This window comes from Amphiprion ocellaris, chromosome 13, assembly GCF_022539595.1.
Source record: "Amphiprion ocellaris isolate individual 3 ecotype Okinawa chromosome 13, ASM2253959v1, whole genome shotgun sequence".
In the NCBI taxonomy this organism is placed as follows: Eukaryota; Metazoa; Chordata; class Actinopteri; family Pomacentridae; genus Amphiprion; species Amphiprion ocellaris.
In genome coordinates this window covers 14671779-14882071 of record NC_072778.1, presented here as the reverse complement: position 1 = coordinate 14882071, position 210293 = coordinate 14671779, and the positions used below count along the sequence as shown (strand labels likewise).

General features: G+C 40.1%; 1 protein-coding gene and 2 long non-coding RNA genes across 7 annotated transcripts; 2 read left to right on the top strand and 1 right to left on the bottom strand.

Annotated features, from left to right (window-relative positions):
* Positions 1–1508: 1508 nt before the first annotated feature.
* On the top strand, positions 1509–8559 carry LOC129350305 (uncharacterized). Its single transcript, XR_008603662.1, has 3 exons — positions 1509–1912; positions 4643–4791; positions 8065–8559. It is a non-coding gene; the product is annotated as an uncharacterized LOC129350305 (long non-coding RNA).
* A 20154-nt stretch (positions 8560–28713) lies between these two features.
* Positions 28714–130584, top strand: fgf13a (fibroblast growth factor 13a). 5 transcript variants are annotated; one of them, XM_035946653.2, is made up of 7 exons: positions 28714–28978; positions 30872–31034; positions 76805–76972; positions 102055–102165; positions 107266–107369; positions 122438–122636; positions 128579–130584. In XM_035946653.2, exons 2-7 carry the CDS (start codon positions 30986–30988, stop codon positions 128713–128715), a joined length of 768 nt encoding a protein of 255 aa, XP_035802546.1. In that variant the 5' UTR covers positions 28714–28978; positions 30872–30985; the 3' UTR covers positions 128716–130584. The 5 variants fall into 5 exon arrangements, with proteins under 5 accessions (XP_035802546.1, XP_035802547.1, XP_023122644.1 ...); XM_023266876.3 differs by lacking the exon at positions 28714–28978 and adding an exon at positions 30032–30584; XM_035946654.2 differs by lacking the exons at positions 28714–28978; positions 76805–76972 and adding an exon at positions 30030–30584.
* LOC111566330 (uncharacterized) lies at positions 116875–156028 on the bottom strand. The gene is made up of 3 exons (XR_002745987.3): positions 155651–156028; positions 119325–119408; positions 116875–117010 (listed from the first exon to the last, which is right to left on the bottom strand). It is a non-coding gene; the product is annotated as an uncharacterized LOC111566330 (long non-coding RNA).
* Between the last annotated feature and the right edge of the window lie 54265 nt (positions 156029–210293).

The following is a 210293-nucleotide window of genomic DNA, read 5'->3' as shown; positions in this document are numbered from 1 at the left end:
TGCTATACAATGACGTTTTTTGGTCGACATGCTATACTATGACGTTTTTAGAGCGACATGCTATACTATGGCGTTTTTAGAGCGACATGCTATACTATTACGTTTTTTGAGCGACATGCTTTTTTTTTTTTAAACTTCCATTTTCCTTCTTGTACTTCTGATACTAGAACTAAACGTATCTTCAACACGGATCATCTGCTTTATTGAATAAGCAGCAACATCACAACACAAATGAGACAATTTTCAACAAATTAATGAAACTGATGTCATTTAAAACTATCAGAGTCTGTTTTAGTGTCAAATTAAAGCTGATTACTGACAACTACAACATTAACGTTACTGATTTTATGACATTTAAGTTTTCTGAACATTATATTAATGTCAACCAGCCACAGTTTTATGAACTTAATGAACCACATTACAGGAACACAACACACTTCAGCTGTTTACATGCAACTCAACACAAACATCGTTAGCTTAATGCTACGTTAGCTTTAATCAGGCGACGACTGAGCAGCTAGCTCGGTTAGCATCGCTAACATTAAAGCTAATATTTACTATGCTAACTTTCTTCTATGGTCAACACACACTGAAACAAACTCCACCAACATCTGGAGTGCATGGCACATATTATATCTGACACTAAAGCTGCATATAAAGTGCATTAAAAGCGGCACCGATACGAAAATAAACATTTACTTACCGAACTATCAGAGTCCTTTCAGTGTCTGCTGGTAGAATCAGCCGAAGGCAGAAAACTGGTTAAAACAAGCCAACGGGCAGGAAAACTGTCTGTGGAAAATGTTCTGCTGCTGCACCGATAAATAAACCAACAGTTATTATATCAGAATTAATCCAAACTACGAGAGCAGAGTCTCTGCTGCTTCCTCCATAGGACCTGTCAATCATTCCAGACCAGACTGTCAATCAAGTAGTCCCGCCCCCTCGCTTCGCAAAACTTTAACGCTCTATATAAAAATCAATATTGATTTATTTTAAGATCGGCCACCTGATCTCTCATTTTGACCATGAAAACTAACAAAAAAAATGTATGTACAGTCTATGCACCGTTCTCCGTTTGGCTCCACACTTTCTGATGACCACTTCCGGTCTCAGAAAATGAAAAAACGGACCTTTTTTCGTTTCTGTCTCTTACTGATTTTACTTTCTTGTTATTCTAAATATAAAACGAAAATCAAAGTGTAACCCAACTGAAAATTTCTTTCTTGAAATTTTTAAAAATAGTTCATATGTTTTGCACATGTTTAAGAGTTCATTTTTATAAATTAGTATGGCTTTGTTAAGTATTCAATATGTGGGACATTCCATGTGGATAGAATAATATTTAGTAAATAATCCAGATGGTATGAGTTTCCTATTGCACTGTTTCAGACATAAAATTCCTGGTAAAGTCATTTATTTCTTTTCATTATGAGCTGTTGTTATTTTCGACAGTTTTGCAGCAGTGATGAACGGTTGGTGGTAAATTCCTCTAGGTGGCAGCGGGACTGCGCTGTACACGTTCTTTTCCATGCTGGCTGTAGAGGCAGATAGATGTAATGGTAGTTCTCTGTGAAGCAAGGAAAACAGGATCCAAACCGGGGACTTTCCAGCGTATTGTCTGAAATGTGTATTTTGTGTAATAGCGGACCGGACTGTGTGAGGTGAATCAGCTTTGAAGGGAAAGCTGTGTCTGCAGCTCAGCGCTGAAGTCTGCCGCCAGGAGTGACCGTGGCCGCCAACTGTCGTCGTGGATTCGTTGTTCTGGTGCAGGAGTTGGATCGCCGACCTCCTTTGTGGTGCAGGAGCTGGATCGCCGACCTTCTTTCTGGTGAAGGAACTGGATCGCTGACCTTCGACAATAGTGGATTTTTTATTTTTTTGGTCGAGACAGGGAGTACAGCTTCTACAGGTGACATGGGAATGACCAAACGTTGTGCACAACGGGAGTAAAGGACTAAGAAAAAAAGAGGGCAGCAAAAATCTGTTAATTTTGGCCAAATAATTTGTTATTGAAACAAAATTTTGGATGTGTCTTGGAGATAATTAAATAATAATATTGATATCTCAGAAAAATAAGTGATTTGAATCAGTGTGTCAATTCTCTGCATGAAATCATTCCTGTCCTACTGCCTAAGACTCAGAAATTCTTGTAGGGAAATATATTGGTCTTTAAACCTCGAACCAGGACATCACTGATGAATTCTGGTGATCCCACACCGTGAGATTTATTTCTGCAGGTTTGTTTGGACTTCGTTACAAAAGCATTTAAAAGAAAAAATCGTATATCCCTTTTTGATCATGAAAAGGGAAAACGCCTTATATTTAAATTAAAATTTTTCTATTTAAAACGAAAATCAAATAACCACTCATTTTTTGTTTTTCAATACCTGTTTCAGAACGGAAAATCCAATTACCAGATCCATACACGGACCGTGCATAGACTGTATATAATTTTTCCCCGTTAGTTTTCATGGTCAAAATGAGAGATCAGGTGGCCGATCTTAAAATAAATCAATATTGAATTTTATATAGAGCGTTAAAGTTTTGCGAAGCCAGGGGGCGGGGTTACTTGATTGACAGTCCGGTCTGGAATGATTGACAGGTCCTATGGAGGAGGCAGCAGAGACTCTGCTCTCCTCATTTGGATTAATTCTGATATAATAACTGTTGGTTTATTTATCGGTGGAGCAGCAGAACATTTTCCACAGACAGTTTTCCTGCCCGTTGGCTTGTTTTAACCAGTTTTCTGCCTTCAGCTGATTCTACCAGCAGACACTGAAAGGACTGATAGTTCCGTAAGTTAATGTTTATTTTCATATCGGTGCCGCTTTTAATGCACTTTATATGCAGCTTTAGTGTCAGATGTAATGTGTGCCATGCACTCCAGATGTTGGTGGAGTTTGTTTCAGTATGTGTTGACCAGAGAAGAAAGTTAGCATCCGGTAAATATTAGTTTTAATGTTAGCGATGCTAACCGAGCTAGCTGCTCAGTTGTAGCCTGATTAAAGCTAACGTAGCATTAAGCTAACGATGTTTGTGTTGTGTGTCATGTAAACAGCTGAAGTGTGTTGTGTTACTGCAATGTAGTGCATATAGTTAATAAAACTGTTCATGGAGGCACTGGTTCACATTAATGTAACGTTTAGAAAACCTAAATGATATTAAAACTGTAAGATTAAGGTTCTGTGTTGTCAGTAGTCCTGAATATCTGCTGAGCAATTAAATGTTCATCAGTGATTAATCTTTAGTGTGAAACTTTTACTTTGCACCTATATATATATTTTTTTAAATGTAGGTAATTTTAAGGTAAGACATTAAAGGATGGTTTTCTTAGGTAAATGAATTTAAGGTTTAATTGACTGAAATCTTTCAATGTTGTGTTTCTTTCAATTTGAAATATCTCGATTTAATTAGTACAGCTCAGTTACATTTTATATTATTAAGAATTCTTATTCAGTTTAACACTAGATGATGTATCAGTTCATTGAGTTAATGTAACGTTCAGGAAACTTAAATGTGATGAAAACAGTAACGTTAATGTTCTAGTTGTCAGTGATCAGCTTTAATTTGACACTAAAACAGACTCTGATAGTTTTAAATGACATCAGTTTCATTAATTTGTTGAAAATTGTCTCATTTGTTGTTGTGATGTTGCTGCTGATTCATTAAAAGCAGATGATCCGTGTTGAAGATACGTTTAGTTCTAGTATCAGAAGTGCAAGAAGGAAAATGGAAGTTCAGTTCTGCTACATCAAAGATTTAAGGATTAAAATAACTAAATGAGTCTTTATACCTCAAACTTTATTTTTACAATCAAGAAATAATGAAATAATCAAAGATAATAAAAATATAAATAGCAGAGGAAATCTGAGAGAATAATTTCCTGACAAGTCTGTGAAGGAAAAGCAGCTTTTTATCCTGAAAGATCAGAATCAGCTCCAACATCTGCATCTGACAGCATCAAGTCAACCAGAAAGAAAAGAAAAAGGAAAATGACTTCTTTCTGATCACATCTGTTCCGCTGCGTCAGGAAACAAAACAGAGTTCGGTAAAGTCGGAAAGATATTCACAAATTCGGACTTCCGGCATCAATAACTCATTAAATATACATTGTCTAAACATAACAGATGCTCTTTTCCATCGTTGTAAGGTAGACAATGTGCTACAAGCCCAGTTTAATCAAAAGTATGTCTTTCAAGCTGCAGAAATAACATTGGTGTCTATGAGCAGCCGGCTGTGCGACAAGTGAACAGGGACAGTCTGCAAAATGCAAAACCGCTGCAAACAGCGAAGAGACACAAATATTCAACAAATTTACTGCAGCCAGCAACTGACTCCTGCTGGTCATACCACAACTCTTGGTTTGATACTAATTTTTTTTTTTTTTTTTTTTAAATTAAGGATTTTTTTTGTAAAATAAAAAAAAATAACTCTCATGCACTGTAGTGTCACCAAATTTACTGCAGCCATAAACTCTCTCCTCCTCGTCATAGTACAACTCTTAGTTTGATATGAAAATATTGAGAATATTATTTTTTAAATAATTTTTAGGGAATTTTCTATTTGTAATACAATTCAAAAACTTCCCTCTTATGTTTTGTATGTCTGGGTCTTTAAAATAACCGCCGTCTCGTTACAGAGTGAAAGTAGCAGTTCCTCCTTAAGGTCAGAGATTGCAGCATCTGAGGGCCTCTTCAAAAGAAGACGTAGTTGATGAAGGCGTTCTGGAGCAGGACCAGAAAGACCACGACCAAGCAGCCTTGAGATCTTAGGCAGCATCTCCCTCAGGTGGGTGTCAACGGTGTTCACAGTCACGTCTGTGGTAATCCTGTCAAAAACAAAACAGAAAAAAAATCTAGATTATAAATAAACATGTAGCCAAAGCACTGCGTATAATGCCATAGTATAGGATGTAGTTCAGAAAATGTCAAAGTATAGTATACTTTTCAAGAATAACATAGTATGGCCTGTAGTTCATAGTATAGCATGTCGGCAAAAAAAACCCAACAGATTATTATGTGGTTCAAAAAGCGCAAAATGATAGGATGTTTCCTAAAATTGTCATGTATGATATGTGGTTCAAAAAATGTCATAGTGCAGTATATTGTCAAAATAGTTATTCGAGAAAACATCAGAGTATAATATGTCATCTAAAAAATGCCATAGAATAATGTTTCATTGCACAAGTAAAAGTATAGTAATTTTTAGAACTGTTCAAATTCTTATAATATGTTGCTAAAAAAACAACAAAAAAAACTAAAACAAAAAAAATCATAGTAATATGTCAATTAAAAAAGCCTATAGTATAGCATGTCGCTCTAAAAACGTCATAGTATAGCATGTCGCTCTAAAAACCTCATAGTATAGCATGTCGCTCTAAAAACATCATAGTATAGCATGTCGCTCTTAAAAACGTCATAGTATAGCATGTCGTTCAAAGAACATCATCGTATAGCATGTCGCTCTAAAAACGTCATAATATAGCATGTGGCTCAAAAAACATCATAGTCTAGCATGTCACCCTAAAAACATCATAGTATAGCCTTTGGTCCAAAAAACATCATAGTATAGCATGTCACTCTAAAAACTTCATAGTGTAGCATGTCGCTCTGAAAACGTCATAGTATAGCAATTTGAAATATCTCGATTTAATTAGTACAGCTCAGTTACATTTTATATTATTAAGAATTCTTATTCAGTTTAACACTAGATGATGTATCAGTTCATTGAGTTAATGTAACGTTCAGGAAACTTAAATGTGATGAAAACAGTAACGTTAATGTTCTAGTTGTCAGTGATCAGCTTTAATTTGACACTTAAAACAGACTCTGATAGTTTTTAAATGACATCAGTTTCATTAATTTGTTGAAAATTGTCTCATTTGTTGTTGTGATGTTGCTGCTGATTCATTAAAAGCAGATGATCCGTGTTGAAGATACGTTTAGTTCTAGTATCAGAAGTGCAAGAAGGAAAATGGAAGTTCAGTTCTGCTACATCAAAGATTTAAGGATTAAAATAACTAAATGAGTCTTTATACCTCAAACTTTATTTTTACAATCAAGAAATAATGAAATAATCACAGATAATAAAAATATAAATAGCAGAGGAAATCTGAGAGAATAATTTCCTGACAAGTCTGTGAAGGAAAAGCAGCTTTTTATCCTGAAAGATCAGAATCAGCTCCAACATCTGCATCTGACAGCATCAAGTCAACCAGAAAGAAAAGAAAAAGGAAAATGACTTCTTTCTGATCACATCTGTTCCGCTGCGTCAGGAAACAAAACAGAGTTCGGTAAAGTCGGAAAGATATTCACAAATTCGGACTTCCGGCATCAATAACTCATTAAATATACATTGTCTAAACATAACAGATGCTCTTTTCCATCGTTGTAAGGTAGACAATGTGCTACAAGCCCAGTTTAATCAAAAGTATCTGTCTTTCAAGCTGCAGAAATAACATTGGTGTCTATGAGCAGCCGGCTGTGCGACAAGTGAACAGGGACAGTCTGCAAAATGCAAAACCGCTGCAAACAGCGAAGAGACACAAATATTCAACAAATTTACTGCAGCCAGCAACTGACTCCTGCTGGTCATACCACAACTCTTGGTTTGATACTAATTTTTTTTTTTTTTTAATTAAGGATTTTTTTTGTAAAATAAAAAAAAAATAACTCTCATGCACTGTAGTGTCACCAAATTTACTGCAGCCATAAACTCTCTCCTCCTCGTCATAGTACAACTCTTGGTTTGATATGAAAATATTGAGAATATTATTTTTTAAATAATTTTTAGGGAATTTTCTATTTGTAATACAATTCAAAAACTTCCCTCTTATGTTTTGTATGTCTGGGTCTTTAAAATAACCGCCGTCTCGTTACAGAGTGAAAGTAGCAGTTCCTCCTTAAGGTCAGAGATTGCAGCATCTGAGGGCCTCTTCAAAAGAAGACGTAGTTGATGAAGGCGTTCTGGAGCAGGACCAGAAAGACCACGACCAAGCAGCCTTGAGATCTTAGGCAGCGTCTTCCTCAGGTGGGTGTCAACGGTGTTCACAGTCACGTCTGTGGTAATCCTGTCAAAAACAAAACAGAAAAAAAATCTAGATTATAAATAAACATGTAGCCAAAGCACTGCGTATAATGCCATAGTATAGGATGTAGTTCAGAAAATGTCAAAGTATAGTATACTTTTCAAGAATAACATAGTATGGCCTGTAGTTCATAGTATAGCATGTCGGCAAAAAAAACCCAACAGATTATTATGTGGTTCAAAAAGCGCAAAATGATAGGATGTTTCCTAAAATTGTCATGTATGATATGTGGTTCAAAAAATGTCATAGTGCAGTATATTGTCAAAATAGTTATTCGAGAAAACATCAGAGTATAATATGTCATCTAAAAAATGCCATAGAATAATGTTTCATTGCACAAGTAAAAGTATAGTAATTTTTAGAACTGTTCAAATTCTTATAATATGTTGCTAAAAAAACAACAAAAAAAACTAAAACAAAAAAAATCATAGTAATATGTCAATTAAAAAAGCCTATAGTATAGCATGTCGCTCTAAAAACCTCATAGTCTAGCATGTCACCCTAAAAACATCATAGTATAGCCTTTGGTCCAAAAAACATCATAGTATAGCATGTCACTCTAAAAACTTCATAGTGTAGCATGTCGCTCTGAAAACGTCATAGTATAGCCTTTGGTCCACAAAACGTTGTTTTGTTCCGGCTGTCTGAAGTAGGTGAGGAGCAACATCAAAACAGGCCAAACACTGGTTTCCAGAGGGTTAGACGAGTATTTATTTGAAAGAGGAAGTTTACAACAACACAACATGTGAGGGGGTTAAAAGCAAATGGGTGTTAGTAAAATAAAAATAAACAGAACTAAAAGTGAACTTCATGTTGACATTGATGCTCATTCCAACCAGGAACAAAGTAAAAGATAATCAATACGAAAAAAAACTCTTCCTGTTCACCTCTTCAAGCCCAAAAACACATTGCAGTAGCACCCTAATCTAAAACTACCAATGGGTTCTCTGTTTCCCTTTCTGAACAATTCAAAGGTCCCTCTCTATCTCCCCACACATCCACCAAGCACTGGAACACATCTCCAAAGTTCTGCCGGGCCAGCTCAGCTTCCCCTCAGAAGAAGTTCCACCAGATGAAGGAGCCTTTTTAGAGGCAGCTGGCATCGTGATTGGACTGTACTTTGGTCTGTTCCAATCCAGCTTCAGCTCCAGAGACGGCAGGCGGGACGAGTCAACGGAGGCCGAGTGGACGAAGGCATGCAGCTGAGTACAATCCAGAAAACAACAGAGGAGGAGTGCAGCGGCCAGAACACACAGAGTAGTATCCTATCCTATGTCTCTTAGAAAACATCATAGTATAGCCTTTGCTATGAAAAAACACCATCATATACATCGTATAGTGTACAAATTACAAGTCAAAGGAAAGAGACATACATTGTAGAATTGTAGTAATTGTGGGCTGACTGATTTACTGATTATCAGTATTTTATTTTTTACTGGTTTACGGCAATAAATACATTTAAAAATGGCGCTACTTTGGCTCTGAACCTTTATCTACCTGTGGTCGCTCTGTCTTCTGGAGTGATTTGATTGGTTATACGTCACGAATAAAACTCCTTTAACTTAACATCTGTAAACAAAACAAAAACGTATCAACAAAGTTTTCTGTTAAAGTTTGTGTTCTTGTAAGTTTAACTCCAAGATTTTAAATACTTTCATTTACTGCAAATGGATATCCAAATGAATATAGACTCCAAATGTCTCACTGATAATCATTATCAACCTTAAAAACCCACAAAACACCCCTTTATACTCGACCACACTTAGGACAGTCCGGTTCCCCCTTCTATAAATCTGCTTGGAATCGTCCACTTCCTGTTTGTCAAAGTGGCCTTCTACCTGGACAGGTTTTGTTGGAGCTCATGCAACAAACATTTTGGGTAACTGCACTTTAATATGGATGGATGACACTGAATTAGAGTCTGTTTTAATGAAACTGAGTTAAGATGTGTTGCTCTGTCATTAAATAGGAAATTATTTCTCAGAATTCACAGAGAAAAGTCTGAAATGTTTGCTAGGTTAGCGTCCCACATGTTCTTTGGCTCAGCTAAAGCTAACTCTCTCCAACTTCTGGATCTCTTGAGTTGCTTGTTGTTAAAATATCTTGCTAGAGGTGCTGAAGCTCAGAAAGTCTGAGATGTAAGACAATATCTCCTGTTTTCACCTTTAATGAGATGCAAGTCTTATCTGAACCGTCCTCTTTTGTTTGAACTTTCCCTAAACTTGGGAATTAATGACAGAGCAGCACATCCAGACTGAGTCTCATTTATGTAGAGATTAAACTTCAGTGTCATTCATTGATGTTAAAGTGCAGTTTTTCAAATGTTTGTTGCACATGCTCCCGACCAAACCAGTCCAGGTGGAAGACGATGTGAAGAGAAAGCTCCAGAGGATGAATATCACACATTTACGTTGGAAATAAATGTCCTTTAACTTGGCATTGTCATGCAAATGATGTTCAAATCTTTGAGTACTTTGCTGATGTTTGTTTCTAAATGTTTTCTGACACTCGGCCCCAAAGATTAAAACCTTCTACGGCTCACAAGCTGCAACAATTCACACATTATCAACTATCTTTCTGACTAAACTAAGATAAAAAGTGAAAAACTGCTTGATTCCTGCATCATGAATGTAAATCTTTTTGGTTTTTATGACAGTAAACTGAATATATTTGGGTTTGACATTTTATAAACCAGAACAAGAAATGAATTACTGGAGAAAACAATCAGCAGATTAATGGACAAAGAAAATGTGTTTTCCAACATATATGGCTGAATTACTCCAACATTACAAGATACATACAATTTTAATTCAATTTTATTCATATAACGCCAAATACAGGTCAAATTGTCTCAAGACACTTTATTTTTATATTTTTTGTCATATTTAAAATATGACAAAGTAAGAAATTTTAACCTCTTGACTAATCCAATTTATTATTTGGTTTTTAAGAGACTAATCGACAACTAAAATAACTTTCTCCACTAAAACTAATAAACATGAGGTCAAATAGAAGGAACAGTTTTAAATACTGCAGTCCCACGATGAGAAGAATAAAGTTTGTCAACAAAAACTAAATCTGCTGGTAGATTCCATTAAAGTCCTAATAAATGATGATAAAGTGTGATACTAAAGGTTTGTGGTGCTAAAAAGGTCCAAGTAAAGATATCAAGTTGAACATCTGGATGGAAGTTGATAAAAGTTGACCTCCCTTCATTTCTCTGGAGCGACTCCATGGATTTTATGGATGGTGGTTAAAGACCTGCTCTTCTAGTGGTCTTCCTTCTTGTCGCTGTAAAAATTCAGTCCATCCTGGCCGACTTCAACACCTCTTCATGACAGCTTGTTCTGCCTCCGACCTGGTGGAAACTCCAGAAACTCGGGAAAACCTGTGGAGACTCGAAGAACTCGTGGAGACTCGAAGAACTCGTCGGGCGGGGGAAGGTGTGGTGGGCAGTGGGGGGAGGTGGGGGAGTAGAGGGGGGAGGCCGCCACCCACCTCCCCGCCTACTCTCCGCCCTGACTCCACCCAGACTCCGCCCTGGGTCTGCCCATGTGGTCACTTCAGGAACTACGATGTCAAAGGGACGACGAATTTATTTCTTTGTATCTGATCTGTAGCTCAGTGAGTTAAGGATTTGCCTATGGAGCTGCAGGTCGCTGGTTCAAGACCAGACACTTCTTAAATTTTCTCAAAATTCTGACAAAGACAAAGAAAGAAAATGCCGGTGGTGGGTCTTGAACCTGCGACCCTCCGCTTGGTAGTCCTCTTCTTATCCTCCTGAGCTACTCGCTCAGATACTAATTCTTCTTTTTTTTGCGCATTTATCATCTATTTTTTGTCGTTTTCGAGTTTTTTTTTAACTCGAGTCTCGACTCGACCGTTTTTCTCAGGAGGTTGGACTTCAGCCTTTGTGCTGGAGGGTTGAACCCTCAGTTCCAAGACTTTCCAAAGCCTCCACACCTCCCGAGTCCTCAGGACCTGAGCTTTCACACAGTCTGAGGGCTGAAATTTTCTAAGACCCACAGTAGTTCTCTGTTGGATTGAACTTTCACACAGTCCAAGGACTGATATCTTCGAAGTTCCTCAGTAGTTCTCTGTTAGTTTGAACCTTCAGACAGTCTGAGGACTGAAATCCGAAAAGTTCTTGAGTAGTTCTCTGTTAGTTTGAACCTTCAGACAGTCTGAGGACTGAAATCTTAAAAGTTTCTCAGTACTTGTCTGTTAGTTTGAACCTTTCCACAGTCTGAGGACTGAAAACCTAAAGGTTCTTGAGTACTTCTCTGTTAGTTTGAACCTTTCCACAGTCTGAGGACTGAAAACCTAAAGGTTCTTGAGTACTTCTCTGTTAGTTTGAACCTTTAGACTGTCTGAGGACTGAAATCTTAAAAGTTTCTCAGTACTTCTCTGTTAGTTTGAACTTTATGGTTAACAGAAGCCTTAAAACTTGTGACCATGAGTCTTGATTTCACATTTAGACCATCCATCTGAGTTCTTCTCAGACCTTCACCTGTGGATTTTTTAGAAATCCTCAACAAACTTTGATTCTCTTCACTTAACAGTAAAGTTTGTGGAGATCAGAAGGTAACATTAGTTTGATCCATGCCTTCAACTACTCGTAGACTTTATCTGGAAAGCAGTTTTCTGAGCTTTCTGAGTTCTTAGTAAATCTGTCCACAATCAAACCAAGAACATAGAAAGAGGAAATGTTTGAAGAAACAACTTGATGTTTTCATTTCAGACTAGAAAACACTTTAAAACCTTTATCTGTTTTTGCTCTTTTTGATCATTTTATTGTCTCTTCTGTTTAATTTGATCTTCTAAAGTCTAACTGGTGTCTTTTCAAATGTTGTGTCTGTAGTTTGATTCTTCTTAAATGTTTAGCTTTGCTCTTTTCTCACCTTTTATTCTTTTCTAATGTCTGATTTGATTTCCAGATGTTTTGTCTTTTTAATGTTTAATTGTTTTTTCAAATGTTTTATCGGCTTGTTTGAAAATTTTCCTTTTCTTTCCCAATGTTTAATTTTTCCATTAAATCTTTAAGGTTTTTCATTTTAAATGTTTTACCACCTTTTAATGTTTAATTTTCTTTTTAAATGCTTCATTGTATTTTCTGTTTAATTCCTATTTAAAGTTTTATTGTCTTTAAGATTTAATTTTCTTTTAATTAAATGTTTTGTCTTTTCAAAAGTTTAATAATCTAATTAAATGTTTAGTATTTTTTAAATGTTTAATGTTCTTGTTTAATTGTATTTTTTAAATGTTTAATTATCTAAAATATTTCATCTTTAATGTTTAATATTTTTGTTCAAAAAATTTTGTTTATTTTCATAATTACATATTTTGTAGCTTCTGTTTAATAAGCTAATGCAATATTTTGCCAGTTTAAAATCATTTAATTGTATTTAATGTTTAATTTTCTTTTTAAAAGTTTTATTGCATTAAATGTTTTTTCCTTTGATTTCATTGCGTTTTGTTAATGTAGCTTATTTCTTTAATCTTTTTTCTGTCAAGATTTTAACCCCAACCTTAAAAATGAAACAAACCCTTAAATCACAATGAAAATACTTTTGTTGTCACAATCATGAGTTAGTCAATTATTCAGTTTATCAATTCAACTTTATTTGTTTAGCACCTTTCTCACACATGACAAAACTAAACAAGCAAACAAACAAAAAACTATGCTAAAACTATGATTAAAACTCAAACATATATTTAAAAAAAAAAAAAAAAAAAAATTTAGCATGGTAATCAAATATGTTGTGTCCAGGGGATGGAGGGAGTTTATTGACGTCTTCTTGGGCTCACATGGGAAATCATTTAAAATATAAACTTGATATTCAGTTTAAGGAAACTGGAAACTGCAGAGCGACAGAAGAAGCAACAATATCTCCTGTTTTCACCTTTAATGAGTCGACTCTTCTTGTGCTTTCAGACCAAAGAACTACAGACTCTTCACAACCTGCTCAAACTCTTGGTACAGGACCTCACCACACGGGTCAAGAAGGTTTCCGTCTCATTTCTACTCTGAAGCTCACCTTCTCCTGCTCAAACTGCTGATAAATGTTTCTGCTGCTCTAAAGTCTGGTCTCCAGAACTTCCTAAAAACTCTCAAAGTCTCTTCTGCTGCAGGTTGCTTTGTAGAACTGTTCCAGAAAACCTCACTAAACCACATGGAGGGGCCTCAAGATAGTCGTCCAAATGAAACCATACAAAAACCAAACTAGCACAACCCAAACGCTAAAGTCTCCTGCAGCCTACCAGAGAACTTCTTTAAACAGAGAATCAGGACAGGAACTCTTACCTTCTGGACCACCAAAGTTGGTTCTCAAACAAGAATACAGAATGTGTCTGACCAAAAACCTCTAGAGACTCACTACAGCCAAGATAAAGACACAACTCAGCTGTACCAAATCCACTAATCACTGCACACATTAGCACCATGTGCTAACTGTGGCTAAAGAACCACATTCACCAAGACAACTATCCAGTACAAAGCCCTAAAACACACCAAGAAACACATTAAAGTCTATTTTACTGCTGGAAGCTGCAAGCCAACGCCTAAAGAACAAACTGAAGCAACGGAGCCAAACCCGGTTCAGTGGTGAAGGGAAGCAGAGGAAATGTTTGCAGCCAAATAAAACAGGAAGACAGTGAGCTGCTCAGGTGTTCCTGATAACACCAATCAGCCACCTGGACAGCCAATAGGAACACAGCTTACTGGAAGTCCAGAGGGCTGGGTTAGTGAAGGAAATTTAGTTTAAAGTTGAGGCAGAAAGTTAACAAAGAAAGTTAAAAACCACCTTCTGATACCTGAAATCTCTGAGTTTTCACACAAAGAACACCTGAACATGTCAAACTGGCTCCATAGTAGAACCATCATTGTAAAAACGTCATAGTATGGTGTGTTGCTTCAAAAACATTAGGACCCGGCTGTCTAGGGTCGCCGAGGAGCAACACAAAAACAGGACAAACGTTGGTTTCCAGGGGGTTAGGAGGATATTTATTTGAAAGAATACGTTTACAACACAACATGTGAGCAGAAAAATCACAAAGTCTGTCTTTAGTTCAGCTGAAAATATTAGTTTTTGTCTTTTTTATTGACCAAACTTTTCAGGAAGTAGATGAAGAATAATTAAAGCTCTCATGTAGAAGTCCAACTTATTTTGGATCCTTGTGGAGAGTTTATTCTTAGTTTGTAAAGCTGTTGAGTTTTTTAGAGTCACATGGATTGTTTTGACATTTAATAACCGAGTCCTGAAATAAATTTACAGTTGTGGATTTCTGTCATTTAGTCTGGACTAAACAACTAACAGCAGCATAAATCTCAAACGTCATTATGAGGAGTCTGGATTGAGGTTTCTCACTTGAAAATGATCGAAACATGAAATTTAGGTTGGTGTAAAGGAATATTCCACCTTAAAGCTTTGAATGTTGACCTAAAAGGTTGGTTTCAGGAAGTGTTCCACCTACAAGGTCCTCACACATCCACCTTAAAGCAAAATTCCACCAAAAATCCTTGGACATGCACCTAAAATGTTGGTTTAACCGAGTATTCCATCCAAAATCCTCAGAGACCTGAGGGGCTGGTTAAAAAAAAAAAAATTGTCACCCCAGGGGCCCAGTTGGGGTAGATCCAAGCGGTGGCATCTTCTTCATAACATATTGAGATGTCTGTCACAATGCAGATCAGGGTGTGACTCAGACAGATGTGGAACCATTTGGATTAATATTAGAAATAAAAACATTGCTAAGGTTTCACTAAATGTCACTGTGGATTCAGCAGAAACATCAAAACACCTTCAGAGGTCCTGTTTGCTGCCCACAGCTGCTGTGTGCCACATTGGTTTCTCTGATTTTAATAAAAACCTGCAGCATCACAGCAGCAGAAACCATCAGTGCGTCTTTACGCGCATTTACGCACGTGGCGCAGCAGCGGTCACTTGACTGAGATCAGACGATAAATAACATTCTGTGGACTTGCACACACCATGTCAGCTGTTATGCACAGATTGAAGGTTTATAGGGTGGAATTGTTTGTATTAAAGCTTCACTGGATGAATCCTGAGCTCCATCAGAGTGTCAGGACAATTTTATGAAGACAAATCGTCCTTACGCACAAACTGTGATTAGACTGTTTTAGATGTGTGATTGGAGGTGAACTTTGGGTAAACTCCTGCGTATACATGGAGAAAGTCAAGTTTAGAAACAAATAAGTTGACATAATAGAACAATTATTGAACTTCATATTAAAGCTGTATTTTGTATTTTGGGTTTAAAAAGCTAGAGCAAAAAACCAACGCTGTGGTTTTTTTCATTAGTTAAATAACACATTTCTACATTTAGGTTTTAAAAACGGAAAAACAAAAAAACATTGTGGTTTATTGTTTTTTTTAGATTTTATTTTGAAACGGAAAAACGAATGAGCGAACCATACACGGATTGGACCGAACATCAACACAGTGAGCTAATTGGATACTACGGAAAAAAAATTCATTATTGTCCCATTAAGTCCATTTTATTATTTTTGGAATAAGTCTCTCCTGGACTGTGAAGGCCAAAGAAATGAGTTGGCAAAATGTACCTTGAACTTTCAACCACAAGATGGCGTCCATACACCTCAGTAAATGCAGTGATGGTCTGGTAATGGGATCATGCATCCATCACGTTTCAGTGCAGCAGAGCCTTGAAGCCAGAGACACAAAACAAACACCAACTGTGCTGAGAAAAGCTGCCAGTCAAAGCAAACAAATTATTGAAGGTGTGAGTATAGTAAACATTACAGTATATAGGAATATTTGACTATAAATTTCCTATTTATTATTGAATCAGCCCAGCAAACAATTGCAAATATGTGACTGACGGGGAAAAATAATATAAAAGATAAAAAAAAAATCTGTGCATCTGTCAAAAAACATTTAAAATCCAACTTTGGCTGTATTCAAGTAAGCAGGTTTAGTGAAAATTCTGTGATTCTATGGACAATTGCCAATTTTATTCATTTTACTATACCACAACAATTTAAATACAGCAACACAACAACACAGACTGTGTTAAGCTTTGAAGCTACATTAGCATTACTCTATAATTAATAATTTGTCATTATCATATTTCTTATGATTTCATCAGTATATGTCTGAGTGCAGATGAAAAGAGCTTTTGAATACAGGCTGCAAATAGGCTTAGCTTGTTTTAGCAATTTCACTTGTTGTATTTACTGTATGTTGAAATATAGGATGCTTTTTTTTTTAAATAATCAAAATGTTGTCAGACTATCAGGTTATAATCACAGGTGAATAAAAAAAATGTAATATGAGCTGCAAGTTACAGCTGAATGCATTTAAATATTAAATGTTTAACCTGCAGTCAGATTTCAGTAGTTTTGGAAAGTCCTGAATGAGGAATGAGTGTAAAATGTTAAACCCAGTGTGTGGTGTTAACTCACTGACTCTGGTTCTTTCACTGCTGCTTTTGCTATGTTAATGTCCACCATTGTTACACATTCATATTTCAGCTCCACTGGATTAAAACGGAGGCTCTGCTCTCTATTTACCTGTTGCCATGGTGAACTGTAGTATTGGATCTTGAAGTAATGATGGCTTTTTGATTCACCAAGTACGTGCTCAACTCACAGAGGACACACTCAGAGATTATTGAAAGAACTCTGACCAGCTGCTACTGAATCGAAAACTGTGAGTTTCTTCCCTCAGGATTCGTCATTTCACAGTTAAGTTTAGAGTTTGTATTTTTGGCTACACAGCTGAGATAAGAACAAAAACAATCCAGTTTTTCTGAACCAAGTTTGGACACCTAGTTCATTGTATAACAACCTGCTATTAAACATTATGGCTTATGTTTATAATGTCTACATGTTTACATTGGAATAATAACTATGTACAGAGACATTTCCAGAAGATCACCTGCATTGGTACAACTTTTGAAGACCTTTTCTTTTTACCTATAGTCCTCAGACCCTTTCCTAATAATTCAATATGGTCAATAAATCCTCAAGAAGATGATGCAATCAGTGATGAAGGGCGCTGATTCAGTGTGCCAGCTGAAGATTTAACTCTGGTGTCATTTTGTGGTCTGGCATATAAGATGCAGCCCATCACTGGCTCTGGAATCCCCCCAGAGGGAGTCCAAAGTCTTCTCAAGTGTTGGCAACTATTGACCGGAGGCATTTATATTTCACTGAATCGTTTAGAGGCTGAATAATTCATACTTGCGTAATTAACACTGTCTGCTCAGTATGAGAACTTCTCCATCTTTTCCAGCCAGGATGGATATCAGAGTAAAGTAGCTACAATGTTCTCACTCACAATGTTATTCCTGACTTTCACTGCCATGAATAACAGGCTTTCAGCACAGCTTTCTGGGGTGATTTTTCTCACAGATATTCCCACTTTAGTGCAAAACATTAGTGCATGTGCTCCCTGCACTGCCCTCGTTGAGTCATACTTCTAAATGTGAGTCTATCTGTTGCTGAGTCTTGTGGAGAATCTGTGGGCTTGGTAGCACCAGTGGTATACTTTCCACATATAGTCTCTTGGCCTAGTTTAAAAGCAGGGTGGATGCAGACCATTGAACAGTCTGACTATAGCATGTGCAGGAGAAAATAGAAACAATGGTTTCAGCTGTTAGAAATGACGTGATGACTTGTGAGAGGAGCAGGCTAAGTACACTGTTTTAGACAGACGCTGTGGATGCATGAATGGATAGAAGGAAGTAAAATTGTCTGTGACTGACTATTGATTTATGAAGATCTCCCTGACATCTCTGTCTTCTCTCTTTCCTTGGCAGCACAGCACAGCTGGGGAGTCTGCGTCGGCTCCAATTAGATTAGTCACTACAGTGGTGGATGGAGTCAGGGCCTTGTAGATAATAAAAACTCTGATGCTTGCTCAGTGCTATTGATTGCTACTGTACAGTATCTGATGTGATAGTGAGGCAGAGGAGGCAGCCCAGACCTCAGCCTTTCACTGGGGGACACGTTGTCATTTACACAGAGCTTATGTTTTGCTGTGGTAAAACCTTCAGTGTTTGTGGAGCCCAAACAAAATCAGAATGATTTGGAAGAATCAGTGCAATGGCAAATATGCAGTAATAAGTGAACCATGTGATGTTTGAAGGGACAATCAGTTATTTGAATATAAAAAATCTCCAAATTTATGAACATACACCGATTAGGCATAACGTCATGACCACCTGCCTAATACTGTGTTGGACCCCTTCATGATGCTAAAACTCCTCTGACCCAGTGGGTCATGGATACAGGACCTCTGGGGATGTCCTATAGCACCCGGATGGTGTCAGTGAATTCTGTGGGTCCTATGGGTTGCAGGGTGGGACCTACCTAGATTAGGCTTATCCTGGTACATCCCACAGATGCTCAATAAGATTTGGATCTGGGGAATGTGGAACCCGAGTGAACATTTTAGCTCTGTCGTGTTCACTAGTCCACTCCTGAGCAGTTTTTGTAGTGTGTTGGGATACATTGTCCTGCATCAAGGACTGCTGTTGTCATGGGGGTTGGGGGGTTGCTTGACCTGCAAGCTAAAAGGTGGGTGCTACATGTCAAACATCCATATGAATGTCAGGACTCAAGGTTTCCCAGCAGAACATTGCACTATAACAAGATGATCAATGTTTTTCACTTCACCTGTCAGTAGTCATAATGTTGTGGCTGATCGGTCTAACTTTTTTATTACTTACTTTTTAAGCATGAAAAAACAGAAAACGAACAATCAATGTTGGGTTAGTTAGGCAATATTTTTTGATTATGATTAGATCAAAAAACAATCCACAAAATCATCATTCGGCTCTGTTAATCAGCACCCACAATATCTGTGCTGTCTAACCTTTGCAGAAACTCCATCACTCTCCAGGATTGACCCCATCAACTTATTAGTCTCTGTGTTTTCTCCTGTTTACCATTTAAGAAACATCATATGTACAAAATTAAAGTGTTGGTAAGCTTGTACAGGGTGACATTTCAAGGACTCAGAGCTAATAACAAGAGAATATCTTGGGGCAACAAAGACTTGATGATGATTAATTAGATCAGCTATTCCTTCCAGGTGTTATGGTCAAATGACATGAGTGCAGGATTTCTTCAGGGTACAACATGTAAATGTTAATAATCTAACATATTGCATGTACTTACTTACATAAAAATGCCAGCAAAGAAAAGGAGGTTGTGCCCTCTATAAGCTAAACACGATTGGTGACATGCCGTCTATCTAGGTTGGTTTATGACCACCCTTTCCCCTCTGAGCCACTTTTAATAATTAATTAGTCCACTGCCAGTGTGAGCAAAATGAGCTGCTGTTAAAGGGGGAATATTAGGGAAAAAAACTTACTTTCTAGTGCTTATGTATGTGCACTCGGGTCTCTGATGTACCTATCAACAGATAAACTAAATAAGACAACTCAGTTTTTTGGGTTTTTTGGGGGCTGTGGAGGTCAGAAAACATGCGATTCAACAAGTTTTTCAGATTTGACCTCCTGTCCTACATCAAGTGAGGGCTCATTAGAAATATACTACCCCCACCATCATTGATTGAGAACTGCCTTTGCGAAGATGTGGCAGTTTTTTCTTGCAAGTGTAGAACCTCTTTAGCATTACGCTGAAGCTGAGAGCTGAGCGTGAGAGCTGCTCTGTTGTTGACTGCACAGACCAGCATAAACTGCTAGAAGGGCCCCTGGGCTTAGTGGACAGATGAGCTGAGTGGATAAAGTTCACTTTTGATGCCAACGTCCCAATTAGAACTGGCAATAACCTGGATGGTGCTGTTTACCACTTTGTGTCTGTCTGCTTTACTTTCCCGGGTCAGTATGCAGGACTGGCAATGAAACTGTTCTTAAGAGAGAAATCAACTGTATGTGGTAAAACTGCACATACAGAAACTGTAAGCATTCAAAGCAAAATTATACAATGTATTTCTTCGGTTGTTTACACTAGTTAACTTTACCGGCTGAGGGAATATAGTGGATGTAATTTTCTAGAAAGTTCTTGGCTTTGTTTACTGCAGGATCCATTGCAGGAACTGAAGCCTGAGGAAGTGCTAGGTACTTGATTCACTACAGACTGTTGCTCTCTGGTGATCTCAGCATATCAGGTAGAAGCAAAAGGCTATTTTAGTCCAGGAGACTGTCGTGTTACTTTAGTTTGGCATCCAGATTCGAAACAAGGGAAAACAGCTTGCCCATTTTGTCCACAATGTCAGGTATAGTTTTGCTTAAATTTATTTATTTTTTGGCTTTATTGATAGGTACAGTTGGAGAGGCAGATAGGAAAGTAGAGGGAAGAGTGGGGGGAAGACATGCAGCAAAGGGCCACAAGCAGGAATCAAAGCCGGGCTGCTGCGTCGGGGACCAGCCCCTGTACATGGTTTGCCTGCTTAACCCGTTGAGCTATACGTGTGCCAACCGCTTAAGATTTTAAAGGTAGCGAAAATGATTAATCTGTTGGATAAACAGTGCAGGTTTCAGTCATTCTTGGAGGGAAGATAAACTTTCTTCTAGGCAATTCACATCTCTGAAAGTATGACTGATGTTATCATTGTAATGGATTATGGTAGCTATTTTTGTCATATTGAATCCTGGGGCAGGGAGCTATATTGTGCTGGTAAATAAAGAATAATGTTACATCTCTCTGAAACTCCATGCCTGACAGCAGAATTGTGTTAGTGGGTGTTTCTCACAACATTCCAGCCTTGTAAGCTTGTACAGTAATATCCACAGGGAGCTGTACAAAGAAGCCCTCAAAGCACTTGCCCACCACCCCACCCCCTTCACCCCCTACCCAGAATAAAGTCATTGACATTAATGTGATATTTGAGAGCGACTCACTCCGTTAATTAGCACAGTCATTTCTGTACTTTGAAAGCTGGACATTTCAAACCCATACCCCGATTTGCTCACATGGCAAATGCTCTGACATTTTACCAATTGTCTTTTTTATTTCTCTGATGAAGGAGAGGTTGTGTTTAGATTTACAGCCTTACAACACCAGACACAGGGCAATAGTCTTGAAGAGATTGTTGGAGGCCTCTCAGATGGAATTATATAACTGTACTCTGCTATAAAGAGAAATAATTTAAGTAAACAAATGGCAGTGAAATGCTCCACCAGCGTATTTCAGTTTTGATATAAACTTATTAAAGCAGCAAAAGCTTAGATGGACAGTGACCCAGTAATGCTTGGTCTACCGAGTTCATAGGTTTAGCTAAATTTGCAAATGCATCATTTAAAGATAGTCTTATGATACATGCAAAACTGTTTTAAAGTAACTACATGTGTAAGTGGGGCAGATGAATAACAATAAGCTACAGTAAAGGTTGAAAGAGTCTATGTACTTAGTCAAGCTTTCTCTTGCCAATAGTGACCCAGAAAGACAGTATTTGTGAGTTCCTAAGAAATGAGAGCTCAAATCCACTTCTGGGTCTGTGAGCCGTGATGCAGCCGAGCTGACAGATGCTGCCGGCTCAGGGATGCTCATTCACCGTTAATGAAAAGTGGAGCTCCCATCCCTCCTGGTCAGAAAATGCCTGTGAAGCCCACTGTTTTCTGGATGAATGTCAGAAATTAATTTGCAAAAAGCTGCATGGACACAGCCAATGACGTAGAAATTAGTCAAATGTTTTTTTCATAATATCAGCTCCATCTTTGTACTGTTTAAGTAGCAAAACATGCCAAGGCACTAATTACTCACCTGCAAGCGCAGCGATACAGACTTCATGTGCGTCATCTGCACCGAATCCATGTAGATCATCTGTCCAGCAGCTGAAATAAACCCTGACTTTGCGACATGAGAGATATAAAAATGCAATCTGGGGAACGGCCAAGTCAATTATGTGGCATGTTATAGGAAGACGTGACAGAAATACGACTTCATAACTCACCTTTTGACCCTGACCTCTTTAGTTTTGAAATAACTTGCTGACCCCATCCTGACCTCTGAAACCGAGGTCAGTGTGCAATGAGGTCTTTGAGTCTTCAAGATAAATGAGCAGGCGCAGCAGTCCTTTAAAAGTGTTTGATGAAATCCATCACTTTTATGTGCGAACCTATGGACACATACACACAAATGCACAAACACTTGTATGGCCTTTATTCTCATTTTCAGTCCTTGACTTTTATTATCCCACCTCTGGTCCTTGTCTACATTATTATTCATTATATTCATTTATGATCAACATGTGAATATTGCACATGTGACACTGACCTCTGCTACATTAAACTGTACTAATCTACAGTAATAACTTCCCAAGAGGGATCGTTTGTGATGACTCCCATTTATGTGACACAGCAGACAAATTCTCCAAACACACCTTGACCTCCTTTATACAAGCTTGCATCCGCTGCCATCAGCACCTCTGTAACAGAACCGGCCTGATTACCTTATCAGCCACTCTCAGAGCTCCAATCAGGCTAACACCTACAATCAGGTTCAGATGACTAACCCAGCAGCACAATATTGGAGCATTAATCACCCTCCAACACGCCACTGCCTGTCCCAGAGAATGATCTTTGGGACTGAGCCCTACATCCAAGCTGGCTCCTCCACAACATAACCTTGGATGATTTTTAGTCGAGCCAAACTGCAAATCAAGCAGCTCCTTCTCTGCTGCTCCAGTGTGGCTCTATCATTGCATGCTACTGATTTAAAAGTTGGCACAGAGCGCCAAGTGGAGCGTGTGGCTGCTCCATGCGATTGGAAATTGATTTTGAACTGCCATGATAAATACACACTTTCAGCAAAAGAATTGGGCTGTAGCTCCCAAAAGCTTATGGAACGTAGAATATGATGCGCTTGGGGCGATAATTTCCTTTAAAAGAAAACATCTAATCACCACCAATCACTAAAATGTATGAAGATTAAAAGTTGACAAAGTACATAGTGAGGCCAATGTATTACTGTGTGCTATATAGGCCTCATTTATAGTATTGCACAAATTAACCTCGGCCATTGAAATAGTAGAATCATGCTGTTGCATACACTGGGCAGCCACAACATTAAAATCTCCTGCCTGATATTGTGTTGGTCCCTCTTTTGCAGCCAAAACATCTCTGAACCGTTGGGACATGAACCTCAGGTGGTGTCTGGCACTGGGACGTTAGCAGAGGATCACTTGGGTTCTGTGGGTTGCATTGTGAGGCGTTAATGGATTAAGCCTGTTATGTTCTCAGTTGGACTGAAATGGAAAATAGTCTGGTTCTGTCCCCACATCCATCAGGCATCATAACACCTCAGTCAAGGGCAGTGGCTCATGAACTAAACTGATGGCTTAACTCAACTTAACTGTGCAATAAAACCAACAATCCTTATCAATAAGGTTACTATTAACTCTATTTTCACATTGTGTCTTTTTGTACTTTTATAATGTTCTACTAAATACCAACAGTTTTATCATCTTTTTTTTTATACCACTATTTCTGGCACCTAATTCCTTCAACCAGCAAGATTTGCACTTTAATTGAACATTCTTTCATTCATACATTGTTTCCTTAACTATCTTGGATATAACATATGTGGACTACTGGATACCTTGAATTTGCCCAAGGGGATGAATGAAGTATCTATCTATCTATCTGTCTATCTGTCTATCTATCTATCTATCTATCTATCTATCTATCTATCTATCTATCTATCTATCTATCTATCTATCTATCTATCTATCTATCTATCTATCTATCTATCTATCTATCTATCTATCTATCTATCTATCTATCTATCTATCATCCATGCATCCATGCATCATGCACTTTACATTGTTCTCCATTTACACACCAATAGTGGAAGGGCTGCCATAGAAGGTGTACGCCTCAAGACCAAGTTCTGGTTCACTGTCGTGCCCAAAGACACTTTGGCATGCAGAGGAGGCGAGGATCGACCAACCAGCTGTACCACCTTATGTGCAGCAGCTGAGTCAAGTGAGTTTGGAAACTGGATTAATACCTTAAGCTCTTTGTCATGTTCCTTGAGCGCTCCTAAGCAGCTTTTGCAGGGTGGTACGGCATATCACCTAACTAGGGGAAGCTGCTGTGGTTTGGGGAGTCACATTGCCGTGGGGGAGGTATGTTTGGTCTGGAACAATGTTTTAATGGGTAGTATGTGTCAAAGCAATGCCCACATGAAGGACAGGATCCAAGGTTTCTCAGCAGAACATTGCGCTATAACAAGATGATCAATGTTACACACTTCAGTGGTTTTATTGTTGTGTCTGATCGGTGTTAACAAGTTTTATAACTGAAGCATACGTTGTGATTGCATTACCATATTACAGAATACGAACAGTATATAACCTCACTATTTTGTCCTTTTTAATTTATTAATTACTTTAAAATAAGTCATTCTTGGTCTTCAATTTGCAACTTCAAACCTACTAAAACTGCATGATTTCAAAATGTCGGAGTAATCCACAGCACCCAGAGGAAACCCACGCAGATGAAGACAAAAAATGCAATCTCTTCACTAAATGCCATTGTGCTGCCTTGAGTGGTTTGTTGTTTCCTGGAATATCTAGTCTCCATCATCTTATTAGCTTACATAACACTCATGGAAATAACAATTAACCCACTTAATAGCACAAAAGTAACTACAATCCTCCCACATTATGAACGTCCTCAATCAAACGGTCTACCCTGGCAATCTGCAATGTAATCCTGTAGGAAAAGATGAAAAAAATCTGTTTGCAGTTGTCTTGTGGTCGGCTTTATGATTGCTGGGATCATAGTAGTTTTGTTTCTAGTTGGTAAAAAAAATCCACCTCACACAAATTTCCAATCACTGGTCCAAAACAGTGATTTTCCAATTTTCAGGTATGCGGTTGCTCATGCATGCTACAAGAATAACTAGGGATGCAGGAAATTGGGTTTTTACTGATATACCAATGTTTTCGGACTCATTTTAGCTGACTTTAAATACCAATATTTACATCTTTTTTCTCATCCAAATGCAGAGAACATTAAGTCACTCCTGTAGTAGAATTACCACGCAATATAGTGTAATTATACCTACTTTAATTGGGATACAATTTTAAAATACAGGCTTTTCAAAAAGGTGCATCTTTTAGGATACTTTCCATGTTAGCCAGCACAAATCTTAATGTTAAAAATGATTTCTGCAGTGGAAAGACCGGAATAAATGTTCCATAAACATTAAATATTAATTAACCACTTGGCTACCTATTGTAGCAGTAAACAGGCAATATGATAAGCACCTCTTGATAAGATGTGATTATTGGTTCATGGTTCAATATCTTGGAGCTACGGGATTTATGCATTTGTCTTGTTAATAAAAAAATAAATAGCACCAGATGTAGAAAGTAACAAACGTTTAGTACTGAGTGCATGTAAGAGGTGGTAATAGACTTTTAGATTGTTTGTATGGTATGATACTTTACACTTTTACTTCAGGAGCTTATCCCAGCTGACTTAGGGTGAAGACGGGACACACTGGACAGCTCGCCAGTCTATCACTATATACAGAGACAAACAAGCACACTCACATTCACACCTACAGATAATTCAGAAACACCAATTAACCTTCAGCATGTTTTTGGACTGTGGGAGGAAGCCTGAGAACCTGGTGAAAACCCCATGCAAACTCCATGCAGAAAGATCCAAGACCCAGGCGGGAACGTGAACTGGGGACCTTCTAGCTGCAAGACGACAGTGCTAATTACTGAGCCCAAAGCAATGCTCTGCAAAATATTTAGGCTGAGTTTTGAGAATGTCTTATGTTTTCAGAAGACATCTTATCTGAGATGTATATATATATATATATATATATATATATATATATATATATATATATATATATATATATATATATATATATATATATATATATATATATATATATATATATATATATATATATATATATATATATATATATATATATATATATATATATATATATATATATGTATATATGAAGCCCAGCTCTATGGAGTGTACAGGTTATTGTGGTCCTGTGGACAGATACTCCAGCCTCTGCTGTGGAACACTGCAGCTCCTCCAGGGTTACCTTTGGTGTTTGTGCTGCCTCTCTGGTTAATGCTCTCCTCGCTCGGGCCGTGAGTTTTGGTGGGCGGCCCTCTCTTGGCAGGTTTGTTGTGATGCCATGTTCTTTCCATTTGATTATAATGGATTTGATGGTGCTCCTGGGGATCATCAAAGATTTGGATTTTTTTTAATAACCCAACCCTGACTTGTACTTCTCTACAACTTTGTCCCTGACTTGTTTGGAGAGTTCATTGGTCTTTGTTTAGTGGTGCCTCTTACTTTGGTGTTGCAGCCTCTGGGGTCTTTCAGAAAAGGTGTGTATATACTGACAGATCATAAGACACACAGGTGGACTTCATTTCACTAATTAAGTGACTTCTGAAGGTAATTGGTTGCACCAGAGCTTTTTAGGGACTTCATAACAAAGGGAGTGAATACATATGCACATGCCAATTTTCAGTTTTTTATTTTTAAAAATAATTTTTTTATATATACATTTCTCATTTCACTTCAAAACCGACTATTTTGTGCAGATTCATCAAATAAAACTCAGATTTGTAAAAAATTATTTAATTTAGAGGTTGTAATTTGACAAAATAGGTAAAAAGCCAACGGGGGGTGAATACGTTTGCAAGGCACTGTACATATATGTAAGTGTGCATGCATTAGTGTGCAAAGCAGCATGAGCGCAGGACGATCGCACACTCTCTAGCAGAAATATTGCAATCAGCAGACTAAAAGAAGTGATTCAGGGTTATTCTGTGGACACAGCCTGTGATCTGACATCAGAGGTGACAGAGTGTGAGTCAGGAGTATGTTTGCGCCCCACCAACCGGCCTCCAGGGCTTTGCTCTAAACAGGCTGCTGATGAACGTAGGACTGTAGCGTGATGCTCTGCTGGAAAGGTCAAAGGGGGCCACAGGCCATGGACACAGTGGGAACACAACCCACTGACATTTACACTCTTGCTATCCCTCACTCTTTATAACTCATTCTCAACATACATGCTCATGTCTACTTGGTGTAAATGAATATTTTTATTAGCCTACAATTAGTCTCTCAAAGACACTTAGAATACCATGTAAAACATTTAGTTACACTTTAAGGCTCGCATGTTGAAATAAATAAAACATATCCGACCACACCACACAACCACATCGGCCATTTCTGCTCAGTTGCTGCATGATGCTTTTCAAGTTTAACTACTCACCACTGACGGACTTGTGCTACATATTTTTATTCAGTATTAAATATTGTTGTATCATGCACATGATCCCAGTTTTGCAGTGTGACACATAAAAAATTATGCGCCTGTGTTTTGTAAAAATATCACCAACTTTTATCTATGACAGAGCACCATGTTACTGTATTTGGCCACTACAACAATTTAAAAATTCTCAAAATATAAAGATGAAGGTAGTTATTTTAAAATAAATTCTAACAGATTTTCAGTGAGATTAAGCTTGCAGCTCATTCAATGCTTGTAATGTGTTTATGTATATGCGATATTATGAGTTTTTGCAGGCAGGCTGGGGGGGTGATTGCATCGTCAGTGAAGACATCCAGCCAGCGACCCCCGCCTTCTTCCCCCAGTGTAACATCTGTGACCCTTCAGCTACTGAGTGGTCAGCTTCTATTGATTCAGTCTTCTTCACTTTGATATGCTGCTAAGACAGCTGTCATCAGAAATAATAACATTCTCACTATCAGCGAATGCCAGTCAGCTCTACACTTCATACATTTTTTTAAAACAAAAAATAAGCCAAACATTGATCAGATTGTGCTATGGCAGTGAATGAGATTTCTCATTAGCCTTTAATTGTGATTGAATTACAATAACAAGCATACTGACAGAGAATCAGTGGTATCTATCAATGAATTACACAATTAACCACTGGCACAAATAAGAAACACAGAAAAGGTCTGTACAGTTCATAAGCACACAATGTAAAATACCATATACAGTCCAATCAGGTTCAGAAATGAGTTTTATTGCCAACTAGATTTTCACATAGGAGGAATTTGATGAGGTGATTTGGTGCATTACAATGCTGAAGTAAAGAAGATTTTTTTTAAAAGAAAGCAAGTGTTACAGATCAAATAACCAGCAAGCATAGTAAATCTGGGGAGTTTTAAGTGTTAAAAAGTAAAAGGAATATTTATGCAGTTCATAAATAAGCAGGAAATTACGCAAATTATGGTTTCTAAGCCAGTCATGTGCTTAATGATAAAACAATCAGCTCAACAGTAGTTTGGAGCATGAGAGAAACAGTTACATTGCAACAGTATGAAAATATATTACATTTATATTCCTTTTCAGTCTAAAACTTTGGATACTGGTCGAAGAAACGTGTTTTTATCATTTCAGTTTAGTTTGCTTAATGCCTGTAGAGAAGGAAATAATATAACTGAACACACCATAAAAACTCTTTTGAAACTGCAATAATTTGACCATTTGAGGCCAAATCACTTGTCCAAATAGGCCCCAGTGTGCCTTAAACGTCTCACGAAGGTTTGAGCATGTGAAGAAAGTTGGAAGGGGGTCCAGTTTCTTCTAAAAATAGTAACCATATAGATCTTGTAACACTCAACCCGCAGGTCTTTTTCCTCTGTTGCCACAGAGTGCTGCAGACCTGCAGGGCCAAGAGATGTGACATAAAACCTGTAAAAATCGGACTGCGACTTCTGAATATAGGCTGCTGGAAATAACACTTACAGCTATAATTTTTAAAGTGTCCTTAAAACTGGATTACAAGACCAGAAAACAATTCTTGCACTGTGAGCGCGGCTCAATCCCTATTCGGAGTTTAATGCGAGAACAAATGAAGGATGAGGTGTAGCTTTTAGGCTTCATCACCACAGGTTTTGAAGGTAAGGACCCTTCACACTGACATTACCTACATGATTACCACATTTCTGAACACTAACATACTGTCAAGAATGGCAATAATCTTCCTGCAACGGACTTGTCAATGTCAGCTGCAACACTAAAAAACTAACTGTTATATGGACAACATTCTTTCACAGTGATGACTTCTGTATGGTTGCTTTAAAAGGCATTTCTTCTATAATCTGCAGAAGGTTTGCAAAAGAAAACATGATTTTCAGTGAGAACTTCACAGTGAGCTGTCAACCAGAGTCACCAGCAGATTAGTTAAGGAAAAAAAACAATGTTTCTTGCTGAATTGTTCTTTTCCAAAATGTGTTTCACCTTCATCCTTTTGGTGGGCTGATGGCATTAATATTGTGGATAGACACTGCAACATCAGTGCAAATAAGACCAGTTTTTTTGCACGGCTACAATCCGCAAATGTCTCCTCTGTTGCCTCATTGCTTTTATTAAACTTATCCTAAATGTGTTTTTGAAACAGGCATAAATAGCCTCCTGTGCTACAGCATCAGTTACATCAGTGCTGTATTTTTGTTCTTTTTATGGCTATATATATATATTTCTTTTGGAGACAAAGGCTCAGTATTACAAGATGAGCAGACTTTTAAGGTGGATATTTCTGTCTAAAACCTGCTGTTTGAGAAACTTTGCAGCACCTTCAAAGTGTCCCCAAAACTCAAAGATGAGAGACTTTTTGGAAGTGATTTTTCAGCAACCAAAACTGAGCAGAAGTTGAATTTGAACCAACCTAATCTTGCTTTACATAACACTACAGTGGTCTCCTTCCACGTCACATGCAACAACTACCTGAACACACTATGCAAACTGAATGATGTACAACATTACTCTCATCAGCCTGCGGTTTTCATGTTTCATGCTTCAAACAAAGTCCAAGCAAACACCTGAGACCTCATGTGCAGAAAATTGCGCAGGCTGGATGTGAATGGTGGTGGTGGTGGTGGTGGTGGTGGTGGTGGTGGTGGTGGTGGTGGTGGTGGGGGGGGGGGGACGCATGCAGCTCTGCAAAGGCGACTGAATGAGAGCAACAGCAAGATGGTGTGCGACATGCAGCACCAGCTCCTGCTTTAATTCTGCACCGCATCGACACACACTGCTCTCCACTGACTGCATCCATGGACGGAGCGGCTCGTTGTCATCGCAGCACTGATTCCGGGGTCAATAAACAAACGTCCACTGTGTGAATCGGCGCTGTAGCGGGTGGAGCGCTCTCACGTTGTGTATCCTGTTGATTCTGCCTGCTCAGAAGCTCCAGCAAAGGACAGAGAGACAGGGAAAAGGGGAGCCTCAGACAAGAGAAGCTGGTCGCAGAAGCAGCAACTGGATGGCATTTCTCCCGGGGTTTGTTAGATAGGACGCTGTGATTTGTCTTCACTGAGGAGCTCTTGGGGGGGAAAGAAACTGCGCTCCATTTCGCAGCTTTTTTTTTTTTCTTTTTCTTGCTCCTCTCCTTTGTCACAGTAGAGTAGGTCGTGTTTTTTTTTTGTATGCAACAGAACAGTATCCATGGTGGGAGCGATTCCGTTCATCAATGTGCATTGATGTAGCAGAAAACGTGGAGGAGATAAGGTAGGTTAGAGGTCGCTTTTATACACCACTGTGCGCACATAGACGTGCTCCAGAGGCTGGTTTCTTGGTGTTTGGTCCAACTGTATGAGGCTCTTTATCCTGTTGCGTTGAGAGTGTGTTTGGAGAGCATCAGTAGTTGGATGCTTTCATTGATATCTTATTGATAAACACCTTCTTGCAGCCCCGTGGAGCTCTCACGGTCCATTGTCTCGCTCTGTGGCCCGACGCTGCTGTTGTGTTCTGGGGGGGGGAAATGCAATGTTGATGAATATTTCTCTTCCTCACAGAGCCCTTATCTCAGCACCTGGAACATCTGCTAAGGATTTCATTGAGGACAGTCGGCAATTAAGGGGATTTCGATTCTTATCTAAATCGGGAATTACACATCCAAACTGGGATCTATGAGCGGAAAAGTGGCGAAGCCTAAAGAAGACAAGGATGCTTCCAAGGGTAAGAGGCGAGCCTTGCCTTGCTCAGACTGCTTTCACCCCCCCAAAAATCACAGGGCTTTTTTTTTCTCCATAGCGCGACCATCCATCCCCCTGCATGGTGCTGAGGTTAGACTGAAAACAATAGAAGTCACTGGATGCTGAAGCATTCCCAGCTCAGTGCATGTGGATTCTGCTGTTTGAGATGTGAAGCATTTTACTGCTGTAGGCCTATATGCTGCACGATGTGTTTGGTTGGAGATCACATGCTTTACTTGCATTGATTTGCCAAAAAAAAAAAACAACAACAACCAAACAAACAAACAATAATCTGGCAAACCGAAAAGTAATTTCGTTGCAGACCTGTAGGCTACAGTGTCACAGCATGTGTCGATTCTTTAAAGTGAACCATTATAGCGCTGAAATCACGACGTTGAGATCTGATTGTGTCACTGGCATCCTGTTGAAAGGTCCCTTTGTGTTTCTCGCTCGCACCGTATCCGCAGACTGAGCCGCGCGTCCTCGTCGCATCTGTACAACCCAGAAGCGCGGATTCCAGTCGGTGTCGTAGCTTATGACCTATGGCGTAAAAAAACAAGCAAACAAAACCAAACCCAAAACCTCAGAGAAATAGGAAGTAAACTGCCTATGCATTGCCATGGAGACAGAGCTGGAGACAGGGTTGCCAGAGAAACCTGGCGGGACAAATCATCGTAACCATCCACACTGGGGATGTGCACGACACTTTACGCACCGGCACACACATTACTGCACCTTTGTCTCCGTGTGCTCGGCTTTCCTGTGAAAGAACTGGAAGAAAAGAACACGGAAATAAATAATTAATAATGTGGCGGTTGACAGGAAACCAATTTCATTGCGTCAGTAAATTTATTTCTAGAAGAATATAGGTGATGATTTTCTCTCTCAAAAAAATGCCTGATTATGTTCTGTTGTCTTCGTGTGCTTTATTGGTAACGGGATTAACGACTCTATCCTAAAGATAGCTTCGTGTAAATTAATAAACACGTGTTTTTTTCTGGGTGTAATAAAATAAGAACCAGCATTTACACCGTGGCAGCGTGCCCACTGCAGCCACCCTGTTTATGTTTACTGTACAGCAGGTACAATTGGATCTCCCCTGCTGTCTGTGTTCAAGGTGCCCACAACAAATCAGAAAGGCTAATTGGCTTATGTTGGCAGCAGAGTTACAAGTCTGTTGATACTGTTACTGATACATACTGTAGAGATGATATATACTAAACGTATCCTTAAAGTTTTCTCTCGTTTTTTCCCCCCTTAACATTCAATTCTCAGTGGATTATGAACAATTAAAATACTAACTCATCATAGGATGCTGTGCTTTGAATCACCCTCAGTGGGGGCACATATTATCAAAAAATGATCCCAGCCTTGATAGAGAAGACCTAAAAAGTAAATCTTATTTGGGCCACAAAAATTGAGGTGAAGATGTTTATGCAGCTATATTCACTGTTCAGTAATCTTGCATGCTCCTCTCCATCAAACTTTTTCAATTTGATCATTTTGTGATCAGAAAATACTGATCAGAAGTGTAGTTCTAGTGGTTAAATCTGGTAGAGAGCATCTCTTTGTATGCGCTTAATGTTTTTTGTGTATGGTGCCTGACAACTAACTTATAAAACTGAAATAATACAGCAATTTCAGGATAGAGGTACCAGCCTGCTATGTTTTGCTGACAGTACAGAGAGTACAATATGCTCAAAAGAACCGATATAAAGATTAACCTCCAGCTCAACTTTCCCTCTCGTCTCCCTCTGGAAGTCATCAACACGTGCAAACAGCTGATTCTTTTAAGCTCTGCAGCATCTCCAAAAACCCTTGGAAGAAATAAAAACATCTTTGCCTCAACCAAGAACACTCAACAAAGCCTGCTCTAGTTTTATAGATGCACATTCAAAAGCCAAAAACTGCCGTGGCTCTGCTGCCTTCCAATTTTAGGAAAAGAAAAAAACAGTTTGCTCTCTGCATCACTGAGAGGGTCACTTGGTGCCAGCTGCTCTCTATCAGACACTTAAATGGCACGAGAGCATGGGGATTGCATTGGGAAAATCACTACTGACCTTGCCAATGTTGGCAACCACCTGTCCCACAAATTATTTCAGGGAAACAGTCCATTAAAACCGGAACCACCTGCCTCCGCAGATTTTTTTCCAGCAAGCTGTCGGCCTGCAGAAGCTTGTATCTGCCCTGCTTTTTGAGAATCAAAGTGATACCTTCATTTCTTCTCATCTGGAAAACATTTCTTATAACTGCACTCCCCTGCTGCTAAAATTACACACAAGTGTATGTGATAATTGTGATTGTAGTGCTGTGTCAACTTTTTCAATTATCCCGGTTTTCAGAACACGTAACTGAAGCAGATTCACTGTAATCCACATTTATGGTACATCTCAGTAGAATTGGGAAAAGAACTGAACTAAAGGTTCAGAAACACCCAAAATAAATTGTCCCTTTGTTAGGAAAAGTTATTAAAGTACCGATGAGGCATCATTTTGTCTGCTGGGACAGATTCCAGTCCTGAAAAGGATTAACAGAGAAGAAACCAGATGGAAGAAAACTCTCCCAGATGTCATTTCCCTCAAACAAAGATTATATCAAAGTAATGTATTTTCTCTGTGGTGGTCCTAATAGTAATGATATCAAAAAAGCCGTCCTTTAAAACCTTGCAGCCTTCTGACAAATTCACTGTTTGTCACATGATGTTTTTGTGGGTTTAGTCTCAGGTGGGCCAGTAGTGTATTCTGTAGAAGTCCATGTGAAAATGGGAAGCATGCACAGACAGACAGACAGACAGGTTGAAGGTAGAAGGATGTGGTGTGCATCAGAGCTCCAGTATCAACACCAGTGAATCATGTTGTGTTAGTTTTCCCCTGTCCTTGTGAAGCTAACTCGGGCAGACAAAGTGATGTGTCAAAGCATGACGTACTCTCTCTCAGCTTTATAAGCTCCTGAGGCCTGAAACCTCCGTGAGATAACGCTTGTGTATATGCATTTATCAGGACTGCATCAGTTATGCAGACACTTGCACTACAACAATTTTGCATCACGGCTGTATTACAATCCAATCCAATAGCGTCCATCCTGTTTCACATTTTCACTTAGGAACATGTGTAGTTTTATGATCACATTTTATTGTAATTTTTCTGATTTCTTGCCGGTGATTCATGAATACCACATTTATGTGAGTAAAGAACTTTGACTGCACTTGTGTCACCCTCCTCACACTTCATCTGGGTGCTGTGCTTTGATAGACTCCTCTCTTGGGCTGCAAGTGTCAGCCAGTGGATTCATGTCTGCCTCAAATTGCAGGTCCGAGCGCAGCAGAAGGCATAAGTCTTGCATATTTGCTGGCAGATTAATTCAGTGCAAGGCCCGCCATAGCACTGAATCAATAGATACCCAGAGAGAGTTGGAATCTGCTTCATTAATCACAATGCAGGCAGCTCTGTCCTCCACAACACTGACACCTGCTTTAATCTCATCAGCAAAACCGCATACTGTCTACAGTGTCATTAAGATCTTTCAATCTAACAGCCAGCTCTTTGGGAAGCTCTCTTAAATTGCTTGTGGTCAAGGAAGGAGTAGTTTAAGTGTAATCATTCAGACACAATAAGTGCACCATCAGGCTTATTGAAACTCTCAGGTGACGTTGCAGTGACACACATTGACAGGTTAGGTATATGTGAGCTCAGCTGGTAAATGCAAGAGCTTTTCATGTTTGGGTCAACAAATTCTAATCCCAGGGTTTGGAAAATGACTCCAAATAAATCTTGAATGCAGTAAGCTCACAGGATTTTCTGGTATTTCACAGGGCCAGCTTAAAATAATTTTTCTCTTAAAGATACTAATACAATTTCAGCTCGCGCTAAATGGTGAACTTTTTGAACTACCACTTGCTACAGCTGTTTAGTAACTTGTACCATTATGCTACAGTGTGTCAGCGTTTACTTTTCGGAATCGCAGGGCATTTTAAAACAGGATATAATGTCTGTCTCTTTAAGTTAGTAGCTTCCTTCGAGAAGTTCAAGTAAACAAAAAAAATCTGCAGTCACTCAACAAGCCAACGCTTTTCCCTTCCCCTTCAGTATAGTTTGCCACATGTAAACATCGGAGATAGCGAAGACATGTTCTGGTGGAAAATGCTTGCGGTGTCAGGATGGAGGAGTTGTTCCCTGTCAGATGCTTTCCTGGTACTGACGCAGATCCGGCTACACTGCCAGGAGGAAACAGGCTCACCTCCTGAGCAGAGGCTAATGCCACTCAGATCTGTGAGTGGCATCAGTGATCTGCCACTCTCCATTGCTGACTTGTGTGCTGATTGCTGTTTGAGAATGTTGAGAGGCCGTCTCTTCAATTCCTCTGTCAGCGTGGTTTTCTGAGTGACCCTGAGTGCCCTGTGATTGGTGCCTTGGCCTCTGGGTCCTGACCTGCTGTGTTTTCTTGGTTTGTTTTTTGTCTTTGACAAGAATGCTGCCTTCCTTTAAGAATACCAACCACATTGTTGAAGTTGAAATGTTAAAGTGGTTACTTATTGATTAATTAGGGGGGGAAATATTCAGATAGTTGACTTATTAAAGGAAAGTCTCAAACGCTTCAGCCCTACATTGAGGGGATCTGGTGGCTCTCTTGCGCTGTTGAGGACATTTTCCCGGCACAGTTTGGGCCCACTTGTCCCTTTAGATGGAAAGGGTCACTACAGATCAATACAAAGATGTTCTGAGTGATCACATTTATCCTGTTATGGAACATTTCTGATAGAAGTGGTCTCTTCCAGGATGACAAAGCCTCCATCAATAGGGCACGAGGGGTCAGTGAATGAATTGATGATGGTGTGAATCATATGCTGTGGCCTTTGCAGTCGTCAGATCTCAACCCAATTAAGCAACTATAGAGGATTTTAGACTGAGGGGTATAGCAGAGTTCCAGAAACCTTTTAGAATGAATGCCAAGGCATATTGAAGCTGCTCTGGAATTATGTTGTAGCCCAACAATTTACTAAAACACTTTATGTTGGGGTTTCCTTTCATTTGTCACCCATTTGTGACTGCAGAATGCATTTCCATGCAAAACACGTTTTTTCATCTTATTAATTTCTCCACTTTGAAATGGACACACATGGTCTGTCTTACATCATCACTGCCAGAAGTGTTTTGCCTCTAAAATCTCTAAATACTCTAACTGTTGATGCATTAGTCAGCTTGCTGCTGGTAATCCACCACATTGCATGTCTTCTGAGGTGAGTGGATTGTGAGCTGTCTCTTCACTTCCTGTTGCAACATGCCTCTTCTGGTTGTTAATTTGCCGGCCCAGAGAACAAGTGAAAATATGTCACTGGTGTCCCTGCAAAGCTTTATTTTTTCAGTTCTTTCTGGTCTTATTTTCCTCTTTTTGTGTGATTCTCAGGCATCATTTTATCCTTGTCATTTGCTAATGTTGTAATACTCCTCTTAGTAGACGTTAAGTTCGTCGTGTCATTTGGCTGCCTCTCTAAACATTGTCACTCAGAGGGACTAAAGAGTTTTAATCCTCATTAATCAAAAGGCTGTGGATGTTAAAACATCTGACTCTGTGCTGAATACCACTGCTGTTTGACAAACACTGGAATTCTGAGACACAGTAGCAGATACAGTTATGTGTTACTGTAATCTCAAAAGCCAACATGTTTTTCTTATGCATTCGTGACACTGTAGCTGTGAGGACAAGCAAGAGTATTTGAGTTTGATACTCACATTTGGGCCCCAAAAAATACCAAAATATCTTTTTCTATTGACTTAGGTAGAGCCAGCTTAAAGTGGTGCTAATCACTGAACTGGATACCATTAGGGCCAAGCCCAGTGTGAGCACTCTGATCTAATGATTCCTCTCTATGGTCTGCTTCAGATTTGTCTGTTTTCCACTAATGTTTGAACATGGCTCATGATAATAATCTAATTTCAACACCTGAATTATTTCATCAAAATAATGGTGCGGATTAGAACTTGAAGAAATAGGTACGGGATTATCTGCTACCTGCAGATTGTTTTGGATTACTGCAATTTTACTTTCAGAAATGCACTCCCTGGTATAGTAGTTAATCCCATCTCAAGATAATCCCCCGTAATTGTGACTATGTGTGTCAAACTGGCCAGTAACAATCTATTATATCCCTTCGCAAGACCAGAGCAGTAAAATATTTCAGAATGGGGTGGCTGACTTTGCTGCATATTTAAACTATGTCAAACAAGGCTTTGCACTGACGTCAGCTATGCAGGACCTCCTGACTCTTTCCTATATCTGTTCACATCTGTAAGCCAAGTCGAGGTTAGCAGTCTTTATGTTGGCTCAGAGCTTTAATGGGAGAGGAGGTGGAGGACATGACAGTTTTTAACAATGGCCTTTTATCTGCTAAATCAGACAATGCTGACATCAGCTAAAAAAGATGGCCCGGTGTGTAGGATTTAGCGGCAACTAGTGGTGACATTGCAAAAGGCAACTACCTGGATATCCCTTGCCACTTCCCCTACCAAGCATGTAGGAGAACAAATTACTATATGTGAAGATAGAGGGACCCTCCACGGTGTGTAATTAGCAAAGAGGTGGCGTGGAGTTGAGGTGGGCTATACAAATGTATCTGAGCAATGGACTGTCCTCTATACTGGCACCCACCTGTCAATTAAAGTGGCCACTCCCTTAATTATCTATAACTTTAGGGCTTAATAAAATTTAAATGGATGAGCTCTATTTAATTTCATGACATGTACATTTGTCATAAACCAGGAAATTAACTACCAAGATCAAAACTGCTTCCTGTACCACGGAGTAAACATGTTTATATCTGCTGTAAACTCGGGCATTTTAACATGGGGGTCTATGGAGATTCATTCACTTTTGGAGCCAGCCTCAAGTGGCCATTCAGTAAACTGCAGATTTTGATACTTCTTCACTCAACCCTGTTGGCTGCTGCTTGACAAAAATCTATGGTGGATACTAAGTAACATGAAAAACCCTCTCTAGAGCCCCTGTTTGTTTTGTCTGTTGTAGATTAATGTAGAAACATGGTGGCAAAACATGGTGGACTCTGAAAGAAAAATTGCTCCCTTTGTAGGTATAAAGGACTTATTCTAAGGTAAAGAAAAACACAAAAGTCTTGTTTTCATGTAATTATAAACTAATGAAAACACATTTACGTATATTATATTCTATTTCTGCCATTACAACCTGAACCTGCCCCTTTAACTGTATCTTTATCTGGCTTCCTTTCTACTGCTTCTCAGAAGGGAGCAACCTTAAATGGCATTGTGTAGTTTCTTTTTTTATACTCATCACATGGAGATGACAAATGGCAAATAGAATCAATTCCTCCACACATAATACCTTTGCCAGGCGTGTGACAATCCAACTCTGAGTGTTAATGGACTCACCACAGATCAAATGCTGTTAGTCCATCTGAGGAAGGGAAGAGTTCATCTGTTCAACTGAGCATGTGGCAGCACTGACTCATTTGTCTGGAAGCCTTCACACCACCTTGAGCTCACTTTCAGGTTGTGTACATTATGTGCCACATGCAGTTCTGCGGGAGCTGAATTGCACAGATGTCTTATTCATTTAGCTTTCAAACATAAGGCACCACTGAAGGTATGAAAAACGTCAGGTGGATGTTTTTGTTAAGGCATGTAGAGGACGTAGCAAATACATCAAGTCATTTTCATCACGTTTGTTGCAGACATACAGAAAGTGAAACCTAGATTGTTTTTTTTTTAGTTTTTCCATGTGTAACTGTTTTAAATACCACTGCAGTCAGTCATGTATGACACTGTGGAGAGCAATCGGAGGTCGAGGGCAGAAAGAGGTCACAGGAGCAATCACAGTATCCCAAGGTTACAGTAGAAGCCGCAGCAGAACCTAGCAGGGCTGGAACTAGCACACATTAAATTACTGTAAGTTCAAGATTGAAGACAGGGGCATTTTCTGGTTAGTGCGACACCAGTGAAATGTTTCCGTCAAGGTCTTGAAACCATGTAGTGTTCAAAGGTTTCTATATATATATTCTATATTTTAAATCATGCTCAGGATTAATAGTTCCTCTGGACATGAACTAATTAAAGTTGGTGAAAATTATAAAGGGGATTAGGGCGAGGTAAGAAAGGGAGGAGATAAGACTGGACCAGTGGTAATAAACAGGATCTACAGGCTGGAACAGAGCGGGCCTGGGAGACGGCGTTTAACTGGCCAGCAGGGCTCCGTAGTGCTGGTGGTGAAGGCAAAATGATTGCCTGAGGTTTGAGCGGAATGCAGATTTGTGATTGGCAGTTTCTTAACTCTGGACAAGGTTGTACAATTTACCAGGAAGACACCAGAGCAGCAGACCACCATCTCCTCTGCAGACGTGCAGAGAATAGTTAACAGGATTACCCGCTTCTTGCTCTCCACCAATCCTGCTGCTGATTTCACAAGCAAGTTACAGGCAGGGCCACACTTCAAGATGCATCAGTGTTCCACCTCAGCAATGCTCAGCGCCTATGAGAAGAAACATCGGTGTGGAAAACAGCGGGGAAATCCTGACCTGACCTCATGGATGGGTAGATTGGGGATGATAAATTGATTTTTTATTTTTTTTTTGTAGAGGCTGGAAATGGCTTTATGAGGCCTGATCCACTCTTCATTGTGGCTGATAGTGCTCTGGGTGTGCTTACTGAGAAAAATGCCCAACTGTGCCTCTTCCTTTGCATTGTGTGCCAGTGAAGTGTGTGTCAGCATGAACGAAATAGCAGCCAGCAGTTTCTGTTAATGATATCCACACTGAGTGGAGAGTGAGCAGAGCAGGTTCAGGTTTAAAGATATAGTTGTTTTGCTTTTATTTTTAGTGTGCCATGTCTGCTATTGGCTGAAAACTGTACTTGAATTTTTGTATTTTTTGTACTGCAAAGACTGTTAAAGGAAAGACATCATTTTGATAAACCGGAATGGCTTATACTTATTATCAGAATTCTATTCGACAATTCTAGACACTTAATTTTTCATCGTAGGCCCACCTTTCAACTGCACTCAGTATTTTGCATTAGAAACCCAGTTCTGTAGGAATGCAAATGTCAGTCAGAAATGTGTGCATTGAACAAATTTTCTAATCAGTAATTTAGCGCAGTTGAATCCTTCAGTGCAAATTGTAATTTTGTAATAGTTTTTACTAGTTTAATCAAGACAATCATCCTTTTCTATTCCTTACCAAATGGTCTTGGTCTCGAAAGTTCAATATCTACCCATGTCTTAGCTGCAGCATCTGACTTTCACCAGACTATTTACCACCTTTTGTGAGTATTTGCTCTGTAACTGGCCGGTGAGTTACGTGGACACGAGTATGTAGCTGTTGTGTGAAACGTGAGGAAGAGTAAGCAATTTCAGTCGCTGCTCATTAATTAAGGTCTTGACTGACTCCTCTACCCTCACCAAGCTGCAATGCACTCTAGAGGGTAATACTATTGACTGCATTGATCTCTGGGTCACTCACTCAAAATAGCTGCTACAGTACAATGGTGATGTGGACGCATTCTCCCGAGAGAAGGCTGAGGATGCAGGAAATAATGTGTTTGCTTGAGCCTCCAGGTGTCTTGACTGACAGGGAAGAGGAGGTCAGAGTTCATACTGGTGTGGATTAGGTTTGTAATTAAGATGGATATCATCACTGGCTTCTTTAGAGACGGCTGAAAAACCTTTATGACTGCTGTAACTGCATGTCGTTTTAAATTAGAAATATTTGCACAGATTAACGTCTTTGTCCCACGTCTAATGTGAGGAATGACCAGAGCACTTAGTATTAGTTTCCCTCGAGCTGGAATATGAAAGATGATATATAGCAGAAAGCCATTAGTACCACTCCTCAGAGAAAGCTCATTCATTCAGCATTGATGAGGACAGAGGATTGAAGGGTAATACATCCAGAGCAAAAATATTGAACAGAGAGAGGAAGATAAAAGAATTTCTGATAAAATGGTGGACAGTTAAGATCACAGTGCACGAAACCTCGAAGTAGTAAAATGTCAAACTCACAACTGAAATATGGGAGTCTGGCTTTGTGTGCGCTTGTGTGTTAAGTGGAGTCATGTTTTAGTACTTGCTGTGTGAAAAAAAGATGAAGCAAGTGTTAAATGTGAGTGGGCCTTCTGTTTCAAGAATGTGAGAAAGATTGGAGAAGAAAGACATTGTTAAGATGACTGCTAAATATAGCAACAATCCTGCACTGGTCCCTGAAGCCAATTTTACACAGTCTGGAGCAGTGAGCATCACGGCTGCGCCTGCCTCCTTCTCATCAGGGAGACGTCATTTACATAATGAGACGCTGCCACGGCAACAAAGCCCCAATAAGCATGGGAGTCGTCAGTCATGGGTGGTAGATACCGAGGTACCTTCCTTACATGCACTCTTGGAAATGTCGTCACACATGCTCAAGCAAACGCATGCTGTAAGCCAGAGAGAATCCATACGAGAGACACAGTCGATTAGAAAATAAAAGGAGGGATTGTAACAGTAAATAAATGATCCTTTGTAATGATTTGTGTACTTTATTTGAGTACATCCAAGTTGGGCAACTTTTTACTTGTGCTTCCTGACAATTCAGAGTGAAGCTATAAACTTTTTTCTCCTTTACAGTCATTTTAATGCTTTATTTTTGGATCACATTGTTCAGCAGTGTATACCATAATTTAATCTAGCTCCACCAAGACAACTGCAGCAGTAAAATGCTGCCTCCACATTAATTCATCATCATCCAATAATCCAATAATTTGTTGCAGCCTTAACAGGGTAAATTTTGTGAATGTAGAGAATAATTTAGGCAACATGTTTGTTGCACAGTTTTTACTTTTATGCACCGATTTTACATTGCAGTGTTGCTATTTTCTGATTCAGAATGTAACTTCCATAACTCACCAAAGAAGAGTATCAAATCAACACTCAGAAACAGTGTCATGCAAGCTGATTGATTTTCACTGCACTGCAATATGCACAAACACAAAAACCACAGCAACGCCAAATGTCTACAAACAAACCAGCCTAGATACAAAGTCTTAGCAATAAACATCACAGTATTAGCACCAGAATAAGCATTTCCATACATCTCTGATATAAACAAACAAACAAAAACTATTAGCAGAGCAGGAACACATTTTTACAAGCTGTATTTTGAGTTAATACTTGATATTGAAGGAATGGTTGAAAGTAAAAACCCGATGCCGTAGTTCTACAGTCAGTACATTCAGCTGGACTGCAGTGTGATTCAGTTCCCTACCTGACAAATTTTTCTTTTTGTTTTGTCACATGTCATCAGAGATTCTCTGCAGTGAATGATCACATCATTTTCAATGTAATTAGAGGAGACAAGCGACTGCCTACACTGCAGTGCAGGGAGAGAAAGATAAAGAGATGGAGAGTTAGGCAGAGGGATAAAGAGAGGGAGTGTGAAAGCAGCTGAGAGAGAGATGGCAGCCAGTGATCTAACTGTAATCCATAACAGCAGAACTGGCTACCATAAAGAAGATGAACAGTGCTGTGGGCGAGATGAAAAGGTTACCCACAATAACGGCAAAATGTTTCAGCTTTGCTTAAAGGTTACGGTGGAAAATTAGGACAGACCCACGTTAAATAGCTTCACTTCCTTCACATATACTGTGGGTCCTTGAATTAGTATTTGTAACAGGATTTTTGATTCCACTTTGATTTTATTCCTCTGTTTAGACACAGATCTGCGTCCTTTCAGAAGAGCAGACGAGTACACCAGGTCTAAATTAAATACTGACACCTAATACTCAGTAGTTGTGTAGCCAGCCGTTGTGTTCCTGACCTTTATGCCGTGTGCCTGTGTTTGGTGTGCAGTGTGATCAAGTGGTCAGTTGTTCACATTCAGTTTTTCAGAGACCTTTGTATCACAGCAACATTTAGAACATATCTGACAGAGCAGGAAATATACTGAAACCTCCAAGTAGCAGTGGATTCAGGGATGGCTCTCGTTTTCTGTATATATACGAGTGTTTTCTCCAGACGTTGCAGGGTTTTTGTTGTTCAGTGATACTCGGGAGATCAGAATGGACAGCATCTGGTGTTTGTTTATAGCACAGTGTAATTTTTTTTTCCTGTTTGAAGTGGGCTGTCTCTCTATATATGTACATATATATATGATTAGTGTGTACAGTTATGGAAATAATTGTGTTTTTGACATATTTAGACAATGAGACATTTGATCCTATTTGACAAGAAGGGCTCACAGTGGTCTCAGGACCAGGGTCTCCTCTAAAGGTGACTGTGAGGTCCCACACAGATAAGGAGCCTTCAGACAAGATGCTCTTTCTGTGAAGACCAGTAAGATCTAGAAAAGGCTTCCACGTTACCGACTTTCAAATCTTACCTTAAACAGTGGCTGAAAGTGAACCAATCTTGTGACCACTGGCCTTTAACTTCTTTGTAATGTCCTTTTACTGTGACCTATTGTCCTTTTATTGCGACCTATCGTCCTATGTTTTATTGTATATTTCACTGTTATGTTTTCTTTGTGTACTTTTTGCAATGTGTTTTTATCGTGACTTATTGTCCTATGAATCACTGTTATGTCGTTTTTTTCTTTTTACCGAGGAACTGCAAATGTAAATCAGCATTGCTGCTATAATCCGGCATATTTACATCCATTGCTGTATAAATAGGCGCTCATTAATGTGCACTGCCCCTAAATAAATAAATAAACAGTGCGTCAGACAAATGGCACATAAAATTGACCTTTTGTAGTCATTTTCGTAATAAAACAACACCCGATCAGTCACATGGAACACACAGTCATCTGAATGACTGGACAGCTACAGTCTGTCTAAACCCAGACATTAAGAGTCTGCTGCTCTCTTTTCTATTTAAGTGTGTGATGAGTGTGTTGGTACACCAAGATCTACAGAGCTCTCTCAGGCCTTCAGAAAAGAAAGTTGTGCATGCCAACAAGTCTGGGAAGAGATTTAAAATAATTTGAAATGAGTCATTCCACTCTAAAGAAAATCATCTAGAAGTGGCGTACTTATCCATCTGCCAATTCGCCCAGGACCAGCCTGCAAATTTAGCACAAAAGCAGACCACTTGATGAAGAACACACCTCCAAGAACCTCAAAATTTAACTCCTGCAGCTGTTGGTATCAAAGTGCTTGTGTTTACAAAGAGAGTGACCTGCAGAGGAGATGTGCCAGAAAAAAAAAAATCAACTCTTGGCTCTGCAAAAACAACATGAGAGCAAAACCAGTTTTCCAATTAACCTTCTGAACCACAAAACCTACTGGTGGGTTAGAAAGGCATGTTGTCTTTCCAAAATCACCAAATGTTTTATCAGAGACAGGAACTGTGAAAACAGAAAGAATCCCCAGATTTTCATTTTTATTATGGTCCTTGAATGATTCATACTTGATGTGGCTTTCCATGAGGAGGCTTAATCTAATCTAAGCTTAACGTTGTGATATTTGAACAAAATCACTTTTCACTACATGTCTTGTTTAAAAATAAATTATTTATTCTAATTTGACACTCTTTAGCACAGCCAAAAGCTATGACCGACTCAGTTCTCATTAACAGTCATGTGACAAATATCGAGGGACTTTTTAACTGAACTGCGCTGATATGCAAGTTGCGTTTACACAGAGCAGATAGGAGAGAAGTATGGAAACTAATTAACATGTTAGTTGTGAAATATCTATGGTATGTAAAGTTATAATGTGTGTTGTTGGTAACACCTGTGTGCACTTGGTAAGATGTTGGACATGTTGATTCCATTTTTTCTCTCAAATTGTGTAAAATACATCAAAACATAGATAAATCGAAGAAATTCAACATTAGTTTTTTTTTCTTTTCTATAATTCATAGCATCATAACTATGTTGGGCGAACAGGCCTTTTGGATTAATGTGCTTTGGACGTCTGGAATGAACGATAGAGTTGTTTGGTCACAGTGACAATAGACATGTTTGGTGCAGACCAAAGACGGCTCTGCAGGAGAAGGACCTCAGATCAGCTATGAAGCATGGTGCTGCAAATGTCATGGTTTGAGTTGCTTCATCGCCTCGGGCACTGCAGGGCTCGCAGTCATTGGTTCAACTAAGAATTGTGCATCATATCAAAGAGTGCTGGAAGATGAAGTCGAACTGGAAGCCGACCTTTCAACAGGATAATGATGCTAAGCACACTAGCAAATCAACCAAAGAACAGATCACAAAGAAGAAATGGAGGGAATGGCCTGGAGTCAAATATTTGAATTCCACTCATACAATATGTTGTGGGGGGATTTGAAACAGGCAGTGCATCCAACATCTTGCAACTGAAAAAAAAAATTGCATGGAAGACTGGTGAAAAGTTTCAGCAAGCTGCCATCAGAGATTGGTGGACAACTAGCACAAAAAACATCTTGTGGGTGTTTTGCGTAAAAGGAGCAATTCTAGCTAACGAGGCCACGGGTTACTTACTTTTTCTACAGAAGAACATTACATTTTTTGTTTCTTTTGTTAAATTCGTGGTTCCTGTATATGTGTTTGGTACAAAGACAACAATTGGTCCCTTCATCAGTTGACCAAATCACAGAGAACTGATTAATTGCAGAAATAAGGCAATAAACCCAAGCTTTTGCTGGTTCCTACTTTGCAATAGTGACAATTTACTGCTTGTTTCAGGTTTCATACCATTGACCACTGGAAATCTGGCTGTGGCACTGTTAGTTGGACAAAATCAGGTACTTTAAGATGTCATCTTGAACAGAAAATAATGGCCAGATTAATCAATAATAAAATAATAAATTGCAGTCCTAGTGTTGGCAAAAGAAAGCGTCCTAGCAAGACATGCAGGTGTCCATATATGCCAGTATGGGCCAAAACCTCCTAAAACCTCTCTCCTGCTTCCTGTCTGAGTTACAGTAAACCTACACTGACCAGAGGCAGAGGGATGTCATACTCTATGGTTGCTGCAGGGTAGCATTTGTATGAAAATCTACAAAATAACATGGTGTAATCTCACCCACATCTGGTTTCATGCGCTTGAAATGTAACACATCCACACTGGGCCGTGAATAATTTAGGAAATGTGAACATCTGGCGACACTCACATGCACTCACATATTTCCACCCGATTATAGTAAGCCTTCACGCACATGTCACAGGTAAACACAAGCAGATCCTCGTAAAAAACTAAATGTTTGGTATTTCAGAAGGCTTCTTGATACCAGAGAGATGAATAGCCTTTCAAACAATACTAATCTGAATGTGTGAATGTACAAGTCCATGCAGCTGCCATGATTCTCTCTTCTATGAAATGATTTGCTGTACTGTGTATGTTGGTGTGTTTGTTTAGAAACCATATTTGGACCTCGTGGGCATTTTTGGTAGGATGAACAGAATGTGTTGTTAACACTGTGTGGAGGCAGTCCTCACACTTTCTCTAAAATCAGTCATCACTCCCATTAAAAAAAACGAAACAAAACACGTACATGGCTCCTTGGCTGTGAGACACAGAAAAACCAAAAAAAAATAAACAAAAAAAAATACTGTTTTGTCTGTCGGGTCAGGGAACTTTATTGTGCAATTCTTTAGTTTCTTATTTTGTCTTAAAAACAAGAAAGAACAAAAAATAGTCCCTGTCAGTTTGATATCTTTCCACTTCAGCAGTGCACAATTCCATCATCTGCCTGTTTCGTGCACATAAAAATAGCTCAAATGTATTAACAAATCAAATTCTTTAGTGGCAGAATACAAAAGCTTTTTGCCATTCACATAAAATGTAAAAGGAATTTTTCAATCCATCCATTCATTTTTTCTTTTTTTTTGTTCATTCATTGGTTCTGAGTTGTGCTCTTGCTCAGAGGAGGACTCGTTGCACGATGTGCAAAATGCGCTGCAAATAAAACAGTGTCTGTCAGTTTAATGTTGGGTGATTTTGTATAGTTGGTGTGTTTGAGAGTGTTTGTGTGGGTGGGTGGGTGGGTGCTCAGCGCTCCACGCTGCAAAGCTCGGAGGGACAGATGGCTGCTCAGTATCGCTGCGAGTTGCTCTACCGGTCACTTATCTTTGGCTCTGGGTCTCCATCCTGTCTTGGCAAGGGTGCCACATTAATACCCCCTTACCCATACAGTCCACATGCAAAAGAGCTCACATACACAAACATTTGGAAGTATCTGGGTTCCTTTTACCCTGTAGGCTAATCAAGCTGCCTGCTCCGACATTACCACAAACCCTGCTGCCGCAAGTGACCTGACCCACACGGAGTCCAAACCCACACACTAATCGCTGCGACAGCCTACTGGCTCAGCAGATTTTTTCATTAAACTTAATGCCACTGCATTACTTTAAAACCATCTGAAAGACTATGGAATGTTTTCACTGTATATTCATGGTGTGAATTGCAAATGTAGTAACCCTCAATTTTAAGGCGTGTGCAAACTCCCGTAACTGTATGTAAATAAAATCAACATTAATTGCATGTTAACAAGTTGCATTACATAATTGCAAAGTACAGTATTTGTATTTTATTTCTTTGCTCAGGTTGCATTCAGTTCACTATATTTATGGGCCAAAAATAAACTTACATTTGTTTCTCACATAAGACTGACTTGTGACCATCTTAACTTCGTCATACAACATAAAAAAAGTTGCATTTTTCTTCTGAGCCTTTTCCTTCTTATACAAATTCACCCCACTGAACTGCATGTTGTCAAGCAGTCCCAGTCCCTGATTGTGTAATTAGCCACTACCTTAATAATCAGGCACTAATTACCAGAGGATTGCGTGCCCAAATTGAATGAAAGAAGCAGTACAAATTTACCCTGTGTAAATCTGGCCCCAGTGATCTGCAGTCTACAGTGCAGAGACAGTGGAATGATGAGAAAAAGCTAATACATAATGGTGGATTAGATGATTGCTGCTCCAGTTCTGCTCATCCTGCTCTGAAAAAAAAAAAAGAAACAGAAAACCCTGGTGGTATATGTACATATTTGCATATGCGAGCAGGTGTGTAGGGGGTACAGAAGTTTTTTATTCAAACATCTCTCTGTTTTGTGTAAAGGAAGCACAGCACATTACTCTTATTGCTCCTTACAATCAGAACGTGAACACATAAAAACACACACTAAACTAACAAAACTCGGCAGACAACATGGAATGTCGGTCCATACATGTTCTAAGCCCTGCACATTCAAAAGGCAAAGTAAATCATTGAATGTGGAAATAGCTTATACAGTCTCTGTGCACATGCCCAGTAGAGATCAATGTCAAATTATTGAGAGCTCATAAACATGTTAATACAAACACTTGTTGACACCACACTCGGCAGACCACGAGCATTAGAGTGAAAGCAGCAACGTCATAATTGTCGCCTCCCCTTTAAATTTGGAATCAAAATCGAGTCCAGCCATAATTACAGTGCCGGTGATGTTATGTTCCTTGCTCGCTTTTTCAAACTATTTTGGGCTGAACTTATTAAAGCTGTGCCGCCAGTAATTAAGTTGTTTGTCTTTGCAAAGCGATCTCCGCCTGCCCACTGCTGCTTACTAATGAGTGGCTGTGTCACGGCACCCTGCCTGCTGATTGAAGGGGAGATGAAAGCAGAAAAATGGAAGAAAAATGACCCGACGGTGGCAGATTTTCTAAGAGGCACCGCTGAAGCTGCTGTACATGATGCTGAATCATGTCAGTTGGGGCTTGTTAACAGGCAGTCTCTGGGTCATCAGGGTCCTCTGATGGATCTTGTGGAGGTTACAGACATCCCAGGTTTCTTCCAATTGAAGAGCATTAAAGTTTAGGGAGAAACTGAGTCACGCTGTTGAACATTGGAGTCCAGAAGTATACAAATATGGAAAAGTACAAGTCCATCCATTGATCCATTATCTATAAACTGCTTAATCCTCATTAGGGTCGCGGGGGGGCTGGAGTCTATCCCTGCTGATTTAGGGCGAAAGCAGGGGACACCCAACTCCAATCATACTGCATGATCCCAGGCCCAGGCCAGGATATGAACCGGTGATCTTCTAGCTGCAAGGCGACAGTGCTAACCACTGAACCAATGTGCAGCCCAGAAAAGTACAAGTGAATATCCAAAATCTTATTTCTGACTTTCAAACTCTTGTGTCCCAGAACCTTAAAGCTACACAGTTTTCACTGTCGACAACTATCAAAACATCAGAAAATGTTCGTAAAACCTCTCACAACAATCCTGCAGCACAGTTCACTCCTGCAATGCTCAATATTGTGCAAAATTAGTGAGCCAGAGAAAGCCAGTATAGCAAAAGCAGCACATTTAATTATTGGACACATAGGATTTAGTGTAACATACTGAGCTGCAGATGGACAATGAAAAAATGTATTATGGTGCTGGATGTTTTTGTACTTTATTTCACCTTAACACTCCAGTGCCAACTGTGGAATCTACTAAACTGAAATCTCACCAGCCACAGTTGCAACTTTCATAAAGGAGGTGCTACATGCAGATACCTTTCAAGTCTGCTGCCAGTCTGCACAGATACTTATTCTGACACAGATAGAATTATGGCTTGAAGATGAGCCTCGTATCAAAATGTAGGTAAAAATGAGTCCTTTCATTTGCTATGACTTGTTTTGTCCAACCACCTATCCCACATGGTGATACGAACCTTAGACGTTTACCCTGAATGCACTTTTTCAATGTTTTCTCCTGTGAATTATCAGAAAACAGATAACACATCCAGGATACCAATGATTGTTTCTATTACTCTATGTCATAGTGCAGTTTTTCCATTAAATGCCCCATAATATTGATGTTCAAAGTTTGTTATAGAACAAAAATTCATTTGGTTGCATTTTTTAAAGAAAAAATGTGTTTTTCATTCTTGAACTTTTGTACTTTACTGTACTCATTAAGTTATGAGGGCTGAAAAAAGTTAAAATGTGAATTAAAAAGTGGAGAACTTTGAACTTTCCCTATGTACTTTAAGGGCCTGCCTGCAACTTGGAAAATATTTTTAGTCTGACAGTAACACTTTTTTCATGGTTTCATTAAACAAAGAAAGCCCTGTTCATTGTAAGGGGGTCGGTGGCAGCACTGACTGACTGATCATGGAATGACTCTAATAAATGGGGATGTTAAAACTAACAAGGAGTGGAAGGAAGGTTTAAGCTTGACGTTTTACCTCAGACTATGTAAAAACAAACCCTCAGAGGCAGGGGCTGTGGGAGCTAGTATAGACCTAATGGCTTTCCCATCTGCTGTGTGTGGGCAGTGTGGGGCTGCTGAGGGGCCCCCTGCTCCTGCATGTCATCTAATACATGCAGCAAGAGCAGTCAGGTAATTTTAGCTTATTCTGAAGACATTACAGGAAACAAGTGTGAGCGTGAGCTTGTCTGAGTTTGTAATCGTATGAGGAAAATCTGTGGGTGCCTGTATGCATACTGTGTGCATATGCTTGCGAGGATATAAATACATTTGCATGCAGCTGCAGGCATGTGTGGTAACATGAATATTCGAGCATGAATGAAGTCACTGTGTGCGGTAACATGCAGAATAATCTACACAAGGTCATTCTCATTCCCCTGTTATGGAAAACAGAGACGCTTCTCAGTTTTCTACAAATTAATTCAGTCGAACAAGGACAGCGGACTGTTGTGTTTGCATTCATTTTAAATAAACATGATTCAGTTATTTTGTCACTGCACACAAAATTCGATGAGTTAGAACCAAACCTGAGGCCCCTTATAAGAGAATACAGTATAACCAAAGGTATCTCAGGATGTGGCAGAAAGACAGAAAAATAAACACGTAGCATTTTCCCTACAAGGTAAAATGCAGCAATGTTCACATGTGAGTAGCATGCGCTCGTTACGTATGCAGCTTCATAATTACCATCCTGTGCAAAGTGTGTGACTGCTAATGTATGTATGCACAGGGTTTGCATGGCAGAGGCCTGTGCATGCAGTCTTGTAAGGTTACTTCATGTGACTCTTCTGGCTGGAGGGTTTCTCTCAGCCTCTCTTGCTTTCTCCTCTCACTTCTCTCTGTCTCTTCCTCTTTGAAGCGTGCTGTGCTCTAGGATGCTGTCTGAGCCAGCAGCAGTCTGAATGCTGATGAATGTCTGCACAGATAACCTGTGACTGATCTCACTGTCTATCTCCCCTCCAATTTAATCCTCGTGTAGCCAGGCAAGTTGAGGGTTACGCACATTCACATAGCACCAAAAGCAAGACTTGTTGTTGACAAATGAGTAGCTGGAGTTAGGAGTGAACACTTCATTTGAGTGTATTCCAGTGACACTCTACTGATTTATCATGCTGAGATAAAAAAAAAAAGAAAAACAGTCCAGTAACAATCTCACTTCTATAGCCCTCGAAAAACATCTCTCCAGACTTTTGGTCCTCACCTCTCCTCCCACCACTCGTTTCTTTGTCATCTCTCCCAACTACTTCTAGCAGCACATTAGTACTACCTTTTTAGAAAGGAAACCTTTCTGCCTGTCCACTTTCCCTCCCATCACTTCCATCCCAACTTTCTCTTTCAATATTGGATTCAGCGTAATGCACGCACTTAACTCCTCCTCTTCCTCTCTCAGCGACACTTTGATTTCATGTCGTCAAATTTTATGCCACTCTGCTGGCCAATGAGCTTGTAATATCCTGGGCCAGAAGTTTTACGGTGGCCTGTCTCTGCTGTTTGCATCAGAGCTGGTCGTATGGGTGCAGGGTGACCTGTAATAACTGTGGAGGACTGTGCCAGGCATGTGGGATGACGCCTGCTGTTAAAATATCAGCTCACATAAGGAAGCAGGACTGTGCTGACAGTTCACAGTCTGAACCCTGTTAACCCATTACCTTCACTCTGCATAGCACACCAGACACTGTAGGAACTATTGAAACAGATTTGTCGACAAGCAAGAGTAGAGCAGCTGTACAAAACAGGCATCGACTGAGTTTCCATACAGCTAAAATTGCAGCTTATAAATGCTAGTTTTTATTGCAAATTAATCAGTAAAACCCATGTTCTGATGATGTAACCCTTTGTATTCAGTACTAATGGTCAGGTAGACTTGATTCTGTTGTGTCAAAAAAATAGTTTTTACAAAATAAAGAAAAAAATCTCATAAAGCTATCTAAAAAAAAAGCAGCTGCTACAGGTTTCTTTGCTACAACTGAAGAAAGTTGCAACCAGTTTGGTCGAACAAGCAAATAAAATAGCACAACCGAATTTAAATTAAAATTAAAGTGCAGTTGAAGTTGAATGCATGCAAAATATTCCATAAGTTTGAACACAAAAATCTATGTGACTAGGTAGTTTTTCATTAATATATTCTGTTTTAACATTGGATATCTGCAGTTAAAGAAAAAAAAGCCTCTAGAACACAGATAAATTGGGCTCTCATTCATCAGACACCTGCATTTCTTACCTGTAAGCATCCTACGCACACAAACACACAAACACACACACACACACACACACATCCATCCTCCCACTTCTGCCACTTCATCTCTTAGATTATCTGATCTTCAAGTTCCACAATCTTGTCCTCATGTTTCGCACTCTGGCATCCCTCTATTTGACTGTAACCGTTAAATGTTTTTTTTTCTGTGTGTAACTGTGCAGATTTAAATGCTTTGTGCGTGGACGTGCAACACAATGACTGTTCACGTGCACTCAATGCATGTGGAGCAACAGTGACAGTAGCAACACCAGAGTGTAGATCCCAGGGTGCACTGGGAGTGCTTGAGGAAATGTAAGCAGCTTAAGCAGTCCATGATGTTGTCATCTCTTCTCAGCTGAGCTCCCAAAATAACAGGCCCTCTGGGTACAGACTGGCAGAGCTGAGCAGGGGACAGTCAACAGACAGACCCAGAACAACCCGGCCCAGATTAGACCAGATCCGACTAGCCCAGTCACTCTGTCCAGTTAAGCTCAAACTGACCATTTTAACCTTACAAAGAGAAAGTTCTTCCAAAGGACTATGCCTTTTACATGCTATGACAGTTCTCACCCTCTCTACCCAGAAATTTGCAGCGCTCAGCTCATTTCATGAAACGGCTGAAAGCAGCAGGCAATTTCTTACGAAGCCTTCGTCTTTTGCCAATTCGCTGGCTCACGTGTTGGGCAATTGACTGTAATGAGTACGCGTCTCGAATGAGCCTTGTGTGGCTGAGGAGGTGGTCGTGGTGGTGGCAGCGGAGGTAGGATTAACGTGCCTCGCTCTCACACGCATATATACACAAACACGTATCTACTAGGCCCCATTAAGTGGCTAAGTGTGTCGGAGAAGGAGGACTCTACGCTTCCACTGAGACAGCAGACAGAGAAAAGTGTTTAAGTCTCCTCGCTGCCCCCTTTTCCCCCATCTAGGTCAATATGTAGGCTATAGGCTAGTCTATGTATAAGTGCGGTAAAACACAGCATGCAAGTCTGTGAATGGCGCATCGGCATAGAGCAGCACAGTCTCTTTGTGTTGTCCACACATGTCCATTTGTTGTTGTGGACATTTATGATGCCATAGGAATATGTGGATTAGCTAATTAATGATCTCACCTGTGTGCTGAATTATTCATAAGTGAGAAATAACCATGACTGAGGTGGCAACAAACTATTCTCTGTACATTGCAAACAATAAAAACCCCTCTAGATTTGTGGCTTTTATTTCTTATTTGACCAATTTAAAACATGTATCATGCCAGCAAAATGACAGGAAATTCAAAAAAGCTATTTTTAAAAGTCAGTCCAGTCCTTGGTGTTTCAAACTTACATGTACATATCCCTTTCACATCAGCTGTAGAAAAATACATATGGAATTTGTGATTATAAATCACTTGATCACATCCATCCATGTTTGTATGTAGTAATATGTATGCTAAGGTTTTAGACACAAAAAGAAAGATGGCTGTACTTAGTGGCAGGAATATTTTTTTTTTGTTGTCAATTGGTTGCATACTCTGCAATGTAGTAAAAGCAAAGAAACTAAATCACATCAATATTTGGGGTGACCCTGCTTTGCCATTTAAATAGTACCAAGTCTACCAGGTAATTTGCCAAAATGAATTTGCTGTCATGCTGCAGAATAAATCTGGGACCATTGAATTCAGTTCAGTTTTAGTGATATAGCTGCAATTTACAACACAAGTCGTGAGTCATGTCAGGGCACTTCACTTTGTAAGGTCAAGACCATACAGTGTTATGGAGAAACAGCAGATAAGTTTGAGCACACCACACATCAGACACAACCTTGATGAGATGCTATGATAAATGCAAATCTAAACAGCAAGTGCACAATACTGTATATGTTGGAAAAGCATATAAACAAATAATAGTCTGCAACATGCTACAAACGCACACTTGTAAGCAGATATAATTTGAAGTGTTTAATCATGCATTTGTTAACTGTAATCCCTCCATATGAAGCAAATATAAATGTTGTATGAATAGTTAATTCATGCTTAATAACACTGTACAACATATTTGTAATCATATACAATTATTTATCATCAGCATGGCTAGATTGTAAGACAGCGGGCCTTTGGGAACAGACATAAATCTGCCTTACCCCCTAAAAGACCCACAGATTACCCACAGAGACATAAAATGCCTCGTTATGGTTGTTTTCTGCCTCTTTGTGCTCATTTGTGTGTCTTTGTAGCCATTTTGTGTCTTTCTGAAGACGTTTCTCTTTAATCATTTGATTGATTTTCCAACAAAAAGATCTTAAAAGCAATTTCAAACGCAGGCTCTAGACTGTACCTCCTGTGACCTTCTGGGCCCCTGAGTCTGTATCTGGTAGTTACAGCTGTTCACAAAGACGCTGATCCTCACTTGTAGCTGTGACCTTATCATTTTAAATCATTATTTAGACACGTTTTGTAAGCGCTAAATAGGGGGATTGAAAATAAAAAGTGTTAACCAAATATTTAATTTTAAAATAGTTTTCAGGAGCCAAAGCGGCTTAGCTGTGAAAACTCTCACCCTCTCTGGAAAAGGTTAAACACGCAGCAGTAGTAGTTGTAGCTTGGCCGGCGCCCTGTCATACAGTGTGCATTTGTCCGTGTTTGCAGATGGGAATGCATTTAGGGATCAAATGTGTGTCCATATGTGTCACAGGAGACACTTGGCAGCCTCCACCTCACCCTGCTGTAACAGTGGGAATTAATTGAAGGATTTATCCATTGCAAACTGGGACAAAAAGGGACTGCACTAGAAAATACACAATTAATCTTCTGATAAAAAATAGTTTTGACTGATTAAAACTGCAATTTTCATGTTTTGTTTTGACTTTAAACCTTTAACAGCGCATACAGTAGACTATATCTTTTCCTGTCTCCATACATTAGCACTTTCCCAAGGTGAGAAGCTTAATTGCAACAATCTCATCAGTCCACCATCCATTTTAGCTGTCAAACCCCAAGGTTGTGGCCAGTTGCTGCACTGCAGAACCAGATTTATTTAAGGCATTGATTGGTCGCTAAGCTGTCATCATGCTCTCATCCTTGGAGTGCCAGGTTCACAGTTTTGCTCCTACAGAGTGTCGGTACACCTGTTTATGGCACAGGTCAGGGGGCAGGGCGCCGAGTAAGCTGAAGGCATGTCAAGGATGAGGAGAATGATAATGGATGCAATGATGTGGTGCTGATTGCGCCTCAAGTATTTGTCTCATCATCTCGTTATGGTGCCTTTTTTTCACAGTGACCCCCGAGGTGCCGATGTGTGACAGCTGGTGGGATAAAGAAGTGGGTTCTACGACTTGGCAGAAAAGGAATTTGGTCTTTGGGGTCATGTAACCTGGTGTTATATTTAGTCATCTTTTTTGCCAAAGGTCATTTGTTTGTAAGAAACAGGAGATTTTGAAATCTTGTTGAATTGCAGGCTCTTAAAATCTGGATTTGATGTAGGTACATAGATGGAACAATGACACACTGGGTGAATATTGTACATAGTCAAAAGACAGTTTACCCCAAGAGAGAAATCGGTCTGTTTTCCTTTTTCCATCATTCTATGTCTTACTTCTTCCAGGTTGCCTTGTCTTTGTTTCTGTCTATACTCGTCTGTCTGTCTGCCTTCTCACTCTCTAGTTGGCACTGTCCTGAAAGACACCTCTCATCATCTCTTGCTGCTCTACCCACAATCCCCTGTGGATAGTGAAACTGCAGGCCAGCAGCAGGAAAGGTCACGGAAAACCATAGCTGCTCACTTTGTTGATTAGTATTCCTGATGTGTATTATTAAATCTGGTTGTAAAGCTTGTGCTGCGCTCTGGTACAAGTTACATCATTAAATTCCCTTTTTAACGTCCAGGTTTTTTCTCGTTATTTATCCAGACACAGTGACCGACGATGAAAACTACACAGGATGAGAAGGACACAAAAAGCTCACAGCATAGAATGGCTACTTGACCCTAATGGCTTTTTGACAGACCCCAGTAATCAGAGTTACATGGAAAAGTTCAGTTAAGGGAATCGCGCTTGAGCAAAGGTGCTTTATGTACTGAACTCAGGTCCCTATGGGTTTTATGGCCTCAAGCCATAATGGAGTGTTTGTGGTTGGGTCATATGAAGGACAGAGGCTAATCCAGTCTGCATTAGATTTAAACCCGATAGAGTACAAGGGAAAGCACCAGTTGTAAGTCTGTGAAAATGATGTGTACAGTTGTAAGCTCCTTCGTACCGTCGCCAGCAGTAGCATCTTCATGTTTGCTGGCTGAGGTCTACTGCCCTGACACTGATAAGGGCTGTGATGTAAAGTCTCCATGCAGGGAACAGCACAGTAACAACAACCTCTGCTCAGAACAACTTAATGGAGCCATTTACCACAGATTGCTGGCAGACGCCTGTTGTGTGAAAAAGGGCACCTGATCTTTTCTCGCTCTTTTAGAATTTCTATTATTTAGTTGTAGAATTCAAAAAAAAGAAGAGAAAAGCCATTTGGATACTATTCAGCTGTGACCACAACTTTGGCTGAAACACAATTATGATGTGATGATGAGGATTTACTTTCTGTGACAACCCTGAAAACCACAGTGGATAAATTAATTTCAACTTTGAGAAAACAAATGAGTCATCTTTTTGTAATTCATTAATTTAAGTACGTAAAGGCACTTGTTTGTTAAGAGGAATGTGACTCAGCTTAAGTACAATGTTGTATTGTTTCAGTTTCGCTTTAAAAGTAAAAAAACTAAACTATATATATATATATATATATATATATATATATATATATATATATATATACACATCACAAGATTGTTAGAAACTGGAGGCGTAATCTTTATAATGTCCTAAAGCACAAGATGATGCTATCAAATGTCTTGGTGTGTCTTAAGAACAATTCATAACCCAAAAATATTTAATTTACTAAAATGTAAGAACAAGAAAAGCAGCAATTTCTCACATTTGACAAACTTGTTTGACATACAACATTGTAGTAAAGTATTAAAATATCAGCAGATTAATTTTCTGTCAGTTTATTAACTAATTGATTAATCCACCATCTGCTACAGCTGTAACGGAAATGCAATATATCACTGGAGTGAACGTTTAAGAGTATTCCAAATAAAATAATTGCAACAGGCACTTTTTGTACTGTTAATAATAAAACGAAGACCATTACTTATCCATTAAATCAGAAACGTCAAATTGATTATTGGGTTTATTGCAGTTATACAGCATAAAATAAAGGAAATCTAAAATATTGAATTTCATAATATTTTATTCAACTGTGAAAGCTGATCTTGAAGCATTTACATAAAAGAGGGAGAGCCTGATAATGATGGACCTGGAGCTGGTAATGACTTCCACTGATCTGCATAATGTGTCATGGATGAGGTCAAATTCTGGCTGTGATTCAGAGCAAGAACTGTGGTTAATGATGATCACATGTGATATGAGCCATGCTGCATCATTTGAAATGCTGCGCTCCTGAAGTTTCTGCATGCTGTAATATTATGAAGCACTGAGGATATTGGGTTTATTCTTAGTATCTCTTCATCTCAGCTGAATAGGACATCTGGCCCTGTAGCAATACAACCATAATAACATGAGGAAATGGATGCTGTATCAAGAATCTCTCTCCCTCTGTGCCATTTGCATTGGTTTCCAGTGTGTTGATTGGTTTTGTGTAAAAACAAAAGGGCATTGCTGTTAGTGTAAACCGACCTATAAAACTATTGAGTAAGCTCTTTATCTCCACCAAATGGCTGACTAGATACATGATAGTATCATTTTATAGTGAAATGTGTTGCTTTTAGATTGCTCAATAATTCTTGGCGCATATTATAAAGTAAGGAAGTAATGGTTGGTCTGAGTAATCTTAAAATAATAATAAAACATCTGCTCTCATCTGTCATCACTCTAAAATGCAGCACAAACGCACTTTTGCAGCGACTGAATCAAATCCTGCCGCAAACAGCCCTTTGCTGTTCATATAAGGCCATCAAATATTAAACATACCATAGTGTGGTTGACAAGCATTTTTACTGCAGAGGAGCAGCAGACAAACTGTCCTTTACTTGTGGTGTTTGCTGACGTGATGTATGTGGTTTATTCTGCAGTGAAGACAAGAACATACACACCTTTCTATAGCCGACAGCGTATGAATCCCGTTATGGCAAGTGCACTAATTCCTCATGTTTTGAAGGATGTGTGGCAGCATTTTGAAAAGAATCAACTGTGACACTAATTAGCAGGTGAAGTCTGATCACAAACTACTCAACAACATATTCATAAGAACAGATGGTTATGATGTAGCAATTAATGCTTAATTGATACAATTGTTCCTCATTAAACAGGTATCGACCACACTAATAGGCCCTATCCCATGGGAAAAACTGCCTCACTGGATCGATTTATGTAACACTGCAAACATTGCGGTGTTTGTGTTCGAGCTATTCTATCTCATCTCCTCTTTCAAGCTGTGGACGTTGTCATGGCTGTGGATGTTGTCATGGCAATTATCTGCAACACTGTGAAGCAGTTTAGTGTTTTGTGGCCTTGCTGTCTGCTCATCAGTGTTGGCTGTTCAAATGCACACAAACGCCCAGGCTGCCGTGGGACCATTAATGAGGGAAGAGTGCAGTAATCTTCCTATGCAGGAGGACGGGGATGCGAGCAAGGAACTATATTTGATTCATTCCAGCTGTCCATTCATCCATCAGCAATCTATCAATGGGTGAATACATATATTAAATCAATGAAGTTGTATTAAAAAAAAGAGAGAAAGAAGCCAGAGCATTTCGGTCTGACACTCCAGCTGCTCCTGTAGCCCCGCAGTGTAGACTGTTCTGGAAAACGAGTAGCAGGGTAACAAGCGGTTTTCAGTTACAGAACCATTTTCACACGGGGATCATCAACAACTGGCGCTTTCCTTTGCCTCACTATGTCCCTCCCTGGAGCTGTCATTCAGTCTCAGCATGATCTTTGGCAGCTTTTGTGTAATGCTAAAAATAGTTGCTGAATAACCTGAAACCCCAATACTGCAGGTTTGCTTCATTATATCACTTATGTTTCTCCAGTGGTGGAAAAAATGTTCTCATCTTGTCACCGCATCTCATCTTCCTCATATGCTTGATTTATTGGATAGAAGTGGAGCTGTTGAAATTGATAGCTGCCAGATTTTACATACAGCAAATAAACAGTTCATTAGTTGTTAGGTTTAACTGGTAAGACAGTTTAGGTACCTAGACTTCAGTCAGTTACCAAACCAAAACCTAGCCGCACAATTTCTAGGTATCAAAGTGCATTGCCATTCTTTCATTAAAACATGTTTTTTTTTCATGGCTTATCGCCCACACAAGCAGGAAATACCGCAGAGTGATGAAATAAGGAGGATCCTATCATATGCATGCAGCTTAAATACCATGCATTTGCTGTGTGCAAATCCTCAGATATGTAACCGCACATTAGCAGATAATGTGACTCTACATAGAAACCATAAGACCTGTGATGAATCAGCTGCTTCTGTTTCCAGTGCCAGTAAATATTGTTGATAGCTAGAAAAGCATTAAGGAAATTCTCCTGCCTCTCGGTAACGCACATTTATCAAAACCGTTTCCACTGCAAACCATATGCTCACCTTGATCGACGCTCTCTGTCACAGTGAACGAAACAACATAAACACGGCAGATGTTGAACTATAAATCAAATACAATGATGTGAGTCCCCTAAACCCAGTATTCTGCTCTATATATATCTTATTGAAGGGCTTTGTCATACTTGAAGTGGAACAGCTAGAGGAAACTGCACTACAGCAATCTGACTTTTGATACTCCACTGAAAAATAATGCTATTTTCAGACACTATTTGACTTGCCGGTTGTCAGGAATCCCTGGAGAAATGTCATCAATAAACCTACCAGCACCCTGGATAGTCACCTGTTGCCTTTACAAATGCTCGCAAATACCAGAAAGGGTGTAGATTTCCATTTACCACTTGTTGTGTGTGTGTGTGTGTGTGTGTGTGTGTGTGTGTGTGTGTGTGTGTGTGTGTGTGTGTTGTTGGGTGTCAGCGCATGGTGAGTGTGGGTGGTTTGATAACGCTGAGTAAAGCAGCTGTCTTAAGCAGTTCCTGTGTAATTGTAATCCCTCTGATCAGGCCCTCTGTAAACACCAGATAGTAAACCTTGCCTGGAGCTTGACTCAGCGTCGGACACACACATGCGCACTCTCGTTCCTTCTCTTTTGCCTCTGTTTCACTTCGTCGATACAAAGACACCTGGAAGTGCAGATGCCTCAGCGCTCAGGAACGAACGCTCACACAGCAGCATCGTGGTCCTCCGTGGAGCTCACAACTCTTGATAAAACGAGTGACCACTTACAGCACTTATGTTTTTGATTGGCCACCGACTGCAGAACTTAACATGATGACCCCCCTCCATCCGTGCCACGGCTGCACAAACGGTGCCCTTTGGCCTATTTATGCTTATGACCAAGTACGACTCTTGTAAAACTCTCACTTGGGATCAAAGTGAGAGGGGAGGGAGAACTCTACTCCATGTATCATTTTTTAAATCCTTCAAGTGCAGTGCCCGCATAAGACGGATGGAATGAACTCTTTTTGCTGCATCGCTCTCGGACGTCAGTTTTTATCACGGGTTGTGCCAGAAGCTTCTGCTGAAACACCCTCCCTCCCTTCTCCTTCTCCCTCTCTCTCTCCCCCCTCTAGATGTGTGGCACTGAGTGGCTGAAGGAAATGCTATCTAAACTTGCTTTTCATCTGTAAGGCATTTCTAAAAGATACACAACTACATATCTGGATGGCCCGACTTCATAATTCATGTCTTGGTATGAAGCTAAATCCTACACTCCCCTCCTCGTTCCCTCTGCTGTGCTCCTCAACTGTGTAATGGGTTCCGTGTAGTTGTAAAATGCTGGTCCTGTAGCATCGACTAATGCCCGGCCGATCCCCGGCAAACACTCACAGAAACAGTCCCACAACCTGCTAGGGAGTCAGAACCAGAACTGCACTCAACTGCAGCTCTTTGTAGCCATACTTTATTTATCACACAGCTTTCATTCAGAACATTTGTTTGCTTTTAAGGTTTCACGTTAAACATTCTGCTTGTAACACACTGTATTTTGAAAGATTAGAGCGATATTCTCACACTTGGTTGGAAGGAGTTGGTGACCTTTTTCCTAAAAAATGGAATTTCTCTCCCCTCAAGAGGACTCGACTCTTGTTTTAAATACATTTTAGGTGGGCACATAATCAATTTACATCTACAGCTGTCAGCTGAAGTTCGAAGTACTTGAAGATGGGAAGTTTGTGCCCTGAAGTTGGTGGAAAATGTGCTTTCATTCACATGTGTTTGGACAGTGTTTGCTGGAGTGAATCAGTGTTAAGTCTGGGAGACTGCCACTTGAGATAAGACCTGTGCAGTGTACATGTCTCATGGGGGGCTCACTGGGACAAGCAGGTTAAACAAACACATATTGTCCAGGGAATATATACACACACACCATCAGCAGACAGACTTGAATGTACAAATGTGCACAAAAACTAAAAATATCCTACAGTTTGTCCTTTGATATCAAGTGCTTAATGTGGTCATAAAACATTAGTGCTTAGTTTTATTTTCTGTCCAAAACTGAACTAGCAACATGTCTGTATCATAGCACCTGTGTGATAGTTTTATAGAAATCAGGTTTTCATGCCATTAGACAACCTTGCTTGTAAGACAATGCTCACAAATGATTTCAAGCTACAGGTCATGGCATTGTAAAATCTGGATTATGGCTTTGTCAACACGTGCATTTACACATCCAGAGAAGCGCACACACACAGACACACTCATGTTTGTACTTTTATCTTTGACTCTCATCAGCATAATGCATTCCCTAGCCCTTAACCGTCATAGCTAAATGTCAAAGCTCAACCTTTACCCTAACCTGAACCTACACCTAATTCTAACCTGACCATTGCAACCAGGTCGGAACTCTCAAACAGTGCCATCCAAAATGTCCTCACTTCCAAAGAAAAGTCCTCACTCCTCAAGACAAAAACGCAAAACGGCCCTCACAAAAATAGACATACAAGTACATGCACACACATGCATAGTCTCCAGATGCCCTGAGGCCACTTTGGGCAGATGGACTCCCAAGACAAGGCCGCCTACACGAGTCTGTTCTGAGAAACATGAAAAGCAAGATGACCAGAGACTGTGACCTCACCATAAACAGCAGGGCAGATATTGGAGTCACTGCTGTCGTACTGTGACGTGGGTGTTACGTGCTGCAGCTCAAGTTTGACTGCTGCAAAGTGACAGAACTCACAGAACAGGTTGTTGTTTCCACTGTTCTGGCAGACCGTCGTCAGAGGTCGTGTAGCATTTCGGACAGGGTGACAAAGTGAGACAGTCAACTTTTCTGTGGATATCTTGTGTTGGACACTAAAAGATTCATGTATACAACAGCCATGAAAAACAGCAATGGGTAGAAAATGAATAAAACTTTTGGTTATAGACAAATTCAGACTGGTTCAGTATAGAAGTGTTAAAAAGAGGAACATTGTGGATCTGTATCTAACTTTAGATCCAATAAGAGTCGAAACAACACACAAAAACCATTGCAAGGCTTTAGTGGTGATCTTGCAAAAGTGTTTTGTTAGCACGTCAACAGCAAAGGGATATTTTTCTACATAGCTATATGGTGGCTGACATGTTTGTTCTCTCTGTCTCCTGATACGTTCCTATCTAGGGTGGCACTGAGCACCAAATCTCTCATTGGGTTGTACTGCACTGTATTGTATGAGGACAACTATTTTGGCCTTACTTTGAATAATGACTGCCAGCAGCGGTCACCCTTCACCGTCTGCATGAACTCACTTTCTTCTGGTTGACCATTTGAGTACGTGGGTTTGGGGAGTGTGTTGAGCACATGATGGGTTAAACAGCTGGGATGACTTGGCCGATGTGGTAGGGAATGTTCATGGAGGGTAACAGCTGCAAGTGAACAGGATCTGGCCATTGTCACATGACAAGACTTGCAAAATGTTTTTCAGTCCATATTCAAAATAGTGTTAAAGTGATGGATCCGTTGTACTTTGGTTTCTTCGACGAGATGAGGAGGAAATTCAGTGAGAGATTTAACATTTCCGCAGCCACTGCCAAGAGTCTGCAAAAACAAAAATTACTACATAATCTATCCTGTAGTTAATCCAAACTTTCCGATGTGCAGCATCAAGATGTATTTATATCTTCTGGATGTCATTCAGTCAGATTAACTAGTCGTCTTCGCTCAAAATAAGAAAATTTTCCATGTTACAGTAAATTACATTTCGAAAAATGCATGAAGGATTGGCATCTTTACTTATAAAAGAGTTTTTCAAAACACTGGATTGGGTTGTAAATTTTCAATGCAATGTGTGAAAATCATTCAATTTAAGTATAACTGCACATGCAAGGAGCAGAAGAGCAAGGGAATAAGTTGGATCGTTGAGGTCTCCTGTCACTGAAGTTAGACAATGACTACTGTTGTGGAATAACCTTATTTGTTCCAGTTCAGTTCGTCGGAGAGTTGAGATGGGAACAGAACATTGTCCCCTCCTGCTTCTCCTGTTTCTCTTTTTTCAAACAGTCTCCTGCTTTAGTCCCCTTCACAAAGCATAACAAATGCCTGGATTTTCTCCCAAATCAACACAAGCAAAACGACTAAGAGATTTTGTCCCTCTCAAAATGCATCATCAGGAAACTGACCCATCAAACACTAATCCCATATATTTGATGATTCAGATAGCGTTGGCGTTAGCTGTTCCTAAATCTCCTCTCTCTGAATGCCTGGATTTCAATCCTTTATGTAATCCTGCATCAAGGCCAAGCTAGTTGGGACTTGGGTCAATTGGAACTGACAGTGTGTTCATCACTTGCTAATATAGCAGGAGGGTTAACCATAATACCAATGGAATCTTTTTACTCTGGAAATTGTATTTTCACTTGTATTGTATAAAGCTATTGCTCAATCCTCTCAATTTTGTTCTTCTATGTTCTTATCTTCTTGTTAAAATAATACTTGATTTTTTTTTCTATACTGATACGCTGCACAGGCTGCATTTACTTGTATAGAGAAAGCTTTTAATATTATGAAGACATCATTAAAACATTTATAAAACATCATGTCAAACTCACATTTAAAAAATCATGGGCTAGAAACAACTTAAAAGCTCAGAGCTCTATTTGAATATTCAAATCAACACAAAATCAACAACACTGATGTTTTTAAAAGTATAAAAATATGTTAATTTAATCAAACCACTGACCAACAGGCTTCAGAATGTCAGGATGGGGAACCTGACATCTAGCACCATAATCATGGTGTCCCCACCCACTCCTCCAACACCCTGATAAAGTTTGCCGACGACACCACAGTGGTAGGCCTTATCAGGGACAACAACTAGACAAAGTTTCGTTGCAGAAATGCAATGACAATAAATATCCTTGAATCCTTAAATTCTTGAAAAGGGAGATTGTTGCTAAGTAATGCTACCCATATCTGATCGTTCTAATCACAATCAATAAAAAAAATGGTGCATCGTAATGCCATGTCAGCTTTAGTAAATCCAAAGAAGTAACCGGATCAGATCAGGCAGCAGCAGCAGAATGTGCGACAAAACAACACTGATATTTATCCCTTTCTACTTTAAAACTAACAATCTCTTTCTTCTCATTTCCTTCCTTGCTGCTGTTTTTCTGACAAACACTGATCTGCCATTAATGAAAGACTGTAAGACTCCGCCAGTGTTTGTGTTTGCTGCAAATATCCAGTAAATTCTCTGTAGTGCACGAGACTCACACTAATGGCATTTTAAGGTCAACCTCCTTTTCTCTGCTCCACCTCTTACTCCTGTTCTTTAAGACTGTCCATCACTCCTCCACCTTCTTTCTCCACCCCCTCTCCCTCTGCTGCCTCTCCGAGCCGAACAACAGGAAAGGCTGTAAATATGCATTAATAAACTGAAGCGCGAGAAGTTTCGATGCCCATCTGGGATCTGATCTGGTTGGCAGGGGGCAGAGGAAGAAGCTGCCCCGCATATCTGCTCTGCGAGAGACTACTGTGTTGTTGGATCAAGGACTTTTTTTTAGGGAGAAAAGTAATTAATTAAGAAGCTTGTCACAACCTGTGAAAGCTTAGTGGTGCTTAAGACTTCGCTCGGGATTTAAAAGTTTGCTGAATCTTCTGTGCCTGCATTGTTCTTTGCCTCAGTTTAATTCGACTCCATCAGTGCTTTGTGAAATCAGGCTGATATGTGGAAGAGGAGGATGTATAGAGAGAAGGATTGTGTTACATGTTCAGTGTCGGAGAGGACAGAGGTTACTAAGCAGCTCAAGCAGGACATGCTGACCCCACATTAACTCTCAGCAATGGATGGAAGTAAAATGGGCCTGTGCACTTAGTGAGCCATGCACTGAATAAGTGCACAGAGAGTTGAGTGGGGGACTGTTGCTGCTGTCCTGCTACATCAGAAAACAAGTATACTGTGTCCATTATGTGAACTAGGCTAGAGGAAAGCACACGTTAAGTGGGTTAAAATAATTCATTAAACAACATTTGATGTGAAACCCTGATTCCAGTCCACTGCTAATGGCCGGATTCTTACCAGATCGGATTGACTGGGTTCTACAGAGGGTTTATAGCACATCTGTTGCAGACAGTCATGCTGGGCTTCGTGATCCAGCATTGTGGACCCGCCGCCTCTCTGGCTCTGAGCTGCAGGTCTCGCACTAAGATTGCCTCCTGTTTTGCAACTCGCTAGACGACAGCGTTTTGTTGGCAGCGAACATTTTTTCTAAGGCCACTATTACCACTGGACCAATGGAGGACACATTTGTGACTTTTGCAAACTTTAAACTTCGGTTTACACACTACTGCAGTGCCGGCTGTTTTTCTCTCACCCAGTCCGCCTCTGTCGACTAAGGTCACATATTGTGAGCCTGTTTATTTGTGTGCTATGCGATCAACTGGGATTTTAGAAAAGCAGAGCCCAGCTCTCCATAATACCAGCAAAGCATCTTTCTGAATCTATTACTGAATCAACAATTTGCCATTGTGGTTCACTCTTTAAACCTTTGCTGAGAGTTTTATTAAAGCCTACACAGATGCACATATAGAACAATTTTTTCAGCATGAAGTAATAAATGTGCTGCTTCAACCCCAATATACAGTCAACCAGCTGTTGCAGATAATAAACCGAGCAATGTCTGGCTTCCTTTCTTGTTTCTTTAATGATAGTCTTTTTTTTTTTTTTTTGTTCAGTAGTTTTACGGATGTCATATTGAAGGGAAGCCATTATTTTTGATTCAGCGATTTCACATTCTGAATGGTAAACATAACTAACATGCTGGTTTTAAATATGAAACAATAAAAAGGTGGTAACACTATTAACAACCATTTTCATTCAATTAAAATCACTACAAGGCTCCATAGCCTACAATCACAAAATGTATGTTTTAACCTGAAAACAAGGTAAATATAATATTCATAGAAAACACTGCCAAGTGTTCAGAATTGACTATGATGATTTATGTAGATTTTTTTTATATCCACTGTAAGTGTGTCAGTCCTTAGGTAAATCTTTGCAAATCCAAGAGTGCTTCCAGCACATAGTTCACTAGTTCATAATAATTTTGTCGAGGAGGCAGTTGACACCACACGTGCTAATCGTCTTAAGCATAAAAGACGACAGATGTTTCCTATTAAAATCCCTGCGTGAAGATGAACTGAACATCATAAAATTTGTTCTCAAATGCCTTCAAACCATAGTGTGATGGACAAGGAATGCGTCATTCCATCCTTGTAACCTTATTGTATGACGTTCAGCAGCGAGCACAGAGTCGACACGAATAGAACACACGAATCATACGTGACTTTGAAGCGGATTTGATATACGATATATTATAAGCTACTTGGTGTCGCTCACTGCTCAGGCTTTGTTGATCCTATTACACTTGAACCTCCTCCCACAATGTTTCAGTCTTCTTAAACTCAAAGGCCTAATGATCACCAGGCACTAGTATATGCTTTACAATCCTATTTACTCTTGTCAGCTGTTAATTGCAGTGAAAGGGACCTTTAGCATTTATCTGCATTAACAGGAGCGTTTGACCCGTCTGTTGACACGATATCCACGACACGTATGAATTCATGAGAGGGATGGAGGTTGTGTGTGTGTGTGTGGGAATGTTTTATAGGCCAGTGTGTGCATTTTTATGTGTGTGTGGGCATGTTCATGTGCTCTTTTTCATGGGTTGTTGTCTTTTATCAGCGTTTAATTCTCCTGCAGTAGCCACGTACTGACAAATAAATAAATAAATAAAAAATAAAAGTGAGTTTTACCGTGGTAGGTCCCAGCAATTAAGTCTGACTCACTGCCATGAAAATCATTGTGCTTTTCATTGTTCTTATGCTAACAAGTTTCTTCACAAGTGTCTGCATGTTTTGTTGCATGTGTGGTAGATGTTGTCATTCCGCCAATAAAAAACCCACAACAGCATATTGACAAAAGAAGAGGTGAAAAAAAAGTGGCAGCATGTTGTGTGTGTGTGTGTGTGTGTGTGTGTGTGTGTGTGTGTGTGTGTTTCAGGAAACAGAGGGAGTGAGTGAGTTTAGACCCAGATAGTCTCTTCATATTGATTTTTCTCAACTTGGCATATTTTCAAAGCAGCTGATGAATTACAGGAATTTAAAACCCCATTACTAACCTGCTGCGTGCAACAAACAGTTTTCAGTGTGAAAAAGAGAAACAAGAGTAGTTTGTATTCATTTATATTTAGCATTCAGGCCTCTAAATGGAACTTCAGGTAAAAGGATGAGCAGTTTCCAATGCAGCTGCATCACGTCAGCAAAGCAAAGCGAACAACTGTGAAAAACATGAAAGCCAAGTATTCCGGTGGACATTAGATAATAATTTTACGTGAACAATTCTATTTGAGGCAATGGTGGCTTAATGCTTAAGTCTCTGGGCTACTGATCTGAAGGCTGAAGGCTCGAACCCCAGTGATGCTATTGCTGGGCCCTTAAGTGAGGCCCTGAACCCTGCACTCTGACCCTAACTAGGATATGTGAAAATTTTTCACAGTGCTGTAATGTATTTATGACAAATACACATTTGCATTTGGTGAGACAATTCTCAAGCCAAAAGTACAATTTCTTTTATTTGATTATAGATCACAAGAAGCATAGTTTTTTAAAAAAGGAAACTGATTGGTAAAAACATACAGTTTATCGCTATATTATCATTGGAATTTAATATGGAAAGTTATTTTCTGTGTCTGTTCTGAATGGACCCGCAGTTACTGGTCATGAAAGAGGAAAAGGTTTCATGACTGAATGATAGTGCTAAACCCCAGCAATCCCCAACCTCACTGGGGACACAACATAAATCTTAGGGGTTGTGCAATTATTGACAGTAAATGAGTTACAGTTTTTTTAATTAGATTTTCACAATTTTTTCCTTTTTTAATTTCTTACACCTCTGAACCCCAAAACCCAGCTGCGGAATTGATCCACCACAGAACGTGAACTGAGTGGTCACATTTTCAACTTTCCAACACGCCTTGAACTAATCATCTGTGACGTGGCGTTCAGTTGGAAAATTTAAAAGCTTAAAATTCTGACATTTCATCAAAATCAATTTATTCTAAATATCACATTTAAAAATTTTCCCAAAATAAAGTGTTAGCTCTAAGCAGATTCTGTAAAAAACAAAACAAAACATAAAATTCTGTGCTCGTCCACAGCACCAAGAACCGATTAGTGGCTCAGCTGACCAAAATGGTGACAAAAATTCAGAGTTTTCAAGTGAACTGGGCTGAACTGCAGGCTGTGTATACACAAAGCAGATGGGAGACAAGTATAGAAACAAATTTAAAACGTGAGCAGAAAAATATCTATAATATATAGAGCTCCCACTTTTTTTCCAGCATTGGTAACACCTGTGAGCGCTTGGAAATTATTACACGTCTATGTCGATTTCAAATTCTTATCAATTACTGAAAAGCAAAAACAAAAATAACTTTATGTATTTTGGCAGTATAACTTTGGTATACTGCACAGAAGATATGTTTGAGTTCTCTCTGCTTCTGGCCATAGTTGTCCTGTTTCCAGTGAGGCACGCAATTTTATATTGCAGTGAAAACTGAGCCTACAGTGACTGAAAATGTGACAGGAGAGGATCAAAACTTCAGATAGCTCTTCAGAGGCAACTTTAGAAGGTAAAACTCCTCTTTTTTTGGTCAAATTATGTGATCAGATGTCCAAATAGCTTTTGTAACATTTTGACAGGTGAGAATCATATCACTTTGTTCTGTCCTTGTACAGAGCAAAGGAACTTGTTTTAAGGTGGGATATAACACTATTTTGAATGCTTAACAGAGTATGTGTGACCGTGCAATGTTGTTTGCCACCTACTGACCATTTAACTACAGAGATAGTCTAACTTCCTGAACGCACACAATAAACTGAATTGCTCAGTTGTCCAAAACTTGGAAATTTTATGCAGAGATGTTCTCCAGTGCTGCTGAGTGACTTTTTTTCAGTGTGACATTGTACATATACAGTACGTCCCATCCCTGACCAGCCCACCACAAACATGCTCATAGACAGATGGTGTAGTACATACAGTATATCTCTGACTCATCAGGGGGACTCACATGAGTGTGAGCGTGGACTACTAATCCTGAAGCTCAGGATGCTGTCAGAATGAGGCGAAATGGGCTCTCTGCAAGGCCACTCTTTGATGCTGGATCAGTACTTTTTCATATGAGTGCTGTATGCATCTATCACTGAGCCGCCACCAGCGGTTTCATAACATTCATCTCTGCAGACATGCCATATTGGCAGGCAAAAGTATTACTCTTGCTCTCCCCCACCTGCTCATTCCCCGATTCTGCAAGCACACCATGCAGACACATGTAGGCACAAACACCAACCAAACCTCTAATGATGGGGCTTATACTGTAATGTATGGGACAATCTGTCAGAGTAGGAGTGATTCTATTCAGAAGAGCTCCATGTCCATATTTCCTCCCCCACCCCCCATTATATAATCTGAATGTGCCTCCAAGGTCAGCCTCATATGTTAGAGTATATCCCAGGTCCTGAAAGCACATAAAATCTGAGTAAAGGTTAGATTTAGTCATGGTGGAGCTGCATCAAATTCTGTTTTTCAGTCATAGTTCAGTGGACCCCCCCTTATCTGGGTGTCATGAGGTACTTTGGGTCTGAGATGAGATGAGGATGTTGCCACTCCATACAACTTAATTTCTAGATGTATAAATAAAATGAGATGGCCAACTGCCATCTGAGGCAGATTCATAGCTTCCTTACATACTGTGCATAGGCATAAATGAATTGCTTCAGCAGGGCTGGAGCTGCATTGTGTTGCATTTGAGTAATTGCCAACATTAGTGAAAATTGTTTTCCCCTGTGCTCTTTTATGGATCATACCTTCTTTATACTAATGAAATTATACTACCTATAAAGCACGCAAGCATTTATTTGAAAACATGCTTGCTGTTTTACATTTCTTTACACTTTAAAGGCATTAAGTTACACTGTGTCATACAGTTAAACAGCCATAATTAAATATAATAAATATAAGTACAAAATGAAACAATACTCAAAACCTGACTAAGTGATAAATATATTGCTACCAAAAATGAATGAAATGAAATTGTTTCGTATTTATTAAATTGTCTTTGCAGCAGTTGTCTAGCAATAAGTGTGTTGATTACAAAAGGATGTATCACTTGCTCAAACATATATCAGAACATAAAGTCTCCGGTTGAAACGTGAAAGAACATAGAATACGTAGGAGAAAGAAAAAAGAGAGATAGAGAGAGTGACAAACAATGAGCTCAGAAGGATGAAAGAGCATGAATAAAAATGCAAGCTCATTCTGCGTTTCAAAGAAAACCTCAAGTTCAACTCGACTTACTTCCTCTGCTGCCTGCAAGGTGACTTACAGCCAAAATAAAACTATTCTTTCTTGAGATGGAGCCACACTGAACCGAAGGCATCCCAGAAGACAATGTGCTAGATTCCACTCCTTGTAAAACCACATTGAGGCCAGGCTATTTCTGAAACACAAACCTCAGGCTACAGACCTGTTTCTGTGCTTAATTCTGATTCTAATTTCGTGAGTATGCTCTTCGTCAGGCCGTGATGAATGTGCTCTGCCTTCTTGATGTATATAAGCCATGACTTGAGTAAATTTGCCAAATTGCACCGCATATATAGGAGTGTGGTTCATTTTTCTGCACCTGACAGTGCTTCAGTTGATTAAACATGTCCTTGAACCCCATTTGAACATGAGGCAGGTGGTATTTGTGAGCCTGGGTGTCACTGATGATGCTTTGTCACATTAGGCCTCCTCCTGTCCCATAAAAACATCCACACTTGAACATAAGCACTGCATGGTCATTGCACTTCACTTGCTTTACGCTACATACAATAAACACTGCCCACACAGATAGCACATCTGCCATACTGTTGCCATAAACCCTAAACATGTCCTGTCATTCTCCTGACACTCCCCACCTCCCCCTTCTTTATTTGTACCCATTTCTCCTTAGTGTGAGATTTATTCCTGTCAGAGAGGCAAGGACATCTATTGCTGTCTGCTGAAGGTCCAGTGTGGTAGCACTAGTACCTATAGATCACCAACTATCATGAACCTGGGTGACACCTCACCCTGAGTGGCTGGTCTGATAGAGAAAGAGGTCCCAGGCCCTGCTGTATCATCCATCAGGCTTCCTTCAGCGCCAATATGTGCTCTTCATCAAGGCCGGGGCAAGGATGAAAGCCATAAAAGATGGTGCCCACCCCCCTCTCCAGTCATTGTCCTCATAGCTCCGCTGTCATTCATTGTTATTGAGCTCACAATTAGCTGGCTCATTAAAATTCCACCGGACGGAATTGGACATTTGTTGAAGTTTTTTTTCGAGAGTTTGTTCTTCCTGGATTTCACACACACTCCTATTTTCTACCTCAGCGGTGATGCTGGTTAGAAATACTTAAACAGGAGCAGACAGGGTCATGAGGATGACACCAAGAAAACAGCTGCACATGCCAGTAAGCTGTTTAAAGTTTGACTCTTTGCCAACAACCATGTTTCAATGTGCCTTATCGCCTGCAGTGATGAAACAAACTATTCAGTCTTCGTTTAGCTTGTTTGGAAAGAAACAAAAGAAATGGGAACAGGTTTACAGTTTTTTGTTGTTTTATGTGCAGTTTAAGAGGAGCGGAGTATCTTAGCTTGGCTGAATTTCACTAAATCAAATAGAGTAGCAGCACCTCTGTGCCTCAGGAGCAGAGAATGGGGTCATATTCCTGGAAGGAAACTTCCATCGTCTCTGTCATTCCCAAGCACCATTAAACTTTCAGTGCTGCTGTGGTTTCCTTGGCAAGGGATTGCGATGGATGTTATGTGCTGGGTTTTCAGGACCTTTTGTTGGTGTGGGGGGTGTTAATGTAGTAGGTTACAGTATCCAGGAGTCTGAAAGAGGCACAGAGATACTGATAAGTCCTATAGGAGAAAAGGCAGGTGGTGATTAATTGCACCGGGTGAGGGATAGTGTGTGTGTGTGTGCGTTTTATGGAGTAAACACAAGAAGGAGGAAGGGAGGATTGCATCAACCAAGCATAAAGGATAGTAAACTATTTCTGGTTGGTACAGCATTCAGGCTTCAGTTTGTCTTCAGGACCTATGGCCCAGTTTATTGGCCCTGCTAAAGCACTGCGGAGGTTACAGAGTGCAAAAAGTTCAGCATTTTTATCAGAAGAACATCATTTTCACCTGATCTGTCTCATCTGCAGTTCTCTATTGCAAGTTCGGGTATTTAAGATTCAGGTCTGGGTGCTACAGAGTCATAAAATACATGTTCACCTCCGGGCAAGCAAACTTCCGCGTTGAAAATTTCAAGTTTTACGGAGGATGTGGATTGTGTAGTAAGGAAGCTCTGTTTTTTCAGTGGAGTATCCATTTTATCGACAGTGCTCATCTCCCTGAATGCAAATGCTGCACCAAAACAATTCCACTCATTAGTATTTTGAGCAAACAGCGATGTCATGTCCTTTGTTTAACCCCAAGCACGATGACTATAATTGGTTTAAAAGAAATACAAAAAAAGGTCAAAGATTTTTTTCACCAATAACAAAATGATAGAGTGGTGCAGCCAGACCTTGATGTTTAAGAAACGGATAAAAATGTTGGTGGAATTTCGATAGCAATCATATTTTCCCCTTTTCATGTTTTCTCAACACAGCATTGAATAATGTTACATTAATAGTGAATGTGTTGGATTTTGTCAATAAAGAGCAGAAGTTTGCTGACATTTTCTGCCCACTCAAGTCGGATTGATATTCAATAGATCAGTGTAGTCAAACTATTCCAAGATTCATTCATAAAAAATACAGTGTACAGAAGTTACCAAAAGTAGAGTGAGGTTGGTTTTCTAAATAATTTGGAGGCAGGTTGTTCTTCAGCATCTTGGAAGCCAAAGGTCTTCAGTGTATTTATTCTGTCACAGCATCTTGTCTCATCATGTAATCCCAGCCTGACTCTACAGAGTTGCAGCCCTTTCTCACAAAAATCCCCTTCCTATACAACTAAACCTCGTTTTCATTTATGTTTTGAAAAAGATATATTTTGTCCTCCAAAAGTAGTAGTAAGTAAATACCAGTACAACACACTTCCACTTTGAAAATAGCCAGAAAGCCTTCATTACGGAGGTGGAGCCGTAAGTCTGTTTGCCTTAAAATGTAATTGAGGGTAATTGTATAGGAACATAGTTTTTATGACACAGGGATTACTGAGATCAGGGCTCTGTAGGGGGAAAATTACCTGTTGTAGGACCCAACGTTCTTCCCGTCATTAAAGTTCTTTGTGACTCTAACACTGTGTTTCGGGTTGTTGCTATGCTACAAAATAGATTTTAGACCTTTCAGCTGGGTGGTGTTGTCTGATAAGAATCTAAACACCTGAAGTCTGTAAAATGTTTGCACAATACGTTTACATATCGCACATCGAGGACCGAGGTCATGTTTAGCCGTCTAAACCCCATTTATTTGCTCTTCTCACAGTTGTACTCACTGTGGGCTCATTTTTAACTGGACTATAAAGTCCCACACCTCCCAGAGGACAGCATAACTGTCACTAGAAGTAGAGAGATCTCACAAATGTCTTCTGCAGTTTGACACAGTTACACATAAAGTACATTTTTTCATTATTTGCTGGATTAACTACAATCAGTATCTACAATTTTTTCAAAGTTCACAGAAGTGTTACCAATACTGGAGAAAAATAATCCACATACTACAGATTTTTTGCTGTGTGCATTTTTACTTTGTTTCTTTTTTGTCTCATCTTTGCTCTGTGTAAACCCAGTCAGTGTCTCTCAGTTGTTGTCATGTGGCTTCATGGTTCATGTAAAGTTCTTAGCTTTTTTTTTTCCTTAAACAAATCTAATTAAAACAGAGGCTTTATTTTAGTTGAATTCTTAAATGAGACACATAAAATAAAGTGAATTCAATGAAATATCATGATTTAAAGCTTTATTTGGCTATTTTTCCTGAACGTTGCATCACACACATCATGTTCACAGAACTTTAGTTGAAAATTTGACAATCCTTTCTGTTTTTTCGTATAAAACAGAGATAGAGGAGGTTTTGGGCTTCAGTGGTTAATAATTGCTTTAAGATGAGGGCATACCTTATTTCCAAACAGCATTTTTCACTGCCAAGCTTTTTCTATACATTTGTGTGTACACACAGTGTCCAGTAGCTCCTAAATCTACATGAAAAAGCAATATTAACTTGGATCCCTGTGATGCTTCTATGACTTGTTGGCAGTTTTTCTTTTGTTTAACTGTATTTTGTTTGTGTTTTAGTCACAAAGACAGAGCATGTGTGCTTCTTGATCTTTTTTTGTGAAGAAGACACTGTGCTCTCAGTGTAAAAATACAACAGCACTGAAGTCAGTGTGTGGTAGGTGTCTGTGTATGTAATGTTTTAGTTTATATTTAGTAGCTTAGTGTGATTTTCCAGGAGTAGAAACTAAGGCAGCACTGTGTTCCATTCATATTTCAGACCTCTGAATAGGGCTGGCCAAAGTTTACGTGCAGTACAAGTTTGTGATATTATCGGAGCATGAGAAGAGTTGATACCAGGTCATCATAAATAACTGTATGCATGGGGAAATGAGTTGTGTGTATGTTTTTAATATCATTCATGATGCCATATTCCTGGTGAGCTAAGTCGGACCGAAAATTGAAAATAATTATGTTGGTCACACATGTCATGAATGAAAGGGGGATTAAGCATTGTAGTGGTTTGGTAGAGGCCACTGATTACCAGTCTTCGCTATAGTCATTTTCATTAAGTCATAAATGTGTCAGAGAGAGGCATGGCACTCAAATCGGTGAGGAAAAGAAGATACAGTTTATTTGGGCTGATTCGCTTGTAGCTAATCCATCAACACAGAGAAAATAGGTCAATGATCGAAGCCAAGCAGGGACTGTGCCCAGAAGAGGGCAGATGCAAATAGGTCCAACACATACAGACAGAAAGAAACACAGGGATTTTCACAGGATCTCAGAATTCCAATAGACAAACGCAGAGTGATGTTATAGAAGCTAATGCCACTTACAGTAAGCATGATTTCATGAAAGCAAATCTTTCCTGCTCCAGTGTGACCTGGAGGCCTGTGCATGTGTTTGCATCTGCTTGCCTACTCATACAGTAAACTGGGTGGAGCCACAATCACCACCTGACCTGAGTTTCAGTGGCCTGGTATGTTCAGTAGAAGACTGCACGCCTGCCTTGCAATCCCACAACTTAATAATCCTCTACCAGCTATACTATCGCCTCATTGAAGCGCAGCATCTCCTGGTTTAGTGCCTGCTAAAAGCCTGCCATAACACTGACATTGAACAATTGTTCTTATTTCCCTTCATTTCTTTGTGTTATTTTAACACTTTTCCTTTTCAGCGATCAAGGATATTTTTAAAGAAGCCCCCACTGTTTATAATTTGGTTATCTTTAATTTGAGTTGTTTTTAGTGTTCTTGATCTGAGCCTGTCTATTTATTTCTTATTCTCTGTGGTCCTCCTCTAGTCTCTCTCTCTTCCTGCTCTCTCTGTCAGTATGTGCTATAGCACTGTTATTTAAAGCTGTTGCTGTTGCTAATGTTTGATGTGTTTTGATTTGCCTGTGTTTCTGCCTTGTGATTTTTTTTCACTGTTGTTGTTTTTCTTTCGGTTTCTGTGTGGTGAGCTTTCTAACCCCAGTTCATTCTGTTATGGCACCACCGCAGTCCAGGATGACGCTGCCCCAGGTACCCAGGAGTACATTATGTTACGGCAGGACTCCATCCACTCTGCGGATATAAGGAGTAAAGGGTCCCCCTTTCGTGCTAAGTGTCACGAAATCTTCTGCTGCCCGCTGAAGCAAGCTGTCCACAAAGAGAGCGCAGAGCCCGAAGGTTTGTTCGCACCCCCTCCTTGTTTTGATTTGCTGATGCTCCTCATCCCTCCCTGCCCACCCTCGTCTTGTTTTCCCCCCTCTCTCATATTCTGTGTGAACTGATAGTCCTCCGCCCCTCCGAACTAAGTTCTCTTTCATTCCTGTCCCATTTTTAGAGAGCATCTGGTATGCTTCTGCCCCTTTCCAGCATGTGTGTGTCCGTGCATGAATGCAAGTGAGCGCTTGTGTGTGTGTGTGTGTGTGTGAGCATGGTATACGACTGGGGAATGCTTGGCTGCAGAGAACCTGTAGGACGGCATCTCTCCCTGGGCTTAGTCCAGAGCAGTGTGTCTGTGTGACTGTGTGTGTGTGTGTGTGTGTGTGTCTGCCTGCATATCCCTCATGTTGAACTGAGGAGCATAGCATCTGTAGCTCCTGCCCACCCCTCCCTACCCCGAACCATTAACTCGGTCATTGCCACCCTGAGGCGCATGCACAGACCAAAACAAAGCGCAAAAAGAAAAGGGGTTATAGATGGCGGCAGCTGCTGCCCTAATGAGTTCAATGACTAGGCAATTTCAGTATGTGCTTTCACCTTAACTGGCCTCATTGAACAAAAAAAAAGACAAAACTCTTTTATCTTCCTGTCCAGAAGATTATGTAATATATTCATGACTACAGAGTGATCTACTCAGCTCCAGACTGCAAGTCAGCAAACCCCGTCCTGTTCCCTTTGCTTCCTCTGCTTCTGCCTGTGGCTCTCTGGTCTTGGTGGCTGCAGCCTGCCCACTGCTTAATTCCTTCCTTATCTCCTTCCTTCTCTCCCTACCTAATATTAGTTTCCCTCCTTCACCTTTTCCCCCACCTATGTTTCCTTCTCCCACTTTAGTGCTTGCAGCAGCATGAAAATATAACTGCATACCGTTTATGCTGCTGGCCTTTGTGCAGTTTAAGACATGTAGTAAAATGAATAAATAGAAAACCTTTGTACTCCAAGCATGCTCCCATACCCTGCTCTGTCTGGCACTCAGGCTCTTTGACAACCTCATTTATCATCTGTCCCTCAATAGAGTGCTAAGATTGTAGATATTGCTTTCCTTTTCAGACTTCCTGATAGGTAAGAGATAAACTCTCTCACTACCGATATGTTTTCTGCAATGTGTTGGTCTGTCTTCTGCTGTATCTGAAAGTTTTCCTGCCCTTAGATGTGAGTTAACCTGTTGATAGTTTTCTTTTCACCCGCTGAAGAAGTCGAGCACATACACTTACCCTTGTGAGGAAAGAGAGGGAGGGAAAGCGAGATAAAGAAGTGGTATACTAGCAGAGGTCTGGCTAGAGAAGTACAGATGTATTATTCAGTTTGTCTGCAGCTCCAGTTGGACGTGACTGAATTTACAAAGGAAGGAGGGGAGACTACAGCTGTTACGTAAGCGCTTCATGAACACGTCATTAATGCTGATGCAAATGGAAACTGTTAGAGCCTTTGTGCAGCAGGAAACACAGGCACACAGTGTAGAATGGTTTGTCAATGTAGTTGCCAGAAGGAGTAACTAACACATTAAAAAACTAACACACTTGCTGAGATGGTGATATATTTGCGTTTACCTCAGAAAAGTTCGAAAAAGTCGTGTCTTTGTTGATGTAAGTTTGCATGCCTTGAGAGATTTAGGCAGGAACGTCGGCTTTGTCACTCTGTTACCATGACAACAACATTCCAACTGCTTTGTGTTGCACCTATTAATGATTTCCACTGATTCTAGAATAGTTTGCTATAAAAATAGTTCAATGGAGTTTGGAAGTTAGAAATGGGTTGGTTGTCTCTTTTCCCCATATGGTGAGATTACAGCAGTGACACATTAATGGCGGCTGTTACACTAAGTAGTGAAAACAAAAGTGCCACTGAGAAGCTGGAGTGGATGTGCAGTTGGTGGATTGTTGACACCTGTTCTGAAAGGTATGAACACTGAGATCCATTAAGCGGCTTTGAAAGAGACAGCAGCCTCCTAACTCTAATTCTTCTGATCCCAGTGCTGCGCTGAAGGGGCCGACACAGAGAGCTAGATATTGGTTTCACATGTCCAGAGATATGCTTGACAGAGTAACACGTCGGCAGCACGTGGATTTAGACTGTAGCGCCTCAGAGGATGAGTTCAAATCATACCAGTTCATCTCTGCTGAGCTGCAGGGAGCATAAAGACACATGTTCACCTCAGGCTGAGAGCTTCGGACGTTTCCTCCATCCTCAGGCCTGTGTCTACCTGCTGTCAATCAGACAGTTTGCTTTCTGGCTCAGTCTGTCTCACTACTTCCTGATTCATTTTTCTCTTCATTCTCAAATCCTCCTCTCAGTTCCCTCTGTTTATGTTTCTGTCTTTGGCTCTGTTCTGTTTCTCCATAGCAGAAACAAAAGGCAGTGCCTGGGGGGCAGATCTGTGTAAATATCCATCTATAATTCACACGGCTGCAAGACTTTGTGTTTATAGTTTCAGGCTATACAGACAGACAACTATTCTTATGGAGATGTAAACACAGAAACATAAGGCTTAAGCAGTATGTCTGATATTTAGGGGAGATATACTCAACAAGGAATGGGAGTATTTCCACTTGAATTAGGCTGTACTGTGCACTTGTGGCCTTAAATTTGAATACTCACTTTCAATTTTAGATATCTTGACCTTCTCTGCACTGACTTGACGGCTTTCACGGCAGACACAAGAGGAATTTTGCCTCACACTGACTGGGTTTAGATTATAGGAGCTCTAAAATGCTAAACTACTTAGAAATTTGACTGCATTGCAGAAATAAAATGGCTCTGTGGAAAAATATATTTGAAGGTTTATCTGAAGCTAATACGAGGCCTCAGCAGTCTGTCAACTCATCTGGGTATCTCCCAAAGTTGCACTCTTTCTATATAAAATTACAAGAACACATTTTTTTTTCTTTCTTGATCTGTAACAGACAGATAGAAACATAAAAGGATCTTTGTAAGAAAACAACAAGATATCTACTTGATTTAACTGAATCACAGGGTTGAACGTCACATTAGTTTCAGATAATGAAGAATTTTGCACAGAATTTTGTTGCAACCATCCTGTTAATGACCAGTATTAACAGTTAGATTAATTACATCAAGCTCAGCCAGTTTAAATGTTAATTTGAAAGTCAACATTGTTTAAAATATGACTTGAAAATTGAGAGCATTTCCTTTAAAGGCTCACACCATTGTTTTTTGTTTGATCCTTAATCTGTAAATCACATATGCCTCACAATTTTGGTGACACAATAACCTGTTATATTGACGTCCAACCCTTTGGGCAGCCTTTGGTTTCTATTCTTTTCATTGTAGATATTTGAACTTCAGCTAATTATATCCGTCAATTAGCTTATTTTGCTGTTAACTAACAGTGAACTCAGAAAGTAATTAAATCAGTAATGTGATGTGTTACATAGAGACAGAATGAGGTCCTGCACCCGTGTTGCTCAGCATTCAGGCCACTATCTAATCTGTTTCAGCCTTATTGACAAAATAATTCATCTCCTGCCCACTCAGCCAAGAAAATGTAAGTAGAGGTGCAAGAGGAATGAGTAGTAGCACCATTCATTTCCCACATCCAAATGTAAAATGCATGGCCGTGACTCACCGCAAAGTTGACACGGTGCAATTACATTTGAGGAGGATAGTGTTGCTGCTTATACCGAAGCATCCTGTTGTGGTGTGTCACTGGTTACTGCACATTACTGCGATGTTGACAAGACGCAAACGTGCAGCCACAGGATGCATTCATACTGCAACAGCAGCTAGTTTAGTTTTCTTTCTTTCCCCTGCTGTCTGTCTTTCTGCACGAAAGCAACAACTCTGTTTGTCTAAGTCGATACATAAATAGCCTATGCATGAATAAATCATGTGTATGATAATGTGATTTGGTGCCTAGAGAGAGCAGGCTAGCAGGAAAGTGTCAATGTCACATCAGCACTGTAAGTTCTGCTGTGCTTAACTGACCACTCAGGTCATCTGTAAGAGCATAAGTGTGAAGTTTTGCATTATATAAAACTTCTGCTTGCGCCTTTACTTACGTCCAGATGGACAGGGAGTGCACCTGAAGTATAAACTTTTATTTCTTTTAGCAGACAACAATGAGATGAATGCAAATTAAAGCCACAATGAGACCAATGCAGCTAATCCCACATGTATGAAGGAGTTTTATTTTACATTGCAAATTAACATTAAAGTGTTACAGCAAAGTCTGTTACAAAATGTTAATGAGAAGCAGAATGCATGTTCTGTTGGTGTGATACATATTTTCATCTGTAAAAGTAGTTAGCAGCTTACTGCATAAGTGAACAGGCTCTTAATGTCATACGTACAAACAGAAGCACATATTTCCATTTTCATATTTTCTCAGATTTGGACAGAAATGCTGATTCAGTGTTCATTTCGGACTCCTCTGGGGCTTAAACTAAAAGCCGAAGCAAACAGCAGGAGTGGGTGTGCATGACAACATTAACAAGAAACTACTCTGGAGACCGACAGAGAAATGAAGCAGAGTCAACTTGCCTGACTTATTACATTCCATCATTGTCTATTTAATTAACACGTCTCCCTTATTTGCCTGCGCACCTCGGGTTCTCTCCTCATGGCAAACTTAGCAACAGCCACACAAAGTGATACAAAGGAGCCAGCGATTGAGAGTGCATTGTTCAGAAATATAGTGCACTGGTCTGGTATGACTGAATTTACATGTACTGCATTCTACATGTATATGCACCATGTCATACTACACATACTGTAAATCTGCACCGTGCTAGTGACAGTGTGAGAAAGATTATTCTGAACCTGTAGGGTCATTTATTTGAAAAAAAATCTCTCTTAAATGAATCTGAACTGTCAAATGCTGTCCATAAATTGCACAGTGCTCTCATAAATATAGTACATGCAGCAAATGATCTCCCTTATCACGATTTTTCCATCATTTGCATACAGCTTGTCATTTAAGAAGGCTGCAGAGACTGGAAGGCAAAGTGGAAGAGAGCAGAATGCATCTTTAACCAGACTGGATTACATGTAATATTTTCACATTGCTTGTTTTAAGGCTACTTTTAATAAATAACGCTTGCCAAATGTGAATTCATTATATTAACATATTCATATTTATAGCACACCAGGCAGTAAAAACATGCCTGCATGGAACATGTTGCTTTATATTCCACATCACCATATGCAGCATGTGTATTTTATCCCTCATGTTCACATTAGCAGCTTTCCTGATGTAGACAGTCTCCATCACTCCCACTGCCTGACTCAGATAGGACAGACCTTCACCCAGCTTGACACTAAAATCCCAGCTTATGCCACTAATGGACTTGCTGTATTGTTTTTACTCGGTAAAGTCCACATTTTAACTACAGTCTGGTTCCAAATCTGAGCTAAACAATCAGTAGAGAAGTCAGGGTAAAGTAACTGTGACACAAGCAGCGTGTAACTTCTCCCCAGAGTAAACAAACGTGAAGCTACTTAATTGGGGTAATGAGGCACACTGCTGAGTCAGCACAACGTTAATAGGAGGCTAGCAAAGTGGCTCCTGACAGCTGCCAGGATGCAGATTACAGGTATACACACATTACTGTCACTTACTGGGGAGAAGAAGAGGTTCAAGTAATGCATTAACGGTTAAAAAAAATAAAGCCGCATCCTGTTTTCAAGAAGCATACAATCATATTCTTTCTATTTACACCCTCACTTGCAATGACTCCTGTTAGGGAAAGTTTCAGTTCTGGCATCTTTTAGCTACGTCGGTGTCCTTATACCTTATCCACAACACCTGCACTCATACTCTCTCTCCAAATGCTTGTCTTAATACTTTGAATAATTAACAGGCCAGATCTCCGTTTGTAAATTTAACATCCAATCATTAATAATTTTAACTTTAACAGCTCCAAAATGGAGAATGTTAATGTGTTGCTAATTAGTGGACAAACAAAACAAACAGTGCACTAAATAACCAGAATTTAATTTTTATATTCATGCATCCCTGATTCCATTGGGATTCAGTGTATCTGAAGGTCATTTTTTGTTAGTAGAATAATTATATAATTGTATGCCACTTTCAGGTGCTGATTCTCACCAAGTGATAGGTGCTACCAGACCAGTAGGAAACCATTACACCTTGCAAACCTTTGCTTATTATTAATATTTCCAGAAAAAGACAAAAAATACAAGTAGACCCACATATTGGCTTGCTTGGAGAAAAAGAAGCATTTAGTGTACATTTATTAATAATGGTTACATGGAAATCTTGGAGGTTTAACTTTCTGACTTTACTTCACCAATATTTCTCCACTACTGTCTGCTACCTCACATGACACCAGTCCTCGTCAATAGGCTCCACACTATACTGTGTACTGTATTTGGTCCTCTGCCAACACTGCAGCATGCCACTGCTAGTTATTCAACAGCTTGTTCCTCTCCCCAAGTCATAACACAGACATTCACTGGCAGACTGCCCCCTCTTCATTTCTTTGCTCTCCATTTCCTTTAGTGTTTACTCTTGAGGCTTTAACAAATTGGATGTGTATTCTGTGCACTTAATTGTGAGACAAAAAGCAGCAAAAAAAATTCTGAAATTCAACTCTTTTCGGATTTTATTTTGCTGGCATTAAGTTGCTTGTTTTAGCAAGTTTTTTACATCCTGGTGATGCGTATTAGAAACAAGACCTCATTTTAGGTACTTTTCTATAGGTCAGTAACAGGAATGGCAAAGATCTGATTGATGTCAGTTAGATTCTGCGTCACTATTGCATAGGTTGCTCAGCAGAGGAACCTTAATGTCTCATTTTTAAAACGGAGATGTCCCACTCAAAGGGGAAAAGAAACAGTAGTTATTTTTTAAAGCCAGATTTAAGGATTCCTGTTTGGCTAAAAAATGTCCATCATTAGTCTGGCTCTGCTCCCCAGTTCAGACAATAGACTCAATACTGACTAACACAACTGCATAGTCACAGTTTCCTCACTACCGTATTCATTAATTACTGACAGTTGAGCCATGTTTGTTGGATCTGTTCCAATGAGAATAGTGGTTGATAAAGTCTACAAAAAATATTCATCAAACCAGATCACAGTGGAATCACTGTGCTAGCTGGTATGAAACAGTGAGTGAACTCACTTGTGGAGCCCTAATAACACCAATAACTGTCAGAAAGACACTAATAACTCCACTGTGACTATTTAACATTTTAAACGCTCCTTAGAGCTCCTGATTTCTGTGCAGGCAACACCAGAACTGTCTGACCACCACGTGGGCGAAGCCAGCTTGGCTCTGACACATGCAGACAGTTGGAGGGTCATCTTGGGAGCTGGCAGGGTTATGTAAAACCCTTACATTTTCATCTCAAGGGAAACCAAGTAATGTGCCGCCCTGCCAGCCAAGGCTAATGTTGGCTCAGATTCAAACAGGCACCCAATTTTTCCCATCATGTCGCCTGCCAGCCCCCGAGACGACTTGGCTACTCCAGGGAGCCAGACGAAACCAAGATTAAAAACTAGAAAAGTCGCGCTGTCCTCCACATACAGAGCGTGTACTGTACGCTGATGCTGCCAAATGCTACAGAAAAGTTGCTAAGCTGACATTCAAGAACATTTAGTCAAGAGTGGGATCAGAATTGAAACACTAGTGTTAAACGCTGTGCCAGCCAGACATTCTGTCTTTTCCCCTCCTGTCTCCCTTTCTGGGTTGTATTTTTATGTGCTGCACAAGAGACAGATTTTTGTTTACTTCTTTTTCAATGGTGGTTAAACGTCTGGAAAGTGTCCAGGGTATTCCACAGTTGCCTTATCTAATTTAATGCCGACTCAGTGATGTGTATGCTCTGCAATCTCCTCACCAACTTTGCAACAGCAGCTACAGAAAAAGGAAAACAGCTAAAAGAGCCAAGTTTTATATTCAGTAATTCTGATGATATATCATATTGCCTGTTTGCATTGGCATTTTGCACCTCTGCTATGTAATGGTTTGCTTAACCCTCCATAGCTTATTCAAATTAGGGTTTGCATAAGTATCACAGCATGAATTCATCCCATTTTTAAATGAACTGTATGTCAAAAAAGATAGATTTCAAACAAGAAAACGTAGTTTTTCCTCCTAAAACATCACACCTCATTGGCCTGTCAAAGTCATTGTGAATTAAATACTACAGTTAGATAATAAAAATGAAAGTTTTGCACTGTCTGAAAAAGCCTTTTCCTTCTCCGGTAGGTCATCCTCTTCTCTTCTCCAGCTCCCTCCAGCATGATTTTCTGTTCACTAAGGTGTACAGTGCTTCTCTATTGCCTTCTGTGGCTGTTTTGTATGACTCCTGACACAACTCAATTGGCCTGTATGACGTGACGTGCCCTTTACTTCAACAAGCTCCATCACGGTGTAGAGCTCCTGTGTCGCACATGGCCTCGTTCTTCCTCACCTTCCTTGCCGCGCATACAAAACACACACCCTCAGTAGGGCGTCTTGAATCAGTATGCCGAGAACCGGAGGCCCGCGAGTCATTATCGTAGACTGAAATCTAATTTTACAGCATGCATACAAGCAATCAAGCGGGACAGGCCGGTGCACTGGGCTGAATAAACAACAGCACAGAGGTGTTGCATCTGTGTGGCTGTGCTGCACCTCAGCCGGAAATTGGTAGTGAATCTAAGCTCCCATGCAAACACATATGTGCACACAATGAGTCAAGTGAAGGCAGATTTTAAAAATTGTACCAATGAGCAGTCATCCGTGCATTGTCCAGCTTAGACAGCACCCATGGATCTCTCTGCTAAATGCCTCCCAAAAGCTTCCTCTTGACCTCAGTGCCTTCTGCTGTCACCTCATTGGTCTGTTTTTTTTTTTTTTCTCAAAACCATTTTGTATGGCAGCAAGCCCCCTTAATTATCAGTACCCAAAACACAGCACATCCCTCCTTTTCCTATTAGAAGAATAGCCTGAATGAATTTATCTGATCTACATTTTTGAGTTTTGTTCAACTGTGTTTGTGTGTGTTTGCCAGGGCCTGTGGCCTTATGGCAGCCATTAGTGTTAGCGCGCTAATCCACTGACTGGAGAGATAATTAGACATCGCACATGTCATCAGCCCCTGCCAGCATACATTGACAGCTGTCTCTGCTTTTCTCTCTCACAATCATAGTTAGAAGAAAACAAAACCAAAAGACCCATTAGTTTTCAAGCTTCATGATGCGTCAGGATGCTAAATGGTTAACAAAAAAATGGCTACTACATGTTTCTTGTGTGTTCTGATAAGAAGACGCTTTGTCAGTGTAATGGTGAATACCACACATGTGCTCTGCTCTGTTGGTGTGTGTGTGTGTGTGTGTGTGTGTGTGTGTGTGTAGGCTCTCACAGGGCTGCGATGCATGTTCAGTATGATGTAATGGGTAGCAATCAGGCAGACAGTGAGGCAGTCCTTCAGCGGTGCGGATGATGACACGTAAACCATCATCACAACAGGCCAGTGTCACGCAGCCTCCCAGCTCTAATCTGTGCTCCTGACTGCCAAAGCATTGGTTAATATGTCCTAATCTCCTCATGTTATCTCCTCAATTGCGAACACACACATTGACCCTGGATGATGGTGCGTATCGCAGGTCATGTCTAGAGACAGAATAAATCTGAGCCAGCAGTACTGAGGCAAACCGAGCAGCACTTGGACCAACTTGTTCTCACTTGTTGAATATGAGTGCATGTTTGTGGCAGCTACTGTTGCTAACTGAGCCCCAGACACAAAATACAGCAGCAGCTGTGCTGCTTGGGGACCATAGCTGTAGTAATATGATCTGCCCTCCAGTCATTTGCACTGATCCTTCAATCGGTAGCAAAGGGTTCAGTGCAATCATTCAATCATTTTAAAGCATGACCTCTGATCTATTACATGACACAAGGGGCGATTTGACTGCCTGATAGAAGGAGGAACCAAGGAAAACACTCAGCCTCAACAAGATAAGGAGTCCTTATTCACCTCTGGATTTCCCAGTGTTAAAATTATCCAGTTTTCATTAGTTATCGTCTCTGAAAGTCCTTCCAGTTGTGGCTATTTCGTGCTTGCAGTCAGTACAAGTTTTTACATCTACTTATGCTGAAGTTGTCAATGAATTGAAATGAATTTGTGAAGTTTCTAAATTTCCCAAAGTTGAAAATCCACCTGATGGCTATTTTTATTACATCAAAAGCATTTCTAAATAAATTCAATGGTTCCAGTTCATTATAACCATTAATCCTCTGAACTTCGAGCAGTTTAAAGGCATTTCTGCTCCTGTCACATTTTTCCTCACTGTGGGCTAATTTTCCTCTGCAATATAAAGTCCTTCACCTGTATGCAAAAAACACAACCATAGCAAGAAGTAGAGAGAATCAAACATGTCTTTTGTGCATAACAAAGTTATAATGACATAAATGATTCAACAAGTACAACAAAAGTGTAACTTATTTCATTAGCTATTTTACAGTGATTAAAGAAACATGGACTCAACATCTATAACAGTTTCCAGGTGCTGGGCAATGTACATTTTAGTTTATTTTAAAAATTTTTTTGCACAATCTGGTTCACAACTGAATATCCAATGCCCAACCCTTATCCGAACCCCAACATGAGGACTTTTTCAAATGTAGAGTAAGAAGAGAGAATAAAGATAAGATGCTTTTAATCAGCCTGTTTTAAAAATCAGAGTAGAATCAAAATAGCATCTGTTTTTACTCATAAAACATTTAAAAAAGCTGTGCAACTGCAGCTTCCTTATTATATATGCGTTTAATAAACTGTACCTTGCCACACAAAAAAGGCAAACACATTACTTATGTTGCGTTGCTTCAGTTTGTTCTTGTGTACAGCATTTGTAGCTCTTTTAATCTACATTTGAACTGTTTATTGATTTCTTACAACATACTGCTCATGAATCCATTACTACTCAGCAGCCGACTGTTGGTCATCAAATGTTAATGTGTCAGTGTCACTTAAATGCATGGAATAAGCAAACTTTACAGGAATGTTCTTTGCCATCAATATACATACAGTGGCAATACAGTGTTTTGTGAAGAACGGCTGAACTTGAATGACGCACATGAAGTCATGTTGTTGTTTTCAGGCATTTTTTTGTAATTTTCTTAACATTTTTCTTGGTTCGTACCACTTTTTTTCCAAGTAGAAAGGGCAGGATTTAAGGCCGCACACTAACATTTAAATAATAATATGGAAATAATTTATTAGTCAGTTAATATCTGCAGTGCCACCACAAATAAACAAAGAATTTTGTATTCTTTTAGTTAGAAGGTCAGTAAAACCGCTGTTACTGGGTCACTGCCTATGTAATGTAAGCAAAGAGATTAGATAACGTTGTATTATGACTGCAGGCTTCATTATGATTTTATAAGTCTTAGCTATTCCGTAATAGTGTCAAATAGTGTTGCATTTCATACCACATGCCCGCTACAGACCACAGAGAGCCATCGCTGCTTTACTGCTGTGTTTTGTTCTACCTGTTCATACCTCCACGGGGTTCTCTATCAGCTCTGCACAGCTCCTCCCACCTGTTATGTTCCAAACACTGGTCAACTAGCATCCATTGTCATTACGCTTCCATTGATTTCTGTGTGTGCTGACTTCACTAACAAGCACGGGGAGTGAAAGTGAAAAGTGGGATACTCTGCGTTGGGTAGGAAACATGACCTATTTACCCACCCACTCCCATCAGTTGACTCATGTCTCCTGTCGTGTCATTTCCAGCTTAGTCGATCTGTTCCACCTAACGCTTTTAAGCACACTAAAATAAACCATGCCAGTCTGAGACCATGCAATCACACTGGCATGTTTACACACATTCCAGTCTTTTCTGTTAATATGCATAATCATTTTAAGTGCCAGTGTGGCACCATGGATTTAGGATCCATATACAGTCATTCAATCTTCTATTATACACACAAAAGCTGAAGAAGCATTCTTTGCATCCACCCCGTCTCTCCGATCTGCAGCGGGGAGCATCATGAGACATCACTGCGTCATACTTTCCTGCCAGGGAAATCAAACACCCAGTGCCTTCGTCGAGGACATGCGTCGGTTTCAGGAGAAGCCCAGAGTGTGTGTCTAGACTAAAATGAGCTTCATTAATGTTCACATCCAGTTTGCTGCACTGCACATTTGACCTCATTGCATAATATTCACAGATTTTCTTGAGACCAGTGATGGGGTTATTCTGAGGACAGAGATCTGGTTTATGGCGAAGATCGGTGGCAATAATCAAAACAAATCATTGCTACAAGATGGCAGCTACCTAGACAATAATCAGTCAGCAAAATGCTTTCATCAACACCAGGGCTGTTTTTAGTCCATTTCTAAATCAAGACACCATACATTTTTTGCTTTCATCATCCTTTTAGGAAGTATCCATTGCCGAAGATGTGCCCAAAGTTAGTAACTCTTAAAAAGCAAACACGGCCTTGTGCTCCTTTGCCAGTCTCAGAGCTTTCCTTTGTGTCTCCATCAGAAAGCAGACAGTTTAAGCCAGCTGGTGTCTGAGATGATGACTTTAATCTTCCTCCATCCCCTTACTTGATGTGTCATACTGGAAGGGATATGTAGGACAACATCACTGCACTTACTGTATTCTGGGACTAAGACTACTCTTGCTTGACGGGGTATAATTAGCATGGAGTTATTAATACAAACTTTCAGAAAGTCTGCAGCACACTCCGCTGATTTCTCTTTGATACCAGATGTCCCTCTTCCCTGCGATGAGAGCCCATTTAATGGGTGTGTTCCGGGTGACGGAGGAGGGATTAGTTGAAAGAGAATAAAAGTGATTTTGTTTTTTTATGGCCTTTCAACTCCTAAACGCTGTCTCTCTGTAGCTTTCCCACCACGACAGATTTCACCAAAGGGCTTCCACTGACTCACCATGTATGATTCACACATGTGACTCTTAAGTCACCCATTTTGGCAAGGGAGCGTCTCCTGCACTTGATTTCCTCCTCCAGCTAACTCCTGTTGTGATGCTGGCAAGGACAGACACTGGATGTTGTTCTGATAACAGGCATTTAGAGACTCATATTAGATTTGGCAGGCTGGCTGCCTGTGGGTACATGTGTGTATGTATCTGTGTGTGTGATTATTGAGTTAGCTATATACATGCGTGTATACTGTTCATTATGCTGTATGATCTTATCTTACACTTGTTCTGCTTTACCTGGCTGATGGAAAAGTAATGTGGCATTGGAGACCTTGTGAAATAGCTAATCTAGAAACAAGGCCCATGTGGAACAACTGTGTGCAATGTATTATGTATAAAATGCGTATTCTTGAGTTGCTTTTGATTTGGTCCTTTGCCTCTTCTGCAACTAAACTGCTTTCCATACAACCTGAACTGAGCCCTGTTTATTAAATCAATATAATACTGTGGCTTTAGTTCTGTGAGAGCTTCTGCTGTTCAACATATTCACACTGTCTAGGACTCCGTACACAGCAATCAGTCACAGGGGCTTTTAACCACCTCCTTCTGGCTTACAACAACACTAGTTATGATTCACTCACAATCCCCCTGTGGGACCTGAGAACTGCAGGGTCATGCAACGGAGACACATCCACACACATTGCACAAATACAGTGGTAGTACAGCCTATGTACACAGAAAAATGTTCCATTTCAATTTGCTTTTAATAACCAATATATTATATCCACATTACGGCTCAGGGCACCTGGGGGCGGACAAGACATGCCATTCTTTGTTAATCAGCCTTTTTTTAACGGTGTGATTCAGCTCCAGGAGCTTCAAGGTCTGTGGCTTTTTACTAAAGTATCCCCAACAATTCCCATCACTGAAGTCTGAGGAGAAGTAAGGGTCATCTGCTTAGAGGACAGAAGAAATAGGGAGTCTGTGTAGCCTGTAGTTTCACACTCTTGTATGTGGCAGGATAATGAGAGCACAGTGCTGGTGCAGCATTAGTCATTCTGACCAGGCTGCCGTCTGAACTCTGGCCATTTCACACACCGTTTGGTGCCTGTGATTGAGAATCCTCCACGCCATTACAGTTTAGGAACTTATACACACATATAATCACATAGGCGCAAACACACACTGTAAAGCACAACAGAGCGGATGCCAAGGAATGTGAAAGCCCACAGTATGTATGTGTGTACGTATGTATGTACAGTATGTGCTTCACATGGAGTCAAATGAACAAATCAAACAAATCAAAGTAGTATAAATATATTCAGTGGTGCATTTGCTCTGCTCGATTCTGTGATATTTATTTTTTGTTACAGGTAGATCAAGCACATGCCTGGGACAGTTAAGTTAGTCTAATCCCAAAAACAAACATGCTAAGTTTTATTGTCTGACCACTCCAGTTTGAATGTCACATCCCTCTTTGGTAAAATTTAAAAAAAAAAAATGAGAATCAGCATTTTTTTTCTATAAATAAAACAATCAACTGAGGTAACAGAAAGATTTATTACATATATTGTGCAACTAGTTGAGGCACACATGAATGAAGATTAACTGAAATGCCACTTTTAGAGATGATCATAACTGTTTTTATGACCCACACTTAGCTGTGCACGTCCAGATTGCAAATAAATACCTAATGGATGCAAATTATTCAGCAGTGAACCTCGTCATCTATTTGTATCATTATCAAAAAAAACAGACACAAAGTGTCTGGCAGATGCTCAGCTCCTGAAATTGCTTGAGTTCTGTGTTTCGGTGCTATATTTAGCTTTTATTGATATATGAAATGGAATTGTGTTCTTTCACTTAGGTAACAAAAAAGCTCAGCAGCTATTCCCTCTGTGTGAGAGACAATATGGCAGCACTAATCAGCAGATACAGACTTTGAAGACAGTTGTTGTACAAAAGGTGAGAGGTTAGATGGCAATAGCCAGGCATTCTGCTTGTTCCTAATTAGTTTTAGCAGTTTAAAGTGGGATGGAGATAGAAGTGGTGGTGGTGTAATGAGGTACAGACTGGCACTCAGCTATGAGATCATCTTATAATGCTGTACTGATGTTTAAAAATACAAGATATTTTCCCTGAATCTAAAAACAAGTCTGCCAATAAATGGTAATCATTCCAAAAATAGAACATTTTTGCACTTCAGACACAGGATGAAATCAATCATCATTATGTACTGATTATTTCACTGCTCCTGCATATAAGGTTGTGACATGAAGCTGCTCCTTGGATGAGCTCTTGTGGTCGAGATCATCCTGAATTAATTACAGGAAGAAATACTGAGAATCACGTCTTCCCGTTTCAGTCTACTGACTCCTTGCTTTCATGCAATGAGCACAGCTCTCTGCTTTAAAAGGGACGGATCACACGATCATTGCCACGGCTCTGCCAGTCAGCCATGACCGTGCTGTAGCCCCCTCCTCTGCTGGAACCTTAAGTAACTGCTGCTTTCTTGTTCTGTAACACCCAACCCCCCATTCTCAGCACACGTACGCTCTCTCTCTTCCCCTCTCTATCTCTATCTTTCACAGACACCCTCTTACGTATGTGCAGTCTCCATGGTAACGCGTGGTATCACTATGGCACTGGTGGCCTAGCATGCTGCAAGCTGCTGTTGTAGTGGATTTACTGTACCCGCGCGCACACAAAGAGCAGACAGCCAGCAGAACGCTGCCAAAGGGCTGATTTGAGCAGCAAACCTTTTAGCTTATAGGATATCATTCCTTTCCCCCCGATAATATTTCATTTTATCCCCTCACTCTGTATCAAAAGGTTACAAATCCAGGCTATTTCAGTTTGCAATGATGTGAAGATAATACTTTAGTGTGAGACTGAATATCTTGATGTAGTCAATTGCACAATCCTAGCACGCAACTTTGCCCTCTATTAAACACCACAAGCAAGGTTAACCACCCCATTTATTCAGTTTCTGCCCTTGGAGGCCAATTTTCTCTGTGAATTTAAAAATTCATTAAACCCTGGGTGTTATCATGACAGCCTTGAGTTATTAACAAGAGGAGATAGCTTTAATTGTTGGGTTATATTTAATAATACAAAGGTTATGGTAGTGCTCAACCTTGCCATGCCATCTCTGCCTTCTTCTCTGGTGCGCTGCTCTCTAGTGGACAGAGATGGAAGGGCAGAAGGTGAACTTGTGGGTCTTTTTAAGTTCGGTGGTCCTTGCACGTTTAGGTGTGTATGAAGGGTTTGAACAGTTAATTGCATAAGTTAAAGTAGATGATATGCCTCAGCTTTCTCTATTACAGCAGCTTCTGCAGTAGAGTTTTTCCTACTTCCACTACACTTAAAATTTGTACCGTATCAAATGCAAATCTAGTCTTGGCCTGTTAATGCAAACATTATAATACATCACATAAAAATGTGCTACACATATTGCATTTGCATGATGATGGATGCAGTCAAATCTTGTCGCTATTCTCAATTATTTTCTCACTCTCTCACTGTGTGTATGTATGTGTGTGAGCACAGCACAGTGAAGGTGCCCCTGGGAGGCCACAGTAGACTGGCATTCTGGGGCACTATAGTAATTAATGTACCCATGGCACACTGCTACACAAGCAACCAAACCACAGACACACACACACAGAGCACATGTAGGCAGTTTTTGTGTTTGTTCATGTCCTTGTGTTTTACAGGCTTGTCTTATTAGCTGTGTCTATAGGTGTTGGTTACAGAGGCCACTTGCTATTTGAGTCTGTTTTTGAGATGGAAACCTGTTTTGAACTTGGATTAAAAAAAAAAAAAAAACACAGATTGTTGTGTTATCCCCTATCTGCCGGTTTGGTTGTCTAACAACATTGTTCTTGAGTCTATCCAGACTTGAAATGAGTCAAATATAGCCATAGTCCAATTTAGTCCTGCAAAAAGACAAAAAATAAAAATAAAAAATAAGAGACTAGAGCTATATTTTCTTCTGAGACTTCTGAACACAAATAATACTGCCAGAATTAGGATAAAGAAAAAGGTGTCTGGTTTATTTTATTCATTTCATGTTATTTTTACTGGTTCCATTTGTTCCTTTGTGTGCTGTTTTGTTTTTACCTTCCTTATCATAGCTCAGCTGCTTCTAAGAAAAGCACTAACAGGAGGAGGGACATTATCAGGCTTAGACACATTTGTAGTTTCTTTAGTATCATCTTATATGCTTGATTAATGTCACTGTCGTACAATGCAGCCTGACTCTCATCACCTCTCTGTCTTCCTAACTGTCAGTGATAAGCCCAGTCGTCCTCCTGAAGGGCCACACTGTCTGCTTGAGCGGTGGCATGGATTTATCAGTAGTGGGACAACTGATGCAAAACCTGGGATTAGGGGAGAGAGCTGTCTGTCCGTGTTTGCTCATGGCAGAAGTAAAGGTATTAGACGGTACCAGGCAGGGATATTGTATGCTGCAGTGTAAATCTGATTGTGTAAAGGTTGAATATGCACCGGTAGCAACACGTATCTGGGAGTAGGAACACAATATGTCCATTAAACAGAGATGCTGTCAACGGTGCTGGTGTATGAATGGTTGCATTTTATAAGGAGCACTACTACTGAGTTTATATGCCATGTGGCTGTAATGTGATACCACTATACCTAAAAATGATCACTGTAGTAATTTCAAACTCACAAGATACATTATGTGATCTGCAGGATTTTTTCAGATGTTTAGTTAAAGTCAGATTGTGCTAATTTACCCTAAAAGGATGTAAGACTAGTCTAATTTTTTACCATTGCAACATACAGCATTACACCTGCCACTTCCCTACCACTGCAGAGCTACGGCAACATTGGTAGCATGCTTGGCAGCGTTAACTAAAAGCAGCAGGTTTGGTTAGGGTGTATAATATATGGGTAAAAATATCCTTTGCAGCAGACTCGCTGGTTCGACTGCTGGTTTTTTGGCCCTTCAGTGCTACATCCATCGGTCTCTCACATCTCCTGTCTATCTTCACTGTCACTATCTATTCAATAAAGGCACTGAAGCAAAAAATAATCTTTAAGGAAAAGAACACTAGACTGGACAGATTACGGATGTTACTTTGTGGAAAAAAAATCTACATTGCGATCTTTGATTTTTTCTGCCACAGTAAGTGGAAGAAACAGCTCCACATAGAACTTGATCAAACATAAGCTCTTATCTCAGTCATTCTAGTACGTAAAATTACATATCCAGCGAAGTCCAGGAGGGAATGAAATGGGAAGCTCAGCTGCAGCGTTGACTGAATAAGTAATAGTTTTCGACTGTAAACACTCTCATCTCATCACAGCAAAAAAATAAACACATAAATGAATAAATTATGGATGTGATTGCGACGTTATCCTATGGCGCAAGCTGTTTGAGATAATGCTTCTATAAAGCCCAGTTCAACCTTCAAACAACCTTTTCCAGCCACATTTTCTCAGAAAGCGTGAGGTCAAAGGTTAGTCAGCTCCGGAAAAGGTCACCTCCTCTCCACCATTACGGAGAGCCATCTATGGAGCACACCAATGATGGCAAATGGGAAAACAAATGCTTTTATCATTGAAGTATGCCTCATGTCATCTAAGCCACATCCCTTGTAAATCAATATATTGGTATTGACCCATGAAAAATTTCGATTTCCATCTAGTCACTCGGACCACACAGAAGTACTAAAATACATTAACCTTCTACAGGAGCAGAAATGAGCGGCATGGCTGACTGCTCAGCACCTTTTATTATCACTTTAAGAGAAATATTTATTTTTTTGCAGGCTTAAACTTATTGATTTGTTGTTCCAACCTCCTAGGATGAGGTATTTGAAAATAATTTTATGCTGTTTTCTACTTAGCTTGAGTATTTGAAGTCACTTGGAAACAAATACTGGAATTTAACTGAGCTATAAATAGTGAATAATGGTGATTTTACTGAGATATTAGGTCTTTTTTGCTACGGTTTTACTTAAAATAGAAGATTTTTATATAGCTCCACTTAAAATATAATATTTTTTAATGTCAACCAGCAAAGACAGTGTCAGTCTCTAATTTAATGTGTTCAAACCAGTGATAAACTTGAACATATTAAATCTTTGAATATTTTGATAAACTGCTTTAAAAGTTACTTTTATTAATAATACTGTATGTGAACATTACTGAGCGTTTTTTCCTTTCGTGTGCACTTTATGTCCAGTCCACTTGCTCCATCTAGTGGTCAAACTATGCACAGTCAGCGACACTACACTGCTTCATTTCCCAGAGCTTTAAGTTTAGACTCCAGATCTCATCAATAAAAGCTGATCTCACTTAGACGTCTGTCTGTAATTAATCCAGAGAGACACTCCAAACTTTACGCGCATAAATGGACGAACAAGAAACGCATCGGCATCAGTAAACCACGAGAGCAAACGTTAGGGTTTGTTCTGTGTTGTGGATTATTAATAATTTAAGAGTAATTATTTATTTTTTTGGTAATCTCAGCGTCAACTGGATGGTTTGAGCAAACTGCGCCTCCAGCTACAAAGAACACTGAATTGCCATAAGAAAAACACTTTGTCTGATGTAGGCTGTTGTCTCACTTTGACTGCTCGTCGATATTTTTCAGTGGAAAGTGGACAGGCCCGTATAACCGGTTTAGTCAACGCATTATCGGATCATTTTACATCAGTTTTTGTAATATGAGCGCAAAGTCTTCACTGCCCCCAAGAAGGAAGTACAATTCCAGGCTGCATTTTTGTTCACTTTGCTCCAATCTGCGCTCCCCACCTCCTCCTCCTCCGGGCGCAGCAATATATTGAATACACGCCCGTGTTTGCCGGATCAACAAGACCTCGAAATGAATGTTTAATGAGCATTCTAGGAGTCGTAATGGCATGTCGCTAATGTCCTGTAATGATCTCCCCGTTGATGGCCACGCCTCAATGCTTTTTCTCCTCCACTACGCCTCTGACAGTTGTCTGACAATGGTTTGAACTTTGCTGAATATAGTCTCCTCGTCTTCACTTCACTGCTCCAGCACTGCAAGTATCCAGAGTCACAGCTGTGGAGAAAATATGACCTTTCCCTTGAGAAAATCGGTCTCAGGTAGGCTGCTGGGCTTGTTTTGGAATTTAAGCACCGCTTGTTTTTGGCTTTGCTTCGGATCATGTTGAAGTTTTGTTAAATCCAAGTTATTTTCTTTCTTTAAAATGGTTTGTAATGCTTCTAATAATGACAATTGTCGTGTTTTATTATGTTGATTAGCTGTTACTCTGCTGGAATTAATCCTCTTGTCGCTGTCCGTGGTGCTGAACTGAAGACTTTCCTTTTTTCTTAATCTTTTGACGACTTTATCTTGATTTGCTGAATTTTGCCCCTGTTTGGTGAATTTTTGTCGATTGTGTTTATTCAAAACACGTCCTGAATACTTTTTTTTGGTTATACTACTTAGTTTTATATAGTTCTCGATGGATTTATTGTACTCCTATTGAGCCAGATTTAACTGCATGACGCGCCTCATATTTCAACGCAAGATGCAAAATCAGCAAAAACCAAACAAAAAACGCACATCATCTTTACATGTGTTACTTGCTTTTCTCGTTTTTATTATAGGACAGGGGAAATAAATAAAAAGCCTGCGACAGTTTTGCTTCAGGACTGTAGATGGCACCATTGGTTAGTCTGTCAAATGTGCTCAGTCGAATGAAAGCAGGTGAGCGATGAGGCTGGAAGTCAGATTTGGAAATCACATAACCTTTGGTCTGGAGCTGCTGAAAAATGCATAAAACACGTTTAAAAGTTGGTCTTTTCATGACGCAAATTCATAATTTATCAGTAGTTTACAAACGCTGACAGACGTCTTAAAGGTGTAGATAACACGGTACTGACAATATTTAGAATATATATATATATATATATATATATATATATATATATATATATATATATATATATATATATATATAGTGTCTTAATAAATCCATCTGTATCAGGCTTGTTTTATTTTACTGCTGCATCATATTCATTTTTGCATTAACATCACTGCTGACCTCGATGAGTCCGTTTTAAGCACGTTAACACTGGCAGCAAAATGAGTTGATACTTGTTTAGTTTTTATAGTTAGTTGTATTTCTAAAACAGGAAAAGAAAAGCTTCACGGTGGAGGGTTGGTGACTTTCCCTCAGGTTAAAAATATGGGAATTCTTTTTCCAAAATTCATGCAGCTTATACAACTGAGCTGCTTCATTTTTAGCTTTTTTTCCTCCGGGACTTTCTGTCCACTCCTGTGAAATAAAATATCATAAATCTGTGCTGAGCACTCCTCTCTCTCTCTCCCTTTTTTCACCATCCCGCCCCCACACCATCCGTGCCCCCCTCCCTTGATATTTAATATGAATTATCGCACCTGACAGCCTGTATGCAGATATTCATTGTCTAACTGTGCGCACTGGCTGGGTTTGTATCTCCCTAGTTAGACTCCCCGTCCTCTCCCTCCTCCCCACCGCTCACTCTCCAGGCTGTAGGTGGGATGCTCTCAGCAGCACAGCTGACTTTGTGTTTGCGCTGCGCTCGGATCCTGATCCAGAATGAGGCGCCTCCTGCTATCACCTTGCGTTGCACCGCTTCAACAAAAGAGAGAAAAACAAATGGAATCTCCGCAGTGATTCGTGAACGTCCTCTGCGTTGCATTTCCAAAGCGCGCTTTAAGTGTCTTCCTCTCAGTAAGGGATTAGAGAAACCAGATAAAGAGCAGCGCAAACACTCTGCCGGCGTCTGCAAACAGGTGTTTCCATCGTATGGCTGCGCGCTGAGCTCCATTCACGGCTGTCTGCCTGCACGACCACCATGTGCGCGGCCATGTAGTGTAGTGGGATGATGCAAAACTGCTTACCGGGACTGGGTTTGTGCGTATTTGTTGTGCCACAGAAAAAATGATACAGTTGGAGGAACATGCAGCGTGCTGTGGTCAAAATCTTTGTAACGCTTCGGGTGGAACGTGTGGTTTTTATTTTTTGTTAAATTTCTCTTTTTTCTCGGAGATACAACAGACAATTCCTGAATAACGTCTAAATTCACGACAAAATGATTCATTTGGACATTATCTAACTGGCTTTACCGCACCTCTGGGACTATTCCATTACACTGTTTAGTGCACTTTGCAAATTCTTTATTTTACGCATCGTTGTTGCCTCAGATTGTTGGACATTTCCCTTCAGAATCCAATTTTCTGGATTCAGAGGGGGTGATTATATTCACGCTTCTCTGGAAGTTTTCTCCAGAGCGCTGCCAAACTGGCTATGGCGGCAGCGATTGCCAGCTCCCTCATCCGGCAGAAAAGGCAGGCGAGGGAGCGGGAGAAGTCTAATGCCTGCCGCTGCGTTAGCAGCCCCAGTAAAACCAAAGGAAGCTGTGAAAAACCCAGCCGACTGAACGTTTTCTCACGGGTCAAACTCTTTGGTTCCAAGAAGAGGCGAAGGAGACGACCAGGTCTGTTGTACGAATTCATCAGCCTCTTATCCTCTTGATCACTAACTTTTCATCTATTTTAAGGTGCCATTATATTTAAAAATCAGTGGAACAAGATAGCATGTACTAAGTGCTGCTCAATTCCTCTGAAAGATTAATGACTCTGGCAAAGTTGCTGAGAGAATGAGGAGGCTCCTTATCAAGTTTATCCACAGAGAAGTCACCTCTGGCATCTCACGTTGCGCTGAGGGACGTATTAAACAGATGCCTAATCCTTCACTGTCCCTTTATTCAATCCACACTGGAACTAGATATACACAAATGTTTATTAAGAGAATCACCTCAAACTTTGCTGTAACTTACAAATCATGGTTCATTGTTCAAATGAAAGTGGATAATCACTTCATCAAAGTCAAATTTTTGTAATATCCATTTCCAAAAAGGCTTAATACTATTAATGCTGTGGAGAGAATAGCTTAAACAGCTTATAGTTTCATAATCACTACGACAAGTACAGGTTGGCACACAGATTTAAATAAGCAGGTCCTAACTTTTATTTCGAATTTTAAGCAGATCTCACAATTAGCTCCAAAATTATATTTCCCGCATAGCATTGCCAAGTTCTTTGTTGTTGAAATTTATCCAGCTGAAAAAACATTGGCAGGGAATTAGAAATAAGCTACCTGATGGTCAAAAATAAAACTAGAAACACTGTAACTGCATACCTCTACTCTTACAATAAGCACAGTGAGTTGCTGTATTTCTAGACATGTGAGTGTGAGTCTGGTGTGATCGTTCTTACTCATATTTTTGCAGCGACAGAAGTGCCTAAAGCACCTACTCCCTCACAAATCCAGTGTAAAAGCTGATTTGATCACATCGTAGTCTGGCCCAAAGCTTACCTTTTGTCAGCAGTGTCAGTATCTTGATGTTTGACAACATAAAGACTGCACAGTCTTACAATATACATCTGTCTGTTTTCTCCACAGTTTTGTTCCATCTTTTCTACATTATTCATTTTCAAGCTATTTTATAACTCTTTATATGATACACCTGAAGGTTAGGGTGCATGTTTATGTAACAGTGTAACTATCCTACAGTTTTTGCACCCCTCTCACTTCTAATTTCCATTTCTATACTATGGAGGAAGCAATAAGCGGTAGCTCGCTAAAAACACACAGAACTGCCATCTTTAGGAAATACAGTATTGTCCATATGCGGTTTGGTGCATTGTCATATAATGCTGTGTGTGCGCGATCATGTTCTGCTGTGTTTCTGTGTGAATGATGATGTACTGTGTGTGCAGCTGTAGAACTGATGCACACAAGGCTTGTGCTACTATTTTTTTGTTCAGGTGTCATAACTTGATTGAAGTTTCACATCGAAATCGTGACAATATCCCCAGTTTAGAGGCTGGATAAACTTTCTATGCAGCACAAGTAACCTTAGTATACTGGCAGTGCTGTGAGATAAGTGAGATGAAAGGATAGATGAAAGGTGTGGTTAACCACAGTAAAGGACGCTCCACTAGGGATAGTAACCAGAGAAATGGAGAGCACTTAGCTCTTATCGTACACCGATGTGACACAGACAGCCTAACCCACACTAACACTTAAAACTAGTGTCTTTTAGACCCACCGATGCTTGTTTTATTTCTGTTGCTGCACATAACACTGCAGATTTTGCCCATTTTAACAGTAATGCTATTACCATTATCATTAGCCTGTTTTTAAATATCCTGACAGATATTTGAAAAAATTAGCTCATTCACTACCTCAAAAACACATTGAAATGTTGAATTTCTCCCATTTCCAGATAATTTTAGTAAGCTTTATACTTTCAAAATTAGTTCACTTATATTCTTGTGTGTATTGAAAATCAGATTTCAGTAGACATTTTTATTTTCATAATTTTAAAAAGAATTTTTGTCGTGTCTATCTTTCTTCCACCTTTATTGCAGTAGAAAGTGACAGGAAGCATATAGAGATAAAGAGAGGTGACAGGCAGGAAATTTCCCTCAGCCATTGCAGACCACTGAGCCACCACATGCGCCCAGAGCCATCTTTAATTTTGATACTTTTGGCTCTTGTCCATCTGTAGTCTTATTTATCTCTTGCCAAGCCACTGGGGCTACTTTTTTAGTCACCTCTGTTCCAGTGCAGAGAAAAGACAGTTTGCCAATACTCATTGCTTGTGGAGACAGCAGCATTGATTGAACTCTAGTTCTTACTATTTTGCCATTGAAATACTTTGAGTCCATTAAGTGGGAACCACCATGACATTTCAAGCCGGTGTGAAAACATCTTAAACTGCAGCTCTTCTAATGATTCCAGCTCGAAAGCTATCAGGCAACACACAACTGCAACAAAATGTCTATTTCTTTTCCACTAGAGGCGTCAGATCTACACAGGTGAATTTTCTTCTTCTGACATGTCTTTGCTGTTTGTTTCGGGTTCTGTTTGCGTGACTGATGGAAGAAGTCCATCATGATCAGCTGTCCTAAGTGCTCCTCTTTGTCCCACCTCTGCTCCACTCAGCCTTACTACTCTTTGACTAAAATGGATTTTTGTGGCTTCAGTAACTGCTAAATTGATGTGAAGCAGTAAACCTCAAACTTCAAAATGTCCCATTAGAAGGCTACAAATGACATTGCCTAACAGTCTGTGGTTTCATTCTCGTGTCTTCTTGTCTGCGTTTCCCATCTGTTTCCACAGAGCCCCAGCTGAAGGGGATTGTGACGAAGCTCTACAGTCGACAAGGTTTCCACCTGCAGCTGCAGGCAGATGGAACCATTGATGGGACAAAGGAGGAGGATAATGGTTACAGTAAGTTTCAATCCAATATTTGGTTCAATTGTTGTGTTTTTTCTTATTATACATCCATTGGCTTGATGTACTGTTGTTCAGAGTTAATTTTTCACCCTGTGACTGTAAAATTCATGCAGTACAGACAGGCTTGCACAAGCTATACCATCGAACAAAGTGTCAGCATCAAATTCATGCCCCTTTAATTGATTTAAGAGAAGCAGTGGACCACTTCTATATTTCAGTAGTTTTTTTCAGTTTCATTTCCTTCTGAATTTTAATACTGTACAGCATTCAAAATGTTCCAACGTGTGTTTGTTTTTATTTGCATATCCGTGATTAAATAGTCCACAGTGCAGAGAAAGACACTGTGTGTCTATGTCATTGCATTTAAGTGGTGCAGCACTGAGTAGCTGTTTAATTTTATCCAGTCAAAGTCATTCTATACCAACTTGAACACAGATCATGACAGGCTTTTTACTCTCCTACACAGTGCCTCATGTTGAGAGCCTGTTTTGCCTTATACTATGTATTGATGCATCTCTATCGCTGCCACAACACCCACCAGTTCTTTGTTTTCCAATAGATTAAAGAGGAGATCAATGGAAGAGTAACAGCTTAAGCACTTGTCTAGTAACAATATAGCAGAAACGCATCTTGTAATTAGTCAGTGCAATGAATACTATGTTGTCAACAGTACGATGTTGTCTAAAAGTTAGAACATTACAGAGACCAAGGGGAAATTCACTTGATTCTGAATAATACTGAGGAAGAAAAAGATCTGCATGATAAACTGAAGCAGGTTTCATGCAAAACTTAATGTGTAATCCTAGTACTGAGTGGATGGAAACATTTCTGGGAGTTTCTGATTCAGTACCTCTACATTTATTTGTGTGTGCTTCAAGTATGAATAGCAGCTCTGTGCAAGTGGGATGTCTTCTGTAGCTCCCACCTTGGAATTTTAATGAATGCATTTCCTAGATAAAATAACAAAGTTAAACACCATACAATGATAATGATAATGAAACTAAATCTTACATTACACTTCACTTTATGCAGCAACCACCTAACTTTTCAGCAGACTTGCAGAGCAATTGGCCTGCATTGGCACCAAAGTAGTTTATGAGGAGAAAATTAAAGGGTGCTGCTGAATAGAAAAAGGAGAAAGAGTGAAGCTCTTTGCACTGCTCCAAAAATAGCGTTGTTAGGCGCTGGGTGCGCTTGTCTCCATGGTGACGGAGAGCGCAGTCCTCTTGGAGCTACTGGTGTCTTGTGATGGTGGGAGAGGACCTTCTCAAATGTGTGCACACACACATAAAACTAAGGATTTGATCTTTGCTAGGAGTTAGCTCGGACGACAGGCTGACTTTAGCCGTTCGGCTGCAGCAATAAAGACTTTTGATATTTTCGGGACATTTTCATCAGGAAAAACTGTCAGAAATAACAAATCCAAGTCTCACAAATCCCACTGATTTCTCTCCCAGTTTATACAGCATCAGCTATTTTCTTTCGTTGCATCACAAGCAAGCAAACCCACTGGGTATAGACAGAACTATGAGGCAACTGTGAAAGAAGGAGGATACTGTTGAAAATGCAGTCCATTTTCACTCTTGTCCTAGATGTTACTCTTTCAAGGCTTTCAACCCTCGTCTTTGTAAATAGACTCAAATGCAAAGATTTGAAAATCTGTTAAAATATAACAATTCATTGTCAGCAAGATTGTAGATACTGTGGACAACAGAAATATGTCTACTGATGTATAATTTAGATCCGATATATGCTGTGCAATCAAATTACATTTAAAGTTTTGGCAGCTGAATACAACAGTGTTACATTATTTAACTAATTCTGCCTTGTATTTATTTATTTCAGTAATCCAACTTCCCCAACCAAAGAGCCACTGTAATTTGACACTAATCAGACTACAGAAGTGCCATGTAATGTTGTCACAACAGCTTACTTTTAGCCTCTAATGCTCTGTCATATTGTCATTTTCAGGCTGCTCTAATTGCCGGCACGCAGCTCCCAGAATGAGCAACAGATATGACAAAACGTTTGGAATGCTACTAGCTATCATTGGGAACCTTCAGGTTTATTGTCACAGCGAATTGGCCGTGACTCCTCGGCTGTTAGTAGGTAGAACTGAGGCACGGAGGCAGGCTGAATGCAATTGTGAAAACTGTCCCTCAGGCCTCTTCAGTTGTCTTATTCCATGTGTCTGTGCTGCACCACAGAAGGTCTGCAAGTGGGTGGCTGCCCTGTCATCCTCTTCAGTGTGCTCAGGTGTTTCTAGGAGCCAGGAAGTAATTGAGTTTTCCCCTCTTGAAAATCTCCATCAGTACACCGGCTGGTAATCCCTCTGAAATGAAGTAGAGTGCAGATGTGTACGTGCACATCATGGCGGGGGAGTATCAAGGGAGAAAACTCTGTTGAGCGATGCACAGCGAGAAGGGTGCAATTATAAAGACAAGAACTGCTCACGTAGCGACATGTCTCAGAGAGAGGGAGACATCAAATCATCAAATCTAAACCTTGCTACAAACAAGGAAAAAATAGTGCAAAATGTATTTACACAGATTTGAATTTATACGTGAATAAAACTGCAAATCTTGTTGGTGTACCAGAGTAGTGAGGAGACGTTTCTTATGAAAGCACTTCTTCACATTCCCTGCAGCTCTATTTACAGCAAAGCTGAGATGGATCAATCTGTACAATGGCTGTGGAGAAAGTTTGCCGATCGGGCCATCTGTACCCTGTAACCTGAATTCCTGGCAAGAAATTATTGAGCCTCCGCATTGCAGTACTCATGAACGTGAGAAAAAGTAGAAAAAGTTGCTCTGGTGTAGTCTTCAGTTGCAGTGTTAATTTGCTTTCACTTGTCTGTGGCTTGAGACCATTCAAACATTTATTGAGGATGTATTTGCTGTGAACTAGTTAAGTAATTATGCCAATAATTATTCTTTACTGTTCCTTGTGCATCTCAGGGAAGTAAGAACAACCCAAATATTTATTATCATTATTTCTGTCCATCTATCATTAGTGTGTCGTCTTAATAAATGCACTCAAAAACACTGCAGCGGTTGCAAATAATAGGTCCTCTCTGTCTGAGACTTTACTAGTAGCATCGAGTGTCACAAACAGGCATCATCGAAGATATTTTCCAAGAGAAGATACCCCCAACTGTCATTTCAAAAGTTTCAAGACAGATGTTTGACTTTCCCCAGGGAGCCACGTTTTGATAGCTGCAATATTGTGTGACTGTCACTAACTACGTGTTTGAGAGATGGAGCAGTTTTAGTGTGAGCTGAAGTTTGATAACAATGTAACTCAACCGTACTGCACCAGAAAGTGGGAATTCAGGATGAGTGACAGACCCTCCGTCATGTAAAACCCGTATCAGTTAGCAGAAATCCTGTTCAGGAGAAATGAACAGCAGGTCTGATTATATAACAAATAAATAAAGAAAGTGAGGGACAACATGAGGAAAGCTTGCTATTGAGTATTATACTACAGGCTAGACAAAGGCAGTGTTTGTTTTGACAGATGCTTTAGAAATATTGCTCGTCTTCAGTCAAGTCATTCTAAAACAGCGAACAAGTACACTCACTGGATTTTTAAATCGCTTCAAAATTCTGCCATTCCTTTGTCATTATCGTTGTATACTATAAAATATATTATTTCAAATGAGTCACCAGGGAAGAGTGTATAAGAAGACCCTTCAGGAGGCTTTTGAAGAAGTAAACAGAAATAAAAACAAACTGAGAGATGGAATGAGAGAGAAAAAGAACCAGAGAGCAAGTAAACACAGATTACTAGAGAACGAGTGGACAGTGCCATCACACTGAACCAAGAAAATGCTGGCAGTACCTGTTTACTCCACAAGAAAATTATATTATGCAGTCCTTTGCCCGCTGTTTACAATGAAAGCCTGATGAGAAGGAAGGTCTGCAGTGTTCAGGCGATAACAGCAAATTAAACAACCCAACATAAAGCCCCTATAGTACGTTTTGCTCAAAGGAGTCTGCAGATAGGGATCTACTAAGTGGTTGACAAGAGGACCTATAGTAAGAGCACACGCTGACTCACAGCTTAACTGACGTGTCAATGTGAGATTTTCTCTTCTCACATGCGTCTAAACACAGACGTCCCTATAATGTAACAACATACACTCCTAACACTCTAAAGGGAGAATTAAGAGGGCTGTAAGGATACTTTTGTGGACATCATTTACTGTATTTGCCATCACCACAGCAGTGGTGATGGCATTAATGTCTGGGAGTAATATCATAGAACAGTCAGTACAATAGAACAGAAGTTTCCTTTTTTTTTGGAACAGAAAAAAGAAGAGACTCTCAGGTGGACGTTCATGTGCTTCCCTCTATTCAGCCTGTGGGTTCAGTGCCTTATGAAATACACACACTCATGTACTGTACAGGCGACACTAATTAGGGTGAGATGTACCTCACTGACCAGCTGGGCCGCCGCTGGCACTTTGAGAAAAACAACTTCCATTCAGCTCGCTATGTGTGTGTGTGTGTTGAGTGTGAGTTGTGCAACAAAACGGCATTGCGACAACATAGCTAAAACCACAAGCATACGGTGGCTTTGTTGGGTGCCAGTGCCATGTAGCTATTTTATCGGAAAGGTTCTCAGCGATTAAAGTACCAAATGCACCACCAGATGTCCTGCACTATTTGCTGTATTTCACTATCTGACCAACAACCGTATGAAATCACCTCCTGCACTACAACTTCCAGAAAACAATGCTGCTATTGTCATGGATTACATGAAGCTGCAACACTTTAACTTTAAAAGCCTCTGTTTTCAAGTCATATGTATAATTCTACAACATATTGAGGATCATTTAAATCATTTCTCTTTCTACCTTCTAATTTTGTGCATTTGTTTGTGAGATCGTGTCTCCCTGACCTTATGTTGTACCTGCATTAGTGATGGGGTTTGACAACTCACTCTTCTAATCATACAGAGATACAAGCCACTAATTACTATCATAATAGTTGCATAGGTAGCCACATTACAATGTTTAAAAGTTGCATAAATTGTTTATTTTTATATATAATAAGTGTAATAAACAAACTCCTTCATGTTCTTTCTTTCCAGCCATGTTCAACCTTATTCCAGTGGGGCTGCGAGTGGTGGCCATCCAGGGGGTGCAGACCAAACTTTATCTGGCTATGAACAGTGAGGGCTACCTGTACACATCAGTAAGTGTCTCCTTTCATCTACTTCTTTGGAGCAAATGTGTGTTGGTTGGGATGCTGGCCTAGATCTTTGAGACTGACCTTCTAGTCCAGGTGTATGCAGAGAGAATGTTGGTGCTTTGGTAGACATGTGAATTGTAAAATGCGAGCAGGTCAAAGGAATACCACAAACACATGAGAAAGAGAGAAAATATAGACGCTTTAATATTATAGAAGTTACTTGGCTTAAAGTGCTTTTCTGGGTGATTTATTCTCACTCAGACACAACATCATTCTAATCTACGCCTGATAAAAGAACATTATTTTCTGATCTAGTTCAATGCCCTGAAAAAAGTCAAGAATTGTGTAAGCAGGCTAAGGAGTGAGATATCCGATCGTGGCAGCTGGCTCTTCATCTCTGATTAAATGTGCAAGGTTATGAATAATTCAGTTGCGGGCCGAACAATGTCCCTGTTCGTCGTTTTTCCCCAAATGCCACCACTGCAGTGTGTGGCAGGCATCGGTGCAAAGACTGACAGGCTGGTTGATTATACATCCAGAGGGCATGCAGACAAACACATTCACTGTTGACAGACGGTCTTTATAGTCAAATTACTAAAGATTGTTCTGTACGGTAAAGGTCTCCTGATTGATAGCAACAAGAAACAGCAAACAAAACCTAATGATCTTGTGACTTTTTTCTGCAGCTGCTACTGACAAATTATCTGTTATACACTTGGGCAGTAATGTGATAAGGGAAGAAGACAAAACAGCCTTCTGGCTCCTCTACTCTTGCTCTGATTTTACTCTCTCAAACACACCGACACACATGCCCTAATAAACAGATTTATACGGAGCCAGAGCACTGACTTGAAATTTTGGTAGTGAAAATAAAATTTGGCATTGAAAATGAAACCTGAACTGAAAAAGGAAACACTGGCAATGCGACACTTTTGGTGAAAAAACATGTACTGGTACTGAAAAAGCATTGGCACTGAAGAAAAGTTTCTCTGAAAAATAAAGACAAATCACAGCTTCCAAGAAAAAGTTATATTTAACATATTTAGGAAAAAATAATAATGTTTTTGCGATATTTGACTTCATTTTAATGTAATTGTTATTATGCTGACTTTTTCTTTTCAGGAAGAGTGGTTTTCAGTTTTAATTCTTGAACATACATACAAGATGGACATCCAAAGTGAAACCAATACGGCAGTACCATCATCCTCATTCTTTTTAACAGCCAGTAGGGGGCAACTCCTATGTCTGCAAAAATGAGCCTAATTGTATAGAAGTCGATAAGAAAATGACTCTAGTTTTCACTTGATTTGTTATGTCAGTAAACATTTTCCTCATGAATTTAGGGTCTCAATCCCTCTCTGCAAGTCTCCTTTGAAACAGCATGGTGTTTTTTGTCAATTATAGTCCCTTTAAGAGTAAAATAGTTGAAAAGCAGGCTTTAGGGAGTGGCTACCTTGTCATTGACCAGTCATTGCTCTATGGCTGTACGTAATGTTCTCAAGTTCACAGCCAGACTCACCCCTCACTCGTCGGTTTCAAAAAACCACGATGGCAATCAGACCATTGTGTTCTGCAGAACATTCTGGCTGCACCTCATTATCAGTGTTCTATAAGGGAACAGCAACAGTGTTCCTGCAAAATACAGGGGAAATCTTTTGGTGGAACATTTGTATGAAGTGAGGTGAGCACTGTCAGAAAGCTGGAATTTTCAGTGTGGCATGCTGCAGCCTGGATGTTACATACATATACCGTGGTTTCAACTCTTTGTCATGACTTTGGTGTAAAGGGTAGGTGTTGATGAAAGGGGATGAAGAGAATGTGATAACCTAGACATAGTTTATATACTATGGAACGGATATTGTTTTTATTGACCTGTTGTCTGTCTGAAGCTTTCTGCCTAACAAGATTGTTAACCTTTGGTGCAGCTACTTTGAACTCAAAGGCAACTTCCTAACTGCATGTAAGTCCATTTTCTATCACCGTTGTTTTTCTCACATACAGCGGAACTGGGTTAAAGTTTATTACCATGGATCCAACAAGCCTCATCCCACAGTTGGGTTTGGTTTCCATCACAGGATTCTTTTTTAAACTGATGAGTATCAGCCAAAGACTATGCCAAATCCTTGGTTTAAATCTGTTGTTACGCAGAAACATAAAAAAAAAGCCACAAGAGCCATCAGATGTTCTACTGGGATGTAGGAAAACTTTTCTTAATTAATTCCTACTATTTGTAACATTTGTTTGCTGGCCTGAAGTCAGTAAGCCCCATAGAAGTCTTTGTCACCGTGCTCCTTTACTAGCTAAACTTCCATAATGCTAAATGCCCACCTCCTCCAGTCGTTACAGTAATAACCCGTAGGAGGCTCCTCCTGGTGAAACAACCAGGTATGACAGTTAATCTCCAAAATTTGAAGTGCATATTATCTAGAAAAATGTATCGACTCTTAGCAGATATTAAATATTAAATGACTTACATTCAATCAGGAGCAAAACATTTTTTTGATTGGGACATCCCTAATTAACAACTTGCAGGTTTGGCATTTGAACAAGAGCTAACGTTAGCAAATTTGTGTTTGTTAATTAATGTATGGTTAATGGCAGCTAAGTCTCTCACCCAGTAAAGTCTTTATATTCCCTTAGATGTTAGAGGCCACCGTTATTGCTGCTGAACGAGCTTTAGTAAACACATAAAATATTCGGCAGCCTCAACCCTTGCACATCTGGGTTTAGTGCAGTGGCATGAGCAGTAGGGTCAGCAAGCACTAGGCAGGCTGCTAACAAACCAGAATGACACTATTAAGCTTGCTAAAGGTAAATTTAAACCCAGTTTAAATCCATGTGGGGAAAAAAACACAACAGTTAAGAAAAACAGCTTACTTTAGGTGTAGGAGTTCTACTTAAACTCGTGGAGGTTAGTTGCATAGTTGTGCAGCCTGAGACTCATTTGAGATCAACTGTCCCATCTGTAAAGTAAGTGAGGGCAGGTGGCAGCAGCAGGGGGCAGAGGCAATAAGCTCTGATTAAATTGGAGAGCTACAAGCAGCCTTTAGCATCGGCAGCAAGTCACAGAAATACTCACTTTCTTTTACATTTGATCCCAGTTTAGTCAAATGTTGTCAGACAGTTCCACCAGCATGGATGTATTACACATAAATACATCCATGCTTCAGGCAGACCGGGAGTCAGGAAGAAAGATGCTCTTTTTTGCAGTATACAAATTATATGCAGATTATATGGAAATCAAGTTCTCACTAACCCCTCCTATCAACACCTCCCCTCCATGCCATAACAGTGAACAAGCGTTGAAACAGAAAACCACTGCCACTGAAAAGAAACTGTCTGCATAAAAGGACTGACATGAAGAAAAATTTTGCTGATTACAATTACAAAACTCAGCAAAAAATAAATTAAAATAATAATGATCTAAATGAATAAAACACTAAGCTTGCAATTTGACACAAATAGACAATTGTGGAAAATTAACCTTTTATTGAAAACAGATTTTTAAATGTTTGTATTTTGTTTTTCAGTGCAATTTTTTCTGCTTTTATTTTGAAATGCAAAAGTTTAAGCATTAATTTTTCAGTCATTTATCTGGCACCATAGGTTTAATGTTTTCAACTAACATTAATTAAATGAAAGACACTTACGTCAGTGATTTTCAAATAGTTATGGAGTTAGATTTAATAAGAGGTAACTCAACAAACAACAAGGACACAGCTAAAAGAAGTCATTTTCTAAATAACAAAATGCATCGCCATTAGATCTTCAGAAAGACAACAGCACCAAAAGACAAGGCACACTAAACAGGAGACTGATTTGCTGGAAACAGCTGCAGCAGCATTATAAAGGTACAATACAGTTATTAGCAGAGGTGTAAGCCACTGATAATGAAGTGTAACCTGAAACTAATCAAGTTAACTTACTTGCGGTTGAATCAATGCAAACAGACAGACTTATTCAGTGTTAAATGTAAGTAAAAGACTTCAGTCACACACTGCTGCTTACATAATCACTGTAACAAATGACTTAAAATCATTGAATCACTGTAATAGTAGCAGTCTTTAAACAGTATTTTTAACTCAGTGATTGTCCCTGGTCCACTCTGAATGCTTCTCTTTGGAGAAATTAGCTCTCATCTCTAAAAGGGATCAATAGCATTCAGTTAATAATTTGAATCCAACTGGCTGTATTTTCCTATATTGCAAATAGTTGAAACATATCACAACTATTTTTATTGTTTTTGTTTGACACTAAACACAGACACAAGAGACCTAAGTTGCCATCCATGTTATGTTACTATTAAATGTATTCTTCCATTTTTAATCAAAAGAAAAGAAATGTAATATCTTGTTAACTATGTTCAAAAACAAAGAGCTCATTCATGTAAGATTTGAAGGGCCAGAAGAATGACAACATAATCACTGCAGCCTTCTGCAAATGTTGTATGGTCTGTCTGTAATTACATTCTAGTGTAGCAGTTGTTTGACAACAGATCTATGGGTGTTGCTCCCGCTAAGCTGCCTGAGGAGAATATACAGGAATAATTGAAATAAAACATACTCCTTCAACCCCTTCCCACGCACACACACGTTTATATGCTGATTTAACATACATCTTCGCCACTCCACAGCTCCCAGTGAATGACTTTAATAACATGAGTTTGATGTCTGTCAGTAATGAAGCATATGAAGCAAGTCAAAGAATCCATTTAAACTAGATGGGTCCTTCTGGCAAAGAATATGTGCAGACAATAGCAGCAGTACAAGTATTTTCTTATTTCTGTCTTTCACTGCCAAAGATTTAGGGGAAAAATTTGGATGCCAGGCAGCTTAAAGCAAGAGTAGATGGGCATTATATTCTTGTTGAGGTTCAGACTTGTTTCCATTTGTTGCACTTCACTGAAACAGTTCTGTGCCGATCCTTCAGTAAAATCAGAATGCACAGAGATGCAGGAGAATAATCAAGGTTGGAATCTCAGTGTACTTTTCCATACTGTGGATTGTGAAAAGTTGTAAGACTGCAGAAGTGGTTGGGTGTCTCTGGGCAAATGATGAAATCCCTCTTGAATACTGTTAATTACGCACTGTCACAGTCTGTACCACAAGGTTATAATGTGGGTCCTATTTTGTTTGCCTCTTAAATGTTTAGTAAGTAAGTACTTTGCATTTATATCCAATTACTGCCATGCAGATAATACCCAGTTAGACTACGCATCTCTTTAGGACCTCAAAATTGACCCATCTCAAGATGAGACAGAGAATTTTCACATATTTAGCGATCCAGAGTAAACTAAGAAAAAGTGTCCTCTCATAAGCCACAAAATGAAGGTCCTCATGATTACATTTGAAACTGTCCTCTAGTCTCACAACTATACACATTAGTGAGCTACAGTCGCTGTGTTTCTCATAGTTGGGCTTCTCAACTGACTCCTTTGGGAATTTATGTCCGTTAACAATGCAGACACTAAGAAAGAGCAGCTTAATTAGTGCCTGTTTGGATTTCTTGTTTCGTTTTTACATTTTAATGCTGTATTCTCTTTTACTGTGTGCATTTGCGATGATCTGGGGGTTTCAAATATGTTTCTGATATCTGTTCTGAAAAGATAACACTCTGTAGATGAACTTTACCTCACTGCCACTTTTTGATTAATGATATATACGTGGATTTTGTTAGTATAAAGATGGATTTTACAAACAAAAACAGGAACCAGGATTCAAAGAATGCTAGAATCAGACTTTGTATTGCAATCATGAATATCCTTTCCTCCAAGCTCATCTTGAAACAAATGAAAATGAAAATGGATTTAGATTTTATTCTCTTGTGTTTTTGGTTAAAATCATTTTGGACAAATGGAGAAGGGTAAATCAAGCATAAAAAGCTACTGTCTGTAATGTAATATTGCTGGCTGCACAGTGTATCATCTATGTGGTTTTAAATACCAGCCCTAGTACACACTAGTCCGTGCGTTAAATTGGAAAAATGCAGTTGGAGGGGGATGGGTTGTAGAGCTTTCTATTTCAGTGAAATTAGAAAGAGAATTGAACTGAATGTGAAGCTGGCTGCCTATTAGCGCCTGTCTTACTGGGATTGCTGCTATGGTAAAGTGCTGCCTTCAAGCCACACATGAAGCCAGCCAATAGCACTGGGGGGAGAATCCCTATCAACAGTGGAGAGACAACAGATGACGTATTCTGGGTGGGGAAAGCAGTGCTGCTGCTACGATGAACATTTCTCCCACTATACTACATGTGTATGTGTAAGTGCATGCATGAATGGAATTATGATTGAATTGTGAGCGAATATAATAAAAAAGGACTCGTGATTTGCATGTTTTTAAAAAACCATCACAATTTTGATACAAATTCTAATGTGCACTAAATTAGAAATGTATGTTCATGTTTAGGTTGACTGTAATGTTAAACATTTACTTTGATGGCATTAATCTGAGTGGCTTTTTGAGCACAGACTGTACTGACTCACATATACATCTGGTGTGTGTGAATTTGTTTGTACATAACTGTGGGTTCTGTACATCTAGGGGCAGAAAACATACACCAAGAAAAAAGACAGTGTGTGAGAAAAATGAAGAGTGAGCAAAAGAGTGCACATGTGTGGGTGAGGAAAAATGCACCAGTGAAAATATATTCATCCATCAGCGTCAATGTGTGGGAGAGGAAGAACCACTTAATATGTATTTTACTTTACTGCCCTCTGTTTTCCTTTTTGTCCGTCTACTTTTACAAAAGTAGTGGAGCAAGTTTTGCACCAGAACTGTGCAAGCATCCTCTATCATCTAAGACAATCTGCATAAACTCAGTAACCAACTCATTACCCTTTTAATATCGAAAAAAAGCTCATACAAGCTTTTTGACTTGTTTATAGATTTGCGAGTATGTTTTTTAGATCCCGAGCTAAGTGGTGTGCACATATCTCACGAGGTGCCTTTGAAGTGGTGTTATTAATTTCCTGGCGGGTCATATTTGAATTAGTGTGAGTCACTGAGGCTCCAGTTGAGTCTCGTCTAGACTGCACTGTGTTTACATGTGTGTACAATAGAGTTAAAGGCTCTTGGGGTGGACATATTTATCAGAGGAACACTGAGGTTTACAGACTGTTGTGCCCGAAATTCTATGCCAGTTAAATCCTTACAGTGGTCATCCAGTATATGAAAAGATTTCAACACAATGTCAGTCATTTTAAAAAACACAGTGGACATGCATTTAGCAAGAGTTAAATATCTGAAATGGAAAGAAAGGTAATTTGAATAATGCACTAAAGAAGACCAAAAAAAGCAGGTAAATACACTTTATTTCGAGCCAATTAATATATTTATGTCCTATTTTGAGTCTAGGTTTAAATCTCCCTTCAAAACAAGGCTTCATTTTAGTCACTGCAGACCTGTATAATGGACGCAGAGGGTATAATAGAATATATTTTATTCTTCAGAATATAACAATGACATGTTATTTGTACGCTTGTGGGATAATCACAAATAAAATTACAGACGGTATAAAAAAAGTCTGTATATTGTTGTGCACTAGGCATCTTTGTTTTAGTCCACTCCTGTTAGATATGTAGCTGGCTCACACCCATGCCTTTTCAGCTATTTAGCAAGCACAATGCCTTTGGTAAATAACCGCTGCTGTAAGGTTTCACTCCACTGAGCTGTGTCATTAACTACTTTGTGTTGCGTGTGTATGTGTGTATGCGCTCCTGGAGTGAATGTGTACCGTGTGTGGGTGTGCCTATTTGTATTTGGTATTTACAAGGGTCTTTTCCACCAGATTAAAGCACTCCCAAACAACCCAACCCTATGAGTGTACTTCATCTTTAGCAAAAAAAAAAAAAAAAAGTGCCTTTTAATCCACTTCCACTCCATTGAAAAGACCAGGGCATTGAAAAGTCAGCTTTTGCAAGATTTGTGTCGACTGGCCAGTGTTTCCGACTCTCACAAGTAGCGATGTGGCTGCAAAGAAAGTAGAACAGCACTCAGCCCTGATTGTACTGGCATAATTGGTGTCATTTCAGCTTCGATACGGCAGCTGAATACGCATGGGGCCGTGCGCAGCATTGATTTGGCTTGACTTGTGAAAAATTTGGCCGATATTTTTACAGAGGAGATCAGATCCATTACGTTAGTATTTCTCCTCCTGCTGATTGGATCAGGAAAACATTGCTGGACTGTAATTACTCCCCTGAAGCCAACAGAGTACAGTTTGAGAGTGCATCATAATTGATAGTGTTTTCTTGACATAACTGCCTTGCTAATGGAATATTCATTTTACATTGTGTGTGTAAGTACAAAAGGTTTCCCAGTTGGGCCGTGTGAGCATGTTAAGTCTGTGTGTTTTATGAATGGCAGGGAAACATCATTAGCACACTATACTTAACACTTTATCAGCCTTTAAATGTCGCCTTCCTATAGGCAGTTATTAGACTGTAAAGAGCTTGGGCCATAACTTCTGTCGGGATCCTCCCTCATTGTAAAACATGAGACCATTCTCTGCCCTCCCTTGACCTTTGTCCATGAGATAAGATGCACGTGTAAATTAATCTGTGTTTAAGACATTTCTGCATGCAAGAACAAACATAATCGGGAGGTGAGACACGGACATTGAAGATGTTTTTTATGCATTTGAATAAGCTTGTTTGCATTCTAGTGAACAAACTGTACTGAAACAACATTTGCATTCCTGTCACTACAGAAAATGTCAAGAGAGCAGAGAGATGAGAAGGACGGATGCAAGAATATCTTAGGAGAAGTTTCATGCTTCTACAGCTCTAATTCACACAAGATAAATCCTGATGTCTCGTTATACATGCTTGTTTTAACTTTGCAAATACTTTCATGACATTAAATTGTAAACTTTGGATGTGAAAATAGTTTTTATTAGAATGAAAACTGTCCAATGGAATCCAAATTCAATTGCAAGAAACGCCCTTTGTGCACACAGGTATATGTAAGGCACCCTGTGAATACCAACAAATCCTGCAAAATTAATGGAAAGCGGGAGGTAAAAATAGATGTCACTGCTGGCACTGTATTAGGTTAAACAACGAAGCTGATATAAAACATGAATAGAAGACACTAAAGCTTTCAATTTTCTGTCCTTCTGTTCTCTTTCTTGCTCCTGTCTACCAGGCAGACAGGTGTACAAAGTCAGATAAAAAAACATTACTCACCCTCGACACAGAAGCTTTAGAAAAGAGGTATGAATAGGGATGGACTGAATTTCCCTATTTCATTCCTATAAAATGAAGAGAAAGGTTTTACAGAGCTGCCAGCAGTGCAAATATTCTCTTGGCTACAGAGGGCAAAGAACAGGTAACCGACTTATACAGCAGGGGTAATTAGGCAGCTCATTTAAATCTTTATTGTGTCAAACACACCAGAGCTTTCATCATATTTTCCATCACTTCAATCAGTTCTATACGAAAGAGAATCAGCACCTAAAAGCACCATATACACTAACACTTCTGTGATAATATTTACAAAACTGCTTGCCTAGACTTTCAGTGAGTGAGGTTGCCAGCTGTGCATCGTTTGGACAAGGACTTGTCATAGTTGCATATTTCAAGGAAAAGCCCACGTAGTGTAATGGGATCATTAAAAGTCCATTTAGCCAAACCACCACAGAGACCTGCAGGGAGGGAGATGACAAGACAGGTATTATTTCTATGCAGATAGTGTCCTCCTTTTTTTCCTGTTTCTAAAGTGATTTCCCTTGCTCCATCTGGCACTGGAGTCATGATTAAAGTGATGTGATATTTTTTTCAACGGGAGATTGGTTTTAGTGAACAATAGAGACGCTATTGAGTGAAGAAGATGCTACTGGAGCCCATTCAAAAGAATCTGAATGTTTCTGTCTATCACAGAATAGAAATGGGGATCCCCTGCCATTTTGGCCCCTCCTTGTGTCAGTCTGAGATAGCCTGTTGTCCAGAGACCCACTCCAACACAGCAGTAATGGCCAGCAGCCGCTCCTCCATCTTGGCTCTAACTGTGCCTGTATCTATCTGTATGTGTCTGTTTATCAATAGACTCTTATTCATCTCCAGGAGGAGTGTAACCAGCCAAATCCACATAAGCTCATTATTAGAGGTAGAACAGAACTCCTGGCTCGAGAGCATCCCGTTGTTTCGCTTCCAACTGCTGCTCGTGCATAACTGAGATGGAAGCTGCCCAGTTTCCCTAAGAACTGCTGCTGCTCATCAGGCTGAACAAGAGACTTCATATAGCAAGAAAGAAGGAACACAATGAGATAATGATGGAGGTGAACAGTGCAGAAATTAACAATTGAGAAAGGAAAAGATTAAGAAAGCAATAGAACACCAAATATTGTAAATAAAATCTGTCTTCCAGGGGATTGAAGAGAGAAAACTTAGAAAACCAGTTTACTGTGTGGCCAAAAAAGTAACAACAGCACATCAGCAACATGGAAAAAATATTCACACTACTTGTTCCAGCTTGGCCTAAGCTTTCTGTTCTTTGTGTCCACACAAATCAGTTGTATTTTGAAGGAGAGTCTGTTCTTGCTATGTGCATGTGAGCACCATTATTATTTTTTCAAAATACGTTTTTAAAAAGTGACAGTGACAATCTGGGAGCAAGGGCGCCAAAAAAAGTTTGAAAATGGTAGAATAATGTAACATACAATAAATAAATCTGGGAAACTGTGAAAATAGCTGCAATTACCTGTAAAAACATACATATACATTTTTACCTGATTTACGTACAGTAATATCGTGTCATTTTATGGCCACACCTTGTAAAAGAATAAATAACTGTTTCAAAAAAATGCAGATTCTTGGTGTGAACATCATGTACAGTTGTTCATGTATAATCAATATGTAAATTACACATTTTTTCTGTGATTTTACTAGAAAATGTCTTATATTTAACAATACTTTTGCTAATTCAAATACAGTAAAAATAACATAATTTGATTGCTAAACATGAAAAAATGAATTCACGCTTATGAAATTACAGATCTTTAATGTGGACGTGGATTCTTAACAAATCAGGGAAAATCTGTAAAATAAGAGAAGTTCAGCAGTTAAAAGGGTTGATTTTTTACACAGCCTTTCAAACGTAAGTCTGTTGTGTGCATACTTTGCGAGTGATGGCGAGTCGTTTCAGCTGGTTAGAGCGTGATGCTACTACATTTTCAGTACAGTGTCTCCTCAACATTAATTGGAGGGCTTTCTCTCCTGCTCCCCCTTTTCACAGCATCAGGCATGTTGTTGAGCTGAAGGGTGTTAGTGCGTCAGATATTCAGACAGCTTAGTGGAGGGAGGGCAACGGCATCACACATAATTCCATAGCAGATATGGTATTTTATTGGTTACTGCTTTATAAATGCCATGTTTATTTTGATTTTGATGTTAATCATGTAGTTAATTTCCTTGAGTTAAAATACATTTTCATGTGTCAAAAGTAGCATTTGGTCTCATTTGTACGTACATGGAATATGATGGAGATTTGGTGTGTAATCACGAGTGCTTGAATGGGTGGAAGCCAAACAAGATTTTGCACAGGTCCCCCAAAAAGCTAAAAACAGGCCCTGCTATCAAGACTAGATTAGCATTGTAACACAGAAAAATAATACTGCTGTGCACACGCAGATCACAGTTACTCTGAGGCTGAGCTGACTTTCTTTCCATAAAATTATAATTTGAGGGATACAAATAACTTAGAGGTCCACCTCAACAACACACTGGAAGGACAATGCTGTGTTGCCTAGGCAACTAGAGGCCAAGGCAGTCTGTATTTTTTGAGGATGCTTAGGTCCTTTAATATGTTCACCAAGACACTGCAAATCTTTTTTTTTTTTTTACCACTCTTGTTGTTGCAAGTGCAATATTGCTGAAATCTGGCAGGCATAAACATCAGAGCTAGTGATGCAAACAAACTGAATACGCTGATCACAAACACAGGCTCTGTGCTGGACCTACTTTGGAGCTGTCAACAGTTTGGAGAGGAAGATGCTGCACAAACTGATGTCTATCGTGGAAAATGTCTGGCATCCTCTCCAAGATCTAGAAGAAAAGCAACAAAAATCTTCCAGTAATGGGCTGAAATGTTCTTTAAATGTCCTAATAATGTAGCTTTCTGCAGTTTTTTACCAAAGTAAAATATTTCATATTTATCTTGACCGTGCTGACAAGGAAAGGCCAAAAGGTCGTTAGTATTATTCACATCTTTGAAAATTTGATTTAATGGCAGTTTGCTAAATGGATAATAAGACATATAACATATGAGTACAAATAACATCTACATTTCATGGCAAACTGGTCAGCCAATGGGACAACGGCCTTGGTCACAGTGTTGGATGGACAGGCTGACACATCAGTGGACTAAAATGTTTGCAAACAGCAGAAATGAATAGCAGGTAGGAGTCTTGTAGAACTGTGGATTTTGTCCTCCTTCATTAACACTGAAAGTGTTTTAAAGGGGGCTCTCAGAGCAGGGTTGCTCCATCTCAATAGTCAGCGGCCTTCTGCTCGACCACCTCTGATTCCCCTGAAACTTTTAATCCTAAACTGATATTTAAAACAGCATATGCAAAGTTTTAAATTGATATATCAAGTACTTACAGAGATAACTTACCTTTAAAACAGCCCTTTGATCCACTTTTAGCAGGCTTTTTAAAAGACTGAAATTTGAGGTTGTGTTTGAACGAAACTATTTCAGGAAATATTAACTAACTGTGGAAATTTCAAGCCTTTATCTTTTGCAGTTCCACTCATTCAAACACAGACTCCAATTTCAATGTGCAAAAAAATGTCTGTAAACTGGGTTTCTGGGCCATTTGTATTTGATATAGCAGTCTAAAATTTCACAGATATGTTTATAACTATCCATATTTTATGCTATAAAATTTTCAGGCAAATCAGAGATGGCTGGGCAGAAATTGTTCTAAAAATTTAATGATTTAGATGGAATGACCCAGTAGCCTGTATGGTCAGGAGGAACAATTGCAATCCATGAATAAATAAATACAATACATAATACATGAATACATACATACATGTGATTTTCCATACACTAGCAACTACTGCTGTTTGGCTGTAGCACCTAAAGGACAGCGATTGGATACAAGTATGAGTGTTCATGTGAATGCATAGTCACTTTACTTATCCAGCCCCTCAGCTTCTATGTTTAAATGGATTAAAAGCAGTCCTGTCTGTAATAAGCATCATATGGAGGACAGATTTCTTTCTGACCCATAACTATAAGCTGCCAAATGGTTCTGCAGCTCCCTTGATGAGCTTAGCAGTAATTCAAATTGAATTTTTGGTACCCCTGTGATGTTGAAGCTTAACAGAGGACTGGAACTGAGCCAACAGGATGTATCCTACAGAGGTGGTTTGTTGCAAGCTTTCTGTCACTTCAGCGATGTTTCTGTCAGAGATCTTTGTCAGTGCCGGTCTGTGACGGCTCTATCAGGGAGAGGGGATGATAAACGAGTGTCAGTCACCATAGGTAGGTGTAGGCTTTGTGTCTCAAGTGGGCTCTGTGTCTTGATGTGACAAAAGGCACAGTACAAAGTGGTGGAGGTCTTTTAACAAGTTCAACATTTTCCAATCTATTACAGTTCACCGCTTTTAGGTTACATAGCTTTTCTATGTTGTAGCCGCGTTGCATGCAAAGGCTTCAATAGAAGAGCAAAGCACATCATCATCAGACATGAGCCTCGTTCAGTCTTTTGAAGTCCGGTTACTGCTGCACATGAAGAGTGACGCTCTTAAACTGTTAAAAAAAAAAAAAATTGAGAGGCTGTTATAGATGACTTGGTGTCTGGTAGTGACATGTTGTTTGTCATGATCTCACAGCAGGTCTCTGGCCCGGGGGACACGTCATCACTCTCACCGATGTGAGGTTTTTTAATTAGGTTAGCACTGAGCCCAGCAAGACCTGCGTTGGTCTGAAAGAGGTATCTACACGTCTCCTTCTTAGAAAGCTCACAATACCCGTTGTGAGTTTCAGCCACTAGCTATTCCAACTGTGTCTAACTGTGCCTTACGGTGCTGTTTGCATATACTCTGCATATTTTCATTTGCAAAGTGTCCTTTGAAGAAGAATTTAAAGCAGAATAATTCACTGCTGACTAACTCCACTTCTCTTTAGTCGCCTCATGCACCGTCTTACACGCCGTCGCTCGATCTCTCTCTGGGGCAATTGTCTTCTAAGTGATTAGTTTTGTACCCTGTTTTGCAGGCACACTGCCCAAGCAGCTCCACGAATTGGACAAATGTACACATTCAGACACCTAAGCGCACACCCACACAAAATCGTGCCTCAGGGGAAATAAACCTCAGTCACAGTGTTGCAGCATTAATGGCAAAATCCCATTGAAACTCGGGATTCTAACAGAAAGGGCGAGTGAACTCTTGCACAGTGTGGAGTCTGGAAGATGAATTTTGCATGTCTCTAAGGAGTCAACCTGCAACCAGCAGATCAGCAAAAGTGACAAGGAGGTACCTTGATAACACAAAAAGATAGATGGGCAACCTTGTGTTTGATAAGTGCATACGGATTGCATGTAATCCTATTAATCGCACCTTTTGAAACCATTTTAATCATTTTTTGTAGTTTAAGGTCATTAAACACAAAGCATAAGAAGTCAAAAGACAGTAGTAAAAGATCTTGTCCAGCAAAGTCTTAAATGGACGACACTCAGAAAGATAATGAACTGCCCATGCATAATTAACAGCTGGAACCAAATGAGAATATACTATTCATCTTGCCTGTATGTTTTATTAATGCTCCTCTGTATCTTTCATATCACTGTTATCTATGCTATAAAGTGCTACATTATTCACTACAGTAAATGGAATGAATAGATTTAGAACATTAGCGGGAACTTGAGCCCGGAGATGGTCCCTTCGCTCTGAGTGTGTGTTGGATGTGCAGCGCAATGTACCGTTATTAAGTCGCACTCTCAAGTAATGAACTGTTGCATTTCAGCTGCTTCTATTCATAACAGGATGTCAGTGACTCTTGGAACCTTGTGAACTACTGTCCAGCAACAACTGTACACTGTATCTCGTCTTCCCTCCTCCAGGAACACTTTACACCAGAGTGCAAATTCAAGGAGTCGGTGTTCGAGAACTATTATGTGACATACTCCTCCATGATATACCGGCAGCAGCAGTCGGGCAGGGGCTGGTACCTCGGTCTGAACAAGGAAGGAGAAATCATGAAGGGGAATCATGTCAAGAAGAACAAGCCAGCAGCCCACTTCCTACCCAAACCTCTAAAAGGTGAGTCTGCAAGCCAGATCCTCTTTCACATTTCACCGTTCAGCGGTGAGATTGTGCTCAATCAGAATTAGTTTGTGCAATGTGTCGTCCACCCATGTGTTCCAAGCTGAATAGCAAGTCAAAGCTGTGAAAAATCATAGAGAAGGGGGAGATGTGATATTTACAGATGGGAACAGTGCATTCATACTCCTAGACTCGAAAAACGTAAGCAGTTACGTTTTGTCAAGTACGTTTATAAGCGAATCTGATTTTGAAAAGGTGTGTGTGTGTGTGTGTGTGTGTGTGTGTGTGTGTGTGTGTGTGTGTGTGTGTGTGTGTGTGTGTGTGTGTGTGTGTGTGTGTGTGCTGGTGGGGTTCCAAAAGCATTTGGCGATTCGTCGTGCAGTTATAACACAGCATATTGACTGCTCAAACAATGCAATGCTCAGCTTCAGGGATGAAGTTGCTCTAATTACATAATCTGTTAAGAAACTTCTTTCTGACTATTCAGGCATGTGGCTATTCTAGCTGGCAAGGGAATTGTTTCTCACAGTAGGAGACCTTAGAACAACCAGTTTTCTCTGATTGAAATTCCTCATTTTCTTTCTCATCTTAATACTTGAGGCCTGCATGGAGATTCTTTAGCTAAAGACTAAATTAGCTGCTTCCTACAAGACTGTGCTATTTAACATTCTGAGAGATGCTGATATGTACCTATTCAGTAATTTGCTCTGGCTGGTCACACTGCGCAAAACGAGACTGAGCCATTGTTTGCAAACAGACGCACGTTTAAATGCTTTGAATGGCAGCAGACAGGACTTTATTTTCACTGAAGTCACAGAAAACCCCACCCATCCAGATGCTGTGTGTGGCTTTGGACAACAGAGGAAACAGGGAGGAGAGAGGGGAGAAATGGTTCTGTTCTCTCTGTTGAAAAGGCCACAGTCCTTTCATCTTCAACAAGACACAGATTCACCTGTCAACGGAGAGGAGACAGAGAGAGAGTCTGTGTTTTGTTCAGAGAAGAAAAAAAGAACAACATTCTGGGTCTTTTTTTTTGTCTGAGTAAGATATGAAAGGCTTGCAGAGCAAAATACTCAAACAATACAGAAAACAGGGCAGTTTCTTTAGATTGTTGGTTGCTGAGTACAGTTTGGATCCATCATCTGGCTTGTTTATACCCCGTTTTCCACACACGCACATCATGATGCCTAATATTTAGGTAAAATAAGTCTAACTGTCCATTATTAAAATGGACATTTAATTCATATACAGACATATGTGAACTGGCTCCTCTATGAGGTAAGCCTGTTTCATCTAACGCAATCCAAGACAACAGTTCTATCATCATTTTTATTTACAGAAAACTTTAAAAAAATTCAGTTTTTGCTCACATTGTCAGAAAAGTAATACTTGTACTTTATATTTATTACTGATGCCACAATGGGGTTGTGTATTGGAGTGCATTACATTCAAGATGATTCCAACTTTTTAACCACTTATGTATGGAAGCTGGATATACATAATATTAGAAACAACGTTAAATACAATGCAGTCCATTACAATGACAAAATGAAAAAAACAAACACTGAATTATCTCTTCATTACTTAAATGGACACCAAATTGTCTTAGAATATTGTGATTTGCAATGACGATACTAATTAGGAGTATAATTATCAGTACAGTATAGTATCATACAATGGTGTATAAAGCCTGAATTAATGTGTACATACTTAAGATTGGACATCGAAGACCTGCTTTGACATTCTACTTGCAAAGAAATCATTAAGAAATAATCATTTTAAGTCTGCTCATGGGTTCCTTAACACATTTCACTAATTATTTTTAAGTATTCAAACAGAACAGCAGTGTAGCCTTGATTTTTTTGTGTCGTCTAGGATAGAAACACAACAGACACCTTATGAACTACAGGTCTGACATTCTCAGTAAATCTACTCAACCATTGCTGAGTTGTTGGACTAGCAGGCAAACAGCACAAATTGTATAATGGTCTTCTTAAATGCTACTTTACAAAATGCTTTACCATCATTAAAACAGATTTGTTAAAGTAAACCCCAAAATACTGAAGAAACCAGAAAAGAAACCACTGTCGCTATGGTTACGATGACCTTATCTAGCTCTGCGTTTCTGTTAGTAACATTTGACACAACTCATCTGTTGAAGAGAAAACAGGAGGATGGTGTACTACCATTACAGGAAGAGCGATTCTTTATTTCTCTTCTGTGACAACAAACACAACATTTTCTGCAACTATTCAATTTACTAACGTACGTTGCAGCTGACTACATTAACTTTATTACACTTTGTAGCAACGCTATGACTCTCACACGGTTCTGGGGTTTTTCCGTCACACACTGGGAGAGACTCACTTCACACAACACACCCACTAACCTACGTCACCACATTTTTTAAAGGGCAGTTAGACTAAAGTGGGCTAACCTGACTAGGTAGAAACATAGTTCATATGTTAATTCATATAACTGCTGTTTGTTTGCTGTGACTGGCAGGGATGGAGGAAGACATTGTCATATTATAGAAGTATTACTACCACACTGTAAAAGTCTTGCATTAAAAAAAGTTACTTACTGTAAAAGTATATTCAGGAAAATGTAATATGGCAAAAAAAAAGTAAAATTACTCAATGCAGAAGAAAAATGTTTCCTGTGACTGTTAGCAGATAGTACAGTATAACCTATCATGAGATTATTATTATTGTTCATGCATCAATGCAAAAGGAGGATTTTACTGTTGTCGTAGCATTAACTCTGTGCTCCTTAAAAATTAGTATCAGAATCAGTAAGCAGAATTGTTAAGATACACATCATCCTTTACAGAAAATGTCAATGAAAAGTATTCTTTTGTTCTCTTAAGCCACAAAATTGCACTGAAAACATTAAATATTTCTGGCCAGATCCATCGCCGCCACATTAAAGACAGTGAAAGTTGTGCTCTATATTTTTGTGTAACTATCCTAGTTTCCTATCAAGGGCTTCATTCAGTAATCCAGAAGTAATTGCAGTGTAGAATATTCCAGTTTTGGAGTCAAGTTTCTCGTTTCTTCTATTTGCTGCCTCTTCTTGCATTTTTGGCAGAGCTTCTCCAGCCAGCATCTTATTAAGAATCCATATCTGCCCTCTGAGATCGCTATAATAGCTTTTCACTTTCAGTTAACGGAGCATCCAGGGGGTCTCAAGCAAACTTAAGAGCAATACCCAGAGAATGATTGCCTTGCTTTATGCTGAGAGAGAAATATTGAGAAAGTGAAGAAGCTGAATAACAAGGATAGATATAGGCCGGGTGAGACACTAATTCAAACAGATACCAAACGCCATTCCCCTTAGCTGCCTTTTGTGCATTTTATCTAAAAGTAGAAAAATAGCGTCGCTGAGGTCCAACAACAAATCCAAAATGAGCAAAACAAATTTAATACATACTTTTGCCGTAATACCCCATCTTTTGGATAAACTTCAAATGATCCAGTAATGCACAATATTTACTAAATCTTTTGCATAATTTAAGTTTCAGATGTAGGTAGTGGCTCAGAAAGAGCTCCACGCAGTAAGGAGAGAGTAAGACAAATAAAGGAGAATTTGTTCCAGCAGCTCATAAAAATTCAGAGGCAGTGGTGTTACAGGGCACCAATTAAGAAGCTGTCTCTGCATTGGTGATGGCATCTCCTCCAGGCATTACTCACTACTCTGCTGGTTCCAGTGTGAGAGGCTCAGCCCACAGCCTCTCGTTCTGTCTTCCTCTGGATGAAGCAAGTTCAGCTCACGTCATTCAAACCCAAACAGGAAAATCCTCTTAAAATTCTTACAGGAAGCCCCGATGCAAGAGACAAAGCGCTGCCTTTATCTGGAGAGCGTGTAGCCTGTCAAGAGGCGTCTGTCGCAGAAAACAAGGGGAGGTTTGTGTGGAGAGAAAATTACAAGTTGTTTTGGGGATTATTGTTTAAAAATGATAAGCAGCATTGTGTTGAGGTGATATTATAATCCTACAGTACTGTCACTAACAAGACCGACACTGATCATCAGCAGTTTTCCAGCAAAATCCTGCCAATGATTGATGTGTGTACACAAGGATGGTCTCTGGATTGCTGCTGTAACAAAAAAATGCTGGGCTAAGTGAAGTGTCTGAAGGCCCGAGTTTGCTGTTTCAGCCACAGATTCCCTCAGGAACGAACATCAAATAGCATTCTAGGCAGAAGGTTGTTGACAACATCCTGAAACCAAAGACTGTGAACCTCAGATTACTGATATTTCTTCTGAAAAGGAGGCTGCTGGGGTGCAGATTGGGCCAATGCTGCATACACAGCAAAGCTAAAGCACTAGCGACTCTTGAATTTATAATGCCATGCTGTGAATATGGGATTTTTTTTTTTTTTAAACTTCAGCACCAAGCTAGTCTACGGGGATCTCTTGATTAAGCAGTTTGCAGGAGACGAGACATTGGCTGTGAAAAGTAATTGGACAGTCCGGTAGTCTTCCGTGAGGTTCATGAGGTTGGTTCACAAAATACATATTTTTAAAAAAAGATATTTAAGCCATAGAAAAACACATTAAGCACAGCTCTAAACAAATGTGTTCTACTAAAACAAATCAATAAATCTTGTAATAATGTGAGCATACCAGTAAATGGAATAAAAACATAGTTGGACATGATCTAATTGTCAATCTAATAGACATGTCAACAGCTCCACCTAAATTATTTTAAGTTTGTTAATTGTAGGCTTCACCACTGACATAAAAAGATGAGTTAATAGCATTTAGGTTAAACAGTTACTAAGTTGTAAATTAGTATAACTAGCTGATATAGTAAGGTAATTTAAGTTGAGAAAAGGTGATAAACTAAAAGACATTAAAATGAAGCAACTGTTAAGTCACATAGAGAAATGTTACAGATAGGTTTGCTGTTCTTACAAACATAGTATATTTTCTCAGTTTAAATACTTGTTTTGGCATGAAGAAGTTACAGCCGCAGCTGTTGAAGCTATTTTAGTGCAAACACAACATGAGAGGCTGTTTCCAGGTGAAAAGGTGTTAACATGAGACTAAAATCAATATTTGCTAATATGTTAGTTTCCTGAAAAACAATCAAATTGAATGCATTGGGTGAACTCTTGGGTCTCAGCTCAGATTTTAAAGTCAAAAGATTAAACAATGTCTTGAGTTCTAAAGTGGTATCAGAAAATGGCAAAATGAGCTCAGCAAATGGGGAGAGTGACACAGAAGAGACCATTCTTAAGCTCAAAGCATAAGACAGCCAGGATAAAAGTTGCAAAAGAACATGCACAGTCGCTTTTGAAAGTGTGTTATATTGGCAAGAGCCCAAATTACACTTAAATGGACCCGACAGTAGAAAATTAGTATGAAGAAAATGGAAACGTCAGAGTCTGCGCTGGTTTCTTTCTTTAAGAATTACGATTTACTGATGGAACCATAAACTCTGAAATGTACAGAGGAATGTTTGATGCAAATGTGAAGAAATCAGCCAAAAAATTATTCAAGCTCCAGAAATGGATCTTTAGAAGGATGGTGATCCAAAGCACAACATTCACTAGTTGAAGGAATATTTCACCCAGGAGAGAAGTCTAGGATGGTCTTCCCAGAGACCTGACCTAAATCTTAAAGACCACCAGAGAGAAAATGTCATTGATGCTGTGAGTGTGAATAAACTGACAGCTTTGCAGGCTAACTTATTACAGCTATGAAGGAACTAGTTTATTAAATGCAAAGACACTGTCATGCAGTTAAAAAATATCATGTTATACAATATCAGGATTTATTCTAACCACCATGAAAGAGTCAAGTTCCACGAAAGTGTCTTTTTATTGCTGCATGTACTCTTTATATTTGTCACAGTTCTTGTTTATCGCTTTGTTCTGTGTGTTCAACGTATAGTGTCAGTTTTTCTGATTGTCCCTTACTTTGTGTTTCCACAGTGGCGATGTACAGAGAGCCATCTCTACATGACTTGACAGAGTTCTCTCGCTCTGGCAGCGGCACGCCCACCAAGAGTCGGAGTGCCTCAGCCGTCCTCAACGGAGGAAAAGCCGTGAGCCAGAATGAGTCGACGTAGCCCGGTAGCCAAACCCAGGCCTGGGGCCGAACCACGAAACCTTACCTCTAGCAGAGCGTGAATCCAAGCAGACTTGTTTCTCCGATCAGCGGTTCAGAACTAGCGACGACAACAAACCACACATAAAACGCCCAGACACCATCAATTAAAAACAGCTAGGTACCATCCTGGTCAGTCATCATCAAAAAAAAAGCATCAATAGTAAGAATTAACAGCACATAGATCATTTTGGATTTCAAAAAAAAAATGAATGAGAATTTTTGTTTTGGGCTTGAGATTTATTTATTATCTTGGTCATTCTCTTTTGGTGATGATCGCATACCAGTTAGCTCATCTTTATCTTATTTTGTTCTTACTTAATTTCCTGTGGACAATAACTTTTCTTAGGTCATGCAAACACCAAGCAGTCGTGCATCTGTCAGGCAGGGATGGGAAGGTAGACGTGCAGTTGTTCAGGGCAGCCAGTAATGGTGCTGGTCTACAAGGCTGCAGTGGTACAGAACAAGCCCTGATCTCTGTCTCATCCATGCTTCTGTGAATACAAAGCCTATAAACTCCCTGGTGAGGCACAGCCTAGTGCTGCTGGGACTGTGGCCAGCCAGATGGTAGCTCTCCTGCGTCCTAGTGCACACGCTCAGAGACTCAGCTCTCTAGCATGGGAAAATGAAGCCTATGTTCAACTGACCTGAAATATAAAGGGACAGTGTGGCTCTCTTGCAGTTTTTCTTTTTTTTTTCATTTTAGAGATGCCACAGCTGCACCTTGTTTTCGCTAATTTTATGAATTAGCCGAGAGCTTTTTATTTGATAACTGGTTTTGTTTTTTTGTCCCCTCTTGTTCTCTTCCCTTGCCATTGTTCAGTATTTGTATTTTTGTTCATTGTAGAAAAGGGTTCCAGCAAACCAAAGACAGAACGAAGAGTGTCCCTTTAAGCCGCTGAAAACCAAGCCAGTATAAAGGCAAAGCTGGATTTTTTTTTTTCACTGTACATTTTTGATGAAAGAAAGCAAAGATTTTGTTGGGGGAATAACGAACAATGGACAAAGGAAATGATGTTAAACATTTTGGAGTTGGCAGCGTGCTTCATGTTGTGCTTTTAGCTGATATGCTCAATGACCGAGGTATGAAACGACTATTCTGTCCCCATTCCCTTCTGTTACCACTGTGTCACAATGTCTCTAGCTCTTGTCCTCGTGATTCGTTTCCTCCCTCTGTGCTTGTGTCATACTTCGACTCCCCCAGCCATCCCTTTTTGTCAACTTCTACTGACTGATACAGTTCACCATATGAATATGGTGAGAGCTCCCTTTCCCAGGATGCTTGTTATGTGTTTGAGTAACTTATTGTGGTGACAATATTTTCTATATTAAAAAAAAAAAGAATACTGTGGACTTTTAGGTGGCTTAACATTTTATAGGACACGTCATATTTGTAAACGTGAAAAAAAAAGACAAAAACATACAAAAATGGACATCTTCCCTTTCTTGCACAGGGCATGTACAAACACAAATATGTACAAAAAGGACCCTTTTTGTGGGCTATGTACTCTTCCCTTCAGCTACATAACTTGTTTCTGGTACATGCTTCTGGGAGACTTTGTTTTCTGGGTTTCCTCTGGAGGTAGTCTGTATTAGGTGAACCTATCTGTTGCATGGGAGAAAGCAGGGAAATTCTGGTCTAGGGCTGCATGATGTAGGCTATGTGTATTAACCCATGTTGGATCATGTGTTCCAAACTACCAGGCTAAATCTGATAAAACAACATACACAGACGGACATGGTGGCTGTCTGATAACTTCCAGTTGTTTATTATTTGTTGTATACACAAAAATGCACTGAATAAAATGTTTATATTAAGATATACTTTTAATATGTGTCAGACTTTCTCCTTTGTCCAATTACTTGCCTGACTTATTCCGCCGACGAGCCATCGCAGGTAAAGAGAACACTGGGTTGTTAGTTAGAGTTGTATCTCAGCTTCAACAATCTGCACTGATTGGTGTTATAGAAAGGCCTGCATCGCTGAAGCCCTCCTGAACATACACTCATTCCCAGCATCTTTCTATCTGTGGACACCAGTGTCATACAGAGGTGGGATATGCCTGTAATTGCCTCAGAGTTGCAGCTGGTGTAAAGGCTTAGGGCTCATTCAATCTAATAACTCAATATCTCTTTTGGACACGATAGAAGACTTGATACCTGGAAATTGCTCCACTGCTGTGGGTTTTTCCCTGCGTCTAAATAAGTGCTGCCGTGGCCTAGTAATCTCGCAAAGCAAGTAAGATTGCCTTTACCTTTTTCCCAAAGGCTAAACATGAGATTACTTTCAGTAAAAATAATTCAAATCTTTTCTTGCTAGACAATAAATCATATCTGAGCAAAGGCACAAGACAGCCTTAGGTTCCGTCTTCATTGGTAGAACTTCAGACTTTACTAGGTCAAGTTTTTACATAATTAAGCAAGAACAACAACAACAACAAATATGGTTTGATGGATAAAATTAGAACACTTAATTGCTATAAGGTCTTAATATGAGCAGAGAGGACATAACACAAGGTGATAATTACCTGGTGAGTCCATCACTGGTGAGACAAGCCAGGATAGAATAATAATCTCAGTGATGGCATGACATTGTGTCAACCTACGGAGCTTTGTTAATAAGGTCAGCCGTCTTCCTTACTTTCTCTGTCATCTCAGGAAGAAGCACTTTCTTAAATGAGGGGTTACGTCCATAATCACTCTGCTCTGATTGTCAGCTACACTGGATGTCAGAGAGCATGTCTCAAAATGTGATTCAAAGAACAAGCAAGAAAGCAAAACTCAAACAGATTATAAACACTATTGTGGGGAGGGAGTAGTGGTGCGATGGATAATGCAAGAACACTGATGTTTTCTTCAATTAAATTCTTAATATTGATCTGTGGAGCTTTTCTAATGAACTATAGTGGCTGTATTTTCCATAATAAAGAAACTTGTCAGCCAGTGTTTCTCAGGGATGCGTTTTTGGACAACAACGGAATTTAAACACAAAATGTTTCTCTTAGATGAAGTACCTTTAGTATTGCATACTGGAATTTGATTATACTTTGCACTACAGATGTGAAAATGAAGAGCTATAAATTAAAAAAAACATGTAATGCTATAATTAATTAATAATTAAGCATGTATTATAATACAATCCTGCAGCTCAAGCTTGTTTGTTGAACGACATCAGCAGCACAAAAGCCTGCAGTTATAATTTTAATGTTCTCTCCAGAGTGCCACTAATGTGCGGTTACAGCTACGACCTTTAACCACCAATAAAAATAAAAGAAAACTACAAAAAGACATGCTGAATTTCTGCTTCATTCCAATAGGCAGCTTTTCTGAATTTATTAAACAGCATACACACTCAGATCCCAGTATAATGTTTTTTTTTGTTTGTTTTTTTAAATCCTTACATCGATCTAAAGATATAAGTCTGAGTCATGTTATTTCACACAAGCGATAAAGACTTTGGCTGGTTATTATCGCCTCTTGTTCGACTTTACAATAAGCTTACTCCTCATCCTTGGAGTGTGAGTGTGAGTAGGCATCAATCTGGCCCCTGGAGACTACCTCATTACGCCCATCGCCAGCAGAGACAGGAGGACTAATAGGCCTCTGTAATATAGGCCCTGATATGAGCTACTTCATCGTTCATGTAGTTTGACATCCCCCTACTCCCTTCATTTCCTTTTGCCCATCACTAGACTCCATTCATTAGCATGGGACAGTCCAATTCATTAACGGAGGCTGCCAGCCTTGTTCGGAGATGGTGATGTGAAGACAAGCCGCCTTCCCTCTGCGGTGTCTCTTCCTCCTTTTCCCTTCCGTCCCTCACTTACTGACCAATCAGTTATTCTGCCCTTCACTTGGCCAGAGTAATGAGTCCTCATAGGGCCCTTAAAAAAAGAGAAAATGCAAATCCTGGATGTGTCTCATACACATATATACGCACAGCAAAACACATATACACGAGTCAAGTGAAGCCACTGCCACTCAAGCATGCAAAGATGGGAGATTTTGAGTGAGATCAGGCTGAAATATTCTGTCACGAATCTGACAGAGCTGATGGAGCTGTGATATATGTGAGCACTGTGTACCTGTGAATGCTATAACTCATTGCCCTTTATCATTGCCAGCACAGGCTGACGGACTTCCTTTCTCTCTCTCTGTCTTACTCAGTCTCCCTTCCTGTCTGCCTTTGTCATCTCCTTCACAACTGCACTGTTTCGCTGTTTTAATTGTCAGTGCAACATTCTTTAGCTGTACAGAACTGACATGAACGCCGCTATAATTTACCTCTTATAGAATAATGAATGGCAAGTGTCACAACATGATCTTTTATCTTCATGAAGCCACTTGTTCAAATTCTATTTAAAGTCCAATTCAACTCCATGTATTGATTCTTTAATTATCCATCGGGATTAGAAGCTTTCCACAGCTTCACCCTTTTCTGACTGTATTGTCACAAGAGGTATGTTATACAGAAAACAATTTCCCACCTGCCAGTCAAGAAGTCAATGCATGAAATTACTCCAATTGTGAAACAGGCCGGAACGATTTGCTCTCTGCATTTTGTACACAATTTAACATACAGCAAACTGAGTTAAGTGCAGCTTCCCAGAAACATTGATGTTTTTACAACCTTCGGAAGAAGACTAGGACAACAGAATTTAATTGACTGGCTGGCGCAGAAACCTCCCACGAGGGGCAGCTGCATCCCTCATTTACTTCTATTCTGCTCTTCCTAAATTTCTTTCTTAATCCATTGGTTGTGGTCAGTTCAGGAATACATTGACATGTTATTCGCAATTAAAAGGGGAAAATAAATATTATGTTGTCAAGAAGTGTTTCAGTTTTTCACAAGTCCCAATCCCTGAAAATAGGCTACCTCCTGGGGAGAAAACAGCAGAAATGAGTGACACTTGACTTTAGTTATTGCGTGAAAACGGTGCACAGAGCTGGCATACATGCCTGAGCTTTCACAGGAAAAACAAAGCAAACCCAGAAAATAAGTCTATCAGGTGGCAGCAGTCGGAGACACAAGCTGACTAACATTCTGCAGGCCCTCAGCTCATACAAGAGAAAACCGGCAGGTCGAGAAACTGATGAAATTGAATGAAATGCACTGCTGCTAACCCCGAACACGCCTGGACTCTCAGTCCCTCAACACCCCGGCGCCCTCCGAGAGCAGAGATTCCAAATAGAGTTGGCCGCTATTTGTCCCTCTAACAACCTCTCTTCCATCACCCCCCCACCCTCCCCACCGACGATGTGCCCCTTGGTTGGCACAGAAAAAGCAGTAGCGTCGTTCTCAGCAGATCACCCTGAGCAGAAAGTGTCTCACACTTCTGCTTATCAGTGTTACCAGCACATCACAGCACCAGAGACGGACAGAAAAGATGGGTAAGACGCACTGCCCAGAGAGTGCACATTGATAACATCCACCGCGAATAGCATCAGACATCAGGGCTTCCAACATCAACAGATACAGTACAGCTGAAGCATAACCTCTTGCTTATTCTTCAGGTTTTAGTTTGATTTAATGTGGCTTCTTTATCAGAGGTAGGAGCTCAACACACTTGTCTTCACTTAGAAAGAAAAGGGAAAAGATCTGAACACTGTATTTGCAACACTTTCTTCTTGTTGTTGTGCTGGCCCTGAACTCCAGCTTGCCACACTGAATATGAAATAAAACAATAAGTGCAAGTTTCGAGCGCTGATTTCAAGCAATAATTTACATTCACGTCCACACCAGATAGACAGCGCAGAAGCTGTAGCCCTTTTAAAACATGCCCCCCCAACATAGCACACCAACACCTATACACATTTGGGATCTTCATTGCTTCTTAAATGTTTTGACCCCATTCTGTTGTTCAGCAATCGAAATCCATGCTCAGTTGAAATGATTGGCATACACACGTGGACAAAATTGTTGGTACCCCTCAATTAATGAAAAAAAAAACCCACAATGGTCACAGAAATAATTTGAATCTGACAAAAAGAATAATAAATAAAAATTCTATGAAAATTAACCAATGAAAATCAGACATTGCTTTTGAACCTTGGTTTAACAGAATTATTTTTAAAAATAATCTCATGAAACAGGCCTGGACAAAAATGATGGTACCCTTAATATCTTGTTGCACAACCTTTTGAGGCAATCACTGCAATCAAACATTTTCTGTAACTGTCAGTGAGACTTCTGCACCTCTCAGCAGGTATTCTGGTCCAGTCCTCATGAGCAGACTGCTCCAGTTGTCTCAGGTTTGAAGGGTTCCTTCTCCAGACGGCATGTTTCAGCTCCTTCCACAGATGTTCAATAGGATTTAGATCAGGGCTCATAGAGGCCACTTCAGAATAGTCCAATGTTTTCCTCTTAGCCATTCTTGCCTGTTTTTAGCTGTGTGTTTTGGCTCATTATCCTGTTGCAAGATCCATGACCTGCGACTGAGACCAAGCTTTCTGACACTGGGCAGCACATTTCTCTCTAGAATACCTTGATAGTCATGAGATTTCATTGTACCTGCACAGATTCAAGACACCCTGTGTCAGATGCAGCAAAGCAGCCCCAGAACATAACAGAGCCTCCTCCATGTTTCACAGTAGGGACAGTGTTCTTTTCTTCATATGCTTCATTTTTGCGTCTGTGAACATAGAGCTGATGTGCCTTGTAAAAAAGTTCCAGTTTTGTCTGGTCTGTCCATAGGACATTCTCCCAGAAGCTTTGTGGCTTGTCAACATGCAGTTTGGCAAATTCCAGCCTGGCTTTTTTATGATTTGTTTTCAACAATGGTGTCCTCCTTGGTTGTCTCCCATGAAGTCCACTTTGGCTCAAACAATGATGGATGGTGAGATCTGACACTGATGTACCTTGACCTTGGAGTTCACCTTTAATGTCTTTAGAGGTTGTTCTGGGCTCTTTTGTTACCATTCCTATTATCCGTCTCTTCCATTTGTCATCAGTTTTCCTCCTGAGGCCACGTCCAGGGAGGTTGGCTACAGTCCCATGGATCTTAAACTTCTAAATAATATGTGAAACTGTAGTCACAGGAACATCAAGCTGCTTGGAGATGGTCTTATAGCCTTTACCTTTAATATGCTTGTCTATAATTTTCTTTCTAATCTCCTGAGACAACTCTCTCCTTGGCTTCCTCTGGTCCATGTTTAGTGTGGTACACACCATGTCACCAAACAGCACAGTGACTACTGTAACCCTATAAATAGGCCGACTGACTGATTACAAGTTTGTAGACACCTGTGATGCTAATTAGAGGACACACCTTGATTGAACATGTCCCTATGGTCACATTATTTTCAGTCTTTTCTAGGGGTACCATCATTTTTGTCCAGGCCTGTTTCATGACTTTATTTTTTAAAATAATTCTGTTAAACCACAGTTCAAAAGCAATGTCTGATTTTCATTGGTTAATTTTCATAGAATTTTTATTATTACTTTTGTCAGATTCAAATTAAGTCTGTGACCATTGTGGGTTTTTCTTTCATTAACTGAGGGGTACCAACAATTCTGTCCACGTGTGTATTATATCAAGAATATTCCCTACTTTGGCAATAACAAATTCACTGCATTCACTCCCACCTTTGTAAATTTAGGATAACCGGCAAGCTACATGTGGGGCTGTGTATTTAAATGACCATAAGTTCTACATAAATCACTGCAGTGAACGCTCTGATACTTTATCAAAGTCAGCATGTGTTCCAGGGCACATTAGGACACAGGCTGTGTGACTGCAGCATCCCTGGCTGATACCCAGCTGGTTACTTCTGTTGCATGTCAGTTTGCATTTGATGCTCCAGATGAAAAGATGGAATCAATGAAGTTATTACATGTCTGTCAAAATTTTGCGGCAACCCATTGAACAGTTATTGCTACATTTTTATCTTCATCTGCAAATGTTAAAACCCATTCCGATTGTTATCAGGCCATGAAATGGCCGCTATCATCGTATATCGTCCAGTGTTTGGTTAAGTTTATGTATCAAAATTACTTAGGTTTATAAAAAGATCATGTTTTGGGTTAAAACAAATCATGTCATTAGATTTACCACAGAAGCTCCATTTCCACATTTCCATGGTGACGATAGCATGTGGGATTTTAAATAGTGCTTTCTGGCTTACAAGAAGGTGCAGGAGATCCTTCCTGGCCCATATGTGTGGGAATAACATGCAATGATTACAGCCATGACAGTAAAAATCTGTGAATCGCCTAAAACATAACGCTTCATCCTTCAGGTACTATGAATATCCATACAAAATTTTGTAAAGGTTCATCGAGTAGATGTTGAAAAAATAAATAATTTCACATGCTGGTGGTCGTGGTGCCAGATAAAAAATGACAGACATGAGGAATTTGTTCCCTGAAAAACACATCACTGTCATTAGACTGTATTACTAAACACTTTTAGGCACTTCAGGTTTTTATCAATCCTTCAGTGCCATCAGGGAGCCATCTGATTGTCTTGAGTTAGACCGATTGAATGAATAGACTAAAGCAATTAAATCAACAACAACAAAAAAAACGTAGAAAGCTCTCCAAGATGGTTGCAGCCTATCTGCAAAACTTCTTGAAAATTGGGTAGAAGTGCACCAACAAGAACAGGTGCCAAGCAATTGTCACACAAAGTATTGACGTCATTTAGTTCACTTGCCTTCTTTTTCTAAAATCTAGTTTTGATTTCAGTTGATGAATTTGCATGAATAAAAACCATTTGTGGATTTTTTTTAAATGATTCACACTTTACAAAAAATTTTGGCACAGTACTTGTGTGTACTATGTGTTTGCCCATCCATCCATCCATCCATCCATCCATCCATCCATCCATCCATCCATCCATCCATCCATCACTGTAGGCACATGAGGTTTTTCCACCCAGGTTGGCCTACTTCGTTCACATCATGATGCAACAAACTGTGATGACGTGTGCAACTAACCACCCAACAATAGAAAAAGGCTAAACAGCTACAGATAGATAAAGTGGTGTTACTTAAAATTTAATGTAAAATGAATTCTTCTGCATTTAAAGTAGAGCGTTGTGGATAGGCTGACTCGACTTAAAGACATAAAGTGCTGCAGTATTCCGATTTCATTAAGGTAACCCTTCCCAAGAGTGGAAATCACAACTGCTCATTTTTTGCTTAAAACCATTTGTACATCTGAGGGCCTCAGGCTAGACCGGGAAATGGCAACATTATGAAAGCTTTTAGTTACAGCCTACATAACACCGTCTTTTATATGTATTATGCAAGTGGCTGTCTCTCCGGCAGAAAAATGAACCCAAAGCAAAGCACAAAAAAAAAAACAACAACAAAAAACGCAGTTCTGTAAATGGCCACTTGAGGCTGACTAAAAATGAGTCAACCCCTATAGACCTGCATGTTAAAATCTCTAACTTTACAACTTTACAGCAGAAATAAACATGCTTACAGCCTTGTACAAAGAACAGTTTGACATCTAGAATAGATTTTGTCATTCATGACAACTGTATGGGGGGGACTTTAATGTAACTCATATATTTAAATTGTAACAAGCCTTAAAGTTCCTCCTAATTAAGGATGTGGGTGCTTGAACAGGATGTTGTCATCATCGAACATTCCTCGACCTGCCTCAGCTCTGTTCATGCTCTACGTTTTAGCTCATATTTGAATTGGCTGAGAGTCAGACAGTCAGGCACTGTTGAGATGTTGATAGCTGGAGCCACCACTCTTCAGGAAACCTGTGGTGACGTCATGGATAGTTTGCCCATTTTAATCTCCCGTCAGTGGTATTAACAGATTAACAGAGGAAGCACATTTAGACTGCACTGCATCACAAAATACACGAAAGCTGACAAAAATCCATTATGAAAAGCCATTTGTCCAATTTTAGCAACTTTGATAAATCTGGTAATGACATAAATTCACACATCTGTCATCAGGTCTGCAGTTCATCTGGACCTTCTGGATGTTTCATGTGGGATTATATATGCGCTGACAGTTTTGCACAAGACCCATCATTATATCAAAGATTATATAAATACATGATGAGTAATTAGACTGAATGGAGAAAAATAATTGGTTGATGCAGCATCACAAAGCCTGAAAGGGATATGACCAACCAAAGAGTAATCACATATTCCAGTCTCATGCAGACAAGTGAGATTAACATTATTATAATCCAGACAAAGGGAGCAATCCATTACATTAATGAATAATCCTGAGTTAATAACATGGAAGAGCAGCTTTGGATATGAATTAGGGGTTCTGTAAGGAAGAAACAATGAATATTTTCTCTGCTGAGTGTAGAAGTTGTTTCTCATTATAGTTTTTTATTATGTATTCACATGTCCCCAAAAGGTATCTGTGGTCTGACGGTGAAAAAAAGGTACCAGCTGTAATCACATTGTTTTATGGACAAGCTCTCGTATCATTTCAGAGGGGAAGTGGGAGTATACACATGGGATGCTACAGAAACTTCAATATCTAGTCTTGACTGACCTTGATGTCTGTTTAGGGTACAGTACTCTGCATAAACTATGCTTGGTGTAAGGGTAAATTCTCTCTAAAGAATAATATTAAGATCTCAAGATACTCATAGTGGTGTCTGCCAATATGCCTATCTTACATTGTGACATTTAAGTGACTTTAAATATTTTACAGCTCCTCCTGGAGGACCTTAAGGTGTTCTCAGGCCAGATAAGGTATGTTATTCTTCTAGCGAGTTATGGTCTACCACAGAGACTCCTCCCAGTTGAACATTCTGGGAAAACCTTCAAAAGAATGCACTCAGAAACCCAAACCACTTAAGCCTATAAACTGTAAAGTGACCAGAAGTTAAAAAACAAATCTGGAAATGGACCAAACCAAAAAAAAAAAAAAAAAAATGGGAAGGGTTGCATAAGTTCAATATGAAAACACTGGTTTGCGACTGATCTCTGATCTTCCCACTGTTGCGTGTGATTAATATGATCAGTAAAAGCCTGGAGTTATTTTGTACAAAACAAACAAAATTACAATAAATTATAATATTTCCTTGTGGCTGTTTTGTCTTTTGGTCTATTGAGGTTAAAGTCTGGAGACAGTTTCTCTCTCTGGCTCATTAAAAATGCATTTCTCCCAGAAGGATAATTACTATAAATGTCAGTGGAAAATGTTATCTGGCAAGAAGCTCTTCCTCTTTAAAATTAAGCAACTGACACCAAAGCCTGATGCTTACTGTCAGAGATATTAGATAAATTTTTGTGAAGCCAATTAACATTGCAGCTTGGTTATAAAAATGTGTTGCTGTGATATTACATTATCTGTGGAAGGGATGGGGTTTTTTTTGTGCGAGCAGGATATACGTTTCATACACACTGCTGAAATAAAATGAGAAATCTGAGGAAATGGAAAGAACACAACAGAAAATAAAAGCTGTTACCTTGTCAACAAGGGTAAACAACTAGGCTTTGTTTCCAATACCTATTGCCGATTGTGAGTAATAAGTTATATCACAACAGAGGGGTACACTACAGATAGGACCAGCTGCACTTTATTCTTTTCATTCCTACTTTTTATTTACTGGTGTGTGACTGTATGAGGTTTTGTGTCCTAAAAGAAAATTAAACTCTGCATTTAATTTTCTTTTGACATTTTGGAGAAAACAAACATCTACGGGTAAATTGAGTTTGGGACTATATGGCTGTGGGTCTTACGTAAGAGAACAGGATCAGAAACATTTCACGTACTTTGATATTGTGGGTTCAAATAACAACCACTGTCCGAGGTCATCCCCTCACTCTCTTTTGTCTTGTCTGTCTTTTGTCTTCTCCACACCATTCCAAAGAACAAAGATATTACATAATTGTTTTGTTTTTTTATCCAAATGTGAGAGCATTTCATTTATTATGGCACATATTGAGTCATGTTTTTGAGAGGATTGTCTGAAGCCAGGGTGTAATTAATGAACTTGTCAGCTGTATTTGCATTCTCAGTTACACTCAGTATTCTCAGTTATTACTGTGTCAGTTCTTAACACTTTTTAACCACATTGCTATACAAATAAATTCATTTTCAATTTCATTTTGTTCATCAAAACTGGACGTATTCCACACAAGTTCAAATAGCCAGTGTTGAATGTTATGCAACAGCAGTACATTTCAAAAAGATATTTGTGTCACTACTTCTTTACCTGTTCCAGCTGGATTTGCTTCAGTGCATTCAATCACACCACTTATTCAAATCTCAGCCCTGCAAAGCCCAGTCAGTCCCCTCAGGACGAGAGGAAACACTACTCAATCCCATGCCTGACTACCACGCTCATTATGTCATTTCCAGCACTGAGTCTCCCCTTCTTATCTGTCAGTTTCCATAATCAGTCACTCAAACAGCGAACAATAGACATCGTGTCTCCACAAGAGTGAAAAATCTAATCTTACTCATGTCTGGTCATTATTGGTTTGGTTATAAGAATATATTTAGCATCACATCCATATTATCTGCAGTCCAAATGCGTTTGAGTTAGCCTTCTCCTTTCATTCTGCCTGTCTCCACTTATATCATCATTAACCACCCATTTTCTCTGTATGCTGCAGCGATCTCCCTCCCTCCTCCTTTCTCCCCACTGCTAGTTTCCATGTGCAGGAGGGAATCCCAGCTCTTGCCTCACTGCAGTGGATGAGGTCACGCGTTATGTAACTGGGAGTGAACGACTCAGACAACCAGCACTCACCTCTCCTAGCATGCAGTCAGGCAGCACAGCAGGCAGTGAGAAGCAAGCGGGCAGGCAGGGGCCACATCCAATATTTATGAAGCCTCTGCAGCACAAATGCATTCTTCCTCCGCTCTGCTACAGTACGGCATTTGGTAAACAGCTGTGTGGGGAATAGATTTTGCCAATCCAACATCCTGCGTCTTCCCCTCCCTAAATAAGTAGGTGGAACGCATAGTGAAGCTTACTTACAAGGATACGACAAAGAAGCCTGAGCCTGAAAAACATTAATGAGAATGCAGATCTCTGCCTGTCTAACCAGAAGACTGAGCTTATCTGACAGATGTGAGTGGATGTTTTCAGAATATCTGATAAAATCAGCGACTGAGAGCACATAATGATATGTGTGTCATGATGTTTTGATATTAGTTTGAATATGTATCACTGGTGAACAGCAGGATTTAAACAGAATGCGTAAAAGATGGCACCTATGTTGTTTGTCCCAGTCAAAACAACAAGCACAGCTTTAATATCCTGCTGGATTGACTGCTGCAAGATGAGGTCCGCGAATGAATCAATACTGTCACCCTTATCGTGTTGGTGGGATGACGTGATTTACTGATATGATATTTGAGGAAAGCAATTTGTTCTGCTGAGAAAACATGACAGTTTGTGAGGGCTATTTCCTCTTGCACATATACATACCCTTAAGTCTGCCACACTAAGAAATGGCCTTGACATTAAACATGTGACAGGAAAATGGAGAGAGTGCACAAAGGATAAAGAAAAGGACTTAAGACATGTAAGAGCCTACGGCAATGCAAGATAAAGAGAAGGAAGAAGACGTAACTTATGCATTGAACAGAAGAGAAAAATAGGGCAAAATATGAAGCTGCCTGCGAGGAAATCCTATTTGATCAGAGGTTTACTGCCTGTAATCGAAGTGTTCAGTAAAGGGAGCATGTATAGAGCTGTTTTGTATAGAGTCTGTTACTGCTGAAAATTTGTATTGCATCTAAAATCTTATTCCCTGTGTGGGTACTGTGATAGGATCTTGAAAAGTGTCCTGTAGGCACCAAGATGTTAAAAGCAAGTCTTGTGGGTCCTGCAATTTGAATATGAAGACAAAATCAACACCTTTAGACACACCATTCCTGAACAATTTTTGTAGTGTGCCAGGACACATTACTCGACTGACAGAGGCCATTAGAGAATACCGCTGCCATGGAGGGGTGAATGTGGTCTGCAACAATGTTTAGGTAGTTGGTTCGTTTCAAGGTAACATCCACATGAATGCCAAGAATCAAGGTTTCCCTGCATAACATTGCCTCCGCCAGCTTGCCCTCTTCTCATTAAGCATCCTGTTGCCACCTCTTCTGTAAAAGACGCTCATACACCTGATGGTCCACATGGTCAATTACTGCCACTTATGGCAGGTGCTTTCAGCAGAGTACATGGGCAAGCATGTTTGCAATGCACTATCATAGCTTGCATTAAGGTTTTCATCAATTTATACTGCAGTAGCTCTTCTGTGGGATCCGACCACAATGGCCAGTCTCTGCTCTCGATGTTCATCAGTGAGCCTTGGGCATCCATGAACTTCTGTGGGCCACTTTTGGTAGGTATTAACCTTATAGATTTGAAATACCCCACAAGATCTACCATTTAGGAGATGTTCAGTCTTCTAGCTATTGTCAAAGTCACTCAGATCCTTACAACACATCAACTTCAGGAACTGACTGTTCCTTTGCTTCCTAATGTATCCCTCCCCCTGCCAGGTGCCACTACTAGGATAATCAGTGTTATTGCATAGATAGAATTAGATGCTGATGCATATTTTCTCTTGTTGACATTAAAGTGAATTGGTTTGCAAATTAATTCATATTTCTAACTAAAAACACGTTCTTTAAGGATGTAAAATAGTAGCTCTTAACTCTTAAGTTGTGATATTTCACTGTTGTTTCCCATTTAATATTGTTATCAATTGATTTGTCCACTGTCTACACACTGTGTGGTGCTTTTGAGTTTAAATGGGTGGAAAAATGGCAATACAGCTCTGTTTTGCATATGATCACCCTTTTTCGCGGCTTTGCTTCAAAAATATTTAGCAACTCATATCTAATTACAGAAATAAAAAAATGAAGTTATGTTAATTAAATTGACAAAGAGTAAAACAGGATACAAACTATTACACTTCTAACAGAACATCAAGTATTTGACAAAAACACTCGGCCCAACTTGATCCGGTCTGCCGTGATGCCTGTATTATCAGCGTAAATGATCCAACAATCAGAACGAGTGTCCGTCTTTACACGCCGAGCTGTGAGCTTCCATTCGGATCTCTCATCTCGCTTATCCCTTTTATCACACAAATCCACACTGTCTCCCCTCCTCTTCCACACCATTACACTCCATTTCTCAGTTTCCCTCATGGCTCCCTGCTCTGCTATCTCCTGGTCCTACCTCTTGTGCATAATCGCACTCTCTCTCCCTCCAGCAGCAGCAGCAGCTCTCTTGTGTTTTGTATGTCGTATCTTTAGTCTCCATCTCTGAGTGATTGCTGTCTCTGTGCTTCACACAAGTAGAGTACTATTGTGGAGATTGTTTTCTTTATTACTTCTTCCCTGTCCTCTTGATCCTTCGATGTCGGCTCTTCCTATCATTGTGAAGCAGAATTCACCAAGCGTTGGATTGTTCACCTACTAATAGGGAACGTGAGCTGGGATTAGACCGTCGTGAGACAGGTTCGTTTTTCCCTAAGTTGGTGTTGATTCCACTTGTCAATAATGGAACTTGTGGTTGGGATGAATAATGCACTTGCTTGGAGATCTTACATACCCATTAATGGCTCAGCATCTGAGCTCATATGAACCAGAATGTCGATATCTTGACTTACTGTCGATTAGCTTTCAAAGTGCAGCTGGAACCAGCCGCCTTCAAAGACCTACAGATCTGCTGGGCTCCAACATTAACATCATGGGAAGACCTTTTTAACGCTGTAGCACTTGTTCCTTCTTAAAAGGGTGTGTATACTTTTACCAGAAACACTCATTTAAGCTTGTTAGCATGCATAGCCATTCTGCTGTATCTGCAGGGCGTTCGGACCCCAAGTCTGAGAGGTGGATGAGATCCTGGGTGAGTCATCTGTACTTCTTAGGAATGACTCTCCTCTGATTTCCCCTTAGTTCTCAACACAGAAAGATGCACTAATAATGATGGCACATTCATGTTAATAGTACAATGACAACATGATAGGAGACAGAGTAAGTCATTTCAGTTATAGTTTAGATTTAAGATATGGACATTGTTATGTTTTGATGGAATTTTCTGATTTTGTGTTAGCATAATGCCATCCAGTGTTTACACTGGGCAGCAGAGAGTTTAGCTTGTTTCACCAAGAGGCAGCACTGTCTGCCAGTATCACTGGGTGAGCTGGCAAGAAGAAGTCATCTCCGCCGCCCACTGTTAATCAGAAACACATATGTACGTTTGTGCACGAAGATGTGCAAATACAGGCCCACAAGAAAACACAAGACTTTCCGAACATTGCCATTCAGCAAAACACTTTCACGATATGAGCCTGTAAGACAAATACAGAAAGTAACATATACAGTGAAAATATACTGTGCTTATAGGAGAATAAAGACTTGCACATTAGCGGATCCCACTCATTTTTGTGATAACATTTGTCGGTCTGGGTGGATCTGATTCAGTAACTCTGTTCTGCCAACTTGATTCACTTTTTTTTTTTGTTCTCCTGACGTGTTAAAGAAAACAATTCAACACTGAGTCAAATACAGCAGAAAAGTTTGTGCTGTGATTTTTAAACGCCACGCATAACAGTAAACTTTTCACTTTTCATGTTCACTGGAGTCCGATTTGTGGCTGTCATGTGATGCAACATTCTTAGACTGTCTCATTAACTAAAACTTCGAGCAGATCAGTAAACTAGCATCAACACCCGTCCTCTACCTTCAACTGCTGTCAACAACCATCACCCACCAACAATGAGTCTCAAGTTGCTCCTGATGGCATGCTAATAATAGCGTACTAATAATCCTAAACGCCTATATCATGCTTAGTGTTTATCTCTTTGTTTCTTGAGAACCACTCATCCAAGTGACTTTCCACTTGATACTGGAGGTCCACAGTGGTATTAGTGTTCAGTGTGAAGTACATTGGATGAAGAGTTGTTGAGAATAATGACAAAGACAGCCACATAAACATAAATTGTTTTATGTCAGTCAGTGAAGTAAGAGCAGATGTGCACATTATGAATGCTAGACATTTGTTGTTTTGTTTTTTTAAAGTGGCACAGGTTGTACCAAATATGCTGCACTCTGCTCTGATTGTAGGTGTTCACTGCTGGAACAGTCACAGTGAGATGTTAAATGAAAAACAGCAGACTACAGAAACTTTCTGCATTTTCTGCACATCATTAGCGATACAAGTTGGAAAAAAGGAAATGCAAGTAAGTGTTATAGATTGTTTGTTTTTTCTTTTTTGTTTTGTTTTTTAAAAAAAATAAATTTGTCTGAGTTAAACCACAGCAGTTCAATATGTAAACAAGCTAAACAGGGATGTATAAAGCCTTTGTGGTCTGTAGTTATGTTCTGTGATGTCATTTTCAGTAGTTTTTAATCATTACTATCATCATTTTTATTATTATTATCATTTGCAACTGTGTCTTCTGCAATCAAAGCAGTGTAGGTTCTGTTCCCATTATTTTATCACAAAATCAGTGTTTTTTTGTTTGCAAAGCTTTTTATAACTAAAATTTTAAAATTCTTTATGCATTCATATGTCTACTTATCGGCAGAACTCAAGCCTTTTGTAATATCTCATTCATTGGCTTGATTTGACATAGAAATTAAGCTGTTGTGTTGCTATATTTATTATTATTACCCATTGTAATTTATGTCTGCGTTGAGTGAACACACTGCAATCACATCAAATTAATGATGATTGGGCTGTCAAAGAGCTTGTCAGAATCACTTTGTGCTTGTTTTGAAAAACTTCATATTAAAAGCATCTTAATCATGTTTGTGTCAAAATGCTGACTTAATATGAGAATTTGTACTCTATATTTCTATGTCACAATGTTTGTGAACTCCTTTGTAAATAATAATCTCTGTAATAACTACAATAGTTCTCTTATTTGTCAGAGGACAATGACCTCATTAAATATAGTTTATGGAAACGCCACATCTCCATCTTAATTAGTGTCAGGATACAATTGCTGGATGCTTTGAAATTACTCTAAATGCAATAAATACAATCCCTGCAGAAGCTCAAGAGATAGCTTGCAGCAGACCTACATCATGTATTTTGCCCCTCAGTGCTGCAACATCATATTTAACTGCAGTATAATCATTGCACTTCCGCAACAAGGTGTAAAATGCACATCCATTTGCAATTTTAGGACACAGTTGACAAAATTTACTGGAGATAGTACTTGGCAATAAGGTAATATCATTTATCAACGTGTCACGTTAATATATCATCATGTTCATGAGAGTTATCTAAATAATGATTAAAGAAAGACGTAATGGAAGAAATAGCATTTGTGGGCTGTTTGTTTTTATTCATGTGGACCTTGAAATAATCAGAAAATTTAGGGATTTAGAAAATGTATTAACAAGAATTAATGGCATGTAAAATGTGGGTAAAATGTCTAAGATTCAGCAATCAATTTTAAGTCAAAGCAAGGCCAAACACTTGTGGGGAACCAAGACATCACATTTGACAGCGGAAGATTGAAAAATGTATACATTAAAGTCTAAAAATCAATTTAAAAAAAGAACCTATTAAAATAAACTACATCACCTCGCATTACGTTTTTGATGTTTATAGCACCATAATGTCAAGGAGTTTAATGGCAGTCCCTGGGTATATAGATACAGATGCGATCTAGTACTTTCGGACTAGAAATCATTCTGTGTCATGTGAATTTAGTGCATACAGCTCTGTGCATTTTCTGCCATTTGGAGTGTGCTTGGTGGATGCAATGACTGGTGCAGGGAATGTGAAATCTCTGTTGATGATGAGGACTGAGGTGCTGATTGAGCTCTGGGGTCCCTGAGGCTCTGAGTGCTGATAATCAATCTCTCAACAGGAGCTCTAGAGAATCCCTCGCTGAATGGAGGAGATCTTTTCTGGTTGTGTTTACTTAAGGCTGAGGGAGAGATGATGATTTTCAGTCAATATGTGTACGTGGCTGAAATGCATGCATCTGCAAATGAGAGTCCGTGAGCTAGTGGGACACTACGATGTGTGGGTGTGTCATGTGGGTGCACTCGGTCTGTAATGCTCATTCTCAGTGCCACACTGTATCAACAACAGTGCATATGTTCCATGGGAGTACAGTGCAATGAGTAGCAGCAGTTTTGTCTTTCCAACACTTGGAAAGCAGAGCTTGAACATGAGGAGCAAGAGTTCACAAATCATCTTAGAAACTAAGGGCCCTTGGCATTATTTACAAAAAGAGGATGAGAACAAGGGAAGGAGAAAGAGGAGGAGGGTCGGTCATTCTGGGCAGCACACAGAAGGGAGCCGGTTGCCATGGTTTCAGAGTAGTTGTGGCTGGTGTTGCTGGGCCGATGGGAGGCAGGCAGCTGGTTGCCTAACAGCAGCAGATGGAGCAACGCAGGTTTCCAAGAACACACAGGCACTGTCCCTCGCCTACATGTGTCATATCATTCCCGTCATCATTATTCTGTCCACACATAGACGTGTGCACATAAATACACACACATTCACACACGGATTGACACCACATTATTCCACGAGGAGTTACGACTGGGTTTTAGCAGACTTTTAGCCTTTTATGTGGTGCATCTTCACAACAAGAACAAAGCGTCATAACGTCATCTGTCTTTCAGTAGAAACTTTGAACTATTTGAGAAATACACTTTGACTTGAATTAATAACAAATGAACAATACAGACACCTACATGAACTCAAAATCATTCAAAGTATTCTGAAACTATATCTAACAAAGCTGATTTCCGTCAATATAAAAAAAACAACAACAAAAAAAACCACGGATGTGCACACCCACACATATACAGTATGGAAACAACCCTCTGCTGTGCTCTAAGGTTGGCTACAAGTTTCTGTTGACTGTGCAGATGTACATGCATGATTGGGGTAAGTGCATGCGTCCGTGCACATGTGCATCTTTGTGCATGGTGTTATTTTAAAGTTGAGGAAGGCAGATAAGCAGAGGAGGCAGCTGAAAACAATAACCAGAGGATCACTGAACCCACGACTCTGAACTTTAATAACTTCACAGACCCGCGCTCTCACGCCAAGATAAGTCTAAACATAGCAAAACAGCTTGTGATACGAAATACAGTAAAATTCTACCACCCGACCCCCATCTACAGTAATTTTTTACCATCAAACTGGAATCAAAATCATTAACACAGCTGTAAATTCACCAGGTATTCTAGTGTGTGAACAGTAAAGATGACAGATGAAAGCATACCATGCTCTTAATATTTTTTCCTCACGACACTACTGTAGAAAACCCTCTTTTTTTGTGCTGTTGCTATGGAAACCATAATTAGAGTCCAGCACGATACTGTTTCCAATTAGAATATGGCTCTGTACCAAACTGAGCAATGCCAACTGGTTACTGGGTTTTATTATATCTCACGAACGGCACATTTGTCAAAGTTGGGTGTGGAAGAGCTGAGTTATCCTAAACCAAAACACTGGCAGGAAAGAGTGTGGAAAGAAAGAGACACACACAGACAGCAACAAAGAGGAAGAGCGAGAGGGGAAACGATGGACAGAGCATTGAGTCGAATGAACGTGACAGTGGACAATAAACAAACATTTCCCTTCGTGTGAAAGCAGCACTGCCTTGGCTGACCTCCCACACATGAGTAAACGGGCAAAACACCGTTTGACCAGAGGAGACCCTGTTAACATCCACTAATTATTATTCATTTGTTAAACAGCTCCCAAACCCCCCAGCTGTGTCTCTTTCATCGTGCTTGCTTGAATCAATCCCTGTTGAAAATTTTGCTCGTGAGGAAGCGTTTTCCTGACGACCATATAGGCAGATCCTTCAGCGTGGCTCACAGCTCAGCTTAAGAACGTTTAACGGCAGCATCCATGTCACTGTTCCACTCAATCACACATCTCATCCATCTTGTCCACCACGCTAGGCAGCAGGAATTGGAGCGACGGTGGAATTACAGCCATTAGAATAATTCATTTCCCATGGCGGGCCAAATGAGACTGTATCAGCGTTATTAATAATGCGGTGGCCAGGTCCAAAAACAGCCCTCCAATGACAGAGATGGAGGAGGCCAGTCAAATTAAGCTGAGAAACTCACCACAGGCCTCAGGCTGCTGTGCTGAACTGCACTTTACCAGCAAGAAGGAACAGCATCTTAAAGTTATTGTATGCATATTGAGACTGTATAAAGAATAAGTAGCATATGCAAAATTTATTCACTTATACTGAATGTGTGTAGTGCACTATGACACCAATGTATGAACTCAATGTATTGATTCAAACCCAAGGATGCAGCAGGCAATTCATCATTTCTATAGAGTGCTATGTATTTCTCAAACAGCTATAAATCATGGTCTGTAATTGCCCACAACAGGATTTTTTTTTACATTGTCTAGAATACCAGCTGACAGAATATGTTCATACATACCGATTCATACTCATGTTTTTCTATTTGTGTGACATAGAAGAAATTCCCTTGATTTTTTGCCATAGGACTGTAATTACTGCTCAGCATTTCAACAGCTTCTTCTGTTGTGCTTATTTATTTAAAAGTGACACGTCTGAACAGATAATGCACTTTATGTTCCATTCTTTTGCTTTTATATCGGCTTAATGAACACTCGTCCTTAAAGTGATCCGTTCAGGTTTACAGCAACAATAGTTTTCATCACTGTGTATTTTACGGTTAAAGGAAGATATTTTTCACACTAAAAAAGAAATGACACAAAGACATGCGAGTCAAAAGATTCCACACACATACAAGATAATGTACAACAGTGCAAGGACCCACAGTGATTGAGGGCAGCTGAAACTGGCAAGATGTTAAGAGCCACAACGTGACCTACCACATTCCCGAAGTATCTGAACATCCTCATACATGCACGCACACTGATGCACACAGATATTCTTGCCATCGATAAACACACAACAACACAACATATCATGTCTGAATTACTGCTGGCATCTTCACTTAATTGTCACAAACCAAAAAGAGTCAGATTTGTAAAAAAATTTGCTGCTTTTACTTAAATACAAATGCACAAATGAAGGCAGATTTAATGCTATACTTGCATCTGTTACGTTGCTTTAGATTTAATTCTAAGGGACAAAAGATGCATCTCTTGATACTTTCACACAGAATGTAGGTATCCTCATCATAAGATAAACAAGTCTCGTCGATCAAAATCAATAGCAGTGCTTTTTTATGACGTGTATTACTCTGATCTGGATGTGTTTCTCTGCATATGCATTGTGTGAATTATTGCTATAACCTTTCAGTCTGTTGTGTTTACTATTTTCAGCTGTCTGGAACTGGCTCAACACCAAAATACTTGATGTCAGTCTCGAAATTCCAGCAGTAATATGTTCATCCTCAAATGTAGGTAAAACTTATCACATGCTGTCAAATATGTACAGGCCTGTCAGCTATCATTTCCCAAATGTGGCTCATCACAGAAGATGACAACGACACGCTCACAGAAATGCTTGTTTATGGCTAATCCAGCAAAAACACCTCTCAAATCAAGGTGCTTCATTACGCTAATGTATATATGTTTTAAAAATCCAATTTTGCTACATAGCCAACAAAATGGATTAAAGTGGATGCTGCCACAGCAGAAACCGTGTGACAAAATCTTCCATGTATGGGCAAATTTATGCCACCACAGAGTACACAGGACCAGTGAAAGGTCTGGACACTCCCACTGAGTCAGTTTATTTCATATTTATTTTTAGCATGTTCTACCTTGTTCAACAGTCCTGAAAGCATCCAAACCACAAAGCAACACAAACTGAACTATGCAGCAAGCAAAAATAATGTTACACTTAACTATGCTTCATATTTTGGACTTCTCAGATTAACTACTTGTAACAGTGTTCATGAGAGAATAATCTGGAATTTGAAATCTGAAATTTCAGTTAACAGTAGAGATTTTCCAAAAGTCAGTGGGCTGGATGTGTTACTAGCTGAAATAGACGTATTCAACTACAAGCACTTCTCAATTAAGTATAGAAATGACAGCTGATCATTACTTTAAAACTTGAAGACAGACAGACAGACAGAAGGACAGACAGAACCTTTATTGATCCCGCAGTGGGAAAATTGATGGGAGGTTTTGAGAAATTTTAAAGTTTGATAAGTCTATGATGAAAAAGGCTCATGTGAGAGGAGAGGAAGAGAACTGAGGAGAACTTCATTAGACAATGGGAATTAACAGCACTTCAGAATAGAGCCACATTTGTGTTTTCCCGGGATCACTGGCAGACGCATCTCAGCATCAGCTGTTCAGTGGAGATCATGTGAATTAGATCTTTGTAGTTGTATTGCAAAGAAATTAATACTGAGGGAGACCAGAGTGAAGGATAATTTGGTAGCCTGCTTAATTTAAAGTTCTCATGTCTTTAGTATTGTTCTAGGAAATAGTGAAAATGAAGAAAAAACATTAAATGAATGTGTTTCCATATATACATGCCATGCATTACATGAGCAGCTCATCAACCTGATACAACTTCACTGTTTTAGCTCACGTTCTTCAGCTTTAGTGACACAGACAGTCTGACATTCACCATTTTAAAAAGATAAGCTATGTGTCTAACTGTTAACACTTCTCTACAGCCACCAAAGTAGTCACCTGCCAGCCGCAGCCTTACATACCTGGTAGCCAAAACCAGCAACCTGATAAGTAATCAAAGCGTAAACAGTGTTATTCAAGGATTTTGTCACTTCTTAGCATCTACTGAATATCTGCATACATTGGAGTCTCCATGACTAAAGACAACTGGAATCGTCAGGGAGAGAGAGAGTGGAGAGTAATATCGTAATGAGTTTGAGTTAGTTTCTAAGTCTCTAGGCACGGTCCTAAAAAGTGCGCTGATGTGATGATCCCACTTCTCCTCAGCAGCTGAATTGCTGCATCTTTTAATTATTCACAATCTCAGCCGAGATACTTTTTTGTTTGCTTTTGCTCGTAGCGATCACAATGTGTGATCTGCATTTGGTCGCGAGCAAATGAAGCCATGAAGAAAGCCAAGCTAAAAGCGCTATCTGACAATGCAACACTCATAACTCACTCAAATCCAAAGAAGGAAGTGTGAGAAATACACCAGCGAGTGTTTAACTATGTAACAGCTTCAGAATAAGCACAGAGGGTGTCTTGTTTGTTGGCTCAGCAGATTGAAAAAAAAAAAGCAAGAAGCAACACACAGTTGGAGAAAAACTCAAATTACAAGCTGCAATTGGATTGTGACTCATCACTGAGGCATGTTTCCATGTATAGCAACTGACATTATAGTCTTCCTGTCAACTACACAGGCCAGCATGCACCTCTTCAGGTAAGGTATCGTCATTGCAAATGAAAAGAAAGAGCTGAAACTGTGCAGTGCAAATGTTTTGGAAAGAGCTTCTACAACCATAGCAAGTGTTCCAGAACAGTATTTAGGCTATGTTCTGTTTATGCTGTGCTGGGTGGATCAGTTAGGGGGGAGTCCTTTGAAAAATTTCTCCCCTCTAAGGGGTCTGTGGCCTGATACAGTTTGAGAAACCCTGTATAAGACAATCAAACTTTGATCTTTGCTTGTATTTATGTAGTTCAGTGTTATTCGGAGGTGGAAATAAGTACACTGTGTTTACTTGAAGCTACAGTTATGTCAACAATTTTTAAAAACTATACATGAAAGCTCCCTGTGCTGTTATTAGCTTGCCATCCCACCAGCAGTTAGAGCCGCTGTCTTCCACAAATAACGACGTAAGTGTGTTTTAATCCTGTTTACATTCAGTTGTGTGTCAGATGCATGTACACTATGCCTATTTCAATTGATATAATTAAATTAGCAACTCAAAATTAAACCAAACAAATCAAAGAACAATGAAAAACTCAATCAAATTGAGGTCCTACAGACCGAGTGATCGATGCTGAGAAATGCAGCAAAAGGCTTCTGAAATGTAAAGCCATAAAATTTTAATTACCTTCCCAGCTTTTCACAGCTTCACTCCACATATGGTGGGTGCACTTTGAGTCTTGATGGGCCACAGAACAATCACTGTAGAGAATGGTTAACTGTGAAATAGAATATTTACCACTCACACATCATATATTCACATGTAAGACCAGCACATTTAACTCAGTCAATGGTCGACATAACCAACAACAAAAGTGAAGAGACAACATGCGCATTACAGCATGGGAAAATAAACATCGTTCACAGCCATTCAATGCCAAAAACATCACTGCTGAAGTTAGCTTCTGATTTGGCACTTAAAGGGGATGTTAAAGGAAACTTAAATCCCAGGACTAATCCTCCATGTTTTTTCACTCACACTGTTGGGTGTTAGACATCTTGCTTAAAATCTTAAGACTGTTTGAAATATCAGTTTTCACAAAAGTCGAAAAATGACAACTACAACAAAACACACTTATTAAACTTGGACTTAATTAGCAGACTACAGTAACTTTAAAAAGTAATTTTTATGCTTTTTTCAATTAATTATTCTGAGATATTTAAATTGATCAAGGACCAGTTTAATTAAGACACTATTACAGGTCATTTTAAAGTCATTGTCCGTATTAAGAAAACCACCTTGTAAGAATCAGTGACAGAAGGTGAACATGGCTGGCCATGATTTAGAGGAGCAAGTGAAAAAACAAATCTAAAATGATTTTGCATGACTATTTCAGAAAGTTAAAAACAAATGCATACACTACTGTTCAAAAGTTTGGGGTCACTTAGAGATGTCCTTATTTTAGAAAGAAAACCATTTTTTAATGACGATAACATTAAATTAATCAGAAATACAGTCTGGACATTGTTAATGTGATAAATGACTATTCTAGCTGGGAATGGTGGATTTTTAATGGAATATCTATATAGAGTTACAGAGGAACATTTCCAGCAACCATCACTCCTGTGTTCTAATGCTACATTGTGTTAGCTAATGGTGTTGAAAGGCTGAATGATGATTAAAAAATCCTTGTGCAATTATGTTAGCGCATGAATAAATGTGAGTTTTCATGGAAAACATGAAATTGGCTGGGTGACCCCAAACTTTTGAAAGGTAGTGTAGATTTTTTTAACCTTTGTTTTAGACAAGAAAGGGAAGATCTACACAGCAATATGTAGAGATGCCAAATTCCAAGATCTTCTAAAAAAAAAAAGGGCCCACTGCTGTATTAATACTGGAAATAATTTATACAAATCTAAAATTGTGCCTGGAGTTTCATCATCATCTAGTCCATATGTGGCAAGTCCAGTCACAGTTGTTTCTGACCTATAGACCGAGTGCACAGTGGTTTCAATGGGGAAAATCAATGAAAATAGACTCTTTGCGTTTTCACAAATAGAAAATGTATTTCACAAACTAGTTAATAAAGTCTGGGTTGGATGATGCTAAGTATAGCTGTTGTGGAATGCAGTTCAATCACCGTTTTTTGGTATTTTCACAGAGAGAAGAGATTTCACAAACATGACACAGTATTTTACAACCATCTTTACACTCTGCCCTGTTAAATTAGTTCATACTTGTCTAATTAAACCTAGATGTGGTTTGGATGTCTTGAAAGGCTAAATAACCCAGAAAAATGCCATAGTAAGACTGCAGCAGTCACGATTTAAGCAATATTTGGTCAATATTCTACAAATCTGCCTTTCTTTCTCAGTCACTCAGTGTCAGTCCAACCACAGTGAACTTATGAATCCTCCACATACACATCAAGTCACAAGCAGGTTTACTGAGAGAACTGCAGCCATAAGTCAAAACATGATGCTAATAAAAAACAACAAACACACGAACGTTCCCTGAATTTTTCCATATAAACATCAGTCAGTTAATGAGACTGAGGCCTGCTCTGATCACAACAGACTCACAAACCTGGCAACCACATGAAAACAGCTGCACTGATTAAAATAATGCACCGATGGCTCAGCGGCCAGCAAAATACCAACAACACAACAATGCATCACAAATAAATGAGTTGCACTTACTGTTTGTGGAGCTGGGCTGGGATTAAATCTCTCCGCCAATCCGGAGAGCGTTTGGTTCAGGTGGCCTCAAAACAAACAGATTCCCGATAAATGCAGTTCAGAAACCAGTCCTTCTTCAAATATTTGTGGTCTGATAATCATCTCGCTCATCTAAAAAGTGCGGTCAGCTTCTAAATCCGTTGTTTCAATCACGCAACCTGCACGTTGATTCTAGTGTTTGGCGCATTCAGAGAAACTGTTTGGCACAAAATAAACGCCAAGAGTCGGACGGCGAATCCACAATGCTGAGACTTTGCAGGAAGGTTTGAGGAGGAAAAATGACAAACACGTGGCGCCACACAAACAAACATTTCACCCGGATGTTCAGTTCACTGTCAGGTGTTGTGACATCAGTGGTGATCTGGTCCTACTCTTCCCGTTAAAGCGTCCAGTTTACATCCTTCTACAGCTGCTTTTATCAGAATCAAACTTTTCCAACCTGCAAATCCACAAATATATATATATATATATATATATATATATATATATATATATATATATATATATATATATATATATATGTATATATATATATATATATATATTAGTTAGGGACACGGCCATCTGATCATGATAGGTTTCTGTTTTCCTCTGATTACTACATAATTCAACACTAAGAATGCATAAAGTAAAAAGTGCAAAAACCAAGAAAAAAAACAACATCAAGTGTCTTTGTAAGGTGTTGGGCCACCACATGCCACCAGCACAGCTTCAGTGCACCTTGACGTTGGTTATAAAAGTCTCTGGACTCTACTGATTGGATGGACATCAGTTTTCCAAAAGATATTTCCTCATTTGGTGTTCTGATAATGATGGTAGAGAGCGCTGAGTCACAAATTGCTACAAATTCTCTCATAAGTGTTGGCTTTGGTTGTAATCTGATGACTGCAAAAACCATAACATATAATTCACATCATCGTTCTCATCAAACCAGTCACTGATTCATGCACAATAGGAGCATCGTCATCCCGGAAGAGACCACTCCCATCAGAACAACTTTGCACTGATTTGCAGTGTTTCTTCCCTCTAAGACGACAAGTGGACTCAAACCATCCATCAAAATGCCCCCAAAACATAACAGACCCTCTGAATCCCCTCCACATCAAATTGTCACCTGTGTGTACTTTAAAGCTTCCACTTTCATTTGACAGCTACCCCACAAAGCCAAGCACCACTGCAGAGGTTGAAATGCAATGCAAACTGTTTCTTTGCTCTGCAGGTTTAATAGACTCTATTGTAGAGTTGGTATCGATGTAAACTATCATCCATCCCCCTTAGCTAAGTTTTAGCAATCAATGGTCTTGTACAGTCTCTTTAAGATTTTATGGTCTGTTTTATCGCTGTAGCACTTAGACTGGGATCCTATGCTGGTTTAAAACTGCTTTATGGTGCTCTTCTCTGTGATCACATTATGTTGTGTGCTTGTATTTCCCTTTCATTTTATTCAAGACCAATCAAAATTAACCTGGATGACATGAACTATAAACCACTGAACTTAAATGGTGTGTGAGTGAACAAATCTGGCAATAAATGACCAAGTCGATGAGTGATTAAGCCAGTAAATGAAAAAAATTAACAAATGAAAATGACAGATTGTTCTGCCATTCAAGCTGTTAATAGCTTACAGTGATGTTAAGTCAACAGTACTTCGCCTTTGTCATCTCAGGACGTTTGTGTACTTACAGTATATGTGTAGGTTTTGAATGCTTGTGTATTCGTATGTCAGTGTGTGTGTGTGCGCGTATTTGTATATCAGGCTGTCAGGGCTGTCCTCTACTCCTAATGGTTTAATGGGCACCCTGTGGTGCCTCTCAAGCCCCCTGGAGTGGGACATACTCAGAGAGTGGGGGAGCACAAAGGCGCAGCCATGTCTCTGGAGAGGAGTGTCTTTGTGGCGAGGGGCCACTGCTGTGCTGACTGTTGCTGGCCTCATGGTGATTACCCTTCCCAGGGGGTCTGCATTGTGGGCCATGAGCCCCAGAACTTCACCTTTACATACCCTCCTGCTGCGCCTCAACAGGGGGCTGAAACGTACCCCTGTCGATCATCCCACTCCGGTAGAGCAGCCTGCCACCGAGCAATCAAGAATAAACACATGACTGCTTCACATCCGCACTGATCCCTACAGTTCATGTAAGTAAATATATCTAACACAAAGTAATGCAGACCATCTGGACATGTTAGTGTAAAAAACTGAATTCTGACGGTAAGATGTACACACAAACATGCACATACAGTCAGAAGTGCATCTTTTATACCAGTGTTTTTCTGTCTTGGTTTGCTGTGAAATCAGTTTCTGCACAGCGCAATATTGAAAAGATACATATGTCCAACATATATACTGTACATGCACATACCAGTACACGCATAGAGTAAAAATATCAGCAAGCCCATCAAATCTTCTCCCATCTCATGACCTACTTCTGAACAAATGCATGTTTCATATGTCAAGCAATTTCATCCGCATCATGCTCACACACAGAAAGCCAAGTACAGTATGCAGATCCAGTCCCACACACTACCCACCGGCCTCTGCATTTCTCACCAAACACCATGTGAGAAGCTATAATTGTGTTCCTTAATAAAGCAGCTCAAGACTTAATATGCCTTTTGAGAAGGCTATAGCCTGGAGCAGCGGAGAAGGCAGCCCAGAGCCCGGCTTCAGGTCCAGGGCAACGGAGGCGAGTAGCTCAGTTCCTGTGATTCCACTGATCAGGGTCACACTGCGGGGGCCAGTCCCTGGTGAATAGTTTGACGCCCACCTTTGGTTCTCGCTGTCATGGAGACTGCAGTTGACTCCTCACATTTCTTTTTCCAGTCTTGGTCTAATATCTTAAAATGTTGTCTATTTCTGATGGATGTTGATGCTACAAAGACAATGTTCTTTGCTCTGTGTGTACAGTATGTGATTCATTATATAGTTTATCTGTATTCTAATTACCCACCTGATGTTAGGCAAAACATGACTGTTAGTCTTCTCTCCTCAAGTACATACACACATTACCATATGGAAATACATTAAATATAATAGTGACTGTGAGTCTAATCAAATAATCCATGACAAACACTAAAGATTGAATGTCGTTACAAAGGATGACAAACAGCCTCAAGTACATTTAAGGGACTTAGGAATAAGCTTGTCTACATTTAAGTGGTGACTGCAGAAGAATAACCAGGTTGTCATGTATGATGTATGTATGAAGGGGTGTAAGACAATTTAACCAGTAAACATGACAACTTTCTCATATCTTATTGTTTGTGCACTGAAAGCAAAAACAAGCCTGGTGATGTGGGTTCTGCATGTAGTGTGCAGCTGCAACCATGCAGTTGTGTCATATTATAAAGATAAACAAGAATGTTCTCATAATTAGCATAAATCGCAGGCAAGCATCTCTGCAAGGAGCACAGATGAAGCCAACAGTCAACAAATTAGCCATAGAGGAAACATCATCAGTATGGGGAGATTGATTGCAAAATACAACACAACAGTACGTTGGCTGAGGGTGGTTTTATAGAACACTGAATTTGTGCAGGTCATGCTTATGTCTTCTGACTTAACATGAGCAAAGAAGTGATGTTGATATTTCCTGGGAGAACTCTAAAAATTGCAAAATTCCCAAGCATTGTAATTCTTTTCATCTATTTGTGTGATGTTACGCCGTGTTGATATCAGAGTCTTCAAATGATTTCCGTTTCATGCAGAAATAGTGCAGGACAGTCTCTGCATACAGGAGTAATTGGCCTCATTATGTGGCAAGGTGAGGCCAAAGGGTCGGCCTCTCTTCTCTGTTTTTCCCTGCAAAACAATGTTCGTGCCTCCTCAAGCTTGAATTAGATACCCGGGTTCTCATCAGGCCGTGTTTAATTTTTCTGTTGGTGAGTGAGGATGCATCTGTGGTGTCTGGCTGTCCACCACAATCAATAAGCTCTCTGAGCACTGTCTGGGAACCATGTTAGAGCAAAGGCCTGTTAATGTGGATCAGTCAATGACCGGAATGTTTCGGGGAAAATGCTGACATCAAAAAGAAAATTGGCAATTTCTTTTTAATGTCTTCTTTTCTTTCATTTATTAGACAGCCTGTTGTTTGTGTTTTTTCCCTTGGCAGCAGTGCACCTGACAACTGTTGCGCTTGGAAATCAAACCTCAGATCAGATGTATTCAATGCATTTTTCAGATAATTTTGCTGCTTTTCTTAATTCATGGTTTCAATTGCACTGATAACAGAGTTAATTGGGCCTGGACTTATAGAAAGCTGTAGAGGCAGTTTTATCCGACACCTCAGTTTTGAAGGTAAGATCCTGTCAAAGAGGTAGAAAAGATGAACATGTTTATAGCTTGGTATTGTATGATAATATTCTCACATGGGTATCTAATCATAGATGCATCTATTTTCTACCTCTGGACTGCAGTAGCAACAGAAAAGCAAGATAGCCCTGATGCTCTTCTCCCCACTGACTTCTAGAGCTGCATTAAGGATCCCAAAGAGGCCAGACATGATATAAAATCCCTCCAATATGTTCTGGATTTGCCCCACCATGGGGTCCTCCCAGTTAAAGCTGCAAAGAAAACCTCCACAAGGTGACCTCCAGAAGGAATCATAGATGTCTGAGCTCCTCAGCTTTGCTCATTAAAGGTAAGCCCACACACTTTACAAAGGAAACTTATTTTGGTGACTGGTTTTCTGTCAGTCGTAATGCACAACCTCTATCACTGCAGTACTAGTTGTGAACAAGTCCCAGAAGCATAAAATTTGTTCTTTCACTAATCCAGTCCCATGATACAAAGAGAAAAATTCTCATGGCATTGATTTGGAAGCTCTGACTCTAATTACAACCGCTCCAGGAATACACTCGTGGTCGAAGAAGGCTGCAAAGGTACATCTTGGGGACTGGTCATTTTAAATCACATTTGACTGGCCTTGACTGCACTGGTTTCGTATTACTCTCCTCCTCTCCTGAACAGCATCCCAATGGCTGTTCATGACCAGTTAATGTTGGCAGCAATAACAAAAGGGGGGAGCACTGAGTCGTGACAGAGGCAATGTACTCTATTTCCCGACAACCCTCTTCTTTTCAATTAACTTCTTTCACGCTCAGATGTGATTCAACTCTACAATAAGCATTCAGGCAAACATTCAAAGGCACCTCCCAAAGTGATGTCTAAATAGGGGCTTGTTTAATGGAAATATTTAGACAGGGGATTTAGGGTTTCATGCTCACTAGTTCTTCTTCTTGCCCAGTCTCCCTGCTATATCCATAGGTTTGTTGTCTCCAGCATAATCAGCTTAGAATCCATAATGTCTTCCCAGCATGCAGAAAGATGAAATTTACACTGAAGTGGGCACTTGGGCTGTGATCACATACAAATATCTGTTTCACAAAGCAGGATAAATGGGCAGATAAATCCAGATAACTTTCTTTTACTGTCTCACACACACAAACATACACAGACACATGTTATTTTGCATTCAAAATAGATGAAGGACTGACCAGGAAAAAGCAGATCATAGTTCTGCACAAAAAAAATCTAACTTATTGCTCTCGGCCTCAAATAAAATAAAAATTACAGTATACAAGACAACATCCATATATGTATACATATATGTATGAGCACATGTATATGGAACTGTGTAAATGTGTATATAGTACAAAGGAGTTTTTGTATCTGTGTACTTGTGTGCAAGAGTCAATTTCATTTTAATGCGAGCACCATTATGTTGCAGCATATTGGCAAACTTAATACACTTCTGATGTGTTGTGTAGTTTTGGGGGAGTTCCCACTGTAAAGCCGAGCAGTAATTCCGAGGCAGCAAGGTGTGCTGCTGCCTGCAGGAAAGCTGCAATGAACTATTCATGAAACTTCCATTACAGCCGCAGCGTTTCTTCATGCCTTCCCTACTTTTTAACAGCTGTGCAAGTTTGCCATCGTCGGAGAGGTCAGAAGTGATTAAGATCATTTTTGGCATTAGTGTGTGTGTGTGTGTGTGTGTGTGTGTGTGTGTGTGTGTGTGTGTGTGTTTGTGTGTGTGTGTGTGTGTGCGTGTGACCCAGATCACCAGCACAGGAATCCTGGAGGTTATCAAAGAAAAATGAAACACGCACACACACATAAACAAGATTTTTTTTAGATTTTTAAACACTTCAGGTGATGATATGCAATATAGAGTACAGTAACCTGAGTTTAAAATTGTAGCTGGCACATGCCGTCCGCACAGTTTAAATTTAATTCAGTCAATTCAGCCCAGCACTTTGTCCTGAGACTGATCCAAACAGCTTATAATTGGGAGCTTGCAGCATTTGACTGTGATAACTGCACATGAAGGGAGGGAAGAAATTGAACTGTTAGGGCTAATCCATTGTTAATGGTCTATTGTCAGTTTCCCACAGCTTTAATGGCAGTCTGTTCCAGTAAAGCTGGATAAGGGTGAAGCCGAGAGGAAGAGAGGAAGATGGTAAAACTATGACAACCAATGCAAGCAGAGGGACTCTTTAGGAAACTGACATTCTTACAAGCAAAGAAACAGAAACCCGAGGAAGAGAAAAGCATGAGAAACACGTATTTCTCCGTCACTGATCGTGTCAGGAAAAATTGACTCAGCACCGTGAGGTTGTATATTGTTTATTCATTAAATTCTCCATGTTCTGTACCGCATAGTTTAAAATAGGAAAATTCAATGCTCAGCTTAATGTCATGTAGAAATCATACATTGAGGTGAGAGGTAGCAAAAGTGTGACAACGAAACACAGAAGGAAAAACAGAAGTTCTTGAGGATGTGTTAATTTTTTCTTTTGGCAGAGTCCTCAGTGTGGCGACCAGCAGCAGTCCGTTCATTAAACGGCTACTCAGTGAGTGTATTGCAACATCCAGTCTACCTTCTGCAGCCTCACGGCACTGCACTGATTTTGCTCCGTATCAGTGCACTAACTTTGTCCAACATACAGAGAACAAGGAAAGACTACAACAAAGAAACACATGCAGCATGTAAGCTAGAAATTTTGCAAGAAGTCACTCTATATTTCATTCTGCTGTTGTGTACGTCAAGGTGGCGTGAATAGAAAGAGTTTGAATGTGCAACAGTCTGATGGTGCAGCCTCGAAACAATCCTGAATTTTAACTGTTAGGGGAAAACACCTTAGTACCTGCTGTCAAAAAGCACAACATCACTTTGCAAGCAGTAAGGTTTAATGTTAAAATCTCCATCTGGTGCATTAGCGAACACCTCGGAAATAAATCTAAGGGTCGATATCATAAAGAATCCATTGGTGTTTGGAAGAGCTTTCTAGCTAAAGAGGTGAGTGTCTAGTTAGCATCTCCTGTGCAGCTTTGCAGAAAATGCGTAATGAGATGGATCTAGGTGCAGAGGGCACCCATGGCATTTAGACCTCCTTTGGGTGTTGAGGCAGCTAAGTTTCTATTAATGATAATGCACAACAGCCTTGTGCTGCCTAATGGCACCTGAGAGATGACTTGCAGATTTCCACCTCTCTAATTATTAGTAAAAGCACGCCTTGTTCTCTGTAACAGCAGAGCATTATGTGATTTGATTGTGATGCTTTGTTTATCACCCTCAAGAAAATTTAGCATGGGAAAAAGTCCTCAGCATCATCTATCAAATCAGTTTGTAACCTATAATATATAATCATAAGAATGTTTTTTTACTTAGAGAGCATTCTTTAGAATCCATGTCACAAAGGGCTTCACAAGGGCAACAAAATAAGGTTATCCCTTTCTATACTGCAGTGCTGTAAGAGCCAAGATTTGTGTTCAAAAATATACCACTGCACAGGTTATGGATAAATACTCGCCATATGGCTGTATACCCACTGCGCCATATGTTGTGTGCAGTGGCACAGACAGAGGCGATGAGAAAGGAAGCTAAAAAGGGTCATCCGTGAAAGGTGCGGTACAGGACTGTGCATTAAGTGTCAAAAACTGTGTGGATCCGCAGCAGACCTGCCTGGCTTATGTAATGGATGAGCCTGGTCTGTGAAGCCTCTGCTGTTATCATTAATTCATGTCACCCAGGACAACATCCACAGCAGCTGAGGAGCCACAGTGGGAGACACCGAGAAGGTGGCTGATCCTGTGGGAGGATCAGGCGGCAGAGAGGATGGAGGGCTGGAGAACAGACTGGAAAACAGAGGTTTGGGTGTGGTCACACTGAAAACGTTCCATCAAAGAGCTAGACAGACACAAAGACAATGTCTGTTTTTTTTTTTACAGAATTGTGGCAAATTTTATTATGCCAAAAGTTAGAACAGCTGAATGTGACCGTGGTGTTTTAGATGATTAGTGTTCTTGCAAATATGAAACTGTGAGTTTACCTCTAACCTTAATGGCTTAGTCACACCGCTGAAGCAAGCCTAATGTGACAGAATAATATGACATCATGTGGATGAGCTGAAACCTTTTGTTCCTTTCCACTGCAGTGTGCTAAATCTCTAACAACAAATCTAATGTTCTGTGACAAACTGTGGAATCACCCCATTTTTTTTTTGCTCTGAACCTAATTAGCAATATCACAAGAGGGAAACTTTGAGAATTCATTGCAATTGTTAATTCTTGATAATACAGACTTGTTGAAGACTTTGCAATAATGCTTGTTTTTCTTCTGTGTCAAAGGGAACAACAGTTAAAAAATGCAAAAAAGATGATGTACATTATTCGTATGAACAGAAAATTAAATAAAACTGCTGAATATGTCTTGTACAAAGTCAGAATGTTAATTAGAACAAGATCGCCAGTGATCACAGGTGACCATAGTGGTAGAGCAGCAATGACACAAACATTATGCTTCACTGCTCCTGCAACCACAAACACATGAACATGCACAGATGTATTCAAAATGTAGGCTTTCTCTGTTTCTGAGAGCATTGTATCACTGTACTGTTCATGTAAATGACATGTTCAATTGCTGTCACTTTAATATAAGTCGTTTGTTAACTTAGATCAGTGAGCCACAGTTCCTTGTAGAAACCTACTGTGGTTACAGCTTTATGGGTGGAGATTAATGGTGCTGCAGCTGAGGCCTTTTAAGTTCCACGGGGGACAAACCAGGGGTCTGTGTCAGTGCTGTCCACTCCTCAGTGACACATCAGAACAGCACCTCTTTTCTCTCCTTCCATCTGGCCCACTAAGCTGTTGTAGCACCGATAAGCCTTTTGTCACAGTTTTACGTGTATCTGAGGGGGCATAAAACGCTTGACTTCCTTCCGTGCAGATTGATATTCACTTTCTCTCTGTCTCATTGCTTCCTTCATGTGATTTACAACTGCAGTCATGTCATTCATGACCTTCACCCTAACCTCACCTCTGACAGCACTTAACCCAACCTCACCGCTCCCAGGAGGACACAACGCCATAAGCAGACACAGTTGGGCCTGTAAACGCAACTCCTGGAGGAACGAATGTGTCATAAACTCTGTGTAAAAGTCTGAGGGCATGAAGTTTATCTTCTTTTGGTGAGAGAATTTAAATTACTCAAGTAGTTTGTGTTCAGATTTGTTCCCACAGTATAAACATTTGGCATTTCCTGCAGAAAACAAAGAGAGATTCTCTCCCACAACAATATCACAAGCTCATTTTTACTTCAGCCAGATGGCAGGTGGCAAAGCTAGATGGGAACATTATTGTCATGAATCAATAGAGAGTAAACAAAAATGCACCACTGTTCCTCACAGAAATGAGAAAAGCCAGACAAGGGAATCAATAGAACCCCCTTTTTGAATGCTTGGAGATATATTCATCAAGATATGTAATCCTTCGATGTCAAGGTCACGTCTCAGCTTTATTAAATGACAACGGTGTGAATTTTAATTGTCACTGAGTTTCACACAAATGAGCACTGTTCTTATCTCTGGAATGTAATTTGAATTATCTACCGATTGTCTTATTACCCACACATTTATTATTAACTCGTAGTGCAGCCAGATTACAAAATGATCATGGTAAGATAAGCTATTATCTAAAAAGACATTACAAGCACTGCTTTATACTGGCAGAGACTATTTTGGTATTATCCAGTCACCTCTTAAAGAATCTGAGGACATCAGAATTTCAAGTTTGTGTCTCTGATCTATTGTACAGCCACTATTATCCAAAGCTGTTACAGCGCTGGGATGAAGTGCTGGATAATTATCATCAGTACAGTATATCTGTTCCTTCCTGTCTTCTCTTCCATATTCAGATGCTGGTTATGTAATCACAGCATGCCTGGTCTGTGGAGGCTGACAGCACTGGATGTCAGGCTATGGAGAGAGATCTCTTTTATAAACCTGAACGTCTCAGCAAGCCACCGAGAGCATTCTACACCTTCAAAACAAGGCTGGTTATTTGAATGAATTAGGAAAATTTCTGCAGGTTGAGGCTGGTAGGAGGTACCGTCCACATCCCGATCAAACTCTTGTTTTTGAAAGCTCAATAATGAGAGATCAATCTGAGTCAAACAGCGAGGCGAGGATGTTGAATAAATCAGGAAGAAAAGGAAGTGGGCCAGGGCCAGGGCAATATGTCAAGGCAACTTCTGCTGACAGTGAAAGAGGAGTGAAGCAGCTGTTTTCCTTCCGTAAATAGTGTGGATAATTTTGCCAGAGAAGATAGGAGATCAGAGTTTTGTAAGGAGTATGTGGAAAACTGCATGTCTAAAAAAGTGCAGTGAAAACCTCTGACTGACCGTGCTGTGTAGCCATAGAGGGGCCTGATGCTACGGCACCTTTCGTCTTTCCCAGGGTAAAATGAATAGTGACACTGGAGAAATGAAAGTAGTCAACATGCACGGGATACTGAAACCCTTGTCGTCTACAGTTAACCTTAGATGGTAGATGGACCGAATCCGTACTGTTTTACAGCCAGAGGTGATGTGTGCATGTGGAGAAGTCTGAACATACATATATGCACATTACTGTACACACATGCATGCACGACTTTCACACACTCTTAAGGTTGTTTTCTAAAAGAATAAGTGTTATGATTTGCATTATGGCTGAAACAGACAAATTAAAACAATCTTCATTTGCTGTCCGCTTCCTCCTCCTCAGTCACATCACATCGTCTAATTTTTTGCCCAGTGTTGATTCTGCTCGGCCTCCATTTCCTTTTGGTTGCATTAAGAAGTCCACAGACATCCAGCCACAGCCTGTATTAATGCTTTCCCAAAGTGGCTCTAGAGGTTAGCCCTCACTGGTGGAAATGTTCTCTGTGGAGTTACTGCCTATCAGGCCGATCCATTGCACACTAAACGGTCATTAACCAGCCCTGTGCGATAAGACACAAGAGCAAGTAAAGATTCTTTAGAACTAAATGGCTTCAGGGCTGAAGGTTCGAGCCTCAACTCGGTTCACTTTAAGTGGGAAGATAATAAGGAACTGAACGAGTGACTCATATCTGCTACCAACTGTTTTGTTGTGTTCTCTGCAGCAGGGAACACATCTGCACTTCTTCTTTAAAAAAAATTTACAAAATATATTTTTATACAATATATTTAAATAAATGTCATAACTTGTCTATTTGCAGTCAGTGATCAGACAGATATTATTGCAGGGAGATGATAAAGGGACAGAGGTGCACTCTGTAACAGTCCCAAGAGACGCATGTCAAAACACACTCACTTGCATTCTGTCACTGCTGTGTGAGCATGAAAAATTATCCGGCGGCCACAAAAGAACCCGTGCTTGATGACAACAAAAAATGCTGAAGATATAAATACTTCAAGGAAAGAAATGGAATTAATTATGGCCCCTGTGACATGTTACTGAAGCTTGTCCCGCCTTCCTGGGTTGCATTTTATGTGCAATGCTGCCATCTGCTGAAATAACAAAGGAACTGATTTATGTTTAAACACTGTACAAAGCAAACAAAAGGGGAGGTGTGACCTCTGTGAATTAAAAAAAATTGCAGAAATCCGTGTCCTACCAGTAAAGAAATATAAACACCTTACTATAAATATAATATACAATGAAATATGGGGTGTTTTATCTGATTGTTTGCATAGTAAGACATGGGATCAGCGTGGAGTTGGCATCTGAGAGACAAGTACACTTCTCACACCACACAACTGTCATATCTCACTTGGATCAAAACAAACAGGAAGACAGGTTTGTCTTTCAACTGTGCCACGCTGGTTGTGCAGAAGCTTCCATGCTGCAGTTAAGTTTCTATTTGAGGAATGTTAAGTGCCAAGTGAAGTTTGAAATGTTTAATTGCAGCCACCTAGGCTAACGTTGAACAGTGTAAGCTATAAATACAGTAAGCGTCCCCTCCTCTCCTCTCTTGTCTAAAATGTGCTGCACTAACCTTATTTTCTCATGCTCCCCAGTGAGAACTAAACTCTGTACTGGATAGCTTTGCTCTGGGATAAGCACACAGAGAATGTAAGGCTCTTTGAAGTAGCAAATGCAATGCAGCGAAGGCCGGTGAGACACACCCTGCTGGCCACATTGAGGTCCAGGATATTTCCTTGCATCACTCAGACCTTGAGGCTCCACAGAGCCAATAAACAGGCAGTCTAATCCGACGGGTTCCATCTTTTAGGACAAACAGAAACATGGTCAGTGGATTCAGATGCAACATTGTTCTTAGACAGTTAACAGTTTGTAAGCAGGCTAGACTAAGAGTTTGTGCCAAGATTAGTCATGTCTTAGACTGCATCCTCTTTTCTGGCTGGCCTGGGTTTTCAATGGGATGCCGAGGAAAGGGAGGGGGCCAGGAAAGATCAGCTTATCCTCTCTTACTAACCTACATTAAATTAAATGAGCACAGGGCCAGCGCTTGATATGTGTGAAAACCCTGGGAGATTACACAGTGGCAATTAATAAGAGTAGCTGAGATTACAAAATGCTTGTATCTGTGTGTGTGTGTGTGAGTGTGTGTGTGTGTGTGTGTGTGTGTGAGTGTGTGTGTGTGTGTGTGTGTGTGTGTGTGTGACCCCCCAGCTCACAGGGAGGTCTCCAGCCGGACATACCCCCCACTGACCAAGACCCCTGCTGGGAAATGTCTCGCCAAAGTCCTTATTTGAGAGGTTTCCCGCCATTCTGCATCTTTGCCCCTTCAGCCAAATTAACACAATGTCACTCTTGTAAGACACCATGATATAAATTGTAGGATTAAACACAAATCAAGGACAAGTGCCTCATGATACGCCGCGTGTCTCTCTTATAAAACATTTTGTTTTATTTGTAAGTGACATAAAGCTTAAGTAGATAATCTTTTATGCTCTTCATAAAGTGTTGTGTTCTTCTGCTTTCATCCTGCACTTCGGAGCACATGTTGTGAGGAAGCTTTCATCATAATAGAAGTGAGGTTTATAATTGAAACATGAGGAAACTGACGACAGTTGTATTGATCTCGACGGGAAATCATTTACATCATTCATTGACTGTTTCGGCACCGATACTCATCACAAACCCTTGCCAGATGAGTAAATGCACAATTTATTATACAATAAGGGAAATGGAAACACAGGCAGATATGCAGGCGCTTAAGAAGGCAATTGCAATGACACAGGAAGTCCCATAATGAAGACTAGTTAATTCTGTCTGAATCCAGATGTAGTGGATGTGCTCACAGATCTCATGGAAGGAAGGCAAGGAGTGAACAGTAAGATGTCAATGCTTTCATGTCATCCCTTTCTCACTGTGATCCAATATTTCATCAGCTGTGCCCTCAAAACACTTTTTTTCACCTCAGATCCACTCTGTAGCTCCCAACCAGTCACTGTATGCATGTGAGCAGGGCAGACTTAAATAGGAGCTGCTACTGTAACCGTGGAGCGCCCTCTAGTGGACAAATACTGGTCACTGCAACGAGGGTACATGTGATAATGATTAATCCTACATGGTTATTTTTAAATTATATTTGATATTTTATTCTGTATTTACTGTATAGGATCTAAGATAGTGCATTTAATGAACTGCAACATAAAAAAGGTCTTATTTACAGATTTTTTATTGTCATTCTTAATGAACAAACATTTATAATAACAACCTGCTTTTTTATAGGACACTTTCTGAGACAGATTTTAACCAAGTAGATAGTTGATTGGGATTGTGGTAGATGCGGCTCCTAGATGAGGGTAAAAGAGTTTACAAAGAGCAGTCTTAAACTGTCTCTATGTATGTGGTAACCATTGCAGACACATTTGGACACTCCATCTTTAGACAGATGACAAGTACTGTCAGAGTGAGGAAAAATAAAGTTTGGATCTGCCCCTTTGCTTTTTTTAGGAATTAAATCAGATGCTTAACATCTTAGGAAGCCAAGCCCGGGCTTCTTTGCTCATCAGACTCCATCCTTAATTACATAATGGGATGAATTAATTGACTCCATTAATCCAGGTGACCATCTGTTGACCGGTCTCAGTCCAGACAGTGTCCTATGATAGTGTAAGCCAGTCCTCATCCAACCTTTCATGCCAAGCATCCTGACCAATCTATTACACCGTAGTAGGCCTGTCTTGCCATACAGTCCTTTAAATCATGGAGGGGGCCATTTGACAAGCTTCATTTCTCTCTCTTTTGACTGATCTGAAGGAAACTGAATGGGTAAAAACGCATTTTGTAAGGGCTTATTTTGACATGGATGTCAGAAAGAGAGTGGCTGAGCGTACATACGTACGTACTCCCCCATAAGAATTTCTTATAACAGCTCAGCTGTCACACCGTAAAAGGGGAGGAACAAAGCCAAAACTTTGTGTCATGTCATTTCTGAATAGACAAAGGAGTGACTTCTTTTCTGGAAATTCTTTATTTCTCTGTCTCTCTTCCACCTCTCACTCTTCTCCCTCTCTCCAGGGGCCTCAATCTGCTATAAACTTTAATACATAGTGTTCAGATAGGAGCAGCTTAGGGCTCTGCACACACTCTCAGCAAGCTGTGAACAAAGACTTACCTCCACCCTCTCTCCAGCCTTTCAACTTGAAATCAGCCACCTTATCACTTAACAACAAAGGCACACTGGATTTAAATGAAATGACTGTTTTTATTCCACAGGAAAAAGGCCCAAAATAATAGCAACGGTTCATATATTTTCTGCAGAAGGACTCAGATGTCCACTGGTGTTGGAGAAAAGCAAGATGCTGCAGCTTAATAGCTGTTATTTGAAGAGGCAAGTCGCCAAGAACACTTTCATGCTAGTCCCTAATGATACCAGTCCACAGAGAAAGGATTAGTGAGGTCTTGGTGTAAATATAACGCACTTCCTGTTTACTTGGCACTGAAGATACTTGAGCCTGTCTCAAGCTTTATGATGTCTCAGGACGGAGACAAAATACGAGACACAAAGATGCTCTTCTTTCATTTGAAAGTGAGTGGCACATTCAATTGTTTGTACATGATTCTTTCAGTCATGTGCAATTTAATTAAAAATAAACCAGTCAATCAAATATTGACAAAAACTGTCATGCCTACACTGGAGTCCAGTGAATAACCAAAACTATCTGCTTATAAAGTGAAATCTTACTGCCCTGACAAACATAATTGCATATGTTGTCCAGCAGAGGGAGACAAACAGCCTCTGTGAGAGTCCTTCCAGGATTAGTGGCCTCAGCTGGCAGACTGTTCTCCGTTTAAGGCAATAATAGAAATAGTAATGATAATTTCAGGGTATTTACCTACAACTTAAAAAGAACCTGGGGGGACTATTTTGCTCTATAGGCCACATGTCATTTTCATTTCTGCTGGATATGCTTTTGTTCTTTTTATTTTGTGTATATTATTGGCACAGCTACTGAAACCAACTAAGTAAACTGGTGATTTTGTGGTTTATATTGTCACTTCTACTGCAGCAGAAGTTATGGCACTAAGCTCAAACCAGTGTGCATGCCTGTGCTGTGCTGTGCTTTTTTGCACTAAATAAATCCTTTTCTTTAAAAGAAAAGGGCCATAATGAGCAGGAGGCATATAAAACTCTAAAGAGGAGGGAGAATAGAGACGCAATGAGATGAGATGGGAGAAGCGAGGGGAGAGAAGAGAGACTTCACAGTTTGTGCCAGATCTGTGGTACAGGCAGAGGGAAAGAGGGAATGAGTGCTCCTCTAGTCTTAGCCCCATTTGAAACAGATGCTGTTTATAACCCAAAACCTTAATGGGGAGCTCTTTGGTCTGGTGCTGGCCTATGATCACGTTCCAGCCTAGCTCCAGTGCCCATCTTTTTTTCTTGTATGGGGAAAAATGCCACAGGAAAAAAAAAAAATATATATATATCTGCTCTCCTCCTCCTGTACCAGGGGCAGCTCCTGTGAAGCCCTAGATTTAACCAATCAAACCCAGCTCTGTGTGCACACTTCAAATAGCCACCCCCCTGAATTTAGCCCTGCACTAAAAGGAGCCCTCATCTTTCCTCTGACCACACAGCAATATGACCAAAGACATGCTTATTATTTTATAGACTGTGATCTCTGAGCACATGTAAAAGCATAACCTAAAAGTGTGAATTTTCAGGTTACATGTGATCCCTTAATAAATCTGCACCAGGCTGGCTGGCACTGCATTTCAAATGAGAACATCAGAAATATACACCAGGTTAAATGCGTATGAGGCAGATGCTGGTATTGCTGTTCATGCCCCTCATGTTTTGCATAAAGTTCATTTTTTTCCTTTTATTTTGCCATCCCACTAAAACACAATTGAAGATTTATGTTGATTTCATGAACCTTTTAATCTGCTTCTTCCTGGTGAGTGCACAAGATCAAAGGGAAAGCCGACCACATCTCATCATGCAAGAAATAACATAATATCTATTCCATTACCGAAAAACATCGCTAAGATTATGACAGATGATTACTCATCTATATGCTATCTCAAGCAGAGAATTAACTGGTGTTTAGTTTTTGCTCAGTGGTCACAGTGACAAAGTGCAATTTCAAATCTGAAATACACATGTGAAGTGCACACAAATGAGGGCATCAGAACAGCTTAATGAAGGTGTGTGCACATTATCCTTTGTCTTTGCTATAGTTAATCTTGATAGAATAGGTAGATGTGCATCTCTTTAACATGCTATTTTGTGTTTGGTGGTTTCCTTAATTTCTCTATATTACGCTCTTCTGCATTTTTGTAATGCATCATTTTGCAGTGCTAGCGACTGCAGATTAATATCATCCTAAACAGATCTAATTCCCCGCAACATGTGAGATGCTTTTTACGCTTTACTTGGCATGGTGTTGCTGACACACACACACACACACACACACACACACACACACACACTGCAGCACAACGCTTTAATTTACAATATCCAGCAATGACTGCTGAGCTTGATTGATGTATTTACAACTGAAACATTTTTTTTCAAGCCCTGTAATTGAAACATTTGCAGATCAGCATGAAAGCAGAGCAAAAATATCTTGAGGTTTGTGTCTCACTGTGGAGTGATAACGCTGCAGTGACACCTTGTTCTGGATTAGAGGGTCACACTACGCCGATAAAAAGTGTGTAAAGCAGCGAGAACAACATTTAGTTAATATTTGTGATTTGCATGATTTCTGTAAGGCCAAAATTACCATGAGGCTGCAGACATGGACTCAGGAGCCTGATACACAAATACTGTCCACACAACCCAAGGGCACATGCACTCTGATTTATAGCTAACACCACAGGAAAATGGGGCATTGAGGAAATTCTACACTTATTCCTTGGCTTGAACATGAAAACACTTCCCATTGAAATAAAGAGTAAACTTTGCTACTACTGTTATTTTGCAGGCAAGGAAATCTTTGCTCAGAGTTGTGGAGAAGCTTGAATCCTTCTGGGGCTCTATTAGAGAAAGGGGGGAGACTGTGTTATGATGGATTTACTTGACTGGAATTGGGAAATAAAAGATCTAAACAACATCTTACTGTTTAGCCTATTCTTTGTGACAGAAATAAAGTTCGGCATAGAAGCAGATTGTAGAGACATTGAAGTAAACTTTGCGCTTTATAGTCTCTGAAAGAATTCCCAATGTCATTGTTGTGTGGTGTGTGAGGTTTAAGAGGTATTTTAAGGTCATGTCATTTTTTCTTGTTTGTCTCCTTGAGTAGAGCTTCACTGTTGCACAAATTGTGCGATTACCTCGCTGTAATTAAATGTCAGTGTTGATAAATCTGATGCTCACTGATCCAACCTGTTTATTTTCAGGTTTTTATGTGTCTGTGTGTTCTGGAGACTTTTGTAACCTATAAAAAAAACTGTGCCGTTCAAACATTTTGACGCCCCTCTCCCCATAATTTACAATATAATTGACTGTTTTTGCCCATGCATTAGCCTGGGATCACAAGCCCCGGAGGTTCAGACATCTCTTTTCTCAGCACAGATCAAATGGAGCCAACTAACCAACACATTGAATTCTCTCGCAAGGAAAATTGGGCTGCATAAATATGGTTTTTAATGACTGCCCAGTATTTATCTTTCTTCTCCACTCATCTTTTGATGTTGCCATATTTTCAGGCTAAAATATGAGTAACATCTTAATCAGGCTATGACAGGAAAAGCACTGTATTCTACTATTTCCTTTAATTGTTGTTTTGCTGGAATAGAGATCCACATCTTTAATTAGTTATGTAAACATGGAGTATCTTGGATTTGGCTTTATACTGGGGAACTAAGTGCCTGAAGGAGAGGAAAACCAAGAATCTACATCCAAGTGTCTGTGATTGACTTTTCTCATGGGCCCGGAGCACAGACAAAGACTCAAAAGGGGGTCCAAGTGGGAAAGGCCTAAAAAATGTGCCCAGCAAGCTCCTTCAGTATTTTCCAGCCGCCTTTTGTGGCCACAGCCACATTTCTTGAATTGTCAGTGACTCTCCGGCACCATCTATACACATCAGTCACAGGGGCTGTCTTATTTATTTTATCTGTTGTTCCCCCTCTTTCTCTTTGTTTTTGTTTCTTTTCTTACTGTCAGGTATTTAAGCAGCCTGCCGGTTTTATAGAGCCTGCTGAATGGTCTTGATGGACCGGAGGCTCAATGGACAGCATGTGACCCATCTGACCAAAGCTCCTTTATGTACCGCCTCTCTTTGTTGTTTTGTTTTTGTTTGTCTGTGAGAAAAGAGAGAAAAGACCACTTCATTGGGTAGGAGGTTACCAACTTGCTTTATTAAGGCATTGGGGATTTCATTAGCCACAGTCAAACAAGGCAATAAATAATAACTTGTGACCTTTGAAGTCTTACAGACTGAGAGGTGGGAAGAATGAGCCTCACTCTGACAAATCTGAATAAAAGCTGAAATAGACGCTCCGCAAGCTTGTTGAAACATTTTGCTGGGCAAAGAGCAAACCTGTTACACTTGTCATTTTATCATAATCTCACTCTGGCAATTTTTTATTTATTTTTTTTGTTTCCAGTGATTGCGGGCAATCACACAAAATCAATCTATAGTTGGGTTGTTTCGGCCAGTGTGTCATCAGTGGAGTAAAACAAGGTTCATTATGAAGTGCGCAAGAAATAGTGCCTTCACGCTCCAGTACACATGTTTGCTCAGGGGTGATTAACTGCCTCCCAAAGAGGAAATGCTGTATTACTTTAGCTACTGTGTGTCTGAGAATGGGAGGGTTATGCTGAGCAGGGTTGCAGACTAAAAGGTTCGACCTGAGACTGAGCCTGGCGGGATTCATTGAAAAGCCCTAAAACTGCAGTGTCGTCCCACTTATGGATTTACTCAGCATTCAAAGAAGACCACAGATTCATTTTCTTTGCTTGTTTTTGTTTTCAAATCTGCTGAGACAAAGCACAAGGGTTGTTTAATTAAAGAATAAAGGGAGCAACACCCCCCATCACACCAACAATTCATTTGGGTCCTAAATTTGCGTGACCTGGCCAGGATGGGGCTTTTTTTTTTTTTTCTTTTTGCGGAGTTGCCCCATACAATGGCCTCTGGGAATTCACTGCCTCCATGCCCCAACAGAGTCCCCCACACCCACCTCAAAGTCCTGAGGTCCCCTGCAACTCTGCACCACTTCCTGTAATCATCCCCACATGTGGTGGTGGCATTTAGCCTCTCCTACCACGGCACACGTCATTAGGCCGCGCTTTAAGCAGGTCTACCTTGCTTTAGGCCAAAGGGGAGACTTTCTTTATGCAGGTGGGGGGTAGATGGGGTGGTCGGAGGTGGGGGTTAATGAACCACTGACTGAATCATACCACCTAGAGAGGTTTTGACATGCTGAGGTAGCAGTAGCTGCCTACACGTCGGCCAGCAGCAGCTCTTGTCCAGCGTTGAGGCTGAATTCACGTGAAGGGAGTGTCTGTAGGAGTGTTAGGTGGCAAAGGTCAAGCCAGTGAAAGCTGTAAATCCCAGAAGGGGACTGGCCTAAAGGTCAGTCAGTCATGGCGATTAGAGGAGCCATCTACAAGATGCGAGAGAATCGGGGGTGGCACAGAAAAGTCCCCCATCGACTCCTGCATTCGAGGACAGACACCATTGTTTTCCAGAAAGCCACTCTGACGACCTGTGTGGTTTATATTTCAGGATAATAGAGAGAACTTCCTCTGGAGAGAATGGAGTGCTTAAACAAACATATGAATAACGTGCAACATTGTCTGTGCCATTGACTGAAAGTCTGGAGTCTGTGGCTGTTGTTTGCGTGTGTGTTTTACCGCTGGACACTGTACTCGAACAGGCTTGTTAATTCTTGGCAACACGCACCTCTTGAGCTGAGAATAACCCACATCATGAGAAATCCTATAAATAAAAGCCCAATGAATAAGTTAAAGTTTTACCTAATTCATTTTACAGTTGTAGAAATAAAAAAACATAAAAATTCTGATAAATGAGACCAAATGTTTAATAAAAAAATTGTTTACTCAAATAAAATCTAAAGCTTGACAAAGCCAACAAAATATATTTTGATTAGGAAGTTTTTATGTGTGTAAATGTCCTGGAGTGTGAGCCTGCAGTTTTTTTTTGTACACACCAACCCTACACAGCTTTCAGATCGCTGTGTTTACTTTTTGCTGGTGCACGCACAGCTGGTCAGTGAAACAGACTATTTTCTTGCAGCAACCACTTAAAAACTCATCTCTGTTATTTATGCTGAGCTGTATTTTGGGGATTTCTATGCACCTCAGAGACTCACTGGTGTGGTGCTGCACATAATATCTATCAAACTGAGTTTGGTTCTATTATTATTTTTGTCTTTTTCCACATCTGCCAGTGCTGACATACTTATAATATCAAAAGACGGTGCCACACATCCAGGTATTTTCAGCTGAGGTCTGTTCAGTTTTTCTTTTCTTTTTTCTTGTTCTTGCAAATATTTTAACAATAACATGGAAATTCTATCAATAAATCTGCCAGATAAAAAAAAGGGTGTTAAAATTTGTTAAACCAATAATTTTCACATGCTGCAGTCATGTTGCCTTAATTTACTGTGATATTCAAAGTGTTATTTTAACCCTAATCTTCAGTTCGGTGTCCTTGTCACCTTGTGCTCTCTGACTCTGCTCAAACAAAATGAAACTGAATTTACCAGCTCAATATTTCATGATATTTCCTAATTTTCTGAGGATTGCTGAGTATGAACTGATGACATGATTTGGAAACCTGCTACAGAAAAGGATATTTTACTACCTTTCAGGGTCACATCTGAAAAACACAATTAAATCCATTAGAGTTTTATTTGCTTGATGTGTGTGATCAGTGCTAACACAAGTTTTTATATAACACTCCCTACACCTTCTTTATGAATGACTTTAAGGTAATTAAAACAAAATTAGGTTCATTAGTTAATGCATGGCTCGTATAAAACATAATTATTTCCTTATTTGGTACAATAACGATGATGTAATTTCTTAAACCATTGGAAATAAAAATCCAACGATTGTTATCATTTTTACACTCATGTATGGGATCTTAAACATTAAGGAATTAAAGCCAGTGTCAAAAAGCAAAATGATTAACAACAGTATTGGCTGTGTTAAAAATATACTTAATGGTGTCTTTACATTACATCAAATTTCTGCTGATGTGCAGTTACCTGTGAAAACACTATTAGAACACTTTGAACAGTGAACTTGTGATTTTCCTCTGATGTAAGAGATGAACCTAACAGAGAAATCTTCTTATATCAGCGGTTTGTGATAATAAAATTCTCCTCCGTCAGTTACATGGTAGCTTTCAGCGAATGAAACACAAACACTTTGAGGTGTTTTGCTGCGCGTTAAGTCTTTACTTATGTCCACACAAAAGCTATAAATTCTCCAGAGCCCTATCTAGGAAGCCTGTGCTTCGCTTCACTCTCACACACTGTGACCTCATTCACCTCCAGACAAGTTAACTACCCCCACCCCACTCAGCCCCCCACCCCACTCACCCTTGGTCTAAACTGAGGGAGGACGAGTGATGCACCACTTAAAACGAGCCGGCCGAAATAGAGGCGTAGCCATCACCTCCCCACATTCACAAATGCCCCCTTAAATGAGGAGAAGTCAGAGACAGAAATTCTAATCACTTGCCTTCCCCTCCTTTTTTGTTGAAGGAGATAAATAACGAATAGAATACAATTTGAACTGAGTCCAAAGGCAGTGGAGGCACTCAAAGTATTGTTGGATGATCTCCACTTAGCGGAGGCAGGGGCTGAAAAGACTGCTGTCTTGTTAGTTAGTGTGTAATGAACAACTTTCACAAGCCAGTTGGTCAATGGGAATCACAATGTTCCATTCTTGTGCTCTTAGAAATTCACATTGAAGATGGCTGGCACACCACCAACTTGCCTTTAAACAAATAATGAATGAATGAATACTAATATCATGATAAACAATTCATTTTTATGTGGTATGTTTGTGTCATATTGGTCACCAGAGACCTGAGCTTCATCTTTCATGTAGCTGGTTAAAAGGAATGAGAGTGGAGGCGTGCAGAGGCTGAAAAGGACAGCCTCTGTTTGGTAATCGTTCTCTCTCTATCTTTTCATATGACCAGACCTTTCATTCCATCCTTTTCACCACAAAAGAAAAAGAAAAAAGTTTGTCAGTCCCCTGTTTCTTTTGTTGTGCGCTTTCTTCTCCATGCTCTTTCTACTTTTATCCTAATCCCAGCCATGCATGAGCGATCAGTTGTGTCCTGTTGTTTCACTGTTCTGCTAGTTTTCAATCAGTAGGGTTCCTTCTTTGTTCCTTTTCTTTGCCAAACACAGAAAAGGTAAGGAGAAGAACGAGTAATGAAATCTCTTCTGTAGACTTAGGCCTTTGTATCCCTCATCAGGATTTTCAGATATAGCTCTGACTGTAATTAAGGGGGATTGTTGCTGTGATGCTGCTCTCTGCAGCCTTTCCTGTTGGCCTTTGGAGAGTTAGAGGAAGGCTGCATCAAAGCTTATATCTGGAGTCCAGCAATCACGGAAGCTGAGCTGTTTTGATGTGTGAATCCAATAAAAAGATGAGCGGACATCAGAACTTGTCGAAAACCAGCACCTGACAGGCCAAGACATGACTGTTTCTGTCTTCAAGACACAAACAGACGCGTGTGTGTCTGAAATTCTACCTGAAACCGAAAACAGAATTACGAACATACTCCTGCAGGAAGCCATTCTGGGCTCCCCCTAAGACGCCTCAGATGTAGCTTTGATCCTTCTTTGAAAATTTAGGTGAAAAAATAATTAAAGTATATTTTATTGAAACACTTTTGTACAAATACAAGTTTAGCTGAGCTAGGCTGGATCTGACTGCCAACATCACTATTATGCTCGGCGTATGCATTTACATACATAGAAAGCTGTGAGGATCTACTGAACATGTGGTCCAGTGTGGCGACCACTGCTGTGTGCTATTGCTGAGGTGATCGTTATTAGCGTGATCATGGCACTATGCTCTCCATATGGGCTCAGTGGGGACAGAGGCTGAGGCCCGCTCAAAGGGACAGTCATTGTTACAGGCTGATCTCTAATCTCTGTGGTTGTCTGCCCTAATTAAAAGTCTTGTGGGTGTGTAGGGTGCCTGGGCCTCTGCTCTGCAGGAAATTATGATCGCAAACGTCTTCCTGTCGAGTCCTGCACTTGGCACTACAAAGTGATGCAGGCCGCCATTACCTGAATGGGCTGGAATCAGAGCAGACAGCCGCATCATCCCAGCTCTTAGTCTATCAGGGCCGTGCACAAGTGGCCATTGTTGACGCCAAAAACGGGATTAAGGAGGGTCTTCAAGGGAATTGATTTTCATGTGAGAACAATAGTGGGGCGCAGAACACTGGGGCCTGGGTCTGAATCACACGGCCAAAGAGCTTTATGAAAAGGGGTGCGCCGCGAGCACTGAGATTAAAGCAATCAGGTTCTTTACCCCACTCTTTTTGGACAACCCTCCGCCTCCCTCCCTCCCTCCCTCCCTCTGTCCTTGTCCGCTCTGCACAGTAATTTTAGCCCAAATAATGACCACAGAGGAAAGCCTGTTCAAAAAGTGTGGAGGAAGAGAAAAAAAAGGACACAAGTTGTTTACTTTTCCCCACATTTCCGTTTTCACTTTGGCCTAACAAAGGTTCAAGAGCCATTGACAGGGTGGAGGTATGTGATGCAGAATGTCTGAGCAGATTCTGGACACTCTGTCCAACGCTCCTAAGAACCAGGCCAAAGGCTCATCTGTGTGTATAGAGAAAAGCTGTAGGCAGCCGGTATCTGGGCTGGGAGGCGACATGGTTGTTTGGCGGGGAACAGTGTTGGGGTGAACATGACGTGTCACTGAGAGGGGATCGGGGGTTACGGATGAAAGGGATGGCCGCCTTGTCCTCTGTCTTTGGCTGACTGCGTGCAGCTGTGGACACTATTGTGGACATGCTCATTTGCATACGTTTGGCAGGAACTCCAGGAGGCAGCACAGGCCAAGAGGAGCGGCCCTGTTTAAAATGGAGGCGAAAGGGCATGCAAGTAAACACCCAGTGTATGCAGATACATACCCATACATTATCTGCACTGCAGTACACACAGCAGCAGTGGCCAAGAGAGAAAAAAGGCCTGTTCTTCCAATGTCAACATGCAAATATAAACAGTAGCAAGAAAGAGTGTAAGTTGTGTTTCAGTGGGTGATAAGGCCATGACACCCTGATGTCATAATGACAGACTGCACGACTGACGACTGAAGGAGTGTGCTGCGTGGGGCTCTTGGCTGGTGGTAGAGGGGTGTGTCCTAGCCTGACTAGAGACAGGTTTATTGGGTCTGATGAGTGCTAAGCTCCTGTGCCTAGCCACAATGGAGCCTGTGATCTCCCTTTGTGGCTCATTGGGAAGCACTGGTGCGCTCTGCAGCCCCCGCTCTGTCATTAGACAGATTGTGAACAGGCTGCACAAGGCCCAGCCAGGGATGACGGAGCCACCAGCCACTTCATTAGGGGCATTATGAAGAGGACTGAAGCTTTCTTCTCTCCGCCTGTGTCCAGAATTCACAGGTCTGTTTAATCACATAATTCTCCTCAAGTGCCCCAAGGAGGCTGCAGCACAGCAAGGGCCCTTTAGACCCATGACAACTTGGAGAGATTAATTATATTCATCTTTTGGAATATCTGCAGAATAAGAGGGAATTTGATATTGGCTCTCTTTTATTTTTTTTTCCTCACGTCTTTTTCCAACTAGGTCTTTGATGTCCTCCTGTTATTGTTGGGGGACGTCTGTGCAACCCTCTGCTGCCGGAGCTTTGATATGCTCCAGCAGGGGTGAAGGGTTAGCGTCCAGAGGTCCGGGGCCAGGACGTCCTAACTTCTGTCTTGGAGAGGGCTGACCTCTGGACCCGAGAGTTGGTCAGAGAGACTCCAAATTCCGCCTCCCTTTGATGCACACTCTTTCACAGCAGTTAATTAGCCGGGGTGGCTAAACGTTTAGCCTGGGCGTGAAAGAGTCTGGGATAGCATGTGTGTCCAAGACATTGCCCGCTTTTTTTGTGTGTCATAAGGTCTTTTGAAACAATGTGGTACTTGGACAACTTGTTTGCATAGGATAGTAAGTGAAAGCTACAGCCTATTCACAAACTCTCATTCAGCAGGAAGAGTTTTGAGAAGGCCTTTCTGGCAATGAAGAGGAGTCCTTGACATTTCACTTATTTCCTCTAATCAACTACATGATTTCCCTCTTTTACAGCGTCTTTATTTGTCACAGCAATCTCTCCTGAAGAGAAGCGAGTGGCAGTTGCTGTGTGAATCATTTCAAGCCACAGCTACATATCTTTCCCACATCTTCATACAGTCTTAGGGGGCATTAATATAAATTTCCAGGGAAATGGCTTTCATCAAGTGAGTGGCCAGGGTTTCAAGCAGGATCTAATTTTCTCCTCCCTCTATTCCTATAAGCACTCATGAGCCAGACTGGTAGCTTCAGCTGTAACATACTGAATTCATCACTGCTTAAATATCAGTTCTTTACTGCTGCACGTCAGGGATAATAATTTCCCGGCATGACAGTTTGAAAGGGCAAAGAAAGCCTGTTTGTTCAATTTTGGCGAGGCAGTAAAAACTCCCCTCTGCCTCCTGAGGGGAGTGCACAGGCCTAAGATAACAAGGTAATATATTGTGTTCAAGCCAAACAGCAATCGACCTGAATTTAGATATGGCAATACTTGCGATAAACACAGCTGCGCTTTTCACCGCCATGCATGTAAATACAGTAAGTCCTTAGGCACTAATGATGTATTTAAGTTTTCTTTTCCTACCAAATCTTCTTTAGCCTACGGCAACCTTCAATCATTTGCCCATAGAGAAACATCAAATAAAATTTCATTTCATGTTGTCTGTTCTTCAGATAGTGGGAGGAGGGAGCCAGGTTGGGTCTGATTGATATTGTAGAGGTATTGATCCACTATTGAGTGCACACTGTGTCCAGACAGTTTCCATCCCAGGGGACCCAAGCACTAAATCATTCTCTCATTTTAGGCTAACCTGTATGTCTGGAGAGCTGCCAGAGCTCTCAGGGTACACAAACTTTAAAGTAAAATACTCATTCTTCCCATCTGATGAGCTCTTTCTTCTGCGTTCTGTCTTCAGCTTTGCATCCATGTCTTACGCCATTGTACCTTATAGGGATTCGAATGCAGCTGCTGCCATTGCAAACTATGATCTCAAATACATGTTCCCAAACAAGACCCTTTTGTCTTAACAAGCATGAAAGGATTTTAAGAGATTTACACTCTGCCTGTGATTTAAACATCAAGGCTTAACCTATTTCTTTATGAATAAGCAGTTGCAGGGGATGGGGCTGCTCTCACCGTGTAACTTGATGATTCACTCATTTGTGGGAACAGTGGAAAGAAAACGCTTTTCCGGCTTTGTTACTTGAATACGGATCTCATGTGTATGATCAATCGCAATGTTTCTTTTTACGACAGTGTTTGTTGTTCTTTGGCCTGTGAGATGGGAAGCTCAATCTGCAAACACAGCGTTCATCTTTTATTTAAAGAGGGATATTTTCTGAGCTTATAATTACACAATGACAAACAGAATAGAACTTTATTATTCACCATGAATCACGGGCTAAAATAAAGACCAACGTTTACTTTAGTCATGCAGAAATTGAAACTGTTTGTTAAATTCATTTGGAGCACTGTAAAGATTTATCTCAACAAAATGCCAGAAGTTCAATTGCTCTATTGAGAGCTTTACTTTTTTCCCCCTGATTCTCTGTTATCTTGAAGTCATTAAATTATAAAGTGTTCAGAATAAGGATCATAATCAGCTATTGAATCCAACTCTCGTACTCCAAACAATTTTCTCAAGTCAGTGCATCTGTCTTATGTGATGCTTGCTGGAGTGTACAGTCCCTCTGTATGTGCTGCTTTGTTTGTGCGTTCGCGTCCGTGTATGCAGTTTGCTTGGTAGTCAGCACAGGTTTTGGAGCACTCTGCGCTGTTCTCCAGCTCGGCCACCTGCAGCTGGGGATCGATCAGCTCTCTGGCACCCCAGCCTAACCCCCCACCATCCGGCCCCCACCTCCAGAATCCCGTCCTGTCTCTGGCTGTATCAAGCGGACCAACAGGGGGCTGCCTGTTTCTTCATTTCTCTGGTGAGAGTGAAGTTCACATCTATATGGTGCCAAAGCTGCACAAAGGATACTAATGCCAACGTATAAGTGGACAAAAAAACTCACAAACCATATGAACCACTGCCTTACAAAAGCTACTGTTTGTACAGATGCAGAGTGGAATATATGTGAAATAGCGCACAAGTGGACAATTTGGACATTTTCAAGTTTGTTTGTTTCACTTTGCCGTCATTTAGAGCAAATAGATATTAATATATTATAGTATTAGGACAGTGTTATCTAAAAATAACCCATTTAAAACATGCATTTTTCTGTTTTACGTGTGCATTATAACACTTTAGCAAAACAGCAGGGGGCTGGTGTAAAAACAGATGAATGAATTCCAACATAGACGTGTTTGAAATAATCTGAAGTATATCTTTATAGAATAAGTTGTAATCATTGCCATATTCTACACGTTGAAAAACACTCCCTATATCTCTGTACAACTGGTATACAGTGTGTTTTAAATGGTTCATTAAAAGTTTACAGATGACAAGCAGGTGAATATAAAACAAGGACCACTCATTTGTGTATTGTCCCAATGAGATGCATAAAGTATGTACAGTAAGATATTGTCTGCATACCCACACAGCCACATGCAGACTGAGACACTCAAAGCTTTTCAAGGGGATAAAACACTGGCTATCTCTGTTCACTCCCGACACCGAAACTAAGAAGGAGATTTGGAAGCCTGCTGACTCAAATCCCCTTTATTTTAGAACTCCTACACCTCGTCAGGCTCGTCGTGGCACATGGGTTTTGACAAGAACAAACTGGTCCTGCTGGAGAAGTGGAGGCTGTGCCAGAACCTTACAAGGTAACTCCCCGCTGCAGATTCAGAGGAGAGAAGTTTTCTATTATCAAGGACTCTCCCTTAATGATGAAAGTAAACAACATGAACAAGAGTGTTTAATATTTCATAGCCCACCCACAGGTGTTGCAGTGTGCAGGGAATAACACATACATCCACACATGGCAACGCAAGGCTGATTAAGATGAGGGTACTGTCCCAGCTGCAGTTGGCCGGGTCTCCTGTGTGTGTGTGTGTGTGTGTGTGTGTGTGTGTGTGTGTGTGTGTGTGTGTGTGTGTGTGTGTGTGTGTGTGTGTGTGTGTGCGCGCGCAGGGTCTTGAACATATTTTGCTGCCTCAGTCCTTTTTTTCTCTCCGCTCTCCCTCTCTCCTTCACCCTCTCTCTGTGGTGATATATGGAACATATGGGAAATTATTGTGGGGTTATAAAGGGCTGTTGACTTCAACAGACATGCAATAAATTAAGCTGTTTGTGCAGGGGAGGAAAAACACAAGCTCTTTAGGAACACTTAGTGCAGATTTCCTGTACAGACATCACTCTCTTTCTGTCTTTCTCACTCCTTGTCTTCTTTTCTAACTTCTCCTTTTACCCTTCAGTCGGTTCCCTTCGTCTCTTTTTGACTCTGTCTCACCATTGTAACACAGGCCACAGCACAATCTCATTCTGTTCTCCTTGTTGGTGGTAACACAGTGGGATATATCCACACAAATTACACACATAAAACTCGTAAAGCCTGGAAAATATTTTAATAGTTTCCGCACCCCCTTAGTGGCAACAAGCTGCATGTGCAGAGCTGGTGAGCACCACCAACATTATTGGTGCAATTAAATGTGAAACACAAGCGAGGAACATGGGGGAGTGGGAGCCCAAAATGGCTGTAAACAAGGAAAATGACACTTGACAAGTTGTAATTTATGGACGTCGTTTCAAAGGCAAGAGACTCACCGTTCCTACACTGGCAGAGTAGGGAAGAATAAGGCACAAGGATCCAGGCATTAGAGAAACTATTCACAGAATGTTAGTGCATCAAAGCCACACAGAGACAAAAAAGGGGAAAGAGAAAGCTGTGACTTCAAAGTGGAAGCATGATGAGCAATGCAGGGAGAGAGGGAAACCGAGAGAGAGACAGGAAGTGTGTGTATATGTGTGTCAGAGGGAGAGAGAGAGAGAGAGAGAGAGAAAGCTTTGCAGGATGATAGCACCCAAAGCAAGCACAGGATGGGGGATTGAGGTGGGGGGAGGCCCCTGGATACAGACGTACTCTCCTCATCTCAAAGAATCCTAAATCACACACACACTCACACACTCACAGGCTGTCTTGGGAGGAGACGCCATTAAACAGAATAGAAAAGGACTTAAGCTCTCATACTCCGACCCCATCTAGAAACAAATCAGCGTCACCATTTACGTGTTTACTCTTTTCCCAAAATGAGGACAACACTGAACCAAAACAGTCACTGAAAATAGGCTTTGCTACAAAAACTGAAGATGCTCTCATGCTTGATGAAAACTTCCAATTTATCCTTCAGCAACAGCAGTCAAAGCCAGCTGTGTATTGTGATAGTTAGACTTGTGTGTGTGTGTGTGTGTGTTTACTTATATATGCAAATATACTACCTGAACAAAGTCAATATGCCTACTATTCCTCCAGCTTAGAGGAGCATACAGCTTGTTTGTGACTACCCTCTAATATAATCCATAGGCATGCACTGATGGCACAGTTGAATAATGAATGACTAACCCTTTCATGATGTCACTTTGCTGTGGTAAATGTTTGTTTAGGTTTGGGCATATCATGGCTTGGGTTCAAATTTAACTTTAAACTTTATTATCAACTTCACTAAGGTTGCAGGGTCTTTGTTGTCATTGTTTCATTAAAATAATAAACATGCAGTTTCAGGTTATGGAATTAAATTATAGATTTAACTTTATTACCATTGCACACGCGCTAAGACAACAAAATGCAGTTTAGCATCTAAGCAAAAGTGGAAAAGAGACAATAAAGTGTATTATAAGCAATATGAGTATTTACATATTACAGCGTTAACAGAATGGAGCGTAAATGTTGATTTTGAATGGAAATCAATGGTAAATTGTACATTCCACAAGCTTTGCCTTTTTTTCCCCAACAACATTTTCCAACATGCACTGAGATGGTTGTGCGACCATCTTGCAGATGGCACTCTGTACAGTAAGGAAGTGTGGTTTCATGTCAGTGTGGGTTCCTGGTCATCTTCTAGTCATCTAGCATTCGTTGTTGAAGTCGCATGTATTGCTGACCCATCCATCCACCCCCACCCACTCACTACTGTTGACTTTCGATATCACGGCCCTTCATCACTTGTTCCCATCTTATTTACTGTGGCCACCAGAAGCCCTTGTCATGTACATAAACAGGTGATGCTTAACAATAAAACATAACGATTTGTGGTAATAAACTGTGTGCGTATGCAATGTACAGAGTTCTGTTTTAAGGGAAGACTGTCTCCAACATACAGTATACCAGTGTACATTGTTGCTAAATTTGTGCCAACACAGTGTTTTGAAATTGTCTGGTTAATATTTTTGTATTATAAATAATGTTATAAGAATGCTCCAGGACATTCTGATGTTTATTCAGTGTTTAATCAGTGTGCACCACTTTTAAATTTTTGCATCACAAAAAGGTTTCTTAGAATTCATTTTTAAGTAAGTTGTCATTTTTAACCATTTAACGATGATTAGAGTCCTTTTTCTGCACAGCACCCAAGCCCACTATTCAACAGCTCTCCATTTTCTTATCTGCTTTTCAAGAATTACATTTAAAACCAAACGAATAAAAGGATCTAATGCATGCAGAGCGCAGTAAGATTATTCTTCAAAGTTGGACCTGCCAAAGGCATTGAACAGTGAAAATTGTTTAATTTTAGAAAACTGCAGTCACTTTACTTAAAAGAGCTGCCTGTCTCATATGTGAGCCATTTGTTTGCACAGAATTCCACACTGGACTAAAGGAAGCAAAGGAGATTAACAAAAATCTGAAAGTCTTCACAGCAGATATGGAAGACCCTTTGCCACATAAATACCGAAGTTAAATTTGCAGTGTTGATATCCTGTAATTTGCAAAATGACAAAATGCTTGTCTGATGCACTAAGCACCTCCAATTGCAGCTCATTAACTCAGTCAGGGGGAAGCATTCTACAAGCATGGCGAGAAACTATTAAAATACTTCCATTAACGGGAAGAATAAATATCCCGGTTGCAGCCCAAAAGTGTCTTCATTTGGGCTCAAATGTGAGATATGCCGTTGCTATGGTAATATGGCGATGGCTGTAGCCCTCCTCCCAGCTGTTGGTGGGTTTTGTGTGTGAGGGAGCGAGAGTAAAAGAAAGAGGGAGACTGTGTGGCTGTGTGTTTGTGTGCGTGCACACATGCATTGATGCTGCCTCCGTGCTGTGTTCCCCCTTTCAGTCTTCAGAATAGTGTCTCTACTAATCCGTGAAAGTTGCGGCGCTCTGAACCAGTGGCCAATCCTTTTCCCACTGAACCAAGGCCCAGGGTCTGCGCTCTGCTTCACACTTGATTGGTCCCTCCTGTGGCAGAACTCCCCTCCCTGCTGGGCGTGGGCCCGTCCCCCTCGCTGGGCTGCTCAGCGCTGCCTAATCGCCTTCTCCCCACCATAATTACCAGCGCTGAGCCCAGGACTCACCAACACACACAATTAAAGTCTGGCCAGCCCGTCTTCACCAGCCCTCACACATCCAGCACTTAGCACCGGCCCAGAGACAGGCCTAAGACCAGGCCCAACTCCACCAACAGAGCACCTGTTCATGCCTGGGATGCCCCGCAGCACTGTGGACTTGGCTGGTGCTGCTGGTGGGTAGGATAAAGAGAGGGAGTTGGCAGCTGTGCTGTTGTCCTCCTCCCCCTGCAGTGGAGGTGATGTGTTTATTTGGGCTGGGATGCTGCAGTGAGAAGCTGTGAGAGGTAACTATCTCCTTGTTGTGCTGTATAGAGTACCAGAGAATCCACCCTGCAGAGTCAGAGCCCTTTGATATGTGACCACTTCAAACCAACACATACAATGGAAGCAGTCAGTTGTGGAAATAGCCCAAGTTGATGTTGTGTGGGCAAGGTGAGACAAATTTGCTTTGCTCAGAACCAACCATGTACTTCATTTTTCCTCCTCTATGTATTTTGAGCAAAGCAAATACAACACTTATTGTAAATTCCAAACACTGACAATCCTGCAATGTGTGTAAAATCAGAAATGGAAACACTCCCACTTTCAATTTGGTTGTGGCCACAAGGTTCCTAAATTTCAGACTATTGCACCATTGGTGAGAGCATATGGGACTGGGCAGGTGAAACGCAGTGACCTGGCAAACAGTCCAAAGACAGATGAGAGTCGGGTACACGTCAGAAGGCACTGGGTGTGCTGGCACCAGCGGTACCCAGAATGTGGATCAGACAGACACCCAGCACTCGTTAGCTTATTACTCTCTTATTAGGAACATTTTTGCTTTGCATGGATTGGCAGAGTCCTGCTAGCCACCCTCTTCACATGGCCCAGGCTCTGTCAGAGCTGATCAAAAGACATTTCTTCACATCTCCAGACGCCAGGGAAAAAAAGAGAAGAAAAGAGGGAGAGAAGAAAAGAGCCAGAAGGGGGCATACTGCTCTCTCTTTACTCTGGTCTTTTAGTGAATGAGGACTTTTCACAATACCTTCTCCTTTTTCTTTTTTTTAAATTTTCCACTGGCAAAAGAGAGAGAGAAAGAGAGAGAGAGAGAAAAAGAAAAAACAGCATTTCCCATCGCGTTTCGCCAAATTGTTCTTGCCATATCAAAAACAATTATCCTCAGGTGAAGAATGCGCCTGCAGAATTACAACCATTCCAGAGGGAGAAAGAGGTCTTCACAAATCTGACTGGCTTCCAGGCAGCCAAGACCCCCTCGAAGTGGTAATGAAAAGTGTAACTTTAGCCTCCCAGCTGTACGTCTCAATCCATAATCCTTCCCCAAAAACCTCACCGTAGAGCCGCCTACCACTCCCATGGCGTTCCCAGCCTGTGCCGGGCTGGGCCTGCACTGATTTATGTGGCAGTCCTGTGTCATACTCTCGACCTGAAAAGGATTTGCACTCCTATATTTACCAGGGTGGTCAGGGCAGCCCTCTGGAAACACAGAAAGCCCAGTCTCCGGGCCTCGCTCCCAGACAGTCGTTTCACAACTCTGTGCCAATAACGTGGACATTTTGGACCTTACCAGAATCGGATGAGGCTCCAGTGTTTCCGTAGCGGGATGTTTTAGCGGTGCAGAGGTGAGTGTCTGTGTGTGCATGTGTGTATGTTTGTGTGTGTGTGTGTGTGTGTGTGTGTGTGTGTGTGTGCGTGAGGAGGTGTCTGCGACAACACACAGTGGCTATGTCAGTACCTACATGTACGAGCACGCCACGGTGTTCTGGGTTGGTGGCTCGGCCTGTGAGGTGACAACAGGCCCAGAAACCTCTGAAATGCAGAGACAGACAACACTGAAGCATGTTTAATAGGTAAAAACAGATTTATTGATCTTTGTGCAATTGCATAACAGTTGCTGTTTCAAAAAATGAAACTGTCCATCTCAAACACATACAGTATGTTCATTTGTATTTCAGCCTGACAAAAGTCTTGGAGGAAAGTGTTTTACAGTCATCTCCTGATAGCCCAAGCCAACTGCTACTGTGAGACATGAGATTAAAAATTGATTGATTTCCAGTGAATTATTCTGTTAAAGTAGAAAAAGAAGATGCTAATTGGTAGAATGATAATTAATTGATGACGTGAGTGTAAATTGCAGATTTTCAAAGAGTTAAAAGACATAAGAAAGAGCAGTCTTAAGCAGGTCTGTCCATCACCGTTTTTTTTTCTCTATGCCGCAACGGACTCGAGTAAAAAGTACAGATTGTGCTACTTACCCATACAGTGTGACTAAGGTTCCAGTGAGGGCTGAGAGCAGAACACGTGTTCGTAGATGAGCAGTTGCGGATGGTGGTGGTCCACTCTGCCACTGTGCATCTACTCCAGTCAAGTAAACAAGCCAAGGTGACCTCTGGACAGCTGGGTTTATACATCCTGTGGTTGGTTGTCTACGTAGTATGGCAGTGGGAGCAGCGGGTGGTTGACGCAGACTCTAAGAAAGGGATCAGCTCATCCTATTTTGTGTGTGTCTGTGTGTGTGTGTGTGTGTGTGTGTGTGTGCGCGCGCGCACCCTTACTTGATGTGCACGCACATGGGTGTCGTACGCCTGTGCATTTGTCTGTCAGTCATGTGGTTAATACTAAACACCGTTTGGTACAGACGGTGCAGGAAATGAAAGCATTACTGCTCGGAACGTGCTCAGCGCGCGTCATAATCCACGTTCTACGCTGGATATCGTAGCTAACGTTTCAAATAAGACATCTTGCTCCTGCAAAATTTCAAAAGAAATTGCCATTACCATCTCCCGGGCCACAGTTTCAAAGAAACGTGGCATGACCTGCAAAAGACATTTGGACCAATGCAAATGCAGACAAAATGGCCGCTGTTGCTAAGCTAGCAGAGGAGGAAGAAGATGGAGCTGCTGCTGTTGCTGATGCATGAAAGCAGCACATATACCGTTGGCCTTTCGTAATACTAAAGCTCACAGCACGCTGAATTACATTTTGACCGGTTTGTTTCCGCAGCTCGATGATGCTCTATAAAATTTTACAGATACACAGTATGCGCTGTAAAACACAAGCCATTCTCTGTAACAGCGCTTTCCTCAAGCTGCTGCTTCTAACCAACTTTTAAAGCACATTTTATTTGGTTTTCTTACCGTGAGAGTGTTTGCAGTTTTTACAGTTTAGAGAAAAATAGTGTAAATAAAATAACAGCACACTTCAGCAGAGCTCAGTATTAGAATGAGTGAGTACATAAATATTTTCAGCTAGAATTGTGACTTAGGAGATGAGTAAAATGTGACAGCTTCATATGAAAGTCTGTTTGAGTCTTTTCAGTTGAAAGCCTTCATAGTATGACACAAGGAAAGCCTTCAGATTTTTTTTTATCTTTCTTTTCTCCCTATGCATTAGGTTAACTTTGGGAACTCGTGAGAGATAGTTTTCTTTTAAAGATAAGATTGGTAAGTTTCTGCTGCAGTACAGTTTCTCACTGATTGCAGATTTTAAAACCTAGATTGTGGAGGTGAATATATTTTACTGTCTACACACGTAATTAAAGTTTCCTTTCTTTGACAGGTTGAAAGAAAAAGAAAGAAAGAAAGAAAAAAGAAAGAAAGAAAGCTTTAAAACATCATCTAAATCAAAATAAATTAATTACATTTTTAAAAAACACTTCTTTATCACAGCTTTATTATATTACAGCAGATACCTTGATAGGAGCACCATTTCTGTTAAAAAGCAAATGTTTCTTGTTTGGACTTTGACTGCAGTTGACCTGCCGATGTAAATACGATACAAAAGATTGGTAAAGAGCTGAAGATGTGTGTTTGTGGATGTGTAAGTGTCCTGAAAAGTAGGAGGGACACTGCTGACAGTTCAATGTCCTCCTTACAAACATACAAAAAACAGATGGTGGCCTTTTATTTTGCAAACTGAGAGAACTTTCAAATGTCAGTCGAAGGGAAACATCTGATTTGAGTCTCGGTTTTCGATCAAAAACTCTGGTTCTTATTTATCATTGCATATTATTTGATTAGGATGAGAGCCTCCCATTCTAGACAATGCCCCTTGAAGAAATAAAAAGACTTGAAATAAGAGAATCTTGCCAATTATATACAGCCTTGAAACAGAGAACTAATGAATTTCATTGTCTTTTGATGCCGCGCATGAAGTTTTGCAATTGTAAAAACAATGGAAAAGAATTACAAAGAAACCTATAAACAGATGGCTTCTTCAACAAACAGCTAAACTAACAAAAAATGTGCATAATTACTTGCTGATTGTTCTTGCAGTTACCATTTGTCTGACATAAGCTGGAAAACTTTTCAACAATTCTCAGATAACTTCCTTTTCTCCATCTGCTGGAATTAGGATAAAATCCATAATGGTGTTCTATAAGTTTTTCTCTTTTGTGGAAAGTATTTGAATGTGTGCGAGAAGTCAAAACCCAGTTTATGTGCACTTAATGTTTGAAAAATAATTAATTTCTACAGTCAAAGTTTTAAAAATGAGCCTTGCAAGCTTGCTATAATTTTTTGTGCTAATTTTAGTAGTTAAAGAAGTATTCAGGGCTTTTATTTAAGCAGTAGTAACAATACCACAATTTTAAAATTTTCTGTTACGAGAAAAAGTCCTATATTACAAGTCTTAGTTAAGAAAAAGTATGTAAATATTACCATCAAAATGTATTAAAAATAGAAAAAGTAAAACTATTCATTAGACACTAAAACAGCGTTCTGTTTTTAAATGTTGTACGGTTTAATTATTATTACTGTTGCATTAACTTGCAAGCAGCATTTAAATCCTGCAGCTGACTGAGGTAGAAGAGACTTTACTCAGCTCAGTAATTTACTATCTGACCATTCACTGTGTTTTATATCATTCATTATATCCTGATGGCATTTTTAGGGTCTAATCTGCTCTAGAGTAACTATCGACTACAGCTGTCAGATAAATGTAGTGGAATAAGAGCTGCAATAAATCTCCTTCTAAAATGTAGTGGAATCGAAGCAGAAAGCAGAATAAATAAATTTCTTCATTTAAATATTCAAATAAAGTACTTAAATTTGAGCTTAAGTACAACACTTGAGTAAATTTACTTAGTTACTTTGCGTCACTGGCTAATTTTATATTTTATGTGTTTTTAAATAAAAATAAAAACATTGGATATGTGTTGTTTTTATTACTGGTTCATCTTCAATTAGTTTTTTTAATCAGTCTATACACTGAATCAAGCCTATTTTCATTCGGTCATTTTGCATTTTGAGGTTTATTTATTACAAAAATCTAAATTAAACAAAACAAACCCCCGGTGCGTTTCAACCTTAAATTACAGTAGCGATATCAAATAAAATATTATTTGTGTTACTTTGATTTCACATAAATTACAAACTCAGCGATAATGGAGTTCTACTCATTTGAAAAATGAAAAGTTCAGCTTTGAACGTTTTCTCCTTCATCTTAACATGCTGATTCCTTATTTTGATGTTTTTATTATTAGTGAAATACCAGAAACTTAAATGTTTCAAAAATAATTATTTTCACACCATCAGTCCTCTATTTAAAGGGAGCAATAAAAAATTGTGCCGACTAAAAACACACTCTTAGAATTATAGTAATCAACAGCTAAAGAGTGTGTTTGTGCCACGGATCAGGCTCTAAATTCATCAAATACAAAGTTTGTTTTGTTTTCTTCTGTTTTGTACTGCAATAGGTCTTCTGGCTGTTTTGTGAAACAGTGATAATGATCATAATAATGATGCTGATGATAATGGAGACGGAGAGTATTGTGAACACAGCATCAGTATCTCTTAAGAGAATGCATTCAAGCGGGAGGCCTGCTTATATCACAGAGGCCCCATTTTCATTTTGTCGAGTTAAATTGATTCACCTGAAGGTTCCGGCCACATATTTCTTTGAATGCACCTTAAATTAGCCTGACCATAATTCTAGTGCACAAAAGGGACATGTCAGAGTCACATCATTGATGAGAAATAAATAGGGAAAAGGGTTCTGTGGAGGTTCTTCAAAGGAGCTCCAATTTCACACCATCAAATTAAAGCACCTTTATGTTAGGGCCCATGAGTGATATTCCTGCTTTTTGGACTGCAGGCTTTTTCTTTGACATAATTATAATTAAGGCAATCTGATTTGTAATATTTGGAGTTAAATTAATCAAAGGGATATGCAGTTTTTGTGAAATAAATAAACAATTACCCACTGATTAACTGCTTTTAGATTCACTCTTTGTAACGTTTTTACTTACTTTTTTGGAAAGAAACATTGATGGATCGACAGTTCGCCTTCAGCTTTTCTGCACCTCACAGTGACATATAACAAGAAATTTGTTATCTGTGGCGTTACCTGTTTTGCAGTCACAACACTTGTCTGAGCCTCAGCACTGCCAAACATTGTTTTTTGTTCAGGGAATATCTGCTGCATGTCACTTGGTGTTTGCACAGATGACAAACATGATATGTGACCTGCACACATGTTGCTGCCAGAGCTGATGTCTATTTGAAGGACTCTGACATGCAAGTGTGAAGAGAGAAGACTTTGTAACCTAGTTTATAAAAACACATAATTACTGCTGGTTAGAAAACATCTGCAGTCGCCACTATAAAGTAAACTGTAAAATTGCCTAAATGCAAAACTGCAGAGCGTATTAGACAAAATGACATTCATGATGATGGTAATGATTCTTCTTTGGAAATTCTAAAATACAGAACAACACTTGTTTTTCTCAGAATTAAGATTTGTGTAGCCTTATATAACCCAGAAGCTGACTGCCAGCGTCCTGCAGCTTGTTTATGGTGACATTTCATGGCTTGGTCAATGGGGTCCTGCCAGTGTGTGTCTTTATTAGTTTCTATGCACTGCTGGCGTACAGCAGCAGCACTGACGGCCCTGATCCCTCCTCTGTGCCCCACCTCATACTAAGCCTTGGATTTGAAGGACAGGCAGCTCAGGACAGAACAAGTGCGCCAAAGCAGAACGTAAGCAAAGCTTTAGAACATAAGGCCACACTCCAGTGTATCTTTCTTGGACAACAAGTACGCCACACTTCCTGCCTAAAAAAGACATGTCACAGTTAATGCTTCATCTGCCACACAGTCAGGTTTCAGCTAAAAAAACAAGTTAAAGGCCAACAATAGTGAGTAGGAAGTTACTTGTGGAGCGTGTGAAGTCGATCTTTGAGCAAACAACACAATGAAAAGAATCTACCACTCCAAATCCGCACATGTTGTTCTAAACGCTCCATGGTACGACCGACCCCTCAGCAAAATCATCACAAGTTCATGAAATTTTGTTGAATAATTAACGTGCAAAATCATGAAAAATACATAAATGTCGAAAGAAATACTGTTATTACCTTTAAATCTTGTAGAATGAATTCTTTATTTCAAAAGGAGAAGTTTCCTCCTGGGTAGCACCAGGAGGTGCTGTAAAGCAGTTAGCTTTTGATAGCACAACACCAGCAAAAACAAACATGGCTGACGAGGGGGTCAAGGCCGACAGTAACGTACGCTGATTCAGAGAGCTAATGCAACATTAACGTTTGAGGCGATTTTTCAGCACAGAGCATCAATATTTCAATAAAGAGCTCCCTGCCTGCCCTCCTACCTGGGGCTTAGAGCACAGAGCAGAGAGGAGACTCAGCTTGTTATGACCTCAGCTCAAATATTCAAAGCCATGTTGAAAATTGTAGCGCTGTTGTTAGCATGGTAGCTAAGAAGCGTTCAGCAATCTTCAGAATCCCACAATGCAACATTTAATCAACGTGAAGACGCATCTGTTTCCGGTAGCTGGCTTTACATCACTGAAAACCCGTATCTTTGAATTTATGTCATAATTTTTGCTTTTCTCAAAGGAGAAGCAGACTGGTTATTTTTACATATATTTTTAAACAATACAGGATATCTCACCAAAGAGTCTTAGGCAGTTTCAGCAGGCAAGCAGTTTCAATCCATTTCAGTATCTGTCCATCTGCCCGTGTTATCACTTGAAACCGAAGTGGCAAGAAGGCAAAAGAATGGATTTTGTTGGAAAAGATCGGATTGATTGAGACAGTGAAACAGTGCTGAAGGCTTGGTTCATTGAGTCGCAGATTAGAGCCCAGCAGAAAGTGATAAACTAAAAGACGAAGTGAGGCGACCTGGTCCTACTTCTTCCTCATCTGAAGTGCTAAACCTCACCCTGACTTTGTAACGCTGAGGCTTGTGAGTCACAACTGTGAAGATATAATGTTATTTAAACCCAATCTGTCACCAAATGGAGCGAAAAAAAATGCTTGCCAAGTGCACAAGTCTAACATCACCACTGATGAGACACACACTCCCACACACATGAACGTGCGCACACACAGACACACACACACACGCACACACACCTCCCTGTCTCCATGTCATTATATTAGCAAAATCGGCAATTAATAAAAAAGTGAATCCGTGGAGTTGTCATTAACGCGATCGCTATCAAAGGTCAGGTTAGACATTAAGTACTAAGTGACAGCAGTATCAACACTATTATGTGACTTAATATCACACAATTCTGTCTAATAATTAGCTCCCGTAACCGCCAGGTTATTTCAGTTGGTAATGAGGGAAACTCTGAAAACATTTTGTTGAAGTGATAACATACAGTGATGAATAATTTCTCAGGGAGGAATATTACGGCATCCCTCTTGGGTTTTGATTGTTGCTTCAGCGAGTGACCCATTTCGGCTTTTAAACAAACTGGAGACACTGCTAATTTTGACAGCTCGATTCACGGGTACCCAACCCTTCACAAGTCTGCCACCTTCTGCAGCAATATTGAAGTTGGTGACAGACAAGAAACACTGGCATGGTGGTGCCCTGATGGTGCCCAGGTGGTGCTCATGGTTCTGAACATGCATGCTGCCACATGTCCATAATGGACGGATGGATGGTTGTTGCTTTTAGTTCATAGAAAGTTAGTTTTGCCAACAGTTTTTAACTTTTATATGAGCAGTAGAGGGAGAAACAGTCTTGAAGTAACAACAGCAACTGAGATGCTTTTACAAGTGAAAGTTGCTTGCTTGCACTGCCGCATCATACAATGTTGTCGGATCATTATTAGTTGTAACACGTGAGCAGTGTTAAAAAGTTGTTGCTATTCAAAATGGAGAATTTTAACTTCTTTAAATGTTATTGGGCAGCGTAAATCCATAGCGGTGCATCATTTCATAGCCAAATCATCGCTTGTCTGTGCAAAATGTGTGAAACAGATGTTAGATAAACATAGTGGTGAAAAAAGTTCAATATTTCTGTTTGAAATGTGCAATTAAATTCTAAAGTGGCACAAAACAGAAATACACATGCAAAGTTTTTCCAGTAATCACTGCACTGATAATGACTTCTCTAACGTGCACATGTGCCCATGATGTCCATTTCACTGCATATAAGTAAATCATCACAACCAGCTATTTTAGACAGCACGAGGAGTTTCATTTCTTTTATAATTTTATGGAGATATCAGTAATTTGACTGTGAATAAATTTCACTTCATTTAATGTTTTGTGTTATAGTTTGGTTACAATATGATGTAATGATGTTCACAGAATAAACAAAACCAGAAATCCTAGTTTATAAAATGCTCTCGCTGTTTTCTAAAATATACAGCTCCTGTTCTTTAGTCTGTATTATGTGACCGAGTTCACTGTAATTTATAGTTTAGTTACAGCCTCTTTTGTGTGTCAAATAATTCGCGCAGCTTCATTTTCTCCCCAAAACGTTCTTAAGTCCTTGGTCTTTTTCCTTCTGCTATTATATAAGTGAAAATATTCCTGCTCTGGGATGGTGAGTCTGCTCAGGTGGTTTAACTTCATTTTTATGAAGGTCAAAGGATTCTGATGAATTACTTTACGACAGTTTATTTAAATCAGCAGGTCTGCGGCATAATAGAATGGACTAAGTTAAGTACACTAAAGGTATATCATTCAGCCATTTGAATTCAAACTGCTGAGCGAAGCGGTATGTGCAACCTCAGGCCACATTAAGTAGCAAATCAACATGGCTGCTGGGCTCCAAAGAGTAATAATAATCTAAAAGAAAAAATTATATATTGCCAAAATGAAATTGGCAAAGAATGCAGGGTGTGCACGTGGCAGTGGGCTGCTCTATAAAGACATCTGCTGATTACACAGTTTGGGGAGGCATGGTAGAGAGGAGCCTGGCAGTGAAACGTGTAAAGAGATTGAGACCACACGACAACTGCTGAAAGAACAGAGCACTCAGACCCTCACAGCCAGTCACTCGGAGCATGAAGCCATAAAGATGTGAAGCGGAAAGTTGCCTTCACTCTATTTTACACAACAACAGGACCTGGGCTGCCCAGGGTGGCAGAATAATATTAGGCCGCCAAAATCCAGTCAAGGGCTTTCTTATTTTGTTCAGGCCCACAACTTGGCAGGCGCACAAAATACCCAACACATGCGGGATGGAATTTTCCCCTGCTATTGTGAAGTGTAAGGAAAAAAGGAGAAATCTCTATTTTGAAGGTGCAGTTTTGAACATGCTCCCTGCATACATCAGATGTGCCACGTTCGCCTCCCGAAGACGGTGGCAAATTGGTGTCTGTCTGGGCTGACAGTGACATGCCTGTAGACAGGTCTGCCTACATGCATCCCCGCATGACGTTGTGTCAGCGCTCTGTGTGGCAGGTGGAGACAGAGACCTGCTTCAGGTGGCTCATGTGCTGCAGCGTGGCTCCCCAGAGAGCAGAGCCATGCTGACATACTGCAGCTGTCTGCCTACATATGGCAGCAGGACCGGCCCTGAGAGCCACGACACAGCATTAAGAGCCTTTCACCCAACAGGGCCAGATCACTGCACACAGGCGACGCCTACACCCTTCTGCCACGCTGCTTTTAGATCCGATATTGAATCATTACAGCAACTGCCACCTATGTGATTTCCTCCTCAGCCCTGTCATGCCGTTACGTATCTTCAAGGTTGACTTTGAAGTAAGTAAACAGGAAAACATTTGGTTCAGACAGTGATGACAAATGGTGGTGGAACTGGAATATTCAAATATAACTGCAGTTTATTTAAGCATAAGCAGAAAGGGCTCAAAATTAAAGAGTTGGGCAAAAATGGTTTAATGATTGGAACTATTTCCACAGCTTTCCTCTGAAATATTATCACGGCAACTGCATCTGAGGAAAAGTTTCACGAGAGATTTGTTTGGATATGTTTCTCCGGTTAGTTGCACACAGGCTCCACAACTGACATACAGATTCAGAGAAGAACAGACGGACCGGAGAGAGTCAACTATCTGCTCTTTTATCTTTTTTCTTTTATCACATGTCTATAAATATTGGCTGGAACAACCTTTCCTCAGTGGGCTTCAGGTACTTTTGTTCAGTGAGAGTGCTCATTACAACTGAGCTCAGTGTTATTTTAAGAGACCGCAATCTGAAACAGGTTTTTAATTTGTAACTGGGAAAAAATTTTCTGGAGACAGCCAGATGAACAGTGTTACTGACTCTAAATTGACGCTTATCTCCAAATTCTGTGTAACTTAGCACAATGCTTGCTGCACTGACATGTTTACACTGAGCTTAGGTTTCAGCAGGACATCTGAGGGCATCTGTTTCTACCTCTGCTGAGCCACATGTGTCCCTCTGATCATGTTTAGGCAATGCGTCCTATGTGTGTTTTCCCTAAGCCTCCTCTCTCCTCCTGACCTCTCACCCAGCCTCTCTCTTTTCCTTTGTTGTTCAGGTCAGAGTCGACGCGCTCGCGTCTACGCAGCCACATGGCCACGTTTTGGTATGCAGATACACAGACGCAGGTAAGTCTGGTCCAGGTGCACCCCACAGCGATCCTGACCCACTCCGGCTCACCCCACAGCTCTCAGGTCAAGCTTAGGGCCCAGCAGGTTTCCAGCACAGGTCACAGAAGGCCTCAACATCCCAGAGATGAGACTTCAGACTGGCATGAAGAGGAGTGTTTGATGTGGCCCTGAGCTGGGCTATGTTACCGTGATACTATGCCTTTAATTAGCTCCAGCAGCTGCCGCTTCCTGGTTGACGGGCCCTGGCAGACACCACTGTCTCTGTAATCTCTTACAGGTGACTGTCAGTTGCATGTCAGCTCGTTGTATAGCGACAAGATATGTGTTCTCCTTTAAGTCAGGTGTTAGAACTTTAGAAAGCAGCATCGGTGTTTACCAAGCTAATTAACGGCGAAGTGAGTGTAGACAAGAGTTGAATGAAAGAAAAAATAAGCTCACAGAGCTATAATGACCACAGCATGTTTCCAAATATGTTATGCAAATATGTCTCCAAGTGCCAATCCCTTCCCATTATTTTTTTTTTTTTACAAGTTTCGTGTCTGCTTCCTGAGGATGCAATCATGATAAAGAGACAGCAAAGTTCTCCTGGTGACAGTAAAAGTGCCACTCTGCATTCTTTATCTGGATTTCCAGCTTGCACAAAGACGTCTTAACCACTGGAAATTGCCCTCCGAGGACAGACTGCGAGAAATTGATCTCAGATTAGATGAGTGCACCTTGTTGCCTGCTCTCCTTTGTCACTCCCAAGTTGGTGGATCTTTCCTTAAAACTCCACCAGAGATGAAAAAAGGGAGACTTCACAGCTGGCTATGGCATACTAATACCCTGGACTCATTAAATTAATGGGGGCCAGATTCCTCTTACTGAATGTGCACTGATGCCCTTTGAGTTTGCCGGGGCTAGAGGGTGTGCAGCACTTTGAAAGCCCTGACCGGCATATTGAACATGCTTTAATAGAACCCTTTTGAGACTCCTGGTAGGATGCTCAGTAACTCTTTGCCTTTAAGTTCCCGCACCTCTCTGTGTGATCTCGTCAGATAGCCACTCTATCCTCGGATTCAGGCCTGGAGAGGGGGAGGGGACCATGCACGTTAAATGAGGCCAGAGGTGTCCATATCTCAGCAGAGGCCATTCTTTCCCGGAGATGTGAATCTTTGAGACATGGTGCTGAGCAAGCTTTGAAGTAGAAAGGTGCTCAGTGTAAGACTCTGAAACAGGAGGCTTACAGGCCGACTTTCACTGGGATTCCCTTCGGGGAAGAGAATGTGGCCTCTCGTTGGACAGTCGTCTATACAGTGTTGATTTAATTACTCCATTCTGCCGTTCGTCCAGCCACTTTGGCTGCACTGCGATAAAATTGATTCACTCCCTCAAATGGCCATTATGAATGTCACTGCCCATTTAATGTGAAGACACCACTGTGAATCACCCCATAATGTAGGCAAGCCGCAGGAATTTAGAGAATCCATTTTCATTACCAATGGTAGCAAAGGCAGAATTTCAAGGTGCAGAGGGCAAAGAAAAAGGTATTGTTTTTCATAGCAGTATATTACAATGACTACGTCTTCATATAATAGGAGAAATAGAATATTAATACATGAATTTTGCATATTTGCCCAACAGCAAAAAGATGAATTGATAAGGAAAGAAAGCTGGTGAACTCTCATTTGCATGACAAAAAAGTCCCTTTAGACTACTAATACATCACCCTGGTGGTTATCAGAACCGCAAGATTTTGAGATAGAGAGAATTTACACTCAGTGAAATTAAGATATTAAGTCGAGAATCATTTAAGATTTATATTGATAAAGTACTAAGGTAAAAGTCAGCCAAATCTGCTGAAAGGACAGTTTGATAGAATGATAATCTTCCCTCTCAGTTCTGCTCTGTCATCTCGACCGCCTGCTCTCGAACACCATGAAACAGAAACACATCACTGACATTGATGAGATTATACACAGTCAGGAATGAGGTGGCAGGGCTCATCCCGGCGGGCTGAAATACGCTCCAAACGCAGCCGAATAAAAAACAAGTGGCAGTACAGTAGGACGCTGACAGGAAGATGCAGCGTTTGTAGCCAGACAATGAGGCTCTAGCTGTTGAGTATAGTGAATAAACAGAAATCCAGTCGGCTGACTCAGATGCACAGCAGAGAAAGCAGCACGTATCTCGACTATAACTCTCTCTCTCTCTCTCTTTATTCTAGCCTTTGCATGTGACAAAACAGCTCCATATACCTCTTACAGAAATCTGTGTTGGGCAATCATTTGATTTTCACATCTAGCCTTGACAGTAATGATTTCATAAAGCCTTTGATTTTAGCTCGATCACCATGGCTGCAACATTGCTGGATATCGCTCCTCATTAGTGATTCCATAAGCAGAGAGCAATGCACTGTTGTAGCGGCTGATACTTACATGCCTCCCACTCTAAAGTGTGGCGGTAATTTATTCTCTCCCCAGTGCTCATCATCCTGATGCAACTCACACGGTGACAAGAATCCATCTCTGTGGTACCTGGCAACGAAGCGGGGGGGAGGGGTAGAGGGAGGGGACCACATATTTTGTGATCACAATCAGAAAGGGTGGGGGGGTTACTAGGCAGGTTTAGAGGGTCTTAGTGCCACATCACTCCCGACAGAACAACGCGTGAGGACCGATCAGATTTTTATCACACGTATGCATCAAATGCATTCAACAAGTCTCCTTGAGTTTAAATAATTTCAAGAGCGAAGGGTAAAAACAATTCACTGATGTGATCCTACATAAGCCATCTCCTCCTGCCAAACGTTTTTCTCAGAGTATGGCTTAAGCACTTCAAAGTTAGGTGCTATATAGAGAGCATGATTCATTTGGCAGCTTGTATTGTCCAGCTTCAAACCCCTAAAGCTAGCCAGAGACACACTGTGGGCTGTTTTCAGCTTCAGAGAAGAGAAAGAATTTGGCTTGAGCTTAGGCCGCCCATCCCCATCCAGAGATGGGGCTCTTTTTCATCTTATCGCGGTCTTAGCGCATTGGTGTGGTGACTATGTGCTTCACAGGTGGGAGCCTGCCTCTGTCAAATAAGCTAGTTCACTAAGGATGGGATTTGCCGCTGTTATTTTTCTATTAGGGAAGAATTATGCTAAGCCTTTAGAGGCCATCTTTGTGTTGCTATGGCAGCCCATATTTCCTACCGGGTTGTGACCTTGAATGACTACAGTGCAAAGCCAAGTAGCCCCGAAACCCTTTGAGGATTAGAACCAGTGTCTCATAGTCATGCAAAACACCTCTGATATGATTGAACCTTGAATGGTTGAATGACAAAGTTTATTGAGATAGCCTCTCTTTTCTTCTGATTATTGTCATTTGATTATTCCCAATCACTTGGCATGGCTTCAAATGCAGCTTTTTTTTTTCAAATGGCTGTTGTTTAGGACAACTTTAAGAGCTCTTTCATGTCCAAAAAAACTCATATCGTTAACAGTGATATCAGTGAAAACAAGTGTATGATTCATGGTGATACAAATTCAATACAAATGCAATTCATCTCAAACAGAAAAACAGTACAATACATTCCTAGTGAGGGCAAGTATTGATGATTCTTAATTTTATCTGTTGATGGGAAAATGTGGAAAAATGTCCGTACAAGTTTATAGAAGCTAAGGCAACGTTTAGTTGAAATTATATGAAAACAGAAAATCAGAATTGTTCTCCACCAGCAAATATTTGGCATTCTGTCCATGACTATCTGATCAGAATTGACAATTTCCTGTCACTTGACAACTTGATCAACTGATTAATCTTTTCAGCACTAATTGAGGTAAATCAGTGTGGTGGTTACAAACATGACACGGCGCGCTTCATGTTCTAAGAAGGTTAATGTGAAGTTTGAACCAAATTTTTTTGTTTGTATCCGTAGGTTTATAGACCCTTGGTTGCACAACATACTACAGATGCTGGTTGTGATCTGTAATTTACATCTGACTGGGAGTTTCCTTCCTACAGCCATTTGAGCTTGCAGAATGATTTTTCCGAGCTGTCGTCAGCACAGGGTTTATAAAATGAATTAAAAAAAATAAATAAAAAATCACAGGTCAAATATCACGTGCAGCCAAATCAATGGAAATTGTTTTTCCACTCGAGATTTTGTCATAATGTTCCGAACTGTTTTCAGACCAGCCATCAAAGCCTTGACTCTATTTGGAGGCATGTATAGACAGCTACTCAAAGCTGACGTGGAGACGAGGCTTTGAAAGTATGAGATTGACACTATTGTGGTCACAAAGCACAACAGGAGACTACTTTGAAGAGGAAAATGCTTTGAGTATCGGATTTCACTTCAGAAATAGTGGCCAAAGACGAGCTCAACTATTAGACGTGTTGAATTGGTGTACATTAACCAACAAAACCACGTGGACCAGAGGCCACTTCCATGAATGTGTCCTAACAGGAACATGGGAGGGTCGAAACACTGTGATGAAAGTTTCAAAACCACAGTAAAAACATGACAATCTGTTTTTTTTCTTTCCTCATCTTCCTTGTGTGTCTTGGGACAGTGGGGGCTTGTGATGCAAATAAAAAAGTTGACAATATATCCAAGCAAACAGCACTTTTTTTTTTACTTCACAAACTAAAGTGCTGCTATCATAGCCATGTCTTGTTGGCAGTTTGGGAATTGATCAGTCTCAATCCCAAGCTGCATCTTTGTCAACTGGCAGGTCTGCTGAAGTTGACACATTTTCTGACAGTGCCTTGTCAATGAGCGTGCTTCAGTGAAATCCCCAGCCATGTTTGCTCACTGCCAAAGTGGTATCTATCATCTTATTTTTGACAAATTCGTCACACCCATCTCTCAATCTAATTGGTCTTTGAGGCTCCTGTAAGACAAAGACTGCTAATCTTAGTGTGTGCGTTTGAACAGTGCTTGCCACTGAACACTTCTCAAGTCTTTTGAGCTCGTGCTCAGCGAAGTTTGAAAAACATGACAGTCACATTTTAGGTGCTCTGATGTCACACAGTCTTTCTGGCTTAAAAGTTCACTCAATATGAGGTTTGGTCTACTTTGATGTGGGGTCTCTAGTGATGCGATTTTAGCATGCTATCTGCCTCTGCTGTTCTCTGTCACCCACTCTTGCAAAGACTGACATGGGAGCTGCCAGAGCTGAGATTCAGCCTTTTATTCCCGGTGACTACAAATTAAAGATATGGGGAAGGTAAATTCAGGCAGTGTCATGACAAGCACAACTTCCACCAGTCTTTACTGCTGCAAGAGAGGCTGCACTTAAAAACCTGGAATCTCTCTCTCTCTCTCTCACACACACACACACACACACATATATGTATATATTTGTTTGCAAGAAGACAAAATGTTATTTTTATTATCTAGTAAATGCTGAGCATCTTCCTCTTCAATAAAAAAACATGCAAAGCAAAGATATCAAGCTCAGTTTTAAGTAAAGCATCTCCACATTCATTTCCATGAACGAGCTCAGCTGCTCTTTTGTTGAAGGAATGAAATGCCAGGAAAACACGCAGGGAAGTTTATTTATGACTTATTCATTTAGGTTTAAAATACCCCACAAAACAACTTACAATTCAGGGTTTTTTTCCCCCCTACTTATTATGCAACATCCCCTGTCTGAACGTGAGATTGTGAAGTTGCAGTTCTGTGAGGAGCAGGAGGAGGAGGAGGAGGAAGAGGAGGAGAGGGAGAGAGGGAGGAGGGGGAGGCTCGGTGATAAAGATCTAGTAATCTTGTTTTATGCTTATGGCGGAGAGGGGAGATCCTCCGCCCCCCTGCGACGCGACGCTCACCTGAAGAAGCAACCGGAGCTCCGCATGACTCCTCAGCTGCTCACATCCCCGTGTCCTGAGAATTGGGATTTAGAGAGGATTAAAAGCAGAATATTTCAATTTAGAGTCGGAATTTACCTGTCTGCGCCAAAAGTAATTACCCCCAAAACCCCCACACCTTCTGGAGAGAAAAAAAAAAGAAAAAAATGCAATTATGGAGACAGTAGAACGCACCTACAGACGGGGGAGGCTATAAATGGCTGTAAGTCGAATAAAGAGCAAATCTAGGAGTGTGATGAAAGTAATTAAAAACACACACAACGTCGCAGCTGCCAGGAACTCTTCATTTATTTCACCATAACAGCCAGTAGGTGACTGAAGTGAAAAGACACAAAATAAAGACAATGAGGCTTTTCAGCGTCACTCCTTGTTCCCTTAACTACCCTGTTAACCCATTAGTTCCTGGATTTCACTAATGTTAAATAAACCACACAGAAAAAAAGCACAATCTGTTGAAAAGGCCACTTGGAGCTGAAGAGTCTTTTAAACGGATGCATGTTCTTGCATCTTCTATTTTCTTGATTTTATTTGTTTTAGTAGTGTTTCTTTTTAGTTTTGAATCTCGAAAAAATGTGTCTTTGTATTCATTATGAGCTTTAATATGTGCAGGGTCCGATGTTATTCAGATGTGTTCAATGACTACAACAAGGAATCTGCAATCTTGAATTATTATCGCAAAAAAATTGCCACTATTTGTGTGCGCTTAGACCACACACACACACACGCACACACACACACACACACACACACACACACTCACACACACACACAAGAAAATATGAAATCACTTCAGCCGCTGGGCATTTCTTTTAGATATATGGATAATATCAAGTAAAAGACATTTTTGAACACTATAGAAGCATAATTTTACCCTCCAGCTGCCATTAAACGCAGCTTGGGACATTTGTATTATTTGAGAATTTAAGGTTTAGGTACAAAACGGATGTTTTTTTTTCAGAATTTATTCTTCAGCTTCGACTCTGAAAATAGCTTTGGCTTGAATGTGGGTGCAAAAACAGCATCTACACCTTAAATCCTCTTTATAACTTCTTCCTTTAGGTGAAATGTGCTCCTGTACGTCTGGGTGGTGTGTTTAGGTGCTGTGTGGACAGTTGTGCCAAATGAGATGCCCTCTAAAAAAAAGGCCTAAACGCAGTTATTTGCTGCTTCTGTCCGCGATGTTCGTTACTGGCCGATTGTGTCGCTTTTTGTAGGAACAGATAGAGAAATAAAAGGCACTCATTCGTTCGTAAACGCAGCTGAGGTGAACTTTTGCGCATTTTGCAGAGGGATGGTTTCAAACTTTCAGAGAAAAATGCCTGAATAAAATGCCAAAATGGAACATTTAACGCACGAAACGGGGCTCAACAGATGGAATCAATTAATAACTGAAAGATGTTTTCAAAAAAATTAAATGCTATTTTTTGGCCTCTTCGTTGCGCCACATTCTCTGCTTTGCACCGACGATCATTCATTTTGCCTTTTATCATATAAGAGAGAGAAGAAAGGAGGGGGGGGAAGGTGTCCGGTGTGTGGTGCAGGAGGACGAGTGTGAGGCCCTCTGTGGGTATATCCCATGTAAACAGGGCCCTGTGCATTGTGTAAATTAGCTGGATTAGCCCCAGCTTTTGTTGGACACGGTGTGTACACACGGACACTGATTGAGCTCTCCTAAAACCAGTTTGGCCCTCACAACTTTAAGGAAGTCTTACATTCTGCAGACCTCGGTCCGGAGGTGATCTAAAAGGGGGAATCCTTTAGAAGCAGCGCAGCATTCAGCGTCCTGTTGGTTCAGGGGTTTGTTTGGCGAAACGCACGAACTGAATCGGAGGCTCCTTTAAAGAGACGAATAGAAAACATCCTGTTGCTGTCTGAAGCTCATCAAGTGAAACAAACCCGCGAGTCAAAGACAGCGGCGAACACCTTTTAATTATCCAATCTGAAATCATTAGCTTTGATTGATCGGCGATTTTGGTGAAGTTTTAATGAGCGCTCACTCAGTCGCAGCGCGTCCCCGCCGTGCGTGTGCACACCCTAATTTTGGAATAAATACAAATATTTCCATGTTTTTAATAATATTTAAGGCATCTGCACTGATTAAATTAAACAGTTTAATAGCTGATTTATTGCCGTTGGTTGGTTTAATTAACAGAACAGCTTTATTTTTAAATCACACATCCTCCTATGATTTCCTCCAAATATGTTTTGTGCGTCTTTTCGTGCTCGTCATGTGGTTTTAATATGTTATTTTGATGTTTTCCGAGATTTTATTTAGTTCACACTTTATGAATCCATTTTCTTAACCTGTTCCTCTAATTTATTCCCTCGCTTTCTGCGTCCTCGTTGAGAGTATGAGATGCAACAGATGAGAGGAAAGAGATGAAAGAGGAAACTTCATTCATTCGGACACCAATTAACCTCGCAACAGTCTATATCTAACATCAAGGTCCACTTTTAATCATTTTAAAATAAAGCTGATTGTAAAACAGTTTTTTAAAAAGCGTATTTTATTAAGAAGGTAACGTGGGAAGGCCTGAGGCCCACAGTTTCCAACATTATCCATCCACCTGTAGCATCGAAGCTTCTGCGCAGAAAACGAAAAAAGATAAAATGCATTTTGCAAAAACAACCTTACCTCTACCTGCTTCTGTTATTTTAGTTTTTTTTTTTTTTTAAAGATACAGATATGTTTGATAGTATTTGTTTCATGTTATGTAAGCTGGACTGTTGACGAATAAATTAAGAACCAAAATGTCACCAAAGTGCGATAATTCTCATTTTTATATGAAAATCCTCTAAATATTTAATTGCGTTACTGTGCTGTTCGGTTTGGCTGATGATTACTGACCCATTGTTAGACTGAGGAGGGAGAAAAAAATCATAAATCATCATTTGATCCATGTGTCACATCTGGATTTAGAGGGAAATTATCTTCCTCAGTGGCATAGAACTCCGAATAAACATTAGTATTAAAGTCCTCATTATGATAATTATGATAAAAGAAACATTTAGAATCACTGGCGCTCGTAGATGTTTTGATTTTTCATCAGTCAAATGTTTAAAACAAACAGTTTCTATCAGCTTTAGAAGGCCGCGCTGACTGACTTTGATTCTGCTTAATATGAGATGATTTTGCGTGTTTGTGCGTGTTTACGAGCAAACGGATGAGACTTGGAAAGAGGAGTTTTAAACATGTAACCTCTTCACAGTGTCTTATATTTCATTAATTCATTTTTTTCATGTTTCTTTAAGGTGGGGAAATATCATGCTCCTATAGATGTGAACAACAGATGTAAAGTTCGCATCTTTTCTGACTGCAGGAATCAAATTTTGCATCAATTTTTAATTTAAAATTTTTTTTTTATATGCAGATTTGGAGCTAAAATTGCATTTTCTTAACAGCATATTCAGTAAACCTTGCGTCATTCCCCCCCAGTTACATGCACACGTTTCCTGAGTATTAAGCTGATTGCATACGTGCACAGATGGTTATTAAAAGTAAATATGTCCTTTTGTTTTTGCATGAGGTGCAGAGCTTTAATTACACACATTTCGTCTGAAAGAGAGATCTATCTGGCCCTCTGAGCGATGCTCCTGTCCAACCATCAGGGAGAATTAGCAGCTACTTCAAAGTCAAATGCCTCTGGAGGCACTAGTGCAAAAAAAGAACAATTTACATGTTATTTAAAAAACAAACAATCCAAGCAAGTATAATTTCTGTGTGAAAATATAAGAGTCCATTGTCCAAGATGATGCAGAATGTGACATGAAAGACTCTGATCCACTGTGAAAGTGACAGTAAGAGAAATGCCAGCAGAAAGTAGAAACAATGTAGGACTTAGCTGTTAACAGATTTGACTTTTTCAGCTACACAGATGAGCTGGAAGATGTGGAAAATGCAGACAAAGTTTTACACTCAGCAGACGACTAAGGCTGATGAGTAATTTCTCTATCAAGTTTCATTTCACCAGATGAAAGTGAGCTTTCCGGACTGAGTGTTTCAGAAGCAGCAGTCGTCAAACCAAATGAGCGAAGAGAAGGAAGAACGTTCCCTGATTTACTTCCTAATGGATTCTTTGTTTAAAGACGGGGTCAGTTAATTCATTAGCGTGTCGAATGGTTTAAATTTACATGTCTAATTTTACACTGTACAGTATGTCTATTGAGCTAATTGTGCCTAATTGTATGTGTCCTGGAATGTTTGGGCTCATCATAGTTGTCTTGTTGTCTCTGGTTCCATGAGCCCATGTGCCAATGCAAATGTGTGCCCATATGTGGGTGTTTGAGTGCTCCACTGTTACTCTGTGTGTGTGTGTGTGTGTGTGTGTGTGTGTGTGTGTGTGTGTGTGTGTGTGTGTGCCCATGTGTGTTGTGTGCAGCCTATTAGTAGAGTTTAACCCCTGTGTTCAGGGAGTCACATCCCCTCAACACACCAGGCTCCATTCTTATTGCAGCATGTTAACATTTTACTCTCTTCCCTCCCCACCCACACCGTTCACTTTTGTCCTAAGAG

What these genes read in the sequence shown, in the direction of transcription:
- fgf13a (XM_035946653.2), top strand. Translation starts at nt 30,986, where the DNA reads ATGAGCGGAAAAGTGGCGAAGCCTAAAGAAGACAAGGATGCTTCCAAG. An exon ending in GGAGGAGGATAATGGTTACA is followed by an intron (nt 102,166 to 107,265) that starts GTAAGTTTCAAT and finishes CTTTCTTTCCAG; the next exon opens with CCATGTTCAACCTTATTCCA. An exon ending in CCTACCCAAACCTCTAAAAG is followed by an intron (nt 122,637 to 128,578) that starts GTGAGTCTGCAA and finishes GTGTTTCCACAG; the next exon opens with TGGCGATGTACAGAGAGCCA.